The 245,891-nt window shown below is 30.8% G+C and overlaps 2 protein-coding genes and 1 long non-coding RNA gene across 7 annotated transcripts; 1 reads left to right on the forward strand and 2 right to left on the reverse strand.

The window, feature by feature from the left end:
* Positions 1-20,622: 20,622 nt before the first annotated feature.
* On the reverse strand, positions 20,623-54,147 carry LOC142329256 (uncharacterized). 2 transcript variants are annotated; one of them, XR_012757443.1, is made up of 4 exons: positions 53,925-54,147; positions 48,382-48,547; positions 41,226-41,382; positions 20,623-21,550 (listed from the first exon to the last, which is right to left on the reverse strand). It is a non-coding gene; the product is annotated as an uncharacterized LOC142329256 (long non-coding RNA). The 2 variants fall into 2 exon arrangements; XR_012757444.1 differs by lacking the exon at positions 41,226-41,382 and having other exon boundaries at positions 53,925-54,143.
* Positions 54,148-83,876: 29,729 nt separating this feature from the next.
* On the forward strand, positions 83,877-111,590 carry LOC142329156 (uncharacterized). The gene is made up of 3 exons (XM_075373505.1): positions 83,877-83,897; positions 108,651-108,799; positions 110,483-111,590. Exons 1-3 carry the CDS (start codon positions 83,877-83,879, stop codon positions 111,588-111,590), a joined length of 1,278 nt encoding a protein of 425 aa, XP_075229620.1.
* Positions 91,837-243,589, reverse strand: Swt1 (Swt1 RNA endoribonuclease). 4 transcript variants are annotated; one of them, XR_012757478.1, is made up of 16 exons: positions 243,077-243,581; positions 233,625-233,916; positions 225,229-225,261; positions 222,071-222,508; positions 206,171-206,385; positions 205,020-205,206; positions 203,394-203,653; positions 197,685-197,910; positions 191,577-191,878; positions 181,533-181,719; positions 177,732-177,850; positions 169,565-169,668; positions 158,843-158,998; positions 143,749-143,895; positions 124,383-124,511; positions 91,837-92,006 (listed from the first exon to the last, which is right to left on the reverse strand). XR_012757478.1 is itself a non-coding variant. In XM_075373865.1 (15 exons), the coding sequence occupies exons 1-15, from the start codon at positions 243,239-243,241 to the stop codon at positions 139,457-139,459; spliced, it is 2,913 nt and encodes a 970-aa protein (XP_075229980.1). In that variant the 5' UTR covers positions 243,242-243,581; the 3' UTR covers positions 136,815-139,456. The 4 variants fall into 4 exon arrangements, 3 of the variants coding, with proteins under 3 accessions (XP_075229980.1, XP_075229981.1, XP_075229983.1); XM_075373865.1 differs by lacking the exons at positions 91,837-92,006; positions 124,383-124,511 and adding an exon at positions 136,815-139,538; XM_075373866.1 differs by lacking the exons at positions 91,837-92,006; positions 124,383-124,511; positions 225,229-225,261 and adding an exon at positions 136,815-139,538 and having other exon boundaries at positions 243,077-243,589.
* Positions 243,590-245,891: the final 2,302 nt, after the last annotated feature.

The following is a 245,891-nucleotide window of genomic DNA, read 5'->3' on the forward strand; positions in this document are numbered from 1 at the left end:
ATGTTTTATTAAATAAGTTCTCATGGATTTAGGAAATTAATTTCGTTTTGCTTTGAAACATCTTAATAAAACACTTTTCTTGACGTCATTTTTAAATATTATACGAGATATTCTCGTCTGAGATATATCACATCTTTAAAGACCACTCTCTCGCAAACCCAAATGAGTTTTCAATACAAAAAAAATTGGGATGTCAGATCATTTTCGACGTTCAAAAGTATGAATCATGTAGACTATATTTAGGAAAATAAATTTTTTAATATTATTTATTAATGGGTTTGTATTTATTGCTAAAAAAAGATTAAACAATATCCCCAACTAAATTACCAGAACTGTTAGTACTTTATATGTTTTCTTTAAAATAATTTACAGTTCAGACAGCGATATTGAAAATTATTTTGAGAACATATTTATGTACACGTTACAAGGGAATTCTGAAAATTAAATTTAAAAAAAAATTAATTAATATTACTTAAATTATCATTCGAGTATTTTTATCTCTGTAAAAAATCTATTAACTGTATTTTAAGTAAGTTGTTGCAAGCTTTTTTAAATGGAAAAAAGTGGCAACGGAAGCATAATAACACCGTTTCTCGTAAACCGAAGTAATGTACTGAATTATTCGAAAACAGTTTCGCTGTCTGGTTTGTTCGAGATGGCATTGTTATGTTTTAAGAATAAATGAACATTTTTTCAACAATGATTGCATATTCATAAATATAAACACAAGGATTAGTTTTTTTTTTTTTTTTAATTTCTTTACACAACTAATCTTTACAGACACCAAACAATGCTCTGAATATATCTTGAAAACTCATTTTAACTAGTTTGATGGATCCCTAATAGAAGATATTTATTTCATATGGGAACATACATAACTACAACTAATATTGAATAAAGGTGACAAACTTAGAGTCTTATCTTATTAAAGCGCTTCAAAACAAAGCAGTACAGTTTGATTTTTTGTAAACGAAATTAATTTGATCATTCCAAGATAATTTTCCGTGTAATAAGATGTGCAGTAATTCTGTTTTACGAGAAATACAAATTAAAGGATAATATTACATGCAATGTATTAAGGATAGGTATTACATGGAAAGTATTTCATCATGACGTCATCAGATATTTTTAAGTTTCCTTCCTTCTATTCTTTCGCAATAAATATCTTTTTAAATGTAATGATGTAATTTCGCAAAAGGCGAAGTTTTTCCGTAGTCGTGTTTATTTCCTTGTACAAAATAAAGGAAGTATTGTAATCGCGAGAAATTTCGGTTTTCAGATTTCAACTGAAATATCCATTTTGACTAGTTTCGGCGTGACGTCTGTACGTACATATGTATCTTCTATAAGTTAAAAACGATTAGCTGTAGAATGTTGAAATTTTGGATTTACGACTGTTTTGATTTACAACACCTAGTTGTGCAGCTCCGACAAATGCAATCGACTGAACCAAAAGTGTCCAAAAAACCCAAAATAAAAAAAAAATTGAATTTTGGACTTTTTCTTAACTAGAGCAGCCTTTTTTTTATTTATTTATTATTTTTTTTTTTTTTTTATTTAAATATACTGATTTATTAATAATTATTAACCTCAGACTGAAAAAAAATGAAAAAAGTTTTAAGTTATTAGTGAAATAAAAATCTATGTACTTTTCATGTTAATTCAAAAATTTTTACAGAGATTAATAATTATTGATAAATCAATGTACTTAAATTAAAAAAAAAAGTTAAAAAAAATATTTGTATATGAAGTCGGATTCGAATCGATGTGTGTACGGTTACGGATCCGACAAGTTCTTACTTACACCACATAACTACTTGACCGATGTGAAACAAAATTAATATATAAACTAATATATAATACTAAAGAAATTTTTAGGGCCTTTTTTGTGTAACTGTCCACTTTATTAAAGAATTGGAGGATCGTATCTCTCTTTCAAATTAAATTAGTTTAAATAATGTGTATATGTAATTTAATAGGCGTACAAGGAAGTCATGTGGTGTCCACATCATATTTTTTAACATCCTACTTGGTTCAGTATCTTAAACCCATAATTATATTAATTATTTTTTTTATTATTCAATATTTTAATCAATTTAATGAAATGACGGTGTAATAAAATTATCATTCATAAGAGAAGTAGATCAACATTGTAGTTTTTAGCTAATCGTAATTTTTACAGAAACGTAAATAAACGTATTACGTATGGTTTATGTATATGTTTGCATGTATGGATGTTTTTACAGTTAGTTCTACAAATTAAAAATAATTTTTTTATTTAAATTTCATTTTACTTTAATCTACCGGCAGGTGCAGACTGAATAAATATGTACCGGAAGTGAAGGAAATGAGAATGCAAAATATATATACGTAATCGTGATCAATAAAGTATGAGTACGCTGACTGTAATAAGGATGCACCTACACGCTCTCATGTTCTCTCAAGTTTTAAATAAAGTGAACACTCCTACCTCAAGAAACTCTCACTGTTGCTATTTTCTGCATATAACTTATTTATTATTATAATAATATGCAAATTGTAATTGAAATATGTAATTAAAAGAAAGGTTGACATCGTTAAATAATTCTATTGCATAATTAACAGTACTTTATTTATAGCATAGATGTCAGAGTAAAAATTATATATTTTTATAGAAATTAATATGTCTTGTACCCTTCCTACACGGAAAAACCATTAGTTTTATATCACATTAATTTTAATAAAAAAATTTCTAACAAAAAACTAAACGTGATATATTTTTATTTATGGTACATTTACGCTAAACAATTTAAGTACAGTCTGGTTGAAATTCATTATGAAGCTGCAATTTGTTATTGCTACACTTCACTAGTTAAAATTTTATTACATAGCCTAAATAGAGTACTACACTAAAACATTGAACATAAAATGAAACATTTTTTTAATAAAATTTACAGCTTTTTTAGTTTGACTTAATTCAAATTCTGCATCAAGTGACCCGATGTAACGAGTAAACTGCATTTATCAATATATGATAAAGATTTACGTTGTCCTCGTTCCCTAAAACGGACCACAGCAGAGAAAAATAGGATGTATTTTAATTGCAGACTTATTAAATTTGTTTCTTGATTCTTCAGTAAATCAAGAGGACTTTAAGTAAACTGAATTATAGGACAAATTTGTAATTGTTGCGATCAAAACTTGTTTTTTTGGTATAAGGATAAAATTTTTGATGTTTACAGACTCAATCGAGAATTATCTGAATGCAGGTTTAATTGAAGTTAGATGTTTGAAGGATTTTATGTGAAACCTTCGGTGTTACAGGAATGCGCAGGGATCGTTATGGTCGTGGTAGAAGAGGCCATGCGACTGGTATTCCACAGAGAAATAAATAAGGGTTAGATAAACATGTGAGAATATTAAATTTCGGTGTTTTCACTTTCACGGCTAATGTAGATACTGGTAGAGCTGAACTAAAGGGAAAGTAAAATTATAAAAAAATCACTCTTAAAGAAATTAAAATTGTGCTTCAAAGAGAAATTTTAGAAAAAACATTTTCCATTAAAAAAAAAACGATCCTAACGTTTTATATTAGAATTGAAAAAAAAATGTTACACCGATATCCACCCTCTTGTAAATTAAATCCTTATAAAAGCAACTAACATTTACTAGGATTTCAACCTCAGAAGCTTAGACTTCGAAATCAGCTGTTAAACAAGTGATTTACGACAACGAATTAACCATTATGACTGTATATATTTTTATTTTTGAAATATTTTTTAATTTTTTATTTTTCAATTAGTATTGCCACTTTGGGTCTACTATTTTTTTTCTAATTTCGAAATATTAATGCCTAAAACGTATTTTTGTAAGTATAAAAATTAGAAAAAAACCCTTTAATGCGAGGGACCCCAATTTTTAAAAAATTGAAAAAATGTTTTGGGGGATTTTGACTTTAATTTATTTAATACTAATTTAAAACATATTAGAGTTATTAAAATAGTCTTCTTGATTCAGGGCTCCCAGTTAACAACAGTATCAACTGTTGTTTGTTTTTTTCAGCTCTAATTTAATTAAAACGAATTTTGGAGTATATTAAAGACAATAAATACGTCCCTTGATCTGGAGGCTCCAAAATTAAAAAAAAAAGAAAAACTACTCCGGAATGTTTTTGCAATCAAAAAAAGTGCTGCATAATTTTTCCGGTTACGCCGGTCAAGTCATGCAAAACTTTGCCAGCTTTTTTTTATAAATCTTTAAAATTTATTTTTGATAAAACTTCCTGAAAAATCATGGTTTTTTTCTTTCCACACAAATAAAAAGAAAGTAAAACGGTCGAAGATGTGTTCTTTTATACAATTCCCGCAGAAAATGTTATTAAAATAGTGTAATTTTAATTGTTATTCATTATTTGTTTTTTTGACTTCTCAGTAAAGCGGCAAAATCACAAGTCAAGTTATACAGCGGTAGTATAATTCTGATTAAGCCAAGTTATATAGCGCTTAGTATAATTTTGATTATATATTAACGTTATATTGACAAAAAATGGTTTTTTCAAGAAAAAAAAATCATCTGATAAATTACAAGTAGAGAGAACTGTTATTTATATAATACTTTTCGTCCTAACTTCTACTTTTCCAGTTTATTGAAACTCATCATAGAGTTGAATAATTTTCATGACGAAGCCCGAAAGCGTTTTTTTACGTGCAAACAATTTTAGGAATATTTCCAATGCTAAAATTATATTTTTTGGTTAGAGAAGGTTATGAAACTTCAAGATCTTCAAAAACAACGACATAAAATATTTGACCTGATTAGCATGATTTCCGTTGTACAAAATAGTGTGTGGCTGTACAGAATAACTATATAAGTATATCCAGAAAATTAATATATTTAAAAAAAATATAATTCGTAGTTAATTTAAATTAGTTATTAAACATGTGTATCTTAACTTTCCTTTGCAGATATTTAATTTTAAATTACTCGATAAATTACCTAAAGTCGTAAAATTAATTATTCGTTTTTCTTTTTAGTTATCCAAGTAGATCCGAAAATAGAGAACGAACCATGTAAAACCATTTAAAAAACAAATTAAAATCTAAAACTAGATAGCCATTTCTATTGTCAACCATCAGTAGACACTGAGTACTTAAAAAAAATCTTCAAAAAGAAAGTGAAAATGAAGCAAAAAAAAAAATTTAAAGGATATGTAAATTTAAAAAAAAATAAACTATAACAATATATGTTAAGTATTTCCTACAATTTTACGATCAGTAATAATATTTACTCGTACTATACATTAGGAGTATTACATGCGATTTATCATTTTATCTACGCTTTAGTTTACCAAGCGTAAAGTTCAATGCTACCATCCGCTATTTTAATAGTTTTATTTTCTTAGAGTTAATTTATTTTGCAATGGTATGCATTTTTATCCTTGCTCCGTTATGCAAAGAAAAAATTAATTATATCATAATTAAGCAATTTAATTAAACACAATTATAAATAGGGAAAGCCGAAACCGAGTCAATCATCAAATGAATTTTATTGTATTTTTAGCAGATTTCCAAAGAATTTAGAAATCCGCTATGTATAAGATTTTTTCGTTCGATCTACCGGACGCAAATCTTAACTGATTTTTAGAAACTTGATTGGGTCACGAAAATATATTGGGAATAGAGCCCTATTGAATTTCAAACTAATCGGTTAGGAACACATTAACCGGAGTTAAGAGAAAAAACGGGGTTTTTGGGGTACATTTTCAACTTTTTTTAGTTCTATTGGGCGCATTTTTTTTTTTTTAAATTTCCTTTTATTTTATTAAAAATAAATCATTTTAAGAGATAAGTCTGGTTTGATGCTTATCAACTGCTGTACAAAAAAATCAATGTATCATACAATGTAATGGTGAAGCATACAAAATACTTTTATTATACTGTCATAGGTAATATTTAAATAAATGATACGTGTACTAACTAATAATGATCGTGTACCAAACTAAATGTTTAATTATATGCCATCAGAAATATTTTTTTGATTAAGTTTTGATGCCCTATCCGAGAAACTTAAATAATTAAACAATACAATTTTTTTTTTCTTTTAGCGGATTTCCAAAGAATTTGTAGAAATCGCTGCTGCGCCCTGACAAGAGTTTATAAAAGAGTGTAGGATGGAACAAGGAACAACCTTTCTTTACGTTTTTGAGTCTTCTGAACACGATTCTGCAATGTTTATATACATATAAATGTATGTTTAAAAGTTTTTCATCCGCTCTACCGGATGCAAATATTAACAGATTTTGATGAAACTTGGCTAGGTGAGTTAAACCTACTGATTTTCAATCGAAACTGTTCACAAGAGCCAGAGTTAAAACCCAAAAACTGGGGTTTTGGGTGCATTTTCAGCTTTTTTCGTTGTATTTTCTCTGTTTCTGTTTAGCATCCGGAACCACCGTAAGGTGGTTTACTTCAGAGGACGAATAAGGATGACATGATGAATGTAAATGAAGTGGTCTTGTACAGTCTCAAGATTGTACAAGTTTTTTCGTTCTACTGGGCGCAATTTTTAACCAATCTTGATAAAAGTTAATAGGATGATGTGAACATAATAGAAATAGAACACGATTGATTTTCAAGCTAATCGCTTAACAAGAATCTGAGTGGGACAAAAAACTGGGTTTTGAGTACGTTTTCAAGGGTAACTAAAACCGAAAATCCGTCCTTTTGACGCACTTACTGCAGCAGTTTTTTTTTTCTTCCTTGTACGAAGTAAAGGAAGTATTATGATCGCGAAAAATTTCGGTTTTCAGATATCAAAGGAAATATCTATTTAGACCATCCATTTTGAGTAGTTTCGGAGTGACGTCTGTACGTACGTATATGGCTAACTCGAAAACGTTTAGCCGTAGGATGCTAAAATTTTGGATTTAGAACTGCTGCAACATCTAGTTGTGCACCTCCTCTTTTTATTGCAATCGACTGGACCAAAAGTGTCCAAAAAAAGCCCAAATCTAAAACAATTTGGGTTTTGGACTTCTTCTTAATTACAGTAATAAGCCCTCATTGAGAGCTTTTCAACGACATATCATAAGTGGTACTTATTTTCATTGGTTCCAGAGTTACAGCCCAATAAAATTTTAATTAATGAAATATTATGATCTTATAAGGGGAAGGTACATGGGCGAGAATCTGACTTCATTTCCTTTTTCTTCTTCTTTCAACTTTTCTTAAAATTTAGATATACGTTTTTTTAATAATTATTCACCTCTGTAAAAAAAATATTATAATAAATAATAATTCAATAACAACAATAAAAAAATATCAGAAGTTATTAATGAAATAAAATGTGTTTTACTTTTCATTTAAAATAATGTATATATGTAATTTAATAGGCGTACAAGGAAGTTATGTGGTGTCCACATCAGATTTTTTATCATTTAATATTTAGTTATTATTTTATTGTACTGTTCTATGCACCAAACAGTTAAAATACTGAAATTTGATACACTTTCCAAAAAAGGATCTTCGGAAATATATATCAAACTTATATTTATTTACTTTCTCTGACGGGTTAAATAAAATGAAGGTTGAGGACAAAAAGTTGAAAGTTGGAAACTTAAAACGTAAAGGGATATTTCCTGTAGATAATAATAAGTTATTCCAAAAAAAGTCGAAACGTTGAAAACTTCCTCATTACATGTTAAACAAGTAATAAATAATGAAAAAAAAAAATTAACTGTTTTTCGATAAATAATTCGAATAACTGACTTTTAATCGGAATACATACGCGTGCGCACGTACATACAAGTACTAAAGATATGTGACATTAGACATTTAAAAAGTGTTTAATATAATTAATTGAAAAAATAAGAAAGGAAGACTTATTAATTAAGAAATTTTATTAATTAGAAGTTTATTTAAGAGTACAACACGTTCGCAGGTTTAAAACAAGGAAGTTAGACGTAATACATTACTTATTTATTTTTCATTTTAATCTTCGAATTTTTTTCACATTATCAGCGTTAATTATTCGTTCTGGCTAGTGATATTATAACCTTTTAAGACCAGTCAGATTAGTAACTCGCCAAACAAATTTAACTAATTGATAAATTTTTACTCATTTCCTCAGATAACATTTAGACCACATTACTTGTACGATTGAATGTAAATATCTCTAGGTAACATTCCACAACTAAACTTATAGTTTCTAGAAAGTATTAATTTTTTTTACTTATTCTACAAAATGCCATAATGTATTTCCGTATAAATGATTTTTTTAGTAATTTTTTACTTACACATGCAGACGCTATAATGTAAATTTTTAACTTTACATAGTATTAAAAACATATTACATATTGCGTATTGTTTATTATTATTAAAAGAGAAAAAAAAATTATTAAATCCTATTATTAAACAAATTAAATTTTACAGAAATATAGAAATGAATATTGTAAAATGTAGCAATAATAATTTATTCAGATTTTCTATCTTACCAAATGACAACAATCTGTAAGACAAAGTAAAAAGGAAGCTTTTTTTTACAGTTTACGGGAAAGAACATTTATTTTAAAGAACAGAATAAATTACAGTTTGTGTAGTATTTAATAACTTAATAACATACGAGTATAATATATAAATGCGAAAGTTTGTGGCGGTTCTATCCGTTTGTTACAGTATCACGCGAGAACCAATCAACAGATTGCTTTCAAATTTTCAGGATTCATTCGTGTTATCCCAGGGAAAGTTTTAAACCATAGATTGAGATCCTAGGCACCTTGGGAGCGAATTCGTGAATTTTTCCTCTTGGACGACAACCAAATACGGTTTTTCATTTCGTTTTTTGACATAAAAATAATAGACTATGCGGTTAGCACTGAAAGATTTCCCAAATGCTTTGTTGGTAGCGTGTGTTGTACGGTGTAAGACATAAGCGATAAAAAAGCAAGAAGAAAAATATTTTGGAAGTTTTAAGATGTAAAGCTACGGAGGAGTTTTTTTCTGGACGTACAACTAGGTGTCGTTATCAGCGCTCGGACACAAAATTACCGTAGTAAATTAAAATGATGTAAAACGCCTTTGCGGAATGCTAGATTCGAAATAAAAGCAAACTAAAAACAATATTAGAAATGTAGCACGAAACAACAAAATTGCCGAACATAAAGAAGCAGAAACATGTTAATTTTAAGCAAATATTTGAATCCAGATGTACGGCCTTAAGATCAGATATCCATGAGTGAGTCTTATGTGCCCTATTCGCAAACAGCAAATAATAACCTAGGCATGTAGGAATAACCATCACGACGGTTATTCCTACATGAAGAGCCCCCAGGTGGCACAGCTATCTTAACTGGACGAAGTTTATTGTTGATAGTAGCACGCCATCTACGTTGCCATTCAATATGAACCACTCTCTTCAGAAAACAGACAAGATCCTTCGAAACAACGCGGTTATTAAAAGGGGGCTGCAAACAGCTCAGCAGAAGCTCACGGTTGTGTTATGTTGAGTCATTTCAGAGATAACACGACTGTATATCACAGAAAACAGGGTGTCTAAAGTAAAGTGCATATCACTAATCATCTGCAAGGCACTCATGGAATCTGAACAGACAAGTACGTGTCGGAATGTTGGGCTAAGTATGTCTAAGGCCTTTTTAATCGCAAACAACGTTGCGATGAAAAGACTGGCGATGTCAAGGAAGCCAAACAAGTATGTTCTATTGACAACCACCAAAGTACAACCAACAGAATTATCGAGCCGTCTGTATAAATTACAGCATTTGGATTCACGCTATTTACAGTATTAAAAGATTTTTGTCGTAAGATGACCGGATTCGTGTCCTTTTTGTATATCGATCGAGACTGAAGCAATAATTAACGAGGGAAGGCCGCCTAGGGGGGTAATAACATTGAGTGACAGGATGTAATTGTATATTAGAGAGTAGGAAAGGTCGATGAGCTAGCAAAGAAAATAAGGTGGAGTGACAAAGTGAGAAATGAGAATGTACTACGAAGAATAGGGGTGGAAAGGAAAATTTTGGAAATAATAAGGAAGAGGAAGGCATCATGGATAGGACATATTTTAAGAAGAGACTATATACAGCTTAGGATACTTGAAGGGAAAATGGAAGGAAAACGAGGAAAGGGTAGAAGAAAAAGATAAGAATGACAACGGACATAATAAAGGGAAGAAGTTATTAGCAAATAAAAAGAGAAGTCCAAATCGAGAAAAGTGAAAAACTGTCCAATTGAAACCTTTTCATTTTTTAACTTTTTTAAACACTCCCAAGGCGAGATCAGATCAGGCTGACCAGATCAGCAATTAAGTATCACTCAGGGTGTCGCGACAGCGTACTCTCTGCCCTCCCTAGCTCGTCCTTCTAGAGGAGGACGAGCTAGGGAGATAGGGACGCTATATAGGGACCTAGGGAGATAGGGGCGAGCTAGGGACGTCTCATCGGGATCTCCCGTACCTCCTACAGGCATGCCAACTTCCGCTTTTGGTCAGCAGGCATACCTCTCCGCAAAATAGCTACCCTCCCCGGCCCTAACCTATATGTTCCAGACGCGTATCGCATGCGTCCTTCGCATTTCCGCACCACCATCACACATGTTAAGGGTCCTTTATGCCATCCTCGGGAAGTTCCGACCCACTCACTCTTGCGCGTTAGCGAGCAAGAACACCCTATGCATAGAGGTTGCCTTCCGGCCTACACGGCAACTACGATTCGTTATTTTTTTGGAATTTTTTTTTTTATATAAAATCCCGTATTACATTCATTGGCAGCCCATAAAGGAACGGAAATGCATTATCATTTCTATCCGCACCTTCCAGATGGCATCCATATGTACCTCCCAATCACAGGACGGGTCTCTTCAATGACCACCCCCTTCAGAGCTTAATTGAAACCTATCGCAAGATATATCAACCAAGAAGAAGAAGACCCAAGATATAATAAGATTCCCAAGATAAAATAAGGTATTCTAAGGTAATGGAAAGGGGAACCAAAAGGAATATGGTCGTCTACAGCAGGAGCGTATCAGCGCTTCTATGTTAAGAACTATGGAAAAGTTAGAGGAAGCAGAAATTGTCTGGCTTTACTTTTTATTTATCAGAGTTATTCTCACAAGCATGAGGATCAACAAACAATGCTAGATGGGAAAGGCGTGCGTAGCGAGCCCAAGTGAGTGAGTGAGTGAGTGAGTGAGTGAGTGAGTGAGTGAGTGAGTGAGTGAGTGAGTGAGTGAGTGAGTGTGTGTGTGTGTGTGTGTGTGTGTGTGTGTGTGTGTGTGTGTGTGTGTATATATATATATATATATATTTCTGTTACTGGTATTTATAATTATAATAAAAATAAAATCAGGTAAATTTCCCGACGATTATACGAAGTTCGAAAACTCTACATGGTTATATTATTATCTAATAAAAATAAAATATTAAAATAAACAAATCTCTTTATATACAGATTTTATTTATTCTTTTTAATTATTCGATTAGCAATGATAATTAATACATTGTAACAGTTTCAATGAGGGTTACAAATTTTCAATTTATCTTTATAAAACAAAAGCTGCAGTCGCTAACATCTTTTTTATATGAGTATACTGTATATTTTTTTAACGGTTAATCCCTATTTATCATATTTAAAACTATTTTAATTTACATTTGATTCGAAACAAAAGTTGCCAACATTAGTAAAAGATCTGTGTTTATTAATGTTATACAGAATGGTCCAAAGAAAGGGGAAAATTTGAAGGGAAAAACAAAAACTTAAAAACCTTATTTACATTAGATTTAAACAAAAATCTGATGTGGACACCACATGACTTCCTTATACGCCTATTAAATTATATAAACCCTTTTTTTTTTAATGAAAAGTACATAAAATTTCACTTCATTAATAACTTCTGATATTTTTTCTTTTTTTTTTGTTGTTATTACGGAATTATTATTTATTGTAAAACTTTTTTTACAATCAGAGGTTAATAATTATTAATAAATCAATAAATTTAAATTAAAGAGAAAAAAGTCAAAAAAAGAAAGTTGATGAAGTCTAATTCGAAGCGATGTGCCTTCCCCTTGTTAGAACAAATATTTCATTAATTAAAATTTTATTTGGTTATAACTCTGGAACCAATGAAAATAAGTACCACTTATGACATATCGTTGAAAAACTCTGAATGAGGGCTTTTTACTGCATTTACTGGATTTTGGGGGTTTTTTTTAATAGTTTTGGTCCATTCGATTGCAATCAAAAGGGGAGATGCACAACTACATGCAACAACAGTCCTAAATCTAAAATTTCAACATCCTGCAGCTAATCCTTATTGAATTATGCGAGATATATACGTACGTACGTACTAACATCACACCGAAACTAGTCAAATGGATTCAGGGATGGTTAAAATATAATATATATATATACATCTCTCTCTCTCTTTGTGTGTGTGTGTGTGTGTGCGCGCGCGCGCGTGTATTCCTGATTACTGGCATTTATTTTGTAATTCATGGTTTATATGCTCTAAAAATAAAATCAGATAAATTTCCCGACGATATTTCAACGGAAATATCCGTTGAAATATTAGAATCTGAAAACCTAAATTTTTTCGTGATCACAATTAATTCCTTTACTTCGTACAAGGAAGTAAAAACATATGCCCTTACACTTTAAAAATTATTTATTTATTCATTTATGCAGCAAAAAATAGGCTTACGTCCTCTTATAGTTATCAATGGATGATAAATGAATTTTGTAGTGTTTGAAAAATGCCGTTCCTGACCCGGATTAGAACCCGAGACCTCCGGATGAAAGGTCAAGACGCTACCATTCCGCCACGGAGGTTGGCGGATTAACAATTATATCAGACTAGATATTATATCATCAAGAGCGTTTCTAATACCATCAAATGTCCCTAATATCATTTTGTTTTTGTTTTTTTTTTAATTTAAATTGCATCAAGAAATTATTTTTGATTTTTTACCGTTCAAAACTAAATTACAAATACAAGAACTTTTCAACTTAATAAAAAATGAAAAATATTACAATACTATTTAAAAAAAAAAAAGAAGACATGAGATAATTTGTTTTATTTATTTTAATTACAGTTTAATAGTAAATAAATAATTTAATACCAAATTTTATTTTCTAAAGTCGAGTAGCAGATCTCATTATTTATTACAATGATGAAAAGTTTTACTGTCAAAAAGTGAAAGATATTGTCTTTTTTATTCATTTTTAATATTATGTATTTAACTTTGTAAGTTTTATCGTTACGTAACTAAAAATGAAATGTTATTTATTTTTTTTGTACTTAATAATTAAGGAGTTCATATAATAATCACCCGGTAACTTTAAGTTAGATCGAATTTGTGAAAGGAAAATTACCGTCATATATAACAACAAAATACTTTTATTTCCCTAGTTGTAGATAAATCGAAAACATTTTTTACTATTACTTATTTTATTCTTTGAATAAAAAAAACCTTTCTTCGTTTATCATATTCTTTTTTTTATGTAGAAAAAAGCTTTGAAATTACACAATAATTAAAATAATATTTAATTAAAATATTCGTTACATTATTTGTGCGTAATCACACACAAATAGCAGGAGAAACATCATAAACCAAAATGGCAGACAGAAATTTAAATATACAACAAAGCCGCTAAAGAAACATCCTTTTATATTTTTAGACAATATTATCTTCGTGTTGAAAATAAAATTAATTATAAATAATGTACATAGACGACAGCGCTCGCTACGAAAGATTATTTCGTCTCGGTAATCAAGGTCAAGGTACAAAGCATTTTACTAAATAACCAAACTCGAGAACTGTTTAATCGAATTTAAAAAATTATATAAATTAAAGTTCAATCTTTATTCGAAATTTAACTCTCGTAATTCATGCAGATATTTCTCACAGAAAGCGATTTAATAATGGACTTAAATTTATTAGTTCCCCGAAAATGAAGCTGTAAAATACGACATGTTTTTAGGTTACGCTTTATTACTCACCCGAAAATATAGTATGCTGGCCTAATCTTAAAACAATCCTAAAATTTCAATAAAAATATTCATAAAAATAATTATTCAGATCGGGCCGTAACGAACATCGATACATACAAATGCATGCTTACATACATATTAACTTTCTCATTTAAATATAGACTCCGGCAAAAATAACTCCCCGATTTAAAATGTAAATAAAATAGACATTACAACAAAATTATAAAAAAAGGGTTTAATTTTTTTTGTCTTCAGTCAATTGACTGGTTTGTTGCAGCGCTCCAAGATCCCTATCTAGTGCCAGTCGTTTCATTTCGGTATACCCCCTACATCCTACGTCCCTAAAACTTCGTTTTACATATTCCAAACGTTACCTATCTGCACAATTTTTCCCATCTGCATGTCTCCCCAATATTAAAGCGACTATTCCAGGATGCGTTAATATGTGGCCTATAAATCTGTTTCTTCTAAGTATATTTTTCCAAATGTTTCTTTCTTCATCAATTTGCCGCAATACCTCTTCATTTGTCACTTTATCCACCCATCTGATTTTTAACATTCTTCTACAGCACCACATTTCAAAAGCTTCTAAAAATGATTAAATATATTCTGAAAGTACAGTGTTTGCCATTTATTTTCACGTAATTAAATTTTATTAATTTTTAAAAATTATGTCGTTCATACGTCGATCTCACTATAGAGATCTTTAACCTCTCCCTGAAATTCCGGATCATTTATCCTGTCATTCCAATGGTATTGAAGCGATTTGTTGATGGATAAGAGCTTTAAACAATAGAGTTCTTGACTTCTGTTTAAAGATTGTTTAAGAACAATCTTGGATTCTTGGGTCTTGACATCTGGAGATGTCTCCAGAGAAAAAATCACAGGCTGCAAGATCAGGTGACCGTGCAGGCCATGGAATGTCTCATCGTTGTGAAATAAGACGCCCGGGAAACATTTCTCTGAGGAAATTCACTGATCGTCTTGCTGTGATCAGTGGCCCCATCTTGTTGAAACCATAAATTTTCGGTTTGATTTCCAAGTTCATTAAGTCTTGGTAGCAAGTAGTCGCGTAACATTTTTACATAATATTCAGAAGTTACTGTAACCGATCGCCTTTCTTCCTCAAAAATCTATGACCCTATAATTCCAAATTCAGCAACCATGCACAAAAGTGTACGGCGCTCAGAGTTCAGAGGGCGCTCATGATCTTATAGGAGATCATTTTCTGCCCAGAATCAAGAATTTTGTTTATTAACACAACCCGATAAATGAAAATGAGCTTTGTCACTTGACAGCACAATCGAGTTCACCCAAACATTTTCCAAGATAGCATGGCAAGAAGTAATACTACTAATCCAGTCACGTTCATTTAGCTGCTGAACGACTATCATTTTGTATGGATGAAACTGTAAGCCGGCGTGTAAAATTCTCCTTAGAATCAGATCAGAAATTTGTAACGCAGCAGCGTGTTTAAGAGCTGAGCTACGTGGAGATTGTGTAACTGCTTCTTTCACTTCCAGACGAAGCTTACAGCGAAGGCAAAAGCTGAGTTAATAAATCACCGATGCAAATGTCTACCGAGGCATTTACATTGGTGGCATCCCAACGAGGCCAGGCTTATTACTATCAGATATAAAAAGTCAGAGGGCGATAGACGACTCCCGTTAAATCCCAACAGGGCTAAGAATGGGGGGGGGGGGGTGGCGACCGGAATCTCACACTAGGCGGGTGTCTTCCTCTACGGGGTTGAATGCTTCTCTCATTACTTCAATATATTCGGGTGATCGAACGTAGCGTACCAGGTGGTTTCTTCTTCAAAGTTGAACCGGTAGTTCAGAAATTGGACACCCATAACTGAATTGTCTTCTTATCGGGTACCGCGACGTGTCGACCTAGCCGAAAGTGTAAACGAAATAATCGTTGCGTTTTGAAAACAGAATCACCATTTTTAAAATGCGTTTCAGTAACGAAAGCGTGATGGTCACCAATCTACGTCATGGTTGTAACTGAAGCGGTAAGAATCCTCTGCCGGACTCTGTATAAAGATTCTACGATGTCTAAGTTCTTTTTACATAAACAGAGAAAGATATGAGTGCTGTTAGGTAATGAATTTATTATTTTATTTCTATATTTTTTTTTAGGAGGGTGAAAAACGCTTTTGTGTTATCACCGCCCGGAACAAACATAATATAGTATTACAAAAAACGTATTTCAATTAATTTTTTTTTTTTTTTTGTATCTCTACTCCCCTGGGCCGGACCGACTTGGTATTACGCCACCCAGGGGAGTGTCCGTTACTCTAATAGGCCCTCCCCGCCTACCGGCTATATACCGGCATGGCAAGTCAGCCCTACCGGTGGCTCTTTTGAGATTTTTATTCTCTATTATGTCCTCAATGGAACCACATCATACCTGCAAGTCGTGATATGATCCCCGGATCTTTTATAATACGCTCTTGTCCCTACAGCACACCCCAAGGAGTCCTCAGCGAATCATTGAAACCAGCACACCTAAGCATGCTGGCTCTCACCGCTGAGGCTGTCCACCCAACCTAACATACTAGAAACCCATACTTTTTTCATCTTCATTCTTCTGTTTTAGTATTGTCTTTATATAATCAGCGACCTTCCTCCAGTTCTCCTTACTGCTGAGCGTGAAATCCATGGTCTCCTTCGGCGTTTTTCCATGAATTTCCCGCGTCGTGTCTTAGCCTTATCCATTTATTACATACTAAAAACGTATGCTCAGAATCATCGTCCTGTTCGTAGTACATGCACGTGGGTTCATTCCTTCTTCCCACCTTATGGAGATAACCATTGAAACACCCATGTCCCGTCAGGAACTGGGTGATCCAGTAGTCAGTCTCTCCATGCCGCCTGTTAATCCATCCTGTTAATTCTGGAATTAAAGTTCTTGTCCATCCAGCCACTCCAGCCTCCGCCCATCTCTCCTGCCAGATTCTATGTATGTTTTCCCTGACTTCATTTTCTGCTCTCCCTAAAAACCTGTCAGTTCTATATCTGGCGATAAGGTCAATCGGTAACATTCCCGAGAGCACACAGAGGGCCTCGTAAGAAACAGTTCTATTGGCAGATACTACTTCCAGTAGTATCCCCCTGTGTGCTCTCTTCAACCTGTCTCTGTTTCTGCTAATAGTGAGAGCACAACTCCATGCCGGCACGGCATACATCATTGTTGACACTACGGTTGTCGCTAAAAATCTTCTTTTTGATGCTCGAGGAGCGCTCTGCTTTGACAAAATTGTATTTAGCCATTTAGTCAGTTTCTCCGCACTCTGACAGACACTTATTACTTGCTCAGTAAATCTGCAATTTTTCTGTAAGATGACTCCAAGATATAATTATTAAATTGTCGCATAAAGATGCACACCTTAAGAAACAAGATATTCGATAGCATCGTTGTATTATTTCCTAGAATATCTTTGGATGTTAGCTCCTTATTTAAATTTACGACTCAATGTCGCACAGTCCACAAGGATGTGGTGTATCTTTATTTGGCAGTTAGCGAACACGAACTGGTGTATCTATCTGATTCAAAGTGTCCAAGTGTATGATTAGTCCAATTCCCTAATCCCAAACGGCAAATAATAACCCTCTTTACGGTTATTCCAGATTGAAGACCTTCATGGCAACACAATATCCTTGATGTGTCGTAGTTTATTATTTACTGTACTAGTCCAGTCACCTTGCCTCCTTTTTATTTGTTTTTCTTTAACTCACAATGTTTTTTTTTCATGTTTGTCCTCAAATCTTGCATCTTTAATTTAACGTACTTCCTGACTTTTCCGATTGATAAAATTTTGCACAGCTCCTAAGGTCGGGTGACAATACAATATTCCTTTTGCAAAAATCCCTCCATACTGTGGGTAAATTTTATAGTGGAAATTAAAGGTGCGGGTTTAAAAAATTGCAAAATTTTAAAAACGGGTATGCGGGGTTTTGGGGGTCGCAGATGTCAAATCCGATAGCCGTTTGACATAAAAAAATGACAAAACTTAGTATTTTTGAAAACCAAATTAACATCCTAATTAAACTCATGCAAAATATGATAATAATTTTATTAATGTATGACTAAAACGTATAAAGCAAGTTTTTAAAACGTTTTGTAATGTTATTCGAAGAGTATGTTTAATAGAATTAATCAAATCGGTAGTAGTAACACGAGTGGTGAAAGACGATTGGCTACATGCGTCTTTAGCAACGGAATCCGCACGTTCGTTACTCAAGATTCCCACATGGCCAGGGATCCAGCAGAAAATCAATTGTGTGACGTGGCGATTCAACTCGGCGACTGTATTATGAAATTCAGTGACGATAGGATGTTTGGAGTGTAAATCTTCTGAAGCTTGTAGTTTACTACACGAATCGCTACAAATGAGGATGTGGCGGTATTTTGGATTAAAGATATTCAAAGGTCTATTTACGGCAACATTGTAGACACTAGACACTTTTAATACGATGTCATGATGTCAAAAATTTTTTTTTACATAATCAGAGAAAGAATGTACATTATTTATTTTTATCGTTATGTTTTGTTAGTGTTTTTGTGTTTCGTTTTATGATTCGTTGGGTGTCGAACTCATTTTTATCTTTCACGTAGGTAGGATTCAGTTTCTTCGTTCTTAGGAAGTAATTCAATCTTGTTTGAGACTTGACTAGATGTGTTTTGTTTGGAATTTATGTTAGTAGTACACCGATAGAAATTTTGCTTGTGACATTCCCTTCGGTGACATCCTGGCTGAAAGATTTAATTTCCGAGGTACCGAATATGACCTCCGGTAAAGCCCATAATAGCTAGGTACGGAGGGGGTGGCGTGGCGACTGAAACAGTCACATAGAGGGTGTCTTCTCTTATGGGGTCAAGATGTAAAGTAATGAATCTATCAAAAGATTTATTTATTTAAAGATCAACTGTAGATTTACGACCAATTATCTTCTTTTATTTATGACGACGCTGAGAGAATGTTTAACGTGCAAAAAAGGTAAGGTTGATGAGGATTCAAACCAGCAACTTCCTCTCTCAATGGAAATTATTTCTTATTTTTTAACATTTAATAAGAAAAGATTTTAATAGAAAAAGGACATTTTAGAAACACTGTTTTCTACAATACTTTTTAAGTCGTTAAATGTAATATTATGTGTATCCGTTGTGTGTATCCTTTATTAATACAAATTTTACAATCTGTGAAGTTATTTTTTTACTTAATTTATTCAGATTATTTAGCTTTTCACGTATATTTTTTCCTAAATCGTTTTATTTTAAAACAGTAGGGTTTTCAGGCCACATGTCCTTCCTGTTACCTTAATAAATTAGTGTTTTCAAACTATTTCTACCCGGGTTTTAAAAACCTTTGTATTAAAGATGAAAAAATTCCACTACAAGAGCTTAATAATTTTTAAAAAAACTTTCTATATAATTATTTTATTATCTGATAGGTAATAAAATATGTCACCTTACCCCTATTGTTTGTTATTATACAACTGTCCGAAAAGGAGTGTAGAATATTTAGGGTATCCCCGTGTTGGAATTCTTTCGTTACCGGGAGTGTCCTAGGCTGTATAAATAAATATATATACAACCTATATTTACATAATGTTTACATAAATTTAAAAAATTGGATGAAAATTATACTACATGCAAATACTATACACAATTATCACCCGCACGTTCTTTAATTATCTTACGTTAGTAATTATCAACGGAATTACAGAGCAATGTTTGTCCGCAATTTATTTTTTGGCAGACGTGTTTTTTTATTTATTAAATTAATCGTTTTTATTATTTTAGGTCAATTGTTTGTCAAAAAAGTTTCTATTAATATTTATTGTTCTACAAACAATCCTAGAGGATTCCAGAAAAATTTTTTTAACGTTAAGTTAGGTTCAAATAATTTTAAAAATAAAATTTTTCCTTAGTTTTTAAAAGAACTTCATTAAGTGAAATTAATAACTTATTACTAACAAAGAAAAGCAATCAACTTTTTAGAATTATTATGGGATTATTAAGCTTCAAACTAATCGGGAAAAAGGTAAAACGGGGCTAGTGTAATGTTTAAACATAAGTAAACCAATTTACGAACGGCCCACCAAGCTGACCTAGTGATAAACTCCTTACAAATTATATGTTTAACAACTGATCTTCGAAGTCGAAGGTTCTGAGGTTCAAATCCTAATAAAATTTAGTTACTTTTATATGGATCTGAATACTAGAGCAGTGGATACCGGTGTAATTTGGCGGTTGGGGTTCAATTAACCACACATCTTAGGAATGGTCGGCCTGACCAATACTACACAAGCCAATACTATTGTATACAAGAATACACATCATTTACATGTCATACATATCATTCTCATTTAATTGGAACATGGGTGGGGGTTGACTTTTTTTACTTCAGAGGATGAGATGAATTACAACTAACGTGTGAAAATGCCATACCCAATCGGGATTCGAACCCGGGATCTCCGGATGAAAGGCCGACACGTTACCACTCGCGCCACTGGGACCGGCTTTTTGTTCATTAATTGAACAGATCGCAACGTACATTTTAGAAATAATAACATAAATATTTACTAATAAATCTGAAAAGAAAATTGAACGTATAAATATTAAAAACAATAAATAAATGTATAACAGTAATTTATGTTTTCGTTTATTGCAAAAGTTTAATTATATAAGTTGTAATTTTAAAGTACAGAACAATTAAAATATTGTAAATTTATGTCGAGAAAGTAAAGTAAAACAAAGCAATTTAAAACAATAGCTTTTTACTTATTTACCTGGGATTAAATGCATTTCCGTAACCGGTTTACTTCGTAATAAAAAAAAAATGTAAAAAGCAAACAGACCATCACTTACTTGTAAGTTCAATGTGCTACATCCGTCTGTTACATAACAATAATCCTAACTCCCACTACATCATTACAAAAAAAAGTTTCATTTTTATATTTTTTATTAATAAACGTTACGATTAAAATTGTAACATAACTTCACTCAGTTCCTGTTTATAATTTTGATGTAACCATATTTTTCGGTACTAAATGTTTATATAATTTCTATTCTACTATTATAAAATTATAATAATTGAACAAATTTCCTTTTTTAGATTTTTGTCTGCGCTATAAACACTCGAACAGAAATGTTGCATCTTTGTTTTTTTTTTTTTTTTTAATAATACAATTAATTATATAGATAAAGAAAACTGATAATATTAATTTTGTAACGTTAAAGATCCAGGAAATGATTCTATAATTCCGCTTTGTAAAAAAAAAAGATGATTATATCTTCTGCGCCTACGTGTTCCCTAATTAGAATTTTCTGCGAAATGTCAGTCAGTAAGATAAAGTAGATTTTGTACCGGTCTTTTTTTCTTTTTTCTGTTTTTTTTATTTAACCTCTGAGACCACCGTTAGGTATTGTTTCAGAGGATGAGATGAATAATTTGTAGCGTGTGTGAAAATGTCATGCCTGACCAGGATCGAACACGAGACATCCGGATGGAAGGCCGAGACGCTACCACTCGCGCTACGAAGGCCGGCTTATGTACGGGTCTAAAAAAAAAAAAAAAAAAAAATTAATAATAATAATAAAACTCACAATTTTTTTTTTTGAGGGCATAAAACACGTTCGCGTTATCATCGCCCGGAACAAACATAAAACAATATTACAAAAGAAAACATATTTCAATCATTAATAAAAAAAAAAATAGAATATAATAATTATATTAAAAACAATCTACTTATTATTATAATTAAATTACATTAAATAATTATTAAATAAAATTCATCAGGAAGTAAAATAATCGTTACGTGATATTTTAACAGTAAGAAATGTCTTTCAGTAAACAAAACGAAAAAAATGATAAGGCATAAGGGAAATTTTTTTATATTTTAAGTCCTTACAAAGAATAGCATGCAACTTCGCTAATTCAAAATTTTATTTAAATTGACGATTATACTTTCCCGGCGAATATAGCTAGAATAGCATATTATTACAATAGCATAATATATACAATATTAAAGACAAAAGTATGCAGATGATGTCAAAAATGGGGTATCAGGTTTTTTTTACAAATATTTACATTTTAGACTCCAACTAGTTCATCTAAATAAAAAAAAAATGATGTGGGCTCCACATAACTTCCTTGCACGCCTATTAAGTTACATATTCATATTTTTTTTTAATGAAAGCGTACATAAAATTTTATTTCATTAATAACTTCTGATATTTTATCTTTTTTTTTTTTATTGTTATTATTGAATAATTATTTATCTTAATGTTTTTTTTTTGTTTTTTTTTTGTACAATAGAAATGAATAATTATTAATAAATCAATATATTTAAATTTAAAAAAAGAAAGTTAAAAAAAAAGAAAGAAGGTGTAGTATGATTCGAACCTATCTGCCTTCCCCTTAATAAGATCCAAATATTTCATTAATTAAGGTTTCATTTGGCTATAACTCTGGAACCAATGAAAATAAGTACCACTTACGATACATCGTTGAAAAGCTCTCAATGGGAACTTATTACTGCAGTTAAGAAAAACTCCAAAATCAAAATTTTTTGGATTATGAGGTTTTTTGGACACTTTTCGTTCAGTCGATTGTAATCAAAAGGGGAGTTGCACAACTAGATGTTAAAACAGTCTTAAATCCAAAATTACAACATACTACGGCTATTCGTTTTTGAGTTACGCGTGATAAATACTGTACGTACATTCATACGTACAGACGTTACATCGAAACTAGTCAAAATGGATTCAGGAATGGTCAAAATGGATATTTCCGTTGAAATCTGAAAACCGAAATTTTTCCCGATCACACCACTTCCTTTAATTCGTACACGGAAGTAAAAAATTACGTATGTATGTGCGTACGTATTTACGTGTGCGAGTCTCGCACTGCTTTTGGTCTTATAGCTCAAGATTTGTTGGACTGATTTGCTTAAATTTGACTCAAAAATTTCTATATATGGAATATTCATCATATTAATTTTTTTTCAAAATTCGTTGAAGGATTGGGGAAATATCGCGAAAAATCTAATTTTTGATTTTCTTCAGAGATATTTTAGAGCACATTAACAATTAAGCGAATTTATAAGCATAAACGAGTATAAATTTAAAAAAAGTTCAACAAAATCAACACCAACATGTTAAAATTTAAGTGTGATTTTTCTTTTGCTCTATCTCCCTTCGGTTTAAATGTTTTTCGAAAAATTTTTGAATATTTATACTTCATACATAGAGTTATCAAGAAATGTCTACAATTTTTTTTAAATTATAGACCCCAAACTTAAAATGCAGGTAAGATTTTAAAAATCTTTTTCTTATTTTAGCCTTTATTGAAGAAGTGTTAGATTAGTAAATTCTAGTAGATTTAAGCAAATTTGTTAAGCTTAATCTATATATGAATAATTTTTAGAACAATGTTTTCTTAATAATTCATCAATTTTAAAAAAATAGATTTTTTTTTCTGGCTCTAACTCTTTTAATTTTTATTATTAAAACAAAAAAATCTTTAAACTTTTCTTTATCACTTAAAGGGCTATTAAAATTTAAGTAGCTTTGGCACTTTTTTTCATTACTTTCGTAAAAAGTTATGCTTTATTTTTTCAATATTTTTATGCAATTTTCTATTAAAATTAATTTTTTTAAATAAAAGTCAGATTCTTAATCATCGAATTGCAAAATTAATCCAGCTTAGCCGGTAAGTTTTTTCAATGAAAAGTTGTGCAATGTAAAGTATGGCTTTTACCGGCGTAGCCGAGGAAGTCATCCAATACTTTTCCAGTTTTTTTTTACTTTTAATCAAATGTATTTGTATATCATCTACATAGAAATGCACTTGAATATAATCCAGTTACTTTCCTGGCCAAACCAGGGGAAGTTATGTAACTCTGGCTACCCAAGGCTTCTCCCTCAAAAACTATTACTTAGGAGAAAAATTAAGTAGAACATTAAAGCATATAAGTACTCAAATAAAAACTTAAGCAAAAAAATATCATAATCTTCAAGTACTACAATTATATTATAATTTTCAGCATATATAGTATTTTTATCTCCCCAACCCCCGACCAGTTTTAACCAAAATTAATTTATGCCAAAGACCCACATTCATAAAAATCGGTTAATCCAATCTGAAGGTATCAAGCAAAACTATAACTGATGAAAAAACAAAACAAAAAAAAAATAGGCTTATTACTTCACATACCCTAAATGAAATTGCCCGAATACATACCAAGCTGACAAATTAAAATGAAATAGAATCATCTAATTAGTACCAGAGAGTGATTTTAAGCTCAGAACCGGCAAAAATCAGGTCTTTTGCTTCCATCATTTTATGGATTTTTGAATTAGGCCAAAAACCATCAGGATATATTTTAGTACATAAGGAGCATTATATTATATGATAGTATTTACCTACCTTTTGAGTAAAATTTTGAGATAAACGATTCATAAGGTCCGTATTTCCTTACCCTCTTGACAAAATTGCGATTGAAATGAAATTAAATTAAATCAATCCCCCCCCCCCCCGCCAATGCACGGAAATCATCGTGTGAAACTGTATTCAAATCGATCCAAGCAGTCGGTAGATATCACTCAAAATACAGGTCAACATACATAAATAAGTCGTAGATACATAAGAGCCAATTTTCAATGCTAAAATTGCGTTTTTTAATTAAAGGGAGATCATGAAACATCAAAAACCGCAAAAACCTGACATGAAAAATTAGACACGATTAGCATACTTTCCCTTATAAAGTTTACTGTAAAACTGTAAACTGTACAGTACAACTACATAGTCAGGAATATAAAAATAACAATTATAATAATAGAAATTATAGTGCTAAATAAATCTAACATTTTTTTTTTTTTTTTTTGAGTAGTTGAAGTTTCCATTGAAATAGCATATATTTAAATATTATCCGGTAAAATAAAGACTTTCATATTAATTTTTTTTAAATAAATAAAAAATAATTTTTCTTTTTATTTCCTTGTAGGAAGTAAAGAAACTATTGTGATGGCGAAAAATTTCGGTTTTCAGATTTTAACGGAAATATCTATTTTGAGCATCCCTGAACCCATGTTGACTAGTTTCAGCTTGACGTATTTATCTCGCATAACTCAAAAACGATTAGCCGCAGGATGTTGACATTTTGGATTTAGGACTTTTATAACATGTAGTTGCATATCTCACCTTTGGATTGCAAACGACTGAACCAAAAGTGTACAAAAAAAGCCCAAAATCGAAACAAATTTGGATTTTTGACTTTTTCTTAACTGCAGTAATAAGCCTCCATTGAGAGCTTTTCAATGATATATCATAAGTGGTACTTATTTTCATTGGATCCGGAATTAGAGCCAAATAAAATTTTAATTAATGAAATATTTGGATCTTAGGGGAAGGCACATCGGTTCGAATCAGACTTCATCTCCTTTCTATAACTTTTTTTTTTAATTTAAATCTATTGATTTATTAACAATTATTAACCTCTCATTGTAGAAAAATTTTTACGATGAATAATAACTGAATAACAACCAAAAGAAAAAATAAAAAGATATCAGAAGTTTTTAATGAAATAGAAATTTATATACTTTTCATTTCAAATAATCTGTAAATGTAATTTAATAGGCGTACAAGGAAGTCATGTGTTATTCACATCAATTTTTTTAAATTTTATTTATAGTCGCATCAACAATTAAAGTCATTAGCGACTCATCAATATCAGTGTGAGTATAAACGTACAGTCTTAAATAGACTCAGGCTGGCCACTCCTAAGACGTGTGGTTAATTGAAACCCAACCACCGTAGTACATCGGTATCCGCAATTTAGTATTCAAATCCGAATAAAAGCAATTAATTTTATTAGAATTTGAACCTTAGAACTTCGAAATCACCTGATCTACGACGACGAGTTTTACCACTAGACCAATCCGTTGGGTTTACTATTTTTTTGATCAAAAAGATTTAGCATTAATTCGCTATAAACGGTTAGAAAAAACAATCAGACCGTTTGAATACACTCAGCTAAAACAATACTAAAGATTTTTTGTCTTATTCTAAGGGTAAAGAAGGCCAATACTTTTAGGAATTTTCCAATTATTTTTTCTATATCTGATTAAAAAATTATGGCTATACATTTCATCAAGTTTAGATCCTAAAATAAAGAATATCAGATTTTTAATCTCATCATTTCTCGAGGCAAAATCAGATTCGTACGTTAGAAAACTTATTAGAAATCAATATTAGAAACTATAAAACATAGGTTATAAGTACTTTACCGTAGTATAACCTCAAGGTTATGCGATGTACCTTGTATATAACACGGTGTATAACCACTTACTACTATGGTGTAATAACTACGAACATATCATTTAATAAAAGTATACGATACATATTGTTTACTAAATTTGCATATATCTGTACAAAAAAAAATAGTTTTAATCTCTAAAATACTTGGCAAGCTCGATATTATCATTAGCCGTTTGCTGGAAGTGAAAGATGTGTGTGTTTAACGGCCAGCCACAAATCTGTTATTTCCAGCGATCTGTACAGGACACTAAACGCAATTAGGAGGATTGATTGATTGACTGATTTGCATGGCATTTCTCCCCGCCACCACCCCATTCGGTCGCCCTAAAGCATAAACCGAATGTCTGTGCCACAAACGGCTTGTGAGCCTCGAATCAGTTTAGCGACTAGTATCCTAACTAGTTCCTACAGCTAACCTAATTGCGTGAACGAACTAAGCATGCTGCCACACACTACTTGCTTTATGTCCCACCGCTCACTTGTCATATATTCTAAAATGGGTAGGCGCACCCCGTCAACTACTAAAATATATATGACATTCAATAACTTAAATTTATCTCGTCACGGCAACAATTCGCTGCCACGCCTAGGTCGCTGAATGTCCACCAATATTAAAGCGCTTGGAACTTTAATTGGCTGACGGCCAGCCATAACTCTCGGGTAGCTTCCCACAGCAGCGAGGTAGGAGTCTTTCCCTTAAATAAACTATTGATGCCGGTTGAACAAAGCAACGGCATCAAGGAACACCCACACGGTCCGACAATGCGGCTCACGCCACACTGCTCGCCGCTTATGAATGGCCAATTTTCCCCTTGACCTCTATAAGTTCCAGGGTGGCCTGAGTTCTGCGCCCCCCCCCCCCCAAGAGCTGGGCAGTCCAACATCATGTGTTCGTTCGACTGAACCTTCCCGCAGACGCACAGCTCATCAGCTGCCACGCGGAACCGAAACAAATATTGGTTCAAGTTCGCATGGTTGGAAAGCACCTGGGCACCCGTTGCCCTTAAAAACGACGGAGAGGCATGCCATACCCCAAGTCCTGTATAAATCTAAACAAGGACCTTCCCTTAGTCCAATTAGGAGAGGTCTATGGTCCCCTGAAAATTTCCTGATTTCCGACAAAAGAAACACCGTTGATGTCAAAATTATCATATTCATGTCTCGCACGGTGGTGTATGGATTTCTGGAGTATTTCGTACTACCCACCACGAGAATGATTAATGGTAGGTCTACAGTGCCTCTTAAATAATTAGTCAACAATAAAATTTTAAAAACAATTTAATTAGGGAAGACTTCAAAACAATTTTGTTTAGAGACCGATGTGTTTTACTGAAAATATTTGTTTTACATTATTCTTTAAAATAATCTGTTACATTCCCACCCTTTTCGATAAAAATATTTGTGTTTCCCACCCCTAAGGGCCCCTGGGTCCTTGAGTGTGATGGACTCAAACCAAATATCTAATGTTTTGAGGTAAGAGCATTGTTAAATTTTTAAGTATACTTCCTCTTAAAAAAAAATTTGCTAATTTTCGTTACAGATTTATATGAATTCATTATTTACAAATAATTTGTTTTATACACTACGTTCAGAAAGTCGCTATGCAGTATGCTTTAGAATTATGCGGTGCATTCTGTTCTTTCGGCGTTAGGTCGGTTACTCTGTGGGTTCTTTATAAGAGCAAGATCTCGGATATCGGACATGCTACCGAACATATAGCTTTAAGAAAAGAACCGAAATTATTTTCCTACAAAGTAATGTGTGTTCCAGAACTGAAACCTACAGGTCATTCCAAAAGACTAGATTATTGTCAATGGTTTAAACTTTTTATTGGTCAAAATTCCGTAGATATCTTCGACATTACGTTTTTTTACAGATGAAGCGTGGTTTCATCTGGGAGGCTATATTAATTCACAAAATATTCGACGGTGGTCGACAACCTATCTCCATGAATTACACGAATAATCTTTACACGAAGCAAACATTGGACTATGGATCAGTGTGAGTAGAACGCGCATTGCGAGTCCAATCTTTATTTAAAATACAGTTAATAGTGATAGTTATAGCGTGCTGTTTTAACAAGCTTCATTAGTTAGTTAACAGAAGTGGAAATCAATCACAGTTGGATCAACAAGAAGCCGCCAAAGCGCACATAGTTAACAGGTCAATGACTTCTCTACAAAATGTCTTTGGTAAACGAATCATTTGGAGGGGTTTTTGCCTGCACGATCCCTTGATCTGACTCCCCCAAATAACTTTCAATGGTGAGAGCGAATCAAGCAATGTATCGCAACAGACTATGTATGATTATGAACTAAAAACTGCGTTAACGGCATACGTACGAGACAATCCAGTATATCAGCTGATTAAAATGTTTGAAAACAAATTGAAACGTGTGCAGTGTTATATTGATGTTGGAGGAAGTCATTTTCAATAAACTATTCCAGTTATTGTAATATCCGTTTCGATAAAATAAAGAAATAAAAATACAAAGTAATAATTAAAAAAGTTTTGTCATTACACTTATATAATTCCAGTGCACAGCAACTTTCCGAACGTACTGTGTTTATATATAAAGTCACATCGTTATTGACCAATAAACATCCATTACATACATATGCGTACATTGTTTTAAGTTAATTGGTCTAAAAAAAAGTACAAAATGGACCAAATACCGTTGGCCAAATATAAACATTTATTTCACAGGCTGTAAAAAATAACTTTATATAATTGTAATAATAAGCATTGTTAATAGTGTTATAATTTGTTTTGTTTTGTTAGTTAATCGATGTTTCATTATAATATAAAGAAATAATTCTATTTAACAAATGTTATATTTATTAAAAAATAATTAATTGTTTATGTTATTATTTCAAACAAATCATAATTCTAATATTTATATAGATTTAATACAATAAATATTCCAAATAAAATGACTGCAATGATGAAAAAGGGGGGTGGGATTGAAGGGAAGGTTATGTTTATATATAATTTTAGAAAGTAAAAAATGAAAGACAAGTGATTGTTAGAAGACAATGCTTTTACTCGTGTTATGATACAAATCATATTTTATAATCGTATCATTCGAAAAGGATGAAATGGTTTAAAAGAGTTATTTTATTACTGTTAAAATCATAGTGAATTTACCACACTGCCCACCTCCAAATAGCGAAATAGAAGAGTCTCTCCGTTTCATCCAAAAGGTTCTCAATTCGAATCCCGGCCAAACTTGATATTTTTTTATGCTAAATAATCTATCATGAAACTGTAATCGGGGGTCACCTAGTTATTTCTTCTTTATCATTACAGTCCTGTTAATTGGGATATTTATTGTATTAAATATAGTAGATATTAGAATTATGATTTGTTTCAGATAGTAACCTACAACAATTAACAATTTTTCTCATATACCTTATATTTCTTAAATAGAATATGCTTTTTTATATTCATCAATAAAGAAACAAAACGCTATTGATTATAAAGAAATAAAATCTTACAAAACTAGTCGTACAATCCTCTCACAATTACAATATTCAATATACTTATTTTAAAACATTATAATTATATTAGGCCAAATTAATTATAATTTTAGAATATTTAAGTCAAATTAAAATAAAAAATACAATAGTATAGGGAAATGCTTTGGCTAGTTGAAAAAACCAAACAAATTTGTCGCAAAAAACTGGTAATAAAATAAATTTATTACCAACTTAAGTTTGTAAAAATGTCCTTAATGAACAGATATTGTGTTACCGGGGGAATTAGCAAAAGGAATGGAGGTTATGTTAGAAAAACAATCTAAGTACTAACAAAACTTAAACTGAAAATCAATAAAGAGAAGACAAAGATTATGATTGTAGGGAAAACAAAGAAAGGTACAAAGGTTGATATTAAATTAGTCGGTGCTGTTGTAGAGAAGGTTGACAGTTTATGTTATTTGGGAAGCACCGTCACTAGCGATAATAAATGTGCCACACAAGTAAAAAGAAGAATAGCGCTGGCAAAACGAGCTTTCCAAGATAAAAAGAATGTACTGACTAATAATCATATGAGTATGCAAATAAGGAAACAGTTCGTTAAAACTTACGTCTGGAGTGTTCTAACTTATGGGTGTGAAACAAGGACGGTTGGGAAAGCAGAAAGAAGAAACGAAACATGGATTTGGAGAAGAATAACAAGAACAAACTAGGTGGATAGGAAAAGAAATGATCAAGTGTTAGCAGAAGTGAGTGACAGTTGGTTCTTGTTAAATGTTATACGAAGAAGAAGAAGAGCGAATATGACCAGTTCTTCACGAATATATTTGAGGGCAAGGTTTTCGGTAACAAACCTAGAAGTAGACCGACAGCAACCATCATCAATAATGTTAAAGAAGAGATGGGCCTTGGTTCCTATGACTTGAAGAGACAAGCGGAAATGAGAATGACTGAATGAGAAAGAAATGATGAATCGACAAGGCGTAGTCTTTAGTGAATGATGATGAATAAACAGAGATCAGAAGGACAGTCACGCTCCGGCAAAGTCCTACAACTGTGGGTTGTTTCTGTTACATGGCGTACACACACAACTTAATTAAAAATATTTATAATTTTATTTAAATATATTTTTTCGTTTATTTAATTCAATATTCTAACTAAAGCGCGCGCATACTGTATTTAATTCGCGCGGGTGTGGCGTTTCTAAAGGGGACGGTCGGCACTAACTTTCTTTTTCCTGTTTAGCCTCCGGGAATTACCGTTCACGTATTACTTCAGAGGATGAATGAGGATGATATGTATGAGTGTAAATGAAATGTACAGTCTCAGTTCGACCAATCCTGAGATGTGTGGTTAATTGAAACCCAAACACCAAAGAACACCGGTATCCACGATCTAGTATTCAAATCCATGTAAAAAAACTGACTTTACTACGATTTGAACTCTCGACTTCCAAATCAGCTGATTTGGGAAGACGCGTTCACCACTAGACCAACCCGGTGGGTTACCGGACGCAATCTAACTGGTGATAATCTGAAACATTACACTAATATTTACACACTTCTCGACGATAATATTGTTCGAAATTTCACTAAACGCTATAATCTGAATTCACTCACTATCAAGAAACTAAATTTTATACCTCGCTCTTCTATCTTAACTTATGCTCGTTTTTAGGTTCAAACTAAAGCAACTGACATCTCACATCTCCTTTTATATTGTTAAGATCTTTCGAGATCTTCTTATTGAACGAAAGCTCCAGAATGTTTTACAAAACTTTCGAAAATTCCAGATTGATCTAGAAATTCCAGTTAAAAAATGTTATATAATGTTAACTTTTTATATTGTTTTAAGGTTCTCACCCCTCCCGCAGCGGTTGCGGTAGAGATGTCTAACGCTCATAGTATTTTTGTTAAGTTAGTAAGTAATAATTATCCCAAGTTTGGTTGAAAACGGTCAAACAGTTTAGGAGAACTGGAACGAAAAAACAAGAATTAATAAGTATTAAATGCCTACTGAAGAGGAAGTAAAAAAAAGAGTTATCATAAAAGAATGGTGCGGTTTCAGTAATTCATAGGAAGATTGTAGGGAAATTTCTAGATTATATTGGTATCCCTGAAAGCCTCCAACCCAAAAGTTTGTTTATCAGCAGTTGTAACCACAACGTCAGTTCTTGTATTGTTGTTGCGGTGAGTTTAGTGAGTTACTATGTTCTCGGATAAAGACAAAGCAAAGCGTGTTTTATTGATGGCTGAATTAAAATCCATAATTTTAATTCAACGTGCGTTTCGACGTGAATTCGGAAGAGATCCACCACACAAAAATAACATAACACGTTGGTTGAAACGATTCGAAGAAACCGGATCGGTTAAGAAACAGAAATCAACCGGCAGACCAAGTGTACCAGACGAAACGGTTGAACTAATTAGACGATCGACAATTAGAAGTCCTGGGAAGTCCATCCCCCGTCGAAGCGTCGAATTAGGTATTCCAAAATCAACAGTTCACAAAGTTTTACATAAAAAACTTAAATTACACGCTTATAAAATCCAGATACTGCAGGAATTGAAACCCGATAATGGTGTAAAACGTTACAATTTCGCTGTTGAAATGTTAGACAGAATAAGTGAAAACGAATCATTTTTAGATGATATACCTTTTTACAGACGAAGCTACATTCCGTGTGAATGGATGTGTTAACAGACACAATTCACGAATATGGGGCTCTGAAAACCCACACGCAATTATTGAGAAACAACGCGATTCGCCTAAAGTTAATGTTTGGTGTGGTGTGATGAAAAATCGTGTAATAGGGCCTTTGCTGAAAAAACAATTAATGGAGTTGTGTATCTTGACGTGTTAACCGATTATTGCTTTCCTCAGCCGGATGAACTGGAAAACATTCATCAACTTCATTTCCAACAAGACTGTGTTCCCCCGCACTTCAATGCATTGGTCACGGACGCTTTGAACGAAAAATTTGGAGATCGCTGGATAGGCCGGCAAGGAGTCCAGACCTGACACCTTGCGATATTTTCTTGTGGGGGTACATCAAAAGCGTTGTTTATACACAAAATATTCGCGACCTAAACCGCTTAAAAAAACAGGATTAATGAAGCAATGACAACCATTAACGAAGAAATGTTAACTAATGTTTGGAGAGAAGTAGAGTATCGTTTGGACATTTGTCGAGCGACTAAGAGCGCTTTCTTATTGAAATTTATTTCTTATTGAAATTTATTAATTATGTAAAAAAAATGTTTAAGACGACAAATTTGAAAAATAAAAAACATAAACTGTAAGTAATTCTGTTTTAATTTAAACCATGTTCAAAACCGCACCATTATTTTATGATAACTCTGCATAATATAAGAAAGTAAATTATCCGATGAGTCTGCTTAACGGAGAAAAAAAAATTATAATAAAACAAGAATAATATCGCAACAGTTATTAAGTTACGAGAAAGGCTGTGTAACAATCAAGGTCATAGAGTTAAAAAAATATATAAATATAAATAAAAAAAACTACTTAATAACAAATGACTCAGTCTTATACAAGATCTAAGTTACGCAATGTAAACACAAGCTGTGGTACGATCTATCACATACAGTACATTTCTTTACGAAGACTTTCTTTCTCACTTTATTATACATTCTTTTAATTTTTTTGTCATATTCTTTTTTTCTTTATCTCGTAACAAAAAAAAAAAAAAGTAATAGATCGACCCGGTGAAAGATGGAATTAATACTGAACAGAGCAAGGACATCTGTCCTTGGCCATAAAGTGACTCCCAATGGTGTCTTTTACAATTTGATTGTATAATATTTTTTTTTGTATTCTTTCTTTACACATTTATCTTTCTTCTAGTCGACTAGAAAGTGTAACTAAAATGATTTTCAAGGTAGGGGGTATCATTAAAATACTACTAATAAATGATGACATTATTTTTATTGTTGTAGTAACTCATCATGAAAGTTTCAGTCAATGTCAAATCTATTCAACACATATACACAGAAATATAAGTGAGACATTTTCAAATCTTATAGTAACTCGTTATATGTAAACGATTTTTGCGAAATGTAACCTGAAATATTTATTATAGCGATAATTTTTTAAATAAAAACCCAGCAAAAATCCTATCAATTCTCTGCAGAAATAAACATATTATTTCTCAACTATTTCGATACAATTTGCTACAAATATTACGGGAAAGAATGCAAATATGTAAAAAAAAATCTAAGAAAATTGATCTCTTTTTAAGTTTTGTACCTTAAGGAGATTTTTTAATTTTTAACAAAAAAAAAAAAATAAATATAGTTAAATAAAATGTAAATACTGTGCAAAAAATTTTTATTCCAATGCTCCCAAGTTTCAAAAAACGATTTTTTTCAGATGGACGTTTGTGTGCATGTTGGCGAGTATTTTGATTTTATAACATTGGACCCCGTTGATGGATTTTCTTCAAATTTAATAGACAGATTGGAAGGAAAGGATTAAATTTTCGAAAATATTGGAAAAACGGGTGGGATGTTTTGGCCGAAATTTCAAATCTTTACTGGGCCACTTTAGTAAAATTTTTGTTATAAAAATTTTAATTTTTTTATCGAGATCCCAATTTACTAGAATTTTTTTTTTTAATATTCGCCCCCTTCCCAAAAAATGAGTTTATATATTTTCTATTTTTACCTATATCTAGCTTCAGAAAAGGGGTTAACGGCAGTTTTTTGTATCTATAATCTCTACATCGATAGAGCTTTAAAAAACTGTAATTTTTTTTTTGCCCGCACCACTCTAATGATCTGTAGTAATAAAATATATTTTAATGCAATTTTTTTTTTTAATTTATTAAATTCAAACCCATCTTGTAAGTTATCCATTGTATTTAAAATGTAGAAATCTTAAGTTTTTGATAGCTCTTACACTTTAGTATTTCTTGAAAAAAAAAATTAGCCATAAATGTTTACCCCTTCATAGAAAATTACAACTTTGTTTATTTCGAATTATGGGTGTATCTTAGTATTCTTTAAACAATTTTAAAAAGTTTTTTTTTTTAAATTTAAAATCCCATCTACGCTTGTCAAGTTATTCAAATCATTGCCGGTTTTTTTTTGTTATTTAAATAATTCAGGCAGTTTTGAAAATTAAATTCATACATATGTTGTAAATCCGAATTTATTAATATAAAAAGTCTTCCTAGTTTTTGATCGCAGATGGATGCCATTTCTTAAAATAATAAATATTTTATTCACCTACCTCAAGTTATATATAGAAAATTGTTTCTAATTTTCGTTTATCCTATAGGATATCAACGTAAAAATATGAAAGAAATCTGAATGTAAACATGGAATTTCTATTTAAACGGTATGGTTATAAGACGAATTTTTTGTTAACAACTAACTTACATCAACTCTATCATTAATTTTATGGTATATGTCTAGTAACAATGTTATTTATGTTTATCATTTATTACTTTTAAAAAAATACATTTTACGAATTCGCATGATTTTTGTGAACAATGTGCTTATCATTGTTTATTTTTATTTTCTCCGCGAATATAGCTTGAGTAGTTATTTCAGAGAAAAGTATCAGAATGGCGTAGCAGGATTTTTGTAAATCTTTACGTTTTAAGGCCCAACTAGTTTAACTAGATCAAAAAATATATATGTATGTATGTGTCGTACTAGTTTGACTTTATATCTGAAGACTGACCGAAGCAATTTTCTTCAAATATTTCTATACATGGGGCATTGATCATATTATTTTTTTATTTTTTTTACTTCCTTGTACGAAGTAAGGGAAGTATTGTGATCGCGAAAAATTTCAGATTTCAACAGAAATATCCATTTTGACCATCCCTGAATCCATTTTGACTAATAGAAGCTTTATTGAAGCAAATATGTTAATGCATAAAAAAAATCCAAAAATATATTTTTTTAAATCAATCCCCATCTCTTAAAATTGATACATATGTTTTTTTTGCTCTCCCTTCGATTTAAATGTTTTTTTTTTAATGTTTGAAAATGTATACTTCATATACAGTGCTAGCAAGAAATCCCTACGATTTTTTTTTTTTATTATAGACCCCAGATCTAAAAAGTAAAAATGTTTTTTGGAATTTTTTTTCTTATTTTAGCCTATATTGAAGGGTATGTTAGATTTAAAGAAAATTTTGCTGAAGTAAATCTGTTAAGCTTTATCTATGTAAGAATATTTTTAGAGAAATATATCTTAAAATTTATTTCCCCACCTCTAAAATATATATATATTCTATTTTTTTTTTTTTAATCTTACTCTTTTAATTTTTATTATTAATAGCTGGAAATGTCATGCAATATTTTGCCAGGTTTTTTTCTTTTTGCAATTAATTGTAATAAAAATACGTAAGCAGGATATGAAAAACCTGATATTCCACCGTAATTGTTCCTAGTCTGCTCCTCCCACACCACGGTGTAAACGTAGCAACCAGAAGGTGGGAAATTCCACACCATAAAACTGCGAATTTCTGATTAAAGTATATTTCATCTTATTACTAAAGAAAACCATATATTGTTAATTCATATTGTATAAGAAGTATATTTGATAACGGAAAAGAAATTTTCAGAATATACTTTACCTATAATTGTTAAAAATAATATTTTACTTCTATGTCTGTTATATTTATATAAGGGTTCGATTTTTTGTGATATATAAATAGAATTAATGTTAATATAAACGTTCTTAGGAAAAATGTTAAAAAAGTGATAATTATTTGTTATCGAGAACTGACGTTTTTATTATTATGTTACCCCAAAATTATTCAACAGACATGTATACACTACACACAAAATAAGGGAGTATTTTAAGCTGGTCTACCTTAGATAACATAAACCACACCAAAATACAATACATTTATTTAAATATATTGATTTATTAATAATTTATTAACCTATGATTATAAAGAAAATTACAATAAATAATAATTCAATAAAAATAAAAAATGAAAAAATATCAGAAGTTATTAATAAAATAAAATTTTACGTACTTTTCATTTAAAAAAATGTATATATGAAATTTAATAGGGGTACAAGTAAGGCATATGGTGTCCACATCAGTTTTTTATAAACTAAATCTAATATTAATTTTTGTTTCAAAAACCAAACCTAAAATTAAAAAATAAGTATTAAAGTGGTAAACAAAATTTCAATGATTTTTATATACAGTATTTATATAGTGTCCCATGAAGAGCTTTTAATTTAGTATCACTGGCCCATTCCCACACAGATTCTATTAAAATTTTACAGACCTTTTAACAAAGGTTCTAAAAATGTTCTGTGAAAATTTCACTAGGACTTATAGGAAACAAAGTGGCAGCTTTCAAATAAATCATATTTCTGGTAAAAAGAAAGATGATTATTAGAACTAGAATAATTAAAAACAGTCAGATAATTAGTTATGATTATGACTAATTATTAACTAGTTTTATTTAATTTTAACAGCTGTTTAATAATATATCATCTCTTTTCAATAATCTTTACCAGCCATTTAGTAACGAATAAAAAATGTGGTTTATCTGAAATTGATGTTTTAATTTGAAAGCCGCCATTTTGTTTCTATAAATCTTAGAAGATTGAAATTTTCACATAACATTTTTAGAACATTCGTTAAAAAATGTGTTGAGTTTCAATAGAATCAGTCGGGGAATGAGCGAGCATAACTAAATCAAAAGCGTATACTTCATCGTAACACATTGTACGTGTGCGTGTGTGCGCGCGCGCGCGCGCGCGTGTGTGTGTGTGTGTGTGTATTACTCGATGAAAAAATAATTGATTATAATTTAATGAACGTGTTTCTCATGTCTTTTGTTATATTATTTTGTTTGACTTACAATCGATACAGAAATAACGTTTCAATCAATAGAAGAGTTGATTTTGTCATTTGTGATCTTTTGTTGTAAACACGCGATATATGATACGATTATTATGTGAGCATACAAGCAAAAGAAAGTAACAGAAGGAAGGAAGCAAGGAAAGAAGCAAGTTTTTTTAATAACGTGGAATGTTGTAAGGTCACGAATTCACTTCCTGTTTCGTACGCATTAGTACAGACCACATTGAAACGAGTGTAATACTAAATGATATAATTCTGGCTACTCATATTTTAACCTAACGTGAACACACAAACTAGAATACTGGAATAAAACTCCGGTCCAGTTAGTCGTTTGTAGGTGGGCGTGGCCGTAATGTAGGCTCCAAGATCGCCCTACCGACTACACTTACACTTGACTATATCGTATACAGTAACAATTTATTTACATTTTATTATACTCGTACATATTTTTAACTTTTCATTACATCCAGTTTTTTTTTTTTTTAAGTGCATAAAACATGAACGCAGAAAATACATACGTTGTCAATGCCTTATATATATATATATATATATATATATCTTAAGAGGAAGTCGATGTTTATATAAACAGCTTACACCCATTTTCACATATATACAACATAAAAAAGAAAGTTTTATGCAAGTGATAAATTTTTTATGATTTCAGGAAAATGACAGCTACAGATAAATTAATGTTCTATCAATTTAATTATCTCAATCGGATAATAAGGCAATTCATGACACAAAGAGAAATACTTGAGAGACCGCTTTCAGGTTAGTGTAAAGAAAAGGATAGAATACAAAGTAAAATGCTAAAAATGTATTTTTAATAACATTCGATACGGAAAATTATATAATCACGGAAAAATTATAAACTGTTTTAGTTAGATAATACCTATTTGTTCGATATAGTCAATGATAAGTCGAAATGGCAGATTCGGGAAGTTTATAAGTATTTATTCGAGTGTTTACGAATAAACAATATCAACATCGTCGCGTTTCTTACAATGCTTTTATCAACAAGATTTCAATAAAACTTTTCTCTTTTTTTGTCTAAATACTCACGACAAATCTGAAGTAAAGAGTCTTTCATTTTCAGCGCAAAAGTAAACTTGTAATAAAACAAAACGTATATGTAATAATAAGCAGATTAGTTTATATTTTGAAGCTTTTAACATTACATTATGTTCGAAAAAACAATATCATTCATATAGGCTCCACGGCTTTGCTAAACGTAACAAAATTTAATTTAAACTTTGTCTATCAACAAGGTTTTTTTGTGACTTCGCACAAAACAGATTGAATTCCACTAATAACCGTCGAATATTTGATTTCAAGAGATCAATCGTTAGTAGTTTGTTGCTATAGACTGTGACTTAACACAACCCAGAGAAAAAAAAGTCTTTTCTTTCTTTTTTCTTTTCTTTTTCCTGTTTAGCCTCCGGTAACTACCGTTTAGATAATACTTCAGAGGATGAATGAGGATGATATGTATGAGTGTGAATGAAGTGTAAGTCTTGTACATTCTCAGTTCGACCGTACATGAGATGTGTGGTTAATTGAAACCTAACCACTAAAAACACCGGTATCCACGATCTAGTATTCAAGTCCGTGTAAAAATAGCTGGCTTTACTAGGACTTGAACGCTGGAACTCTCGACTTCCAAATCAGCTGATTTGGGAAGACGCGTTCATCACTAGACCAACCCGGTGGGTTAGAGAAAAAAGTCTAAGGGAGTCGAATCACACGATCTTCGTGGCCAACTGATATTACTATTTAATGAAATTATCAAATCGCCAAACTTTTCACGGAATAACTGAATTGTTTTAGCAGCTATGTGGAACGTGATACCATCTGTTGAAACCACATCTCATTCGAATCAAAATTTTCCAATTTGCAAACAAAATATCAAAAATTATAGCTCGATAGCGTTCACCATTTACTGTAACAGCATCTTCTTACTCATTTTCGAGAAAAAATGGCCCAATGATGCCACTAGCCCGTAATCAACACAAAACAGTGATTTTTTTTAGGATGTAATGGTCGCTGTTGAATCATCTGTGGATTGGAATCTTCCCAAATACGGCAATTTTGCTTCTTTACAAAGTCATCAAGCGAAAAATGAGCCTCATCTAAAAAGTAGATTTTTTTAATGAAAACCTGGATCCACTTCGAGGTGCTCTAGAATCCAATTAGCAAACCGTCTACGCAAAGAATGGTCTCGCAGCTTTATTTCTTACGTTAGTTGAATCTTATACGGGTTACACCAAGATACAAAATTCGTTATGTTGTTGAAGAAAAGCCCAATTCTTGTAACGATGTGAACTATAAATTTCAATTTCCACGAACACTTGCACTTACAACAGCAATATCCTCTTGACTCCTTGCATTTCTTTGTAAAATGGGGTTTCAACACCAAGGAGAGAAAATTCTCTTCAAATTTTTTAACAAACGATGAATTGTGCTTTGGTTGGCCGATAATGGACATCAGAAATATCGCGAAGTGCACGATAGGTAGCTGTAACAGATTCCATATTTCGATAATAAATTTTTATGATTCGTAAACGTTGTTGAGACGTGTTGCGTTCCATGACAATTTGAAAATTAACTACTGAAAACAAGTGACCCCTTAAAACGTTTTTTTAAAAAATCATCGTCGTCACGTGTAGAATAAAAAAGGGATTGGGAAAACCTTCAATAAAGTGACATACCTATTATAAACATTAACTCTAAGTTCCTTGATTTTGTCGCGGACATAACTGCATTAACACATTTTTTTTGTTTACAATTACCAATTCGTCTGTAATCGACTGGTAATAGCGATCGTCACAAATTAAATATCGTGAGCATTTATTTATTCAATTTATCAAAATGAGAATAAAGCTTTCCTTTTTTTTAATAATAATTTCCGACTGAAATAGTATTACTTAAAAAATATCTGGCAATCAGAAAACCGTGTGTTGAAAACACTCGCATCAGGGACGAACGATGAGAAAAGAAAATCAGATATTATTGGATTAATAGCACTTATTTTTAAAAGATTATTACGCGTTTCACGAATATCATGCCAACCTCCGTGGCAAAGTGGTAGCGATTCGGCCTTTCATCCGGAGGTCCCGGTCAAGCATGGCATTTTTCAAACGCTATAAAATTCCATTTCCCTACCCCACGCACAAGCTTCAAGGATACCTGGTGATATCATCAAGCCAAAAAAAATAAAAATTCAGAAATTAAATCGCACAGGTAAAAAGCAAAATCGTAGTGGATTAAAACAGGAATAACTGCAATACAATATTTTACTAAAACAATGAAATGAATTATTACGTTTCTAATGTTTCTACAAAGATAATGCGATCGGTATAGTTACCAGGGAAAACTTTGAACATATACTGAAAGCTTCGAAGGAAATAGACCTTCTAAAACGCGCTAAAATGTTTTCAATCTTTTTTTGTACAATTAAAACACTACATTAAAATTTATTCACCTATCTATTACTATAGAACAAAACTATAAATATAATTTTACTTTATCCAAGCTAGAATGGCCTCGAAAATGATGTAATAATTGTACCATTACCTGTTCTAATGATTTTTACTTTCTTCAATTTTCGTTTAATTTCACTTGAACACAAGTGCTCCTTCAAGTGAGTACGATGAATGTATATTTTATTACAATTCAAAAATTTTGTTTTCTTCATTATTATACGATCAGCGCATTATGAGAAATGACATATCTAAAAAAAAAGCAATTTAGTTGGATATTAACTTTAAATTTCTTTTTTTGTAATAAAAGTAAACAAACCGTTTTTCTTTGTTATTATTTGTTTATTACTATTATTGTTTTATAAAACAAAAATGATTTATTCCTGATACCAACCTAGAAAAACTTAATTTTAAAATACATAATTTAATTATTTAATCGAATTTTAACTAAAAAAAAAAAAAAAAATGATTAAAATAAAAATAACGTAATATAAAAAATTAAATTTAAATAAATGCATCTATTTTAAAATTATCTATTTCGAGGTACGAAATCACCATACTCCCAAGCTCTCATAAGGGTAAATCAATTTTTAATATTTTACTATTAACCAGTTTTTTAAGACGTACTGTAAGACATTTTTCTTTAATTAGCTATGAGAAACATTAAATGGCCGCCATTTTTTTGTCATAATCGGAAGTTTTTGTCCTTTTTTTCATCCTCCTTTAAAATTATATGACATAATCGTACCCCTTTCATTAAAAATGTTTAGTTGATCACCCGTGGAGGCCCTTTGAGTGCGCTAAGTATGATGATCATACATCGAAAAAATATTTGTGCGGAAACGTGTGTTAAATTTCTTCTTTTTTTTGTGTTTCGTTGCTGATTAGGTATTTAATGAAAAAAGCCTGATTAGGCTCCCATATTTTATGAATACTGTATGTATGTGTATAAGCGTGCGCGTGTGTGTATGTGTTGATATAACAAATAATTTGGATATTGATTTATAGGTACGTACTGTTTTCTTGAATTCTAAAGCTTAATAATCTATAATTGTGTAATTGTAGTTCAAAGTTATCCAAAAAAGAAAGTACTTAAGTTAGTATTTACGAATTATATCGATTGCGCGAAACGATAATTCCGCACACATTAGGTATGAGCATAATGAGATGCGAGAGAGTTTGCCTTTCTTTGTTCTAAAAATGTGTAGTTATACAAAAACGACTAACCCTATTAGCTGGCATCAGGAATAATATATCGTTCGGTATTGCATCAACAACTGATTCCGGATATCTATCGATCCGGAAAAACCTTTTCCGCTTATACCCAGGACAAAAAAAGGCATAAAGAAAATTACGTACGTGCTTACATACGCACACATACAAAGAAAGAGAGAATGTAGTAACATCATAAAGTAAAATATGTAGTATGTCTCGCATTGTCTCCGAAACTTTTCGACTAATTTGGTCTAAGTTTTGCGTAACACTGAAAAAATTAAGGCTTCCATGAAAATCGTTCTTCACTAACCATATTATTTTACGGCTTTATTTTGATTCCTTTTTTTAAATTATTTGTGTTTGTTCTAAATGATAAAAGTAAGTCTTTTTTCTATATAAATAAGCATCGATAATTATTTAAAATAATGTAAGGCAAAATTATAAAATAATAAAAAAAAACTAGAAAGATTGTAAACACATTAATAAAACTAGTAAACTAAAAGGGAAAGTAGAGTAATCATTTTCAATATAAGAGAAACATAGAAAATTATCAATAATTCCATGCCAAATGTATATTCAATTGGTATAATAATTCGTATAAAAAAATAATATAATATAAAAAATTTATGCATCATTCAATCAATCCGTCATAAGATGTCAATGAGGCATTGAAAAGTAAATTGATAATCACATATATATACTAGTATATAATAAACAGGTAAGCTTATATGTGGCGTTGAAGTTTCATCGGACAGCACAATACATCTGTCATAACTGTAGTAGGACGGACCCACCCGTCCGAATCTATATTGATAAATTACCCACCGACATTCAAATGTTTTCACTGACGCCTCAATGTCGCCGCCTTGTTTATCTGTGCCAACTCGGCATAACTAAGAGCTAAGAAAGCACACGACACACATGTGTACTTATATATATATATATATATAGTTGTGTGTGTGTGTTTATACCAAAACACGTATGAATTATAACTGTTCTGAAAAATACGCTTAGTCAGAGCTGTCAACTTAAAAACGCGCCTACAAAGAATACCTATTTTATAAGTGTAAAAATAATTGAAAAAAATATATATACAGTATTTACAAACATAAGTACTTCCTGTATTCAATTATAAGTTATGATTTTAGGAGTGAAACAATCAATACATTAAGACATTTTTACAACGTAACTGTTCCTAACACATTATATAAAATTGAAAAATGTTGTACTAACAAAAAAAAAAAATGCATTAACTTAATTTTAATCTTTACGATTTGAATTTATTACTGAAATTTTTTATTCAAACAACTAAATAAATAACAGATTACCTTTATTAAACAATTTATAATATTGAGTTAAAAATATTATGTTCAATATTATGTAAATTATGTTAAAATATACAAAAGAAATTGTAAAAATGGCCGACACGTACAAAATAATTAGTATTTAAGTTCTACTCTCAGATTTTGTCAGGGCAATGAAAAAACATTACCACATATTTAATAGGGCATTAAATATATGGTAACCTTTTTAACTTAAATACTAACTGTTTTGTAGGTAACGGCCATTTTTCAACAAACAACTTTCTCAGCTACAAAAATATCGCTTCAAAGAGAAAAGTATGATGATCATGACCATCAAAATTTATATAAAACAAAATGAATGTGAATGAAGCCTTGTACAGTCTCAGGTCGACCACTCCTGAGAAGTGTGGTTAATTGAAACCCAACCGCTAAAGAACACTGCAGACAAATGTTATCATTGTTGGGCGTCGGGCCATGTCTCAGCAAAGGATTGCAAAGGAGTAGATAGACGTCAGTTATTCTTCAACTGTGGGAAACCAGGTCATAAGAGCGCTCAATGCAAAGGCCCGACGACATGCACGTTGTGTGGTTCGGAGGGCCACTGAACCGGAAGGTGTACGGAAATGAAGATACTGCAATTAAATATGTATCGTAACAGATGGGCACATGACAACCGCTGGGAGTTGGCTATGAAAAAATAGAGTAGACATTACAACTGTTGCGGAGCCTAATGTATCAGTGACTTCTACGCCCGAATGGATAAGAGACGAGAATTTGACAGTGGCAATCGGCTTTCCTGCAGTAGGTACTCCGGCAGGAATATGTGGAGCTGGAGAAGGTTATGTCTGACAGACCTGGAGGATACTGTGATTTTCGCTGTGTACCATTCCCCAAATGCAGGATTTGTCAGTTCTATGGCTCTCCTTGATGAATTAGGCCATAAGATTCTAAGGTTCAAAGGCAGCAAGATAATTCTGGCTGGCGACTTTAACGCTAAGTCTCCAAAGTTTGCGGAGACTGTGCGAAACTTAGAGGGATTACGTTTAGCGGAAAAAATCATTGCTTTAAGGTCGATATGTATGAACAATGATGAACCCAATTTTTTGTAGCGCGGAAGCCAGCTCGACAATTGTCTTGACTCTTATCTCTGAAGATCATGTAACTACTCTAATTGGAGAATATTAGATGAAGAGAGTCTGTCGGGCCATTACATATTAGCGTAAGAGGTAACAACACCAAGAATGGTTAAGCCTGGTAGAACCATCACCTCGAGGCGCGGGTGTGTTCATTTTTCGAAGATGATTGGTGAGAAACTGGCTGAAATAACAACCCTGAAGAACCGACAGAAATTGTTACTATAGAAAGTGACAAGACGGGAGTACAAGTGCCCGAAAATAGACATACGTATTGGTGGGGATCTGAGCTAGAGGTATCACGTAAAAGAGCTTGGGCAGCTAGAAGGAAACTATAAAGAGTTAATAGACGTGCGTGTCAACTTCGCAAGGATAAGGACAAAAAAGAATACGGTGGAGGCTAAATCCAAATATACAGCTGCCATCAAAACAGCCAAGAGCAAGTGTTGAAAAGACCTTTGCGAAGATATCGATAGAGACCCCTGGAGAAGAGGGAACCAGTTAGTTTCCAAAAGACTAGGTAGACGATTGCCAGTGATACCAGAAGACAAGGTGCTTTAATATGTATATGTACTCTCTTTCCAAAGCAAGTAGATCCATGTAGAGAGGAAAAAGTGGCTGATGAAAACCGGTGTTCACTATGCAGGAATTAAAGACTGCGGGCAGGAAAATGAAACTGTATAATGAAACTACAAATTTCTACCGGAATACCGTTCGGTATTCCGGTAGCAGTCGTCCAGATACTGGTGGAAGAAGCTCCTGTAACAATGTTGGAAGTAATGAACAATATGCTGAAAGGCGATTTTATACAGACTTCTTGGAAAAGATCGAGACTGGTTTTAGTAAACTAACAAGGTAGGTCAGGAGCTACAATTCCTTATAGACCAATTTGTGTTACAAATAATTTTTGTAAATTATTAGAAAGGATTTAGAGGTGAGGTTGCAGCCCTATATTAGAGAAACAGGTGGTACTAGCTAGCGGCAATTTGGATTTCGATCAGGAAAATGAGCGACTGACGCTGTGAAGGAGATGATGAAATTGGTTGATGACGCGGCAAAGAGCGCGTGGCGCCGAATTCCTGTAGTCATATTAGTGGATGAATACAATGATTTTAATTCCCTGAGGTGGGAAGCAATATGTGAAGTGATGAATGCTAATATTTCAGGTGATGATGAAGACGGTACCGCCATATCTCAGACGAATGATACAAAGATACTTACAAGAAAAATTTTTGGTATACTAAACAGGCAGTAGTGAGATTGAATTCAGTGTTCAGTGGGGTGCCTCAGGATTCAGTTTTTGGACCCATTTTATGGAACCTTACCTTCGATTGGATTTTGCGCTTAGTACCCAGGAGTGCAAGCAATAGCTTTTGTTGGTGACCTTGCGCTAGTTGTCACTGCCAAGAAGGAGGAAGACAGCGAGCGTAGCAAATGAGGCACTAAATATGGTACATAGATGGATGAGAACTAGAAGACTCCGGCTGTCGCACGAAAAAACGGTGGCAATCTCTATGACGGGAAGGCGAATTATAACGCATATTCCTATTGTGACTGCGGAAGGCCCGGTCCAGTTCGTCAGAAATAGAAAATATCTGGGAATGTGGCTAGACCACAGAAGATCCTTTACTTTTCATGTACAGAAGGTACGTACTAAAAGTCTAAATACAAAGTCAAAACAGACTACTACAAAGTCTAAATAAACTACTAAGAAGAACAACTGGACCACGAGTCTCCATTAGGAAACTGTACTCACATGTGGTGAATTCTATATTGTTATACGGTGTGACAGTGTGGCACAGCGCTCTGAGAAGTGACAAGAATAGGAGGTACTTAGAGGGAGTACAACGAAAAATAGTGTTAAGAATAGCATGTGCCTATTCGTCGGTGTCAACTGAAGCATTGTTTGTAATTACTGGAGTGTTACATATACAGCAGATGGCTCAAGCTCGGGTAAAAATTGATGAAGGGATGAATAAGGAAGACGCGCAACGTAAGTTAATAGAAGAGTGGCAGACAAGGCGGGTCACCTCACGAAAAGACGAATGGACCCGGCATTTAATAGGTGAGATCGGGCCGTGGATCGGGAGGGGATTTGGCGAGCTGAATTATTCTCACCTAATTCCTGACCGGCCACGGCTCATTCCGAGCCTGTTCGAAAGACACAAGGTAGATAATTCGAAGTGCCAATACTGTGGTCAGAGGGACACAACTTAACATGTATTTTTCCAATGCGTTAGGTGGGACAGAGAAAGAAGATGTATGGTGATTACTGGTCCGATAGACGTAAAAATGTTATTGGAGTAATGCTAACAGACAGTGATAAATTCACCGTGGTGTCCAGCTTTGTATACAAAGTACTGCATAGGAAAGTGCAGGATGCAAAGGAGTGGAAGACAGCCTCTCGTGGAGCTGCCGTTCGTCTGTGTTTACACAGATGGGCGGTGGTGTTGAAGCGATGTCCTAATATATATATATATATATATATATATATATATATGAACATCGGAATTTTGAGATATAAGGCCAAAATTGTTTATAAATATCCCCGCTCCTAAATTCGACTGAATCAAAATTTTTAAATTTTAAACAACATAAGCACTTTCATTTGACTAAAGCCCAATTTTCTACGGCGCTATACAAAAATGTCAAAAACTAAAGTGGCCGAAATTGCTCCTCCCCCTTTTTAATTTTATAAAAATTTATTTTCATCAATGCACTATATATACTATTTTTTGAGCTACTTTGGAAAGAATTTATGTTAATCCAGTCCGTAGATATTAATCAAAATGTAGGCTACACGCATAGCATGTTTTACGTCTTCCATAATTTCTATAATTCATTTTGTGGTTTTTTTTTTAATTTGAAACGCTGACATTTTTAAAAAGAAAATTATGAAGAAAATCAGAGGTAAATTTTAAAATACTAGGTAAGCTTTTAAATAGAAAAAAAAATTATGTTAAAATTAATTTACAGAATTAGAAATCTGAAAGATAACGCCGAGAAAGACTATATACGAACTGTAATCTGTCGGGAAAACCAGAAAGGCAATACTCTTACGCTTATAAAAATACTATGAAATCAGTGTTGAAAAACGTAAAAGGCCGATCGAGTTCAAAATTAAAAGTATCAGGAAAAAATAAATATATGATAAATTCTCAACGACTACGCATAATAACGGAGTTGGTTAGATAATTTAAAATGTGCAAGGGTAAATCGATTGAAAAGGAAATTTAAACAGTACAAAGCTTAAGCAGCGATAAAAATATTATCACGTAACACAATTAGATATCTTCATTTAAGTGGACGAGTAAAAAGAGATGGGAGAAGTTCTCTTTAAACTAGTCTGGCGACCGATTACTTGTCATAATGTAATATCTCATTAATTAAATTTGCTGTAAAAAAGAATTAAAGATTACTTCTAAAAAATTGTTAAAAACAACACACACTTTTAACACAATGAACAAAAACACAGTGAGAATACATTCTTAATTCGAGTATATTATTTCACTCGCACAATTAATATGTTTCCTTTTTATTCATATATTTATTTTATTTTCTTAAAAAAAAGAAGAAAGTAAACAAAATTGACCATTACCTTTGTAACTGTAAACTATAATTATTATCCTTCTAAACTACAACGCATTTTTTCTGCCAAAAAGTAATTCTTCCTGTACTTTGTTCTTCCTCATCTTAAAGCCAATTACGTTAATTAAAATAAACAACCGAATTCAATTCCAGAGTATTTATTTCTTGTATTTTTACTAAAACAAAAAACAGTAAACAAAATTATAGCGTATAATAATCATATTAAATTATCAAGTAATTTTCTTTTATCTCTGTACATAAAGTTCATTAGAAAATAAATTACTTGTATAATTTTTTTATCTTTTAGAGGAAAAAATTCAATTTTTTTGAATTAAATCTTAAAACTTTGTTCTATACATACTTCTGTTTATTTTTAGTACATAATCAAGGGGTAACTTATGATACTACTTTCTATTTCAGAATTATTACAATAGTCCAACACATTTTAACCATTACGATTGTTTAACATTTAACGCGGTAGTCCGGTAAAATAGCTTTTAATTCAAATAATTTTGCCCGCCGTTCGATTCCAAAGATGGACAAAGGATTTCCTACAAGAAACCTGATTTATTTTCATATTACTCTTTTTTTGAAGGTAATTTGTTGTTGCATATATTTCAATTTATCGAAGTAAAATTTTTGATATGTACCATTTTGTTTTTTAGGTAGATTTCATAAGAAAGCTACCTATTGTAATGGTTACCATGATTCGACTTCCAGAAAATTTCGACATATCTTCGCGTTTCACATCCCCCAGACCCGAAAACTACCGTCAACTCAAAAGTTTATATATATATATATATTTCATTTTCTTGTGGACACGATAACTGCCAGTCACTTCCACGTAATTTTGCTCCAGTCACTTTCAAATTGTTCGTTAAAAATAACTCGTTCCAAAATCTCGGTTGAGTTCGTTAACGGCCAAAATCGGACCATAAGGGTGGAAATGGGAGGGGCTTTTTCGAAAAAACAAAACATCACTATAACTTTCTTATTATGTAAAATATCGAATTCGTTTAAAGTTCCTACTATTCTTTGAATAAGGGCCTTAAATGTAACTAAGTAAATTTATTGATATCACCAGCCATTGGCCTAGTAGGTGGAAAAAAACGGGGTTTCGAAAACAAAACAAAAAAATCATACCTCCCTTAATAGACATAGTATCGAATCGATTTAAAGTGGACATTAATTAATACTCTAAATATTACCTAAAATTTGTTTCTGAAACAATTTTTGATATGACCAACCCTTACGGCAAGGGATGATCAAAATGTTGTTGGAATTGTAAGAAGATGGGGCTTGTCGTATGCTAAACATGTGAAACATTTTCACATGCAACCATTGTCGTATTGAATAAATTTGAAATTTTTTTTAACTTTAAGGTGGAAATCTTTTTTATCCCCTACTTAGCACCGGTGAAATCGACCTCCACCTTCCAGCGTGCCGAAAGGGATTTTTTTTTTTATAAACCGATCTTAAATATATAAGTCGGTTTATTGGCTTTACGATTCAATAAAATGTAACATTAATGTCTGTTTACTTCCTATGACCGACTAAAAATTACGACTTTGTGAACACTACCCGTATGATGGCTAGTGACGGTTACCCAATTAAGTCCCAACTACAAAGATCACTTTCTCCGTTCCCTAATATGAACGCGGGTAATAATAAAGCTAGTATGTAACAGGAAAATATTATAATAATATATAATTCATGGAATTAATATCAGCAAAATATACGATCGACAAACCTCTAATAATTATGATTTTCGATGAGTAATTCGATAGTAAAAGTAAATAATTTAGAAATAATACTATATTCAATAATTCCAGGAATTTTTTCTAATACAAAATTTCTTGGATAAAAAGCTTTCTTAAACTACATACACACACATATATATATTTATATAAATAAATGAATATTTGTTTGTTTGTTTGTTTATTTGTTTGTTCCGTACGTGTACCTATATACCACTGATTATACAATAAGTGTGTCATTTAGCTGATAATGACACTTTTTCAGTGTTTGGCTTACCAAAATACTGACGTAAGTAAATATTTACAAATTTTAAACAATAAAATAGACAGTGTTATTAATATCAAGTACATTGGAAAAAAATCTTGAAAGAAGTATGAATTTTGATCACTGAGGAATGACGAAACCTCTAAGAAACTATTAGCATTTAAGAATTAGAATTTTGAATTAAAAAATTAAGAAAAGATGTGCTACACCTTGATTAAAAAAATATCTCTTTTATCTGAGTAGATAAATTACTTAGAACAATATAGTCGACGAGTGAATTTGGAAATTCAAGAAATACGACAGTTGATAATGAAAACATTAATCAAACACTGTGTCTTGTAGCAAAATTTATTGATGTCGATTACAAACCGGATGTTATTTATGTTGCTCAAAATATTCCTTCTTCAAATGATAAAAAACCCTGAATTTTTAAAACAGTTACATTCAAAAATTAGGAGGCAAGGCTTAATTCTGCAAGGAACTTCAAAAAAATAAACTTCTCATTAAAAAAACAGTGACTTTTTTAAGATGGAAACTATGTGAACGGGAATCTTAACTATATTTTAATGAAGGAAGACATGACGCCGGTTTTCCGATTAATTTTTAAGGAAACAAGATTGAAAGCTACAGAAAAATCATACAAACAAATTTATATGGTTTTCAAAACTTTTTCTGTAAAAAGCAAATCGACCAAATGAAAAGGTTTTGCGTACAAATAACTTTAATGACTTCCCGAAATTGTAATTTCATCGATAATAATATTTATTAGGGAAAATAAAATTGAAATTTTTAATCTGCAAGAACAGCCGACCTTAGATGTATGTAGGTATTATTCTCTATTTACTCTAATTAATTTTTATTTAATTTTGTTTTATCTCTGACGCCACCTTAATTAAATTTTGATAAAATTTTAAATATTATCGAAGGATACAAATATTTTTTACATTGTATCTTTTGTATTGTACTGTGTAACTAACTTGAAATTCAAATTATGTTAATACGTAAACTTGCTGTACAGATGTATAAGTATTGATCATTGTATGTTCTCATATTTATTTTATTCTTATTATATGTGTATGTATGTATGTATGTCAGTTGTTGTTAATGTATTGTAAGTGTATGTATGTTAGGAAGTAGTTGAGTAAGTTAGTTGATGTTGTTGATTTTGCGTCAATAGTACCTCCAGACACTACAAGGAACGCTAGTGTAGCACTGACGTACAGTACAAAAAATATTATATTTAAATAAAATGATATATTTTAAATTAAGTTGTGTATGTATGTGTGTGTAAGCCGTTCATCAGAGAAAAAAGCCGCGTGGCGGGAAAGTCCTACAACTGAGTTGTCAGCTTTTTTTCAATTTTACGCATCGTAATAAACAAAAAATTTATCAAAATGGTGATTGCCTTTCGTTTTCTTTCTGTTCTCCAGTTTGTGTTTTTTTAAAGAAAAATTTACATTTCAAGATCGAAGTTAGCAATCATTATAATATTTAACACACATATTTACACCAACTTTCTCTAATAAACAAAAAATTACATTTAAAACGTTTAAATAATTTCAAAATCCTGACCACCTCTATATTTTAGTTTTTTTTTTATCTCATAATAAATAATTTATTTCATCAAAATACTTCAATTAGCTACAATGTTAGTTGCTAAAATCCTTATTCTTTTGAAAGAAAATGACACTTTCCTTTTTTATAACAATCGACAAACAACCCCAGTTATTGCAGAAAATTTATGAAACGATTTTCAACCGTATTTCATTTTGTTTTTTTTCTCTATGTATTACTATTTTACTGTTTATATTTTAATTATTACATCAAAATGTTTATTATAAAGTTGCAACAGATCCTGTAAAACATTTTATTAACTGTATTAATAAATTAAAATTTGTTATTATAACATGTTCATCTAACTCTTATCACTCAGCCTATCACTCAGTTTGATTAAATAATTTTTAAAACTTTCGTGACATTTTTTGCAAAAAAAGCTCAATCCGAGATCTGACAGATGTTTTGCAACAAATTTGGTATTGGAATCGTCTCTGCAACACGAATTCGAGTGTAACAAATTAACTCGAAAAGAATTATAAGGTGATTGATTGACATAACACTATTTTATGAATTAAAAAGTCTCGTAATTAGAGATGCTTAGCGAGAGAAGCGAGCGTAGGTGTATGATTCGGTCAGTACACGGAATAAACATTTTTTTTTACCTTCAGGACCACCGTTAGGTAATGCTTCAGAGGATGAGATGGATGATTTGTATCGTGTGAAAATATAATGCTTGACCGGGATTCCAACCCGGGACCTCTGGATGAAAGGCCGAAACGCTACCACTCAAGCCACGGAGGCCGGCACACGGAATAAACTTGATCTAACTAAATGTAACCTACGCTAACCTCTTCTAATTAACGTTAAAAATATAAACTATATAGAACAAAGTGTGTATAAAATTTTGGTTGCAAAATTCCGAAAATGTTCCTAATTTCTAAATAAATTTCTTTTCTTATAATAATAAAAAATATCAATTTTTGTTCATTTTTTTAATAATTTTCATACATTAAATGTTTTTTTATAAATTTATAAAGTTTTTTTTTTTAATTTTTTAAAATAATACAAATATTATAATACATATTATGTTAATCCTATACATTCATGACATGTTAGCCTCAACTGCTGAAAATTTAATTCAAGTAATGGTTGTATAATACAGCATATTAATAATTTAGGTTATCTGATACAAAAACAAAAAATTATATATGTTCATATATCAATAACTTGTAATTCCATTTCGATTATTATTCTGAAGAGAAAATACAATTTTATGAACCGTTGTGCTAAAAATTAGATGCATTTGAAAAGTGGTTTCGAGTCGTTTAATATATCAGTGATTTGAACAATGAATTTCTAACACGACAATTGTTATATTATGTTTACTGATAACGATTTTACGATCCGAATATGGAAATTTACGATTCAATCCCAAAATATTACCGTACTGAATAAGCTTGCTTAATTTAAATAACTTGTAAACTACATTAAGTACTGCGAATAAGCTATGAATTACGTCATTAAATTAACGTCTTGTAACTAAAAAAAAAAGATGAATACACCATAACCAGGAATACGTTTTTGTTTTGTTTTTTTTTTTAAATATTACAGCATTAATATGTATTTCAAATAAACATCCATTTGTATCGACAACCGTTCAGCTATTTTAATAATTTAACACTCGGTACTTGTTGCAAAAATTTTAACAATCACATCCCGCGATTCCGAAACATAATACGAGCATGAAATTACGTTACATAAACCTGTAATCGGAGAATTACAACTAATCAAAGAATAGCTTATCCTATAAGGCCCCGAATCGCCTTGTACAATACGTTTCATGGCAATATTACAAAAATTAACGCAATTATACATAACCTAGATAAAAATAAATAAAGTGCGTACAAAAAAGTGCATAGGTTCTTGTAAATAAAGTTATTCTAACGCGTGCAGTATTAAAGGAACATTACTTACTGAATACAGATTAGTTGTCCGTAGAAAACACGAAGTGAGCCGATGATAATAATAAATTAATCTTTCGTTACACCTTATTGCTTAACTATAATCGTCTGAATTTAGCAGTAATTTCATCATTCGATTAGATAGATAACCTAAAACACTGTCACAATTTTACGTGTTGCAAGTCAATAGATGATGAGAGGGACGCTACGACTATACAATTAACTGGAAGCAACGAAGGCTGCTACGCATGCGCCAGTTACGTATTTAAACCGTCAACAACTTAATGTCCACCTCGCTCTGCGTAATGTCCACACTGTTTATAAAAACAGCGTAAATTAAAATTAACATTGCGTTGTACATTTTATTTTTCAAATCTCTGAATATATTGGCAATAAATATTACAAATTATTTACCGTTTTAAAATAATAATAATAAACCATTTAATTTATTAATAATAAAAAGTATAATTTTATTTCGTTTTAATTTTGATATATTACTTCTACGAAGTTTATTTTACGATAACTTATATAGCTAATTCTTGTCCGATTTTATGTCGATCACTAATTTAATCCATAATTGAACCCAATGAATAGCCAAAGTAATAATAATAATAATAATAATAATAATAATAATAATAATAATAATAATAATAATAATAATAATAATAATAATAATAATAATAATAATAATAATAATAATAATAATAATAATAATAATAATAATAATAATAATAATAATAATAATAATAATAATAATAATAATAATAATAATAATAATAATAATAATAATAATAATAATAATAATAATAATAATAATAATAATAATAATAATAATAATAATAATAATAATAATAATAATAATAATAATAATAATAATAATAATAATAATAATAATAATAATAATAATAATAATAATAATAATAATAATAATAATAATAATAATAATAATAATAATAATAATAATAATAATAATAATAATAATAATAATAATAATAATAATAATAATAATAATAATAATAATAATAATAATAATAATAATAATAATAATAATAATAATAATAATAATAATAATAATAATAATAATAATAATAATAATAATAATAATAATAATAATAATAATAATAATAATAATAATAATAATAATAATAATAATAATAATAATAATAATAATAATAATAATAATAATAATAATAATAATAATAATAATAATAATAATAATAATAATAATAATAATAATAATAATAATAATAATAATAATAATAATAATAATAATAATAATAATAATAATAATAATAATAATAATAATAATAATAATAATAATAATAATAATAATAATAATAATAATAATAATAATAATAATAATAATAATAATAATAATAATAATAATAATAATAATAATAATAATAATAATAATAATAATAATAATAATAATAATAATAATAATAATAATAATAATAATAATAATAATAATAATAATAATAATAATAATAATAATAATAATAATAATAATAATAATAATAATAATAATAATAATAATAATAATAATAATAATAATAATAATAATAATAATAATAATAATAATAATAATAATAATAATAATAATAATAATAATAATATTAGAAGATGTAAAAACTCTCATAATATCCGTAATAAAACACAAATGATAAACTACGTGAAGAAACCCGAGCAAAAAACTAGATAGTACCATTTAGTTTTTTGCTCGTTTTGCTAGTTTTTACACTGGCAAAAATTTGCCATTTAAATACAAAAATAGAATAATCTCACGCAATCTCGTTGTATTAACGAGTTTGAGGATAAGACCAGGCGTTATCTGTTTTAAAATGAGCATATTTGGATTTTTTCTATACGATCGCTAATTTTTTAATTAATGCCTCCGGAATATCATCAGAAATGATTATTTTGTTATGCGCCAGTTGAAAAAGGTGTGCTGAAATTTTTATTAAACAAAATGTAAAAAAATTTTAAAAATATCCAATTTTTTTATCCTATTTCCCTAGGTAAGTGTTCGTTTTAGATAAAAGATCGAGAGAGAAATAGTTTTGTTATTAAATTTTACACGCAATATCATCGGTTGCAAATCAAAAAGTACGTTATTATTGATGCAAAAATAGCAATAACTGTCAAAAAATGAAAAAACAAACAGGAGTTTTTGGGAATTCAATCACATACAAAAGAACACTCAATCTTTCAAATACATTTTGAAAATTTTAAATCGGTTAATTAGGAGAGCCTAGGGAATTTTTCAAATATATTTCCAATTTTAACAAACAGAATTATTGATTATTTTTTTTTTAAATCTATGTCCTGTAAGCTAAAAAATTCAAATATCACACTGGCAAATGCGAATTATTGCTAAATATCGGTAATAATTTATTGCAAAAGTTTCACAATGGCAGTCGACTTTGATCGGGTTTTCCAAAGATAATTAACGAATCTAAACTTTTTTTTTTAAGAATCGTCTTTCTGCTGTGCTTTTTAAAATTAATTTAGATAAAAATTCGAGAAGATATTAACGAGTTGCAAAATTATTATGCAAAAACTGTCAGACCGATTTTTTTGAAATTTGGTGTGTTGCTTATCATATCAAAAACTTCTTTGAGACAAACTCTGAAGGTCCTATGAATAAGTATTCGAAAAAAATTCCCAAAAATTCTTGATTTTTTTTAATTTTTTTGACAAATATTGCTATTTTTGCATCAATAACAACGTATTTTTCGATTTGCAACCGATTATATTGTGTGTAAAATTTAATAACAAAATGATTTTCTCCTTCGATCTTTTCTCTAAAATGAACAGGAGAAAAATATGGATATTTTTGCGTTCTTTTTACATTTTTGTTAATTAGAATTTAAGCACACCTTTTCCAACTGGCGCATAACGAAATAATCATTTCTGATGATATTCCGAAGACATTATAGCAAAGATTAGCAATCGTATAGAAAAAATTCCAACCCAAAACCGCCTGGCTAAATCAGTTATCTATATATTCATAAATAAAAGAATATGACGTGACATAATCAACGCCCAGCAAAAATTACGGAAGATAAATTTATGAAAATTTATATACACATTCTCCTTAAGGTGTAAGTGCATGCTAAGAAAGGATTTTTTGAAATTCCGAGTTTAAAGGATTAAAATGGTGTTACACTGAATTTTACTATTTTTTGAATCTCTCGGTAACAAATGAAGATACCATCTCCTTTTTGGGGTGTGTAATCTTCATGTGAATATCTAAAAAACAATCTTTAGATATTAAATTCCGAATTTAAAGAGTTCAAATGGATTTTTTAATTTTTTTTAAACCAAGCTACTTTTCTAATTTCCCGGTAACAAATGAAGATATCATCTTGATTTTTGGTGTGTGTAATCTTCATATGAATATCTAAAATCCGATTTCTAGATTTTTGGAAATTCCGAATTTAAAGGTTTAAAATGAAGAAACATTAAACTTTTCTATTTTTTGAATTATTGTACTATTTCTTTAATTTCTCGGTAACAGATAAAGATGTCAACTTGATTTTTGGTGTGTGTAATCTTCATGTGAATATCTAAAATTCAATTTCCAGATTTTTGGAAACTCCGAGTTTAAAGAGTTAAAATGGGGTACATTAAATTATTATTTTTTTTCTAACAAATGAAGATATAAACTTCATTTTTTATATGTGTAATCTTCATTTTAATATCTAAAAACCAAATTCTAGATTTTTTTAATTCTATCTTGAAAGGGATGAAGAAAATTAAAACAAATTCAAAAAAAGATTGTTAGTTTTTCCAACTTCCGACTATACTAAACGAGATATTCGCTCGATCTGGACTTGCTAATGCTCTTCAAATAAATATGTAAAAACCATTTTCGGGTCTTTTGAATTTTAATATTTTATGGAGTAAAAAAACATAAATTATTTTATACATTTTTACCGTTTTATGCTACCGCTGTTGAATCAATCTTTATGAGATTTGGTAACACTGAGATGATAGTTTATGTTTGTAATTCTGATTATGTATTTCGCGAGCTAGGTTGCGATGGGAAATCTAAAATTCTATTAGTGGGTCCTTTTCTAATCAAACTGTTGCTCTGAAGAAATTACAATACACTGATAGTTTTTATAAATTGAACAGGCTTTAATTTTTATTTATCATTATTATTTTCACAAGCATGAGTTTAATAAACACAGGGAGTCCAGCGGTCAGATTCCCCTGCCTAGACATCCTTAAGCTAAATATTCCCTGACCGCGACGGGTAACGAAAGTAATCGTACAGCGTGGGCGAAGCCAACACCGGGATGCTAGTACTAATATATAACATCTTCATAGTTGCTGACTGGAGAAGTACAACCAATATGTGCAGACTGCATTAGAAGAATCACTGTCAAACTCACGTTGGAGGAATGCGCCAGATATGAAGATCAGCGGCAAAGAAGTGAAATGGAAAAAATCTAAAAGTAAGTTTCAGTGATATTACGGAAACTGTTCAAATTTTGACGAATTTCCTGCATGAAACGGGAATATTTTATTAAATGTTGATGATTATCTATAAAAGGTTTCATTAATACGAGTAAGGACCATCTACACTCTTACATTGTGATAGTTATTTATTTGTTTTGTCGTCTGAAACTGGATAAAGCAGTTTCTACTCTATGCACTGTTCTCGAGAAAAATTATAAAATGAGTTCTCTATTATTTAAAGTGGTAAACTTTCAAAAATAAAAGTTTAAAATAAAAATTTGAGAGAATTTTTTTTTAATAAAAAAGGTTGAAGATATCCTGATCAAGTTATGTGACTTTACAGTTCAGTCTTTACTATTTCAGATTATTTTTGTTTTTTTTTACTGACGTTTCAAAGAAACGTACAGTATAGCTTGCAGTCTCACGGTGATTTCCTTATTTATATATATATATATGTAGGTTATGTATAAAGTTTTGTAGCTAGAAAATCTCACAACTACTTTACGAATTTCATAGAAAATTTAGGTGTGCTGCAGTAGTATATATGAAGTTAAGTATGTGAAAGTTTGAGGAAGATTGGTTGAATTGGTTGAATCGTTCCTGGTTACGCTTTATTTATGGTTAACAACATAACCTCAATTTGAAAAATTACTTTTGGTCGCATAGTGGACTGGGGGTGAAAATGAATTTTCTTTATGTTTTAACATAGATAAGTACAAAAATTACATTCATGTATAAAATTTTGTGGCTCAAAATCTCCAAAACTAGTCGATCAAATTCATCGAAATGTAGACATGCTGTAGTAGTGTATTTAAAAATGTGCGTGTGAAAATTATTTGAGATTGGTCGAGTCGTTATTGAGTTACGGTCAATTTAAGTTCGGTAAAAAACAACATAACCTGAAATTAAGGTTACCTTAATTTGAGGTTACGTTGACTTTGTACTAGTGTATTTTTCATACGCATCTTTGCAGTTAGTCACAGTGGTGAGTGAATTTAAACTTGACGCTTGTATGTAGGCTCTACTCATTATTTTTAATTGTTTCATAAAATTACGGTTATAATAATTTAATATTCTTATAATCAGAAAAACTATATTTTAATGTTAAATAATAAAAAAATTATACCTCTATGTTTTCTCACAATTTATATTTTTTATGTATCTTGCACAAAAATTAAACAAATCTATTACACAAAATAAAATAACGAAAAGTCTCGCACACAACAGAATTTTTAAATTTTTTGAAACCTCTTCTTCGGGGTTATCAGTTACTTGAGAGACCGGTTTTTTAATTCTATTCTCAATTACTTTCTGTACTGTGTTAATCTTTCAACCTCAACGAATTTATTAAATATTCTATCATTATGTGGTTTGTACATATCTAACCTTTACCCCTAAATATCCTTCTCTATCACAGAATTAATTAAATCTGGACTTTTTAATACATGACTCACCGACCTGTACTAAGCGTCATATTACTTGGCGGATGACTTTGTCTCGGTTACGTTGTGATTAATCAAAATTTTACTGAACATTTTATTACGGCATTAGATTCATCAATCGTTCCCGAATAAAGTTTATAAAGCAACACTTGCAAGACTTTTCAGTTTTCTTTATATTTGCGAAAAAATAAAATTGGAAACGTAAAAGTTAGAGCGCTATTAAAATATAACTGACTGAAATTAAAAATTTAATATTCTAGAATGTTGTTCATCTAACCCTTACGTATCACTCGCCAAGTATCGGTTCAGTTAAAAGAATTTTAAAATGCCTGTGACACTTCGTATAGTATAGAAGCTCTTCCATGATGTAAAGGGCGTTTTACGATAAATTTGGTATAGTTGGAATCATCAGTACAACATGAATTCGATTAAAACAATATTTAATCGAATTAAAATGATGAAGGCGCGTGATGGATGTAGATTTGAAACTATTTTATGAATAAAAAGATTCACATGGAACGGTAGTTTTCACGTTCAAGTACAGTCTAATTACAATGAATTATGTAGTTATAATTTGTTATTACGTATTAACGTTTTTACAATTTTGTTACCAAGTTGTAGTATTGTTCAGTTAAAACTGTTACGTATCAGTGTCGGTTATTCAACTTCCCCGGCGAATATAGCTGTAAGAGCTATACTGAAGAGGAAAAGTTTTGATATCATCCCCATTTTGGGGATGTTCAACTAGTTTATTTAAACCAGTAAAACATGCATGCATGTGCGTACGTATCTACGCAGGTGTGTCCCACTGCTGGTAGCCTGTACGTGTAGTGCTGTACGTATTAACACTACTATTAACCGAACCGATTTTTTTTCCAATTTGCCGCAAATATTTCTGTATATGAAGATTGATCACATTCATCTTTTTTTTTTTTAAATTCGTTAAGGGGTTGGGGGTTATCGCAAAAAACAGATGTCGATTTTCTTCGGGAGCATTTTAGAGAAAATTTTATTTGTTACCTAAAATGCATATATAAATAGTAAAAAATACTTTTTTTTCAGAAAATTAACCACCGCTCTTAAAATTGAAATATGTTTTTTTTCTTTGCTCTCACTCCCTACGTTTTACACATTTTTCAAAGATATTTTGAAAGTTTATACTCTATTGTATAGACCTATTAAGATATGTCTACATTTTTTTAAAATTATACCCCCGGACTTAAAATGCATTAAGTTTTTTTTTTTAATTTAATTTTTCTTATTTTAGCCTCTACTTACGGGGAGTTTAGATTTAGAAAAAACTTTAGTTAAGCAAATTTATTAATAAGTGTTCTCCATCTATAAAAAACATATATTCTGTTTTTTTTTTTTTTTTGTTTTTTTTTGGCTCTAACTTTTTTAACTTTTATTATTAAAAAAAAGTATGTATTTTTCTTGATCACTTTAAAGGCTATTAAAATTAGCTTTGGCAACTATATTGGACCCAAAATGAGAACCTATATTTCATAACTACCATAGTTATATTTTATTTTTCAATATTTTTAAACAATTTCCCAAAAAATTCAATTTTTTTTTGCTAGGGATCACTTCTTTATAAATTTGTCCTAAATTTTCTCTACATAGTTAAAGATATCCCTAAAAACAAAAAAAAAATTTTTTTCGAAATTTGGGAGTTATGATGCTTAAATCTTATTTTGTTAATCATCATAATTAATAAAAAAAAGCTGATGTGTACACCACATGACTTCCTTGTACGCCTATTAAATTACATATACACATTTTTTTTTTAATGAAAAGTACATGGAATTTTATTTCATTAATAACTTCTGATATTTTTTCATATTTTTAATTTTTTGAATAGTAAATTTTTTTTTACAATCACAGGTTAATACAAATAAATCAATATATTTAAATTAAAAAAAAGAAGATGAAGTCGGATTCGAACCGATGTGCCTTTCCCTTATAAGATCCCAATATTTCATTAATTAAAATTTTATTTCGCTATAAATCTGGAACCAATGAAAATAAGCACCACTTATGATACGAGTATATCGTTGAAAAACTTTCAATGAGGGCTTATTACTGCAGTTAAGAAAAAGTTCAAAGTTCAAATGTTTTTGGATTTTGGGCTTTTTTGGACATTTTGTGGTTTAGTCGGTTGCAATCAAAAGGGAAGTTGTAACAACTAGATGTTACAACAGTCCTTAATCCAAAATTTCAACATCCTACGGCTAATCGTTTTTGAGCTACGCTAGTATAAACGTATGTACACGCCAAAACTAGTCAAAGTGGATTCAGGGATGTCAAAATAGACATTTCCGTTCAAATCTGAAAACCGAAATTTTTCGCGATTACAATAGTTTCTTGTACTTCGTACAAGGGAAAGTAAAAAGCTCCCTTGATACTTGAGCTCCCAAATTTTAGAACGTTCGGAAACCTTTTATTAGTCTTTTTCTATTTTGACCGAAAATTTTGCATGAACATGTGACTTATTTTACAATTTCGTAGAATTTTTTTGGAATCTTTTTTTAAAACATTGTTTTACCTTTTTTTACGTTTATTTTTACAAATTTATAAAAAAATTTTATTTAACAATTTTTTTGATTTCTTTATGATTTTACAATATTATCTTTTAACCTGCATAGCCGGGAAAAATCATGCAATACTTTTCCAGCTTTTTTGCAGCTGTCTAAATCTTATCTTTCAGAAAAATCTCCTGAAAAACTATTTTTTATACAAACAGAAAGTAAACCGAAAATTACACGAAAGTGATCATTTCTTCTTCTTTTTAATTTTTAGCAGAAAAGATTGGTGATTTTAATGTTGCAATTAGATCATTTCTACGATTATTTTTTTAATAATATTGTTTACACGCCACAATATTTCGGATTAAGTGCTAGAAATAATTCACTAATTAAATGACACGATAAAGAAAAACGTGTTTAAAATTAATATCACGATTATGACAAAGAAAAATAAATTATTTATTAATATTCAATATAAATTACATGAACAATAAATTAAACACACACATAGCGGACGCTTCTCGTCCGAGCACATTGCGAATCTATAATTAACATAGTTCAGAAAGACAATTTTAACAAGTAATACGTATGTACACGCCAAAACTAGTCAAAGTGGATTCAGGGATGTCAAAATGGATTTTTCCGTTGAAATCTGAAAACCAAAATTTTTCGCGGTCACAATACTTTCTTTACTTCGAACAAAGAACTAAAAACATAGTATTAGATAGGTATAAGACATTTATTTAAAGTGTAATAAAGGGGCTTTTACTCTATCCTAATATTTCAGGTAAGATTGTGGAATTAATAATTCTATAAGTATTTGATGTTACCTGAATAAAAACTAATATTTTAACAATTGTGTAAAGATCCACTTTATTAAAGAATTGGAGGATTGTAACTTACTTTCAAATGAAATATGTTTAAATGAAGTGCATCAAAAAATGTCTATATGTAATTTAATAGAAGTTATGTGGATCCACATCAGATTTTTTTCTGTTTAGCCTCCAGAACCACCGTAAGGTATTACTTCAGAGGATGAATGAGGATGACATGTATGAATGTAAATGAAGTGTAGTGTTGTGCAGTCTCAGGTCGACCATTAGTAAGATGGATGGTTAATTGAAACCCAACCACCAAAGAACACCGGTATCCACGATCTACTACTGAAATCCGTATACAAGTAACACGGCAGTCATCTGCCAAGTTATAGATCACAGAAGCACACTACTCTCTGCAAACACTTCCACAGATTTTGCTCTTCATTTCGTCTTAAGATCTTTCGTTTTCCTGTTTAGCCTCCGGTAACTACCGTTTAGATAATTCTTTAGAGGATGAATGAGGATGATATGTAATGAGTGTAAATGAAGTGTAGTCTTGTACAATCTCAGTTCGACCATTCCTGAGATGTGTGGTTAATTGAAACCCAACCACCAAAGAACACCGGTATCCACGATCTATTATTCAAATTCGTGCAAAAATAACTGGCCTTACCAGGACTTGAACGCTGGAACTCTCTCGGCTTCCAATCAGTTGATTTGGGAAAACGCGTTCACCACTAGACCAACCCGGTGGGTTTCCGTCTTAAGATCTGTTCACATTTAACTATAACACACGAAATTTTAACACCCACTTCCTGTAACATCGCATTTCAAAAGCGTCTAATCTTTATCTTTTTCCTGACGTTCACTATGTTTAAACTAATATTAGGTAGATTTCATAAGAAAGCTATCTATTATATTGGATACCATGATTCGACTTCCGGAAAACTTCAATATATCTTCGTCCAGACCCTGAAACCACCATCAGTTCAAAAGTTTATATATATATATATATATATATATAAATTTCTTGTGGACACGATAACTGCCGTAATTTTTCGCCAAATTGATACATAAAATATAATGACTCAAAATGTCGGTCGAGTTTGTTAATGGGCAAAATTGGGGGTGGAAATGGGGGTCTTTTTCAAAAAAACAAAATATCGCTACAACTTTCTTATTAAGTAAAATATCAAATTAATTTAAAGTTTCTACTATTCTTTGGATAAAGGCCTATTATCAAAGTAAAGTTTTTTATATCACCACCCACTGGCCCAGGATGGAAAAAATGGAGTTTCGAGGACAAAAAAAATCATGCCCTCTTATTAGGCACAGTATCGAATAGTTTTGAAGTGGTCGTTATTTCTCTGAACATTACCTAAAATTTTTGTCTGAAAAAACTTTTGACATGACCAACTCTTACGGCAAGGGATAACAAAAAATGTTGCTAGAGTTATAAAATGGGACTTTTTGTATGCTAAACATATGAACCTTTTTTTCATATGCAACCATTGTCGTATTGAGTAAATTTGAAGTTTTTCTTAACCTTAAGGTGGAAATCTTTTTTATCCCCTACTTAGCACCGGTGAAATCTACCTTCGCCTTCCGGCGTGCCGAAAGGGACTTTTTCTTCTTAATTTTCATCAATATTTTACTAAATACCACTTTTCTGAATTAAAAATCCACTTACTAATGTCGACCTTCTTTATGCTGTAATATTTACTTCATACATATTTTTTTTTTCAATCTTTTACTATGTAAATTATAATATTCATCAATTTTTATGTACTGTGTTTTTCTACCATCAAATTTAATTACTCCTCTCTGCTTCATTTAGGTTTGTTCATTCTTATTATGTTTAAATTGGATTTCTTTCTTTGTACTGCATCGGTATTATGGACGCATAAATTCACTTAGGGTATATCAAAATTAACCATTTAATCAATTTTTACCATTTAATTACTTTTTTCTTTTTATGAAAAAAAAAAATACAAAGCTGTTTTTACTAGAATAATAAATACGATGCTATGTGTTATTAATATATGTAAGATTTTAAGTAAAAAAGAAAAAAATAATAAGAAATGTCTTTGAGAATTATGAAAACAATGTAACCGATTAATGATATTGTCATAAAGTGTTATTTAAATATGACGAAAGTTTACATATCTTTTGCCAATCTGTAGACGGCAAAACATGACAAATAATTCTATACCTTTCTCCGGAATACGTACGTAACATCTGTAAAAGTTTTATAGTGTCACATTATTTTAATCTACAATGTAGAAAATTACAAAATTCAATGGTAAATATGTCTAGAATAACTTTTTAGATTTTTTACAATTCCTACTGGAATAAATTAAATAAAATTTCATAAAAAGTAAAAGTATTATACAGTAGAAGATTTTACGTAACTTATTACGCGAGTGTTACCTTTAATTTATTTACAAACATTCAGTAGATATACATATAAATATTTATTCATAAAAACTTGTATTATTTTTAGGCGCTGTATTTAAATTTTAAAAAGCTCATTTTATACGAGTCACAAAATATATTTTGTTAAAAAATCTTTCAAACGTAGACACTTACTATTTTTATAAAACCAGTGTTAAAAGAGGAGATCACCATGTTAACACGATGAATTTTATTATTTTAAAATCAGTATAAATAAGGAAATACAAATCTTGTATTTAAAAGTTTTTTATTTACAATTTAATCAATTTACCGCTTTATTTAACGGGCAATAAAATTATGCTACAATTTCACATTAATCAAATGACAGTTTTTTTTTTCATTTTAGTCACGTTAAGTCATATTTGATAATGCGCATTAAAAGTATACATGTAGGTTATAGGCCAATCGATGTCCATCTTTGTAAATACAATAAATCTCTAGACATTTTTTTAACGTAATACTTTGTTCTAGGAAATAATATTACGAAGTTATTTGACAAACATTAATATTCACACGCACGTCTATGTGCGTGAGTGAGATGATTATTTATTTGTGAGATTATCAACACAATTTGAAATACAATTATAAAAAAAATCAAATATTCCACAAGAGTTAAGCATAAAAACATAAATGATGATATGGTACCGAGTTTGTACGTAGTAGGTAGTAGTTTGAACGTTATCGGTGTGCCAGTGAAGTAATTACCACACTTATTTAAATGATATGGCATTCATTTTGGGTGTGTGTAATGATAATGCTACAGCTGCTGCAGTAGAATATGAAATACGTATTTTTAATCGCAGGATTCCAGATCACAAAACAATTAGCGCGACTTTTCGCAATTTTCATGTTCATTAACTAGTATTCCTACCAGCTACGAACGACCTGTCCAACACGACGCTGTTTTTGATGAAAATATTATCCATGCTGCTTACCGCAGTCCACGCAGTACACGACGTCTTTCTAAGCGGATCGGATTTTCGGATTCGATGGTATGGAGGACAATTAAACAAAAGAAATTTTATCCTTATTTTATCCAGTTCAACATCTACACACAGGAGACAGTCCCCTTGCTTGGAGTTTTTCAACTGGTGGAATACAAATCGACAACAAGTCTGTTTCGAAGAAGCAAATTTCACTCGAGATGGCGTCAACAACTTACGCAATGAGCATACATGGGCAGAAGTAAATCTTCATGAGACGGCGGAAAGCAATTTTCAACACCGTGTGTGGTGCGGTCTTCTTTATAATCAGCTGTTTAGATCGTTCATATTACCTGACCGCTTAAATTCTGAGGTTTATTTGCACTTTATTCAAGAAGATTTGCCGCAGCCGCTGGAAGATATCCCTTTAGCGCTGATACGTAAAGTATACCTTCAGCACGATGGCGCGCCTACCCACATCTCTTGTGCCGTTTCCAGTCACTTAAATCGTCATTTTCCTGAGAAATGGATCGGTCATAAAGATCCACATTTCTGGCCATTGGGTTTGGATGAAAAATAATGTAAAACAAGTAACTGTAATTATAAAAGAAATACATTCTTGAGATGAATTAATTGTTCGCATTATAGAAACGGCTGAGCAACATCCCTAAGTTGCTCAGCCAGAGCAACTTCAGAGTTATCCCTAACTCTTAAGAGCTAAAAAGAACAACAAAAAGAGTACAGAAACGTGCCAAGAAATGTGTTGAAAATAGCGGGTTTATTTTTTAACATCTGTTATAAACTGGTACGTATAATGATGCACACTTTGATTTAGTGAACTGTTGTTTCTAAATAAAATTCTAATTTTTTGTAACATTTCCTTGGCTTATTCAACTTACCTTACACAATTTTGTTCAGAATTAAATTCTCTACAAGTTTTTTTAAGTTTTTTTTTTATTTATTACACATTTAACAAAGTTATTTTACGTCAAGCGTAAAATACAGGGGTTTTTACCCCAATTTATTAGTTTCTACCAAAAATTTCTCAAAACCTACTGCAGAAATGGTTCTGGGACCTATTTTATTCGATTTTTCAGGTAAAAGACTATAAGAGAATACTAATTTTCCTCCTTAATTAATCTTCTAAAAATCTCAGTACAACTTCATTTCACCAGGGTAGCTGAAGTTTGTGCGAAATATTTCAACTAGCTGTAACTTGCAAACGAAGCATTTTAGAACAATCTTTTATGAACTTTTTCCATTATTTTCATGAGTCAAATAGGGTATAACAGTCCCGTGAGAACTTCGTGATGCACACTATATATATATATATATATATATATATATATATATATATATATATATATATATATGCACATGTGTGTGTGTGTGTGTGTGTGTGTGTGTGTGTGTGTGTGTGTGTGTGTGTGTGTGTGTGTGTGTGTGTGTGTGTGTGTGCGCACGCACACACACACACAAACATACATTCGGTTCACAAAAAATGTTACTTTTCTTACTTTATAGAGGACGTTCCTTTTGTCTCCTTTAATCTAAAACTCGTTAATCTGCATGGATAATTTTAATTTTTTTCATTTATTTACGTTAAAATTGTTTCGGTCTAGAAACGTATAGGTTAATTCTGATATGGTGAAAGGTTGAATAATATTTTCGTAACTCAAAATTTATGAAAATCAGTGAAAATAGTGTTTGTAAATGTTTTAAATAATAATTAATTATCATTTAATTATCACTGACGTTCGATAATTTAATAATACTTCTATCGCTGTCGCTACTCTATATCGTTATATTGCATGTAAATCACTTTTAACCTTTCAAATCTTCACATTGTTTTCGTTCCGAGTCATTAATCAACTTAACAGCATATATTAAATCTCTCGTGGGATATGCCATCGTATTATCTCAGCATAATATGTGTACGATTATTACAGTACTGTAACTTCTTTGTAATGAAGAAACTAATGCGTATGGGTCGAAAGGATGATAGATTACATTTAACACTTTTTCAACATTATTTTGTTGATTGAATGACATTAGAAGTACATTATGGTAAAACGAACTGTTATATAATTTATTATTTTTATTATTGAATCCATCACTTGAAACTAAACTTAGAGTACAGCCAGATGTTATAAATTATTCTGATAAAGCTTTGAAAACTGACCTTTATTACTACAATATGCTCGTACTTGAACCGGAAAATACGTATATTTCTACTCTTTATTATGTTTTAAGTAAATTTCATAAAATAACATTAAAATATTTTGGAAGTCGATTAAAAATTACCAAATTATCAAACACAAATTAAGAATAAATAGTGAAAAAATAAAAAAGAATTATGCTAAGCTTCATGTTCAGAATTTCCCTTTATCCATAAAAAAAATACGTATAGCTAGAGTTAGTTGTACTATATACTATATAGTATATACTGTGTACATATAGTATAATGTATATACTATATACTTATGTGTGACATGTATATTTAAGTTTTTTTAAACAAGCATCTACACATTTATGAAATAATAAAAAATATATTTAAATATTCTTATTCAAATATTTATTTTTTACTCTTCTTTAGATTATAATGAAACATAAAATAAAAAATTATAATCAGTAAAATCAAAATAAATTCTTATTAGTTAAGATATAATTAACGACCAGAAAATGGTCAGATTTTACGTAATTTCAAAAGAAAGCTGCTACCTTTTGTAATGGGTATCATGATTCGACTTCCGGAACATTTCGACATATCTTCGCTTCTGATCTTAATTTGTGTACACGTTCTCTAGTTTTAAAATTTTCTATCCCTCTTTATATTCATTATCCTCTATTAATCTTTTCATCTTTCCTTGGTCTTAACGTTTTCTTCCTCTTTATGTTTATCATCTTCTCTTAATCTTTTTATTAATTATTTGATTTTAACACATTTTCTTCCTCTTTATATTAAATCATCTTTTCTTAATTTTTTATTCAACCCTTGTTCTTAACATTTGTTCCTCTTTATAGTCATCTTGTTTTTTTTTTGCAGATATATTTCTTGATGTTATCTTTCTTTTTCCTGTATGATCGTTTCTTTTTCACTTTTGAATATTCACTAAATAATTTAATAACAAAAACTGAATATTTTACACCGTAAGGTCGAAATTAACATTTGTAACCAGTAAGAAGTTCACTAAAAGGAATAGTTCAATTATTATTATCTTTTATGTATACGACACACCAGAAATCTGAAACTTTTGTTAATCAGCAACTCACGAAGATACGAATAATACTGATCTAGTAATACGAGTAATAAAGGAACTTTTACTCTATCCTAATATTTCATTAAAATTGTTGAATTAATAATTGTATAAATATTTGATGTTAATAAAAATTAATATTTAAGCAACTATTTAACTGTCCACTTTATTAAAGAATTGGAGGATCATATCTCACTTTCAATAGAAATAAGTTTAAATGAAGTGCAGCAGAAAATATGTAAATTTAATTTAATAGGCGTACAAGGAAATCATAGGGTATCCACATCAATTTTTTTTTCAAAATTCGTTAACGGAGTAGAGGATATTGAAAAAGAAAATCCAATTTCGATTTTCTTCAGACATTTAAGAAAGAGCTTTATTAAAATAATTTGTTATCGATAATGCACATATAAATAATATAAGAGAAGGGGTTGATTTTTTGAAAAAAACCTTTTTCGATTATTTATACATACATTGTAGATAATAAATTCCCTTTAATAAAATTTTCTCTGAAATTCCTCAAAAGGAAATCGAAATTGGTTTTTGCGCTATCCCCAGCATTCTTAACGAATTTTGAAAAAGAAATTAATATGATCAATGCCCCATAATATAGAAATATTTGAGGCAAATTTGAAGAAAATCGGGTCGGTCAATCCTGAGATGATAAACCAAAAGCAGTGCAACTTGTATACACATATAGATACATACATATGTTTTGTTTTTTTTGTGTAAATAAACTAGTTGGGCCCTAAAACGTAATGATTTTTAAAAAAACCGATACCGCATTTTTAACATTATTACCGATGGAAGATTATAATTTTTTGTTAATATTTTATTAAAGAGGAAAGTAAAGTTTTATAGTAATTATTCATCGGGAAAGTAAAAATGGGTATATTTAAAACAAAAAATATAAATAAATTTTTGTAAAAGTTTTACTATGAAAACAGAAAATTTCATGTTACATATTAAATATTTCGTTTGAATATTGATGATGATACAATTTATAAAATTTATGAATTTTTAAGAATAAGGTACTGAATTTTTTGATTGTATTCTTGTACGATAAGTCGTATGTCAATAAGAAAAAAGACACGATTTAAATTCTTTAAAAAAATATTTATAAACTATTATTATTGTTACTCTTGCAATCCTTACCAGGCTACATCATATGAATTTCTTGTTTCACGATACAAGTAATCTGTTTATATATTTTCATTCGACTTGTCGATATCTCTGTAGTAATTCGTTGACTGGTTTGCACGGAACTTCCAAAGTCTTTTCTCCTTTGTCTTCCTCTTGAGTTGTTGATAGCTTTGGCAGCTCATGTCATTCATGATCTGCCTGATATATTCCAGCCTTCTTCTTCCTCGGTGGTTTTCCTTCCCTCAATCGTATCCTCAAGTCTTCAGAATCCCCTCGTATCTCAGCAGATTTCCAATTAATATATCTCTTCTTCTTGGAAAATTTTTCCATAGGAATATATTTTTGTTTATTCGTTTGAGCACTTCCTAATTAGTTATTATACCTGTCCATCTTATTTTTAACAATCGCCTGAAGGAACACATTTAAAATGCTTCTAGATTCTTCGTTTCGAGAGTTCTACCCGTCCATCTTTCATTCCCGTACAGTGCTACGCTCCAGACATATATGTTTTGAGTAACCGCTTCCGTACTTACTGATGGTACTGGAACACAGTAGATCCTTCTTTTTATTAAATGTTACTCTTGCCAGACTTACTCGTGTTTTTACGTCTCATTTGTTTCTGCCATCTGATGTTATTATGCTGCCTACGTATTTAAATCCCCTGACCTGTTCTAAGGTTTCCTTCTCCGGCTCCAGTCGCTCCCTTGTATCTTCTTGTTCACAAACCATCACTTGACATAATTCAGTAAAATTATATCTACTTGGCGGAGTGGTAGCGTCTTGATCCGGAGGTCCCGAATTCAAATCCCAGTCAGGCATATACATTTTTCATACGTTACAAAATTACATTTTCCATATCCCAAGCTTATATGACGATATTATCAAGTAAAAAAAAAAAAATCAACAATAATTTAATATTTTGTTAAATTTTAACGCCTACTTGTATTTAATATTTCTCAGAATATATATTATAGTCATATTCCTCCGAAATATACCGCAAAAGTAATTTTAGTATAGGAAAAATATTGGAATGAATTTTTAAAATCCGCAGTGGTCATTCCACTATTTTGTGGCCAAATAATAAATAAGAAAGTAGAAATGACGCAATATAAACGATTCGATTCATTATTTATTTTACTTCCTTATTAAAAGCTGATTTTTAACATGAGCGCGCGCGCGCACGCACACACACACACACATATAAACATATTATATATGAAATCATAAAAAAAATTACTTACACTTAAACGCTTAATTTATTCTTCAAATTGTGATATTTTTTCTTCCAACAATTTACGTATGAATCAATGAAGATTCAACAATTTATTTATAAATAATTTTAAATCAATTTAAGTATGAATCTATTAATTTATCTTTGATGCATAACCTTTCTGTATAGTACAAAAATACTATTTAGAATGAATTACTGATCGGTAATGTTAAATTTTACGGCCTGACCAGTTGTCACCGGTCCGACCGCTTCAAACATCACTTCCTATTAATTATTAAGGAATTTAAAGTTGGTAGAGGCTTTATTGCTAACTATATATGCACTAATACACACGATTAATTACATTTTAATTAGAAAATAAGCTGACAAAATAAAATTAAATTTACTCGAATTTTTAAAATAAAAACACTTTATAATAACTAAATAAAATTTTTTATTTAGTTATTATAAATATAACGATCATTTACAGAATAAAATCAATACCAAGAAACATCAAATCAGACTCTAAAAAACTCAAGAGAGACCTCAGATTAAAATTGTCATTCCTTTTCTTTTTTTTTTTTTTTTTACCTCCAGGATCACTGTTAGGTATTACTTCAGAGGATGAGATAATGTAATGCCTGACCGGGACCTCCGGATGAAAGGCCGAGACGCTACCACTCGCGCCACGGAGGTCAGCTCTTTTCTTATGTTTTAAATATATATTGGTTGTTTGTATGGTTAAAATAAACTAATATATATATTAGTAGTGAACGTAAAAAACGAGTCCTTCAAACGTAGCTATGCACCTAAATAAAAGAATCTAGATTTCAATCAATACAGTACAATTTACTTGTTTTTACTTTCCCGTCTAGAAGTATTGTAATCGGTCCAATTTGGGCATATACAGCTTTCACCGAATCTTGACGTTTTAAAGAAACCCAAATAACCAAAAAACCAGATGGAAATTTTCCGGATATTAATATTCGTATGTACGTGTGTTCGGTGTTGGCCTCTAAATCACCTTATATCTCCAGAACTGTTGAACCGATTTTGACTAAACTTAGTCAGATTAGTATGGGGCATTAATTCCTTCAACTTAAAAGATCAAGGGGGTGAGCCTGTAAAGCAAGGTCAACCTCAGTATCTCGACATTTCGCGTAATTAAGGTCATATTTTTCTTAGGCGCATTTGTTAACAATTCAAAAATAACAATATTTGCAAAAAAAAAGGTTTTGCAAAATCTCACCCCCAATCCAAAAAATGCTGTTATTGTTTTCTGTTGTGTTGTGACGTCACAGGTGAATGGTAGAAGTAAAAAAATGAATAATATTTAAAGTGTAAGAAGCTAACTCGGTTTGGCTGGGTTTGGAACTCGATCGCCCAGTTGACTCGATATCTGGAGCGTTAAGCCTCGCCGCTACATCAGTCTGCCTATGGTACAAGCGAAATTTGTTCTGTTAAGTTATAAACTTACATTAGTTTATTTAGTACGGACAGTCTCCGCTAGTACCGCCACACCCGTACGAATTGCACGCTGAGCGGTATGCTCGCGCGCTTTGGTTAGAATCATTGAATTAAATAAACGAAAAATATATTTAAATAAAATTATAAATATTTTAAATTAAGTTGTGTGTGAAAGCCGTGAATCAGAAAGGTTATTTCTGGTATATAATAATGGTATTAACAGTTGAAGCTCAGATTTGTTTGGTTGAAAATATGTTTCTTTGTAGTGGTGTGTACATAGAATACATGATGTGAATATTTCATCTAAGTTTTTCAGGCATCGATGTTGCACAACTCAATGCTGTGCGAAACTCGATCGATAATTTCTGAGAAATTGGATCGACCCGATCCATCGGCACCGAGTCCGAAAGACTGTCTACTCTGAAAGAAGAAAAGTCGGATGATACTTCTGATCGCATAGCTTAAAATCCAAACAAAAAAAAAACTATCAGAAAACTAGCACAATAAGCAGAAATCTTGAACAGTAATACACATAAATCACTGATTAAACATTTAAAACTACATGCAATACGTTCAAAACAAGTACAATCTACTGGAAAGTTATAGCGATATTTTTTTTCGAAAAAGCTCCTGATTTCCGCCCTCATGGTCCGATTTTTCCCATTAACGAACTGTACCGAGATTTGGGATAGTTATATTTTATGTATCAATTTGAAAGTGATTGGCGCAATATTACGGCAGTTATCGTGTCCACAAGAAAATGAAATATGTATATATATATATACTAGCGGACCCGACAGACGTTGTCCTGGAGCGGCATTATTCTGTAATAAATGCACACACATAAATATAAGTAACTTAATTAAGTTAAAATTAGCAGGAATGTGTTATAAATTTAATTAAAATGACTATTAGTATGATATTATCAGTTTGTGATTGTTTTATTATTGTAATGGGTTTATTGATTAATTATGTGTAGTATGGCTAATATTTATTTTCACTAAATATTGAGATGTCCGATGAAAATTGAATTAAAAAATCGAAACGACGTAAAATTAATAATTAGTGTAATTAATAAATTTTCATCCACATTATTACTAATTTTCACTTAACATCATTCTAAAAAAGCACCTCCTACATATTTTTTTTTTTTTAATTTAATAATTTTGATGTTTCATAACCATGTAACAACAGCTTAATTAATCAATTAATAAAAAAATTAAAGCACTGTAAAAAAGCAACGTAGATAAAATTTTAGTAGAAATTTTTATCATTTTTATCATTCTTTATTTTAACATCTATTTTACCAAATTTTAGGTAATTGTAAATTAAAAATTATTTTAGAAAACTTTTTATGAAATTAATCAGCTAAAACATTATAAATTCAATGTTTTAAATATACTTTAAACTACATTATAAGTAACTTATATTTTAATTTTATAAATGTTATAATTTATTTTACAAACTTAAATGTTTATTTTCAAAGAGCCGTTCAATACTTCATAACTTGCATAGAATCAAATGAGAACTGACAATTTAAATTTGTAGGTTAAGTTGATTGCTATTGAATGCACGTGTATACATCATTAAAATTCATGAAAAATCATGTAAAATACTCACTTCAATACTGCACCTTACAAATTTGCACAATGTACATTTTTTAATTAAAATTTAAAACGTTATTTCAATAAATAATAATATAATATAATATTCTCCATAAGCGCGCAATTCTAGCAGACTCGGTAATGCTTCGCTATTGGTAGATCTGAGTATACATACAGATTAAAGGATAACAAGTGAAAGTTTCATAAAACCTTAAAAAACTGAACATTAGCAATTTAACAAAATTTAACCTTGCACTTTATAAAAGTCAGAATGTAAATAAATCCAAATGGCAAAACAACAGCAGTACCTATCGGATTTAATTCACACCACTCTCTAATCACAGTATTCGGTGGAAAATAATTTTTTAACGAAAAGTGTTGTGGCTGCAAAATCATTACAATTAATACTGAACATTAAGAAACTTACAAAACATTACGGAACCTTATAAAATTTCACCTTTAACTTTATAAAATTCAGAATGTAAATAAATCCAATTGTCAGAACAGCACTACCTATCGGATTTAATTCAAACTATTCTCTAAATACGAATTTTAATGTAAGAACAACACTAAGCTACGATGCAAGTAACTGATATGCGAAAAAGCAACAAAATAAAAAAAATTCCTAGAATCCGATCGCAGCACCAACTACCGGGTTTGACTGATAAACCAAAAATTTTTAAAAAACTTCTAAAACGCGATCGCAGCTATGCCTACCGGACCCAATTGTCAATTGCGGTATTTTTAAATAAATAAATTTAAAAAAACATTTTCACTTCAATACTGTACCTTACAAATTTGCACAATGTATATTTTTTAATTACACTTTAAAACGTTATTTCAATAAATAATAATATAATATTTCTCAATAAGTGCACAATTCTAAACGCGATCGCAGTGCTCCCTACTTGTTACTTAATCAGTTGTGATTTTGTTTACATTGGCAACGGCCATACAGGCTCTTTGTGATTGGTCGTTGTGTTTGACAGCGGCCATCTTGCATTGATCTGATTGGTTTTCCTTTGTTTACATTTCCATCTGATTTATTAGCCTCTTATTTATTAAAAAACTGTTTTCTCGCGATTTTTTGTAACACAATAATAACACAAAATTACGAAATATTTTTCTCAATTTGATCGCAGTACCAACTGTCGGGACAAACTAAAATTAAAATAGAATATTATTGAATATTCAATACTGCGATGGTAGTGCAGTCTGCCGGATCCAATGTAAAACATTCCAAAATCAACTACTTATAAATAAAAAATTAATTAAAAAACATTTTCCAGTGGACCAAATTGTGAATCTAATTCATTCTCGAATCCCCTTGAACACGCACAAAACATTTCATCAAAATCAGTCCAGCCGTTTAGGAGGAGTTCACTTTCATACACATGCACACAAGAAATATATATATATATAAAGATATATATTTATAAACTTTTGAACTGACGGTGGTTTTGGGGTCTGGAGGATGGGGAACGCAAAGATACGAATGTCGAAATTTTCCGGAAGTCGAATCATGGTACCCATACAATAGGTATCTTTCTTATGAAATTTACCTAAACGTAGAAGCATTCTCGATGTTTTCAAATGAAACTTGCTTTCATTTATCGGACTGATTTATCATCAGCCAGAACAGTCGGGTGCTGTTTATGAATAATTCTCATGAGACCTTTGAAGGACTATAACATGAAGAAAAAATTGAAGTTTGGTATCACGTAACTAAATAATTATTAATTTTTCCAAAGCACAGTAAACTCAGAACGTTATTGCAATAAAATCATTTATCCTTTCATTGGCTAACTAAATGAGGAAGAAATTGCTGGAGCATATTTCATACTAATTTAATAACATAATCAAATTTATTGCGTGAAGTTTTCTGAGACAGGCTCACTTCAACGCGCATCTGGATACCAAGATCCCCAGTTCCTGTTGTAGAAAATTGGTACTGATTTATTTAATAAATTAAGTCTTATTTAGTTACGAGTATAATTATTTTTATTGTGAATTGTAAATATTCTTCATATATATATATATATATATATATATATATATATATATATGATTCACATATATGTATATATATATATATGTGAATCTTTATATATGTCATCGAATCCATAAATGTAATCATAATACTTGAAGTAGACTAATCGGAGAGCTGTAACTGGACTGTCCGAACGGAACGGAACGCAAAGGTGGCGGGAGTTTCATTTCTCCCTTCGAAAACGCAGAGCCAGGACAATGTCCCTTGCTGCTGTATCTATCTATTATTTGGGCGTGTTTATGGGTTTATTTTAATGTCGAGTATGATTTTAGTCGTTTCTTTTAGTTTTATGGACGGATTTTGTATAGCGTTCCGTGTCCGTTCATGTCCAGCGTTATCACACCCCATTCTGGGTCAGACCGTAGGAGGCTAGGCTTTTAAAACCCGTGCTCCCGACGTGATTCCCCTTCAGTCCGTCCAATGAAGTCCTTTCGGTGCTAACGCTTTATTGGCTAGCAGGAACACGCCCCAAGGGGGCATTGGTTATTTGGATGGAGCAATGCGCCCCCTTCTCCGGAGGAAGTCGCAATTGCTGATTTAAATTGATTTAATTGTATGTTATGTAGGAAAAAGTTTAAATAGAAGCTCTTCATCCACTTCTTTGATGGCTGCCCTTCAGGACGCATCTCTGCTGGGCTCTTTCCCGGACTCCCGTCCGGACGTTGGGTCGCTGTCCGAACGAAGTGATGAACTTGCTTATATACTGTATGTAAAGCCGCTGAATCGTCAGAAGCCGAGTGATGCCGACAAGAGCCGAATGCATCCGAAAGAAGCTGTGTGAACTGTGAAGAACCGCTGAATCGTCAGGAGACGAGCGAATCCGAAAGAAGCCCAGTAAAGTGTAAAGAGCCGAATGATCCGACCGAAGCCTAAGATCTTTAAATTTAAAAGCCTTTAAATTTAAGATCTTTTAATTTAAATGAAAATTAAAGTTCCAACATTTAAATAGGAGCAACAAAAAAGAGAAAATTTATAAGAGGATTTAAAATTAAATAAAATTCTAAATTCTAAATTATAATATAAATTCTAAATTAAATAAGTAATTTAAATAACCCTGAGTCTTTTTAATTTATATTTATAGGAAGCGATGAAAGGATCTGTTGAGAAGAACAATCCTCATATCCTGGATGAATGGAGCGAAATTGAATCTGTAATAGCGATTACTGAGATGATGTTTCAGAGTGAATTTTCAAACATTTTGAAATGTTTTCAGGCATGTCTATAGGCAAATGATAATCATCTTCTGTAAATAAAAACTCATATTAAAAATTATTCCTGACTGTAACATTGTTATTTGAATATAATCAAATGGATGGGCGATGGAGTTACCTACCAATTCAGACGGGTGTATTTTTATCTCTTTCTCTCTCTATCCCTCTCTCATACCTTCTCACTTTCTCTCCCTCTTTCTCACTCGGTGCTCTCTTTTTCAAGTTGCGTGAATCGACAAAACCTGAAACTCTTTACAAACATATATGGGCATATATTGTTCTTTTACGTATTTTCGGCGATAAATATGCTATTTTTTAATTTTGACGCCTTCTGGAGGGCTCCCCAATGTTTCAGTCAAACTTTCCTGAAAGATTTCTCCCCCCCCCCCTAATTTTTGATGAAGAATCCGAATCCGGTCTAAAAAAACTCGAAGGAGGAATAGTCTGGATATACCCGAATTGAATTGGTAGATGAATACTCGGCGTTAATACATTAAAAGTTGGGACACCCGATAGTACTAATACGAAACACCAACCTACAAAAAAATAGCACATAATTCATGAAGTTTAAGTTCATATGATTCCAGGACCCATTTTACGTAATTTTGAAAGAAATAATACCCAGATTTTACAATTCCACTACAGAGTGTTCAAAAAGTGATGCAACCTTATGAAATATGAGTAAGTTACAATAGTTGTTGAAAGTGTCTTCATTATGCGATTCACATAATTTAATACGATTTTGCATGTCTTAAACACACGTTGTAACGTTTATTGAGGAATTGCAGGACACATCCTTCAATTTAGCTCTGTAATTCGGGAATAGTATGAGGATGAGTTTTGTAAACAGCTACCTTAAGGTATCCCCACAAGAAAAAGTCAGGAGGAGATAAATCAAGAGACCGAGGGGGCCAGATCCCCTTCGAAATCACTTGTTCATGAAATCACTGATCCAAGAAAGTCCTAGTGTTGCTGGCTGTATGAGCCGTAGCATTGTCCTGCTGATTACATGTACTCTAGCCGGTCTGCAGGTGTAGTATTTACAAATTGTTGCACCATCTGTATGTAGCGCTCTTGAGTTCAGTAAAGGAATTAGGACTAAATTTTGTTATTGCGAACAACATTTTTGGTGGTATGATGTATTTAAATTTGCCTCGAATCTCGAGACATTCAAAGAAATTGGCTCAATAAAAGTAGAACTAGGCGCGGGGTTCGTGGTTCCGCGAACTCGGTTAGCTAGTCCAGAGGGTAACGATGTAGAACATTCAAGATGTCCGGACGAGGCCTACAGCGAAGCTGAGATTGAAAATCACCGATGTAAATGTTTACCGAGGCATTTACATCGGTAGCATCCCAACGAGGCCTGGCTTATTACTATGAGATGTAAAAGTTAGAGGGCGATAGACGATTCCAGTTAAGTCCATCAGAGCTATGAACAGGGGGGTGGTGTGGCAACCGGAACGTCCCTAGGCGGGTGTCTTCCCCAACGGAGTTGGGATATATGTAGGGCTTATTGTTCACTGTACCATGAAAGAATGTCATGAAGATTCGTCTACGTGACATTTCACACCAAACAACCACTTTTTGTCCGTGCAGAGGAGATTCGTGCAGCTGATGTGGATTTTCCGTACACCAAATGAATGAATTCTGTGAATTCGCGTGCCCATCAAGGTGGAACCATGTCTCCTCAGACCGAAACCAAACATTAAATTCCTCCCCGTCTGGCATTACAGATGACATGAACCACCGTAGAAAGCTACATGTTTTCCTGTGTCTGCGGCTAAAGAATCGTGAACAACGCGAATTCTGTACGGCTGCATCTTTAAACACTTGTGCGATGTCGTCTGGGCACTAACAACGGAGAGACCAGACTGGCTAGATAGGCGTAGTATAGATTTCTTGAGACTAAGCAGAATATGCAGCTTGCATGTCGATCAACTTTTTTGGTGTTAGTACTTCCGGTTGACCACTTTTAGCTGTGTCTACCACATTCCGTATCTCTTGGAACTTGTCGTACGGCTGTTTGATGGAAGTTTGGGGCATCCACACTTTTCTATGAAAATATTCTGGGTCTGGGCATACCTGACACATCTAATGTATTGGAAGACAATGAATATTCTCTATCCCATTGTGTAACCCATTTTTCCTTAATTAAACTGGCAAAAAAAGAAAGAAACATTCTTCCATCAGGTTTTGAACACCTGTATTAAAAGGTGAATGATTTAAAACGCGTTTAAACTTAAATGTTTCTATGCAACTTGTAATTAAATTCTTTAATAATTGAAAACTTCTTTATTTCTAAACGGTTAGTAGATCATACAAATTTGAAACTTTTACCTAGAATATAGTGTAGAAATTGTTAACCGCGTAAATCTAGCAAACTACAGACTATCATGGCGGAGCTCTTCATAAGTATTGTTTCATATTAATTCGTCATCGATCTGAATTCGAACAAATCAATTGCACACCGATTAGGCTATGCGGTAGTCCGATTTTGTCCCGAAAAGAGGTCTTTACGAATTACAGGGTTTGAAGGAAGTTCTTTAGGGTTAGATAATTTTGAAAGATCCAGTAAATGTGAATTACAAATAAATTAAATTATTTCAAAATAGCGGAAATTTAAATATTAATTTTTATTTAAAAAAAAAAATTAAACGTTCTACAGCATTATAAAAATAAATAAAACACAAAACCTGTTACATAAAGAAACAGATTACGAGGTTAGATAGAAACTACAGATTTATAAAATGAATACATGAGAAATTTTTCCTCACGTAGAAATAACAAAAAGTTATAATTTTCACTAATTTTACTATGTTTAATATCCACTTTCTATAACTCTGGCGATTTCCGCATAGAACATTTGAGGCATACATATATAAATGTAGAGAAAAACAATTTTAAATTACCTAATACTGAAGTAATAGATGTTAAAGGCTAATACATGTAAATAATTCTTCAACCAATGAAACGTAAATGAATGATTTTATCTTGTCCACCTTTAACTTCTCCACAACGGAAAGTAAAAATGAGCAGTGCCAAATCATTTCTCTTCAACAGGATAAATTGAAAAATCACCCGTTACATCACAAATCGTTTAACTATGGATTTAAGAATAGATCTATTATATTTAGTAATTTACTAATAAGTAGATATGATTCCGATTATTTTTGTTTATCAGAAAACGAGTATTCTTGAATAGAATTCTCGTTTATCGATGGATAACGAATTTAAACCTCACTGAAAAATGTATTACACAAAACAAATTAAGATTACAGGTAATAAAAAAAGATTTTATATTACATTAGACTATGTAAGATTTTTTTTTGACTTGACGGACATCGACGGGCCTTGGTCATTTTGACCTGTGAAAATAGAAATTAGTAAATATGAAAAAAGTCATGCCTGACCGGGATTCGAACACGGTACCTCCGGATGAAAGATTGATACACTACTAATATGCCATTTCTATTTCATAACTTTCATTACCAACGAATTTGAATAAAAATTATAATACAATGTGCACGTGTTGCCAAATTACAGACAATAAACTAACAGTCAAATATCTCAAGAAGTTGGCAACAAACATAATCATTATAAATTTTACTGATCTGAATAAGATCGATAGATTTAAAAATCAATACTTCATAAGCAGGCTGAATGTTTTATATACAAGTATATAGAGGCTGTTAAAAGTATAGCAATCCTTAAATAACTACAAAACAGTTGTATTTAAACAGTTAAATACAAAAAAAAAATTAAATTTAGCAAATGTTCCTACCATTAAAGTAAATTTAAAGTAAACCATTTAAGTAAACATGGCCGTTATTTTGTAATTTGCGAAGGTATTTAAGTCCTGATTTTTCCTAGTTTTAAAACTTTATTACCAACACGCTTACCAAATATTAATGCGATTCGTCTATCCGAACTGGACATATAGATTATTATATAAAAATAACAAAATGGCGGACAGGGGGAGAACGAAGGAGAAATTGCAATTTATCCTAATGATATTTTTTGTTTAGTTTTACAAGCAGAATCTGAAAAAGTATAGCCAGCTCACCATTTTAGAAACACTCTGTATATATTTATATATACGGAAAATAATAAGTGTCCAATACTGAAAATGATGTCGCTCCTCTATTTACGAAAACTGGGTTAATCGTGTAAAATGTTCTATTCTGATATCTCGAGATATCAAGATATTTTCTATCTGATATCTATTGATATCTCGAGAACAGTATAAGACGATTTTGTTAAAATAAAAAAGGACACATTAAACTCAATCTAATTTTTTAATTTTATTACCGAAAACCCGTACATCTATTTCTTACAGAACTTTAGTCAGAGACTCGAAAGATTTTACGAAAAATTACGCTGTAAATAGTACACGCTCGGTTTTAGCTTTACTGCTCACTTATTAAAGAAGATACGCCTAAATAAATTATAAACCAAAGGTTAAAAGTAAACAGTATTAAAGAAAATCCAGATCTGTCCAGCGACTCCTAAGTTTTAGGTGAACATCATCAGTACATGTATATATACTAAAACAAATAGAGAATATTTCGATTTGTATATAAAAGTGCACGAACGCGATTTTGATCTGGCAAAGCAGATGGTTTATATGAATTACAAATACCAGAAATACTGGAGCAAGTAAGATTACTGATATAACGTTTTACGGTAACAAACAATGCGATGTACCGTTCCAATCGACATATAAACGAAAAAGATGGTTAACTGATAACAAAAAAATTTAATGAATAATTCTGATAGGTGGATAAATTAATTAATGAAAAATTATATTATATTTTTTAAAAAAATTATTTTTATTGATATTTTTTAACGATTAACTAAAATATTTTAATTCGAATTTAGATAATAATCAGCAAGATTAGAAAATTATATGTACCTTACACGTATATTAACAATAATAACTGACGAATTTAAATCCTTTCACTGTGTTCTAATTAGTCGATAAATGACGAAACACGATCTGTTGATGATATTAAGATGATGGGAGAGCGGTGAAGTAGGGAAGTCAACAAACGGCCTTGAGGGTGCGGAAGCAAAAGGGGACGACGACACGAACGAACGAACGAACTAGCGGCGCGACGCGCGGCGGTGTGCATGTTTTGGACGTTTTAATTGATATTGAAACCGAGAGTTAAGGTTTGTTGTTATGAATGTAAGCCGAGGCATGTGTGAAAGTGGTTTCCAGTGTACCATTAGGAATACCAGATGCTCGACTCGAAAGCGGTTGCTTCGATCCCCTACCACCGTCGCGATACCGTCAGTTTATCGGGTGTCAGTCCGGTGGTACAGGCTATATAACCGAGCCGCAGCAAGAAATGAGGCAGTCAACCCATCGTGTGGTGTTTCATCAAAAACAACATGGGGACAATACCTCTGCTGGTACGTAAACAATCATTAATTCGTTGTACTACTGTTCGGATATTCTTTCGACAAACAATATTAGCAAAAATATTATGTTTAAATGTGATAAAACAACCAAAACCCTACAGCTGATATATCGAAGTGGATATTATTATTTAATCTTTAAATGTGATTTATTAGTGAATTTAAAGAAACTAATTACGGACGTGTGTTTTTTTATTTTATTTATTTATTTTTTTTATTTAAGTATAAAAAAAATGATAAATTCGAAATTTTTTTTTATTTAGTTAAATATTTTTAATTAATTACGTATATGCTATCGTTCAGTTTTTGTAAAAGAAAGACGGTCTAATATCGCTGTAATCTGAACGATTTTTAATTTTCTATACAGAAAAGTATATTTTTCCTTTAAATTATAAAAATATTTATTTATTTAATAATCTAGTTTGTTTTTTTTTTTTTTTTGGCTAAACCTTTTTTAAATAAAAATTATTTTTACTTAGATTTTCATATAAATTTTTAAACACCTTAAAGTTTACTATTTATAAAAATATTTAAATACTTTTTTTATTATATTTTTTTATAGATAAATATTAAATATATAAATTTTGAAAAAGAAAATTTGACAGTTACCTTTAAAAAAGACTTTTTACCAAAAAAATATCATAATGCACGTCCATTAATATTAGTTTTTTTTCAATATATATATATATATATATATATATATATATATATATATACATAAAACCTAAAAATTAATTTTTATTTTTTGTTAATTTTTTTATCTTTTTATAGACTTAGAGAAGAGCTTTTTTAATTAAAAAAATATGTTTTGAAATTACTTCTTTGAAAAAGTATGAAATAATAGCTATGTATTTTTAAAATAACGACGAACTCTCTCAAGATATATCATATTTAAGAAAAGTGATAACTTTTATAAATCTCCTAAGGTACAAAATAAAACAATATTAATTGCTTACTTTAAGAGTAATGATGTAGTTTTTTTTATTAGAGCGCAGTACTATCTTAATATATTGGTAGAATTACCGTGATGATATAAAATAGTATATTTGGTTCGGAGAAGAAGGTAATGGAAAAACACTTCACTCCTCATAAACCCTAATAAACCGAACTTTGTTATGTTTGACAATATCTCTACAACGATCATGAATGACTTGAATCTCACGTCAGGTTCCCTAACACCGTTACGGTTTAACATATACAATATGAACTCCTGATATACAAGGTTTTTATTATTAATACTATTATCGTTAAACTATTTAATGCAATTTTTATGACTCAGTTACAGTAAGGCCCATTTATTCGTAATTCTTAAATAGGATAACATAATCCTAAAGTAATATTATTATATTTAACGAATTTTATTTTTTTTTAATTAATTTTTTATTCATATATGAACTATTACATAAAAGCAATAATTTTAACGGTTGATAACACATAAATTTTATTTTTTAAGATAACAGATCGAACAACTTCGTTCATGTATGAAAAAATTATCACATTACCAATATCATGAGATGATATATAAAGAACCAGAAAAATCACGAATACGGCAAAACATTTGTTTTACAATAAATTACCCAGATATATTTAACACCGCGCAGGGGTGTAGGAAGAAAAGATATATTTAACAAAAAGCAGTCTTCCACTTTCTCGATAAAATTATAAAAATATTATTATTTGAATTTCTGTTGAATAAATACAGTATTAATTAATAAAATTATCATCTAAATTCATTTATAAGTAAAAGTACATCTTTTATTTTTCTCGAGAAAGTTTTTTTTGTAGCCGAAAAGATTACAAAGTTAATTTAACTTTTTTACATTAATTGCACTATTAAAACATCATTACTCTGTCTGTATAAATTATCCAGAGAAGACTTTATAAGAGAAACAATAATTACGATGAGAACCTATAAAAAAATAAATTGCTAGTTGTTAATTTTTGTATTATTCGGTGATAACAGTTCTTAAATACTTTTCCCTATATCAAAATGTATTAAATTAATATATATCATAGTTAACAATGAATTTATTTTAATTATCTAGTTTTTTTTTCATTTATTTTTTCGTATTGCTTACATTGCTGAAATTCAACGTAAAAATTAAAAACGAAAATAATTTACTCTCGATCCTTATCAGGCCAACCTTTCATTAAAAAGGGAAAGATACAAAATTATTTTTTTAATACATAGATTATCTTCATTTTACGCCATCTATCAAAATTACATTCTTGTTCGTATATATATTAATATTTAGCTTAATATCTGAGCAAAATTTCTCTAATTTCTTCCCGTTACCCTAAAAAATTGATTTAAATAACTGAGTAAAAATATTTTTTATACTTTTTAATCCAATATTAACTCACGAAACTATTTTTTAATTCCATTTTTTAAAAAGTTCAACCCTCTTCCTTTTAATTATCGGAAGATCTTACGCTTTACACATTTACATTTTTGTTAATATCTTGATTTTACTCAAAAAAAAAAGTTTACATAAAAAAGAATCCCCCCTCTCTCTCACACACACACACACACACACACACACACTCTCTCTCTCTCTCTCTCTCTATATATATATATATATATATATATATATATATATATATATATTAAAGATATCCATCAAATATTTTTTCAAATTTAATTCGGGCAAAAACTATAAAATCTAAAAATAATTATTGTTCTAATACAAATTAATTTATAAATAAAAAAAAGTATGTATTGATAAGTTGAAAAATTTATTAAAAAAATCATATATAAAAATTACAACTACAGAATAGCAGACAAGAAATGACCAAACGTAAGGCCAAGGACAAGTTAAGAGTTACAATATAAGATTAAATATAACCAAAGCAAATCGAATTACATCACAACCTATTCATGAATGAATAATTTTTTTCAATTAGAAACATAAAATAGGGAGCATAATTTTATCAATTATTGTTTTAATATTCCAAATATAACAAGGCGTATTATCACCCGATAAATTTTTAAAATCACGGGAAAACAGAGTTTAAGAATAAAATTGAGTTAATTATAATTGTTGAAATGAATTTAATATACCTTAAATAGCCCAATACAAACAGAAATAACATAATATGGAGAACTCCAATAATATTGTTCTTACAAAAAAAAAAATAATAAATTTATAAACCCGTTTTGGCTTTTTTTTATATCTTTAAAAAAACAAATTTTTCTTAATTTATTTTACAAAATGACCCGAGTAAAATAGTGTAGACCATTTACTTTAAAAATAAGAATGACTAATTTCCCTCTCACCCTACCCTCCAATAAAAATTAAAATACTCTTTCAAAAAGAAATTAAGTAGTGGATTTCCTTTGTGCTTTTAGATATCTCCACAGTTTTACTCACCAATAAATTAAAAAAATGCCTAATTACATTTTGTGTTTGTATAGTCTAAAACATACTAATTAAGTTGGCGTATGCAGTTTCCATCAGTATTTTATATTACCCGCTTTGAAAAACTATTAAGTCGAAATATATATATATATTAATATAAACCTACTATTTCATAAAATAATAAATTTATATTTAATAATAAAATAATAATAATATAAACCTAATATTTATTTTTAGTCAGTACTGTATTTACTATAGTCACTGAAAAAATGTGCATCTAGGTTTTTTGTATTTTGTTTTTAATTTTCAGACTGAATTTATATTTTTTATGTAAAATATTCGCTCGGATCCCATTTTTGAGTTATTTCTTCAAGAAATTTTATTTTTATTTTTTCTGTTTAGCCTCCGGAACTACCGTAAGGTATTACTTCAGAGGATGAATGAGGATGATATGTAAATGTAAATGAATAGTAGTCTTGTACAGTCTCAGGTCGACGATTCCTGAGATGTGTGATTAATTTAAACCCAACCACCAAAGAACACCGGTATCCACGATCTAGTAGAAGAAATTTTATTTGTTACCGCATTCCGGTCTGTAAATTTAGAAGAAAAAAAAAACTTTTATCTCCATCATCTTAGATTTTACAAATTTCCGTAAATGTCACTTACACGATTAAAGAGAAATCGGTTTAAATTATCTCATGAAAATTGATATGACTGTTTCTAATTTAAAGAACTTTAACAATCACTCAAAAACATTACCCTCCTTTTGGTATAGTCAGGTAAAAAAAATTCAATACGCAAAATAAATTTTCACAGCTTACATCGAAAACTATCAAACCGTTTTTTTATAAAACAAAACATTGGATTATAACACTAATTCCCTCATTTTTCCTCGTGATCGATTAAAAATAAAACTTTTTCAAGTGATGTAGATGATTTTTATCATCATACTTCTCGTCCGGAAGTTGGATTACTCTGAGGCACAATCGAAACTTATATTTTCAAACCAAAGATCCTTTATATTATTTTCGACCACCGTTCTGTTAATTAGATTCTAATCAGAACTCATCCGTTGATCTAACGAGCTGCGGATTATGGTAAAAATGATGGATCCGATAGCCTAAGGACTCAAAATCTAGTAAGTTACATCACATATTCGAAAATTTCCCGAGTATCATACGAATCAGTAAAATAAAAACTAAACTTAATTACGAGTATTATACATGATTTCCTAATTTTTCACCTTATACTACCAAATAATTGTAAGTTATCGATGAAAAGAAAACAAAGCATGTAAACCTTTTGTTTAAGATCTTACAGTGCACAAAAATTTTTGATTCGAACAAAAAATGGTTAAAGCAGTTCATTATTAGGTGCTTTATTGTTTTCCGTTTAGCTTCCGGAACCACCGTAAGATATTGCTTCAGAGGATGAATGAGGATGATATGAATGAATGTAAATGAAGTCTAGTCTTGCACAGTTTCAGGTCGACCATTCCTGAAATGTACGGTTAATTGAAACCCAACTATCAAAGAACAATGGTATCCACGATCTAGTGTTCAAATCTGTATAAAAGTAACTACCTTTACTAGGATTTGAACCTTAAAAACTCTCGACTTCGAAATCAATTGATTTTCCATGACGAGTTCAACACCAGACCAACCCGGTGGTAAAAATATATCCAGTAATTCCGTTGTATTTAGATAAACTCAGTATAATTAATTCAGTGCTTTTAACTGAACCGCAAATTATCAGAGCCAGTAAATATTAGGAAGATCATTTAAATCAGAGTAAAAATAATTACTTATCATTAAACTTCCATTTTAATGTTGACTATGCGTCATGATCAATTTTATATATATATATATATATATATATATATATACAGAATACAAATCCAATTCTTTTTTAACAAAAAATAATCAGTTAATAAAACATAATGAAATTAACGTTAAAACATTATAAAATCACAATAATAGACAAAAATATACTTAACAATTTCTTGTAATTAACTATTACTCTCAATTTCTTCTTTTTTTTTTTAATTCATGAATGAGGAACTACAAAACTTAATCACGTAGTGAAAATAACAATAATTTCATCATCTATTCATGAGTATACTACTTTATTATAGCTAGAGGCTGTCATTAATTGTAACAGAAAACATTTTAATTACAAGGAAATGAAAAAGAATGGTTACATCTGTTTCTTTTGATCTAAAATTAGATATGCAGAGAAATTGACGTGAGAGTCACGGTTTTACACTATCTCTACCAATACATAGGCTTAACCATTATATGTTGTAAAAATATACGCTACACATAAGCGTAGATACGTGAGAAAAGGATACAACTGTATTCTTACTACCACAATAATAATAATAATAATAATAATATTCTCTTTCTATCTACGGTTCTCTATACTTTTACTATTGCAGTAGAAAAAGTACAACAATCATTAATTTAATTTAATTTCCCATTCCATTCTAGAATATTTCAATTTTATATTTAATTATGCGTACCAGTAATACATAGGTATAATATTATATTACATAGGTTACTTTTACTATTCAAATAAATTTATGACAGGGAACATTGACCATGAATATACTGCCCGAAATATCAAACCTTTCACTTAATCTTCTACTTCCGTATATAAAAATAAACAATAAAAATAGTAGTTGTTAAATTGTTAACAATAATATATATTTTGACAAAAATCTTTTAAATTTAAATATATACTTTTTTAAAATAAAAATTGAATTCAAAAGATGTATAATTTAACATGTTAGCCTCTACGTAGGTAGATTCTAGGTTCAATTCCCGGTATATATTGGGCTAATATTTGTATCTGGTATTATTTTCATCTGGCATCTCTATCATAAGAACTGCCATAAGATTTATGTTAAGAGGGTCGAACAAAATTAGAGGGTCGACATTCGAAAAAGAGAAAATAAATTTTGTTATTGACATTAAAGTGAAAAACTCACTTAATCGTCATTATCCACTATTAAGAAATGAAAATATAACATGATCGGAAAGGCTGTGACTGATCATTTTTTTTAATGCTTTTATTTACAGTTGCATCAACAATTATAGTCATTAGCGACTATAAACAATAAAGCAACAGGAACAATAGAGAATAAACATAGACAAGTAACAACAATAAATAAAAAATAAAATATATAAATCACACAAAAATCACTAAATCGTATTCTTCATTCCACTGTAAAAGAGGAACCGCAACAGACGTTCTACACCTTCGTTCTGGTTTAACAGAAATTTCATATCCGAACCCAGGTCTATTTTATTATTGTTAGACTCGAATCCAAATGAATTTAAGGAAATAGCATTACTTTACAGTAATTATGATATTAACATGCATTTTGATCATTAGAATTCAATTATTAACACCATCTCAGGTATAATCGGCCTTAATCTGTTTCCAAACTGTATTTTTAACCCTAAATGTCAAAGAATCCTAAAAAAATAAAATTAATTACATTTTATTTATAGTTAGCATTTTCACCTCAGAGTGTTTTTGGAATTATTATTTCTCGACGATTATAGCTAGAATAGCTATACTAAAGGGGAAAGTATGATTGATCATTTAAAAAATGGGGCATCGGGTTTTTTTTTGCAAATCTTTACGTTTTACAGTCCAAGTAGTTCAAATAGACCAAAAAGTATATGTATCTACAATCTCAAGATTGACCGAACCGATTTTCTTCAAATTTGGCTCAAATATTTTTTCTATATGCGAGACATTATCGTATCATTTTTTTCCAAAATTCATTGAGGGATGGAGGGATATCTCGAAAAAACATTTTTCAATCTTCTTCAAAACCAGTTTAGAGAAAACTTTATTAAAGTAAATTTTTTACCTACACTAAATATATAAATAAAAAGAAAATTTTTTCGAAAAATTAAACCCCATCTCTTAAAATTTTAATATATGTTTTTTTGTTCTTTTGCTCTATATCCCACAATTAAAATATTATTCAATTTTTTTTTTTTTTTTTTTAATTTTACTTCACAATACTTCATATAATACTAATAAATTAATACTTAGCTCTTTTTTTAAATTATAAATCGTGAACTTGAAATGTGGAAAATCTTTTTGAAAAATTTTCTTTTCCTTATTTTAGCTTTTATTTTTTGAAGGAAGATTTATTTTCTTTTTATTAATTTTTATTAGTAATGAGTATAATAGGTCATAAAATAAAATAAAAAGTCGTTTTTTTTTGTTTTAAACCCGAAATCAAATGAAAGAAAGTAAGGATCATTTTAAGTACTACATCTAATCACCGTCAGTATCTGTACTGGTTGGCCAATATATTTTCATATTTAATTTAAATAAATAAATAATACAAACATTTAAAAAAAATAATTTATTTCATTATTAAAAAATAATAGTTTTTCTTTTAATAAAATCATTTTTATATAAATATAAAATATATATATGATATACATATACGTATAAAATAAAATATATTCTTCAAATAAAATGAAGAAACACACACAGAATTTTATTTTGAATTTCACTAGGTTTTTCAAAAAAATATTTTGTATTAATTACAAGATGGAGGTTTATGTCCTAATTTAAAATTTGCTGATTGATTTTATATAATTTAAAATTTATTAAAAAAGACTCTTCTTTCCTTCGTTCTTTCTTTCTTAAATTTACGTTGCTTAGATTAAATTCCAAAGAGAAAATTCTATAAATTCTTAGATACTCGGATCTATAAACAAAAAAGAAGTTTATTAATTAATTTTATTTCTTTCTTCCATTTTTAGTATCTGAAAAAGTTCAAATTATAATAATTTCGATATTTTAAATTCTAAACACCAATTATCAGTACTAGTACTTTTATTAATACAAACACTTCCATGTATGAAAAATGAGTATTTTAACTCACGTCATTTATTTTGATAAATTAAAAAGAAAAACATGACAATAGTAAAATTATACATGTAAAATAAATCATTGTAAATTATTTGATCGTATCCTGAGAATGAAAACGACTCAAAAATTTAAAATTCTAACCACCGATTAATTCACTACATTTAGGGTCACCTAAAATTAAAATTCATAAAATGATAAATTACCATAATTTAAAAGTTTTACATTTTTATACAAATACCTACATCATCTCTACCAGCATTCAAGTCACTGGAATAAAATCGAGTTATAACAAGAACATTAAAAATTTATATATTTTTAATAAACTAATATCTCTAACAACAAAAAGACTTGACAAAAAAACTTAAAACAAATTATTAATTGCATATTTATCGAAAATTATTAATCAACAATTTTTTTTTAAACAAATGCATATGCCACTTATATAAAAACAATCCGATGTACAGTTTAATTAATAATTACTATAATCTAAGCATTTATTTTCTTTTTTTTAAATTTATTTATAAAACCTGGGAAAATAAATTTTAATTAGCATCAACTACAAAAATTATTTACTTATTAATAAATTTCAGTGGCATATATGAAAATCCCGTCATTGTTGATCAATTTAAACCGGTTAAATCAAATATACCTTCCGCCGTTGGCGCTTTATTTTTCTATTCATTTCGATTTTTTAAAACACTATTTCCTGATAAATTACGTAATTTATACAATCTTACATTTTATTTTATTTACAAATTTTTTTTCGCATAACAAAAATTTCATCATTTTTATTATTATGTATTTTGTTTTTAATTTATCGTAATATGAAACACGTATAATTTATATCTTTGTGTCTACAAAAAGTACTATTTTATTATTATTTTTTAATAAAAATATAGGCTTATCCATTTAAAAAAAGAATGCTAAACTATTAAAAAATATATATTTTATTATCATTTCAATTACAAAAATTTATATTTTAGTAAAATAATTAAATTTTCTCATCGTAAATGTATATTAATTATAAACTTATAAACTAATAAATATTTTTGTAAACATAAATAACTAAACGTAACCGGTTAGTAAATAAGAATTAATTCAGAGAAAAGTATGTAAATAAGAGATCGTTAAAACATTCCTTACACGCTTTAAATGGTTGCTAAATGAAAGTTGATATAGGTTTATGTAAAAACAACAATATAAATTGCCATAATACTGCTCGTAATATTTTTGCATACTTAATAAGATTGTAACGCGTATGTAATCCTGTATGTGTTTCTATAAATTATTTATGTGTAATGTAAACGTGCATGAAAAGTGTATATATATATATATATATATATATGTGTGTGTGTGTGTGTGTGTGTGTGTGTGTGTGTGTGTGTGTGTTTTGCTCGTATTGGTGTGTGTTAGATTTAATTTTTATTCACGGCAAATGCGATCGGTAATAAAAGTAAAAGTTTTCTATACATAGGACTGACCAATAAACTAAACTTTCTGTTCTTCAACGTGTTTTAATTATATATATAAAGGGTCTGCACACGTAAATTTACGTGTCTCTGATTCTGAAAGTCAAGTTTACCATAACAGATTTTACTAATATTATATTGTTTTTATTACGACAGTAATTGAATAAAAACTAATCAAAATTAATTAAATTATACGGATGTTTACATTAGGACTATAAAATAAATTTCCTATTAATAAATGAATACATACAATTTACTCATTTATACATAATAAATATTTTATTAACAAGCTATATAAACTTATTATTTAAGAAACTGGTAAATTTCTTAATATTTATTTTATTCTGTATTTTGTTCTACGAGTCGGAGCGTGGAATGTTAGAAGCTTAAAAAAGGTTGGTAGGCTAGAGAATTTAAAAAGGGAAATGGATAGGGTAAACGTGGATATAGTAGGAATTAGTGAGGTTCGGTGGGAAGAGGAAGGCGACTTTTGGTCGGGTGACTTTAGAGTAATTAACTCAGCGTCAAATAATGGGCAGGCAGGAGTAGGTTTCGTGATGAACAAGAAAATAGGGAGGAGAGTGGAGTATTTCAAGACGCATAGCGATAGAGTCATTGTAATAAGGATAAATTCAAAACCTAAACCGACAACGATTGTTAACGTCTATATGCCTACAAGCGCCCATGATGATGATGAGGTAGAATGTGTATACGAAGAGATTGATGAAGCAATTAAACACGTAAAAGGAGATGAAAATTTAATAATAGTTGGAGATTGGAATGCAAGCATTGGAAAAGGCAAGGAAGGAAATATAGTGGGTGAATACGGGCTGGGCAAAAGGAATGAAAGAGGGGACCGACTTATAGAGTTTTGCACGAAGTATAATTTAGTAATTGCCAACACCCAATTTAAAAATCATAATAGAAGAATATACACTTGGAAAAAGCCAGGCGATACTGCAAGGTATCAGATAGATTATATCATGGTTAAGCAAAGATTTAGAAATCAACTCGTGGACTGCAAAACTTACCCTGGAGCAGACATTGATAGCGACCATAATTTGGTGATAATGAAATGTAGATTGGGGTTTAAAAACCTGAAGAAAAGGTGTCAGATGAATCGGTGGAATTTAGAGAAGCTTGAGGAAGAGGAGGTAAAGAAGATTTTTGAGGAGGACATCGCTAGAGGTCTGAGTAAAAAAGATAAGATAGAAAATGTAGAAGAAGAATGGGAGAATGTTAAAAAGGAAATTCTTAAATCAGCAGAAGCGAACTTAGGCGGAATAAAGAGAACTGGTAGAAAACCTTGGGTTTCAGACGATATATTGCAGCTGATGGATGAACGTAGAAAATATAAGAATGCTAGTGATGAAGAAAGTAAAAGGAACTATCGGCAATTAAGAAATGCTATAAACAGGAAGTGCAAACTGGCGAAAGAAGAGTGGATTAAAGAAAAGTGTTCAGAAGTGGAAAGAGAAATGAACATTGGTAAAATAGACGGAGCATACAGGAAAGTTAAGGAAAATTTTGGGGTACATAAATTAAAATCTAATAATGTGTTAAACAAAGATGGTACACCTATATATAATACGAAAGGTAAAGTCGATAGATGGGTGGAATATATTGAAGAGTTATACGGAGGTAATGAATTAGAAAATGGTTTTATAGAGGAAGAAGAGGAAGTTGAGGAGGATGAAATGGGAGAAACAATACTGAGATCTGAATTTAAGAGAGCATTAAAAGATTTAAATGGCAGAAAGGCTCCTGGAATAGACGGAATACCTGTAGAATTACTGCGCAGTGCAGGGGAGGAGGCGATTGATAGATTATACAAACTGGTGTGTAATATTTATGAAAAAGGGGAATTTCCGTCAGACTTCAAAAAAAGTGTTATAGTAATGATACCAAAGAAATCAGGGGCAGATAAATGTGAAGAATACAGAACAATTAGTTTAACTAGTCATGCATCAAAAATCGTAACTAGAATTCTATACAGAAGAATTGAGAGGAGAGTGGAGGAAGTGTTAGGAGAAGACCAATTTGGTTTCAGGAAAAGTATAGGGACAAGGGAAGCAATTTTAGGCCTCAGATTAATAGTAGAAGGAAGATTAAAGAAAAACAAACCAACATACTTGGCGTTTATAGACCTAGAAAAGGCATTCGATAACGTAGACTGGAATAAAATGTTCAGCATTTTAAAAAAATTAGGGTTCAAATACAGAGATAGAAGAACAATTGCTAACATGTACAGGAACCAAACAGCAACAGTAGCAATTGAAGAACATAAGAAAGAAGCCATAATAAGAAAGGGAGTCCGACAAGGATGTTCTCTATCTCCGTTACTTTTTAATCTTTACATGGAACTAGCAGTTAATGATGTTAAAGAACAATTTATATTCGGAGTAACAGTACAAGGTGAAAAGATAAAGATGCTACGATTTGCTGATGATATAGTAATTCTAGCCGAGAATAAAAAGGATTTAGAAGAAACAATGAACGGCATAGATGAAGTCCTACGCAAGAACTATCGCATGAAAATAAACAAGAACAAAACAAAAGTAATGAAATGTAGTAGAAATAACAAAGATGGACCACTGAATGTGAAAATAGGAGGAGAAAAGATTATGGAGGTAGAAGAATTTTGTTATTTGGGAAGTAGAATTACTAAAGATGGACGAAGCAGGAGCGATATAAAATGCCGAATAGCACAAGCTAAACGAGCCTTCAGTAAGAAATATAAGTTGTTTACATCAAAAATTAATTTAAATGTCAGGAAAAGATTTTTGAAAGTGTATGTTTGGAGTGTCGCTTTATATGGAAGTGAAACTTGGACAATCGGAGTATCTGAGAAGAAAAGGTTAGAAGCTTTTGAAATGTGGTGCTATAGGAGAATGTTAAAAATCAGATGGGTGGATAAAGTGACAAATGAGGAGGTATTGCGGCAAATAGATGAAGAAAGAAGCATTTGGAAAAATATAGTTAAAAGAAGAGACAGACTTATAGGCCACATACTAAGGCATCCTGGAATAGTCGCTTTAATTTTGGAAGGACAGGTAGAAGGGAAAAATTGTGTAGGCAGGCCACGTTTGGAATATGTAAAACAAATTGTTAGGGATGTAGGATGTAGAGGGTATACTGAAATGAAACGACTAGCACTAGATAGGGAATCTTGGAGAGCTGCATCAAACCAGTCAAATGACTGAAGACAAAAAAAAAAAAAAAAAAAAAAAGTATTTTGAAAAAAAAACAAGTTAGTATATCAAAAAAGCTAAATTCATAAAACAATTTCTTTTTAAATACGAATTGCATAATCGTACGTGTGAATCTAAATACAACCAAATAACTTATATAAGTAGACCATGCAAATTTATATTTTCTGGTTAAATCATGACCATGGATAATGCAAATAGAAGAATAGTACATAATAATAATTCTAGGTCAATGTCAATGTTTATCTAACCTGCACATGCAAATATAAATGTAAATCAAATGGATTTTTCCACGTTATTCACAGATAATTTTTCAATTAGCTCTTTTGATCTCCATTGCATAAAACAGATTACGTGCATTTTTATATCTTGATTTTATAAATCTTCTAATTCAAAAGGTGCTGATTTTATTGATAAAACATTTTTAATTGATGTAATAAAATCGGATAGTTTAAATTATAATAATTTTATATACAATTTTAAATATTTTATCTTAAAAAACTTGTCAAAATAATATATTTTCAAGTATTAAAAATTTTGCTTAAAATAATTCAGTTTATATAGAATCTGTAAAAATATACAAAATCTATAATATATTATAAGAAAAATTAATAAAAATATTTATAAAATATTATAAATCTGCTACCGTATATTTATAGAAAAAAGTTTAAATAAACGGAGATGTATTTAAAAAAAACTCCGACGCCCTCACTATTTTGCAGTCAGAAACGTACAACCCACCGGGTTGTACTAGGTTCAAATCCTAGTAAAGACTTTTATACAGATTTCAATTTTAAATAGTGGATACCGGTGTTCTTTGGTAGTTGAGTTTCAATTAACCACACATCTCATGGATGGTCGACCTGAGACAATACAAGACTTAAACTTCATTTACATTCATATATATCATCCTCTTAAGTAATACCCCTTACGGTGGTTCCGAAGGTTAAACAGGAAAAAAAAAAGAAATTCAGGATCGCGCTGATTTTCAGAGTACAACGCATTAAATAATTCGATTAACTTTAGATCCTATACACAAGCTTCATCGAGTTTCAACTCGCTTTCACACTATATAAGCGCGTATGAAAAATAAACAGATACAAAATCAGCATAACCTTAAATTTAGGTTACGTTGTCTGTTGTCGACCTTAAATTAAGGGTAACTGAAGAACGACTCAACCAATCAACAAATTTTTATACACAAACTTCACATATACACTTAATACTACTACTACAGTATATCTAAATTTCACTGAAATTGATGTAATAGTTTTGAAGATTTTCGAGCCACAAATTTTATACATTTATATATATAAAAGGAATTTACATTTTAAGTAAATGGTATTTTCGTATTCCTCATACTCAAAAGGTAAAATAAATCCAATTTCAGTCCCCATTCACACCATGCGACCGAAAGTAATACCATAGTACTTTTCTTCGAAATATCGGTAAAAAGGTGGCCGATATGCAAACTTATTAAAATAAAAATCCTTAATAATGGAATAAAGTATTAAAATAACATATCGTATTTACATCCAGATGAAAATTTAAAAATATATATATATTTCTTTAATCATATCGAAAAGTTAGTAATTAAATAAAAATTACTCGTAAAACTGATGTAATAGAGAAAAAAAAACCACTAAAGTTTTCTTTATTATTAAAAATTTACGACACGATTAAGGAAGAAACAGAAAAAAAGAAAAAATTAATGTTATATAACAAAAAAATTCGGAAGTCTACCGAGAATCAACCGGAGTTTCCTTAAAATTTATACCTTTTTTTTTTAAATAAAAAACATGTTTTACTACATCAAAATGAATATTATGCAAGATAAAAATATATGCTATTGAAATTTATTTGTTTACTATTTTTGTAGGTCAACGATTTCATTTATAAGACCGGTGTACATTATTAAATAGTTTAGATTTTATTACTTTAATAAAATATATATATATATATATATAAATATAGAGTAACCATTTTAATGATAAAATAAATAAATATTTAACTACTACAAGTGAAACCGGATTAAACTTCTTTCTATATCAAAAGCTTTAACACCGTTTATCTATAAACAAATAAAAAAAAACTTCATATTTTCATAAATAATTGTATTACATTATAAATTAACTATGCCACCCTATATTTAATAAAGAAAATCATACAAAAATATGAAAAAAAATAATTTTTGTAGTAAACAAAAATCCCGACTGATGACTGTGATTGTTTTACAAATAAAATTACTTAATTAGTAATTTAATTACTTAATATTAAGTAATTTAATGTATCCGGAATAACGGGTACCTTATTTTTTAATGTCCCAGTGAGAAGATACACATTTAAGCTATTAAGTGGAATTAAAATTAAATAATATCAAAAAGATTGATTTTATTTTTAAAAAATAAATAAATAATAATTGATCTTTAATAATATATAATAACTAATAAACTTAATAGTTTAAAAATGGTGAAATATCTGAATAAAGAAGATGAATAGATATTTTACATACGCCTTCCTTTTCTTATCTAGATATATAATAAATTTTTCTTTAAATACTTCCACAATATCAACAATACTTAAACCGAAATAATATTCAAAACTTTTTCTGATTTCTTAAAACTTATTTGTATTTTTTATATTATTCCAGATAATATCATCTTATATATAATGTGATGGACGATCTTACAGCGATAACAACCTCAAAAAAATAAAAATAAATTATCTCTTTACCCACAGTGATAACTATACAAAAAAAGGATAAAATATAATTTTACAATAAGTAATTGGCAACAAGTATAAAAAAATAATCTCACAATAAATTAGTTCAAAATAAAATATATTTAGCATTAAAAAGAATTTCATTTATTTAAATTACAAGTAAAAGTGCTAATACACCTATTCTTTTTCTTTTCTTTTTTTTAAGTAGTGTTGCTCAGAAGTATTTTTTATATATGTGTAAAAAATAGAAAGAGTGACAACAGATTATAAACAAGATGGAAGTCATTATATTTCGATAAAACCTGTTTTCTTTAACGATATCATTTTCACACCCGTTACGGATCAATTGGTCAAAAAATCAATATACCAAACAACAATAACATTGTCAAATAATATCTTTTCCTAGATAATTATACTAAACATCTCATTTTCTATTAAATTAATGGATAATAAACCAAATCAAACATGTTTTTCATTTTTAAGTAAAGTATTTTTCCATGCGGTTATCAATTAAGAAAAAAATTTCACCAGATGAAATTGCTAAACTCGTCATCACAAAATCAGCTGATTTTCGAAGTCTACAGTTCGTCCTTGTAAAGTCCTAAAGTTCGAGTCCTTGTAAAGACAGTTGCTTTTTTATGGATTTGAATGATAGACTGTGGATGCCGTTGTTTTACGGTGGTTGGGTTTCAATTAACCACACGTCACTGGAGTGGTCGGCCTAAGTCTGTTAAAGATTACACATTTACCGGTACATTTACGCCAGACTGCGCACAGATGGCTTGGCATCTTTACTGAGTACTGTTGACATCATGTCACTGTACTGTTTTATTCTGGTTTTATTCTGTAACCTGGTATGTAATTCGATATAAAATGCGGAATAGCACAGGCGAAACGAGCCTTCAATCAGAAATATAATTTGTTTACATCAAAAATTAATTTAAGCGTCAGGAAAAGATTTTTGAAAGTATATGTTTCGAGCGTAGCTTTATATGGAAGTGAAACTTGGACGATCGGAGTACCCGAGAAGAAAAGATTAGAAGCTTTTGAAATGCGATGCTATAGGAGAATGTTAAAAATCAGATGGATGGATAAAGTTACAAATGAAGAGGTGTTGCGGCAAATCGATGAAGAAGGAAGTATTTGGAAAAATACAGTTAAAAGAAAAGACAGACTTATAGGCCACATATTAAGGCATCCTGGAATAGTCGCTTTAACACTGGAGGGGCAGGTAGAAGGGAAAGATTGTGCAGGCAGGCAACGTTTGGAATATGTAAAACAAATTGTTAGGGATTTAGGATGTAGGAGGTATTCAGAAATGATACGAGTAGCACTAGATAGGGAATCTTGGAGAGCTGCATGCATCAAACCAGTCAAATGAATGACAAAAAAAATTATATATATATATTTTTTTTTTTTTTTAATTAGACATGAAATGACGAAAGAAACATAATTATTTACAAAATATAAAATAATCAGAGAATTAAAGATTAACAATTAAAAATATGTAATGAAAAGAAGACTAAATAAATAACAAGTGCTTGAAAATTGTTACTTAACACAAAATTAATAATTACTCAAAGATGGCTAAAATTAAAAGGAAAAAAATAAGTAGTAATAATAATAAATGTAGATAAAAATAAAACAATGAAATATTTTATCGAGATAATATTCAAGTACAATAAAAGCGTTTAAAGAAAAATTTCCTCGTTTAATCAGTAAATTTGTAAACTATGTAAGTAACGGAAATAACGTAAGAAGTGCATTAATATAAGTTCTGAGACTTTTTTTTTTTTTTTTACAAAGAGAAATCTACTAGTGTTGAATATACACTTAATAATCTGAATGAAATTTTATAAATATAGACGATATATAGCTTTAACATTGTCAAGTGAAAGGTAGACATAGGAAAGTAAAAAAAAGGGAAACAAAACTACTTCAAATGTATAAAATTTAGGATACAGGTTGATTGAATATAAAATAATGCTTTTAAAATTCTGATAGAAAATTTGTATATTATATTTCAAAAAATCCATGGCCAATAAAACTGCAAAAATAGATGTTTAAGAATTTAACTACCTTTCCTCTATCATACTTGTCAAATGGCTATTCGACACTTTTATATTCGGGTCGGATTAATTCTAATTTTTTTTTAATTCATAATCGGACCATACAGCTAAATACGACATGGAATGCTTGTATTTCTTGAGAATAGCCGTACCTTTCATGAGGGTTCTCGTCAGAACGTTTACAATCGTTACCGGTTATAGTATAATTTAATTTTATAAACTTTTTTTAATGAAAAATGATATCCAATGAGCTTTGTAGCCCTGGTGGTTATGTCAACAAATTCCTTTTCTTTCTTTTTAGTCTCCGGAACCACCATAAGATATTACTTCAGAGGATGAATGAGGATTATCTATGAATGTAAATGAAGTGTAGTCTTGTACAGTCTCGAGTCGACCGTTCCTGAGATGTGTAATTAATTGAAACCCAACCATCAAAGAACACCGGTATCCGCAATAATATTCAAATCCGTATAAAAGTAACCACTTTTATACGGATTTACGGACCAACGTAAAATCCTAGTTCAAATCCTAGTAAAGGCGTTGCCTTTACTAGGATTTGAACGTTGGTACTCTCGACTTCGAAATCAGCTGATTTAAAAAGATAAGATTATTATATATATCATGTAACAGCTGCAGCCATGAAAAGAACAATCATTAAAATTAATTTATAAAACATTTTTTAAAAAAAGGCAATTTAAAAAAAATTAATTAAAAATATTTGATTATGATTAGGTTAAACAGATAAGGTAAAAGCAATCATATAGTAATTTTTTATCAAAAGGGAAGTGCATAAAAGTTTTTGATCTTTACTAGCTATTTTTTAAACCCATTCTAAATGAACAGAATTAAAAAAAAATCTATTTTTTATCAAGATGGCATGATTCACGGATAAATATATTTCAATTAACAAAATATAGCAGATATCGCTAAGGATTCGTTCGTTTAAACAATTATATATAATTAAAATGAATTAATTCTTCAATTTTCTTTAAAACACGCGTTAGTGCGTAATAAAACATAAGAAAGTTGATCAAACACAAATTGAAATAAACAAAACCTATAGCAGCGGAAACTTTTCGGTTTAATTTTATCCGAAACGTTAAGGTAAACTAGAATTAAACGCATCTTCCAATTATTATATACTGTGTATAAAGGCAATGGTACAACAAAAAAGTATTTTTATCCCTAATTAACTGTGTATTGGCAAAATAATTTTTGTATAATTAATATTCGATATCTCAAGAAAATTTAAAATTTTTTAATTAAATTAAATGATACAAAACGCGGATTAGTTTGCGACTCAGAATAAATGAGATTGTAAAATACAACAGGATTTCTAGTTAACCTTTACTTTTCATCCGATAATGGATAAATTTATCGCTAAAACCATCCTCTCAGAACTCAGTAAAAGAGTTATTCGGATCGCCTCTACATCTTTTGAGTTTTAGGTGGATTCATATGAATATCCCGATTATATAGATAAAAATGAAAAAGCATTTATATTTATTTAATAAAAGTCCATTAAAAGTTACATTTTTCAAAATGAAAATAAAAAATCAATTTTGTAGCAAATGAAATATTAATTACTAGATCGAGTCTAGAACCTTCCAAATGAAAGGTAGAAAGTTTATCAACTAAATTGCTTGTTTTATCGAATGTTATTTATAACTCAGCTGCATACAGAATAATTATTGTCTCAAGATCAGTTAATAAAGGTTGAGGTCTAACAGTGTGTCTAATCACATGATTACACTGTGTTTATGTTATGTTATGTGTTATGTTTATATATATATATATCATGTACCATACTATGCCAATTAGCAAAGAACACTTTCACCGTCATAACAACTCAACCTATTAAACAGCCCGCATAAAAATGAAATAAAAATAAAATTTGTTTTATTTCCGATGTAGACAAAAATTTCACCTGAATGGACACAACCTTTCGGCCTTGGAAAAATAAACAATTAAATTGAACAGAATAGTAATGTTAAAAATTAGTCGTTATGTTCTTTAGAACAATTTTATTATTATTACATACTACTTTCACATAGGTTATTACATTTATATATGTGTATACATTACGAAAAAATATTTCGTGAAAGAAAATTGACCGTATCCAATTTTAGCACATCTACAATGAACACAATTCTAGTCATAATAATAACAATGATAATAATAATAAAAATCATAACGTCTTTAATGATAAAAATAGCTTCCGGAAAATCAAACAATCTAAAATGTTCATTATTCATACATTATTTATTTACTTTTTTTTTTTATAAATGACAATATTGTTTAAAAAGAAAAAAAAATGAAAGTTAATTTTTAATAACTCTAAAAAACAAACTTAATAAAATCGGATATTTATGTATTATCGTAATTAATGTCAATTCCCTCTATTTATTTATTTAAAAAAAAAAATATTAACTAACGTTTATAATGTTTCTCTGTGTAATAAATAATAATATTCCTTCAAAAAGTAAAGAACAAAAAACAATAGCGTTTGACTTTGAAAAAAAGTGTTGCATTTCAATAAAATAATTTTTGAACGGTTCTGAATACTTTTAATAAAGTTTTAATACAAGTTTTATATATATACATTATATATATATATATATATATATACAGTCGTATCCCCATCACGGCTTCACCCACGCTAAATGGTAATTTGCGTTTCCCGTTGCGGTCAATTTTTTTTATTTTATTTTATATTTTTTAGTCAAGTTACTGGAAGGAGGTGCAGCCAGTCACATTGCATATAGTGACAGTGCCAGTGTCTGTGTAGGTTGAACCGTACCCGTTAAAAAATCGAAATTAAAAAAAACCGAAAATAGATTTTAGTTATCTGAAGAGTACAAATCTGCTGAATATCTCGTTTAGTAATAGTCGGAAATTGGGAAAATTTTCAATATTTGTTCAAATTTATGTATCTTTCTTCAACGCTTTAAAGGTCAAATTTCGAAAAATCTAGAAATTGTTTTTTTAGATATTCACATAGATTACACACACACCTAAAGTCATATTGATATCTTTATTTATTTGAAAGAATTTGTGCTAATATAATGTGGATTTCTCACTACTACATTACAGATGTATTATCAGCCATAATCAGTAAAAATAAACGTATTACACAAACGAACATCTATTCGAAAATCGGCCTTTAGAGTACAGTTCAAGATTATCAAAATTATTTAACTTTTTGAAAATTTACTTTTGAAAACAAACGAAGACTTCCATTCCATTTTTTATTACCATAAAATTATTATCGGGAAATCTATTTGATCCTATCATTAAAAAATCAAAACAAGTTTACACGCAATTTATTTTTGGCTAATGATTAATTCACCATATAAAATTGAAAACATTTGCACGGTAAAATTAAATGAAAATTCTGATGCGACCAGGCTATATTGATCCTTCTGGATGAAAAGCTAAGTCAACTGAAAAGATGAAAAGCTACAACTCCAAAAACAAAACAAAAAAGAAGAATCTTTTCGTTATAAATTAATTAAATTATAAACTTTGAAAACCTCATTTTCTTTAGTTAACAATGCTTGTAGTCAAAGCTTAATCTTTTATAGAGAAATAAATGTGGTTTTATCATAAAGGTCTACGTAATAGGTTCATTTATTGCGTATGGATAAAGCCGTAATATATGTTGTTTTTTAAAAGGTTTATTCGTATTTAAAAAGCCTTTACAGAAAACTATGAAGGTGTAATAAATAAGGAACAGTAGAATGTATAATATGCTGGGCATACATAAATTACATTTTGATAATAGCCACAGTGATTATAAAAATCTTATTATTAAATATTACTATATAAAATACACACACAATATATATATATATATATATATATATATATATATATATATATATATATATATATATATATGAGTAGAATACATAAATTATATAACAATATTTGTTATGAAAAGACCGTTACCTTTTAAATTAATCAAACCTACTTTCATCGTATGATCGATTATCTATTACCGCACATGTGCGACTGACAAGAGTGGTCCCCATAAATCTTTTTCAAATTTTACGATATTTATAAAGAAATTATGCTTTCTGACACGTACTAAGATTTTAACCTTTCCATAACTGTTACTTCAATATACTCGTACACCAAAATTAAATATATTTTAATAAACTTTTAAGTGTCTATTATTCATCACATAAAATCTGTTTTATCTTTCCGAACCGCTTCCTATAAACAATAGTTTTTACACGATTTTAAATATAGATTCTTTTTTACATTATCAGTGCGAGTTAAAATTTATTCGAAGAAAATCTGTAAAAATTATAGTAAATTACGCCTAAAAATTACGCGTTTCTTCCCCCTGTCTTTACAAAAGTAGATAATTTCAACGTTCTATAACTATATAAAAATTAATTATTTAAAACCAACTGTTAGATTTTTTTTTTTGTATGGTGAGATTATAAAAAAATGCAATTAGGATCCTGATAAAGGTAGGATTTTTTTCTAGCACCGAATTTAATTTTTAACAATACAATTTCAGTAAGTAAATAATTTAAAAATTTTGGTTAATAAATGAAAGAAAACATAAAAATCTCTATTTATATTTCCTTGATCTCCGTGGCGAAGTGCTAGGCGTCTCATCCTTTCAACCGAAGGTCCCGGATTCGAATCCCGGATAGGCATGACATTTTTTATTAGCAAAAAATTTCGATTTTCATATTCAGAAACACAAGCTTCTTTTTTTGTAAGCTTCTGTTGTGAATTAATTCATCGGTCAAAAAATTATTGGAATGTCGATTTCCTGTTAAAAAATAACGGGTAGTAGAATTATTTAAGTATATAATATAAAAAAACACAATTAGTCTTTTTCAGCTTTCAGTACAAAAAAAGGGAATGTTTCTAACATTTTATAGAACCGAAAAAACTTATTTAACAAATTTCATTATAACGACAAAAATATTTTTCTCGTTTGCGGTACCTTTTATGAAAATTGAAACTAAAATTTAAACCGCGAAATAATTTTTTCATCGCTTATTACTTCTTTGATCAAGATCGGTAAATTCTAATTTCGATGTTACCGTTGCTGTAGAAACTTTTATATAAAAAAAAATTTTTAAATATTTTTTGAACTTTTTGTAAAGATATTCACGGAAAGTGTCTATTACCACAAAAAAAAATCAGCATATAAGAAATAACGATTTTTATAATGAAAGGCTATTAAAAACCAAGACAAAAAATAAAAATGTTTGAAAAAAATAATAAAATGAAATAAACGATAATAGAAAAAATCTAACTAAAAAGCAAATAAAATAACTTTTCTAAAATACTTAATTTTATTCTAAAATATTAATATAATTACGTAATCAGTTACAACTTTTAATCATTTAAATAAGGATTGATATGACAAATACTTAATTAAATTGATTAATTAAAAGAAACGAATAATTCAGAAAACGGATCGTAAAATATAAATTACGATTTAATTTCTATAAAACAATAAACACAAATTAACTACGAGTATTAAAAGTACAACCAACTATTCGTGCGTGACCGGTTAATATTTTCTGTTAATCGGACAAAAAATACAACAGTATTCAGTTTCCTAACAGTGAGTTCCGGTTATAATTTTTTTTTTTTCATCCGTAATAGAATTTAAATAACGACTTATAATTAAGAACATGTTATAGTAATAATAACAATAATAGTAAATAATAAAAATTTCTTTATAATTAAAGGCGATAAATTATTAAGAATGTTTTAATGAACATAACATAGAAGTGGAATGTACATTTTACTATCGATTACAATATATGTAAGCTTCTATTTCGAGATCTCGACGTCATTAATTTGCTTTCTACAAGTACTTAAAAACATTTAAAAATTGTATACCTACACATACCTGTATACGGGATATTTATATAATATAGTATGTTATAATGGTAAAATTAACAGCCGGAAGAAATAATTATTTTACTTTTTTGTCGAATTAATTATTCGATCGCTACTAGTTATGAATAATAATAATAAAATACCGGTACTTCCGTAAACGATTAAACAAGATGCGCGCGCGCACACATACACACAACAATTTAAATATAGTCTGATAAGTATGTTACACACACACACACACACACACACACACACACCGTACGATTCGGTGAAAGCACGTACTTTCCCAAATTTCCTCTTCCTTTCTTATATATTTATTACTTTAAGTACTATAACATTGCAACCGTTTGACGCTAATCCTTATCAATTTATTTATCCATTCTTATCTCCTACAATCGATTTAAAATCTTTTTTTTAATATTTTTTTTTTTGTAATTAATGTATTTAGGCTAACAATAAATAAATATGATATATACTGATTGTTACCATAATTATATCACGTTATATATTACTATTTTTAATAATATGATTTTTACGATGGAAGTTAACTAGTTTTAAGAATAATAATTTTTTTTTTTTTAATTTTTCAAATCGCTAAGTACTCAAATGTTACACGTAAGATAGGGAAAAAGATAAGATACCTTACTTTAAAAATTCATTTATATTGAATCTTTCAAAATTAATCGTCGATCAAAAGATTATTTATTTGATTATTAATATTTTGTTTATTATTTTATTATTATTCAAGATTAATTTCTTGGTCGTTGTCGTAAATCAGCTGATTTCGAATTCGAAGTTCTCAGGTTAAAATCCTAATAAAGGTTCAAATTCCTAATAAATATTGCTTTTATTCGGATTTGAATACTAGATCGTGGATACCGATGTTTTGAATTTCAATGCATATAAACTGTATTTTAAAAAAGCAAAAATGTTTTACATTGACTTTTTAAGTTAAAAAAGTAATCGATGTATGAATTCTAGAGACAACTGAAAGATGAAAATAATTTTTATGTCAAGTTTCAACATTTATAAACATATTTAACAATTTTTTTTTTAACTCAAGAAAATTACACTTAATTATAAATGATAAAAGTATCGATATTTAATTTTTTTTATTTTTTTATATGTTTAGGTCCTGTTAGGGGTCGCCCTACAGGCAGCGCTGGTCCTCAGCAGAGCTTTGGATCAGCAGCTACAACAGCAACAACAACCAAGCGATTACCTTCAGGTGCCAGCTGTTCAGCAGCAACAGTCTGTTTCATTGCAACTTCCTGAACAAAGGTCAGAAAAACGTGATTAAAAATTCAGGAAAAGTGTGTGTGTGTGTGTGTGTGTGTGTGTGTGTGTGTGTGTGTGTGTGTGTGTGTGTGTGTGTGTGTGTGTGTGCGCGCATTTTAAATCGTTTTCTAATTCAAGCGGTTAGGATGGAAACAATATGGACAAAACTACAGGAGTAATAACAAAGAAAAGAATAATTTTTTTTATATTACGAAAAATCACTTCAAAGATTGGAATTAAAATAAAATTGAAAATAAAAGTTCTACTGAAGAAAATATAATAGTTAATTTTCCTGAAATTATTACAAAAATAAAGGTTTTGGTTGACGGATCTCAAGTTAAAAAAAAAGTAACGAGTTTTCACGTCTTAAAATATTTTTTTACTAAAATAATAATAATATGCAAATTTTAGTGTATCAAACCTTAATTCAATTATTACATATTTAATCTAAATCAATGTGTAAACAGTAATATTGATTATTAATTTTTGCTATTACAAAATATAACATAATTTATTAATATAAAAAAGATATTTCCAAATAAAAATAATAACGAATTATATAAAGAGAATTTTCAGAGAATTAGTAACAGAAATAAAAATTAAATAAACATCAAATAAATAACTCTTCCACGTCATAACATTTATTTTTTATTACTTCAATTTAATATTAGGTTTAAAATAGGATTTATCAAATCTGGCAACGATAACTAACAATTATCACGTCATTAATTCAATTAGTAGAGATAAATTTATCGGTGATAAAACTACAGATAAAGGGTTTGATTTCCGGCAATTCATTCCGAATTATTTGACAGATTGGATTTCCTCATTCAACTACCATTCGCCAACACTCAACGACTATTTACAAAACAAACAACTAGAAAAATATCTACATTTACTAGAAATTAAGAAAATGAAAGAGTTCTGTTCATGAGTCTCGTAGCCTAGATTATTTATTTGTTGGTAAAAACAGCATAAATTTTTTTTTTTTAAATAAATCAAAACAGTATTTCTAAGCTAATGAAATCGACAAAAAAATATAATTACATTAATGTCTAAGCATGTGTTAAATTCGGAAAAACATATAATTTGAATTTTTGTTTCCTAGAAGGCTCAAAAAATAATTTTGGTTAATTGCTAAGGTATTAAAACGAGTTACCGTAAGCTTAAAACTTCACTGCTTATCAGTAAAAATAATGTATATTTCAGCTAATACACGATTATGATTGATTACCACATAGTTAACGGAATTTTTGAAATTTATAATTTTGTAATTTATGCGACCATATTTTACAGGATTAATTAAATTAAAAATATTATTAAAAATAAATAAGGTACAAGAAAATAGCTATATATATATCATCAAAGACCTTTACAGTAACTGACAACTGATGTATTATTACATAAGAAGTTTTATGCGGTGACAAAGCGCATTCAAGCATTATGAATAATAAAACTCCATTATAGTTTACCGGAAATTCCCATCGTCAAGTTCAACAATAAAGTTGGTTTTCCCTTATATCACACTTTCATTTTCAAAGAAAACAATCATTCTATTCTTTGTTTGTTTTTATAAACCCCATTAATTTTGCTTAGCAATAGAATTAACGATTACCAAATTTATTTTCAAATTTTCCACTATTTTAAAACTAATTTAGTTTTATTAATTATTTTCAGATCAGACAGAAGGGTCGGCTACGACGGAGGAGCGGATGAACATCATGATCATCACCATCATGAGCCGAAAGGTTATTGGAAAAAGAAGCTGATTTGGAAACCGGATTGGGTAAAAGTATGGAAACCGGCATCGAAACAGATATGGAAACCGGCATGGAAAAAGATATGGAAACCCATATGGGTACCGACAAAGAAAGCGGTATGGCAACATATCGAAGTACCCGAATGGAAAAAGTATTATAAACCGATCTGGGTACCGATAAAAGTACCCGCATGGAAAGAAATAAAGGTTCCCGACTGGAAGAAGATTTGGAAACCGATTTGGGTGCCGACTAAAGTCCCGGCGTGGAAAGAAATTAAAGTACCGGATTGGAAAAAGGTATACAAACCGGTATGGGAACCGATAAAAGTACCGGCGTGGAAAGAAGTACAAGTTCCGGATTGGAAAAAGATCTGGGTGCCCGAACTCGTTAAAATCGGAATTCCGGGTGAGAAACATCTGGGTAAAGACGAACACGGTTGGGAATACACGTCGCACGATCTGTGGAAAAAGAAAGTGGTATGGAAACCGATCTGGAAGAAGATCTGGAGAACCGAAAAACATCAGATATGGGTACCGTCAAAGAAACTGGTATGGAAGGAAGAATGGAAACAGATCTGGAGAACGGAAAAGAAAGAGATATGGGTACCGTCCAAAAAACTAGTGTGGAAAGAAGCGTGGATCCAAATATGGAAACCCGGTAAGAAAATGATCTGGGTTCCGTCGAAAAAATTAGTATGGAAGGAAGCTTGGAAACAGATTTGGGTACCCTCAAAGAAATTGGTATGGGTACCGGACAAGAAATTGGAATGGAAAGAAGACTGGAAAGAAATCCAGGTACCGGCTTGGAAAAAGATTTGGGTGCCCGCGTGGAAGCAGGTATATAAACCGGTATGGATAAGCGAATGGATTATAATTCAGGACGAACATCATCACCATGGTTGGGACAGAAAAGACGTAGGGGCCCCGGCAGCGACACAACCGCAGCAACAACAACAACAACCGCTCCCAGTGCAGCCGACACAACAGAATTATCAGAATCCCTTACGACCACAGTTACCGTACGCACAGCCGTAGGCACCACGACTGAATAAACCAGGTGCCATCCCTCATCATCGTAATAAATCACCCCCTTCCTCCCCCTTCGAGTACAAACCAAAATCGTGTTTACCCTAGGATTAAGAATTCAATTATAGATTTAATAATTGTAATAATATTCGAGCGATTTTACGTTCGGATATTATTTTGTAAATAATGTGTATTGTTATATATGTGTTGTTAATAATTTCGCTGTTATTGTTGCTATACTGTTTTATAGTGTAACATAGGGTATTCGTTTCAAAATATCAAATAAACGTTGTTTTTTATTTAAAAAAATTATTTTTTGTTTTATTTTACCAAAAAAAGTATTTAAATAAAAAAAAAAGGTGATGAAATTTCAGCTACTTAAAGATATTTCAACTATTCTGGCAAAAAATTCTTAGAATACTCCCCTGACACAGCATATTAACACTTCAGTATATGATACGCCTAAACAAGAGATGTAACACACGATTTGTTTACAAAATAATCACATTGTTCAGTAGCTATAAACCTCGACAACAGTGTAACATCTAGAAAACTAAACGGTAGTATCCTTAATTACTTTTAACGACTGCAAACCAGAACACATCGATAAAAAAAATATTAAACAGGTATCTATTATTATATTCTCGATCGAAACATTGGTTCACTTACTACGAACAATTGATATTATATAGAGTAAAAACAAAATAAATATTACTTTCCTAGCTATAATAGTTGTACACAATACTATAAGGGAAAGTAAACAAAAGGATCAGTTTTGTTCGTCAGGGTTAAAAAAATACAATATACAATTTTAGCACTGACAAATTCCTAAAGTATGTACGTAGGTATTTCCGGACTGAAGGACCGATTTCTCTATGCGAGGCACTGATGCCATTTAATTTTGGCCACAATCGGTCAAACAGAGATGAACTTTTTGGATCCCGCACGTCAAAATTTTACAAAAGAGACAGTAAATTGTACTATAAAAAGGAAAGTAGGTAAAATATCAGTTTTTCTTTTATGTCGTCCTAGACTCAAAGAATAAAGATCACAAAGATACTGCGTAATTATTTTGCTTTTTTCGTAAGTTATCGTTTTGATGGATTTTTCAAACTGCATGAACAAATCTTTTATGAAATTTTACATATACGAGCCATTGATGCCTTTTAAGTTTGGTTACAATCGATCAAGGACGTGCAGATGGGATTGCATACGCTTCGGATTCCTATCTCAAAATTTTTACTCGAAGAACAGAATAATCTTTTACTTAATTCTTAACCTGTAAAGAATTACTATCTAATACTAAAATTCTTTAATTTTATAAAACTTTACTAATTCTATACTTTCGGTTGAAATTTTTTTCAATTTTTTTTTTAATCTACATTTTACATATAGAGCTATCAAGTAATCAACTTTTTTTTTAAATTACATAATTTTTACGTTTTTATACTTTATTGGAGGGAGTGTTAGATTTAGAGAAAACATTACTTAAGCAAATTTGTTAAGCTTAATCTGTATATGAACATTTTTAGAAAACCTTTTCTTAAGATTTATTTATTCCCCATCTCTAAAAAAATTGTTTGTTGGTTCTAAACTTTTTTAATTATTTTTGTTAAAAATTTTTTTTTGTATTTTTCATCATTTAAAGAGCTATTAAAATTAAATTAGTTTTGGTACTTATATTCCGGACCCAAGATGAGAAAATTGTTTTCATTACTTTCATAAAAGTTATATGTAATTATTAAATTTAATTAGAAATAGGTTTGTTATTTTAAGCTATTACTTGCCCCATTCGTTGTTTTTTTTTTTTTTTTTGTTAGGATCACACTTTTTTTATAAATAAATGTTTCCTAAATTTTCCTCACATATAAAGTAAGCCATAAAACTATTTTTTAACAAAATTTTGTAATTTTGATGTTTAAATCTTTTTTTGGTAATAATGTGACCTGACAGCGCAGCCGGAAAAATCATGCAATATTTTGCCAGCTTTTACGTAACAATAAACGAATGGGGCAAGTAATAGCCTAAAATAACAAACTTATATGTAATTAAATTTAATAATTACATATAAATTTCTCGTCTGAAAACGCAGTACGGGACATTTTATTCAAATCTGATCAAACGTACTAAAGTTACGGTGAGATGAACGACGTTTAACTTACTATAGAGACTAATTCAAAAAGGATTTCACAATTTTTAAGAGCATATAAAAATTTATTGAGATAACTTACACATTTGTTTGAAATCTCATTTTATAGAAAAACACATTAAGTTCGTCACCCAATAATCGCTTTGGTTCGATATGGCTTCCTTTTGTAAAGCGACATACATCCGACCCGAAGTCGATTTCATTCCAGACTGTAGCCAGCAAGTCGGGCTTTACCTCTGTAGCTGCGGCGTTAATTTGAAGTCTTAGCGCAACAAGATTAGCAGGAAAGGGCGGTAAATAAACTCTATCTTTAATGAAATCCCACAAGATAAAAATTCTAGCGGGGTCAAATCTGAGGAACGAAGCGGCCGTGCAATTGGACCTTCACGATCAATCAACCGACCTGAGAACTATATATCAAGAAAATTTCGGACTTCTATGAGATGTTGCCCCGTTTTGCTGATAGTAATGGCGTCCATATTGGCATCATCGTCTAACTGAAGTATTAAAAAATTTTGAAGCACGTCCAGATAAACGATAACATTTACGGTTGCCTCATGGAAGAGGAACGACTGTACAGTCTGATTGCTTAGAACACAAAAAACATTGACCTTTGAGCTATCACGAATGTTCTGAAAAGTTTAATGAGAGTTTTCGCTATCCCATATTCCGCAGTTATGGATGTTCACTTTGCCACTAATGTGAAACGTTCTCATAACTAAAAATTAAATTGTCGTTATCTGCAATTCTATCCATTTCCACACAGAACTGCAACCAAGCAACTTTGTCGTCATCCGTAATGTCTTGAACCACGGTTAGTTTGTACAGCTTCAAGTGCAATCGTTTACGTAATACGCGCCAAACACTCCTTTGTGGAATGCTAGACTCATTTGACGCACGTGGAGATGATTTGTTCGGTCTAGTGCAAAGCTTTCTCAGAGTTGTCCCACAGCAGCTGCACGGACGCGTGGGTGACCTGATGATTTTGTATGTTTAGCAGAATAACCTGTCTCAACGAAGGTTTGGTGCCAAGAGTAAATTGTATGCCTTTTATATGTAATTGTATACCATTCTTTCTATGAAAATTACGTAGAACTGCAGTCGCAGACTCCAAATCTTAACCCACCGGGTTGGTCTAGTGGTGAACGCGTCTTCCCAAATCAGCTGATTTGGAAGTCGAGAGTTCCAGCGTTCAAGTCCTAGTAAAGCCAGTTATTTTTACGCGGACTTGAATACTAGATCGTGGATACCGGTGTTCTTTGGTGGTTGGGTTTCAATTAACCACACATCTCAGAAATGGTCGAACTGAGACTGTACAAGACTACACTTCATTCACACTCATACATATCATCCTCTGAAGTATTATCTAAACGGTAGTTACCAGAGGCTAAACAGGAAAAAGAAAAGAAAAGACTCCAAATCGTGAAACCAACACACAGCGGGTCGTTCCAATAAATGAATCCGTTTTTAACAACAGTGGTAACAGCGCTAGTAGCCGAATTCGGTGCTAATGAACAAAGCAAGTCAAAACGTGTTGTGTTTTGGTATGAAACGAGACCTCAACCGAATCTATAATTTATTTAAATACATTTTAAATGTATATTTAATTTTAAATGCTTTTAAAATTGTGAAGTCCTTTTTTAATCATCCAGAATTTCAATACAAGTGAGCGCTTCTTCATTTGGTCGACGGTCGGTATAATAAAATCACAATCTGATTACAGTGTAGAATGTACAAAAACAGGCCTACTTATAATTTATTCTAAAAATATCTTTATAATTTTATTTTTTAAATATTATATAAACAAATAAATAACTGTCGGTTAAAGAGAAACCCTTTAAAAACAAAAACCTACTTTCTATTTAACAAAAAATTAGGTTTCTGATGTTTCCTTATATTTTTAATTAAACACGTAGGTATTTTTTATAATTTTCTACTACGACCGGATGGTACAAGATATAAAATAACAGTATGGTTGTTTTTTTTTTCACAAAAAAAGGACTAAATCTAATAAATTAATTTAATATCTACTAATAAATACTCTATTTTTCTCGATTTCTTTTGCCGGTTTTGTGAAAAGATGGTTTTCTATTAAAATAAAATACAAAAAACACGAAAGATAATCTTCTGAATAGCTCTTCTGTCAAAATAACATCGTGACATTATTGAAGAGCTGTATACATAAAAAGTGACTACCATTTCAAGACTTTTAAGATGTAACAAATACGACTAAATATAGTTAAATTCGGTTGTCGATCAAAATGATTTCCTCGTTAAATTTAGAATTATAGCCTTTATAACTGTAAGTAGACAAAATCTTTTCTTTTTTTCCTTAACATTAACGTCACGACACTAAATAATATTTAACATGAATATATTTAACTCTTACTTTCGTTCACGAAGTAAAGAACGTCACGATTATTTACAGACATTTAATTAATTTTTCTATTATTTTTTATATACAGCGAGTCTATAGTATGGAAACCCTCAACAACTTTAAAAAACAGTTCCTGATAGAATACTGTAACTTTCCGGTTAAGGTACCGATTAACTACTTTACCTTTTGACAAGAAATAGAATTTCAATCCCTTCTTGAGGTTTGTAACTCAAATATTTTAAATGGTAACATTGTGTGATAAATCATTTTAAGGGTTTCTTTAAGAAATGAAAAATGTTATAAATAAAAAGCTGGTACGATGTCGTACCCAAAATGATTTTGAAAAAAATTACATTGATAAAAATTTATCGCAAATAAATTTAAACAAATTTGATTAAATGGATATCACCGAATAAATTTATTTATAAAAAACATATTTATTAAACATAACGTTCGCTTATTTACTTTAATTTTAATAAATGCTCAAAATGTCTTCCTTTTGTTTAACGTGTGCCAGTCGGTTGATACTGCATTATTCAACGATCCCCTAATAATATTTTGAACCGATTCTAGAATTCTATTTTGTATATCAGGAATATCTTTGTGATTAACAATACTTTTCAAATGACCCCACTGAAAGTAATCCAATGATGACAAGTTGGGTGACATCACTGGCCATTCTATTTGACTCCTTCGGCCAATCCATTTTCCAGGAAAAAATTCTTGTACGAGGGCTATTCAGAAAGTAAGGAACGTTTTGGAATTTTAAAAAAACCAAGTACAAGAAAAACTTTTTATTATATACATGTGAAAGAGGGACTAAAATACTACTTTTCAACATAATCACCATACAAATTCAGGCACTTATCATAGCGGTGGACAAGCTTTGAAATTCCTGTGTCATAGAATTCTGCCGCCTGTGATCTCAACCACTCAGTGACGCACCCATCTTGCACAAAATTTGTGGTAGCCTAGCTTCTGTGAAACAATTTCAAACAATAAAGTCCGTGAAACTTGTGGGAAACATAGAGAAAGCTCAGTTATTGTGAAACAGCGGTTTTCACGAATCTTTTCGTCAACTTTGGAGACCAGATCGTCAGTCACAATGCTCGGACGTCACTCTTCTCTTTATCGTGACGTTTGTTCGGCCATTTTTAAACTGAATGCACCACTTCCTGACAGAACTTTCACTCATTACGTTGTTCCCGTACACTTCACACAGTTCCCGATGAATTTCTATTGGTTTTAAGTTTTTTGCCAACAAAAAACGAATCGCAGACCGCACCTCACAACTGGCGGGATTTTCGATTGCGGCACACATTTCAAATTTGTATATAAAAAAACGGGCAGTGCGGAGATGTTCCCGTTGTAACGGCTGTACGCTGACTGAGGTGCCGGAATGGAATGGAATGCAAAGTTGGCGGGAGTTTATTTCTCCCTACTTATCGCAGAAGCTGGACAGAGTCCCTTGCTGCTGGATGATTCTAATCGGGCTTGTTTTTTAAAAGGGCTATTTTAAATGGCGGGTCTAATTTTTTTAAGTTTTGTTTATTATTTAGTGATTTTAAGACGGATTTAGTTGCATTCCAATCCGTTGTTGAACCAGCGTTATCGAACCCATTTTATGGGCCAACCGCGGAAGGCTAGGCTTATGAAGCCTGTCCTCCCTACGTAATTCCCCTTCAGACCGTCTACTGAAGTCCTTTCGGTGCTAACGCTTCATAGGCTAGCAGGAATACGCCACAACGGGGCACTAACTATAAGGAGGAAGCAATGCGACCCCTACTCCGGAGGTGTCGCAATTGCTGGTTTATTTTACTCTGCTTGTAAGTTTTAAAAAGGAGAGGTTGTGTAGAAGCTCTTCATCCGCTTCTGCTATGGCTGCCCTTCAGGACGCTGAGGTGCCGATCACGAGCACACCAATATATACGCGATTGGCGTGCGCCTGGCGGCGTCAGGTGGAAACTTTCCTTACTTTCTGAATAGCCCTCGTATATGACCGAAATGAGGTGGGGCACATTCTTGTTGAAACCAAACGTCTTAGAAGTTGAGCAAACGTTTTGAATTTTTGAAATGATATGGTCGAGAAACAAAACTTCACTGCGTTTAAATTTCCATCAATAACTACAGGGCCTATCAATCTACTACCAACAACACCTGCCCTTACATTTACTTTGACTGGATACTATGTATCTGCTTCACGATTCCAGTGTGAATTAACATCAGTCCCGTATCAGTATTTATGACGATTTACACTGTCATAATAAAATAGAATAAATGTGGCCTCATCACTAAAAACTATGCCGTCTAATAAATTAGGATCTGCACAAATAACGTTCAGCATAATTTCAAGAACTCAAGTCTTCGATCGTAGTAATCTTCATTAAGTTCTTTCACCAGACGAATTTTTAAAAGAGTTTGAAATTTTCACTTATTAATGTTCAAATCACTGAACTTTGCCTAATGTTATGTTCTCGTGTTGTTCTAGTTGAATAATTAGGATTCTCAATAAATTCTTGCATAATCTAACAATTTATTATTAGTTCCAGTTATTAGTTATTATATTCGTTTTTATTTTTTTTGAAAAATATCTGGTGTTAAATTACATATATAAATTACAACATAAAAATAAAAAGTCTACGTAGACTACAGCTTTGGCTGGCCAAACATATGTAGTATGTTGTATTTTATTTAATAATAATTGACGTCATGTTTTTATATGTAATTTTTAATTTTAATAATTTTAACATTTTTACACATCAAAATTAAATATTTCATACAAAAATATGACGTCAAGTATTATAAAATAAAATATAACATGTGTTTGGCCAGCCAACGCTGGAGTCTACAGACTATTTAATTATAATAATTGTAATATTTTTATACATCCTTTGATAATCTTTTAACTTTACTTTTTGATTTTTATATTTATCTGTTACACCAATTAATTTTGAGTTTAATATGTAATTTAACTCTAGGTAATTTACAAAAAAAAATCTACAATTGAAGATGCGAGCTGCAGCGAAAGCGCTTTTGTAGAAATTATATGAAAAATAAGGCAAGTGTCATTTTATTTTATTCAATTCCGTACTTGGGTGGATCTCAAGTTGAATCTACATATACAATAATTATTATTAGTACATAGGTGATATAGGTCTTGAAAACATAGACTTCAGAAAAATACACGCATACAAAATTTATTTAAGATACCTTAAATTGATCTTTTTAACAGGTTTCATTGCATTAATTCAACTTGATGAACCATAAAAGACACAACTAGACACCATAAAAGAGGAAGGATTTACATTTTACAACCAATTTTTTTTTACTGTTAGGTAATGGTTTGAGTGAAACGGTATTTCAATTTTCATTTGGAAGATTGGGGAGTTATATGAACTGGTTACTGGGGGGGGGGGGGGGGCCTGAATACCTTCTATACTTGTAGTTTTTTAAATTGTTTAAAGGTAGAAAACCCATTAATTTTTTTTTGACATCAGTTTTTGTTTAAACTTTAAGAAATGACAAGGATGTATGGTACCACCATAAGGTTACATGAAATGGAAAGCATTTCAACTGCTTTAGATTTAACTTTTCAAATCAAAAAGAGTTTTGATTTCTCATTTTACTTTTAAGTGAAAAGTCAAATTTTGGTAGCTGGGCGAATTATATAACATATATTGCAAGAAAATCAGGATGTTTTTCAGTAAGTTTTTTAACTTGTCCCTAAAATAGAACATATTTTCTAAATATATAACAAGACAATATCACAATTTTAGGTCCAAAATCTACATTAATACTAATTTATCAACACTTAGAAGTAACATGTCTTATGATAGTTAAAAAATGTAATAATTTTGTTAATGCAATGTATGATTTTATATTCTAGAGTTCCTAGAAAACGTATGAATCTGGAATATTTTTGATACTGTTGCTTCTTTACTTATCTACTATAATCTCTCAGTTTATAAAAGGTAACAAAATAAAGAAACCAAGAAATTCACACAACCTAATACAGTAACAACCATTTAAGACCCAACATTGAGTGTTGTGTGTGTGCACACATGCATATATATATATATATATATATATATATATACATATACAAGAAATGTAATTTTCCATTGCATCACATTATTTAAAATGCAAAATATATAAAGTAAAAGTAAACAGAGATAGACTTTAATTTGGGTCTGACAAATATCTCTTACAAAGAATTTCATAAATGTTTAAATGTACAAAAATATCATCCATATCCATTAACTCTTACTCAACACAAGAAGCTCAGTATTTTATTATAATTTTTTGTAGTTTTGAATCAATGTTAATTTGAATCCTTTCAACATTATATTAACCTCTCAGTGGAGTTTTTGTAATATAAGTTATGACGCTAGTTTGAGGAAATTTGCTTTATCAAATCTCTTTATGTAATTATTAAAGTGGCTATAAATAACTTTAAGCGAGTATGTCTTCTGTCTGTGTTTCAATTTTTGAGTGTTTTTATCAAATGTTTGCTTGGTTCCATAATATGCAAATGATTAATGTTAAAAGAAATTTTTCTAAACAAATGAGTTAATAATAGAGTTAATAAGAATTAAACATTATTCAATAACGATAAATCAAATGTGTTGAAAAAACAAAACAGACGTAAACATCAGTAAGAAGAGATTAGGAAAATTGAGAAGGGGATGCCAGAATGGCCTTTGTTATTATAGCAATGTGTAAAAATTAGAATTTTTTATTCATTAACTCTCTCATTTCCTGTATGGCTAGGTTACCTTTTTTTTTTTATTTTCCTAACGTGTATGTTGCAATCTGTTCAACTAGTTAACAACAATAACCAACCTCCTCCCCCCAAAAACAACTGGAAATAACATGCGAGATATAATCTTGTATAGACTTAGGCCAACCATTTCCGAGACATGTGATTAATTGAACCCCAACCACCAAAATACACCGGTACCCACTATCTAGTACTCAAATCTGCAACTAACAATTACTAAGATTTAAACTTAGAATATTCTACGCAAGAACCTTTTTTTCTACAGAAACTATAATAAATTGGAAGGTTACCTTAAAAATTTAATTTCCTTAGGAAAAAACTAAGAATAAATTATTTTGATTAACCCCTAAGAGATTAAATTAAATAGAAGTTAAGAACGGGTAACAAGAACTCCAAACTCAAAACATAACATTGATCTTTTCCTCAGGTAGTTAGTAGTAAGCAAGCAGTGAGAAGGGATTTTTTTTCACCACAATTGATAGACAACTTATTCAAAACTGCCAAATCCCACTCAAATTAAGATGAAAATTTAAAATTATCAGAAATTTTTACTCATTTTCCTAACACCCCAACTGGATGAAAGTAGTTTAACCTGTTCGACAAGTTTATCTTGTGATTGCCACAAGCAAGTAGCAAGCAATGCATGCAAGTGAAACTTCACAGCATGCCATATAAACAATCATACTTGTTCATGATTATTAGGCTGACCATTCCGGAGATGTGTTATTAACTGAACCCCAATATTATAGTCATTTGGTCATACTTGTGCAATCTCCGTTAACAGTCCGAGCAAGAACATTCAGAATGACCCTTGGATATGAAAAAAATAAGTTAATTTTAAAAATGGTTAAGCTTGCAGCAATTATGTACCTAACAATCATTTTTCATTACAATCGAGGTAGTTTTAAAGAATTCTTGATGATGAGATCTCCATTAAGGTATGGGATTTGCCATTTTTATTTATCTGTTGCATAGCTTTCATATTTCCTTCAGTGTTATTGTCTCAATAAAAGAAAAATTATTTTTAACACTTGTAACTTACATTACTAGAAAGAATATTTTTTACTTTTTTTAACAGGGTATCTGTCATTAGCTGGAAAACTTTATTATTTACTCAGTTAAAATCAATTTATAATTTAATGTCAAGAAATAAAAAATTAAGCTAATAAAATTTTCAACAATGTTGTCAGGAAGCATTTAAAAAAGGAGTTTTAAGGGTTAGACGTTTTAAATAGACATTTCCTTCCTGGTAAAGAATTTACAACTTATTTACCATTGTTCTCATTAAATAAATGAAGTGCACTGCGAACATAAGAAACTAGATATTTAATTTATCTTTAAAAAGAAACCCTTAACACTTTGAGAGAAAGTAATAAATTAATTAAAGCAGGCATAATAAGCATACCACAGTGGTATGCCATGTTAAGTCATCAAACACATTTGGGAGGTGAGCAATTCTATTTGTACCGTTTTAAAATATTTAACCACATTTGTATTGTAAACAACACGCACGCACATGCATACACACACACAGCACTGATAATTTAATAACTATTAGATAAACTGGAATATGTTGGTATTTCTCAATATTTAGAGAAAAAATGCAGTGAAGTGAGGGGGGCCCATTCTAAAATAGTTTTTTTTTGTTATTGGCAATTTAACTATACTACACATTTTTTTATAAAAGTAACTTATTGAGGTATTAACATTTGATTACACAAGTGGAGTTCACTTCTTTTCATTACCCACTTGCATATCTTGTATATTAACATAATGATATTTTACAGTCTTTCTTATATTTCTACCAATTGTTCTGATTATGCAGAGTTGGAATTCTAGACATAATTCATTTTGTAGTTTACTACTACCAATAAGGTATTGCCATCTTAGTGTAAAATGCTAAGTTGTCATCATTAAACATTTATTATGCATATACTCATAAACAAGATTTGATAAAAAAATGATGACATTTTTTAATCCTGTTGTCTTTTTCTTATACAAAGACAGCACTTTCTATAATGTATATCAATACTTTCAGCCATAAGAAACCCATTGTTAAAATTTGGCATCTAAGTAAAGCATATTTTATTATAATGTAATATTTTTTTTTATTCCTAATGTGTACATTGCAATCTGTTCAACTATTGAAGAATAAGCAATCACTCCATGGCCCATGAGATAAGGATGATATACTTGACATGTAAATGAGGTGTAGTCTTGTACAGACTCAGGTTGACCATTCCGGAGATGTGTTTTTAATTGAACCCCAATCACCAAAGTAGACTGGTATTCATTGTCTAGTATTCAAATGTATATAAGTAACTAACCTTTACTAGGATTTGATGAACCTCAGATTTTTCAACTTATCAGCTGTTAAACAAGTAACTTGTGATGAGTTTACCGCTAACTAAAATGTGGGCTTTTACTATAAATAGCGATTTATTTTGTTTGAAAATGATGGAACAGAGGATTTACATTAAATTGTATGGGGTACATTACATTAAATGAAATGAAATGAAAATTATATTTAATTTTGTGATGTTTTAAATTTTAAAATGCAATTGAGTGCAGTGAAGTGATGAAGATGTTAGAGAAAGTTTTTGTAAAGGATATTATGTTGACACCAAAGGATTATGAGTGGTAAAAAGGTTTCAAGAAAGCCGTATAGAGATTGAAAATGACAAAAGGGTTGGACACCATAACACATCAACAACTGATGAAAATATCAACAAAATAAAGAACATTGTGACCAATAATCTTTGAATCACTATTAGGTTGCTGAATCTCATATGGCTTGTGTGAAATAATTTTGACTGACATTTTGGGTATGAAAAGAGTAACAGCAAAATTTATTACAAAACTGTTGAATTTTCAACAAAAGCAACATTGCAAACAATTATTAGCCTGATATCACTGATAACTTGGAATTCCTCAAACATATCATAACAGGTGAATAAATGTGGGTATATGATTATGAATATGATATTGAAGTGAAGCTCAATCAAGTCAATAGAAGTTTCCTGAATAATAAAAACATGGTTTGTTCAAATGTTAAGGTTCTTATTTTTTAATATTACAATGCCGTTATCCATTATGACAAGGCTGTACAGATCAACAAATAGTATAACTTAGCAGTTTTGCACCATTTAGTGAGGTAATTCAAAGTAAACGACTATAACTGTAGGTAAACAATTCTTGGATTTTGCACTACAGTAATACTCCAGCTCATACTTCACTATTAATTTGCGAATATTTAGCAAGCCCCTGAATTCTCCAGACATGGCAACCAGCAATGTTTTTGTGTTATCAATTAAGAATTAATGATTAAAAAAAAAGATTAAGAAAACGTTAAAAGGACAACAATTTGAAATAAAGAAAAAATTCATTCAAAGTGAACTTAAAGCTATACCAAAATATGTTTGGTAGCAAAAAATTTTCATAAACATTAAAATTTATTCACTAATTCATGTAAATTATTTTAATAATTGCACATACAGAGAATGGATCTGGATCAATTCCATGAAAGTGCTCTTCTGAAAAATCCATCAACAAATAAGCTGTGACCTCAGAGGTGTATAACAGACTTGAATTTGACCATTGGATATACATTGCATTAAATTTGACCTTTAAAAAAAAAAAACCACAAAAATTTTTATGTAAACAAAAACAAATTAAATATATACCAAAACAAACATTTTACTTATAAAAAGAAGGCTATAAGAAATTACACTTAAAAATCTTTATAAATTCAATTTTGTTATTAATCCTAATTTTAACAAAAACTAAATAATTATTTTTACTTCATCAATCTTGAAATTAATAAAAAAATAACATAACTTTTTTTACTCGTTTTGTTTTAAAACAGGCACTTTATAAAATTTCTAGGTATTACTTAAATAAAATACACTATTTTTCATATTGTATAATTTAACAGTTTTACATTATTTGAAACAATTAATGCAAATACTACAACTACTTGTCCATGTTTTATCATAGTTTTACATTATCATTGTGTAAGGCTTCTTTTTTTTCCTAGTTTTTTTTTTTTTAAAGAAAAGATTTGTGTGGAAACAGGATCTAAATTCAACTTCAAATAAAAGTACACATACAGCAAAGAGAAGTGTATATATCTATAAAAACAGTTACCACTAATTTTGTTTCCTGCTTTTATTCTGCTTGTACATTATGACTATATTCTGTGTAGAACACCAACAAAATTTTGACAATAACTTTAATAAATCTTTTTAATTATAGATCAATCTATACACTAAGTTGACATATTATTCTTTAACATGTCAATGTTACATGTTGCTACATATCATGCAGCTTTTTATTTAGATAAAAAGATGATTCATAAATTGTTAACTAGCTGAAATTTTGTAAAATGCCTTATAATTATAACAAGATTACAAATCAATGGTTTAATTGTGTTTACATTAAAAAATGCCAATAACAAATTAAAAAAGACAACAGAATACCTTTAAAAAAAGGACTTTACAAATTAAAAGCATATAAAAATTTATTTAGGTAATTTAAAAATTTGGTTTTGGTTTCATTTTCATAGCAAAACACACAAAGTTTTGACTTAAGTAATTCATTAGTACCAAATTCAGTCACCAGCGCTAGAACCAGTATTGTTAAAAATGGATACACTTACTGTTGCAGAACATGCTTGCTGTTGTTTGGTTTCACAATCTGCAGTCAGGAACTGCAGTTCAACGTAACTTTCATAGAGTACAGTAGGGAGCCTTATTAGGCATACTCTTCATTAGGCATCAAACCTTCATTGAAACAGGTTGTTCTGTTAAATACAAAATCGCCAGAATGCCTACACATCCCTGAAGCTGCTGTGGAAAAACTCTGAGAAAGATTTGCATGTAGTTAAAAAAAAATCAACTCTATGTGCATCATGTAAGACTGGCATTCCATAATTGACCGTTTGGCATGCATTAAGTAAAAAATTGCACTTAAAGCAATATAAACTAACCGACCGTGGTTCTACACATTACAAATTATGTAATTTTTAGTGATGAGTCAACATTTCATATGTGGCAAGGTGAACACCAGGAATATGGTTAACAAAATCCCTCATGAGACTTTGAGCTCATTCATGATAGCACTAAGATCAATGTTTTTTGTGTCCTAAGCAAACAAAGACTGTATGGCCCATTCCTTCTTCTGAAAGGAAATCAAAAATGTTATCATTTATCTGGCCATGCTTCAAAATTCTCTAATCATTCACTTAGACGATGATGACCAAGATGGATGCCATTACTAACAGCAAGACGGGGTACCACCTCGCTACCGAGTAAGAGATTTTCGTAATATTAGATTCCCAGGTCGGTGGATTGGTCATGAAGGTCCAATACACGGCCACCTCGGTCCCTAGATTTTTCCTGTGGGGTTTCATTAAAGATCAGGTTTATGTAGCATCTATGCCTGCTGATCTTATTGAGCTAAGGTTTTGAATTAACACTGCAGTTGCAAAGGCAACACCTGACTTACTGGTTACAGTCTGGAATGAAATTGACTTTATTTATTTTTCTACGAAATGTGATCTCAACCGGATATGTAAGTTATTTCAATAAATTTCTATATGCTTTTAAAGTTGTTTAGTCCTTTTTGAATCACCCAGTACATATATAAACTGTACACAGAGAAACAATGATTTTTTGTAAAAAAATCTCATTTAAAAATGAAAATTAGATTAAAAAATTTTAACAATTCAAATTCCAAAGTCAATCCAATTTAGAGTTCAGAGTGATTTTTTACAGAATTAACCCACCAATTTCAACTGGGATTCCCTAAAACAGTTCTGCATAGTTTTCAGTCATCAGTTATTTTAATTTTACAAATGCAGCAAGAAAAAACTTTCTTTTTGTAGCATTTCTTTAATATTAAGGATTTTATTACTTAAATATATAATAAGCCACCATTTGGTGTTTTTTATATAAATTCCTCAGTCTACTGACGACTTATCATTAAAAATGACAACCTAGTTTCACATTTTAATTAAATTTTTTCTGCAAATTTTTTCTACAAATTTTTTCATTAGCTCAACAACCATTCAGTGCAACTCTTTCTTTATACATTTTATTTAATAGTTTATTAATATATTACAACACTAATTTTTTTTATAAAAAAAGATATATCTTTAAAATGTTTTATACTCTATTAAGCAAATATTATAAGCCCAGACCTACTTATCTGCAACACTAATAACTAGTTTATTATGAAACTAGTTATTAGTGTTGCAGATAATGATAGTGTTATACATGATTATAGTGTTGATACATGATTATAGTGTTATACATGAAATACATGTGTTGCAGATAATGATAGTGTTATACATGATCTATCACTCTGTATGAAATAGGACAGATATTATATATCTTAATGAAAAATGATATTTACACCCTTTCATTATTAATTATAAATAGCCTTTGAGTTATAAATAGCAATTGGCATTGCTGATTGATTCGTGCATGCGTAGTAGCTTTAAATGGTCTGTTGGGCATGTAACTACCACATTGCCATCAGTTTATCATCATTTGCTTTTGTGAGACAGAGGGTTAAATAAATGCGGTAATAACAAATCCGCCAATAATGACGTTTTATTAGCGATTAGATTTCTAAATGCAAGACGACATAATTCTGTTGAAATTCACAGTCAATTTTGTGAAAGATATGGGTCTACCGCAATGACTGAAGGAAAAGTGATGTAATATTGTCCTGAGTTTAAGGAAGGCCATTCAAATGTTCAAAATTTGTTTTAATTTTATATATTAACTTGCTGTAAATCACTTCATTCTAATATAGTTAAAAACTAACTAATCCCATACAACCCAAACAGTTTAGTATTGCTAAAGAGAAAATTCGGTAGTACTGAAATCACATTAAGCCAACAAGATACCACACACCATAATTAACACGAGGATAAATCAAATATAAACAGGATTTTTGTTCCTGAGCGTTTATGGTTGGTAGAACTGGGCCCACGCTTCAAGTATGCTTGGGTGGGATCATTAGGAGTGGGGAGAGCCTCCATTCCACACTCCCAACCAATTTGTCAAGCTCAACCCTTCAAGCAACCAATTTCTTGCTTGTGAAGGAGTTCAGGCGACAGAAATTTTCTGGAGATTGACTGCACAATTCAGAGACCAAACATTGTCAAGGACTCGTGTGTTTGCCTGGCATAAAGAGTTCAAGGAAGGATGAGAATTGAGCGGAAAATCAGAAACACCATCGCAGTCCTTAAACCAGCATTACAGACAAAAACATTTGCACAGTTCAAAAAATTCTTGAAGACGACCAACGAGTAAGAGTATCTGAAATTGTGGAACAGGTCGGAATAAGTTATGGGAGCTGTCAAGCTCAAACATCACAATCATCAATCATCACAAACAACCTACAGTTCTGTAAAGTGTGTGCTATATAGGTGCCTTGCCTTTTGACTGCAAGTTAGAAGTTGGAAACTTTTGGAGGTCTGTCAGAGGCTTACAGCAACATTTGCGAAAGGTGATGCATTTTTGAGTCAGATCACCACCTGCGACAAAACGTTGGTCGATCACTACTCTCTCCAGTCGAAACAAGCCAGTATGGAGTGGTGGAAGAAAGGGAAGGCAACCCCAGTGAAAGCCAAGACTTGACTGTCAACTGGCAAGGTTCTTTCAACAGTTTTTTTCGACTGGCAAGACATTTTGCTCATTGATTTTTTGTATGAGCAACGCACAATCAATGCTGCTTACTACTGCGAGCTGTTGAATGAAGCAAGGGCTGAATATCATCGCAAAAGACAAAATCAACTGATTCAAGAGGCCATCCTCCTCCACAACAATGCCAGGTCAAATGGTCTCAAAACTAGAAGAAATGAAGTGGACTCAACTTGATCATCCTCCCTACAGCCCAGACCTATAACCGTATGATTTTCATTTGTTTGGGCTACTTAAACTCTAGGAGGGCAACAATTTCAAGATTACGAGGGCATGGAGGGATTCGTGGGCAATTGGCTCCTAATGCAACCAGCTTCATTCAACAATGCTGCGATAAAAACCTTCCTTCTCACTGGGAAAGATCTAATTCTAAAGCAAGAAACTTTGTAAAAAAATAAATTGTTGTCTTTCAATAAATAATTTTTTTTTTTTAAATAAAATCCCATTTATATTTGATTTACCCTTGCATTAACATGCTCAGCTGTCTCAATAAAACAAATTAATACCAAACAATTTTAAATATTATACACCACAAAAATAGTTATACAGTTACATTTTAATAAATTTCTGTAAAATAAAATAACTTCATGGAAAAAATCACTCTAGTAAATAATCATTATTTGAACTCCATATTAATTATTTTTTATACTTACAGAATATATTATTTTTATAGCCAAAATATAATTCAACCTGGTTTTGTACACCATTTACACCTGAAATATTTGCATTACACCTAAACTGTAATGTTAATCATTGTAAACTACATGCCCGTTTTTAACAATTACAAAATATTTATACTTATAAACTAAAATTCAACTATTACCTAAATGAATAACAGAAAAAACACATTCAAAAACAATTTTCTACCCTACATCAACTGAATTTTCATAGTAAATTACCATGTTGTTTTATAAATTTGATACGGGATGAAAAAATATTTCCAAAATACTCTATATTGGAAAATACTGTTGTACATTTTCTCTTAATTACAAAGTTGCATTTAATCTTGGTTATATTACACTAGCTATGTTATCCTCAGAAGATACAATCTGACTTTAATTCACATTAATCACATTTAATTCACTTCAATTCACATTTACTTATTGCATGTAGACAATATATGTTACAAAGCAATGTTGAAATTTTGTCTTGAAAACAAGAAAACCACTAATAAGATTGTTTACAATTACAAGTTGTATCATTACAGTTTTCAAGTCATTAATTAACAATATTTATGAAGTTAGTTTGATAGTGAATAAAAGATTTAAATGCAAAGCTTCTACAGGTTTATAAAGAATTAAAAATCAATAAATAGTTTTGTAGTGTACTATATATGTCTGTACATGTACACACAGTACACTAGTATAGTTTTTATGTCTTATACTATAATGTAGTGTATATCTTGCAAAAAAAGAATGCAGTGTTACATTCAAATTTATTTATTTATTCATGTAGTAACAACAGGCTAATGCTTGATTAGAGATACTTTTCCCCTTTATATTCTTCTTATTCTCTGAGTATTAGTGAATTATCAACTATTTTATAATTCAGATATCAGGTGTAAAATTAAGGTACACTTAAGTATGAAAAAAATCTAATTGGCTATATAATGTTCTATAAAATTTCTATATAGGGTAATTTTAACATATTACTTAAATATTTTTTTTATATTCATAATTTCAATGACAGTTGATAAAATAATTATTATTTTGTAAAAATAATTCTCTTATTGATATTTTAAATTTAAACAATTTTGTTTTTTAAATAAATTTATGATAAGAATGTTAATTTTAATGTAAGCCATTTTAAAAAATGTTTTTCTTCACCAAGCAACACTTGAAAAACATAATATCATTTTATGTGGATGTGAAATGTAATTCACAAACAAAAAGTATAATTATTTTGTTTATATAGAAGTAATTCAATAATAAATAGATTTCAAAAAACAGATTTTGCTTCAACTTGTATTAAAATTAATTACTGAAAATTTCAGTAAATCATACTTTTTACAGCTCTTTTGATGTGTTTTACCCTAAGGTGTGTGTGTGTGTGTGTAGACAGAGAGAATATCTGATTAGCTGAAAATAATTTCTAAAATGTTACTTAATAAATGTTTATTTACGATTTGTTGATTTAACTAGTCTGTTATTTTCCATCTAAAACAAAAAAAAAAAAAACATTAGCAAACTTTTGCCATAAACTAATATATCTTTCCTTCAAAAATAAAAATAATAGTCAGTCAAAAAATGAAATAACAATACTTAATAGGTTATAATTTACTGGAATAACTAAACGTAGTCAGAAAAATAGTACAAGTATATAAAACGTTCTACAAAACATTGCAAAAGATGTATCACCAAATATAAAATTTCTTTTAATACATAAACAATGTTAAAACATTGAATAACAGTTCAGCTTTTTTTTTCTTTCTTTTGAATGCAATATACCTCTAATGTAATGTAAGATTACATATAAATAATAAAACTGATTAAAAATTTTTACACCTCCATTAAAACAAATTTTTCATTAGCTGAATAGTATTAAACAAATAAAAAAGTAACTTTGTAGACTAATATCTTTTAAACCTAATAGATGGGAAAAAATAAACAATCTTTTCTACATTATTGTTGAAAGTTAGTTTATTTGAAAAAAAAATTAAGAAATTAGAGCGAATTACAGAAAATTATGTACGAAAAGTTCATACTTTTCAATGATTTTTCCTAACGGTGCGATTAAGTGTTTCATAACTCTGTTAATATATCAATAAAAACAAATACGCTAGGAACACTTTTTTTTTCATTGGTTTTAGTGCTAAAATAAATTTTGGTCAGAAACATATTTCTGAAAAACATAAATTTTGGGCAATTAGTTGAAAAACAATAATTTTTTCTCTTAAAAGTAAGAAGTCTTTTTTTCCTACATGAAAATAGGAAATTTATACTGTAGTTTAATATAATTATATATGTGTGAATAAAACTATAATGATTAACTATTAAGTGTGTAAAACTACAATTTTAATAAAAACCTACAACATACTTTTATGGTATACTCCACAAACAAACATTTGTATTTACTGCTCCACAATCAAATTTTTCTACTTACTTATACACACGGTTAGATGAGACAACTATGCTAAAGAAATTGCCTGCAAATTACTAGTAATTCTTTTCTTTTTTCACTATCTTTTTCTCATTCTGTTAATTATGAAACTATATGTGTAAGGAAATGCTATTAAAACACAGACAGGGTAAAAATTATTAACAGTTACTGAAATAAACATCTTTTAAAAATTCCTTTTACATTAATTCAAATGTATGCGTATGTACAATGAATGAAACAATAATGAAAAAAAAAAGTAATATTTAATCAAGATGTTAGTCATACTTTTTACATAAAGTTCGAGAATGTTAAAACTGAACATGCAGGAAAACAGCTAAAATGCTATACTGATTACCAAAGAAAATTATCTACATGTAAAGAAATGATAAAGGTTTAATGTAGTATTAAAACTCAATTTTATATCTCTTAAAATAAAAGCTTTTTCTTTTACAACACAAAAAATTTGAAAAAATGTATTACAACCAAATTAATACCTGCCTCTTTTACACAATTTTACATAAAATATTAAATATAATGTTTATAATGTTAGAAAAAAAAAAAATTTTTTTAAATCCTATTTTAAGTTCCCTAACTGTTAAAACAATTCTAAAACAACGTCCAGTAATCCAGTAAAATACCCAGTTCTCAAATAAAAATAATTTCTTCTTAGCATAAGCATTTTTGCAATAGAAATTCAATAACTTAATTCTCTATGAAATTAGAATATTTATTGTGAAATAAAAAATTAATCGTTTTCATACAGTTTTTAAAATTTAATTACATTCAAAAGAAAAACTACTTTTTCTTCAATTCTCTATTAACATTTCTTTACTCCATGACAATTTTTTTGGTGATACAAAATATTTTAATTCTAGAAAAGAAAACAATGTATAAACAATGAGAAAACTTTGAAATTTACAAAAAGATAATGATAATATAAAAAATGCATTCATTCATTCTGTAGAACTTTTCACATTCATAACCACAACCAGCAATTTAATTATACTGATTTTTAATTACTTTTTAATTTTTAACCTTAAAATTTAAACAAAATACTTTTAAAATATGATTTACTAATTGCTAATTGCTTTTTGAAAATATACAATCACTTCAATAAATATTATAAAAATAAGTATGAACAATTTTTTTTAAACCTGGGAACAGCTTAAAAATGATAACTCCTCTAGTTTACAAAAAAAAAAAAAATTACTAACAATAAGTATCTAAGCTATCTATCTAACAAAATAATATCTATCTATCTAATTAATATCTACCTGACAAAATAACTCCAAATATGACTGTTAGAGTTTTTACAACTAATACAACTTTTATTTGTCACTTAAGTAACTTTCATGAATTTAACACCCTGAAATCATCTAATATACCCTGAACATACTACATCCCAGCTATTATGTATAAAAAAAATTTTTTCATTTATTTTATTTATACGTTTACTTAATTTAATACAGCGAAAAGTATTTAAACCTCTTATTAAAGCAGAAATTTAAGTGATAGATACCAGTAAAATATATAATTCAGTAGAGGAAATTAAAAAAGAAACTACAATTATGAAAAATTAAACTTATTATTATTATTAAAGAGCTAAGAAATAATTTCAATAAATTTATATACATGACATTGAAATAATTTCAATATATATATATATATATATGTATATACATTGAAATATAATTTCAATTTATATATATTATGCATACATAACTACAATTTTCAAAAAAAAAAAAAAACATTTATTTATAGACCCCTATCTCCTGTTTATTACATTAAATTTTTTCTTAAATGAAACATTACTGGATCAAATCATTATTATTTTACTAACTGCTTTACAACTAGCAGTTTTTCTCATAAATGAACAAAATTTTATTTATAATCTACAATTCTCTTCATTATAAATTATTTAGTTGAGCTTTTAAAAAAAATTATGAGTAAAATATGGATATCAGAAACTGAGAGGATCATAGATAAAATGTAAACAAACAACATAAATACCAAAATTTTGGCATAAGGTGAATTACACATTAAGAGAATGATTGGTACAGTAACAACTATACATACATCACTCCAATTTTCAAATCTACAATGGTTACTTTTCTATATCATAGGTTATATTAGGTGAAATTTAAATTGTTTTATAGTTTCCTTTAAACATTTTAAAAAGTTCATCTTTTTCATAAAAATGAAACAGATTTTTACCTCGAAAAAATGTATTAATTATTATTTTCGGTCACTCATACAAATACTGCTGTTATGCATGTACAATTCTAGATCAAAGCTTAAATATAAAAAATAAAGAAGAAAAGTGGTAAAATAAAGCATTGAAACAATTAAATAACTCCATAGGTCCCCCCTCTAACTATATGGAATCGTTTCACCACATTCTGCAGCTTTTAATAAAAATTTTATTCTGAACCGCTACTAAATATTTTACCTTTCAACTTTTTAACTTTACTTTTAATAAAAATAATAACCACAAAAAATCTTAATTCAATTATACAGAAATAGTAACTTAAAAAAACTAAATGAATGATGCACACACACAAAAAAATGTTCAATTTTCAAAATATTGCACAGTCATAGGAACAATGAATTACTTAGAATATGTAATACATTATAACCAACACTGAAAATAAAAAAAATAAAAATTATTCATGTCGCTTAAAAAAATATTCTTTAAATAAATAAGAACCATAAGGTAACATTCTAATAATGTTGGGGAGCAGGAGATGGAATACAAGCAACAAGCTTTATTTCGGTCGATAAGTCTCTTGATGTATATTAAAATATAACAAATTTATATTATGAATAACGCTATCTTCACAGTTGTTGAGGTAAAGATGGAAGACCATACTGTGTGACTGAAAGGTAATAAATATAAATAATATGATGTAATTTAAAATATTACATTAAAAAGAGCAAATATCACTTAATAACTAACAAAAAAAATTTGATAATTAAAAAATATATCTATGTCCTTTTATGAACATAGCAAATAATTATGGCCAGATTATAATAGATTTTTCTTGATGGTTGATAACTGAAATAACAAAAGACTGAGGGATAATTAAACAACTGAGTTACAATTAGGCTGAGAATGGAGAATGATAATTTCAACTACAACTAGTGTAATATTAGATTACAGCAGGTCAGGAAACTAATAGGAAGATCTTTCAGCTGATTTTTCAGCCATCTGTGAAGCTTATAAAATTTTTCTTTTGCAATTATAAAAAGGCAAGAACAATTAAACTAAAATCACTGAAGAAAAACTAGTCTTTGAGGAATTTATTTCTTTTTATGAACCCCTAGATATAAAAAACAAACATTGTATCATATTAATCTTTGCATTTATTCTGATTTGCAATTTATTTGTAGCAAATAAATTGGCTGGATCAATTTGGTTGGATCAGTATTACTGTAGGATTCTACAGTAATACTGATCCAGCCTTGCCTTTTACTAAACAGAGATAAGACAGAAATAGAATGTTATTGTTGGATATCTCAGAGTAAATTTCAGTAACACAATTTCATTTTACTAACATTACTTTATGAAAGCTCATAAATTGATATTTTGTCTATTACTTCTACTGCACAGAGCCTTCATAATCAAATGATAGTCATTTTTATAAAAAAATATTTTACTTGGATTGTCATTAAAAAGAAGGAAAAATTCTCCCAAATATCTACAAATATTTACTTCTAAAATACATTCCATTTTTACAGAGTATTATTCATTTGGTAACCAATATTCTATTATTGCTATTTAGATCTGATTAACAGATTACATTTATTTACAAAATATATTTTTACAATAAGTTTAATTTGTTACAATTTAATTCACTATTTTATAAATGTATGTATATATATCAGTAATTTTACTGGTACATACATTTCCTAACTACTTATCTTTTTACAAATGTTTTCCATGACATAATATATGAAAAAATAAATTCTTTTTAAGTTGACATATTTCTCAGTAAAAGAAGAATTAGATTTCTTTATTAATATTAAAGAAATAAACAGGTATAATTTCAAACTAATAACATTTTATTTTTCCCACTTACACAAGTAATTTCTCAGTTCTCTAAAAAAATTACATTATTTTATTGGAAGATATCAATACAAAGTATAAATATACTGCATAACAAATTATTAATGTTCATTTTGCATATTCTTACCAGAGAAAGAAAGTGTATTTCTAGTACGTTTAAGAAATACATAGTAATTTTATACTTCTCATATTAAAGTTAAGAACACAGATTTGGAATTTTAAGTAATTAAATTAAAGAGCTGTTAAAAATGAAAACATGGATTAAAAAAAAGAACTAATATCATTCATTTGAGCCCAATTCATATTCTCACTTAAACTTAGAAAAAGTTTTTACTCAGGTATTGAAATATCAAAACACACTAAAAAAAAGTTATCCTACAAAATGGGTGGTTAAGAAAAATTCAACCAACTGAAATCTCATGTTTTTTTTTTTACATTCCTAATGAATTTAATTATGTAGAATATCTTTTAGAAAAAATATGATATCTATTTTAGAAAAAAATATTGAGGAAAAACGCTCAGTAAAAGGGATACCAATTGACATTGATTTCTGAATGTTAAAACCTTACTGTAGAAAAATAAATAATTTTAGAATAAAATGTATGTAGACCAATAAAATGAAAGAATTGAAAGAACAATTTGCTTTTTTTTTTGATAAATCAGCTTATTACTTTAGTTAGTCTACAAAATTAAATTGAAAATAACTATCTATGCAGCATTTTCAATGTTTCCATTAACACAGATGTGCTTTATTTTCATTAATAGAATGATGCATAAAAATATATACATTATAATTTGTTACAAACACAGCAAATTCTTAAAACATTATGAATGCAGTATATTTACAGCAATTTTTTTTTCTTAAGTCATGTAGTTTAAAAGATTAACTATATATAAGCTACAAAAATATACTAGAAAATAAATTACATCTTAAATTAACACAGAAAAAAAAAATAGAAGTAAAATATAAAACTTGAAAGAGTACTAACGACATGAACATTTAACTTCCTTTTACTATCAGAATTAAGTTTTCTCAATCATTATACAAAGATCATCATTCATAATACTTTCCTTACAATCTAAACTTAATGACAAGTTTCATCATTCATTCGGCTTACAGCAGCTGTATTTCTTAAATGATAACACAATTTTTGTATTATTCAAAGATATATCCAGTAAAAATGTTAATATATGTAATACTAATTCAGTTTCACAGTTTGATAAACCAGTTCACACTTATGATAGACAGATTTTCAATATTACACAGATGATCACTTATAAACAAATTTCATAAATTGTGAATGTAAAAATTTATATAACTTATCACATACTACCAATTTAGAAAGTTCCCCCTGAACCTTGTTCAGATATACTCTGTCACGTGATTTATGCCCTTTCTAATAAAAATAATCACAATAAATCATGTATTAACTGCTATCTCAGCTATTATTCAAACTGTTGGGCCGTAACTTTTTTACAGTAGCAAACAAATTAATCCAAGCAAAGGGAATTTTCATTCTGTGGCAGACTGCTTGCTGTTTCGTAATTCAGGCTACGATGTTAGTTCATATACAAACGGAATTAAAAACGGTTTTTGTGCTTTTATAATTCATTGTCAATTAGTTTTTGGTGACCTTGTGAGTTTCTGTTATAAGTTTGTTATTCGTTTCTAGTTAATACAATGCATATAACCCCGTGAAAGTGGTCAAAACATTTTGCTTTGAGTCACACACAAGTGACTCAAAGGCAGATTGCCAGTGAATGTAGTGTGGGGTTAGGTACTGTAAATGAAATCATGAAAAGGTCTAAGGAAACAGGTTCCACCTCTTCAAAGAAAAAACGAAACTGTAGATGGAAAAAGAAAACCACGCCTACACAGGATCGATTACTAATAATAAAAGGTAAAATTAATCCACGATTGTCAGTTGCTGACCTTAATAGGGACTTGAGAGCCAGTGGGATTAATGTTTTTGATATGACAGTTAGTAGAAGATTGTTGGCAGTGGGAAAGATTGCTTGGAAGCCTAAAAAGAAGCAGTTACTGACACAGGTTTTGAAGACAAAAAAGACTTCAATGGACAAAGGAACATAAAGAATAGACTATTTAGATGTGGTAAAAATATTATTTTTTCAGACTAGACTCATTTCTTTGTCCAAGAGGAGAGAGTAGCCTATATTTGTAAGTCAGTAGATGAGAAATACGTACGCCAGCAGACCTGCAACAAGTTTCCAAACATGCAGCCAAAAAGATGTTTTACACATGAAGGGCCAGGAGCACTTATGCCTATGGATGGGATGAGATCGGACCAATACATTAACATATGCCAAAGAAAAATAATCCCACTTATGCAGAAGAACCCAAAATTTATTTCCCAACTTATTTCCATCATGTCACATGTCATGAAAAGCAAAAGAGTTCTTCAAAAACCAAAAATATTTGAGTGCTCTCGTGGTCAAGGAACTCCATGACCTGAATCCCATTGAAAATTGATGGGCCATACTAAAAAAAGACTTGAGAAATGAATTGTAGCACAAAGATTAACCTTATTGTTTAGCGATACAAGTTTGGTTTCGAGATGAAGAAATCAAAAATCATTGTTCTACCTTAGTGGAATCAATGCCAAAGAGGATTAATAAGATAATAAAAAACAAAGGACACATAAGTTATTAAATTTGAGTAACTTTGACTATTAAACGTTTTTCTTTAAAAAATAAAATTTTCTGTTAGAAACACTGAGTTCAGATTAATCTGTTCACCACTGTAAGTCCAACTAATCTAAATGCACAAATCTTGACAACTAATCATTACTTGTAATAAAAATTTATCAGAATTATAATATAAGACGCTAGTTGTGAAGCCAGAATAAAAAATAATGCAAAAGAAGTAGTTTAGATAGACTCCCAAAATAACAGACCTTTATAATAGTTATAAACATTATTACAATGTTAAATACAAACAATTCCTATATTTTCAACTAAAGAATACAAAATGAGTACACTGAACAGTTGGCCATCAATTTCTTTTGAACTAAAATTAACAAATTTAATTTTAACAACAGAGCACTTTTACAAACTATACCAAAAGATGGATATATAACAGGAATGCTCTAGGGTCCAAAACAAGAGAGTTAGAGCTCCTTTATAGAGCAAAACAACTTGATCAGAGCACCTGCATCACTCACTAAAAACCTGCTTATCCTAGTGGTAACCAAACAGAAAAATCTAATAAAACAAAAGAACAAAATTTAAAATTACTTTATATGCAAATAATATGATAATTATTTTTTAAATTAAATTCTTTAGCAAATTAAAAAATGAAACAAAATTCTAACTGATATAGTAGTTTCAGGGTAATTAAATTGCCTCTAAAACAGACTTTTTATAACAAAGATACAAAAGTAACTTAATATTCTATTATTTTTTAATATAAATTTTTTTTACATTATAAAATGTATAATGTTTTAACAAGTATTTCATAAAATTAAAACATTTCCTCTTTAATGATTATTATTTAAATGAAATAATCACTTAACTCGCAATCATATTATTTAAACAAAAAAAAAAGCAGTTACATGGTAAAACAAAGTTAATCATGTAAAACCATGATGTCTCAAACTTTTTTAAAAATTATCACAATATCATAAAACCATAATCTAATGACAGTTATTATTGGTAAAATGTGTTCATATCATTTAACTCTGTTCTTGAATTATCTTTGTACATCGAGCTAAATGATATTTCAGTCTATCAAACTCTGACACCATTTCTTCAAACCTGAAAACAAAAATTAATTTATTTCTTTAAAAAGTTACCAATATTTAGTGACAATACCTGAATCCTTTACCCCTGTGTTGTTTTGTTTTACTAGGAATTGTAACATTTCCTTATGTTTAAAACAATAAACTATTAAAAATATTATTTAAGAGTTTCAAATATAAAAAGGTATATTAATGATCCGTTTTGTGATGAGATCAAGGAAGAAATCTGATTAAGAACCTATAAGTCAAATTTATCTATGCGTATTGTCTTCTCCTCTTTGTCAGTTGTAATCAACACGTCCATGAAGGAAGTACACAACGGTCTTATGCAGCAAATTGTTTTTTATCTTTAACAACTGAAAAAGGAAATTTCAATCCAGATGTAAGACGTTCAAGATAACTCTTTCATTTCTGAGCATTTCCATGCCACAGCACAGTACAACGATTTGGATCAAATCCCATATTCAATTATATAGTTTTTGTTAACGGTCATAGTTTATGCCAAATGGTCACTGAGAAATGGTGTACATTACTGCTGTGGGGGTCATACTTGAACCAGGGATTATTTTTAGATATTTAAAAATTTGTACTTCTGGCACTATCATTTTTATATTCTAAATCTCTACTGACAACCAACAAGAGTTACAAACACAGTTCAATAAATAAAAAGACCATATTTCCTCTAAATTAGATAATAATAAAATAACATTCAAACAGTGCGATACAGATTCCATAACTGACCATTTTGCTGTACGCACCAGGATCAACATTATATTAAAAAATGATCAAATTAAAATTACCAACCCTTCAAAATTAATAAACTATGATAAAATGACTGAACTGATGCAAAATTAAGTTAAAAAGCTGCAGTTTTAAACCAGTATGGCATACACCACAATTACAAAATCTTTTTTGGTATTACTGAAAAATTCAAGTAAGTCGGGATATGAGCAAAAAATGTATCTCCTACAATAAATATAATTAAACTGTAGATCATGATCAGAATTTACAGTCCATTAAACAACAGATGGGTTAAGTAGTTTATGTAGAAATAACCTTTCAATTTAATCTAAAATAAAATTACTACAGAAATAGAGTTAGCAAGCTAGAAGAAACCCAAAACAAATATGGAGTATATATTAAATGATTTGATAAGTTGAAGTAAACAAAAATCTAATTTCCTATAGTAAAATTTACAAATGATATCCTTCTTGGACACAATTTCTACTATGATAATTTAAAAAATGTAGCCAACATCTTAATTAGTACAATTCCAAAGTTGATGCTAACGCAAGTGATACTCCACTAGTTGGATGAATGTAGTTGGACGGATGCATGTTGTTGAATGTAAGCATCCATAATGAGATTAATGTTGCTGACAATGAGAATGACGACTGTAGATTTATACAAATTATTACTAAAATTGACTATTACAACAGTAATTACTCAGTTGATTATCATACTACATGGTGAGTCTGCTCCTGGGGGGTAGATAATGGATTCTTGTAATTTCATCAAAAATCTCTAAATATATTCTTAACTGCTTTTATCCATACTGTTAATTTATTTTTACCACCAGTATGTATTCTTCCTAATTTTTCTAAAACAGCAAAGTTACTTCCAATATTTAAGGCAAATGATAAATTGGATAATTATTACACAATAATGATAATTATTACATTATTTATTGATAAAATAGTTAAGGTAAAATTATTAAGTTATTTGGAGTGAAACTGTTATTGCTAGAACAAATAATATGAGATCTGAAGTCAAAACCTACTCAATGTGATGTCACTGATGAATTATTTGAGGCAATTAAATTGATTACAGATAAAGCAGAGTACTGACTGTTTTTTAGATCTACCAAAGACTTTGACTCTGTAAACAAATTAAAAAATTCTATTTCTATGAAATAGAAGTATCACATTAAGATTGGTTTATGAGTTTCTTATCAAACCTAATTATTCATAAGACAGTGATGAAACCAATGTTGTTTATGAGATTTGCCTAGATTATTACACCAGGTCCAGTGTTATCTTTTTATTTCTATCAACAATATTTTCTAAAATTAATAATACTAGTATGTTTTATTTTTTTGCTAATGATGTTGCAGTCCTGGCCTATGATACCAACTGGAATAAAGCAGCTTATTATGTGGCAATCAAGGACTTGTTTTTAATAAAAAATAAAATGTTAAAAACCTGTTCAATCAAAACCTTTTAATAATTAACATTTTAAAAATTAAGTACAAGGTCTGTTCAGAAAATAACCAAACATTTTCAATTACACGCCAAAAAAAATATTTACTGATGTAAGACTGATAGCAATATGTTCCAGATAACTTCCTCTGTAACCACATGTTCTTGGATTGTTGATATCTCATTCAATTTTTGTGTTACTGTTATTTGAGTGCAATGTTTTTAAGTGTTAGTGGCGATTCTTGTAATGTCCTTTTTTTTGTGCAGAGAGAACATCGATTGGACATCTGTCAGCAACTTCTTGAACAAGCTGATGATGATGAAGGATTCATGCAAAGGATCATAACAGGAGACAAAAGCTGGGTTTACGGTTACAACATCAAGACAAAAGTTCAATCATGGTTCAAATGGATTGGCAAAGGATCTTCATTTCCCAAGAAAACACATCAGCCTCGATCCAATGTCAAGTCATGCTCTCTGTTTTTTTTTATTTTAATGGATTTGTGAAATTTTAATTCTTGCCTTAAGGTAAGAAGTAAACCATGCATACTACCTACCAAGGCGTCTTATAACGATTATGTGAAAAAATCTGCAAAGAGAACAGAGTTGTGGCAAGACAACTTCATGGTTCTTTCACAACAACAATGCACCCCCCATACTCAGCTTCGTTAATTCGTCAGTTTTGTGTAAAAAATCAGATGACTGTCCTGTCCTCCCTCAGCCTCCCTACTCACCAGACCTGGGTCCTTGCAATTATTTTTATTTCTGAAATTAAAATCAGTGACTCTTTAAGGTTCACCACGAATCTTAAGGCAATTTCAGATGAAGCTATCCAGGACTCGTTAGAGTAAAATTAATAATAAAGTTGAGTTATTTTATGAATAGACCTCATATATGCCATTTTACAAACTGAAAGATCATAAAATATGTTGGGTTAGACTTGATTCATCACACTTTTGCTTAAATCTTCTAAATACTGCTTATTTATACAAACAAAAGAAAAGGTTGAATTCCTTTAAATACCTTGGAGTGTTTTATTGATAGAAAAATAAACCAGTCATATAAAATATACCAAGAATAAGATAAGGAAAATTTATTTTTTGGAATCTATCTAATATACTAAATTTTAGTGGTAATATTCAATACACACATACAATCGGTTTTGATGTATAACTTATTGAAAGGACAGGGATGCAATATACAACAACGAGACTTTAATAATAGCACAAAGAGTGGTAATCAAGACCATTATATGGAAACTCAAACATACCCTTTCAACTTTATATTTAGTGGGATAGAATTCATTAATATTCAGCAATTATTCATTAGGGAACTTTCTGTCTGTATTCATATACATAGAAATGAAATTTTTGAGACAGTTAGACAGGGACATAATCAAGATTCTCAGTATCTATCAGGATTTATCTATCCTAACATCGTCTGTAATCATAATATATAGTGCCACTTGTCTTACTCAAATTACTTAACAAGGAATTCCTTAAAGGGTAGTGGAATTCTTCAGTACTTCATGTCTTTGAACCTGTGCAGGAGAGGGGTACAGACTGACTATTATTAACAAGAAAGTGGACATTATGACGCAAGAATCTTCTACACAGAGCTTGAGCAGTTGTTCCTGTATGCAAATGTGAGTGTGTCTATGCATGCAGGTGGATGATATGAGCGATTATCTTGATTCTATATTAATTATACACATGATACTGTTATTTATTATGTAGTTACTATATTTACTTTACGCAATCTTTTTGTGTTTATGAATCTGCTTGCAGTGCTATATTACTTGTTTTTACTTAATAATACTTATTACTAAATAATTAAGTTTTTAAGGCTTGGTTACCTGTGCACAGGAGATTTCTATGTGGAAACTCATTTCAGCAATATTATTTTGGTGATATGATGAAGTAATAATAATGAAAAAACATTTTATAAATAGCATTAAGAGTAATGTTTATAATAGTGACAAATAAATAAATAGTAACAATTAGCGTAAAGACTGCTCTAGTGACTTACTTTTGACGATTATTTTTAAAAAAATCTAAGATGTGCTCAACTGAGAATTCAGGATCAGAAACATCTAAAAATCCATTTAAGCATAAGAACACTTTTTCGATAGATGGATTTGTTATTGTCAGTGATTCTGGATCCTCTTTAAGTACTCTGAAAACAAATATAAAAAACAACAATAAAAAAAGTAAAGTAACAGAATTTTGTAAATAACTTATATACTGAACAACAATTGCCCAAATAAATCCTCCTTTTTTAAAAAAAAGTGAAAAGTCTTCAAATTAAACACTGTAATCTAATGTCCTTCAGTGCAAATAATCTTACACAAAAATACTGAAGACCAAAAACCACTATAACCCTAAAAATATACAAAATGTTCTAAACTTAATAATATTTTATTAAAAAAAAGCCAGCAAAAAGATTGCAAAAACTTCCCAGCACTGTCTCATCAAAAAATTCAACAAAATTTTTAAATTTAAACAACAAAATAAGATTAAATTTTCAAGTAAAATTTATTCAATTTTCAATACAAAATGGTAAATATTATTAATAAACAGCTTTTATGAATGCAAAAATCAAACAATAATTAATATCTATTAATTAAGGGTAAGAGGGTAAGAGGGTAAGTAAGAGGGCTGTCTCTTGTATCCCGCTTACTACAAGAGTAAAAGGTAATTCAAAATGTTATGGTAAAAAAATATAACAGCAGTTAGAAAAAAATCTATTACATAAAATTTGTAAAAATCCTTAAAATACTTTTTTACATAGTTGCCAAATTAATTTAGATATTTGGCATATCTGAGGACGAGTTTTGTATCCCTTCATAAAAAATTCTGCCACCTGGTTTTTCAACAACTCAATGACACCTTCCTGCAACCCATCATCATCAAAGCACTTGCCAGCCAGTTTTTCATGTGAAGGAACAAATTGTAATCACTCAGTGCCAGATCTGGGCTGTACTTATAACAATCAATAAGTCTAAGTAGACGCCATAATTTGCGTTATTCTGAAATAGAATTTGGAACCCGTTGAACACAAAACTTAAGCTTTTAATCACAACTTTATGCAAAAGGCTACATAAAACTTTTGGAAAGTGAAATAAAAGCTCTGTAATGGTAAGGCACCAATTAATGCAAATCTTTTCATCCACTTTCACTAACAGTTAATGTCAGGCAGAACACTTGGCATTTAACCATTTAAGCAGTCATTTTTAACTTGATACACCATTGTCTCACTGGTCCTTTGCTCATTATATCTTTCCTATAAACATCAAATAGTTCTCAATAAATCTCAATGGGTTTGTAAGTTTTAGCCAAAAGGAATCTAATAACCGACCTCATTTTACAACTGGCACAACTCTAGCAGCACACATTTTAAACAACTTATAAAATATCAACAACATGCAACACAGTCCTTCATGTACTTCAACTCTATGCACACTGAGTCAGGCTAGCAACAAGGACCACTAGCCTCACTCCTTTGCAAACAGCAAAACATTAAGTTACTTTCTGGACAGCCCTTGTAATTTTATTAAGTAAGGTAAAGTGAAAATTAAAATTGTTATTATTATTAAATATAATAACACACATATACTAAATATGTTAATGATTATAATAATTAATGTTATTAGAGTAAAATAATTTTTAATTTGTTTGGCTGACCTGGTGCATCATCAGTATCTACCACAAATAACATTTTTAATAACAATTGCAATTTAAAAATCAGATAAAGTATCAGAAATTACTAAAGATACAAAATTTTGTATCGCATCCTGTGCCCCCTATTTCAAAAAAAGTTCCCATCCTGTCTACATTAATATTACGTGCAATCTGATTTTCATTTTAAAAAGTTAAAAAAAATTAATTCTTTGATAAGGTTTCTCCCATTTATCCCCCTTTTTGTGTTTACAAGTTAATTTATTGGAATAATTATTTACTTAAAAAAACTGACTCGATTTAGTGCAATGTTATATTCAACAAAGCTAAAAAAAATTATAGTTTATTAGGAAAAAAATATAGATACCATCTGGCTCTTAGTTTTTTGGGAGTCGAAAATCAGGCTGAAACTGGAATATATATAGGTGACAATACATATATTGACAATAGTGAATATATATTTGTCACAAATTTAAACGTTTTTTGTCAATGGATTTTCGAGATGCGAGACAAAAACTCTTTGTTGAAAATCTCCCACCACTAAATCTGGTTAACTTAAAACTTTGGGGTTTTAAATAATTAATATTATTTCATCATACTAAGCTCAATTTTCATGACCATCCTGACCCCCGTAGAGGACGACATCTGCCTTGGAACGACCCTGGTCACCACACCACTTCCTTTGTTCATAGCTCTGATGGGCTTTACCCGAGGTCATCTTTCACTCTCTAATCCTGATAGTACACCTAAGTCTTCAGTCTGCCCTTTGGCTACAAAGGTCTGGATGCCACAGATGCAAATGCCTCGGAAGACACTTCAATCAATGTACAGCAAACTTCCTTTAATCCGGCATCCTATGGTCCTGTATGCTTGATAATCCAGCATAATTTTCAGAAAAAATAACTGATCATAAAACAAGCAATCACATCATACAATCACATTGTATTGGAACATTTTTTATGCATTTATTCTGTTTTAATAAAAATATTTTGTCATTTTTTTGTTTAGTTCTAATTCCTCCCCTTTTCTACAGACATTCATCCTGTAACCCAGAATATTTTATAACCCAGCATACTCAAGTCCCAAACATGCCAAATTAATAGAAGTTTAGTATATTTACACAACTTACTATCGCCTTTTTATGCCTTCCTCCAAGCATGACCACTTACCATAACTTACAATCAAATTAACCAACTATCAAATTAACCGATTCGCTTAAGCACAACCCCTGCATCTTCCTCAAATCGAAGGCTTTATACAAAAACTCTTCCCACATCTAACTTAAATTAGACTAAGCACTCATTACTTAATTGAGCCTTTAAACACCAAAAATACTATATCAAAATGAAAAATACCAACAAAACAAGTGTTGATCACAACAATGACAATTCTGTCCCACAATTCAATTTACTCAAGTTCTCTTGATTTAATTAAAAATCAAGAAACAGATTCATAAATTTAATAAGCCTCTAACGAAAACATACCTGATTTCTCTCTACTCCAATTTGCTTTTGCGAACGAGGTAAATGCCTACAAACTTCCACACTGCAGTCCCATTACAGAGTTCTCCACACATCTATCTCATCCTAACAACAAACATCTAAGCTAACCAAGGCTTGATGCCAAAATGCCTATCTTGGCAAAGTAAGCACCCGGACAGGACCCTACCACCCAGGTTGCTGTTCTATACATATATAAAATAGAATTGATCCTCACAAGCTCTCTAAATACTTGTACTTTGGTATGATCAACTTTGAACCTGGAGCAAACACATTTGACAAAGCGCACATCATCAATGCCCCTACACTCTGAACACAAGCATCATGATCCCCGTTAGGGAAAGACACCTTTCCAAGCCCTTATGGGCTTTACCAGAGGTAATCTTCAAAACCTTGGCTTTGACATATTCCAGTTCACCTCGGCCAGAATGCTACCAATGCGAAAGTGACATTCCCATCGGTGTACTACTAGTTAATGAACTAAAAACAAAAGACATCTCACAGGGTCTTAAGCATGACTGATAATACCTAACAAGGGAATTTAACTACCTACTTGTAGAAGGTAGAAGTGAGTTCAACACACAACACGAAACATAAAATTATTACATGGAACAATTACAACACAGTAACATTGAAACAAAACAAAACAAAGGGCAAGAACAACAACAAAAACATAATTTATAAAACAAAACATCAACAAGAATAGAATAAAAGAGAAATCCAAGCAGAGCACTAGCTCCCCTCAGCAATCCTTTCCTTTGCTAGGTACACAACCAAACTCTCCACTATTGCCAATTCGGCCTGGCTCCCTCCAGTTAACATGAAGATACAACACCAACCCGATAGATGGTCTCCATACGCATATTTCGAGCACTCATAAAGAACATGGCTGGTGTCGTCCAACTGCCACACTGAGGACACATCCCAGAATCTACCAGGCTGAATTTCTGCAGTCTGTCCCTAAAAGCACATGGCTGGAAAGAAATTGCATCACATATTTATTAGGGTGTACCCAAGAGACATCCCTCACACCAACAACATTTGGAAAGAGAACATATGTATAATACCCACCATCTGTCTCATCCCATCTGGTGTGCCACAAGGCATTGCCATGTTGTTAAATTTCTGGAACATTATTTGAACATTATTATTTCAGCCTATCTGTCCAAACAGATGCCGCATATAACATAATAGTCTCACACATGACTTTATACAGGATGTTCATGATCTTAAAGTTAAGACACCAATCAGGATTGACCATGTCGAATACCAAAGAAGGCATTGCAGACCCTCTCCACAACGTATTGAAGGTGCTTCTTAAATTGCAATTTCTCATCAAGAAACACCCCAAGGTACTTTTGAGACTGAACATACTTTATATGCTGGCCTGCCACTGAATCATGGACACACCGACTTGCTGCCAAACGGCCTTTGAGGAGCATCATTGTGGTCTTTACTGAGCTAAACGTAACCTTGTGTTGATGACCCCACAATTATAGAATTATAGTACATAACAAGAGCTCTCTGACAACACCCACAATCTTTACTGTTCAAAGAGTGCTTATGCAATTAATACAAGTTGGACCCTCCTCACACATGTGTCCTTCATCACCACAATGAGTGCAAATTGCAGGATGATTCACAGATCTTAGCCCTGTGACCAAACCTGCAGCACTTAAAACAGCGCTGAATATCTAAATACTTCTTGACCTTACACGAAGAGAAGTGCAAACAACCTGCCCTCTGCAGTGAAGCTGCCAAAAAGTTTAGGACTAACCTTACATATCCCATGATAGTGCTCTGCCTTGCACCTACCCAATTAAAATAATAATTGACATTCAGACTTGAATGTAGCCTCATCCATCTGACTATTTTGCTCCCTAATGAGAGCCATTAATTCTTCCTCAGACAGCCATCGATCTATGTCATAAACAATCACTTTAGGTCACCTCTTGCCTTTAGGGTCGACTTCCATGATGAGCTTTCTGACTTAAAGGTCAGAGATGAACCACACACTTTCTCTGTCGTTAGCAATGACAACTAAACCCTTCGTCTCTCTAACATTATGAATTCTCAGGTTCTGCCTCTTATGTAGGACAGCCTAAAACTCGTCCATCTCCTTAGTTGTTTTAGTAGTTGCCTCCTCCTTTAGGTTGATGAACACAACCTCTGGCTGCTTACCAAACAGACTAACCCGCCTGCCTTTCAGAACCTCTGCATAACATTTACCCTGTGGAACCACGGGCGGGATGGAAACTATCTCCCTCACAACCTCTCTCACCACAGGCTTAGTAGCCAATCTTTCATAGCCTTGAGCCAAGGCCTCAACAATGGGTTGAGTTCCCTGACCTTAGGGAGGATCTTACCTAGCACATTAGACTTAGCACCTCTTGGGTTCTCCAAAACTTGAATCAAGAAGTCATACTTCTCTCCAAACGCCCGCACTAACTGGTACAAACCTCCAGCCCTCCCATTACCTTCAGAAAACTTCTTAATCATCAATTGATCAGTACTCTTCCCAGCCCGTGAAGAATCGGAAGCACTTGCTTGCAACCCCGAGCAAGTGTCAAGGGTTGTCCAAATCTGGACCCAGGCAGATTTGGTTTAATTTAATCAAACCAAGTCTGACAACTACCCTCTTCTTTTCAAAATTTACTGCCATCAATGTAAACTGTTTAAGCCATTTTTGAATAACTTAGGGTGAGCCATTTCAAAGATATTAATAAAAAAACAGGCCAATGTACGTATGAACATACATACATTTTAAGTTCTTTTGGCCAATGTACGTATGAACATATATGTATTTTAAGTTCTTTTGTTTTTTCTTTAGCCTAAGGGGTCTTGAAATGTTGATATTTGCAAAATCCCCGTCCCCAAAATTTTGGTCGATCACTTTCACTTTAATTGTACACTGCTACAGCAAAGATAGAGCTATAGCTGAGAAAGTAAAAAGTATGATTATATATTCAACTTTTATAGAGATGAATGATTATCAATAATTAATTTAAAAAACTGCAATATATATATTTTTTTTAAACAATAAGTTAATAGGCTTAAACAACTTTTATTCCTTGAATTACTCTTTTTTGGAGTAATCAAAACTAAATGTAAAATACATGTTCATCAAAGGAACTTAGAAACTAAAATTCATGAAAGCAGTTAACATTTTGGGTATAATTAGATAGAAATACAATGAGGAATTTAATATTAAGATAGTACAACACAATATATTTGAATTAAATATTATAGGGTCAACATAATGTACAACAAATTACAAAAATCTGCTGTTTGGGGAATAAAATTAAAAACAGATGGATGAAGTAAGCTAGAAATCAAAATGCTCGGAAAACAAGACCATTATTAAAAAAAAAAAAGATTTGGTAGTATCAAATATAAATGTAAGATTTGTATATGTTAACTACTACATGTTTTTACTTTATCGGCTAACTGCTCTTCCCATTCATAGATCTTGTTTTTTATCAATCATAATTTTGTTGATTTCATATTTATGAATAGATTTCTTACTATAACAGCTTAAAAAACCCATCTATTAATTACCTAATGATATTCAAGATTCTAGTGTGTGTTATAAAAGCAGAAAAGGTTTAAAAAGTTGATGTGATTTAAAAAACTATAGAACAAAACTATAAATAACAAATAAAATTAAATAAGATTTTACATGAAAAATGGAAGTTTCAGATGCCAATTACCTAAACAGATCAGACTTACAACAGAGGCAAACACACACTTTTAAGCAATCTTACTATGGTTCATTCATACTACACTGAATTTAAGGTGGATATAATTATTAAAAAAAAAATATAAAAAGCACGTAAATGAATGGAAATCTTGCAATTTAAGTCTAGATCAGTTGGCTGGGAAAATCTAAAATGCAAAATAGAATTCAGGTTCAACAGTTTTCAACTGAAGAATTCATTAATACTGATGGTTTTCTGTTTAAATTGTTTGTGATAAAATAATTAGCTTCTCATATATAAGATAAACTACAGAAAACATTTATATAACTGTAAACAAAGCTGTTTATCTGTATTTAGAAAGCTCTATCCACCAAAACTTTGATATCTGTTTCAGACAATTCAGCTACACGGTACTACAGAAAGAGAAAAGACTGGCAATCATAGTTTGCATCAACACAAACCGAAATCTCCCGAATCCATTAACTAAGATCAGAGAGATCTTAGAACACACCTGGGAAATTAAATTAAAATTAATTAATTGTATAAATTATTATGTTAAAAAAACCCATTTTTAATAAATTTTTAAAACATGATTTCATAATGTGTTTATTCCACAAGTGAAATCATATTTTCAATCTAAAATTTTGCTTGAAAAAGAGCTTTTAATTATAGACAATGTACCACTAAACTAACTGAAAATTAATTAAAAGGCTGATCAAGACATAAAATGCATTTACCTTCCTGCAAGCACAAATTCTTTGATTTGGCCAATGGATCAAGAAATAATAAAAAATTTAAAGATAAAATATTTCTATAGCAGGTTTTTTTTCTTACTACAATTTGGAAAAATTTTGGTAATGATTCATTATTAAAGATGCAATTTTCAATATTGCTGATGAATCCGATATTCAACATTCCAAATCAAATATTAAAAAAATAGGAACAAAAATAAACCATGAAGTAGTTGAATGAAAATAACTATGTGAAAAACAAACATCTCCTTTTCATCAGGTATTGGTTATTCTCCAATAAAACAGATTGATGTAAATGATTAGTCAGATGTGGATAGCTAAGACTGTGAATACGAGATCTTGAACAGCAATCAAATAATTGAGAATGTAATCAGTAAGGACATAACAGGAAGATCACAATGAAAATTATCTGTTATTTTTTAACTCTTTGTAAAGAAATTGGAAACGTTTATAAACATATATTGAATGATATGGATAGAATAATGAGGCTCACATTTCCAAACTAACTGAATAGCCGGAAGTGCATAATTTAGCAATTATTAAATAGCATGAAAAATTAGCTCAAAAAATATTACATAGTTTTCAAAAATTAAAACCAGAAACTCTAAAAATTCTGTAAATAAATTGATTATCTAAAAAAAAAAGGTACTGGAAAATAAGTTTCATCTCTGTCACTTTTCTTAGAGAAAATTTTCACAATTTGTCCAGTCCTATAGCTCATCAACCCTGTCATCAACATGACATCAATTTTCTGAGGGTAATCTTTTCTTCTAGGTAAAAGAAATTAGCACAGAATAGAAAATAATAGAGAAAAGTATCAAATGATTTGATAATACCAATAAATAATTTATGAATCTTTGAGATGAATTAATATGTTCTTACAAATTACTGACAGAAAAAATTCTACATCACACATCATATATCAGAGGACTGAAGTATTTACATGTAATTCAGCTATTAGTAGATTAAAACAAAAGAAAAAGATTACTTTTAAAAACAAAGTGAATGTATAATTGTAAAAGACTAAAAGAATGAGAAAAATATATTCAAATTTTTAAGCATACACTTAAAGGATCATATAATTAATGGTGTGGCCAAAGTACTTGGACAACTTGCTTCATTTCTGAGGTCAATAGGTCCCACCTCAGAAATAAAAACAGTTTGTGTTTTGTAACATGTTACACTTATTCCTTACATTTAAATTCTTTCAAAATTTTTTAAGAAATAGTTTAGGAAACAACTACAGAAGCATCATATGCACTAAATTATTAATGAAAATACACATTTTCATTTTTTGATTAACTGGTTTTATATAATCAATCCCAATTTTTTATTATTAATCCAGTCAGATACACACAAAAGTAAATTTAAGAATCTAATCTAATACACTGCCCAACAATGAAAATATTTCGGGTTCAAAAATAGCTTATTCTAATGTATTTCAATTTGCTAAATTAAAAAACCACCATAAAAATGACGATTAGATCTTGCTTTGGAGATACAATGACTTGTCATTCTTTACCCGATCTACATTTTTAGTTTGGAGGTAATTTTGTTTTTCGAGTTCACACCTATTATACGACAAAACACAACATTCACCAGCTGTTTGTAGGTTATAAACATTATTACTATTGTTGTGACTGAGTTTCATATTGTTTGTGCTGTAATTAGTGCAGAATTTCTGGTTTTCGAATGCTTTTGAAATGAAAAATTTGTTAAATCAAAATGCCATGAAAATGTGTAAATTCAGTGAATAAGTTTTGTTGCATTTATGGTAAAACAACATTTTCGTCACAGAAACGCAATCTGATGCCTCTTGGGCTCCACTACATGTTGCAACTCGTTATAACTTGTTCAGTTATACTATGAGAATGAATGAAAAATAAAAAATTATCTATGGCGTTTGCTGTGTGTATGGTTTGGTGGGAGCCTACAAACCAGACAGATAACTACTATTTCTGCTTGACTCCACCTCCTGAGACAGGATTGTCAATGAAGAAAAAAGGAACAGTTCAATACCCTGATCTTCCATCTGCTATTTGACCTATTCCACATTCACATACCCAAAATTATGAGCTTGAAATAGAAAATGAAGATACTGTGAAAGAAGGAAACACAACAAACCTTCCACATCCCATGACTGATTTTGACAAAAAAGATGATAAACCACATAGACTGAGTCAAGAGGAATTGAGTGTTCTCATTTGAGACCTTGCTTTGTCAAAGGAGAAGGTAGAACTTCTAGAGTCAAGACTATAGTAATGGAATTTTCTTCAGACTCTATCATAGGGATCTGCTTTCTTTTTTGAATAAAACAATCTTGCTGTTTGCTGCAATGTTAAGGGGAAACAGATGAGGTTTTTAAATTTTAATTTTTTTATATTATTTTATTCCTTGTAGTTTTATGAACATTTTGGTGCTAATTTTTTTAAATTCTGCTAGATATTACCATAATTACAGTAATCACCTTACTCAGTTTCATAGCAGTTTTTTGTTTTGCTCAGTTGGAATTTATACATTGGATTATGTCTGGTTCACTAAGCCAGCCGTTTTGTGTATACAGTTTATTGTTTAGTGGCTATTGTTGGTAATGTGTTCTGTCCTAGGATTATGGAGAAGACAAAGCTTCCAGATGATAAAACAATTGGAGGTAAAGGACACCTAACACTCTCAGTTATCAAGGACATGCAGCTTTATTATGGATTAGCAATCCGTAGAAATGTTACAAGTTTAGAAGGTATGAGGACTGCTAGTTGGGCAGAAGACTTTTATATCAAGTCCACCAATGAAAAACCTGCCCACGGACTGTGCCCGCAAATACCTGATACGTGGTGCAAATTTAAACAAGCACAACAAAATAAACAAAAATATGACCACACTCAGCACAATCATGTTGAACCCTACCGTAATGGAAAAAATTAAACAAATTTTTAAAGATCATAATTTGGTCAAGGCTTCTGAAATCTACATCCGTGATGAAGGAGATGCTGGAATTTCAAGTTTATGAAGCTGTTGCAAGTTTCAATAAAGGAAACATTATAAATTGTGAGGTGTTACCCCTAGATAAAACTCTGTTAAAACCATAAGCACTCGACAAGACACGGATCAGAAAAGCAGAGAAAGCCATTGACAAATTGGAAAAAACTGTTAACAGAAGCTGACAGCTACTAGAAGGAGGCTGGAGGACATCTATGAAGAGCAAGAAGACCCAGACACAACCTATCATATCTAGCTGAAATGCATTAAAAGAATAAATGCGTTTTTTTAACTTTCAGTACATGTTTCTACAAAGCCATTCAAGATATTTCAATGATTGATTCTTGTTGCATTTTATTTGGCATTTAATGCTCTAACTTTATGGCACAGGAAATATTCACCCAACTTATTCTACAGTATCTGTACAGCATTAACACGTTTTGATTTTTTAATATATATTTAAAACTAAACAAAAAAAAATTTTAATTTAATTTCCTGTGCAGTAACCTTCCAGGAAGTGTTACTGATCAAGGAGCTATAACACATACCATAATATCTTTATTGGTTTTTGAGAAAAATCTACCGAAAAATGGAAAAATTAACATGCGGAAGAAAGGAACATCAGACTTCCCTTAATGACTTGATGAAATGTTTGAATTTGAATCATCAACCAACTGATTGGAGGCTATTCATAGACTCCTCCCAGCTTAGTTTGAAAGCTGTATTATTTCCTGTTGATTATATACTTCACATGGAGACCTCCATTAAGGGATAGTAACCAGGAAGGGGGGGGGGGTGGCAATCAGAATCATCACAACAGGTGTTTTCCCTTTGGAGGTTGGGACTTCACATGATGGAGACTTACGCAAACATGGTAATCCTCCTAGACTCAATCAAATATGCTGAACACAAGTGGAAAATCTGTGGCAATCTAAAAGTCATCGCTGTACTCTTAGGAATTCGACTGGGGTACACTAAATACTGCTGCTTTTTATGTTTGTAGGACAGTAGGGATAGGAAATCACATTACATTCAAGCAGACTGACCTGCAAGAAATCTTAACTCTAGCAACAAAAATGTTGTTCCCAAGCCTCTCTTATAAAACCATCCATTCATATTCCACCCCTCCATATAAAACTGCATTTGATGAAAAATTTTGTCAAAAGTACTCTTTTTTGTCTTAAGTACTCTAAGTACTTAAGAGACAAATTTCCTAGATTAAGTGATGCAAAAGTTAAGGAATGTATTTTTATTGATAAGATTTTTATTTTTATTTATAAGATCTTGCATTAGATTGAATTGTGGAAGGGAAAGAAAAGGAACCTTGAGAAGCCTTTAGAGAGTCATTCACGGATTTTTAGGCAACAAAAGTGATGAAAACTATAGTCAGTTGGTGACAGTACTTCTGCAAAAACACCATCAACTTGGATGCAACATAACCCTTAAAATCCATTTTCTCCACTCACACTACTTAGACTTTTCCCTCCTAGTTGTGGAGTTGTCAGTGATGAGTACAGAGAAAGATTCCATCAGGATATTTCTATAATGGAACAAAGATATCAGAGACGTTGGAATGAAGCAATGTATGCATATTACTGCTGGTCTATATGTAGGGATGTTCCAGAACTCACAAGAGGAAAGTCAAAAGACAACAATCCCATGATTGATTCATGAATCACGTGAACCACGTGATTCTCTTCAGACCCAACCAACTGCCAGGTATTCATCCATCAATTAAGAACTCTTAGAATGTAACTTTCATTAAAAAAAATGTCAAATGGACTTTCTATGTTGTTGGTACATGCAATTAAAGTGTATCGTTTTCTCTTAAACTGTTACAATAAAATACTTCTATCTACAGTATATCACAGAAACTGGAGCTAATAAAAACTTTTCTTTGTCATAATCGTTTTTCTCAACCCAAAATTAGTAAGATTTGACTCTTGAAGTGAAGGAAAAAAATCTTTTATTGGGCAGTGAATTATTAGAATTACTAACTATTATAGGATTAAAATGTATAACACCAAAATATTATGCTCACTATGAATGTATGATAGGTGGTGAGGGTGATGTGATATGAAACAAAGTTTCTAAAACTAGCAGTTATTCTAAACATTAACAAGAATCCCACACCAAAGTCAGTTGTTAAAGTGAGGAGGAGTTAAATGATATCTCACTGCCTACTTCATTGAGCTTTTGTACTCTCTAACACAATTACTTATGTTACATGTTACTTATAAGTAATACCTGTAAGTAATGCCTGTATTACTTATAAGTAATACCTTTATTCTGTTCAGCACAAAAAACTACATAATTAACAACATTAATACATGAGAAAGCAATTCTGACCAGTATCTTTTTTAACTCAGATCCTTTATTTCACTGACAAGGTGACTATACTCAATAACAAGGATGACCACAATAGATTATACAAAACAACAAAGTAAAGTACCCTTCTATCAAGAAATGATCCTTTATAAATTTTTTTTTTCATTCAGTAGGGTCTACTGCTTTAAAGAATAAATTATTTCATTCTAAAGATTAAGAAAACATGACAAAAGAGAATTATAGATAACGAAATAGCAAACAGGCTGGGTAAAAAAAATTAATAGTTTGCACATACATAGAAAATATAATTATAGTCAATAGGGAAGAAACATAAAAGAATTTATTCCTGCATAATACATAGTTCTTTTAAAAAAGCTGGTTATCCACCAATTTTCATATAACAACCGACTTAGGAGAAAGCAATTCATTTTGTTATTTATTATCTGAAACAAGTATTATCTGAGAAGTTTATTGTCCGAGATCGTAGGAGTGGTTCTGCCAACCCAATTTTATGCTGTAACACTTGCTTATATTAATAATACACAAAATAGAAATAGATTAATGACTTTGCTTTGGGTAAATTAGATTAGTTAATAGATTATAGTATTTAATATTTTTTCAACCAATAAACTCTACTTTTTTAAGAAAACATCAATAAAAACACAACGCTAAGAAATGATCCTAACAGCATAGTTTTTAAACCTACTGTTCAGCAGATTTATGAGCCTTTGTCCATAAAATTCCAATAAATTTTAAATAAAAAATGTTCTGCTTACCTTCTAACATACTCACTTGGCTGTTGTTGCCTTTTATAATACACCATTCCCTTCATATTTTCTATATTTTTACAATTCTTCATACAAAACTTATATTGTTCAGTTGGCAAATTTCCTTTATCTAGTAAATCTACAGAAAATGTCAACCTTTCAACTTCTTTTATAATTTGGAAAATAAAAAAATATTTGTTAATCCTAGATCAGGTAAATAAGGAAAATGTGGAATAAGTGCAATCTCATGTTTCACCAAAAACTGTGCAATTTATACACAAGCATATTGTCAGTAGAAACCATCCATCAGTTTCAATTTCAAGCTTCAGGTTTTTTTTTTTATAGTCTAACAAGGATATTTAATTACTGGAAGATAATACTCCTTATTCATTACCTTTCCTTTGGGAAGAAATTCATGATAACACACTACCAGTAGAAAAAAGTCTCAGCACAATTTAAACATTTGACCAATCTTGTTTTCCTTTTTCCATCATGGGGATCCTTTTGACACAGACTGATGATGACTGAGCTATAGTTGCAACATCATGTCTCATCTCCAATAATTAAACTTTAAACAAGTGTTCATCCTCATAGCTCGATTCAAAAGTTCTAACTTACATAAACTCGATTCCATTTCAGTCGCTGGTTAAAAGTGAGCAATGCAATTCGTGCTTAAACATTACATAATAATTTCATGATTCACAGTTTTTAAAATGCTTGCTTCTTCATTTATCCTGTGAAATAATTAAACAACTGTTGCCTTAATCCATTCGCCTACACCAGCTTCAAAAATAATTAAACAACTATTAGAATGAATAAATTCCTTAACTTTTGCATTAATTTCATTAGTTTTGTATGTCGACAGTCTGCCTGAATGAGGATCATCAGCTGATGGCTATCTTTGAAATGTTTCCACAACTCATATGTTCGATCTGGCTTAAAGCCTCATCCTGTTTGCACAATTTCAAATATTTCTTAAAAGGATTTTCCCAGTTTAATATAAGTGCAGTTATTAAAACTGAATCACCCACACGTAACACACTACTACACAAACAATATGGTACGATAACTAAAAATATTACATTACACTTTTCATTAGGCTACTAACCAAATGTTCCTGCTAAGTAACAGCATATTACACCATTTTGTAGCACTGTCTGTCAGCCAATTTAAAAAGTTTGAGAATTTTCCAGACAAACCTCATACAAATTTGAAAATTATTAAAACTGGCAGGATGTGAAGTAAGAAATGTAGTTATATGGCTGAGAAATAATTACCGAAATTAAAGAATGACAACACAACATACATAACTATATTATCATTAACATATACTCATTTGCCAGAGCACAATTTTACCAAACAACAAAGAATGTGCGTTCTAATTAACGCACATTTCAACTATTACATAATTATGTAATTTATTACCTTCCGGCACTGCTAACGAATAAATTTAAAAATGAGTTCATCGCAGGCAATCTTTCTTTTAGTATGCCCAATGAACACGTTGGCTGCTCACTGGAAACTTTAAATCTGTACTCTTTACAAGCTTCCTTCAGCCCTAACGCTGCACTCAGATTACCACTGTATAAAACAAATAATGCTGAATGTTAACATTTTCACAACTTATCAAAACACAATATGCCTGACATATGAAACACTGGCACAAACAAAAAATGCATACAAATTATTTATTATTCAAATATTTAAAGCACATAATTTAACACACAATCCCAGAACAGATCGTAATTCTAAAATAATTTTTTCTGAAATTACTCTTGCTGCAAATATGCACATGAAGATGTAAGGGTTAAAATACACATAATAAAAGGAGAATACATACCGCACATGAGATTGGATTAAACACATTTAATATTGTCCTTTTATCTGTTAGATAATGGAAACAGAACAACATAATTTAAAAACTGCTTAAAAAGAAACTGACAAAAACAACTGTTTAACTGAACCACTTAAAAACATTTTAAATTCTGTAAAAAACAATATAAAAATATATTTTAATGATAATTTCAAAATAAATTATTAAGCATAGGCAAATGATATAACAATACTAATATATATAATTATATACTATAATCAGTATATATAATTATAATAATGATATAATACAAAATTATTAGTACAACAAAATTTTATTATTAGTATATAAATACTACCACTGTATTAATAATACAAAAGTGGTAGTAATAAAAATAATAACTAATAAAAATATTTGTTTACAAATAATTTTGTATCACTGTATTCACAATAATACATGATTATTATTTTTAGTATTATTAATAATACTGTAGAACAACGGTTATCAAACGTTTTCTGATATATTATAATAAAAAAGTATTTAATCATGCTTTTTCTGTTCCCTTAATTTGAGGAAATTATTTGTATATAGCAGCATTAAGAATATTAGTTATTTGACTAGCAAGAACAAATAGACAATGCTAACTGGTTCTTAAAAGCCTCAGCGCACATGTAGCGACTTATATTTATTCCCACACATGCACACTGTTTCACACATGTATGAACAAGTTTCATAATGGCCACTACAAAAGAATTGCCATATTTCCTCCACCTCTTAAGTTTGTCATGGTTATCATACAGACAGATGAATAGTTACTTCCAGTGATTTACGTACTCTGTCAAAATTTGACTTGAAAATATTGTTATTCTGTTACTTTTTCATTTGATGAAATTGAAGTGTTAATGTTGCACATGTGTCTCAAAAGGGGCTATTTACATACTTTGCTTGAATTAATTTGGTTTAGTTTATTTAGTTTGGCAGTCATACAATATAAATCAACATGGATAAGTGCCTTAATAGAACAACTACTGACAAAATATCAGTTAAAACCCCTGTACATCAAGCTCTACTTCACAATTAAAATCTCCAGTGAAGTATATCTTTTTCATAATAAAATATGAAAAATTGTAAGAAATCTTCTGAGTACATTAATACTGGATTGTTTAAGATAGTGAACGACAAGCCATGACCTCAATGTGTAATCTGCTTTGAAATTTTTTTAAACTAAAACATTCAACACTCATTATTGAAGCAGCACTTTAGTATTAAACATTCAATGTTAGAAAAAAACTTAATTATTTTGTTAGAACATTGTTTATTACAAGCAATACTTAAAAGAAGCAGTTGAGGCATCTTTCTTAATAACCTAAGTATAACAAGGTCTGGAAACCATAAACAACCAGTGAAGAGCTGCTTTTACAATAAAAGATATGGTAACTTGTTACCTTGGGTGAACTGCCAGCTAAACAGCTAGATATGATGCCACTGTCAAATGATACCATGCATCACAGAACTTAAAGCATGAAATTAAGACATTATGGAGAACTTAATGGCTCAAGTCAAAAACGGTGACTTCTTTCACCATATAACTCAATGAGAGCACAGATGTAAGAAATTATGTTAGAACTTGTGGTACAAGCGGTATGCATTTCAAGATACAATTAAATAGGATTGTTTGCTTTCTGATGAACTATCAACACAAACTACCACTAAAGCTAAATGACTTTTTTCCAGCTTCTACTCTAATGATGCTCGATCTATGACAGGAAAATGGAAAGTTGCCACCAAAATACATGGGTCATTCAAATAAAAACTGAATTTGCTTACATAGCTTTATTGATATTACATAAAATTACAAATAAATTATCTTTTTTTCTATATAAATTTCTTCTACATAAATAAAATTTCTCCACCAAATAGGTAGGTAGCTTTCTGATCCCTTCTTGTTGGCTGCCCCAACAACCACTGTACACATAATATGCTTGACTGCAGCACAATCTTTGAATCTTTCCCCTCCTAAACCTTCTTTCATCAAAAGAATTTGCAGAAATCACAAGGTGACAAGCTTGGACTGTATGGTGGGTGTTCAAGAGGTGTCCAATGAATTTTTTACAAGTTTATTTAGAGTCTGAGCTGCTGTATGTGGTCGTGCATTGTCATGGAGGAGGATGTTGCAAATCAATTGCCATCATTTGTTGTGCAATAAGCAGCCCTGAGAACAACTTGCAGTAGTACACCACATTACTGTCCTTTGTTTGTGCAAGAAATCAATAGCAGGACACCTTTTGATTCCCAAAACAAAACTGCCAGAACTTTTCCAGCTGACAAACATTTCTTGGCCTTAATTGGTACCCCACCTCACTTTTCCACCACACCATATTTGTCTTTTTCACTTTCCAGGGTGCAATGGTGGACCCACATTTTGTAGCAGATCACTACACTGTCCAAAAATGCCTCTCCTTCCTCAAAGCAATTCAGAAGCTGCTGACAAATGTCTTTCCAGACATTTACCTGTGGCCCAGTAAGACGATGTGGAACCCACTTCACAAACACTTGTGTTATCAAACACAATTGTTCAGACAACATTGTATGCACACTTCTAACACTTATGCCCATCTCTGATGCAATTTCAGCAACAATTATGCAGCAGTAACCTTCCACAAGATCACTAACGGCTTGAATGTCGTCATCACTGATGCTAGTCTGTCTGCAGATGACATTTGTCATTTTAATTTTCCAATGCATCATGGCCACTTTGAAATTTTTTGACTCCATCACAAACTTCCGAGTTTTTGGCGGGATAGCATCTTCTGGTGTGCCTGGTGTCAAGTCAAAATTTCAGAGGATTTGACACCTTCGTTGATAAGAAATCAGATTATAATTCATAGCACATCAGACAATGGTACCTCCTGCTCAGACATTCTGCAATTGATATAGGAATGAGTATGTGTGTAGCTGACCAGCTATTCCCCTCCACACATATCCAACTATCTGTAGCTGCCCTACCACATTCACTGCTCTTCCTCAGTCCGCACAGCAAAATTCTGGTTTATATTTGAATGACCCTCGTAGAATCTGTTATAAAAATTATACCCTCACTCATTGCAACACCCACAGAGAAGCTTTAGCAGTTTAATGGATGCCTGAACAATTTAAACATGTTTTCCAGGAGGCTGTCAAGATGGACAATTTTATTAAATCTTTGATTTTAAACTCTTTATTTTCAAAATTGTGTTTTAAAATTAGCAGTGACCGTATTCAGTTAGTTACTGCTATAAACAAAGGTTGAGTAAACCTTTAAGCTAAAGGTTCAAAATGAATTTCAATTTCTATCCAGAAAAGCATTGTTATTTTTAATTCCATTTTCTACCACATATTACTGTGAAACTGAATTTTTTGCTATGGTATAAAAAATTAATGTTGGAATAAACAACACCTTGACCCAAATTCGTACTTAAATGTTATTTTTTTTATAAATTAAATACATTTTTAAAAATGATTCGTAATTTTTTACTGCTTACCATGCTGAGATAAAGCTCAGGTGCTATCTCCTATGACATATATTTTTAATAGTTCAGTGGTACACTACTCATCACTCATTCACATGAGGTATGAAAAAAAAGTTTTGAGAGCTGCTGTTATAGACTAACAATGACAACAGGATTTTCATAAAAAAACTTAATTTTTTTTAACAAATAAGCTAGCTAGTTTCTGATTTCAATCACAGAACTAAGGTTTTACACCTAGCCAAGATTCAAAATCAAAATTTTTATAATTTGTTAACTTGCACAATCCCAAACCATATTTTTCCATTCACTATATTTCTTGTGTTTTATTTTTTTTTAGTAGATAAAATAAATTTATCTGAAATCATATCTTCATGTGAATTTACTTACAGCTTTCAAGCAAATTTTATTTTTCTTAACACTTTCACAAATACTTCAATTAAATAATGCTACCGTTCTGCAAGCTATGATAACCCACAGGCTTATTAGGTTATTCAAGCTACAGGCAAGCCCCTAGTTTGCAAAATTTCGTTAAACCGAACAACACAAGAGAAAAGTTCAAATTTTTGCATCCAGTAACTAAATTAGAAAATTCAAGTACGTGAATAAATAACAAATAAAGAATGTAATAAAGATCAAAATTAATAAAACATCTGACAAGGAATTTAAATTAGCTAATGAAGAAACATACGATTAATTAGAGGAATCATTTGAAAACATTTGGAAGAAAGAAAAAATCCCAGAAGAATGGCCATATCCCCTAATCCCTCTATAAAAAGAAAGCGAGGTAAAATAGATGTTATAATTACACAAAAAATTTCCCTTCTTCCAGTAACCTACATCTTATCAAAAGTTCTACAAAATACAATAGAAGAGCACTTTAGGATAAATACACCCTGATATTTATTACGGTGGTTTTAGAAAAAGAAAGATCTTGTGTAGAAAAAATATTTTGTATAAAATCAATAATCAGGGATAGAACGGTGAAATATAAAAATTATCTAATTAATAATTAATTAAATTACTAATTATCTAATTAATGATTTCAAAAAAAACATAAGAATATGCAGATGCGGATTCTTTAATCCAGATTCTCTCAGAAATGGGCACAGATTATAAAACTAATAACTTAATTGAGTAAACTATTTTCAATATCTTTTTTAAAGTTAGATTTATGGGGAATTTAAAACAAAACAAGTATAAAGCAAGAAGTTGTATTTAGGTAGTCTAAGTGAATGGAGGAAAACATTCAAATTAAATGAGGTGGAAAAAACAAAATTAGTTTATAAAAAAGTTAATCTAGAAATAAATTATTTTGTCTTAACAGAAAATCTGCCAATAATTGTCATTTTGAAATAGCAAAACCTCAAAAAGGAAAAATTCCAACTTCAGGAAAAAAAAACAGGATTACAAAAACCTGATTGTATGAATAATTTAAAAATAAACCAAAATCCTAAAAACTAACTATGATAAAATTAAAATAGTTTAAGATTTTAAATATGCCACAGAAATAATGCAATGTAACGCCCTGGAAAGATCCAACTCAGAGATAAAAAAAATAAAATGGAACTAGCCTATAAACTAACAAAAAATACAAAATAAAAAATCTGCCTTTTTAACACAAAATTTAGACAGTATTATATCATATCCATTACACCAGAATTCTTATATTCTACAGAAACAATGACAGTCAAATAATCAAGACGAAAATGTAATTAAAAAGAAAGGAAATTTTAAAATCTAACCTAACCTAAAAATTTTAGGACCTAAATATAAAAATAATCAAAATATCTTAAGATTACATAAAGAAATTTACCACAATTTTGAAAATATAACAAATATAAGAAAAAGAAGATTAGGCTTTTATGGACACTTAAAAACAATGGAGGTCCAAAGAGATTAACAAAAATAATCTTTAATTTAAATACAAAAAATTGGTTTCAAGATACTGAAGAAGATCTAAAAAGAATTAAAGTTTTGGACCAGAATACTAAAAAAACAAAAAAGAAAAAAACAAATTTCAAGAGTTTTCAGGAAAAACAAAGAGAAAAAGTAGATGAAAATTTTCCTAAAAAGGGAGGGAGGAAATTAGTCATGATGAATAATGAATGAATGAATGAATACTGGCAAAAAAGTAAACAAAGAACAAAGTTGTTTTTTTAATGCAATCCATAGATGGTCCAAACACAGAAAAACTACTGCTCTGTGAACTGTGTCATTAGTATAGAAATTTCATAATAAAATAAATACTTCACATGAATTTAGCCGATCTTCTAAAGGCAAAAATAAATTTATATTATTAAATCAAAAGTTTTAGAAATAATTCCTCCTTTTTTATTATTATTAACTAGATAGATTTTCATTTTAGATTAAAAAATAACATGATATTTAATGTTCCACACATATTAGATATAGTTGTGAAATGTTTAATTTCTGAGATAAGCAAATGAACCATCAAGCCATTGGAAAACAAGCAAATCTGCAAATCACCTAAACCTAAGAATGCTTAAAGTCTAATTCAGTAACATAAGCAACTTTTTTTGTTAGTGGAATCCTGCACAATTATTCATTCTCCCTGGGTTAATTCCCGTGGATCAACCATTATATCTGGAAATGTTGAAAAGATCACATGATGCACATTGAAAACAATCAAATATGTGGAGCAACAATGATCAGAAGTTGCACACTGCATCAGCCCCACAAGACCTAGTTCTTTAAAGAAAAAAAAGACAGAGGGAAAACAATGGTTCTTCCACATTCTTGTTTTCTGTTCCCTAAGCTTTTTTCCTGTTCCTATTCCTTTTTTTTTTTTGCTGATGTAAATAAAGTAAAAAAGACAACACACTGAAATACATTTACACTGAAGGCTTCAAGAATCATTCCAAACAACAGATAAAAAACTCAAATGAATGAAATTCATATAGTTATTTTTGAGGCTTTTTAGCAGTAAAAGCCTTAAAAACTAATATATCATCTCTTAAAACTCGTTCATGAAACTAAAGATTAAAATTTTTATTCCCTTTTATTCAGGCATACAGAAGAGATTTTTGTTGTTTATGTCAATCAGTCAATCAATCAGTAAGTAAATTGCATTTTGCAATTGTTAAAAATTTGGGTTTTTAACAAAATTTTTATAATTGTTAAAGCAATAACATATAAACATTTTAGTGATAACTTAAGAAGTTTAATAAATGTAGCTTTCAAAACAACATATGAACAAAGAGAAAAGTTCTAACTTTAGTAGTTTTCACACACACACACACACACACACACACACACACACACTCTTTCAAGCCACACTATTAAGCAAACACACACATTTCATTTTTTTTTTACAGTAAGTTACTCTGGGTTTTCTGATATTTTTACACATAAATGTTTTTAAAAAATTTCAAAAAGACAAAATTTTAAAATTAATTTTTAATTTCTGTTCCTCATCGTCAATACTGTTCTTAATGTTGGACTTGGACTTAAAATGTTGGTATACTTGAAATAAAATCTCAATCTGATATTCACAGCACTTTTGTATGAAAATTAGTTAAAATAGTTATTTAAAAATAGTTTTTGTTAAAATAGTTAGTTATTTAAAAATAACAATAAAAAATGAATAATTTTCAATTCTTAGTTAAATTTTGATTTTTTTATTGAATAAATAATTTTGTTGAATTAACAACTTATAAAAACCATTATAATCTGGCATTAATTTTAAGCTTGTAAAACAAAAATAAAAAAATGTAACAGTTTGTACATTTAGTTTTTAATGAATAACTTTAGGATTCTTATATAAAAGCATAAGCTTAGAGTGATGCAAAAAGCTGTAATGTAACAAACACTGACTGTCAAACTGAAAATAGTGCTATAATTCTAATGGTAATTATTTTTCATTTCACGATGAAAAAACTCCAAACAAGTGTTTAGTTAAATTATTAAATAGAACGAGAGAGAAATTTAACTAAAAATTAATGGTAAATTTTTCACTAGATTTATAAGAAGCACTGCAGTAAAAAGAATAATTACCATTGTAGACAGAAATACTGTTAGAACACCTTTAAAAAGCGGCAATAAAAGGCTTAAATTGTTATTTACTTGATTATGATGTAATAAAAGAAAATAATTCTGACAACAATCTCTGTGGCAGAGTGGTAGCATCTTAGTCTTCCATTTAGGGATCCCAGGTCCAAATCCCAGTCAGGATGGCATTTTTCATATGCTACAAAATTTCCATTTTACAGTCCCATGCACAAGTTTCAAGCTTATATGGAGAGATCATTTACAACTCCCAAAGTAAAAAATTAATTTCCATAAGAGATTAAGATTACTCTTAATTATAATAAAAGTACATGCATGATGCAAGAAGCAATAGGATAAAACACAAAATACAGCATCTTCACAAATAAAAAATGCACACTATCAGTAACAAAGTTCATAAATTTATTACTGAGAAGAATTTGACATGAGATATGTAAAGTTTTAATTTCTATAACTGCTACTTGATACATCATCAGCTCAGAGTAAAACGTATTGGCACGTTATGCATGGTGAATGAGAATGGCCAGGTTCCAAATTCACTTCTGAAGAATTGGAAAAACATCAAATATGTGATGCTGATACTCATCAAGTTTTAATGACCTAACGCTATTGAGTGAGCAAATCTGCTATGAACTGAGCAAATACATTTAATATAACATTACCATCATTCCAGTAAAATGATTGAAACAAAACAAAATATGACACAATGACAAAGAAATTCTAACAAATCAAGGATACTGTTTTCCACCTTATTATTGTATTTTCAAACCAATTAGGATGCTTCTACTGCTGTTAGTAGGAAAAGAAAAACTACATTATACCAAAGTAACTGTGAAACTACACAGAATGAGAACGTTTTAAAATCAATCAGACAAGAAATGTATTCAATTGACCATAAATGTTAGCTCTGTACATTAAACTAGTTAAAAAATGAAACGTTACACGAACATAACCATAAACAATTTTCTAATCCTACATCTAAAATTTTAACAGAAGTCTGAGAAAACTTCTTTATGAAAAAAACTGCCATTTGGCACTTTCATTTACTTTTTCAATTTTTAACAATTTCAGTAAACATGAGAGTAAAAAATTTATTATACGAGGTGCAACAATAAAGTAATGAGACTGATGTGAAAAAATATGTTGCTTACCGTTTTAGTCATGTTTAGTGTTGTCTCCTTCAAAGTAGTTCCCCTCTTGATTGTACACACTTATTCCAGCGCTTCTGCCATTGATGGTAACATTTCTGGAACTCATCTTCTGTAATATCCTCCAAGACCCTCGTCACAGCTTTTTGGACATCTTGTGTTGTTTGAAAATGGTGTCCCTTGACCGCCATTTTGACTCTTGGAAATAGAACAAAGTGGCACAGAGTGATATCTGGTGAATTTGGTGGCTGTGGTAGTACTGAAATTTGTTTTCAGGTTAAAAATTGCTGTACTGACAGAGCAGTATGGGATGGCGCATTATCGTGAAGCAGAATCCAATTATCAGCAATGTTGGCACGAACACGAAGAACTCGTTTACGAAGTCTTTCTAAAATTTCTTTGTAGAAATATTTGTTAACTGTTTGTCCAGGAGGCACCCACTCTTTATGAACAATTCCCTTAGAATCGAAGAAGCACACAAGCATGCATTTCACTTTGACATGCGAGCTTTTTTTGGTCTGGGTGATCCCTTTGAGCACCATTGTGAACTTTGGCGTTTTGTCTCTGGATCGTATTGAAAAAACCAACCTTCATCACCAGTGATAACACGGCTCAACAACTGGATTGATTTCTGTTTGCTCTAACAGATCGGCTGCCACATTTTTCCGTGTTTCTCGCTATTGTTGTGTGAGATTTTTGGGGACTATTTTTGCACAAATCTTTCTCATACCAAGATCTTCAGTTAATATTAGACGAACCGTTTCTCGATTGATGTTGAGTTCTTCTGCAATCATTTTCACGGATAATCTTCGATGAGATCGTACGATTTCACGCACCCTGGTCAAGTTGACATCTGTCCGTGAGGTTGATGGTCGTCACTGCGGTCTTTATCTTCAACATTCGTTCTGCCTTCACTAAAAATTTTATGCCGAAAAACACCGAAAAACTTGAGCTCTTGACATAACCTCCTCTCCAAAAGCCTTCTGAAGCTTACCATAAGTTGTCGTCTCGTTTTCACCCAATTTAACGCAAAAAGAAATGGCATACTGTTGCGCAATATTTTGCGGTTTCATTTCTGTGATGAGAGACACAAACACGTGTTCACTTATTACAGCACAACTCACGACTGAGCAGTTGCATCAATGTGCCGCTTGGACTAGAAGTAGCTTATAGACCAAGGTCAAAGATGGTGTGCCTATGCAAGCTGCAGGGTTGCCACATCTTGCAAAGAAAAATCAGTCTCATTACTTTATTGTCGCACCTCGTATATATAAACTGCCACAAAACAACAAACAACAACTGAGCAAAAACCAATAACAGATATAACTTATCTACAATCGGTTTTGAAGAAATTATATTCATATGGCGTAGTATGAACAAACCAAGAAATTTTTTTTTATAAACAGAAATTAAAGGGTTGCCTGTCAAACACCCAATACAAAGTTATAGTACAGGGTTTGCTTTAATGCAAAGTACTAGGCAATTCACTAATTTGAAAAAAAAATAATGCTGAAAAACAAGATAAAATAGAAACACAAAACCAATAGCAAACATAAACAAAATCACAGTATTAAAAAACAAAATTTTAAAATTTGTTATATTCTAAATTAAAGCATCATATCAAACAATAAAATAAAAAATAATACTGTACCAAAATAATATTACTGATTTCCACGTTTCATCTATTGTTGTAAAAGTAACACCTGAACTAGGAACTACTCCTTTGTAATCTTTAGGAATACAGGACTGCAAGCACTGAATAAACCAACAACAGATAATAAAATATATTAATTAATTATCCTTTCCATAAACTATTAAGGAATACAAGCTTGTAATAAAGTAAAGATTTACAGTAATAAAGGGGCAGTTATTAAATGTTCATTAAAATCTTGTTCATGACACATAATTTTTTTCATTAAAGCAGTGAACTTATGTAATGATTAATCACGTTTAAGATATGCTCACACTCAGAGTAACATGTTCTCACAGTACTGTGAAAATCCCACCATTGCCAGTACTAAAAAGAATATTTTTTATAATAGACAACATTTCAAACAGGCCTGCAACAGAATCGTACAGCGTTAACTTACTGCACAGAACATGACCTGACAGTTAAAATTAATTACCTACAATACCCTTTGATTTTTGCTACACAATACTGTGTGCTGTTAATCTGTCTCAGTGTTAATTTCCTTTTTTTTATTTTCAGTACTTTAAAAACCTAAATCAAAGTAATTTCATATTTTTCCAAGTATTTTATTATTATTGTCTTATTGTTTATTTTCCTGCATTCAAAATTACTACTATATAAATATTAATGGCACAGCATACTCCTCTTTAACTCAGCATCTGTACTTTTTTCTAACTTTTATCTTCCTCATTTTCTTCAAGAATTACGGCTACAATTGTCAGTTCATAACTGGAAAATTGGGCCATTTGAGATAAAGCAATCTGGTTTAAAACATCACTGTAAATATACTAGCATCTGCAAACAATTGACTAAATTACCACTGTCTCATGGCACATGTTCTGTGTAAGAATGCCACTGTTGTAGGTGAATAATCTTTTATAATTTAAATACAATTATTAATAATATTTTAAATCATGACTAAGATGTATTTTGATAATGGATAAAAGTAATCCAGCAAACTTAAGAAAGACAGCAAGACATTTCATAATAAATTCTATTCTGCTTTACATTATTTTATTAGGAACATATTAATAGCGACAAAAGATATTATTTACAATAGCAGAAAACTGGAGAAAACAGTTTTTTTTCACTTTTCTTGATGTTTCCAACTCCAAAACATTTCCTTTGAAACAATTCTGTTAAATACATAGTTAACAAATATTGTTGAAATATGGGATTTTACTTTGGCCCTACTGTTTCCTCAACTTTTGGATTATTGCAGTAATTCTTTGTCACAACTGTCATTTAAAAAAAAACCTGCAGTAATCATATTTAAATAAACTTTTGTCAATAAAAGAGCCTTAAAAAAGAAATTCAAAAAAGGACACTACATACAATTGGGAAGGTGGTTGAAAAAAATATTAGGTTAATGAAACAAGATATTTATTTAAAACCTTTGGTTCATAATGTTTTGATTTAGCCTTTAAGAAAATAAAAAACCCTTCCTTCCAAATGATACAAATATTAACTTTTACCCAATATCTATTTATTTATTTTTTTATTATTTGCATAAAATAATTTTAATTTTTTTTTTATTTAATTTTTTCTTAACATAAAATTATATTTTTGGATTTATTCATATGACACAATTAATTTATTTTACACTACTTCATTATGGAAACACCACATTTACTAAAGATTTTGTGAAAATTTATTATTAAATTAGAGTTGTTAACACTCACATCTGAAATAGTCTGTCGGTTAAAAACAGTTAATATACTTATCTTGTTTTATCAAATATTTTTATTTAGCATACACACTTTAATTTGCTATAACATAGTATATTGATTTCATATACAGGATTACTATTACAGAACATCACAATTTTTTTCTTATTTATTAATAATTCTTAGTCAAAATAAAATTAATTTAAAGTTCATAATTCCATAAAGCCAAAATAACTGTTATTTTTAAGCACTTATGTAATAGTTACAAAATAACACATGTAAGTACATATAATAAAATAGTACCCACTAAAATAAATATAATGTTAGTTAACACTAGAAATACATTAACCTTATATGTCTTTTTTAGTGCTTGACCACTACAAAGCATAAATTATTAGCATAGGTAAATAGATATGATCTTTATTTTTTTATAGGCTACTGAAAATAGGAGGAGAAAAGATTATGGAGGTAGAAGAATTTTGTTATTTGGGAAGTAAAATTACTAAAGATGGACGAAGCAGGAGCGATATAAAATGCCGAATAGCACAAGCTAAACGAGCCTTCAGTAAGAAATATAATTTGTTTACATCAAAAATTAATTTAAATCTCAGGAAAAGATTTTTGAAAGTGTATGTTTGGAGTGTCGCTTTATATGGAAGTGAAACTTGGACAATCGGAGTATCTGAGAAGAAAAGATTAGAAGCTTTTGAAATGTGGTGCTATAGGAGAATGTTAAAAATGAGATGGGTGGATAAAGTGACAAATGAAGAGGTATTGCGGCAAATAGATGAAGAAAGAAGCATTTGGAAAAATATAGTTAAAAGAAGAGACAGACTTATAGGCCACATACTAAGGCATCCTGGAATAGTCGCTTTAATATTGGAAGGACAGGTAGAAGGGAAAAATTGTGTAGGCAGGCCACGTTTGGAGTATGTAAAACAAATTGTTGGGGATGTAGGATGTAGAGGGTATACTGAAATGAAACGACTAGCACTAGATAGGGAATCTTGGAGAGCTGCATCAAACCAGTCAAATGACTGAAGACAAAAAAAAAAAAAAAAAAAAAAAAAAAAAAAAAGGCTACTGAGTGAAATACAAAGTTGCTCCTAATAACAAAACATTTATTGTTCGATATTATAATCTATTAGCCTATTTAAAATAGTATGCTGTAGTTTACACAATCACAGAATAAATCTGTTTCATTCCCTCACATGAACAATCATGGAATCTAAACAAAAATGTAAAACACATCTTTTCGTGTTTCTTGATAAATGTGAATGTTAATTTTATAGCAAATTACATTCTTGTATAGTGGTAAAATTATTCACAAATATCACAAAATTACTTTGTTGGAATTACTAAATAAGAAGGTAAGATTTCTTTTTTAAAAAAAAAACCAGAAAAGTAAAAAATAACATTCTACGAGTCGGAGCGTGGAATGTTAGAAGCTTAAAAAAGGTTGGTAGGCTAGAGAATTTAAAAAGGGAAATGGATAGGGTAAACGTGGATATAGTAGGAATTAGTGAGGTTCGGTGGGAAGAGGAAGGCGACTTTTGGTCGGGTGACTTTAGAGTAATTAACTCAGCGTCAAATAATGGGCAGGCAGGAGTAGGTTTCGTGATGAACAAGAAAATAGGGAGGAGAGTGGAGTATTTCAAGACGCATAGCGATAGAGTCATTGTAATAAGGATAAATTCAAAACCTAAACCGACAACGATTGTTAACGTCTATATGCCTACAAGCGCCCATGATGATGATGAGGTAGAATGTGTATACGAAGAGATTGATGAAGCAATTAAACACGTAAAAGGAGATGAAAATTTAATAATAGTTGGAGATTGGAATGCAAGCATTGGAAAAGGCAAGGAAGGAAATATAGTGGGTGAATACGGGCTGGGCAAAAGGAATGAAAGAGGGGACCGACTTATAGAGTTTTGCACGAAGTATAATTTAGTAATTGCCAACACCCAATTTAAAAATCATAATAGAAGAATATACACTTGGAAAAAGCCAGGCGATACTGCAAGGTATCAGATAGATTATATCATGGTTAAGCAAAGATTTAGAAATCAACTTGTGGACTGCAAAACTTACCCTGGAGCAGACATTGATAGCGACCATAATTTGGTGATAATGAAATGTAGATTGGGGTTTAAAAACCTGAAGAAAAGGTGTCAGATGAATCGGTGGAATTTAGAGAGGCTTGAGGAAGAGGAGGTAAAGAAGATTTTTGAGGAGGACATCGCAAGAGGTCTGAGTAAAAAAGATAAGATAGAAAATGTAGAAGAAGAATGGGAGAATGTTAAAAAGGAAATTCTTAAATCAGCAGAAGCAAACTTAGGCGGAATAAAGAGAACTGGTAGAAAACCTTGGGTTTCAGACGATATATTGCAGCTGATGGATGAACGTAGAAAATATAAGAATGCTAGTGATGAAGAAAGTAAAAGGAACTATCGGCAATTAAGAAATGCTATAAACAGGAAGTGCAAACTGGCGAAAGAAGAGTGGATTAAAGAAAAGTGTTCAGAAGTGGAAAGAGAAATGAACATTGGTAAAATGTATGACGGAGCATACAGGAAAGTTAAGAAAAATTTTGGGGTACATAAATTAAAATCTAATAATGTGTTAAACAAAGATGGTACACCTATATATAATACGAAAGGTAAAGTCGATAGATGGGTGGAATATATTGAAGAGTTATACGGAGGAGATGAATTAGAAAATGGTTTTATAGAGGAAGAAGAGGAAGTTGAGGAGGATGAAATGGGAGAAACAATACTGAGATCTGAATTTAAGAGAGCATTAAAAGATTTAAATGGCAGAAAGGCTCCTGGAATAGACGGAATACCTGTAGAATTACTGCGCAGTGCAGGGGAGGAGGCGATTGATAGATTATACAAACTGGTGTGTAATATTTATGAAAAAGGGGAATTTCCGTCAGACTTCAAAAAAAGTGTTATAGTAATGATACCAAAGAAATCAGGGGCAGATAAATGTGAAGAATACAGAACAATTAGTTTAACTAGTCATGCATCAAAAATCTTAACTAGAATTCTATACAGAAGATTTGAGAGGAGAGTGGAGGAAGTGTTAGGAGAAGACCAATTTGGTTTCAGGAAAAGTATAGGGACAAGGGAAGCAATTTTAGGCCTCAGATTAATAGTAGAAGGAAGATTAAAGAAAAACAAACCAACATACTTGGCGTTTATAGACCTAGAAAAGGCATTCGATAACGTAGACTGGAATAAAATGTTCAGCATTTTAAAAAAATTAGGGTTCAAATACAGAGATAGAAGAACAATTGCTAACATGTACAGGTACCAAACAGCAACAGTAGCAATTGAAGAACATAAGAAAGAAGCCATAATAAGAAAGGGAGTCCGACAAGGATGTTCTCTATCTCCGTTACTTTTTAATCTTTACATGGAACTAGCAGTTAATGATGTTAAAGAACAATTTAGATTCGGAGTAACAGTACAAGGTGAAAAGATAAAGATGCTACGATTTGCTGATGATATAGTAATTCTAGCCGAGAATAAAAAGGATTTAGAAGAAACAATGAACGGCATAGATGAAGTCCTACGCAAGAACTATCGCATGAAAATAAACAAGAACAAAACAAAAGTAATGAAATGTAGTAGAAATAACAAAGATGGACCACTGAATGTGAAAATAGGAGGAGAAAAGATTATGGAGGTAGAAGAATTTTGTTATTTGGGAAGTAGAATTACTAAAGATGGACGAAGCACGAGCGATATAAAATGCCGAATAGCACAAGCTAAACGAGCCTTCAGTAAGAAATATAAGTTGTTTACATCAAAAATTAATTTAAATGTCAGGAAAAGATTTTTGAAAGTGTATGTTTGGAGTGTCGCTTTATATGGAAGTGAAACTTGGACAATCGGAGTATCTCAGAAGAAAAGGTTAGAAGCTTTTGAAATGTGGTGCTATAGGAGAATGTTAAAAATCAGATGGGTGGATAAAGTGACAAATGAGGAGGTATTGCGGCAAATAGATGAAGAAAGAAGCATTTGGAAAAATATAGTTAAAAGAAGAGACAGACTTATAGGCCACATACTAAGGCACCCTGGAATAGTCGCTTTAATTTTGGAAGGACAGGTAGAAGGGAAAAATTGTGTAGGCAGGCCACGTTTGGAATATGTAAAACAAATTGTTAGGGATGTAGGATGTAGAGGGTATTCTGAAATGAAACAGCTAGCACTAAATAGGGAATCTTGGAGAGCTGCATCAAACCAGTCAAATGACTGAAGACAAAAACAAAACAAAAAAAAAACACCCAGCATCCCAAAGTAATTACTAGAAATGATCTGAAATTTGATGAGGAAAAGATAAACATTTGTATTTATCTTTTGTTAACTAAATCTATATTTTTAGCAGGATTATTTTGACAAAATTATAAATATTGAACAAATTTTTCAACAAAAAAAGGATAAAAATTATTTTGCCATACTTATCTGAAAATTTAAATTCTGCATTTCCTTCTGTTTATAAATGATTTCTTATATGAGATAATATTAAACAAAACAATTCTTAATTTAGTATATAATAATATGTTTTTCTCTAGCTGTCGATTAATATGTTTTTCTCTAGCTGTCGATTACAAAGTTATAATACCTCAATCTAAGATGTCTTCTTTCATTATTCAGATTTATACCTTTAAATTTAAAGCCTAAAATTTTCTAAATATATTCATAATCTTACTCTCACAAATTTACATTCGCATACATATCCCCTATAAATTTATGAATTTTTATTTCTTTTAAATATGAAATTCTTAATGAATACTTACATACAGAGAAACCTGTATTTGATTTCATAAGTTATTACATTCTTATGCAGTTAGTCACTTTTTATAAAAAGATTATTTTGTTTATTTTGATAATAAAAAACAGATAATAAATTAAGATTACAAAAACAAGCTCAATTTAAAATAATTAGTTTGGGAGTTGGTCTTGTCTCAACTTAGCCATACCTAACAATACTGTCAGTTAACACAAACATCCAAAACATACCAGTTAATAAATTTAAAGTCAACTGAACACTGAATCTGAATCCTAGTCTTTAGCATCACAGAACAGTTCTCATAACTAATTTGTGTAATGATACAAACTGCTGTTCAGGTACACTAATCTAACCAACAGGTTATTTACACATATCGGTTAACCTACATCATTATTAATTTTATACACACAGACACACACACACACACATACACACACACACACACACACACACACACACACACACACACACACACACACACACACACACACACACACACACACACACACACACACACACACACACACACACACAGAGAGAGAGAGAGAGAGAGAGAGAGAGAGAGAGAGAGACAGACAGAGAGAGAGGGAGAGAGAGAGAGAGAGAGATATGAGGAACAATTCAAAAATAATTAATATCAAAATGAGAATGGTTGAAAAAATGGAAGATTTATTAATAGTTTCAAATAATTATATACTTACTTATTTTCTACATAATCACAAATTTTGTTTCAAACAAAATGGTGATTTTGAGATATTTTTTGTGATTTTCTGCTATCATGAAATAAGCTTCATCAAACCCACTGCATAAAATTCCACTGCCTGGGATTGTAGCCACTTTTGCACAGAGATTTTCAACCCTTCACTTTCCTCAAATCATTGAGACATGCAGTATTTTGAGGTGTAGTCTCTAGGCACAAGATTAGGACTGTAAGAGGATGATCAAAAATCACCTCTGAATTTTTTAATTCCTTTTGTTATGCATGCAGTCATATGTGGATGTGCATTATTATGAGGAGTAATTAACAGAGGCCTTTTCCTGGCCTTAGCATTCCCTATCATTAGTTTTGAATGACACAACACAGTTTAGAAAGTGTTTCACAATAGACTTGTGATGTGATGGATGTTCCAGGTTCCATGAAACCACTCAAAAACACACCCTTTTGGTCCCAGAATATAGTTGCCATGTTTCTCCTTCGAGATCATCTTGTTTAAATTTTTTTAGTTTAAAATGAACTGGAATGAAGCCACTGCATGAACTGTTGTTTCATCTCTGCACTGACATACGAAATCCACATTTCACCACCAGTAGTGATATAAGAAAAAATTCATCTTCCTCATGTTTAAAGTGGTCGAGAAATGCACAAGCGGATGTCATTCTGTGATCTTTATGAACACTTGTCAATATTTTTGGCACCCATTGTGCACACAGTTAACAATAGCATAGTGTGTCAGTCATGATTTTCAGCAATGTTGTCTTTGAAACTTCTGGAAATTCTACAGAAAGATTGCATTTAGCAATCTAACTGATCCAATCTCTGTTTCCAATCACTGACTGGCCCTTACTTTTGAACTGCACCTCATATATATAAATGTAATATCTATAACAAATGAATAAATTCTAATAATAACAAAACAAAATGAAAATAAGAATCTTACCAATAAAGCATTTTTATACGTATCAACATCCGAATAGTAATGTTTACTTAATTCGAAACACATTTTGAGACTCAAATTTATAATGTCATGAAGTTGGGTGTCCGTATACCTTAACACATCTAAAAACAAAAACAAAAACAAAAACAAAAACAAAACAAAATAAAAATAATAAAATAAACTTCACTTTATAGTTGAAATATCTTAACAAAAAAATAATAATTTATGTTATTTATCATTGATATTGTCTACATATCATCTAGGATTATTATTTTTCTCATCTGCATATATAAAGATCTTAAGTCTCAATATAAACAACATATCAAAATTGCATGAAGTTTACAGGCCTTGATTAATGGATAATGGAAACGTTAAGAATAACCTAACATTAAGAGGCCTAATAAGGCCACTTAAAGAGTTGAATGAACTAGTTCAAAAAGTGTGTACAAAATCAAGAAAACCATTGTTTCACAATAGCAATTCCACCTTGAATTTTTTTTAAATTTAATTAAGTACAGGTTATTGAATAACAAAGCATTACATACTGTGTAGAAGACAGGTCATGACAAAACTGACAAGATATTAACAAATAAAGGATAGAATCTACAAATTAATTTTTGAATGCAAGAAAGAGTTGATTGACACAAACTTCAAAATTGCACATCAAGATTACCCCAAAAAGGTATACTTTTAATGGATGTAATGGGACTTGAAACAATAATCATAGCAGAGAGATGTAAAAACACTTTTAAACTGATGTTTGCCTCAATTAAAACCAACTTTGTAGAATGTGAACTCAAGAGGCAATTCTCAGTTATTAACACATTTAGTGCAGTCATAAAGCGGCATAATCTTACCAGAAATCCAATATGTTTTTTCTTATTTTACTTTAATTACACTAAAACAGTGTCTTTATCAATAATAGAAAATCTGAAAGGTCTTATAAGTGGTGCCAGCAGGCCAGTAAATGATACATACTACTAAAGAGCCAGTTGGCACATAGGTGGCGGCTGAGAAACACTTGTTACTATAATACTGCATTTATTTACATCACAGTTTGTCATGTGTTACTGCAAATAAATCATTATAAAGGAAAATTTAGGTCAAAGAAAAAAAGCACCTTTATCTCAGCAGCTGTATAATTTGTTATCAAAACTACATAAATAATATTAATACATATGGATAATACTGAAGAACTAATAAGAAAAAATCCTAATAAAATGATAACAATGATGGTTAGACACAAATTCTTATGAACATAGTATATTGTAAACTCGAGACAAATTAAAAACAAAAACATAATTGCCAATTTATATTAATTACATGAATGTGTTAACAATAGCAGAAATTATTACATTTACTTATTTACGAGGTAATAAAAATACAAAAAGTTTTTTTTTCATTTCCAGCTGCAATGTTTATAACAAATTATAGACACTGCTTGTAAACAAAACAAAATTATGTTTTTTACAGAAAAAATATAAATAAATATATATATATATATATATATATATATATACATATATTTTTTTAAAATAAAATAAAAAAAATAACATTGTTCTTATTTATAAGATTCGAAACATTGAAAAGACAACCCAGGAGAGTCAGGACATGTTTTATAGTAGAACATTGTATCCCTGAGTTATTATTTTTAATGGCAAATGAGAAATTTTTTTCTGAGAGTAAGACCTTCTTCACTAGTTTTGCATTTGTCCATGAAGTGATTTCCAGGCAATGCTGGACCTTGTTGCTTTTTCTCCCGAAAAGCACTTTCTGGTAATAATTCTTCAATTACAGCTAATCTAAAATCATGGGAAGATATTTTCCCTTTCATAGTTGATGAAATATTTTCCCTTTTATGGTTCCCTATCACCTTAATGATATGAACAAGCTTCTTGTACTAACGAATGGTTTTTCTAGCACTCTGGTAATAGGAAAGCATTTGATTTTGGTAATCAATACCGTACATATATTTATTATATTCTGTGATAGCCTTCGGTTTCTCTTTAGTCTGAACTCTCCTGCTGACTGTTTCTATATGCTCGTTTTTATGCTCACTCAATATGTATGCATAACTTCTCTTTTATCTTGCCACTTACGAATGACTACTCCTTCCAAATATTGGCAAACAGATTCACCAATTTTCAGGTCTGCATTAGAAACATGACAAAGAGCATCTTTTTTGTTACAAAGACGCATACCAGTGGTGTATGTATCAAGTTTTAATACCTTTTTAGATAAATTATAAGAATTATAAATATTATCCATATAAAGCAAATGACCTGCTTTCATATTCTTCCCTATCAAATGCAGAACATTAGCAGCATGACCTTTTCAGCCCATGTCATCAATAAGCCCAGTGTATACTTTTAAAATTGTCCTGTCAGGTTCAGTTAGAAGATACAATTTAATGTCATATTTGTGCTTTATATTTTTGATATGCTGTCGAAATATCAAATGACCACACCACAAAAGATCAATGCAAAGTTTTTTAACGAATAGTATAAACTGTTCATTTTTTTTATTAAACAATTCCAGTAAAGTTCTTAGGTGTAAAGACTGTTTATACAGAATATATGTATAAACAGTCTTTAGAAGCAACTTCTGGTTGATTTTGAGAAAAATGATGGCATCTAATAATGGATATGAATCTATTTCTATTTACAACCAATGAGTCACCCAGTAATCTTTTTATCTGTTTAGTTTGATGTTTCCCATGTGAAGTAAGTCCTAAAATTATTTGGAGTTCATCTTATTGAAGGGGTTTCCATGAAGCCATTTGCGAGTGAGAAGAATGAGCTTTGCTTTTTTTAATTATTTGCATGAAGATTAGTTTTTACCAGAAGTACAAAGAACTCATCATCAGCTATTAAATAAAAAAAATTTATTGGCTTACCTTCATTTGGTATCCAAGAATGTAATATTCTTCAAGCCTAGTGGCCCAGAAACCCATTTAAACCCATAGTTGAAGTAACTGCAGCTCCCATAGAATTTTTAGTAGAGTTATTTGCATTGTCTGAGAAGTTGTTTAAAGTCAGGTTGTCTGCATCATCTGGGTAGTTGATTGAAGTCAGGTTGTCTGCATCATCCGAGTCGTCATTTGTAGTCAGATTACCAACAGCAAGAGCAATTTGTTGTTTGTGTCGCTGCTGGTCATGAATAGCATAAATTATTATTATCAACAAGATTTTGAGTGTCAATAACTGCTTTTACATTTTCATCGTCAGAATCATTACAAAATTCATCATCACTAACCAAAAACAATAATCTGTCACCATCACCATTAAAAACTAAATGTTATGCCTTTTTGGTCACAAAGGACGTGGAACATTGCGGTCAGCCATACTATGTATGCAAACAGAAAACTGAAACCAGCCCCAAATTATATTAATATATACTTCATAAAATATGCCTCTATAAAATGAAAAGCATAACCAAAGCACCTGTGGAATAGAACTACTGGAAATATGTCAATACACCAGGCACACAAATGCTACCACTGGCCTGCAAGATGAATAAACGGAAGGATGAATAAACGTGCAACCTTCCCGCTGAACATGTTGACAAGCCATTTTAAGGTTAATGACTAGCTGAAATCGATACAGCTGAAATTACTAAAATTTTAATCAGCATTCTTTTTTTTTACCACAGGGTATAAAAAAACAATCTCTTCCTTTGCGATATCTAGATTTTACTCTTAATGACCAACTAGTCCTTACTCTTTTAACATAAAACTACAAATTATAAGCGGTAGATAAAGGACATTAAAACAACAGTTGATTATTATTTTGAGAAAGAGTTTACCTTTTTTAAAGAATGTCCTTAATCTATCAAATATGTTTTTAAGTTCGTCTGGCAAAAATTTTCCTGTAATTAGAAACCAATGATGTTTCACACAGAGATATAGATCATTGATCTTCCATGGAGGTTTCTTAACAGGTCTTTTCATCCATGTACTTCCATATTCTTTCTTGAATGATTCAACTAATACCTGAAATAAAGTAAGATATCATCAATTAGTTAATAATTCTGTAAAAAAACCATTCATATAATATTAATGACTTAAATTTAAATAAAAAAGTTTTTTATACGACAAACAGATACAACATATTCATAATTCAGTGATAATAGATAATTTATCGAACTGCATACTAGCAGCAGAATATAATTATTCATAAAAATTTGATTTTTCAGTTGCTGTTTTATTTTTTCCATCATGTTTAGTATTTTTACAGAGATTACAACTTTGTCACAAAATTTTAATTTATATTTATGAACATTTTAATTTACAAGCATAATTAAAAGAAAAAAAAATACATAGAAATATCTAATCCAATGTAAAATTCTGTCACTATTCTGCTGCTATTACAATATGTGGTAGACAGTGGAACCAACATGTTTAACATAATTTCAAATATAAATTTGAAAATATAAATAATACTTTATATTATACAGTATTATATTATACAATTCATATTATTATAAATTATATAGAAATGTACATACGTATATTATTTTACAAAAATTAATCTTTTTAAGATTCATATTATTCCTCTATATAATATAATTATATTTAAATTCGATTATAAACCACCTAGCACAGAATATTGAGATAAGAAATATCAACCAAAAATTCATAAATTAAACATCCCAATTCAACTTTTACTCAATTATTTTAAATCTGCCCCCTGTTATATTACATCCAAAGTAATAGGTAAAATTCTTGCGAATAAAATGAATTTACATAATGCATTTAATATAAAAAATGGTTACAAATTAGTAACTAAATTAAATAGCTTAAATGAAAATGAAAACACTAGAAAGGTTTGTTATGACATAACTAACATAAATTCTAACATATTACTACTGACCATACTATAAAAATAATAACAATTAACCAAGCAGATCCAAAATTTATTAAAAGTATCATCACTATTATAAGAAATATTATATGTCAATAAAACTACTATGAATCTAATAATAAATATTAAATACAAAAAAATAACTTACCAACAGCATTTTCACTAACAGCTATTATGTCAGAAATATATTTAGATTTTGAGTAAATTAGTACATAGCTCACTAACACAAATTTTTCATATGGGAGGTATTCCAGTTTAATTCAAAAAAATTTTCAAAAGTTTTATTGCATCACTATTTTTGATTATGATGATATTTGGTATATAACTTCCCAACTTGTAGAGGCCAAAAAGTATTTTTTATATTTAAAAAAAATGTTTTCTTGAGTAACAGACTATTTTCTAACTTTCCAATAGGTAAAAAAAGCAATTTTCATCACTTTTTCCATGAACTGTAGAAGCATGCTTATTTTACATCATACAGAGGTCAAAAAGGGCTTTTTGGAAAGAGTAAAGATGGAACTTCATTGTAGTGTACTCAAAATTCATTTAGTTACATAACCAAATCTTGTTAATGATTACTGAAGTTATGTTTACAAATTGTTTTTTTCTCATTTTTGGTTCAAAACAAATAATGAAAGGCAGAGTAACAGGCCTGTTTTTTACATTTTAACTCTTAGGTACTAGCAGAACTTACAAAAAAAATTTGATTGTTACAGAGTGTCCTTCATTGAAAAAATTACCAAAAAATTCTAAGATTTTGAAATATCTCATTTTTGGGGCCCAAAACCCACATGTGGTACAGTTGGAAAAAATCTGAAATGTTTACAGCAGTAAGTACGTTTTATGTAATTTAAAACCATATTAAATTTATTTTGTTACTCAAAGGGGTTGATGAGTAATGAAGGAATCAAAAATCACTAAAATCACTGTTCCTTCTGATCGTGAACAAGGTATCCAAAAATTCACATTATGTATTTTTTCAGATAATAATGTACACCTACTACACAAAATATTTTGATATGTTTATAATTAGATAGCTTATATTCTAGATAGTTTGTTACTTAAAAACTATGACTCACCCACACAAACTCATGTTTAAACATGAAAGTGAGTAGACATGCATGGACATGAATGTTTGCGTAATCCTAAATGTAAACATTGTAGAAGGCTCAGTAACTGTTTTGATTTCAATGTGATATGTTGTATTGTTGTTAGTGTTAATACTGTGGTTAGGTAATGTACACTTGTTTATAAAGTAATTATATTAACAGAGAACTTCTCTTTTATGCAATATTTTTTATTTTATTAATTAGAGAAATTTTTATTTTAGCTGTAGAGAAACTGAAATAAGACAAAGTGAGGTACAATTGGTATTTATATAATTTATACTTACTGTATTGTTATTGTAATGCTAATTTGCATTTTATGAAAATGGATTATGGGGTGTTCAATTGACATTCATACTGAAACAGTATGTCACAAATTGACTTACAATAGATCTTCAGTATTGCACGATATTTTAGAGTTTACTGAGTAGCAATTAATTTTGATATCTTTAAAAAGTAGATATACTGAAACAAAAAATATCTGTACTTTTCATAAAACCAAATATTTAGATAAATATTTTCATATTAATGGGAAAAGTTGCTCTGACCCATTTAGCTGTCACACTAAACCAGTTAAGAAATCTGTTCAAGAAATAAAATAAATTGACTATTTATTAATTATCAAATGACTTTAGTTGTCATTTTTGTAATCTGAAAAAATAAATATCAGTATTTTTGGATATGTTATTTATGGTTAGAAGGAATAGTGCTTTAAGCGGTTTTGTTGGCTTCATTACTCGTCAACCCCCTGAGTAACAAAATAAATTTTAAACGGTTTTAAAGTATATAAAAAGTACTTATATCTGTAAATATTTCAGATTTTTTCAACCTGTCCCACATGTGGTTTTTGGGCCCCAAATATGAGACATTTTCAAAATCTTAAGATCTGGCAGCCATTTCTTTTAATGGACACTTGGTAACAATCAAATTTTTGTTTATAAGTACTACTAGTACCTAAGAGTTAAAAGGTAAAAAACAGTCCTGTTACCTTAAGCTCTTCATTATTTATTTTGGGCCCAAAATTTATAAACGTAGCTTCAGTAAACATTACAAGATTTAGTTGTGTAACAAAATGAATTTCGAGAACACTAAGACGAAGTTCCATCTTTACTCTTTACAAAAAGCCCTTTTTGAACTCTGCATGATGTAAAGTAAGAATGCTACAGCTCACGGAAAAAGTTAACAAAAATGGCTGTTTTTTTTACCTGTTGGCGAGTTAGAAAATAGTCTATTACTCAAGAAAACATTTTTTTATAAATATAAAAAAATATTTTTTGGCCACTACAAGGTGGGAAGTTATACCAAATATGGTATAATAATCAGATGCACTGATTAAGATGGAATTAAGATGGATTAAGATGGAATACCTCAAGGACATTGTATGTTGATGATATTCTCTTTATACGGAATATTCTGGAACGTATTAACTGAACTTCAACAACTGATTTAGGACACCAAAATGAGCAAAAAAGTTCATATCGATATAAGTCCTATTTTGCTTTGTTTTCCTCTTAAATAACAAAAAAGATTATTTCTCAAGAAGAGGTAAACATACTTTAATTAAATTTGGCAACTCTAGTGTTTTGTTCTTCAAAATAAAAAAATTTTGAAAATGTCACCTTCAAAAATTTCAAAATGGCAGCCTCTTAATTCTTTAATATTATATGTTGTAATTATTTGTCAACAGATTTTTACAAATGAGGTATCACTTTGTTGAAAATAAATGCTTAATAAATTTTGTAAAAGTAAAAAACTGATCAAACAAATAATTACAAGATACTGAAGATTAGGAAATTCAGATGGGCACAAGTTGAATTTTTTTTAAAATTTTTTTGTTTTCAAAATTTTTTTATTTTTTAGAATACACTAGTCTTAGATTTGACAAATTTTATTAATGTAGGTTTACCCATTCCTGAGAAACAGTTTTTTTGTAGAAAATCAAAAAATGACGTCCAGAAGGAAAACAAAGCAAAATAGGACTTAGTCAATATGAACTTTTCTGCTAACTGTGGCATCCCAATAATAAACAATGAATACCTAATAATATTAAACATATTAAATTCATATAATGAGAATTTAAAATTCACATGTGAAATGGATAATAGAATGCTCAATTACTTATAAGTCAATATCGAAATAAACAAGGGCATTCAAATTGAAATATCAGTATATAGCAAACCTCATCTAATAATGTAACAATTCACAAAACATCAAATCTCCCTTGTTCTCATAAAATTAACACTTATACAAATACGATTAATACAGAATGATTCAAAGAAATGGGAAATTTTAAAAATTAAATAATGTTAATGAAAAATTTTTTTAGAAAATGAATATTATTTCATCTAATTGTACAAATGTTGCCATTTTAGGATGCATACATTTTAGTTTATTTTTTAAAGATGACATCTTCCAGGTGACCTCCTCTTCTACATAAACAATCACAAAGTCTCTTCGTTAAATTGTTCATGGTTTGACGTAACATCCCAATTCGAATTTCTGCAATTGCTTATCGGATCTTTGCCTTCAGTTCTTCCGTTGTAGCAGGTCTACTGTGGAATACTTTGCTTTTAAGGTGACCCCACAAAAAGTAATCGCAAGCTGAGAGATCAGGCGATCTGGGAGGCCATCTAATGTCACAATTTCGTGAAGTGACACGTTGTCCAAACAATCGGTGACAGCTGCCATCAATATTCGTGCAGTATGTGACGTTGCTCCGTCTTGTTGAATCCAGGCTGTGTTAAGAATTGGTGGAAATCTCTTTTGTTGTTCCACAACAAAGGTTTCAAGCATGGCTACGTAACGAGCCGACGTCACTGTAATCGCAAGACCGTTGTCATCTTCAAAAAAATAAGGGCCTATAACACCGTAAGATGACATAGCACACCACACGGTCACTTTCTGGCTGTGCAACGGACGCTGGTGTAGCTGCGTAGGATTTTCTTGTGCCCAGTATCTGAAATTTTGCTTGTTAACAAATCCACTGAGGTGGAAATGCGCTTCGTTTGACATCCACAGTTCATGAACAAACTCTTCGTTATCATTTATCTCCTGAAGCATTACATTACAGAATTATGCTCGCACAACTGCATCGTTCGGTTTCAGTTCCTGGACGATCTGCAACTTGTATGGATGGAATTGCAAGTCCTTCACTAACATTCTTCGAACACTTGAACTATGCAATTGTAAAGATGCTGAGAGACGACTGATTGACCGATGTGGACTTTGTGTGACAGCATCTTGTAAAGCTTGAACATTCTGTGGTGTACGGACGGTTCGCTCACGGAGAAACCTGGAGGTTTCTTTTTCATTGCCGAACCAGTTTCCTCAAAATTAGATATCCATGTTTTAATTGCATGTGCTGATGGAACAAGGTCGTGCCATCCCAGATTAAAATGACGGCGAAATTCTCTACACGCTCCCTCCACACTGTCATTGTTTTTGTAAAACGCTTTAATAGCAAATGCACGTTGCGCACCACTCCAAGGATCCATGCAAACTAAATGGCACGTTAGGTTATAGAACCTGGCACCACTTATCAAGTGGTACCAATCGCCCACAGCTACCAACACAACTTTCACAATTTCCCATTTCTTTGAATCATCCTGTACATCAAGTGCATATATAACAACAACGAAAAGTTAAATAATGAAATATAAAAATCTTAAAACATGTAACAGTTGAAAATAAATACGATCCTACTTAATAATATTTATGGAAAAAAACAACTATCAAAATATAATAACAAAGTACTATATAGGTCCTTTAAAACTAATTTCTTGAACACTATAGAAATTATGAAAATAATAAATTAGTTTTATCTAATATGGCAGACCATCAAATAAACAATAAACGTTTTATTTCTAACATTAAAATAAATTACAAATTAATATTACAAAATTAAATATATTAGAAAACTATTACATACATAAATACAAACAAAATTTCAATTTGATAAACCATCAGTCAGTCAGTGTTTGAAGGAGACAGTCATAAGAACTGCAATAGATAGTAGAACTCATATAAATTAATTAGCAATTTTCATTATTTTAGTAACTTTATCTTTAAATTTTTATTATACAATAACAGAATTATTTCAATTATGACTTAGGATGAGAGATCCCATGAAAGTACTTTCATGAGAAATAAGGTTTTATTCTTATCTCAATATTCTGAACTAGGTGGTTTATTTAATAGAATTGAAATATATACATATCATACATATGTAGTGTTTCATTTTAATTGTCCCAGGCAATTTTCTCATAAACTATGCACAATACAAAAAATGACCTAAAAAAAGTTACTCAGATTGGAGGGAGACACCCTCATGGATCCTGGATTTGACCATTGTTTCAAGGTTAACAATTTTTCCCCAAAATGATCTATTTTTGACACCACCAATGCAAAATAGCAGAACATTTTACACTGGAATATGTAGTCACACATATGACCTTGGACATTTTTAAAGATCATATGGCTAACCCTCAGACATAGCGTTATAAAAGTTACATGTATTTGAAGGTCATACAATATTCCTGGAATATTTATATTCCAGGCCATTTATCTCGCACACTATAACTTTAAACACATAAAAATTATTAAATATCTCTGGTGGTTAACTGTATGACCTTCAAAAAAGGTTCAAGCCATATATTTTGACTACATATTCCAATGTAAACTTTTCTGCTCTTTTCATTGGAGGGGTCAAAAATAGGTCATACCATTTGAAAAGTTGTGTTAATCTTGAAATAAGGTCAAGTTCAAGGTCACTATGAGATGTATGTCCCCCTCCAATCTGAATAACTTTTATTTAGGTAATTTTTTTGTATTGTGCGTTAGTTTGCAAGAAAATCACCTGGGGCGACTAAAATGAAACACCCTGAAAAAAGGTTCAAGGTGATATTGTGACCACGTTTTTCAATGTAAACTTTTCTGCTATTTTCATTGGTAGGGTCAAAAGTAGGTCATTCAATTTGAAAATAAAACATGTTAACCTTGAAATAAGTCAAGTTTAAGGTCAAATCCAAGGTCACCATGAGATGTCCCCCTTCAACCTGACCACCGTTCAGGTCATTTTTTGTACTGGGAGTATTTTACAAGAAAATCACCTCAGGGCAATTAAAATTAAATACCCTATATATATCGTGTGCTACAAGATGGCTAGGTTTAAGATTTTCCAGTCCAGACATAACATAACTGATTATAGTTGTTAATACCACACAGAAATTCAAAAAACTCTATAACAAAGGTAACTGAACAGGATTACTTGAGGATTGTTATCTACAGCACCAATGAAACTGATGTCAACTATATTCTCTACCTCAAAAATTTGTTTTAGGTTAGAGTAACTCAAGTGATGCATAGTGATGTGAGTGGATTGTACTCCATGAAATTAACAATTGCAGGAAAAAACTAAATAACAAACTACTTCAAAAATGTAAGCTCCTGGTCTCATATGAGTCAAAAGAAGTTTACCTTGATAACAATAAAATGTTCACCGACTAATAAATCCAAGTATTTATATAATCTGTTAAGAAAGACCAGTAAAGCAATTCTTGACACTTTAAATTTAACAGACTCACAAATTTAAATAACAATCCCAAAATTTGAATGCTACATTCCAGCTCATAGATCAGGCACCAAAAAAATAGTGAAGAAATTTTAAGAAACAAGTTTTGCAACACCACTGCTAACTAAACAGAAAGAAAATATTATTTTTACTAAAAAATATAATTAAACAACTGTATTATGTTAACAAACCTTGAAATACTTATGAAAATGACAAACTAATCCGAAAAACGAATGGACAAACTATAAGAATTTTAGTCGAACGAAAAATAAGGAGAACATAAGCCCAATTAGAATAAAAGAGAAGAAAATGTTTTAAATGTAGTCATTTAGTTATTCAATCAGATAACAGATTCATAAACCATAAAGAAAATTATGCAAATAAGCAGTTAAAGAGAGATAAAAATCACAGATCATGATGGTGACCTGAACTTTCACATACTAAGTGATGAAAAAACAGCTAACCGATTCGGTTAATTTATTTATTCATAACACCCTAGAAAAACTCGAGCCTCAAGCACCCTAAAAAATGAATAATGCTAGTTTACAACTTTTAATAACAATGGATAGTCAAGAATCACTGCTGCTAAAATATTCACTACAAGACTTTGTATTAAAAAAAAGTTTTTCTTTTCATTATTAATACCAAATGCCAAAATGTTTATCTGCTTTTATCATAAAAGTAATATACTTTATTAATAAAACATACGTGATATAATTAATTTTTACTAGTAGCTTTTCTTTCTTTATACTGAAATTATATGTACTGAATAATTCCTAATGAATTCAAAAAGGTAAAGTCTAGTAATTCACATCGGGATTATACACCACCTAGGCCAGAGTTCTTATGCTCGAGAGTATTAATATTTTAAAACTAGTAATTACACAATTTTTTCAGTTAATTACAAATCCTCAGAAGGTAAGTCCAGAATAAATGATAGTTAACTGCATATGCGGCAACTAGTTCTGTTGTAGTAATTATAATCGTAAAAGGAATCCTACACAGAAATCAATACACTACTACCTTACAGTATTACTAGCACTAATGCGATTCTCTTATGCAATGTTACCCAAACAAATCATGTACTGAATTAAATAAAAACGTATGTTTTTATGTTACTGTCAACTACAGTAACTAAACACACAGTAGGAACTGATAAAGACTGAGGAATAAAGTTGTTAGAAAGCAAAACACTATACGCTATGTGTATGTGTGGTACCTTTACAAACCTCATATACCCATAGTTGTTAGTATTTTTATTACTATCTGTAAATTGCACTAATGAAAACAGATTGTTTGAGCATGCTCTCAAGGGATTAAATAAAATTCCGTTATACATATAGAACTTTCAAGGAATCGATTAATGAGTGTCTGGGGGTCAGAAGCCCTTAAATGTAACCAAACCTCAAATTCGTAGCTGAGCACGAATTGTGGGTAAACTAGTATTATGTCTCCTGACTATCACACAATAAACAATATAAAAATAATAAGAAATACACTGTAACAGTATAAAATAAATATATACAAGAGTCAGTCAAGTATACACTGGACTTCTGTCTTCACAGCTCACACACAAACATTAGTGGGCTAGTGTAGAGGATTAATGGCAGTGATGAGGGGAGAATGTGGACGCTCCAACTGCCTTGGCATTCATGACTCTCATTAAGTAGCAGCAATGTCGCAACAAGAGGTCATAACATTGGTTGCGTAACATTTTATCATGAAGTTTCTCATGAATGAAGGCATCATCAAAACCTCTCAAATTTTGACTAGTTTGGGGATACAACATTGTCACACATCTAAGACTACAACTAGACCAACAAATCTAAAGAAGCGCTTCAAGCTGTAGAAAATTAGTCACGTCAGACATTCAAGAACATGATAATATTCAATCCATCCATGACCTCAGAGAAGACAATCGACACCTTACAATTGATGAAATTGTTTTGAAAATGCCCATTATCACTTAACACCCTTGGGTTTTGGAGTCTGTGCAAGGTGGATTCCAGGAACAAAAGTCATCAGAAAATCAGAGATGCGATTCTTCTTCATAACCACACCAGGCCTCACATAGCTGTTAGAGTAACAATGAAGTAGAGGACTTCATGTGCAATTGGCTTGTGACATCCACAAACGTTCAATGAAGAAGGGATCCCCACAAGCTCCTCAAACTTTGGGAAAGATGAGAAGAACTTCAGGGAGGCTAAGTAGAAAAGCAATAAATATGTTTTGTATTAGTATTCTGAACAAAAGTAGAGTTTATATTTGACTGATCCTTGTATATATTTTTATGTAATATAAATTTGATTACACTGCACAAAAATTTTGTGGTAAATGTCTGAAACTCCATCATCAAATCTTTATTTTGTCCTTCATCTAATGAAAATTGTCTGGCTGTAGTTGATCTCATATCTTCAAATAATGAAGATGATCCTGGTATACTTTTAACATCGATTTCATTCATTCTTCCTGATGGTGCTCTGTTATTTGAAACATTATGGATTGACACTGTCTCTACTGAAGTGAAATCTTGTATTCTTCCTGTCAAAATTGGCATTTTCTCTAATGAAGTGGAATCTTGCTTTCTTTCAGATAAAATTGGACTTACATTATCTGAAATAAAGAAGAAAATAATTTACTTTTTTATATTACAGTTTATGCTTCCATAATTATTTACTTCAATAAAATAATTTTATTTACCTACAGAAATTTTTTTCAAAAAATTAATTTTATTATATTTTAAAATACTTACTATATTTTTATCACTGCATTATTTTCTCATTCTTGTTTTGAGCACTTTCAATCCTAACTGCATAATTTTTTGACATAACAATCCCATTCATTATTTATTAAAATGTTAAAAAATTATATTATAATAGTAAAGAGAACAAACATTCTCTCAATTATGTTTAATTAAAATCTGATACCTAAACAGTGAGAGGGTATTCCATTTTAATTCTGCAAATGATCAGTGCATCACTATGTTTGATTTTAATATTATTTGGTATATGATAACTTCCCACGTTGTAGTGGCCAAAAAATAATTTTTTATTTAAAAAAAAATTTTTTCTTGAGTAATAGACTATTTTCTAACTTGCCAACAGGTAAAAAACAGCCATTTTCATCACTTTTTCCATGAGTTGTAACATTTTTACTTTACATCATACAGAGGTCAAAAAAGGCTTTTTGGAAAGAGTAAAGATCGAACTTCATCTTAGCATACTTAAAATTCATTTTGTTGCATATCCAAATCTTGTAATATCTAAAGTTATATTTACAAATTGTTTTTTTTCTTCAAATTTTGGCCCCAAATCAAATAATGAAGGGCTAACGATAACAGGCCTGTTTTTTACCTTTTAAACTAATAATTATAAATAAAAAAATTCACTGTTACAGTGTCCTTCATTAAAAAAAATGGCCGCCAAATCGTAAGATTTTGAAAATGTCTCATTTTTGGGGTCCAAAAATCACATGTGGGACAGGTCCAAAAATCTGAAATGTTTACAGCAATAAACACTTTCTATGTACTTTAAAACCATAAAAATGTTATTTTGTTACTCTAAGGGATTAACAAGTAATGAAGCCAACAAAACCGTTAAAAACACTGTTCCTTCTAACCGTAAACAACATATCCAAAAAAACTGATGTTATGCATTTTTTTAAGATTATAAAAATTACAACTAAAGTCATTAAAATTAATAAATTGATAATTAATAAATAGTCAATTACAAAATGATAAAACAGTCAATTACAGAATGTTAGATAAATAATTACAAAATTATTAACAATTCTAATACATTAACAAGTTGTTCAATTCACTTTTACCGTAATTTACTCCTGTTATGAATAAATCTTGCACTTTTTCATAACATACTAACAAACTCAGTGTTCCTGCCATTTTTTTATTGAGTAGAATTGCTAAGTCCTCGTTCATCTTTGGTGTACTATTGTGTCCTGTTCCAGTAGTTGATAGAAAAAGCTCTGAAAGTGTGAAAATCTTAAAAATATTTTCCCGTTGAACCCATGTTTGATTATCCCTCAATGATTTCTTTAATGAAGTACCAGGACCGTGCGGATGGAAAAAGTGTATTCGATATTCCTCTTCATCTTATGTATTTTGACTGCAGCAACTTTGCCTAACCTCCACTTGCCATCGTATACGCCGCAGACATAATTTTTACATTTTGGCTTTGGTAAACCTATACAGCAATCAGAAACACTAATGTCCTTGTGAACCAATACTAATGTAAATGTTTCTAATTCAGAGGTCACCTGGACTTTAAGAATACATTTCTGACTTGTTGGAACATAACTGTAAAAGATTCTTGTTTCTGGGACAGTTGTGATTATCTGATAACAAGAACTGAATATTCTTCAGTCTCTTGAACTTCTTCATTAGAGCAGAAAATAAATTTTATATTTTTAATATTGTCAACAATTGTAAATTTCAGGTGTAACAATTTGACTCTTGACTGTCCCTTGATGTCTTGCTTTGATCACAGTCCTTTTTACAGTTCCACCTATACAATCTCATGTTCCTTTTCCATGGTATGAGGCAAAAAAATTCCATTCAGTTGCATTTTCAAAATCTTCTTGATGGTAGCACAAATTTATGAATTTTTTGTTTTTATATTGGGCTGAGGAGCCATCAGAAAAATAAAAAAGTTGTTTAACTTGTGTAATAGTGGTTTTACTTTATTTATAACTTGCTTTTGGAAGCATAAGAACGATGTAGTATTGTGCTTCTAGTACTCGCACAATAATTTTGGCTTTGTAATTTTCCTTCTTTTTTAAAATATATGAAAAACGAATGTACTGTATCATAAGTGTTTGATATAACTGGACTTCAAACTGTATCACAAAAGGAAAGTTTTGAGAGAAATCTCCCATTACAATATGTTCACCGTTACAAGTTTTCGTTTTTAATGTTGTGGAAATTAGCTTGTTTCTTTGCAACAGAATGATGCCTTTTTATATTATTTAAATTTTCATCTAGTACTCCAAGTAAGTTGAGTAGTTAGTTCACAACAGTCATCAGAAACCCACTGTTTGAAATTTCAGAATCAAAATCATATCAGCTCTCTTGCAGTAATCAGAGCAATTCATTATGTCTGTACATTTTTCACACGGTGACAGCATGCATGTCTCATTTTATATTATCACACCATGGTTGAAAGAAGAATTTTATAATGAAATTTCATTTTTAAACAGATGAAACAGAGTGAGTACCTATCCAACCAGCCAGAGCACAAAATTTAGGTCTTAAATCAACAAATTTTAAAAAATTAATTTTTAAATTATGGTTTTCTTTGAAGGCTGTGTATAATTAATTCTTTTAAGTTATGTAAGATAAGCCTTTTTGGATACTAATTTTCTTCCTGTCAGCTTGTCTTACAAAGACACAATCCTTCTTGCCTGACATCATTTGACTGTGCTCATCATTCTGGTAAAAATCTTGTACACTTACAATAACATTTTCATCAATTACGTGACTGGGTTTCAAAATTTCACTTGTTTTAACTAACTGTTTGGATTGGCAGGCAAAATACTTACTAACACTAAACTCATTTTGAATTTTTTTAATGCTCCAGATGCTTGGAAATAAAACTTAAAATATTAATTTTATCCTGGGTGGCTTTTAACAATTAATTCTTCATATTCTCTACCTAAATCAGTATAATTTAATGGTACTAAACTGATTTCTTCTGTAGAAATATTTAAATCAAAGGAATCTTTTAATTTACTGACAACTGACTCAGCTAATTTTGTAATTTTATTTTTTTTTAATTTGTTCCTTTCCGCTGCTTGATAATTTTTGAACCTTAATGGGAGAAATGCCGAATGCTGAATAAGCTTTATTAACCAACTCGACTATAACACATTGAGGTTCAAATACATCTTGACATTCCAGTTCACTTTCTGTAACATCTAGTGGTTTTTGTATTTTGTACACTGTGTTTTGGCTGGAATTAATTTTAAATTTGGATTGCTTGTTGAAAGATATTTCTTGAACATATTTCTTAACTAGTTTAGTATGACAGCTAAATGAGTCAGAGCAACTTTTCCCATTAATATGAAAATATTTATCTAAATATTTGGTTTTATGAAAAGTACAGATATTTTTTGTTTCAGTATATCCACTTTTTAAAGATATCAAAATTAATTGCTACTCAGTAAACTCTAAAATATCGTGCAATACTGAAGATCTATTGTAAGTCAATTTGTGACATACTGTTTCAGTATGAATGTCAATTGAACACCCCATAATCCATTTTTATAAAATGCAAATTAGCATTACAATAACAATACAGTAAGTATAAATTATATAAATGCCAATTGTACCTCACTTTGTCTTATTTCAGTTTCTCTACAGCTAAAATAAAAATTTCTCTAATTAATAAAATAAAAAATATTGCATAAAAGAGAAGTTCTCTGTTAATATAATTACTTTATAAACAAGTGTACATTACCTAACCACAGTATTAACACTAACAACAATACAACATATCACATTGAAATCAAAACAGTTACTGAGCCTTCTACAATGTTTACATTTAGGATTACGCAAACATTCATGTCCATGCATGTCTACTCACTTTCATGTTTAAACATGAGTTTGTGTGGGTGAGTCATAGTTTTTAAGTAACAAACTATCTAGAATATAAGCTATCTAATTATAAACATATCAAAATATTTTGTGTAGTAGGTGTACATTATTATCTGAAAAAATACATAATGTGAATTTTTGGATACCTTGTTCACGATCAGAAGGAACAGTGATTTTAGTGATTTTTGATTCCTTCATTACTCATCAACCCCTTTGAGTAACAAAATAAATTTAATATGGTTTTAAATTACATAAAACGTACTTACTGCTGTAAACATTTCAGATTTTTTCCAACTGTACCACATGTGGGTTTTGGGCCCCAAAAGTGAGATATTTCAAAATCGTACAATTTGGTGATCATTTTTTTTAATGAAGGACACTTGGTAACAGTCAATTTTTTTGGCCTCTTACCCGAAGCCCTTCATTATTTATGTTGAGCCCAAAATTGGAAAAAAAATCAATTTGTAAACATAACCTTAGTAAACATTACAAGATTTGGTTATGTAACAAAATGAATTTTGAGTACACTAAGATGATGTTTCATCTTTACTCTTTCCAAAAAGGCCTTTTTGACCTTTGTATGATGTAAAGTAAGAATGCTACAGCTCATGGAAAAAGTGACAAAAATGAATGTTTTTACCTGTTGGTAAGTTAGAAAATAGTCTATTACTCAAGAAAACATTTTTTTGGGCACTACAAGGTGGGAAGTTATCATATACAAAATATCATCAATAAAAAAAATTGATGCAATAATTTTTTTTAAATTTGTTGTATTAAAATGAAACACCCTTCAGTTTTTTTTTCTAATATGACTGAGAGCACATTCGTACTCCTTGTGCTACTTTAAAATAGATATTAGTCTTTATATTCTTTCTATTGGCACCTGCAGCCCAATATCTGATTACAGTCACTTATGACAGATGAATTTTACAGAAGTGTAATTACATAATTTTTAATAAATAATGGTATAGATCTGTTCTCTACTGAAGCTGAAGTACTATGAAAGGACTCAAAACAATTAAAAAAAACACTGCATATGATATGCCTAACTTAGGTTTGCTTATATTTAGGTTTTTAGTAATGCAATAAGCAGATAGGGTTTTAGTAAGCATTTGAAAATATTTATCAACTTAATCTTCAAGAGGATATACTTTAATAAGACTATCTTAAATATAATACAGCATGTATAGATCATGACAATTAAGTTCCTGAATGGAGAGCATTAAAAAACACTATCATCTGGCTGGAAGTATCAAAGAAAAAATAGAAAAATCTTTATCAGTGGAGCATTACAAGGTAAAAATTTTCATTAAAAAGAGAAGTAGTTATTGAGTAAATTAAAACAAAACAATGTGACTATTGTAAAGATAATCTTAAAAATATTAAAATCAATACAAAGTAAAAGAATTTTAAAGGTGTTAGTTGACACATATTTGAATATGTACTAAGTGCACCTAAATGAAGCAAGCAAAAAATGTAGGCTTTTCAATAACTGTCTTTCAGGAGCAATTAGAACAATAACCTAATGTTATCAGTTTTTTCTTTTATATTACTTCTTAAAATTAAAATTTAATTTTTTAGTCCAATGAGCACTTTTAAATAATTACTAAAGATGTCTCAAGTGCAAGGGCATCAAATGCTCTCATTTACCATCTCTTTTAGCTACTTAGTAATTTTTTTTAATGGACTATAAGTTATATCTTCATTTAAAATTATTTTCTAGTTTTTCAAATCACATCCAAATTACACAGTAAATATGTAGTGTACCAAGATTAGTTCAACTAAGAACAAGTAATATTATTGATTTCTTACCACAGTGAATGTTAGAAGATACACTTTCTTTATAAACATCTGATGAATTATTTACTGTACCACAGGGAATGTTAGAAGATACAGTTTCTTTGTAAACATCTGACTTATTTATTGAAGTGTTACCAGTAGTTAAACCGAGCTGATTACACAGAAGTTCAACAGTAAGTGCTGAAATACCATTAGCACTGGCCTTTGACACAAGATTCTTATCATTACTGCACAAAGCCTGAAAAAATGTATAATATATAAAATACATTAGTGAGCAAAATCCTAAGACTTGCCACTGAAATGTCTACACTATATATCCAAAATCACACATCCCATTAGACACAACAAAACTATGCGGTATACTATTTCATAAAATAGATTCTTTTTTCTACACAAGACATGTAAATTTAACATTAGAAACAAAATTACTCAGCAGAGATCAGAATTAAAATTCCTAGTAAACAATCATATTCTTTTCCGTGGCAGAAATGACGTCCTAATGTTACTATACATACAAGGTTTCTCGTTAAAAAATTATTCACTTTTGATGAAGTTACCACAGAAAAAGGAATCACACCATAAGTTTAAAAAAATCTAGTAGCATCATATTATGTGTACTAGAGTTATCCAGAAAATAACTTATGTTTCACTGATTTTTACGAAGCAGTAGGAGCAGCAGCCCCGGTCTTAGTGATTATTGCTACTCAATGTGGTCGGTGCACTATGTGAAGAACTGGGATGCGTCTTGTTTTTTACAAGTGTTTAGAAATGTACGTCACAGTAAAAAAATCCCATCAGTTCCGAAGCGAGATCAGTTATAAGATTTCTTTTGGCAAAAAATACAAACCACAGCTTTATTGGAAACTTAATTGCAGGAATAAATGTAATGAATGAAAGTCAGCGAGGTGATTTGTATGATATTTAAAAATGGCCATTCAAATGTTCATGATGAAACATGTGGTGTTCTGATGACATCCTGACCCCATAGGGTAAAACACCCTCCTTTTTTTTTTTGAGTGGGGTGAAAAACGCTTGCACGTTATCAGCGCCCAGAGTAAAATAAATAAAAGAGAAAAAGGAATAACAGATAACAAAACTTCATGATAAAAAAAAACTAAAAAAGTAAACAAACAGCTGAATAACATTAAAAAAACTATAAAATTTAAAAATAAAAACCAAAACTTACAACTAATAAATTTTGAATTTTTGTCTATTCACCCAAACTGGCACTGCTTATAGCATAATTGCTTAGCTGCTTAGCAGATACCCTTACACAGGATATTCATAGTCTTAAAGTTAAGACCCCAATGAGGGTTGATCACATGTCGAATACCAAAAAGGCACTACAGACCTTCTGCATGATGCATTGAAGGTGCTTCTTAAACTGCATTTTCTCATCTAGAAACACCCCAAGGTACTTTTGAACATACTTTATTCACTGGCTTGCCATCGAAACACAGACTCCAAATAGCCTTAAGAAGCATCTTCGTGGTCTTGTTCAGGCTGAACATCATCATGTTGAAAACCCCACAGTTTGAGTATCTTGTAAGCCTGAGTGACTCTTTGAGCCACTAAGGCTTGCCTCTGTGAGAATCCTTTGGCCAGCAGGAGCCCATTGTCAGCATAAGCCACTATGCGACACCCGCTGGGCAACCTCAGCTGCAGAAGAAACTCCACCACTCACAACAAATGACCCAACATGCTGCCCTGGGGACAACCCTTGGACAACATCTTGCCTACCTCATGGCTGCCCTCGCAGAGCAGCACATCTCGATCACTGAAGTAACTTTGCATGATCTGCAATTCACTCACAGTGCATTCTCTTCTTTGCAGTTGATAAATGGCCGAGGGCCACCACGGATTATTAAACCAGAAATGACCAGGAAGATTCCCAGGTCATATTTTATCTCACTAGTTGTTACCACACTCATCACACAGAGTATGGCATCCTCAGGGCCTTTTCCAACCCATACTGATTCTCCATCAATAAGCCACAAGAGGTTAACCTCCCATTTATACAAAGGTACAGAACTTTTTCAAAAACCTTACCAATAATAACTGGTAGTAGCGTCAAGGGCCTATACAACAAACTAACAGTGGGATCCTTGTTGCCACCTTTAAACAATAATTTTATAATTCCCTTCTTTCAACAAACCAAGCATTTGCCAAACAATAATTTATTGAAAATGCATGTGATAATTCTCATACTCATTCTAACCGAGTGAACAAGGAGCTCCCCACTCTTATACCATCAAAGCTTGCCCCTACCTAAATTACAGATACCTTGATACACCTCAGCCTCAGAAATCTCCAAGGATAATGCACCCCCATGAAAATGAGCAACCTCACACCATACCCGCAGATGGTATGCGGTCTCTCCAAATTCATCATCATCAGGCAGTATATCGTCAAGACTACTGTGTAAAATTTCAATTTATCTGAAATTACACCGCGCAGGGTCAAGAGAGTAGATAGAACATCTTTCCTAGTTTATGTCCCAAAACCATATACACAACTCCCCAGGGATCCTTGTTCTCTTGCTCATGCACAAAGGAACACCAGGCTTCTTTGCCGTATGAACCTTAAAAAAATACTGAGACCTGCAGCAATCCCTATATTCAGCTGCAAGGACTGTCCGCTGCTCAGGATCACCCTCATGCTGAGACGCTCTCCTTGAAGCGCCAGACAGCCTGATTCAAAGCTGAAAACTCCCTACACTACCATAGGGCAAGCCTTTCTTGACCTGAACTGTGAGGAATCGAGCACTCAGCGGCATCGATGAAAGCTGCTGACAAACTCTCTGCCTGGTCCTCCAAATCCAAAGACTCCAGACCCCCATCCAAAACTCAAAGTCTGCCCGAAAGGAAGTCCAACAAATTTGCTCCCGTCCGCATGCCTGTACAGCAAGTGACCCCATTGAACTGGGCGTTACCGATGTAACGTTCACTCGAACTACCAACAATCTCATAAACAATCAATCGACCAGGTACATTAAATACCTTTATATCATATTGAACTAAAAAGCACTCTATTAATTCACTACCATCAACAGTGAAATCACTATGCCACAATCAATGAATATGAATGACTTAGCATTCGCATCCACACCAATAAGAATTGGACTGGATCATAAAAGTTTATCCCAGATCTCAAGGTGACAATCAGCAGGGTCTCTATACCGAAAGTATGAACTTGCAACATACAGATGCAAGTTCTGAACATCCACATAGACAACATGATGTTTATTTGAAAACTGTCAAATGAAGACACATCTTTTCCCTTCTGTAAACAACAGCAGACGTGCTTTCAAAGCCACAATAGAATCTCTTCCAAACTGAGAAACCTGGCAGTTCATCAGACACAGACTGGCCTTGCCTTTTCTCTTTCAACATCTCAACATAACTGGCCAATAGCAAGCCACTTATACCTAACAAGATGGTTGCTAATGACAACAACCACTAAAACAAAAATTAATTATGATAAAATTAAAAATAAATGTCAGAAACCAAACAGACCAAAAAATAATACAAACAACAACAACAGAAGAAACCATAATTACACCCCCAGGAGAGTGGCTTTAAAGAAGTCAAACCACCCACCACCAAGCTAACCTAAATAATATAACAAAAACTCTGAATAAAAAACTAATAAAATCTAACCACAGTTAGCACTAATTAATAAACAAACTATACAGTAGCAATTGAATAATGTAATTTGAAAAACAAATTATCAGAGTCTACACGAACACAACCTTCCTCATTCAAGTTGCATGTTGAACTTCCTGTTCTGACTGACCATCCAGTAGCGAAAGTTGATGAAAATATTTGAATTAATCAGCACTATTACAAAACTTTCATTTCAGTTGCTGAAAAATTTATGTAGCCTTTTGCATGGTCATGATGAAAAGTTAGTTTGCCATAAATTTGTGCTCACAGGGTTCTAAAATGCAACTGAAAAACCAAATGGCAGAATTTTTTGAGAAAGGATACAAAAACTCATTCACAGTTATTACAAATGTCATAACTCATTTGACAACTTATGTAGAAGAGTGGTTTTTATGTAAGTTTTCAAATGAAAACAAAACATCTTACAAGATTAATTGCATGCTGATACATCGATTGATAGAATTAACTGACTGGCATTATATGAAGAATTTTCTTATAAAAACATCTATCCTAAAACTCTTACAAAAACACCCAAATCAGAAATTCTTTTTTAAAAATTACAAAAACATTAAAAATATATCTTGGGTGCACATACCCACACACAAATTGTTAAATTATATAAATTAACTATATTATTTTTATACTATGGCTGTTTAATTATTCAGATTAGAAAGTACAAAACATCCCTAAGTAAAATGTGTGTATACACTTTGCCTCCTTATATATGCAGAAGACATTTTTAAAGCTCATCTCCTTCTCAGTTTTGTTTGATAAATACTAGTCACATAGATGAAATATCTTAAGACATTGTCATAAAAAAACTGTACATGTGTGCATGCATTCACACATAAATAATTAACCACAATGTTGGTTAAGATCATCAAAACAAAGCTGGCAGAAGTCCAGAGATGAATAATTTTCCCTCTGAGCCCCCCATGGAACAGGTCCCTTGGCCCCAAGATAGAAGTTATATATGAAAAAAAAGCATAATCCCATGAGTTTGAGGCATGAGGCCAGCAATGGGGTGGATGGAGACAAGACACATACATGGGATCCTGTGTAAGGTGGGCTTATCCCACATGTTGCAGAGGGGGAGGGGGTTTAGTGGTAGGTCTGTAAGGAAGAGAATCCCACTACCATGAGGTTCAAGGCACATGGCACCTACAATTAATTATTGTAGGTTTAATTAATTATTGTAGGTTATTGTAGGGTTTACCCTATGAAAAATATAGACAAAATGATTAACACAAATTAAAAAATAAAATAAAAGAATCAAATATTAACTATAAATTGAATAACATAATTTCACTCATTTTTTTAAGGAATATTTTTCTATACTTTTTTCTTTCAGCAATTCAAATTTAAATCATGGAAGAATCTTTACAGCAAGATGTATATTTTAGCCCTTTGTCAGGATAACTTACATATAAATGGACAGTTGTCTACTTCGTTTTGCATCTAGCAACAACCTCAACCTCATTAGGTACATTTTTAATTAAATTATTTATGCTACTTGTTGCTGGGATATACTGGCATTCAAAAAGTATTTGACACGTTTCTTGTAAGGACCCATAATCCAAATAAGCTTCCACTTATAGCAACCCTTCCCTTCATCAAATAAGGCATTTTAAAAAATTAAACTATACTGCACTGAAGCATTAACAGTTGACAACATTGAAGCATACACAGTCAATAGTGGCGCTAGTAGTAACAGTGTGAAAGGTGATCAAGTAATTGCAGTTTGAATTGGCACAAACCTATTTTTAAGTTGCCCATTCTATATAAATCATATACTCCAATTTTTCACAGCAGCTGAAATTAGTTAATTTCTGAGCAATTCACTACATAATAGGCAACCTAATAGGCATGTAAACTTGTTGCTCTTGAGCATTTAATGCCTATTATGCTAATGGGCATTGGTAAACTTGAACTTTACCAATTTCTAAAGTATTTAATACCACACCATTTAAACTACTATAATTACAAATAACAAATGTGCTAATTATCAAACTACATAGACCATCATAAAGAACAGATTATTTAATAGTTTACTTACAACTTCTTGCCTTTGGGCAGCCAGCTGTAAACAACAACAGATTATGGCATCATCAGGTACTTCACACATTATATAATTTTCTCTCATAGAATGTTGCTTTGCAGACTGACCGACTAGTCGTGGATTTTTACTTACAAAAAAATTAAAAATATAATTAACTGCACTCCTTGACTTTTTACCTAATACACCAGGCTTTGTTTTTAGTTTATCCAATTCTTGCATAACTTGCCAAGGAACAACAATAATGATACTACGTCCATCTAATAATAAAAAATAACATTAAATAATGGTATTACAAAGAATCACTATATTAAAAACTAAATGTAAAAATATTCTCAAAATTTTTAATGGTATTAACCTACTAAAACTATTCTAACATAGACAATCAAGCCTACTACAAGGCAACTATAATTTAAACTCACAACTTAGCCTGAATAAACAACACCTGTTTGGATATATACGACTTCCTTTTTCATGAGGTACAGGGGCCTTACCTTAATAACCTCCAAAAACTGATTTTTTTTTTAATAAGTTACCCAAAAATTCAAAACTTTTCAAAAAATATAACCCATTTAGTAACTTGTTGAGGAGACTCATCTTGAAAGCTTTCAACAATAAATACATCCATTCTGTTTTGATCTGAAAGTATATTTTAAAACTAACAACACTACTGGTTTGTTAAATGTTATACCAAGAAATAGAAAATATCATGTTTCCATTTAATTTTCCACTACTGACATTTACTCTGTTTGAAACTGAGTAAATGTTTTCTCTTTGGACTACTGCTTCCTAATAACAATGTATAAAAGATTAAAAAGTTGTGTTTGAGGTTATATGTCTTGGTTGATAACAAAATCGCATAAACTAACAATTTATTCATTTCAGTAAAAATATATTTGATCTAAACACAGTTCACTAGAAAAAAATCTAATCAATGGATTAGATTTTTTTTATATAATCTTTATATAATGGATTGAAAACCTGTTTATTGTTATGAATTTCATGTAATTTGTTTACTTGAAAAGAAATTGCTTAAACTTAAAAATTGCTTAAAAAGGTTATTTGCTAATAGAATTCTAACTGTGGTACATCAATTCATGGAACTTCTTTAAATTTAAGAAACTATGTTCAGTATTAGCTTTTTTGCATATTTTCCACCAACATTGTTCTATAAACAGTAAAAAAAAACCATACTTATCTGCTCTAATAACCGAAATTTGAGAATGATATGAATTATGTCATCTATGGTTTAGACAATATTTTAAAACAGAAAAAATAAAAGATTGATTATGAATAAAAGAAACAATCATAACAAATTAAGGAAAGGTAAGCTGTAAAAAAGACTATACAGTTCAGTATTAATATAAGTAGGAATTAATATAGAAATATCACTGAACTTTTAAAAAAGGAACATACTTTCTTCAAAATTAGGCAAGGAGTGCACAAGTTAATGTAAAACAATATAAATGACGAGAATTACAAGTTTAAAGACAAGATGAGTTCTCAAGATTAGAAGAGTAATTTCAGTCCTAAAATAAGTTCTTATTCACAACTGATTAATACTTTCAAAAAAATTATGTCAGATTCTACAAACATGATATACAGATCTACATTAATAAAACTTACCTGGTAATGTAAATTCAGCAAGTTTTTTTATTAAATCCAAATTACCAATGAACACATTAGTATCAACAACTAAAAATGCATTATCACAAGTTGAAGTTGCACACTCATCAACAGAGATCTCCATTTCAACAATATCCATATCAATTTCACTAGCAGATGATGCTAACTCCTTTCGAACTTCTCCAATCTGGGAAAAAATAAATAAAAAATGAATTCTTACATAATTTCTACACAAACATTAAAACAGCTTTACCATCAAACTTTATTCGGCACACTATGAAAAACTCATGAAACTCTATGAAAAAGTAGTTTCAATTTCATCAATTATTATTATTAAAAATAACATACTTAAAAAACAAACTGGACATATTTAAATGAGAAAAGAATTAACAAAAGCGGCCTCAACATTTCATAAGGGTAATTAATTTCTTGAATCATATGGTAGGTTAATAGAGATGAATCACGAATCGTCATAAAAACACAAAGTAAAGGGCCCTTCAATGGAGTAGTTATTCAGTACCTATTCAAAACCACATAAAATCCAGCACATTCTGAACATACAATATCCAGGAAAGAATTAGCCCAATATTCTTTACAAAAATAAATTTAGCTCATTATTGTGTAATTAGAGTTAACCAAGAACAAAATTAATAATGCTTAACCAACAAGACTGTATGACCATGCATATATCCAAATAGTTCATAAAGTTATGGCAGAGGTTTTCGGAGATTAAATCCAACTTAAGCTCACAAGATTTTTACTTCTCGGATTATGCAAAAAGTAATGTTTATGGAAGAGCCTCCAAGCAATTCAAACTGCTATTCATGATTTCATGAATAACAACTTTGAACTTGTGAGAGTTTTTGAGAACAAGAAGAAACACATGTAGATGTATTTGGATGTTCAAGGGAACCATTTCCAACAACTGCAGGAAGAAAAGTCATTGTTACATACTATACTAGTGCAAGAGTATATACTACAATGTTACTTTTTGAACTCATGTGGTACATAAAATATAAATAGTAAATGATGAATATCATAAGATTTAAAATTTACTGTTTATATCAGAAAGATTTACTGTGTGCCATACAAAATAAGATGCAAGTTTAATATTATAAAGAAAACTGACAGACTAACAAAAAACAACTTACATCTCTCAATATTTCACACTGAGGTAAAGACACTTCCCAATCCATTTCTTCATATTCTAAACTATCAGTTTTTGCTTGAGGTGGAGAAGGAAAAGCCGGCAGTAGAACTTTGGTCGTTTTAATTTGCTGATAATGTTGATCATCTATTATCTTTGAAGTACAAATTTCTAAATCATCATCAGAATAACTAGCAAGAGGAGAAAGAGCAGCTAATGCTGTAACAAATAAAAATAAAATATTTTAATTTATAATTTTTTACAGCACAGAGGTTAAAGTCATTCATGAATGAAAAACACAGTAAACATTTCCTTAACTAGCAATAAGCAGAGTACAAAATAAAAGTTAGCTACTAAACATACTGTAAGAATGGCTAACAATGTTACATTTGATCAGACTACAAATGAACTAAGAAGTTAAAATACAAGGGTAAATCAAATATAAACAGGATTTAATTTTTTTAAAATATTTTATTGGAAAATAAAAGGAAATTACTTTATTTTTCTACATAGTTCCCAGCTTTAGAAATGCATTTTTCCCAGCGAGTAGGAAGGTTTTCTATCGCAGCATCGTAGAATGAAGCTGGTTGCATCAGAAGCCCATTGCACAAGAATCCTTCCATGCCGTCATCTTCAAATCATTGCCCTCCTAGAGCTTCTTTAAACAGCCCAAACAAACGAAAATCGCAGGGCAATAGATTTGGGCTGTGGGGAGGATGATCAAGTTAAGTCCAGTACATTTCTTCTAGTTTTGAGACCGTTAGAGCTGCAATATGGGGGCCTTGCATTGTCGTGGAGGATGGCCTCTCAAATTGGTTGGTCTCACTTTTGCAGTGATATGCAGCCCTCACCTAGTTCAACAGCTTGCAGTAGTAAGCAGCATTGATTGTGTGGCTAGGCAGCAAAATGCCTAACCAGTCGGAAAAAACCAGTTGAAAGAACCTTGCCAGCTGACAGTAGAGTCTTAACTTTCACTGCGGCTGCTTCCCTTTCCTCCGCCACTCCATACTGGTTTTTTTTGACAGGGGAATGTAGTGGTAGGTCCACATTTCATCACAGGTGACAATCCAACTCAAAAATACCTTCTTTCACAAACCTTGCTGTAAGCCTCTGGCAGACCTCAGTCTCAAGCTTCTGATCTGCGATCAAAAGACGAGGGACCCATCTGGCACAAACTTTACAAAACTGTAGGTCTTTTGTGATGATCGCTTGACAGCTCCTGTAACTTATTCCAACCTGTTCTGTAATTTCAGAAACTCTCACCCATCAATCAATTTCAAGAATGTCTCGAACTGCGCTAATGTTTTCGTCTGTAATGCTGGTCCAAGAACGGCGATCATGTTCCTGATTTTCCACTCATTCTCAGCCTTCCTTGAACTATTTATGCCAGGAAAACACACGAGTCCTTGACAATGTTCGGTCCTCGAACTATGCAGTCAATTTACAGAAATTTTCCATCACTTGCTTCACGAGCAAGACATTTTATAATTATGCATGCACAGTGGAGCGGCCACCTGTTGCTCCAACATCATGAGCGTTACTGATGAATTGGTTGAGAGTGTGGAATGGCCAGCTCTCCTCACTCCTAATGACCCCTCTACTAGCATACTACCTAAGCATACTAGAAACACGGGCCCAGTCCTACCAACCGTAGATGCTCAGGAAGAAAAATCTCATTTATATTTGATTTACCCTTGTATAATATTATTGATGACGTTCATTATATTGTAAATGTAACATAAATATTGAATTAAAAAATTTCACGGAAAAATATGATTTATTTCATCATATAATAAATTTCTCAGATATTCATTAAAAAAAAAACAAATTAAAATTAAAATAAACCAGTAATTTTATTTAATGCTTAGTACAAATATTTTATGAAATTCAATGTTTTCCTCCAGTTATTTAACACACAGTTAAAATAAATGATACCAAATTGGTACAAAAGACCAACCTCCATGATGAGTTGTAACATCGCTGTCTTCCACCTGGAAACCAAAAATAAGTACAGGATCCAGTCTAAGTACTGGCATTTCCCTGACACTGCAAAATTCATTACTTGCCCAAAAACATATACACATAAGAGACTAACATGATTAGTGTTAGCCAGAAGTTAATTTCTGAATAAATAATTAGATTATTCTTTATAAGTTTTTAATGTGTACAAAAATTTTTTTAATGTGCAAAAAAGTACCCATAGTTGATTAATTAAAATTAATTTTTTAGAAAAATGATTGTGTGTGTGTCACAAACATTCTCCTGAGATTTTCATAACCTATCTAATCATGAAAATAATAGAAAAAAATTATATAAGCATGTATCCTAAAATACTTAGTTTGCAAGTTATGACTAATGAAAGATTTTGCTCGGATTTCAGCCACTCTGGTGAAATGAGGTCGTACTGAAATTTCTAGGACATTAATTAAGAAGCAGAATTGGTGATTTCTTATGGTTTTTGATGTGAAAAATCGAATAAAATAGGTTCCAGAACCATACCTGCAGTAACTTTTGAGAAATCTAGGGTGAAAACCAATAAAAAAATTGTTGTTTTTTATATTTGATGAACAATAGCTTTGTTGCATGAGTAATAAACAAATAAAACTTATAAACAAAACTAGTAGAGAATTTAATTCTGAACAAAATGGTGTCAAATAAGTTGAATAAGTGTAAAATAGGTCAACAGGGGCCATTTAAATTTTTTCACAGCAAGTTTCTGAAGTTGTTTACAGTACTTTGCTCAACAATGAAGACTACAAAAAAAAATAAATAATAAATTTAGTAAATGTTCTTGTATCAGAACAATCTATTTTTGGTGCTACTTTGAGTGTACTGGAGGTCATTTTTAAAACTAGCTGTGAAAAATATTAAATTGTTACAATTTTAGTTAGCATTATTACAGTCTAAGTATTTTAAATCCAATTCTTTGTTTTTCAATGGCCTTAAGAATGATGTTTCATAACCCTATCCTTTCTATTTAAAATCTTCAAGTTGCCTCCTATATGAGACTTTAGAGGAATGGTGGTCTCATATTGAAGAATAGATTGTTTTGTGGTAAAATTAGTTAAATTTTAATTTTCTTAATTTATTTAAGGATTCCCATGCTTTATTAATACCTGCACATGTGCACAAATACTTCTTTTTTTTTACTCGAGACATATACAATTCTAATTATCATCTTACCACACATAAGTCATAGGAAATTCTTTTGATAATTATATGGTAAGACGATAATTAAAATTATATGTAATTTTTACTTTTACTTTTTCACTAACTTTTATCATATGGTATGTGTGTGTGTGTGTGTGTGTGTGTGTGTGTGTGTGTGTGTGTGTGTGTGTATATATATATATATATATATATATATATATATATATCCCATATGATAAAAAATATTAATATATATACAGGATGATTCAAAGAAACGGGAAATTTTAAAAGTTGTGTTGGTAGCTGTGGGCGATTGGTACCACTTGATAAGTGGCGCCAGCCTCTCTAACCTAACCTGCCATTTAGTTGTCATGGATCCTTGGAGTGGTGTGTAACGTGCATTTACTACTAAAGCATTTTACAAAAACATTGACAATGTGGAGGGAGCACGTAGAGAATTTCGCCGTCATTTTAATCTGGGACGGCACGACCGTGTTCCATCAGCGCATGCAATTAAAACATGGATATCTAATTTTGAGGAAACTGGTTCGGCAATGAAAAAGAAACCTCCAGGCCGTGAGCAAACTGTCCGTACACCACAGAATGTTCAAGCTTTACAAGATGCTGTCACACGAAGTCCACATTGGTCAATCAGTCGTCTCTCAGCATCTTACAATTGCATAGTTCAAGTGTTCGAAGAATGTTAGTAAAGGACTTGCAATACCATCCATACAAGTTGCAGATCGTCCAGGAACTGAAACCGAACGATGCAGTTGTGCGAGCACAATTCTGTAACGTAATGCTTCAGAAGATAAATGATAACGAAGAGTTTGTTCACGAACTGTGGATGTCAGACGAAGCGCATTTCCACCTCAGTGGATTTGTTAACAAGCAAAATTTCAGATACTGAGCACAAGAAAATCCTACGCAGCTACACCAGCGTCCGTTGCACAGCCAGAAAGTGACCGTGTGGTGTGCTATGTCATCTTACAGTGTTATAGGCCCTTATTTTTTTTTAGGATGACAACGGTCTTGCGATTACAGTGACTTCGGCTCGTTACGTAGCCATGCTTGAAACCTTTGTTGTGGAACAACAATAGAGATTTCCACCAATTCTTAACACAGCCTGGTTTCAACCAGACGGAGCAACGTCATATACTGCACAAATATCGATGGCAGCTGTACGCAGATTGTTTGGACAATGTATCATTTCACAAAATGGTGACATTAGATGGCTTCCCAGATTGCCTGATCTCTCAGCTTGCGATTACTTTTTGTGGGGTCACCTTAAAAGCAAAGTATTCCACAGTAGACCTGCTACAATGGAAGAACTGAAGGCAAAGATCCGAGAAGCAATTGCGGAAATTCCAGTTGAGATGTTACGTCAAACCATGAACAATTTAACCAAGAGACTTTGTGAGTGTTTACGTAGAAGAGGAGGTCACCTGCAAGATGTCATCTTTACAAAATAAACTAAAATGTATGCATCCTAAAATGGCAACATTTGTACAATTACATGAAATAAAATTCATTTTCTAAAAAAAATTTTTCATTAACATTATTTAATTTTTTAAATTTCCCGTTTCTTTGAATCAGCCTGTATGTATTAACTTTTTAAATAATTTCAATATATAAATATTGTATTTAAATTCTATTAAATAAGCCACCAGCTACACACACAGCTTTCAAAAATAAAATTATATTTACTGAAGAGTGTAAGAACAAACTTTAATACATGGCTTGTCAATGACCGAATAATTTATTTCTCAAACCATTAAACACATATATTTAACATTAAAATTTCAAGTTTCAGCCTGCTTTTATTTCAACTAGACATTTAAAATATTGTTATCATCCAAATGTATTTACTCGTAGTAAAATAAACAAGGAGACTGATTGAAAAACCTGACTAAAAACAAACAAAATAAAATTTGTATGTAAAAATTAAAAAATCCATTTTTTAATGTACATTTAACCACTGCTAAAATGAGAACAAAACAATTTTAGTTGAGAATTTAATAACATTTTTCAATGTTCATAAATTTCATTAATTATTACAATAAAGTTACTGCATGCACTAAATAACCACAATATAAAAAATAAATCAATAGTAATTTTATGTAGGGGATTAGATTATGTACAATTCCATTGCACTTAAAAAAAAAAAAAAAAAACTCAAACAAGTTTCAATGGAAAAAGTCTACCCGTTTGCATAACATTGGTTTGCTGACAAAAACTGCAGCTTTTAATAATTTTAAATACAGAAAATATATATACAAAAAAAGAAAACTTAAATATTTATATTAATTTTTTTTCTTTTTTAATGACAAAATGTTAGTGTGTGTGTTTACTAGGGTAAACACACAAACACACACACACAAATAAATAAAAAAATTAAAATTATTTAAAAATAATTAATCAATAAAAATTAAAAAAAATAATTAAGATAAAGCGCACAAAATGTTATCACCTGAAGAAATAACACTATTAAACAAGAACACTTGAACATATTCCATTACTATAAGAAAATAATAAAATTTAGCAACTAACTAATAAGTAAAATATCACTAAAATCAGGTTAAAATTATAATTGCTGATATAAAAGTAGTAATAACTGCATTTATGTATTGAATTTCAATGATTATCTAATCATCAATAACTAATGCAATTCCCTATTATCTTGTAATAAAATTTTGAATAAGCTGGTAATAATCAATCTAGAATCCGCAATGCAGATAAATACGAGAAAGTAAGATAAAAGATACAGATATGTAATCATAATTACAAATATGTAATATCTATAATTAATAATTTAATCATTACAGATTTTTAAAAATTAAAGAAAAAGTAACTGATGAAATAACAAATCACAAAATAAAACTCACTCCATTTAAGTGCTTAATATTTAATATATTTTCTTGAGTGCAATTACCACTTTGGAACCATGATAGTTAAATTATATTTATGATACACCTTCAAGACAAGGTAATAATTTCCAAAAGATCACAGGCAAGGTAATATAATTTCCAAAGGATTTTATTTAAAAAAAAAAGGTACTTCAAAAATGTTAAACCAAGAAAAGATATTTTATAAATATTAACTTTTTAATGACCCATTGTGGAATGAGTTTATAACAATCATACATATTTATAGCAGTTCATAAAATATAAACTTAAGAAATTATCACTTTAACATACAGTTAAAATCTGTTATAACAAACTATACATTGGTATGCAAAAAAAAAAAAAAAATATATATATATAACAGCTGAATAATTCAATTTTAATCAATAAAAACTGAGATCATTATCAATTTTTTTAGACAATGTTTTTCATTAATTTTATTGGTACTTAATTGAAATGCTCATTGCTATGAAAGCACTCATGCGAAACAATTAAAAACAAACTCCAGTAAAAAGGAAGTACAAATTTTTAATATATATATATATATTGTGATCAGTTTTTTGTGGTCAGAAGGTGTATCAGGGGCTGAAATTCATTGAGGACTTTCAGTACAGTACGGAAATAGTGTGTTGCCGCAATGGAGTGTCTACGAATGGATTGAAAAATTAAAAAATGGTCGCACAAGTGTTATGAACAACAAAGGAGCCACACCGTTTACTGCCACAAATGAGGAAAACATTGAGTGTGCACATGACATGGTTTTCTTAGACGGATGAGTAACTACTGATGAAGTGGCACATCGTCTGCAAATTAGTCACGGTTCTGCCTACAAAATCATCCACAACAGACTTGGGTTTCATAAAGTCTGTGCAAGATGGGTCCCAAAACAACTCACACAGTTGCATAAACAAACACGCTTGGACATCTGCCAAAAACATTTGGATCGCTATGGTAACGAACAGGGCATCTTCTTAGACAGAATCATCACTGATGACAAAACATGGATCCATCATTACGAGTCGGAGAGTAAACGACAGAGTATGGAATGGAAACATTCAAATTTGCCCTGCAAAAAAAAGTTCAAGACCCAACTGTCCACAGGAAAACTGATGCTTACGGTTTTTTGGGACTCACAAGGCCCAGTACTGGAACATTATGAGGAAAGGGGTACGACAATAAACAGTAAACAGTGTGCGTTACAGTGAGATGCTTACTGTCAAGCTGAAGCCTGCAATTCAAAGCAAATGCCGAGGACTGCTGTCGAAAGGTGTTGTGTTGCTGTATGACTGCCCATCCACATACTGCTGCCCACACTCCTGAAACGCTCCAGAAACTCAACTTTGAAGTACTGGCTCATCCTCCGTATAGTCCTGATCTTGCCCCTTCTGACTACCACTTGTTTGGTCCACTCAAAGAGTAATTAAACAGGCCGTCAATTTACCTCTGACAAAATAATGAAAGAAGCGGTGTATTTCTCTGCTTGCAGCTCAACCAAAAATTTCTTTTATGAGGGCATCAGGAAGCTTGTGCAATGATGGACCAAGTGCATTGAAATGCAAGGGGACTATGTTGAAAAATGATGTACATGTAAGTTTCCTATCTTTATTGCAATAAAATTTATAACTAAATCACGTATAATAACTGACTTATTCTCATATATATATATATATATATACACGAGGTACGACAATAAAATAATGAGACTGATTTTTCTTTGCAAGATGTGGCAACCCTGCAGCTTGCGTAGGCACACCATCTTTGACCTTGGTCTATAAGCTACTTCTAGTCCAAGCGGCACATTGATGCAACTGCTCAGTCGTGAGTTGTGCTGTAATAAGTGAACACATGTTTGTGTCTCTCATCACAGAAATGAAACCGCAAAATATTGCGCAACAGTATGCCATTTCTTTTTGTGTTAAATTGGGTGAAAACGAGACGACAACTTATGGTAAGCTTCAGAAGGCTTTTGGAGAGGAGGTTATGTCAAGAGCTCAAGTTTTTTGGTGGCATAAAATTTTTAGTGAAGGTAGAACGAATGTTGAAGATGAAGACCACAGTGACGACCATCAACCTCACGGACAGATGTCAACTTGACCAGGGTGCTTGAAATCGTACGATCTGATCGAAGATTATCCGTGAAAATGATTGCAGAAGAACTCAACATCAATCGAGAAACGGTTCGTCTAATATTAACTGAAGATCTTGGTATGAGAAAGATTTGTGCAAAAATGGTCCCCAAAAATCTCACACAACAACAGCGAGAAACACGGAAAAATATGGCAGCCGATCTGTTAGAGCAAACGGAAATCAATCCAGATTTGTTGAGCCGTGTTATCACTGGTGATGAAGGTTGGTTTTTTCAATACGATCCAGAGACAAAACGCCAAAGTTTGCAAGGTGCTCAAAGGGATCACCCAGACCAAAAAAAGCTCGCGTGTCAAAGTCAAATGCATGCTTGTGTGCTTCTTCGACTCCAAGGGAATTGTTCATAAAGAGTGGGTGCCTCCTGGACAAACAGTTAATCAATATTTCTACAAAGAAATTTTAGAAAGACTTCGTAAACGAGTTCTTCATGTCTGTGCCAACATTGCTGATAATTGGATTCTGCATCACAAAAAAAATGTTTCAATGTAATATTCTGTCTTCTTTGAAAATGTCTGGCTACTTAAACAACAATAGAAAAAAATGTTAACAACCTTTTAATACATCAATGAAAGCTGCTGGTCATAAGTTGGTTAAGGAAGGCAAGTAGCAATTCTTTTAATTGTCACAGGTGAAGAAGTATTAGAAGCTCCAAATACTGTCCACTCCAGAAGATTGTCCAAACACAACAGATGAATAAAGCTAGTAAAGTTCATAAAATATTCACAGATACTGAAAATTTTATTTTAATATGTGAATTTTGTGAAAAATATAGATCAAAAATATTCTCTAAAAAAAGGTTTCTTGTGATATTCTTGATTTTGGTAAAAATACTTCATTAATAATTACCGTAATCTTCATCCTGTAATAAAAATGCAATTCTCTAAAATGTTTTGCAATTTTTTGAGAATTTCTAAAAATTTCTGACTAAATCTATATTTCCTGAAATTTCTGGGCTTTCCCTGCCTGTGGGAATCATGCCTGAGATAAATTAACCAACAAACAGATAAATCAAACAGTTTTGATTCAGAGTTCAAAGAGTAAACATCGGGAGCGATTAGCATGTTGGTGTTTGATAAGTGCTGAAATGTGGAGTCTTATTTTTGCGATAGTGACTGATCGTAATTCTATAATGAAATGGAACAGTATTTTTAGGGAAACTTAACTTTGGATTCGATGTGAATACATATCAACAGAGGATCTATACGCAGTCTATTATTCAAAATTAATTATTGGTTTATTATTCTTATTACATTGCTGTTTACGCCAACATCATGCCTAAATGTGGAGTTTGTAATAAAAATATAACCACTAAACATAGTAAAATAGCTTGCACAGACTGTGTTTACGCCATTCTGGCATAAAGTTTCCGTTATTTTCTACGAATTCCAAGCTAGGGTGGGTCCCGTTGTATTATTACTGGAATGTTAAACTTCGCTTTGTTTCGAATTTTTGTGTCTGTCAAATCTATCTGTTTTCATTATCTGTTCTTGTGTTCGACCCTCCCTCCGGCATACTTAGTGACCGCGTCCATTCTTCTATAGAGTTATTTTTGACTACCCTTTTCATACACCCGTTATTCTTTCGTCCCCTTACTAATACATGCACACATCTCTTGTCTTTTACACACACTCTCTCCTGTCCACTACCTGGATCTGGTTTCCCCCTTTTTCTTTCGCCATCTTTTCGGCAGAGTAGATCCAACATCTCACCAGTGCAGTCGCCTATGGCCATACTCTCCTGCAAACTTTGTGGTAACATTCTCATTCAAGCAGAATCTCAAAATCGTCACTACACATCTGAGATTCTACACATCATTCTACCACCAAACCACATCACACCTCTGTATTCCTGATACACCCGTGCGGACTACACCCAGGATTACATAGGTATTCATCTGTACTTGCTTTTACGAGTTCATCTCTGGCTAATATTTGTGTGTGATACAGGCAAGTGTAAATTATTCATTATTATTCGTATTAAACGTTTATGTTATCCTTATTCATGTGTAGCCCATTTTATGGGTTATTAAATGCAAACTATCGTTCTCATCAAATCTACTTTTAATTTAAACACTACTTCAGAATCATAAAACTTATGTGCGATATATTATTATTGATAACAATTATTACATTTCGTGTTGTTCATCAAAAGTTCGTGTTCAAACGTCAGTTACTCAGAGCAAATTACCTTTACTTGAAAGGTTTATTGCAATCAACTCTCTCATTTAATCTAATTAAACTTGTTAATCGCTGAGATTAATTCTTACCTATTCATGCACTGAATTCATATTCTCTTAAATTAATCTAAAGAGAATTACTCCGGATATGACGTTATGTTTTTGTGCTTCTTCGTAATTTAATACTTTCAAGAAAACTTACTATTAGAATAAATTCTATTTATATTATTATTTATTTTAATGTGTTTATATTGTGATTTAACGCCTTCTATACTGAAATTATTGTAAACAACTCTCTTATTTTTCGACTCTGTTACACTGTGTATTTATAAAGTTTATTCATGTATTTTTGTATTTAACAGCATTATTCATTTGTTAATTCAGCTGATATATTAAGTAGTATTAAGTTATGATAATTATAACATAAATTCATATGGTTTCAATAAAGTCCAATTTCTTTTGGCAAATACTAGCTGTGTGTTTTTTGTTAACTTTACCCAACAGACTGCAAGACATTATTTCATGCAAACTGTAAAAATATGAGCAAAGATGACAGTGAATTGTTAATATTTAATAATGAAATTTGGAGATGTGAACATTGCGCCTTAAACAAAAGAAATGATCTTCAACTAGAAACTGCTGTACAAGGAAACAACTTTACACTTTATGACATGATGTCCACTATAAATGAATTAAAGAAAGCCCAGAAACATATGATAAGTGATATGAATGAATCGTTAGGCCTCCTACATAAAAAGATTGATGATAACTCAAAAATCATTGCTGACCAGACACTAAAATTAGAAGAGTATGTTCAAAAAAATGAGAGTTTGACAGCTGAAAATCATATTCTCCATCAACAAGTTAAACAGCTTGAGTTCAGACTTGAGGATGCGGAGCAATATAGTCGTAAAAGTATGATAGAAATTCACGGTATTTCCAAAAAAGATGAAGATGTTGATACAATTAAAAAAGTGGGAGACGTAATTGGTTTCCAAATTATGGATGAGATGATCGATGCTTGTCACAGATTGCCAGGGAAAAATAATAAGTTCGACAGAATCATTGTCAAGTTCGTCAAAGCCGGATAAGGAAAATTTCATGAAGAAGAAGAGAAAAAATGTATCACTACGTTAAACATGGGATTTACAACTGATACTCCGGTGTACATAAATGAGTCGCTCTGTCCACCAAGGAGATGGCTATATGCGCTCGCTCGGCAGGCAAAAAAGTCTAAATGTTACAAGTACATCTGGCTACAAGATGGGAAAATACTTATGCAGAAGAATGAAAAAGACAAAGTTGTGCAGATTAGGAATGAAGAGGACTTAAACAAATTACCGTAAGCACACTTAATTATGTTAAAATAAATTCTTATTATTTCTAATGATCTCTACCAATTTTAATAAATTAATGAACTGTGAATTTAAAATTCTGCACCAAAACATTAGTAGTCTGCGAGAGAACTTTGATGAATTATTAATTAATTTATCTAAATTTAAAAACATGCCAGATTTAATTGTTTTATCGGAAATTTGGATAATGTCAAATGAAGTATCTTTATACAAAATAAAAAATTATGATATAATAGCTAATTGCAATGAAGGTTATAGATCAGGTGGAATAATTGTTTATATCAATTCTAAATTGAATTGCTCTGTCTGCATCAGATGCAACTCTTATTGACCTAGTGCACAATGGTATTGAATATACAAACTTCGCTCTATAGGTTACATAGTAAGAATAAGAGGCTCTTCTTAAATAAATTTAATGATGTGCTGTCTAAAATTAATTCTAGTAACTGGATAATAATTGGTGACTAACTTAACCTACTTTCCAAATCCCACTTAATAGGTGAGTATAAAACTATTTATAACTGCTATGGTTTTGAATCATTAGTCAATGAACCCACACAACTTGCAAGAGAAAAATGCATTGATCACTTACTGTCAAGAATAGAAAATAAAAATAATTATGAAATAGTTTCAACTGTGATTCATTTGCAGATAACAGATTACAGTCTTATAGGCGTCAGGATATCGCATATCTCTAATGTGACACATTCCAATACTATTAAAAATGAGAATAATATGAATGCTATTAAAATTGATTATCATAAATTCACTTCCCTTATTGCTATAGTAGACTGGCGAGATGTTTATATGCATAACGATGCATATAAACTGGTTACCAGCTTTTGATATTTTCATTAAAAAATTTACTGAAATTATAAATGAATCTAAAACACATTTAGTCATACAGGGTAAGCAATTAAAAAAATTAAAACTATGGATAAACTGTGTGAAATGATATCAATACGCAATTCATTATACAAAAATTTAATTTAATTAAACATTATAAAACATACAGGAATAAACTTAAAATTAAGATTACATCGGCTAAACAAAAATACTATGATAACATGTTTGACAGATGTAAAGGAAATTCTAGAAAGGAGTGGGAAGTAATTAATTCCTTAACCGGTCAAAAAAGAAAAGATAAAGTTATTGAATTAAATAATGGAAAAAATAAAAATATCTCTGAACCATTTCAAGTAGCTAACATATTTAACGATTATTTCATTAATGTTGTAAGTGACTTATGTAAACAATTAAATGAAGGTTGTAATGATACAAATAATGACCTAGCAAATATAAAATGTGTAGTGTCATCAATTTCGTTGAGTCTGTCCTTAATGCTGAGATTGAAAATATTATCAAAAATCTCAAAAACAATAAATCCCCTGGTATTGATGGAATAAGCTCAAAAATTGTTAAATTAGCGGTAGGTCATATATATCACATGTCTTAACCTTTCTTGTAAATATAAGCCTCCAATCTGTGAAATTCCCAGATGCTTTAAGAAAAGCAGTAGTAATACCTGTCTTTAAAAAAGGAGATAAAAACTCTTGTTACTCAATATAGACAAATATCCCTACTCTCTATCTTCTCTAAAATCTATGAGAAATGTATGAAGAACATACTTCTCAATAAAATTTCTTTTTTTAGTAAAACCCAATATGGATTCATGGCTGGGAGCAATACTGAAAAGGCGCTCTTATCAACAGGCTATCTGATCAACAGGAAACAGTGCGTGAGAATAAAAGGGAGTTAAGTAATTTTGCTGGGATACAATATGGAGTCCCAAAAGGATCCATATTGGGAAGAATACTATATCTCCCAATACTATATTACACTATATTATACTATAATATATAGTATAGTATGAATACTATATTATATACTATAATATATGTAAATAGTGTCTGTTCAGTCCCGCTAAAAGGTTATGTATATGCATTCGCAGATGATACTACTTTGTGTTATGTCCACAACACCTGGACAGAAGTGGCTGAGGACATGCAATCAGATTTGGACACACTGCGGTTACGGTTTTCAAATCATTATATGATCTTGAGCGTTGAAAAAACTTTGTATATCAACTTCTGCTTAAGGGGGAAAATAAAATTGCCACTTACAATAAAATATAAATGTAAAAAATGTGTGATAAATAAATCAGATTGTTTAGAATGTAGTGAGATTAAACAACGTGATATTTATAAATACTTGGGCATTGTGTTAGATAGTGGTCTAACCTGGAAGAATCATATTGTGCTAGTAAAGCAATAACTATTATGCTATCTTAGGATATTTTATTTTTTAAACAAACTATCCCCAAAAATAACCATGAGAAAACTTTATTTTGCTATTGTGCATAGTCGACTAGACTACGGCATCAGCTGTTTGGGAGGAACTTATGTTACAAATTTAGATTTCATAATCAAAATCCAAAAAAGATTCGTTAGAATAATAAGTAAAAAAATAACTACGGATCATTCTTTGCCAATATTTAGGGAATTGTCTATATTACCGCTATGTTATTTCTATGTTTATAAGGTAATGAAAGTTTTCTTTATCAGAAGTGTCATAGAGATAGTATGATAACCGAGTACGAACTTAGAAGTAAAAGGAATGTGTATGTCCCCAGAGCAAATAAGACGAGTTATATGAAGTTCTTTTCAAGTACTGCTCCTAGATTGTATAACATACTTCCTAATGATATAAAGACGAGTAGGGACCTAAACACTTTTCTTAAAGCTACTAAGATGATGGCTAATTAATATTGATGACGCTGAAAATATGTTCCATGTAATTACATGATTTATATATAATTAATTATAATGCTTTATACTGTTGGTCTTAACATAGTAATAGATTTTTTACATATATAACTTAATGGGTAGCACTGGATGAAAGTTTTATTAGTATACATAGATATTTGACCATTGATCTTCTCTATACTTAACTGCAGAAAAGTTTCTGCCACAGTAAATCATAAACTGAACCAAAACTAATTCTCCTATATAAGATAAAACTGTTTCCTTTTTGTCCCCTTACTCTAACTAAACAGATTAATATAAAAGGGATGGTGCCACAAAACGGTTAAGACCCTTGTAGACACCTAATCCTTTATCTTTTACAAAACTCACTTCTGATTATAAATCATATAAATTAAGTATAATTAAGTTAAGTAATAAATATTAAATTGTATTAAAAAACAATGTTAAATTAAGTATGATTAAGTTAAGTAATGAATATTAAATTGTATTATAAAACAATGCTAATATTGGTTCTAGACTATGAATAGATAACCTTAGAGTACAATTATAATTAGTATTAGGATTACACCATTAATTATTAATTTTGCAAAAGTGAAAGAAATAACAGAATTTTAATTTTAATTTTATTTTCATTACAAAATTCACTTTCTACTTCAAACTTTCATTGCAAACATTAGCAATATGGCAGTTTCTAGAAATTGAGGTAAGAGGACCAAAGTAAGACATGTCTAGTAATTGTCCAGTAAAAAGAGTACTATCCACAGACGTTTTACTCACCTACAGAATTTTACAGAGTACGGACGTTTTATTCATTTTATCAAAGGTTACTTTCTCAGCAAAAGTCGAGGGAAAAAATAACAATATTTGGCATCAACTATTTACAATTAAGTTGAATTAACTAGATTGGATTATTTAAGATGGGAAACAATCAGTAATATTATTACTGCTAACAAACAGATGGAAAAAACAAATGGTTACAAAGGGTTTTAAAACTAAAGAAATATCACATCAAAATGAGTATAAAAATGTAATTTAGAAAATTAAACTAACAAAAACAAAAATAGTTACAAAACAAATGTAAAAAGACAAAATTCAGACAGAAGTTCAAAAAATTTCAAAAATTACACAGATTACACCAAATAACCAATACAGTAGACCAACATAATTTGTTTTCTGAAAATAAAAAAATAAAAAATCAAGAATTCTCTTCAAGAACTTATACAATGATAGCACAACTTTTTTCAGTCTAGAGCATTTGGGCTTGAATGAACCCAGCTGACTAATGATAAAAAAAATTCCATTGATAATAAAATCACTAAATCATAAAAGCATAACTTTATGATCAACTTATTATAAAAAAATCTGACTGGAATTTTTTAAACTAAAAAGGAAAAAAGAAACTGTACTCACAAGGATTATGATTAGCATTGCTGTAACTGCCTTGTTCACTGCTACCCAAACTTTCTGTAACAGTATTGCCAATTTCTTTAACAGGTAACACATTATTCACCAATCTAGACATCTCGCTTCTTAGGTTATACTTTTTTTCACAAGTATAAGATTCATTACTATGATTATTAACATTTCTAGCAACGCAAGCAGCAATTTGTCTTTTAGCTTTAGATTTTTTTTTTTTTTTTTTTTTTGTTCTTTCATTAAAATCAGATTTTACACAGTCAGTTCTTACATTGTTTGCATTATTCATTAGGTTTCTATTATAAGAACTTGACTGAGTAAATCCAGTTATTTTCTTATTTTGATTATTAGATATCATACTTTTACTTTCAATTTCGTTCTGATTTTGTTTAACTGTTGATGGAGTCTGCCTTTTTTCTTCTTTTTGAATTCCTAAAATGTAAAAATTAAATTTTAATTTCAATATTATATATATATATAATATATACATACATAATATTATATTCATACATCATGAACATTACATTATAATAACAAACATTTTTACAATAGAATTTTAAAAATATACGTATTTCTAAATTCTGACTAATAGTTAAATAGAAAACAGATAGCATAATAAAAATATTTGGAACATTTCTAAATTATATTAAAGCATATAGTATCATTTTTTAAGAAGGCTATATTGTATAAAACGATTTCAACTGATAATTGTTTATGAAGCCTCTGTTAACATATTACTGGAAAGAAGGAAAGATTAATAAGTATGACCATTAAAGTGTTTGGGAAGTTTGCTGAATTGGAAAGTTAGTTAGTTACCTATATAAAATAAAGATCAAAATAACTAGAGAAAAAAATTACAGATAAAATGAATATTGAAAAAGTGAAAGGATTTCTGAGAGCAAGAAGGCTCCTGATTTTAGAAAGGAAGAGCTTTATTAAATGTTTTTAATACAATGTGTTACCATATGGATCTGATACCAATAGAGTATTTAAATGTGGATGAGAAAAAAATTGAACAAATGAAACGGACAGACATGATGAGAAATGAAAGAAATAATGCGAATATACAAGAAACAAATTTTGGTGATGAAAATAAGAAGGAAACTTAGCATATATCCTATATACAAATTTGTTCCAAAGAAAGATCATAAAACAATAATGGAAACAAAAACTGGAATAGGAAGAAGGTTGTAATTCTTACAAACAGGAAGGGGACAAGCAATAAAGAAACTGAGGAAAAGAAACCCAGGACCAAAAAAAATGATGTTAGTTAAGTTAAAAAAATGAATAAGATTCATCCCACATATTATAACCTATTAGAATTAATGAAATATTACTAACATCAAAATCTGTTATCCAAATTTTTTAAATGAATTTATGAATTTTTTTCAGAAACAGGTAACCGTTTATACCTACTGAATTCCCTCCTGCACAAAACAGTCTTGCATCTCTCCAGTCTAGAATTTCTTCAATTAAGTTTTTATGCTCCATGGAACACATAGGTAGCAGATTGAGTACTCAGTATAAAAATTAACTTATATTAACAAACAACTTGATAATTAATGACTGTACGAGCACATACACTGTGCGATGATATAGGTAACCACAAAAATATCAGCATTGCCTGTTTCCTACCCAGCAACACAAGAACATCTTACTTTTCTATTTACCCTAAAAAAGTGTAAAATTTCTTCTGCTGACAAACTCTTCCAAGTTTTCCTCAACTCAAGCCTTCTACTCTTTCCTCCGATTCTCATGGAAGTGGAGGAAGGTTTTTTTCATGCTTTGTAAATAAGCTTTAATATATTATTTATGATCTCTTGACCACAAAGGAAATTGGTCATTGGTCATTGATTAACTGGCATTTCTCCCGCCACTACCCCATTCGGTCGCCCTAGAGCATATGACCAAATGTCTGTGCCAAAAACAGCTACTGTGTCTCAAAAGCAGTTTAGCGACCAATAATCTAATAGCTCCTAGTGAGCTTACCTAACAGCATGAGCGTACTAAGCGAGGTGCCATACACCACCTGCTTACATGTCCCAACCGCTCACTTGTCATACAATAAAACTAAACTGGGGAGGCGCACCCCTTGTTATTATATTAAAAAGAGAGTAATTTCCTGTCACGCCTTGGTCGCTGAATGCCAGCTAGTACCTATTCACAATTTAAAGCGCTTGGAACTTTATCTGGCTGGTGTCCAGCATTATCTCTGGATTAGCTTCCCACAGCAGCATGGTAGGAGTCATTATACTGCTCTGGAAAAAGATTACCAATACAGTGACACCGATCAACATGACCATCAGTGAATTAACTAATCTATAATTCAAATCTCGGAAACCTGAAAGGGAACTAGCCTAAAAGCTTACGGAAGAGAATTTTATCATCAAATAATAATAGCAGATCTTGCAAGATGAAAACTACAGCTGGCAATGGATAGAAACGGTCCATGTGCTAGGCTTTAGTCTACCAAGATGGTTGTGGTGCAGACTTAATTGCATAAGAATTGGACATGATAAATATAATTACTTTATGAACAAATGGAGCATCATATCACCTACGGCTGATGTGTGTGATGAGCCAATCCAAACTGCTGAAGATCTAATTAAGTACTGCCCTCAGCGAGCATACAAGGAGGTCTACTAGGTATATCATTAAATGGCTGAATGAGCATATATTAATTTGTAGCTATACTGATATTTGTAATTTTACCTATGTAAATATTATTATATACATTTGCTATTATAACTGTTCGAATGTTTAGTTTTAATATTTTTGACACAGCACATTATGTAATAATTAAATAAACAATGGCATCAATATATACATGATGACAATGCAAACTTTATTTAAAAATATAATCTGATACATCTTAAAAGAAATAAATTACTTGAAATTAAAAGAAACAAAAACATAATAAGAATACAGAACGAGATTTCAGTAAGATCTTCCACAATCTTTAATCAAACAATTTTTAACCCAAAATGTCAGATGGACTGAACAGAGTAATAAAACTCATAATAACATTTTCTAACTAAAAAGTCATTAAAACAGACAATACACACAATGCTGTTTTGTGGTTTAAATGTGTTTAATATATGTGCACCAGACAGTAACATCAAATTTTAAGAAAAAGAAAAACTGCTACTCACTCTTTATAAAATCTGTGAAGTGAGCATGAGTTTCTGCAAAAGAAAAAAAAATTGTAAATTTTCAAGACAATTTCAAAAAAATATAAGTTCAATCACAATAAAAAATATATGTCAGATTCCTTCCTAAGAATTAAACCCAGTACCAATTAAAGGAGAACCCACTCCGATAAGCACTATATAAACTGACCAACCGCATCCTGCTGCTCAAATCCATCATCATTTTAACAGGTAAAACAAATGGATCATCCCTCATACAGCCCTGACTTATTTTACAAAGTCACTGTCATCTGTTTCTGTGCATGAAAAGACTCCTTTCTGGTCAAATTTCATCAAAAATTTAATAAATATATTTATAATAATCGAAGATAAATAGTTTCAGGTAAAGGGAGATATAAGTACTTCTTTATAATCTAATCCCACCTACTTTTCAAACAATCCTCATTTAAATCTGTCTTAAAGAAATCTTTTTGATTTTAATTCAACTGAATAATAGATCACACCAAGGATTGGAATGGTCAATGTTAAACTCACTGAAACATTTTCACACTGTGCTCAAACTCATTGTATATTTAATATCAATGATCTTTAACTTTTTAAAATATTAACAATTACTGTCGTTTAAATCACAAATAACAAAGTGCACAAATAACAATCCTTTCTAAAATGTGAAGAACTGAATCGGGTTATAAAATCACATAAAAAACCATATAACTAAAATAAAAGAATGTTAGTATAAGAAAAAAAATTCAAGAACTGTTTAAAATAATTATATAGTGAAAGATGCGAATAAAACACAAAACGAATCTGGAACAGAATACTTTGGGTAACAAAAATTATTAAAATTTTTATTATTAAAACAACTTATGAATTAACCAAAGTGACAAATTTCAAAGCTCTGCTAGTTAAGCAAAGTATACTTCTTAACTAACATCACTGCTATGGGTACATATAATTGCTTGAATGTTGAAAAATAGATCCCTATCATAAAATTTTAAATGACCAGTAACTATTGAAGATGTTTATCTACCAGAAAATTTTCAAAATTTAAAATTGTACTTCTAAAGAGAACAATAAATTTCTTTATTTGCAACAATGCATACTAAACTCAGGAACTGCTGACCATTACATATTTACAGAGAAAAGTTCTTAATTACTCACATAATTTTGTTACAGGTGAAAAGTAAAACTGATAATAAGCATTAGAAATAACTCCTTGGAGATTTTCTCTCACTTCAAATTGAGAACAGGCTTATTTTGACAAAGGCTCCTTCTGACAAATTTTTTATGTTTTTACTTGCGAGGATACGTTTTGATAAAAAAATTTTAATTAACCGACATTAAAATAAATTAAACTTTAAACAATTTTCATTAAAAAAACATTCAATTTTAAAATGAGGTTCTCCAACTAGCAGGAAATGTTTTTTTTTAATAATTTACTTAAGAGATGTTTTAAAAACATGTTGAATTTTAAACACCTTTCATCAAATGGCACTTTTTCAAAATGAAAAATTGTTTGAGATATATTATATATTACTTTCCTGTCTAGATTTCTAGAAAAGTATTGTAATCGGTCCAATTTAGGCATATGCAATTTTCACCGGATCTTGACATTTTGACACCTAAGCAACCCAAAAAAGCCGATGGAAATTTTCAGAATGTTAATGTTCAAAATCTCTAAATCACCTGACCAAACTTTGTCAGATTAATTCTATATATGGGACATTGATGCCATTAAATTTTCAACTTAACTAATCTTTTAGGACTTAAATAATTGATTTTTTTTAATAGTGCTAAACATTAGTAGTTTTTTTTTTTTAATTAATTAATAAGTGTTTTTTAGGAGTAACTCAGTAGGTCTGAACTAATAAGGCAGTCGATCTTAGTTAGTAATACAATCGGTCCTAGTTATAAATTTGAACATTTTAGTTTTTTTTAGCGAATACAAACACATAGAATTATTTTTATCTTATATTACAGAATGAAAAACTTTTAATTAACAAGTATTAAACAGATTTTTATAAAGTAAAGTAGTCTGTCTTAAAGTAAAGGTGACCCAGTCATCTTATAATTTTTAGTGTATTTTATAGTGTAAAACAAAAATACTAACGTAATATTTTTGAACTATTTTATTGCGACTATAAATTTTATATGAATATAAAAAATATAAATGTAGACAGCTACAAATATATAAATAGACAGCTACGGATTAATACTGTTACGAGATGCAACATTTAACAGATGAAATTAAAAAATTAATGCCTAGTGTTGTGCAAATTAAGTTGCCCAGATAAATGAAACCATACCTTGTCCGACATGAAATACAACACACATTTCTACATATATCTATGTGTAGCTTATAATCCCCTCTTTGGGAGTGAACAGTAAATTTAAATATTTTATAAAAGTTTTTTCTAAGCCCTAGGGCCAAATACATAGGGAAAGTTCTCTCTCTAACTCTATAATGTTGTACCAGGCCCCCTGGGCCCAAAACCCATAGGATAAAACCCATAGGATACCAGATCGAACCCCCCAAGGTACCTCCTCTACCCCCCCCCCCCACATTATTCATGGGCGACCTTCCTCACCCACCCTATCAAAAATTTCTACTTTTTCACCGGGACCACTTTCCACGCCCAATTTTTTGCACTCTTGTGCAAGGTGTTTGAGGCACTTACGAACATGCAGAGTGTCATAAAACCAATCTTGACAATACATAAACATACTTATAACAGAAAGCATCAGAACAAGGTGCGAGGACCATTGGACCTGGTCTTGACAAAATCTGATGACTCTTGACCACTAAGAAACTGAAAATGGAAGACAAGAGATCCTCTTCTCGAACTAGAGCTGTGGCAGACATCAACAAGGGCCCAGAGAAAAATAAGCCTACGAGGTACTCTACACAGAGTACACAGAGGCCCCACTACAGATAACAGAACTGGTGAAGAAAGTTAGCAAGCTTGTAAAAAAGGTAACAGCTCCAGAGAATGGTACAGAGTATCTCAACTAACAATAAGAAGAGGCAGATAAAAAAGACTGCTACACAAACACAGGCTGTCCCATTCTGGACGCATTGGACAGCAGAGCATTCCCTGATCACAGATGGTGGGATTCTTGAGAAAAAATTGGCCTAAGAAATTTTTCCGCCACATACATACAAGTAGGGACACCTGATGGGAAAATTGCAACGATTAAAACAGTGGCAGTGGTAGACCTGCATGGCTGTGATTGTTTGCAAAACACTGGAGATCGAAGGCAGAACAACTGGACAGTTATCACATGATCACCCCAGCTGGCAGACTCCCTGATGATAAAAGCCACAGACTGAGACTATAATAATAAAATCTCAGACATCCTATGCAGATTTACTTAAGACCTTTAGGACGGACATCTCAGTACCTGCAACCTCGGAGATATTGTCCATATGTAAAGCAGGAGACAAAGTAGAAATCAAGGTCAAGCAGGAAAAGGTGGCCACTGGCACCCTTAAAGAAGCTCTAACAACAGCAATGAAGGAGGGGAGTGTCCAGACAAAGGGAGAACCACCCTACTGTGCATCAAGGATCTAGAGTGTGGCACACAACCAGGTGACATTCTCCAGGAGCTCACAGCTACTACTGAACACTCTGGATGACACAAAAATATCAATCAGACCAGGACACAGGGAAACTGCTGTGGCCACATGCAGACTTCCAATACCAGTTGCTACCTCACTAGTCAAGAGACGCAGGCTGAGGATCAACCTGATCTCCAGCAGCAAACCACATAGCAAACACTCCTCGGCGATGTTATCGCTGCTTCGAGGCAGGCCATATGGCAAAAGAATGCAAGGGCATAGACAGGTCCAAAGCCTGCTTTAATTGCAGATATGAAGAGCATAGGGCAATTCTACAAGACAACCCCAACTGCCTCAAATGCAATGCTGAGGGGGTACAGGGTGGGCAGTCCAACTTCCCCAAAGGCAATCAATAAAAGGAGCAACAAGGAGAACCGGGGTGGGGGGACCGGATGATCAACAACCAGACACTGAAGATTGTCCATATCTAATCACAATTATGCTACATTGGCCCAAGACATTGTGGCCAAAAGCATCACAGAGATGGATATGAACATAGCACTCATCTTCGAGCCCTATCTTCCCTGCAATCAATCTACTAGGTACCATCGGAGGATGGTAGTGCAGCTATATGGCTATATGAACCTCTCCAACTCAGTGACGTGCTAGGGGCAATAGTATACGTCAGAGTAAAGGTGGGAGATATGTTCTGCCCAGAAAACACACAAAGAATAATGCTAAAAGGAGTTAAAGAATAAAAAGCGGTTGAGAGCTATGTTAAGAAGGTGATGGATAAGCTACATATTTATGAAGAGTCCCACCAAGAAATGAGACATCGGAGGGTACCGGGGTGGATAACTCCATGACTAAGTGCTTAGGGGGTCCCCTGAGCATGTGGGGGGTCACCTCTGTGCAATGAGGCAGTGGGCACTCTGCATTTCGATGCCTGATGGAGTGACACTCCCCTTTACCAGATGTAATGCTCTCTATGAACGATCACAGGAAGGGAAAAAATGGTGGGCGGCATCTACCTTTACAGCTGCTACCTATCATCGAACATGAGTATTAAGCGATATAAAGAGGGATCTCGCTACACACCGGCCAACACTGCTGGCCGGAGATTTCAATAAATGGTCGACAACTTGGGAGTCAGCCAGGACAGACACCCGTGGAAGCCAACTGAAAGATGCAACCACCAGTTTGGATTTACAGTACCTTCACACCAGGACCGTCTATACCTTCAGAAGGGGAGCAACCGGATCAGTGATTGATGTCACTTTTGCCACACTGGCTCTGGCAGCGCGGATAGGTAACTGGTGGATAGCTGAGGGATACACGGCCAATGATCACCAAGCGATCTGCATGATGATCACTGAAGAAGAAACAGGCGGTGAAAAGGTTCCCCATGTTTACAGGCTGGAGTGTCAAAAGAATGGATTCCAAGGAATTCAATGGGGCACTCAACCTCCACAAAGTACTTTATGAAAACACCACAGAAGAGAAGGCTACTAAGCTTGTGAATTGTATCGAGGGGGCCTGTGCTGGACTACCAAGAAGATACAACAAGAAAGGTTGTCCCTCATTTATTGGTGGATGCCCGAAATAGCCATAAAGAGTGCCACAAGACCAGAAGACTGGTGACCAGGTCACACCTGGACTACTTGAGACCTGTACACAGACCAACACAAAACATGCAGGAAGGACCTGGCTGGGTGCATTTGTGACAACACGCTGCTGCTGGAAGCAACTAATAGCACAAGTCAAGGACGACCCATGGGGAAGACAGTACGTAATTCTCTTAAAGAGAATTCTACGACCCAGAGTCCCTATAACCTGGTATGTCCAGGAAGCCCAAAACATCATAGAGGGGCTCTTTCCCCACAGTGACGAACTTGAAGATAATGAGGATGAAATGGAACCTCCACCACCTTTTACCAGGAAGGAACTAGCAGCTGCGGTATTGAGGATATCATCAGATAAGACAACTGGTCCAGATTTACTGCCGAATCAAGTAATCAAGATAGCAGCCAAGGCTGAACCAGAAGCATTTCATTACATGTACAACAAATGTCTTACAGAGAGCATTTTTCGTCAAAGGAGGAGGTGCCAATAACTGGTGCTAGTACCATGGAAGGACTCCATACTACCATCATCATACAGTACCTTGGCAATGATAGGCATGCTGGCCAAGGTCCAGAAGTGCATACTTAAACAATTAACAAGTGCGGTTGAAGAGGTAGGCAGGCACTCACCACACCAGTATGGTTTTCAACAGGGCAGATCAGCTCTGGATGCAGTGGATGCTATATGCAATATGGCTGAGAGGAACATGAGAGGTGGCAGAAGCAAGGTAAGTGTCCTTGTCACACTTGATGTAAGAAATGCATTCTACTGCATTTCTCACACCATATTGCGCACAATAACAAATCTCAGCATACCATACCGCCACAGAATGATTCGGGCATATCTTGAGGGCTGCACCCTTGTATGTCAATCACGAGAAGGACATGTTAAAAGACATCTCCACAGCGAAGTACCACAGAGGTTGGTCCTTGGACCGACACTCTGGAATCTGGCCTACAATGATGTCTTCCACCTGGCACTCCCACAGAGTGTGGCACTGCTGGGAGATGCGGATGACCTGGCTCTTCTAGTAGCGGCTGACACTCAGCAGAAAGCAGTTACTAAAATCAGTGACTCAAACATGATAAAAGACTGGATTGCTGGTGTGGGGCTTGTCTTGGCACCAGATAAAACGCAGGCTGTGGTCACCTCTACAACTAAGCAAAGGATGACACTAACAGTGACTCTTGCGGGAAAGATTACATCCAAAAGGATGATAAAGTACGTTGGAATATGGGTAGAAGACAGACTCCGGTTTGGCACCCACGTCCTAGAAGCCTCCAGAAATCAGAACAGGTGATGAACCTGATTTCCAGCCTTCCACAAAACACAGGCAGTCCATCTTGCCGACAAGAGGAAAACGCTGGCAAGAATGCTATACTCCACCCTGGTGTATAGAGCAGACCTGTGGTGTCACCAGAAACACAATGCACAGGGCCAAACTACAATCCTTACATAGCAAGTGCTGCCTCAGAATAACATCTGCCTACAGGATCATCTCCAGAGAGGCGGCAGAGGTCCTGGCAGGAGCACTTCCAATCACCCTACGGAGGAGGCTCTGCGAACTGACCCCTGACTACCAGTGACAAAAAAAAGGTTAACACAAGAGATAACCGAGGAGCTCTTGGATACCTGGCAAGAGCAATGGGATCAGTCTACAAAGGGCCTATGGACCCATTGGATTGTTGAAGACGTGAAGGGCTGGTACCAGAGACCATATGGCATACTGGACTACGATCTCACACAATTCTTGGCGGGCCATGGTGGCTTCCGGGCATACGTGGACAATGACACCTGCCCTGAATGCAACAAAGAGGCAGAAACAGCCTACCATGTATCTTATCAATGCCCGAGGTTGGAAAATGCCTGACAGGAGATCTTGCATGCTCTTGGACAAGAGGACATGTTCTCCCCCAAAGAGACAGCAAATAATGTTGAGGTTTCAGAGTGGCTGGAAAATAATTCAAATTCATTAAAATGATAATGGAGGAATTGCATGGCTCGAAGTCCTGCATGACAGCAAGACGCTGGAGGGGGCAGGGAAGGGCAGGTTTATGGCTCAGTGTCTAGGGACAAGAGACCCCAACCAACGGGGTTGCCTAGGCACGATGGGGCCCTGGGCACTCTGTCCCTGCTCCTGATGGTAGACTCAGTAGTAAGCCTCTGACTGTTTGAAATGAATGCAGAGGTAGGTTTGTTTGTTGTGTTGACAGAATCTGCATGAGAGATGCCAACAGATGTTTTTTGTGGGGAGTGCACCCGTATTGTGTATGTTAGGGCATTAGTGCGTAAGGCATGTGAGTAAGTATGCTGCGACATGGTGGCTGTTTCATTACATTCCCAGTGTTCTCTCCTAAAACCATGTCTTTCTACTTTTTGCTGATATATCTCTACTTGTGTCCTGAGATAGAGCTTTCCATCTTGTGGGTGCTTTCCATTCCTTAGGTGTAAGCATATGTTTTGTTTTGTTTTCATCTGATTTAGAATTATTCTTACTTCTTACTTATTCCATTGGTGCTGGAATGGGTGTGAGGGTGCACTCCTCCGATTCACAGTATTTAGTAGTATTTAATCTATAGTATTAATCCTTATGTATGATATTTGTGACATTACTGTGTGCTGTTTATTTACTTTATCTCTTGTAAATGTCTCTAATGAGTATAGATGAATCCTGACATATCATCCTGTTTTCTCCATGTGTTCTGTCACTCCTCATTGTTTTCAGAGTGCAAGGTTTCATCATTCTCTATTTGCATTTTGTATTAGATTAAGGTATGTTATTGATTAATTTATATGTATTTATCTTTCTCATTGTATACTTCTTTAGTATAGTAATGTGCATGACTGTGTGAGTGGGTGTATTACTCCCTTCCTGAAGTAATGCTTCTTTAAGCAATTACAGGAAGGATGGTAGCCAGAGATGAGAGAGGAGTTTTAGTCGATAGGGTCCAGGTACATATAGGCTCCAAACAACTAGCCGAACCCGTGCAAGTCCAACACTATTGCTTTTTACTTGTGTGTGGGGTTCATAAAAAGCATTTCTCCAACTCATTACAAAAAAAAAGCCATGCATTAGAAACAACCCACAGTTGTAGGACTTTCCCAGAACACAGCTTGATACATAAAACATATGGGAACAACAGAAACACTCACTAAATTTTATTAACCAATTAAAATTTCTTACAGTAACTGTAGTTAAAAAAATTGTGAAACTTACTTTGATTTCTCCTTCTTCGTCTTTTACTATTTCTTAATTCCATTGGTTTCAAATTTAGTGAAACATTTTCACAGCTTGGTGCTGGACCGTGCCAAACAGGTTCCTCTTTTACATTATAATCATAAGCAAATGAACCATTTTCACTAGCCAAATCATTATACAAATCTGTTACACCTGAATCCTCTTCTACTTTTGTTTTTGAATACTTGTTTTTCTCAGTTACAGGAATACGACTGTTTTCAGTAGAACATTTATCACGTTCTGTTGATTTCTTAAAAGCAGCAAGCAAATCCTGCAAAATAATAGTTTTTGATTATAAAAAATATTTTTTTATTAACTCAGCAGTTACAAATACAATATAATAATTTTTAATGCAAGTCATTTGACTAGTTTACTGTATTTTTCCCCTTTTTGTTTCATGATTATTTTACAACCTCAGCACCAGTGTAATTTGATATAACTAAGCTATCAGCAGACACCAATGACATTCAAATTATTTAAAGAAATAATTTTAAATAATAAAACAGCAAATTATTACAGGTTGACTACCATGTTTTTTCAAGATTTAGTCCTGCATGGAGTAACACATTTTTCAGTATTGAAAATATAAAGTTACAGGATAATATTCAGTATAATTAACATTACATCCAATAAAAACCTAACAAAAAAACAAGTTCTGTTCGTAAATTCAGGCAACGATGAAAATATTTCCAAGTGAAAAACATTTTCTAATTTTTTTTTTGTGTGTGAATATAAAATGTTTTCAGAAAACTTTCTGAATTTCTTTTACAGATTCTGCAGAAAATGATTATCATAATTAAAAATATAGAGTTGACATTACTAGAAGACAAGTTCTCCAGTTGGACAAAACAAATATATCTTAAAAATAATAAGACAAAGCTCCAGTAATAAGGTGAAGTTACAGTTTATTTACTACCCAATTAAGTAAAAATAATGTTTAAAAAAATATTTTTTTTCAAGAAAACATTTTCTGTGAACAACTCAGAAACATGTTCCACTTGAAAGTAACAAACCAGTTACTATCATTACAAAACCTATATACACATAATTAGTTTATAGTTTATAATCTATAGTTTATAGTTAATAATCTGAAGATGATTCATTAAAACTCCCCACTTTGTACAAAATTTTAGTGCTTTATTTGTCAAAGTGAAACATCTGGAATTTACTCCACATAAACCACTTAAATTATAAAAATAAATATTTTATGCTATATAATAAGTTATAGCATTAAGATGGATGGGTGAATTAACACTTTAAAGTATGACCTTCGTTCCTTTAATTAGTAGTTGAATGCTGATAGAGATAGTTTCATTTTCAACTTTCAAACTACCTATAATTAAAAAGTTGATTAAACAGATTTTATTAAATTACAAAAATATTATTATTACATATAACTAAATCACAAAAATAAATAAAATTATACAATCTAAATAACTCCATTTAAATAATTCTAATATAATTTGAAACACTTAACAACAGCTAATGACATTGGAATGTTATCTTATTATTATCTTACAATTGTAGCCTACACTGATAAATTAATAATTAATGAATAGCTTCAATTGTAATAAAAGCTGCCTTCATACACTAAGTTATGTTGTGATGCCAAACTTGATGCAGGGAAAATCTTTAAGACTATACACAAAGGTGAGAGGAAGTAATATTTCAGTGACAAGAAGCTACCACACGCAAGAACCAAGTACTTCTTGGAATAACAAGATTAAAGAATGAAAAAACAGGTTATGAAACACATCAGTATTTCAGGAATACACTAAGTACATCAGAAAGAGGAAGAGGAGTTGAGTCCAGGGTAAAAGTGACTATTCATTAAGGAAAACCAATAACTATAAATACAAACAGATAGATCAGTTACATAAAGAGAGCAAAAAGGGTCAAATAAGAATAAGGTTAAGGGAGACTGGACAATTTAACTGGTGGTACAAAATGAAAAAATAAAAAGGGTAAGGATAGAAAGATGAAATAGGCAGGAAATGTGAATGAGGGCTCTTCACTTGAAAGAGCATTCGTAATAAGACCAGGTATCAGAAAGATTTCATTATATCTAAGCAGTGGTTCAAAAAATTATTAAAATGACAAAACCTTTTCCTGGAATGGATACTAATTACAAGCTACTGACGATAAAAATAAAGACACAGATGAGGCATGATTAAAAGAAAATAACCCGTAAAAAAAGATTTAGAAAAGCTGAAAATGGAAAGAGTTAAGGTCCATTCGCAAACACAGAAAAAAAATAGTAAACACTGAGATAGAATGCAGATTTATCAGAGTGCAGATTAAAAAATTAATGACATTAAAACCTTACAAGAAGCTGATACTCATATTAAAGATTTCTGAGGAGTTGTTTGAAAAATGGAACATTAAGGAGTGGGTCCAAAAGATGTTAGATAAAATGGAAAAGCATAGGAAATTAAACATCAACCCTTAGAAAAATGTAGAAAAATATAGAGAAAACTGAAAAACACAGAAAACTGTGGCTGACATGGATAAAGATTAGATGAAAGGCTTCGTGAACAGGTAAAAAAAACACTTTGCACTTTGAAGTGTTGTAATTGAGTAATTGTGAGGTTTGCACAATTACTCAATTACAATTATTTCACAAAACATGTGAAATATTCCTCTTTTCTTAATTTTTTCTGTTTGATCTTACTCATAGCAATTCTGTTAAAAAGAAACTACAATGGCAGTAGCTGAACAGATGATGCAGTGGAAAACATGCTGATGGCTGAGCTTGGTTTAATTTACAGAGGGTTGTATTTTTAAAATTATTCAAAATGTAATCGGTAAAATTATTGAAAAATTTAATTGCTAAAGGTTTCTATGATGTTAACAAAACTTTTAACTTAACATAGTTTTTCTTTATAAATATTATTTTGTTTAATTATACTAGGCTTCAGAAACTGTAATACCACTTCAGTTTTATCTACGATACCAACATATGTAATTTGCATTATCAGAATTATAACGTATTTACTATAACCTGCACCTTCAAATATCTCCCCTTAGCATTTACAATACTATTATTTGTAGACCTGTTGAGTTCTAAGCATCACCCAATGAAAAAACACATACCCAGATTTAACTGCACCAGATACAAGCAATTTTTTTACTTCAAATTATGCCTATATTTTACTAAATAACTTGGTGCTTGTGTTACCAGTTGAATATCCTCAACTTATTTATTATTCTACATCAGCACTGTCCAACCCAGGGCCTGCAGGTGCCATGGCCCTCTGTTTTGTCTTTTGACGCCAGCACCCATTTGCCAATTTTTAATACTAACTCACATGTCAAAATAGCATTACAATTTGCATCTTAAAAAGGATAAAAAAAAAGCATTTTATCCGTTATATTTTCTAGTAGTTCAACAGAAGTAATTCTGCTAGAATTACTTCTACAGAAGTAATAAGTGTTTATTTCTTTGTCATTGTTGACAAATTCATTTCCTTTATAATGGTATTTTATTTGTAATTATATAAGTAGGTATAAGACCCTCCTACGAGGGGGTCTAGCTCAACAGAACAAAGTACCTAATTGTAACTCATTTGGTGGTGGTCTGTTCTCCACTCAAGCTACTAGCAGTCTTTGTAATAAATTTCAAACTGACATTCTTTTTTGTTCTTTGGTAAAACTGAATCCCTTTCATTTGCATTTCCTAACATCAATTTTAATAAATTTTAACCTGACCTTACTAAAATAGAAACAGATATTTCTCATGAGAGTTTTTGAATTGATTTGCATGTGGATATGGCCAGTGAATTTTCTGATATTTATAAAAACCAATGAGCTTCTTCTACCTTCTAATATAATTAAGTTTTCAGCCAATAAGGAGATGAATTTGACACATTTTAACAATTCTGACTTTTTGATTGCCATCCAATTCTTATTTAACTTCAGTATAACTTTGTAGTTGTAAAGTGAAGTAAGCCTACGTTCTGCTGGTACAATTTATTACATTGTCTTGCGCTGTGATATGTTATACATTACACATGTTTTTACTGCTTTTAAAGTGAATTTCTTTAAATTATTAGTGTAGTCTTTAATTATCTAACGTAGTCTTAACATGGTTAAACGGTAAAGAACTTACACCTTTAACAGTGAATGGGAGAACCAATATTGTTTTATTGAATACAGGGGAAAATCTGTGTGTTTTTGTGTAATGCTAGCATGTCTGTTTCTAAAAGAAGTAATGTAGAATGACATTTTTTGACTAATCACAAACAGTTTTAATAACAACTGTGAATTCTGAATTGAGATAACACAAAGTGAAAGACCTTAAACCTAAACCTAAATTACAATTGCAACAATCCATGTTTACGAAATCTGTTCAGGAAAACCCGTAACTTGACAGAAGCGTCCTACGAAATCTGTTACAAACATGCTAAAAGGAAAACACCGTTTAGCAATGGAGAAGTCGTAAAAGAAGCAATGATCAGTGCCACTGAATCTCTGCTCGAAGGTCACAAAGATAAATCTGCACTTACGTCTTCCTTTAAAGGTATACAACTGTCTCTCCAAACTGTTGCTAGGCGAGTTAAACATATTTCTAATAATTTGTCATTTCAATTACATCAGGATTTGCAATAATGTGAATATTTTTCACTACCAGTTTGTTGAAAGTACTGACATGTCTGACATTATCGAGTTGTGTGCATTTATTAGAATGGTTTATTATGATTTCACAGTAAAGGAAGAGTTTGTCAAACTGTTGCCTCTTCATAGACAAACTGGGTGAGTAGACATATTTAAGGCGTTTCTTAAACTTGTCAAAGATAGTAAATTTCCAGTTTCAAAGCTTGTTGATTGTTACCACATATATGCCTAACTTAATATCGGCGGATAACAGTAGCAGCTCAGATGTTAGCAGAAGCACAGTATACATTTGCGCTGGATCACTCAGGGAGAACTGCTTCGGCTGTGCCGGCGAAAGACAACCAACGTCGACTTAACATTGCAGGGCTCTGGGAGCCACCACTGCCATGCTGTAGTGGGGACCCAACTGCCGCTGAGGGAAAGCCCAGTCTGATTTCAATGGATGAGCCGCAACTCCCCAACTACAGCAAAGTCGACTCTGCCAGGGACCAGCTGCCGGACCCAACAGCTCTTCTCAGAGCTAATAACAAAAACGGCCCTTTTCAGGGCTACCACAATGTTATAAATTACAACGAGTCATCAAAGCCAATCCACAACAATAGCCCTTTCTCAGGGCTACTACATTGTGCTACTACACTTAATAAGTTATTAAGTGCACGTGCTGTCGAAGCCATTCAGCAACATGATACAACAGATGGGCATCTTCTATGACTGGTAGGAATAATGGATTTCTATCTCTTTGTGCTAAGGATGAATCATTTCCAAAATTTATTTCTTACCATTGCATTATCCACCAGGAAGTTTTAGGCGAAAACATTTTAAAGTTTGTTCATGTCATGGAAGTTGTAACTCGTGTGGTGAACTATATCAGATCGTCTTCTACACGTCATCAATTCTTTCAAAATATTTTGAATATATCAGATACTCAGTATGGCGACGTAATTCTTCATGCAGAAATAAGGTGGATTAGTAGGGGTAAAACACGAACGATTCTGCTGTCTGCTAGATGAAATAAGAGACTTTTTGAAATCATCTCCCACACCATATTATCACAAACTTGATGGATCATAGAAGTTCATGAATATCATGGCTACTAGATTTACATTTTCTGGCAGATATCACCTCAAAATTAAACGAGTGAAGTTATATATTACACATTTAAACAGAAATTCTCTTTCACACTTTCCAAATTTCAAATCAATTCTAGAAACAGTAAATGACTATGAGTGTGATCTTTCCTCTTATGCCAAGCATCTTGAAACTCTTGTTTGAATTTGACAATAGATTTAGCTATTTTTCAGTACTTGAATCAGTGATATTGTCTGTCAATAATCCATTCGCTTCCGTTGACGTTAGTGAACTTGGAAATAGGGTGTGTGAAATATTCAGTAAGTATAAAATCAAAGAATTGGATAGAAATTTTAGTTTTCAAGAAGAACTTTCTTTAAAATCCTCATATGCAATGTGTAGTAATATATCGTGACAGAGAAAAATATCTCATTTTCCTTAGTGTTGCACAGAAAATGTATTCATGCTTTGGTTCAACAAATCTTTGTGAAGTTGCATTTTCATCAATAAACATCATCAAAAACAAGTACCAATCCTGCCTGAGACTCCCACCTTGATGACGCATTAAGCGCAACTTGTTCCAGCTACACACACCAAATTTTCCTTAACTTGCAGCAAGCATGCAGTGTCAAATTACGTTACACTATATTAGAATTACATTAATTATATGGTAAATATATAACTGATTTTGTTTCAAATGTTTTTGAAATTATTATAATTTATAATTATTGATTTTGTTATTAGCAGCAGTAGTGTGGAGATAGTAGAAATGAATCCTGACGCCCATGCAACTCAGATGCACCCCTAGTTATAAAAAGGTTAGACAGTACCAGATGCAAGGTAGCATATTAAATAAGTAGCTCTACATATTATCTAAGTAAACTTAGATATGTTTTATCATTATTAGTTAAACAAAAAACACACAAATAATCTATCTGATTTTTTTTGTTAATAGTATAAATTAATGATAGGTTACTTTTATATATTCTTTTTTGTGCTCTGTAGTTTCTTTAGTATGTAAATACTGATTAAAAAAATTCAAATTCTATCAATTTTATTCAAAATCTCAGTAGCTAAAAGTAATTATTTAAAAATTACATTTAATTTTAAATGAGTAATAATAATAAATGGACAACCTTTTTAAAATTCTTCAAAACCTACTCATGCAAAATTAAGAGAGAGTGACATTACAATGAAAAAATATACAAAATAAATCCATTGAAGGGTACTTGCATATTAACGCCACCGCAGCTACAGCTTTATTTAAAAACATAGTAGTCAATCAGATTTTGGTGGAAAATGAACAGTCTCTTTATTAATTTTAATAAATGGTTATTTATATTTATTTATTTTATAAATATTATTTAACCAAACTTAACCTATGCTCGCTAACCTTGACTAATTAACACTGTAATTTTTTGAGTATTTATTTAATAAATTCAGTAATTATTGCAATTATTTATTATTTCAATAATCAAAACACGCATGTTAATTAGTCAAGGTTAGCGAGCGAAGTGAGCGTAGGTTAAGTTTGGTTAAATTATATTTATAAAATAAATAAATTTAAATAACCATTTATTAAAATTAATAAAGAGACTGTTTGAATCTATGTTAAACTCTATATCGGCCCATTTTCCACCGTAATCCGATTGACTACTTTGTTTTTAAATAAAGCTGTAGCTGCGGTGGCGTTAATGCGTAAGTACCCACTGAAGTTCAGATTGTTTACTACTACCCTAAAAAACATAATTTAAAATTATTAACTGTTCAAAAAATATAGCAAAACATCACAAAAGTAGCATATACATTATTTCATATGATAGCATTGTAATTCTAAAATAAATAGCATTAAAATATAATGTAATAATACTTCATATACTACAAATTTGTGGGCAGAACTAAATAAAATTAAAAACCTACTTCCAGACACTTAAGTAAAGGTAATTCATGATGGAAATTATGAAAGAAAAATCTAACACCGTTCAATCTAAAAAAAATATAATAACTTATCTCGTACAGAACTGTAGGAATAAGTATAGATAACACTGCACATAAATGATTTGATTGACTGAACTGTCTGGATAGTATGTCTCGCCAGCTCAAAGGCCCTTACAATTACAGTTACTTTAATTAAAACAATTCAGGATGACTCTTCTTACCATTGGCAGAAGGACTATCAACCTAATCTTTGTTTTTATGAGATTCTACCAAAAATTCTATCTCTTCCAGTCTGTCTTAAACCTTTTTATTACAATCTAATTACAATCAAAAAATAGATACAATCTAATTTTGCTAGAGAGAATTTTGTCAGTCCCACTGTGCCAATTTTTAAGGAAAATAATAATTTAGCAATTAAATAGTAAAAATTTGTTTTCACATATTTTCAAAACCTTACTTCTAGTTCCTTCATTGACAGTATTAGGCAACATAATAGCTGATTGTACTCATTTTGAACAGGTTAAGAAAAACAAATATGTGATCAATTAGTTCAGCTCATAAGTATCATAGTAGTTCATTTAATACACTGTTTTGAGGTAAATTTCATGTGTTTGCAAACTTCACATCATTTGAGATTACATCTTTTGATACTATTTTAGAATCTGACAGCAACTTTTTTTCCAATTTTTTTCTTCCAAATCGGTGGATATTTGGAGGTATTTGCAGAGAAATTATAAATAGTCTAATCAAACTTAACCTATGCTCGCTTCGCTCGCTAGTCAAGCTTAGCAAGCAAAGTGAATTTAGGTTAAGTTTGGTTAATTATATTTATAATTATAAGAATAATGCTTAGGTATTATTAAGGATATCTCTCAGATACATTTGGAATACCCATGTTTGAATAAAATCGACAAGTAGAAATAAAAAAGTAGGTTAGCAAGCAAAACAGGCATAGTTTAAGTTTGGTTAATTATATTTATAATTCTCTGCAAATATCTCCTTTGGAAGAAAAAAAAGTAGCTGTCAGATTCCAAAACAGAACCCATACTTTGTGGTACATACAACACATATTGTATGTCCTATTACAGTATATTGATTTACAAAATTGGATGTTTTTTGTATAATGGATTGATGAGTTTTAATTATATGTGTATATGAATGTGCAGTTTGCTCCATATTAACTTTTGTTGCAGACAACAAAAGTGTGTGTGACAACAAAATTAATTTAATAATTTGTTTATTATTTTTGTTAAATTAGGAATGGGATACAAAGATTTGTACTTTGACATGAGCACCCCACTCTTTAGGCCATTCATCATGCATAAGAAAGAATTACGCATAAACATCAAATTTTTAATTTGAAGCTATGACTTTCACATAACCTTACATCATATCACCATCAAAGCTTATTGTCAAATCCATTCTGAGTTACCGTCCTAAAATTATTTTTTACCTTTTAGTGTGTTTAATTTAAGAGTGGTGTTTTAGATTTTTACATATTTTTTGTTAGTCTGAAATGACTTGTGTATCCTCTAAGTTATTTTGAAAAACAACACACCAGTGACAAAGAATTAAACACCAAAAAGATAGTATGGAAGCACATTTTCAGATACTATGAATGACAGTCCGTTTCATTTATTTTTTAACCACACTTGATCATACAATCAATGAAGAAATAAATTAATTTTCATTGTGAAGACTAAATCTTACATTTGGGGTACATCGAGAATATAGTACAAAAAGGAAATTTCCATAATAAAAATAAACGTACGATACCTAAAAATACCAAAATACCAACAGTTTTTACTTACATCAGGTGAGAGAATATCACTATCTGAAATTCCAGCTGGTCTTTCCCAAAAAGATTCCCCTGAATGTCTATTGTAGTAATAATATTGTTTCCTCCTCTCTGAAAAATGTACTGCCCACGATTTTTTACAACGATCTTTGACCACATATTCTGAAGAATTAGACATTTTGCCTCGAAAAACTTATAAAGCCAATATAACCAAACAAAAATATTAATGAAATTATGGTGTATTAAATATCAACGGGAAAAAGTTGACCAGCTTTAAAAACATAAAGGTCGAATAATATAATGCATTAATCAGACCATAAAACAACAGTTTTGGAGTAACAATCTGAAAAATAAACACTAAATCTTCACATAACTCACGTAAAACGTCGCCAAAATTACAATTTCGCAGTTCTTTACTCAACGCTTCTCTACATACTACCACAACCCACACAACAATTTTCAAAAGTAAAGGAAATTTAACGAACAACTATATTTTTTAAAATTAGTATAGTGTGAACTAATCTTATGCTCTATAATAAAAACCCTCTGCTACCAAAATTATACGAGGTTAGTATAATGGGTTAATACAAGTGTCATGAAAAAAATATAAATAACAATGTGAAAAATACACAATTCAATCATCACATATCTTACATCAGGCCTGCCAGAAATTCTTTTTAAGTACCACGTTTCGTAGTCTAAAAGAAAATATTTTTAAAAGTACCAAATCACTAAAAATGTAGATAGATGGGCTAATGAAATATTTTTAATAAAAAAAACTCTCCTTGGATTTACTTTTATTCTAGAATGTGACTTTCTGGTAATTTCCTTTATTCTACAAGTCTTACTGCTTAATCATTTCGGTTAAACTTTTGAGTTGGGCCCCATTTTTCGGAATTTTTTTTTTAATAATTTTTAAAATATAAAAGTGCATTTAATTTTTCGATATAGAACGATTCTTCACTTTTATACTATTTAAAAGTGATTATTTTGACAATTTTGACACAAGCTGAAGAATATGCCAGTGAAAGAAGGCTGAACAATAAAGATATGTGTTTTCATCTCCATATTTTCTTTTGAAATTGCAAACCAGAAATTTTAAGGCTCTTTTTCAGTAAACCAAGCTGTAACTTGTAGTGAATCTCTTTCCATTCTTTAAATTTTCAAAATCTTCTGTATATTTAGGAAATTTTAAAGCAAGGGAAATAATTGAATGAGGTTTTCCTTCATTTTCATTTGCAGGATCCATTGCTTCATGCAGCTGTAGATTTGTGAACATAAGTTTTAGGAACCGGTTGAACAATTCAGTTACAACATAAAAATTTAATGTCGCAACTTTGAATTTAAGTCACTCACAAGTTATATTGGAGACATTTTCAATATAAATAGTTTCTACTTTGGCTTTATGATAAATAGCATATACACAAAGGTAAATACTAAAATGGTACTACAAAGGTAGATAGATTACTAAAATTGATCTTTATCAAATTCTGATTTTTGAGTATTTCTTTCTTGACAAAGTAAGAGGATAACTTTAACATGATCTCAGTTGAATGCCTTAGTTTGTGTATTCTAACACCCTCAGCTTGAAATTTAATATTTAGGTTAAGTGCTGGGCAAAATATATGTTAAAAAACCACTGTATGTTTTATTGACTGGGTTTTGTAATTCTAATATTCTACTAGCTGGTTTAACATTATCTTCTAATGCTGCTGAGGTAAAGTATAGTGTGAGGGCTGCCCATTGATCCAATATTCTCTTTACTACTTCAAGCAACAGTCATCTAGTAAAACTAACGTGAAGATTTGCATGAATCTGTATTAGTAAAGACTTGATACTCCTTATATTCAGCCAAATACTTTGGAATGTTTGAAAGATACGAATGAATACTACATGCTAACTCTTCTAAATGGTTTTACAAAAATGAACATGCCCTTGATCCACATAATTGCACTGAACATACACATCCTTTAACAAAAAGTGATGGGTTTTTGTTTTGGCTATAGTTGAACACAATTTTTGCTGCCCATCATAATACCCAATGATATTTTCAATATCTCAAATACAAATATGTTTACGAATATATAATATGTAATATAAATATTCATGTTTGTATCCGTCTTTCACAATATCTCACTACGCACCAAAGAATCCCTACTACCTCACACTCACACATCAACATACATTAACATGCACAAACACACGAACGATACCAAACACAGTCGTTACGTGTGTTTAAACATTCTCTTCTATGTTGAAGGATTCAAAGTTGTAGAAATGTCTTTGACAGCAGTTCTCATTTCATCAACAATTCTTAATCACAATTGAGGGATTTTTTCTTTATACCCAAAGGGAGTTCATCACAGGTTGTTAAAGCTGGGATTCTAAGCAGCCACTGAATTTTGGAGCCCATATCAATCCACCATCCTTGAAAATATTAATTTAAACACTTTCTTACCAACAGCATAATAAGCTGGAGTTCAATCTTGCTTAAAACATATATTAATTCAAAAAGTATGGTTCTATCAGTTGAATTTCAGATGTCACTGCCCACAGATGGTCTGTGATTTCCTCATAAGGCAGGGATTTTCTTTACCCCAGAAATGCATGTTCTGTGAACTATTACTCAGATAAATGGCACATTCATCAGAGAAGAAAACTGATTTCCATGGCTGAACATTGGGTAAATGCCTTAGAGGAGCTTTGCAAGAAATTGCCCTTAAAGCTATTTCCCAATTAGCTTATTAACAGGAGCAGGCTTTAAACAGTTTAAATCAAAGATATTTTTTCACTATTTTCAGAAGTGTTGATTGAACAAGGAACATTCA

This window comes from Lycorma delicatula, chromosome 8 (assembly GCF_047948215.1).
Source record: "Lycorma delicatula isolate Av1 chromosome 8, ASM4794821v1, whole genome shotgun sequence".
NCBI lineage: Eukaryota > Metazoa > Arthropoda > Insecta > Hemiptera > Fulgoridae > Lycorma > Lycorma delicatula.

What these genes read in the sequence shown, in the direction of transcription:
- LOC142329156 (XM_075373505.1), top strand. Translation starts at nt 83,877, where the DNA reads ATGGGGACAATACCTCTGCTG. An exon ending in TGGGGACAATACCTCTGCTG is followed by an intron (nt 83,898 to 108,650) that starts GTACGTAAACAA and finishes TTATATGTTTAG; the next exon opens with GTCCTGTTAGGGGTCGCCCT. An exon ending in TTGCAACTTCCTGAACAAAG is followed by an intron (nt 108,800 to 110,482) that starts GTCAGAAAAACG and finishes CAGATCAGACAG; the next exon opens with AAGGGTCGGCTACGACGGAG.
- Swt1 (XM_075373865.1), bottom strand. Translation starts at nt 243,241, where the DNA reads ATGTCTAATTCTTCAGAATATGTGGTCAAAGATCGTTGTAAAAAATCG. An exon ending in CTTCACAGATTTTATAAAGA is followed by an intron (nt 222,509 to 225,228) that starts GTGAGTAGCAGT and finishes TTTACATTTTAG; the next exon opens with GAATTCAAAAAGAAGAAAAA. An exon ending in CAATGCTAATCATAATCCTT is followed by an intron (nt 206,386 to 222,070) that starts GTGAGTACAGTT and finishes TATTTGTTACAG; the next exon opens with CATTAGCTGCTCTTTCTCCT.